General features: G+C 42.5%; 12 protein-coding genes across 24 annotated transcripts; 4 read left to right on the forward strand and 8 right to left on the reverse strand.

The window, feature by feature from the left end:
• Nucleotides 1–25,682: 25,682 nt before the first annotated feature.
• On the reverse strand, nt 25,683–30,693 carry trappc3 (trafficking protein particle complex subunit 3). Its single transcript, XM_068710975.1, has 5 exons — nt 30,544–30,693; nt 29,424–29,521; nt 27,188–27,287; nt 26,366–26,548; nt 25,683–26,252 (listed from the first exon to the last, which is right to left on the reverse strand). Exons 1-5 carry the CDS (start codon nt 30,583–30,585, stop codon nt 26,133–26,135), a joined length of 543 nt encoding a protein of 180 aa, XP_068567076.1. The 5' UTR covers nt 30,586–30,693; the 3' UTR covers nt 25,683–26,132.
• Nucleotides 30,694–31,427: 734 nt separating this feature from the next.
• smap2 (small ArfGAP2) lies at nt 31,428–47,781 on the forward strand. Of its 2 annotated transcripts, none has more exons than XM_068710976.1 (9): nt 31,428–31,869; nt 40,454–40,587; nt 41,724–41,888; nt 42,089–42,148; nt 42,497–42,554; nt 42,701–42,858; nt 43,563–43,743; nt 43,888–44,417; nt 44,548–47,781. In XM_068710976.1, the coding sequence occupies exons 1-9, from the start codon at nt 31,764–31,766 to the stop codon at nt 44,671–44,673; spliced, it is 1,518 nt and encodes a 505-aa protein (XP_068567077.1). In that variant the 5' UTR covers nt 31,428–31,763; the 3' UTR covers nt 44,674–47,781. The 2 variants fall into 2 exon arrangements, with proteins under 2 accessions (XP_068567077.1, XP_068567078.1); XM_068710977.1 differs by having other exon boundaries at nt 43,891–44,417.
• Nucleotides 47,782–52,619: 4,838 nt separating this feature from the next.
• On the reverse strand, nt 52,620–73,643 carry rims3 (regulating synaptic membrane exocytosis 3). Its single transcript, XM_068710571.1, has 6 exons — nt 73,364–73,643; nt 55,295–55,436; nt 55,107–55,219; nt 54,414–54,515; nt 54,161–54,300; nt 52,620–53,603 (listed from the first exon to the last, which is right to left on the reverse strand). Exons 1-6 carry the CDS (start codon nt 73,626–73,628, stop codon nt 53,391–53,393), a joined length of 975 nt encoding a protein of 324 aa, XP_068566672.1. The 5' UTR covers nt 73,629–73,643; the 3' UTR covers nt 52,620–53,390.
• Nucleotides 73,644–89,117: 15,474 nt separating this feature from the next.
• On the reverse strand, nt 89,118–92,447 carry nup42 (nucleoporin 42). Its single transcript, XM_068710572.1, has 8 exons — nt 92,131–92,447; nt 91,424–91,615; nt 91,123–91,363; nt 90,943–91,031; nt 90,777–90,853; nt 90,586–90,672; nt 90,388–90,484; nt 89,118–90,109 (listed from the first exon to the last, which is right to left on the reverse strand). The coding sequence occupies exons 1-8, from the start codon at nt 92,426–92,428 to the stop codon at nt 89,547–89,549; spliced, it is 1,644 nt and encodes a 547-aa protein (XP_068566673.1). The 5' UTR covers nt 92,429–92,447; the 3' UTR covers nt 89,118–89,546.
• Nucleotides 92,448–95,264: 2,817 nt separating this feature from the next.
• LOC137872656 (gasdermin-E-like) lies at nt 95,265–101,630 on the reverse strand. Its single transcript, XM_068710978.1, has 10 exons — nt 101,315–101,630; nt 99,664–99,892; nt 99,343–99,535; nt 98,841–99,018; nt 98,383–98,497; nt 97,749–97,883; nt 96,740–96,861; nt 96,329–96,476; nt 96,136–96,206; nt 95,265–95,657 (listed from the first exon to the last, which is right to left on the reverse strand). Exons 2-10 carry the CDS (start codon nt 99,872–99,874, stop codon nt 95,424–95,426), a joined length of 1,407 nt encoding a protein of 468 aa, XP_068567079.1. The 5' UTR covers nt 99,875–99,892; nt 101,315–101,630; the 3' UTR covers nt 95,265–95,423.
• A 3,059-nt stretch (nt 101,631–104,689) lies between these two features.
• Nucleotides 104,690–123,677, reverse strand: LOC137872657 (oxysterol-binding protein-related protein 3-like). Of its 2 annotated transcripts, XM_068710981.1 has the most exons (22): nt 123,588–123,677; nt 117,193–117,385; nt 116,622–116,738; nt 115,675–115,728; nt 115,483–115,596; nt 115,167–115,313; nt 114,993–115,083; nt 114,703–114,806; nt 113,944–114,033; nt 113,666–113,825; nt 113,407–113,531; nt 113,197–113,328; nt 112,809–112,902; nt 111,859–112,094; nt 110,503–110,640; nt 109,137–109,200; nt 108,683–108,761; nt 108,285–108,429; nt 107,584–107,728; nt 107,354–107,480; nt 106,122–106,244; nt 104,690–105,456 (listed from the first exon to the last, which is right to left on the reverse strand). In XM_068710981.1, exons 2-22 carry the CDS (start codon nt 117,253–117,255, stop codon nt 105,360–105,362), a joined length of 2,445 nt encoding a protein of 814 aa, XP_068567082.1. In that variant the 5' UTR covers nt 117,256–117,385; nt 123,588–123,677; the 3' UTR covers nt 104,690–105,359. The 2 variants fall into 2 exon arrangements, with proteins under 2 accessions (XP_068567082.1, XP_068567081.1); XM_068710980.1 differs by having other exon boundaries at nt 113,197–113,531.
• Nucleotides 123,678–133,031: 9,354 nt separating this feature from the next.
• On the forward strand, nt 133,032–137,226 carry tril (TLR4 interactor with leucine-rich repeats). The gene has a single exon (XM_068710982.1). It carries the CDS (start codon nt 133,270–133,272, stop codon nt 135,769–135,771), a length of 2,502 nt encoding a protein of 833 aa, XP_068567083.1. The 5' UTR covers nt 133,032–133,269; the 3' UTR covers nt 135,772–137,226.
• Nucleotides 137,227–137,384: 158 nt separating this feature from the next.
• LOC137872659 (cyclic AMP-responsive element-binding protein 5-like) lies at nt 137,385–153,358 on the reverse strand. Of its 4 annotated transcripts, none has more exons than XM_068710984.1 (11): nt 152,784–153,358; nt 150,607–150,673; nt 150,016–150,109; nt 148,093–148,202; nt 147,507–147,766; nt 144,123–144,249; nt 143,760–143,831; nt 139,942–140,262; nt 139,558–139,827; nt 139,370–139,478; nt 137,385–138,209 (listed from the first exon to the last, which is right to left on the reverse strand). In XM_068710984.1, the coding sequence occupies exons 1-11, from the start codon at nt 152,804–152,806 to the stop codon at nt 138,079–138,081; spliced, it is 1,584 nt and encodes a 527-aa protein (XP_068567085.1). In that variant the 5' UTR covers nt 152,807–153,358; the 3' UTR covers nt 137,385–138,078. The 4 variants fall into 4 exon arrangements, with proteins under 4 accessions (XP_068567085.1, XP_068567084.1, XP_068567086.1 ...); XM_068710983.1 differs by having other exon boundaries at nt 137,385–138,215; nt 152,784–153,357; XM_068710985.1 differs by having other exon boundaries at nt 137,385–138,215; nt 153,256–153,356.
• Nucleotides 153,359–158,293: 4,935 nt separating this feature from the next.
• On the forward strand, nt 158,294–170,651 carry jazf1a (JAZF zinc finger 1a). 4 transcript variants are annotated; one of them, XM_068710573.1, is made up of 6 exons: nt 158,294–158,571; nt 165,469–165,541; nt 166,785–166,990; nt 167,350–167,493; nt 168,119–168,288; nt 169,363–170,651. In XM_068710573.1, the coding sequence occupies exons 1-6, from the start codon at nt 158,457–158,459 to the stop codon at nt 169,537–169,539; spliced, it is 885 nt and encodes a 294-aa protein (XP_068566674.1). In that variant the 5' UTR covers nt 158,294–158,456; the 3' UTR covers nt 169,540–170,651. The 4 variants fall into 4 exon arrangements, with proteins under 4 accessions (XP_068566674.1, XP_068566675.1, XP_068566676.1 ...); XM_068710574.1 differs by having other exon boundaries at nt 166,785–166,981; XM_068710575.1 differs by lacking the exon at nt 167,350–167,493.
• Nucleotides 170,652–172,279: 1,628 nt separating this feature from the next.
• On the reverse strand, nt 172,280–192,520 carry tax1bp1a (Tax1 (human T-cell leukemia virus type I) binding protein 1a). Of its 4 annotated transcripts, none has more exons than XM_068710988.1 (17): nt 192,389–192,520; nt 190,890–191,104; nt 187,657–187,759; nt 186,896–187,086; nt 186,359–186,514; nt 183,092–183,240; nt 182,593–182,683; nt 182,286–182,471; nt 181,947–182,198; nt 181,646–181,834; nt 181,385–181,457; nt 180,160–180,668; nt 177,303–177,389; nt 175,944–176,121; nt 175,619–175,827; nt 174,818–174,900; nt 172,280–173,845 (listed from the first exon to the last, which is right to left on the reverse strand). In XM_068710988.1, the coding sequence occupies exons 2-17, from the start codon at nt 191,076–191,078 to the stop codon at nt 173,641–173,643; spliced, it is 2,850 nt and encodes a 949-aa protein (XP_068567089.1). In that variant the 5' UTR covers nt 191,079–191,104; nt 192,389–192,520; the 3' UTR covers nt 172,280–173,640. The 4 variants fall into 4 exon arrangements, with proteins under 4 accessions (XP_068567089.1, XP_068567088.1, XP_068567091.1 ...); XM_068710987.1 differs by having other exon boundaries at nt 172,280–173,848; XM_068710990.1 differs by lacking the exon at nt 174,818–174,900 and having other exon boundaries at nt 173,699–173,845.
• Nucleotides 192,521–192,976: 456 nt separating this feature from the next.
• On the forward strand, nt 192,977–214,215 carry hibadha (3-hydroxyisobutyrate dehydrogenase a). Its single transcript, XM_068710992.1, has 8 exons — nt 192,977–193,092; nt 194,934–195,094; nt 195,387–195,496; nt 195,664–195,785; nt 206,481–206,614; nt 207,197–207,273; nt 211,936–212,092; nt 212,744–214,215. The coding sequence occupies exons 1-8, from the start codon at nt 193,023–193,025 to the stop codon at nt 212,900–212,902; spliced, it is 990 nt and encodes a 329-aa protein (XP_068567093.1). The 5' UTR covers nt 192,977–193,022; the 3' UTR covers nt 212,903–214,215.
• Nucleotides 214,216–235,622: 21,407 nt separating this feature from the next.
• Nucleotides 235,623–238,035, reverse strand: evx1 (even-skipped homeobox 1). 2 transcript variants are annotated; one of them, XM_068710578.1, is made up of 3 exons: nt 237,675–238,035; nt 236,501–236,646; nt 235,623–236,225 (listed from the first exon to the last, which is right to left on the reverse strand). In XM_068710578.1, the coding sequence occupies exons 1-3, from the start codon at nt 238,033–238,035 to the stop codon at nt 235,698–235,700; spliced, it is 1,035 nt and encodes a 344-aa protein (XP_068566679.1). In that variant the 3' UTR covers nt 235,623–235,697. The 2 variants fall into 2 exon arrangements, with proteins under 2 accessions (XP_068566679.1, XP_068566678.1); XM_068710577.1 differs by having other exon boundaries at nt 236,501–236,736.
• Nucleotides 238,036–241,660: the final 3,625 nt, after the last annotated feature.

The raw sequence follows: 241,660 nt of genomic DNA on the forward strand, positions 1-241,660 counted from the left end.
ATCTTATAGGAAAAGCAGAAAGTAAAAATATTGATGTTAAGGAAGAAAATAGAAAAAAAGAAGTGAAGAAATGGAAAAGATGTTCTGCTTTCATGAATAATTTGTAATCTTGGTAAATGTCAAAGCAACATTTTTAGACTTAATATTTGTTAACACCTCCTTTGAGTTTTAGTCTTAGTTTGTCCCAAAGTCATTTAGCACTGCCGTGTTTGACAGATACAGAGAGTTACATTTAGTTAATGTCTGAATTAAAATGACTCTGTGGCCTGGACGCCTTCCCTGTGTTAGTCTGGTGAGAAATCTGCGGTCCTCCCAATTGGCAGTAAACTGAGGCCACAGCCAGTGACAGAAGAATGTTCATATCTGGATGATGTAATTGACAAATTTCATGGTGAAGACCATGAATGTTGACTGTGAAAACATTTGGAAACTGCGGGTCTTATTGAAAGTGTTGTTAAAATCTGATCTTTATACCGTATTATCTGCTGTATGACTGTGATGTCGCTTTGAGCTGCAAGCTTCCCTGATTTTAGAAGGTTCTGTCTTAAAGTATGCTTTATTAAATTACGGTAAAGAAAAACTTTGGAGTCCGTCATTTTGCCGGCAAAGACTGTTCACTGCAATATCTCTGAGGGATGAAGGAATACTCAACTTTTTTGGGTAAATGCCTTACAGCCTTGGTGCACAGTCACACTAAACTGTAGGCGGTGATGCTGAAAGCTTACTTCTGGACGTGTGATAGTTACCGTAGATTGTGGCGAGTTTTGTTCCTGGAAAATGGATACAAAAAGGAAAGGTCTTTTGGTGTTGCTTGGATCTCCTTTATCAGTGTAGATATAAAATAATCAATATAATCGATGAAATAGCTCCCTCTATTTCGTACTTTTCAGTTCTCTCCGTTTCCATTAAGGTCAGGATTTTCAAGAGGGGCTGCAATCGGTCAACGACGATAATGTGCCTGTCAAAATTCACCAAAGGTTGAACTCTTTCTGCCGCAATTCCATTGAAATTAATTAATATCCAGCACCAGACAACACAAAGGCACCAATTCCCAAACAGCAATATTGTGCTTGTTAAAGACTTTGGCCCATGTATTGTACTAACCACAGTATGCAATACACTGTTTTGTGTGCAATGTGTTTCCTGAGTGACCTGCTCTGTACTCTGTCAAACGCTACATGTGTGCATTTAAGCCCGAAGCCTATACAAGAAACCAGAGGGCTGCGACAAAAAAAAAACACTTAACAATGCTCTAACATGTCACTCAACATTTATGGACAACATTCCACTGTTAAATTAATCATCGAGGGCGCAAGCAGCCGTGACGTGAATCAACCCCGACCAGCACACGCAGACACAGAGGCAAACATGAGGGAGCTAATAAAGGAAATCAAAGCAGAGAGCTCCACTTGGTGATGACAGAGCGCCCCAGGCCTCCGTCACACGACCCCCGGATGGTCCGTCTGCTCCCATGGTAACCTCCGGTGCCCTGATCTCATAAAGAGCATTCAATACCTCAGTAAACACAAACACTGTAGCCAGCATCCATCACCCAGTGGTCCCAATGCACTCCTGATTTACAGTTTATTGCTTGGCTTGTTTTCCCTTTTCGTTTGGTTTTACATTCACGCCCAATCGCTGCGTTGAAAGTTGTGTGTGAACCTTTTGTGCGTGACACTGTGACATTCATTGTGATGAGTGCCTGTCGGACACCTGCGACTCGCTGATATGATGAAAGTAAACCCACTGTGTCATTCATTTTGGTCTGATAATGATGTATTTCTTGACCTCAGCAGCATGCTATCATCACAAACGTACAGCAATAAGGTAAAATGTCAGAGTGTGTGTGTGTGTGTGTGTGTGTGTGTGTGTGTGTGTGTGTGTGTGTGTGTGTGTGTGTGTGTGTGTGTGTCTGCCTCACTCCCTCATATGGTAGCTTCCATTGCAGTCAGAGATGGTCAATCAGTTCACTCATTTAGCTTTAGCTTTTTGAAAGATTAAACCAATACATGGCTGATAAGAGAAAAAAATTCTGAAATCTATCTGTGAAAAGGACCATTTAGCAATACTGTACATGTTTAGGTAAGAGCTGAAAATACATTTCTAAACCAAAAGAGGAGTCAAATGAAGTAACTTACTCAAGCGAATGTGAAAGTGGGCAATTATATATAAAAAACAACACATTTTTATCAAATGGGAATATACAAGTGTAGAATTCAAATAATTCACTTATGAGTAGCATGCACTGATTCATTTTGTGGTGGAGCCCACAATATATCTAAAATACACCCACCTACTCAAAAGATCAAATGCAGCATTTACACATATTTTGCAGTAATTTCATACAAAATCTTGGCGAGCAGTTCACCCACCCCATGAGGTAGTCCAGGGCACCTTTTCAGCAGTTTACAATTCATCTCGATTTAGATATAGCACCATTCCCTGGCACTTCGATTACACCAAATCACATGTGCTGACTGCCCATTACTCACAGGAATCATGTGTGGAAAGCGTAAGGGGTCATTTACTCTGTCTCTTGTCCTTCTATCTGCGTTTCACTCACATCCATTTGTTTTGCCAGAGGAGGAAGAAATGTAAAAAAAAAAAAAATCAGAAACAAGACACAGCACTCAGAATCAAAAACATTTGCAGTGTTTACACTGGTAGTAAATGCCCTGCCATGAACAAAGCCCTCTCTACGGGACAGTCTTTGTGGTGCAGGTGTTAACGGTCTTCAGCAGTTAACACTAAACAATGAAAGTCTGTCCTTAAAAGCTTGAATTCCATTAAAAAAGAAACTAGCATGATACTGCAGTCATTGTGCGTATTGTTTTTAAATTTCAGAAACAGCCTTGGCGGCAATCTGACTGGTTGCAAAGAGACGCACTGTTAACATAGGTGGTGTGCAACTGACTGGAGACATACTGAAAAGACTACAAAACATTGATATGAGGCAAGTCCACATAGTTTCGATTATGTACCAATAGCAATTTAAGACGTCTTGTCCTTTAAAATACTCAGTATTTGGGTGGGCCCATCATGCATCCCACTGGTACTTCACTCTGACACTGGAAGCTAGTTAGCTTAGCTTGCTAACTTATTCCAATGTCACTTTTTATTCACGTTTCTTCAACACTTGCTGAGACATCGGCGGCTCCCACACACTCAGTTGTTGTGTCCATCACACGTTCTATAAATGAGAGGGTCTAGCTAGCGTTAGCCCTTTAACCTCCTCAGTAATCCATAAGTTACTTACTGGTTCAAATCTGGGAAGCTCAAATCCCAGACATGCTACAGCTGTTTGTCCACACTTTTACTGTGAGCAGTGAAATGAAGACAGGAAATTGAGACATTTGCTCACAAGTCAATACAAAAGTGTGAAAATTTGGACAAATCGCAGAAAATCACGTAGTGTGTTGATGTGCAAAACAGTAATTCAGCCAAGGAAGTTTGAATATCCCACAACGACCATAGCAAACAAGGCACTTGAGGCACTCATTCTGTTTGTATGAGCCAGCCTAATTTTAGAGAATCCCAAATCAGCCCAAGAGTTCCAAAAAACTTTTAGAATTTCACATGGGAAAAACACAAATCAAAACCTCATGTTCTGTACAGTTGCTACAATTTTAAAGTGATGTTAACAAATCTGAATTATCGAGAAAAATCCACAACACATGAATAAGGAAAATCATCTGGGGGCTGAAGTCGTGAATACAAACAGCCTCTTCTGTTCTGTTTTTTCATATACTAAATATTTGTACCTGACTACAGAGAAAATACGCAGGCAAAAAGACAATCACCTGGCTCGGCTCACACAGGCCTCGGCGCCTGCCAAAGACTCAAAGCTTGCATGAGAGTTGTAAGGCTGCAGTGTGTATGAGTCGTTCTCTAAAAGCCATCACCGCTGTCTGTGGACCTTGGTCTGATCCTTGAGCTAAAAATAAAAGAGATGTCTGCAATGTACAGTTCCCCCATATTGGCTTGGAGTTTGGTTACCTAATAGGACATTAGCTCTGTAGGGCCCTGGAGCGGTATGGCAGCTGTATAGAAGTAGGGGTGACTGGGTTCATAAAGGGGTGACGTCCACCTGTGTTCTACATATGCAAGATGCACATGCACATCAAACACGCCGTAATTATGATTGTGTAGAGTTGAGGAAAGCACAAACGCACATGCCTGGACATAAAAGACATCCATTCATCCTTTTTTTCTAAATCACTTATCCTTTTCAGGGTTGTCTTATCTTATAGAGCATACAAAAACACACACACATCCCTACACACACACACACACACACACACACACACACACACAAGATGTTGAAAACCAAACAGTGCAGACGTTGCCTGAAGGACCGTTCAGCTGCGGCGCAGATGTGCTGAATAGAGTGGATGGACCTAGTACACAACACACACACAAGTGCACACATTCACACACACATCTTGCTAGTGGGAGGGAGGTTTTAGACAAAGTAAAGGTTCAGAAGGTGAGAGATAGGCATCACATACCCTTTTCAACCAGGTAATATATTAAGACACTCTGATCAAATAGAGAATGAAAGACACAACTATTCCCCTAAAACAGCTGCAGGGTCAGGAAGAGAGAGTAAGAGGAAGTTGGAATGAAAGCGAAGAGGAATGGGGATAGTAGCGAATGGAACCAAGACTCTGACATGCGGTTCAGATTATGACTCGATGCCATGAACATCCTAATGGGAGAAACCGTGTGTTGATCTAAGAAAACTGGCAATGTGTGGCTGGAGGTATTTGAGGGGGCATAAGTATTATAAAATACTGGTATAAGAGGGCAAACGGTACACAAGTTCATTACAAACAAAACGTCACCACGCTGCCTCAATCCAGCACTCTGGGGAAAAGGGACATTTGTTTCCTGCGGGGAAGCATCTCACACAAACATACATACACGCTGAAACAAAACCTGTTTACTTCCTCATCGGCCATTCCTTCCCCTATTGCGTTGCACAAGGTCAGCATGCATCTGACTTCAGATAAACTGTTTGGAAAAGCCAGCTGTCATTTGCAAACAGTATATACAAAAAAACTTGAAATTATTAATTGTTTCAACGTCTAATCATGAGTAATCAAATCATGTCAATTAGGCAATGGAAAGGATGCTTTCATGGTTTTTGTAACTTGAAAGAGAATAACGGCTTAAGCGCACCTCCTCCTGAACAAATGCTCCATGTTTTTATTTTGGTTTTGATGCAACACTGATAAACAGGTCACAGTGATTAGGCTCAAATTCTCATCTTGAAGTAATCAAAGCGAAGTAGTGTCTGAATTTGTTCCTAATAGGGGCCAGGGTGTATGCAGGGCCTGTTTCTGATCTGCAAGAAAACAAAACAAAAAATCCCACCGAACTTCAAGCAAAAATTAAACACCAACATCCAGAAATGGGCCACAAGCATCATGCGGACAAACAGACAGGAAGTTACTAGTGTGTGCATCAGAATAAAGGGCATGCCGTGGAACAAACATGACAAGGATACATAAGTTTCATATTCCCAGTCAACATGCTTTGAGTAAAATAATCTCTATCCCAGTCTTGGCATAGTCAAATACAAATAATCTGTTCTTGTCTGATAAGGGACATGACTGAATACCAAATCCAACCATAGCAGGAAAAGGGCCAGTGTAATGGAGAACAATAATGACTGAATATCAAGAGACACAGGTAAGCAGGATCCTCCAGCCTCAAGCTGCTCTGCACCCCTGAGGGGCATTAGGGAGCCGGGCGGAGACAAAGACGCCACACATGGATGGCCCCACTATCCCACAGATATAATCACCCCTGGAAGAGTCTATGCTAGTCTGTTTCCCATTTCAAACCTCAATGAATCCCATCCTCATTCTTTAAAAGCACACAGGCACACACACACACACACACACATACACGCACACACACACAAACGCACACACACCATGGCCTGGAGAGATGGTTACGCTCTCTGTCGACACAGTGGAAAATTTCAGAACCACAGAAACAAAGGCATTTGGTAGAATCGAGGAATAGAACTCATAAATATCAAGTGATTGGTCCGCGAACAATCATTATTGATGGAGAGGTTTCATAAAATCCAACTAGCATATTCAAACAGAGGCTAGAGGCTTATTTAGAAAGGATGCACTTCATTGTAAATATATATATATATATATATATATATATATATATATATATATATATATATATATATATATATATATATATATATATATATATATATATATATATATTTTGTTCACTAAAGGTTTGACCAATGGGTCAATGATCTGATCATGAAATCCAATTTAGAAACCAGCTTCACACTTTGAGCAAAATCTTTGAAAACTGACATCTCCTGGATTGAGTATCTTGTATAAAACTGTTATAAATGATCTACTGAAACATTAGTCTCAAAGATACAAACCAAAATGGGGTCATTAATGTTATTTTATTTTAACATGTTAACAACAAACCTCAGAAGGGATTTTTGTGCACATAGACAAAAAAATGCAAAAAATAAATGGAGAACATGGTGTCGTAGTCTCACGGCCAATATTGTTCATGACGGGAAAGCCTGACCCTCCAATGGGTTGATCTATTTAAAGACAGTCATTAATATGAAGCGCTAAAGTTCTCAGCTCTTTCCTTTTCCATTCCGCATGTTACAAAAAGGAAAACATGTTTGTAAGTTATAACATTCACTCATATGCGCGCTTGTTTCAAAAATGGTCTTGGCCGAAGCTGTGTGTTTCCAGTGTGGGTTCTGAGGATCAAAATGGAAACATATTGAATCCTTGGTACCGATTCAGCTCTCTTTTAGTTGTGTACATTCTTCATCGGCAGTGAGCACTGCTGAATCAGAAAGAGTTACACAACAAAAGTTGCAAAACCAAGAGGCTCAGGGCAACAAAATGCCACTGGTCATCTCAGTTGGGCGACGGCCTCGCTTAGAGTCCAAATGAAAATGCACAGATATTCTGTTGCTTTCAGCTGTCAGAAAACATATTTCTGGAGCTCTCCAGTTTAGAAAGCTTGAAGTACAATTATCTGAGCTAATATTCTGCTCCTTTTAGGGAGTTTGCAGTGTATAATCAAGGTCTGGAATAGGCCCTGCACTGCCAGTGGAACCACAGCCACAGTTGGACAACGGCACTTCTTGTTGCTTCCCATGGTAATGGTAGGAATGATCAAATCATTAATGTTCTCTGTATTCACTATTCCCTTCAGAAGGGAAGGAAGCCAAAATGACCGCAGACTGTGCAACCCCAAAATGGGCCTGCGTACAAGCACATTCTGCTTGCCTCTGATTAAAATCAAACCACAGTCAGAGCAGAAATGATTTTACCATACAGCAGGATCACAATAACACTAAACATGTCTCGTTTTTATACCGTCATCCATCATCTGTATTGCATTCAATGGAAAATCATGGCACGTGTGTAACTGCAACACAATTTATGGTTCTGACTGAGAGTCGGGGTAATTCTTGTTACCATTGTTGCCCCATAGTTATACCATTTTTAGCCATGTTAGTGACATGGATGCAATGTTGGTTTGTTGGCTGGTTCACCACTTTGGTCTAAACTTAAAGATCTCAACAACTCTTTGAAGGATTGCCATGAGTTGTTCATGTTACTCTCATTCATGATTGTCTATCATGATAGCGTTGCAACCGTGCAATCTCTGGGATCACTTCCATTTTCCTGTAGCGACAACATCGGGTTAAACCTTATTTGTCCAATACTTTGGTTTCACAAATTTCACAAAAATAATGCCATTCCCATCAACCTTAGCTTTACTATGTTTGGTGCTAATTAATGTTAGTATGCTAACCTGTTCAAATAAAAAAATTACAAGCATGCTAGATGTTATTCCTGCCAAAGTTAGCATGTTAGCGTTGTCACTGTGTGCAGATCTTAACATTTATCTCAAAGCATTGCCGTGACAATGTACAGCCTCACAGAGCGTTGAGCTTTACATTACGCTACATTTATTCAACTGATGCTTTTATCCAAAGCGACTTACAATAAGGGTATTCAACCATGTGGGTACGACCCCAAAAGTGCAATAATCAAGTACATCAACTTCAAGTGCTACATTTAGAGACAACAGGAGATTGAGAAAGATTTTTAAATTGTTATTTCATGGGCCAAGGTGCAGTCTGAACATTTGAGTTTTCAATCTGCAACGTTAGATCTGTAGAGTTTCTGCTGTCCTGATGTCAATGAGGAGTTTGTTCCACCATTGAGGACTGAGGACAGCAAACAGTCAGGACTTGGCAGAGCAGTAGCTGAGCCCCCTTGAGGGAAAAGCAAGCCAATTGGCAGTAGCAGAGCGTAGTGGACGGACTGGGGCTTATAGTTTGACCATGTCCTGGATGTAGGATGGGCCTCAGCTGTTTACAGCACAAAAAGCAAGTACCAGTGTCCAAAAGCGGATTTGAGCAGCCAACAGTAGCCAGTGGAAGGTGTGGAGGAGCAGCGTAATGTGGGAAAACTGGGAGACCCAGGTGTTGCAGTCTGGGGACACTACTGAATTCTTCATCATTGGTGATGAAGAGGTCACGGATGGATAAAGCATGGCTGGAGTCTCTTTGTCTGTTGTGCAATGACCATGAAATACTTCACAGTCAACACAAATTGATTAGAATGTGTCTTGCAATAAATTGTAAAAGCATTTACAGATTTTCCCCCAGAACCTAATTTAAATGAAATGTTTATTACAGTGTGTTGAGTCTGGACTCGTTTAAAGTTTTTTTTCCAATCAATTTAGTCTTCTTTTGTGTGGTATCTATCAGAGCGAAATCCATTCATATGCGAAGACATGACAGTGACGACAGGAAAAACTAAATGGTAATATGGTCCAAATTTTGTCTGGTTAAATGTTTTCATCCTCCACCCTCAGGGCAAGCATGATAAATAACAATGAAACTGCCCGTCACTATTCCAAGTCTGCCATATGTCATGCTCACTGGTCAGGAAACTATCATAAAAAACATTTAAATATAAAAACATTTAAAGTGTGCAGCAGACCAAAACAAACACAGATTTGTATACAAATGTTTTTTCTGGTTTTTATAGGAAACATTCCCAATTGGCTCTTACATTTGAGAGGCCGAATCTAGAAAACATATCAGCTATCTATCAGGGGAACAACAATGTTAATGGGTCAATGTAGAGTCTCTCCAATTAGGGAACAGAAAACATGTGTATCAGAGGCAGGTTACCAACTGGACACAACAAAAAGTCTACAGTCTAAAGAATGGAAGCTTGCAGGATTGCTGTGCTACACCGATGAATAAAGTGCAAAATTAATTTGCCTTTTCACTCATTCACACAAATATACATGCGCTCATTTTTGTCACTTCGTTGGTCAGTAGTGGCATCTCGGCGGTGTTTAGCAGGTAGTGCAAATACTCTTTTAGGACTCGCCACTGAAATCTCCATGGCTTTGTAGCGCGTCATTGGCCCGACACTTCAAAACACTCCCCAAATCCTGGAGATCACCCTGAGAGGGAACATCTGTGGGCTAGGACGGCCTGCAGATGAGAACAGACTGTGCTGTGTAATGGTGTGTGTGTGTGTGTGTGTGTGTGTGTGTGTGTGTGTGTGAGTGTGTGTGTGTGTGTGTGTGTGTGTGTGTGTGTGTGTGTGTGTGTGTGTGTGTGTGTGTGTGTGTGTGTGTGTGAGAAAGAAAGATTGTGGAAGTGTGTGGTTGAATAAATAGGTGGGTAGGGTATGATTTATGTCAAACTGCATTTAAGTTCATGTATGTGTAAGATGTATCCTTCTGTGGACACCCAATTACAAGTATTACTACGTATTAGTGTGTGTCAGTGTGTGTGTGTGTGTGTGTCAGTGTGTGCATGTGCCATCAAGCTGTACGGTCTGATTCCCTAAAATCCCACAGTCATCAGTCATTGGGGAGAGTGAGGCTGTTCGAAGGGGATATAATTCTGTAATTGACATCATATGCAAGAATAGACCAAGAGGAGGAGTGTGTGTGTGTGTGTGTCCATAATGCCTTTACTGTATATTCACATTTTTGGAGCACCCCCCAATTTAGTCAGTAAGGCAAAAATATTTGTAATATATAATAAATATCTAATATCTAATAAAATAAAAAAGTAGTGAGAGAGCAACAGATTCATCGACATTGCAAATCTTGGCAGATTTTGTGCTGGCACTGAAATACTTTATGTTTCCTTATGAAACATTTTTAACATGTTCTGGCGACCTTTTATATAGATTTTCATGTATTCATGCTACTGTACTTAAACACGGCAGACGGGTGCAGTCCTTACAGTACCAGTGATGATTAGTATACAATAGTCTTGCCTAAACTAAAATTGCATTCAAAATCATCGTGCAATGTGGTCACACCAGCGACCACGCCAAATCGGGCCAGTGGCGTAAATTAGGGGTCCCCTTCCCCAAATTTTGCCATGATGATTCACATACAGACTTACAAGGTAAAAAACAATACCAGCGTTGCTGTCGGGGATGGCCACTATAGAGGTGGTAGATAAGAAAACATCTCTGAACATAATCCACACATAGTGCAAACACACACTGAAGCACACTGTTTGTACGGTGCACGATACTATACAAGCCAAAAAACCTTCACACTACACATACATCACACTCAACATTATCACGGTACATCCAGATGACCCACACAATCCCTGCATACATTCTCTACCCAAAACCATATGCACAATACAAACACACACTCACACACTGTAGATCCATTGCACATTCTGTACACACCACCCACCGCACATGCTGCATTTGCAGCCAAGACCAAGCCTGACTGACAGCTTAAGCAGATTCAGCCTATCTGTTCCCATCAGGTGTGATGACTGGCGGATTGAGGGGTTAAATCCAAAACTCCACTCCAAACAGAGGAACAGGCGTATGTTTAAACAGGTCGTTGCCAACTAGCCAAGGAAAGCAGGACTTTGTGGCCACCTCAGCAAACAGCTCGATTAAAAGGATTTACCATTGATTTCTTGGTTAAAGTTACAGTGGAAATATTTGGACAAAAGGCTGCTATCAACATGAATTACCACTGACATGTTTGCACGTTTTGAAAAAGAAAGAGGGGATGAATAAGTGCTAAACTTGGTGAAACCTAAGAAAAACAAGAAAAAGAATGGGAGTAAGACACAAAGAAACAAAGAAAGGCAAGGGGGGGGGTTAAAGCAGGGTGCAGATTTTTTGAGGGGGTCGTGAACACCCCTGATGTACGTTTCTCTGTGGGAAGCATATTGGAGGTTAGGTGCACTCTAGTATGTGGTTTTCCCAAGGCCAAGCAGATCCAGCTCGACCCACCTCTCTCTCATAGACACATGGCGTTACACACCACTACTCGGAGGGAGGGAGAGCCAGGGTTTTCCTGTTCATGTGGAAAAAAGGAGGGAAGAGGGGAGGGAGTGGAGGTAACCCTAGCCACCGAGGTGGCCCTCTGGTAGGGCCCAAACCCTACTATACTCTTTCCTGAATCTCTAAGCCTCTCTCACTTTCACGGACACATACGAGCGAGCTGAACGCGTGAAACGACGCGCAGTGTACGGACTTCGGCGGGTGCGGGTGGGGTCCGGACACTGCTGACCACAGTTTTTGACCACAGTTACGCTACATGCCAGTGGGTGTTTGGTTAAGAAAATAAAACAGTGCGTGGGCCCAGTCCAGGCTCGTATATAAAGCATATGTCTGCAAACACAGGAATCTAAATTCCAAAGGCAGGAATTTAGCAGAGCTCTTTAGTTCTGCTTCACTGTGGTGTGGAGCTTTTTTCGATCCAAAATGTGATTATCTCCCTTACAAATTGTTCAAAGAATAGCTGGAGTGCGAAGCCTGATTTGCAGCATTAGAGGGTATTGAATTCAACTGTCACAGTCAGACACAGGGGTATTTGTCTCGACTCAATCTGTTATTCACTTTCTCTCCGCTCTCTCCATCATTGTGTCCTGCACTTTTCTCTTCACTCCATCTTCCCCTGTCTCTTTTTCTGTCTCTCTCTGTTGGACACTGTGCACGCAGACCACCACGTTACTGCTCGGATCCCAGAGAGGGCCCCGTTGAGGAGGGATATGGATTCCATAAAGCACTCAACTCTATAAACGACTCCCAATCCACATTCAGCACCTGGCTAAATATTATCCCAGCAATGCTAGGGTGACGTCCTCAGAAATCACGACGGCATCGTCTGATGACAAGTTCTCTGTTGTGATTAACAACGTAACTATCCAAACAGCACACACTGTATGCAGTTTACGATGATAACAGTGGCAGATTTATTACCTGAAATTTGTAACAGCTTATCCGCTGTAGCTAGCTGGCTAATTAAGCTAACATTTGCTCCACGAGTTGACTTTTTAATGTTTCAAGCTGTCTTATACTAAAATGTTAACAGGAATTTTAAGTATGCACTTGATAGATACATAATATCAAGCTACAAAACTGAGGCTAAATCTGCATGTCCCAAATTCAATGAAGAGCAGGTCAGAGGGGCTAACTTTAGCCTAAACTCTGATAGCATAGGACCAGCTTCAACCCAGTGGGGAAATACTACACAGTGGATTTGCCAGACATGAACAGGGCTTTTTTTCATGTAACCTTAAACCCCAAAACTGCTCCCTGAGTGCTATAAAGTAGCTCCCTACCAAATGCAGAAGATACATTTCACTGTGCTGTGCTATGAACAATACGTGACAGTAGTTTTATGCTAAGTAAGCTGGTTAACTGCCATGGTAACAATTGCCACTTACAGTTAGCAGACAAACGCACTGTTTGATGCTTTCCTTGCACTTGTGCTCTTTTTGTGAAAAAGATGCATCCTACAACCTCCTTAAATTCGGCGAAGCTCTCTTAGAACAGACCCATGCATATACTGTTTTAACATGCTGAGAAAATCCAGAGCTTGACATGGCTGATGGTTGCAGTTAGGGTTTAGCAAACTGTCAATTGTGAGTTTGTAGTACCCATTATGGACAGACTTTAAGAGCTTGACTAGAATATGAGACCGAGAAGATTAGTCTGATGGAGCCTTATATACAATATTTGGAGAGCTCCAGGACTCTGCTGGGCTCGTTTGAATTAGGAACCAGGAGCTGACACAAGTCTCATCAACCACGCAAAAAGATTGCATCCACAATTGACCTCAAAGAAAGTTCGAAAGCGGGACAGGGGTGCATGGTAGGCTATACCTTATGGTTACCCTGAGTAACAGCTCTGTTTCCTGTCAGCATAACAAACCACTGTTAGAGTGTTTTTGAACACCTGTGTCTCTGCGACCTCTGATCTGCTTATCACAGTACATCTGGTACAAAGATGGATTACATTTGAATCAGGCTGGATGTCATAAACATACTGTTCCTTATTTCAATGATGTAACCAGTTAGCTACAGCACATTATGACTAAAATGAAAGCACATGATTTAATGAGGATCCTTGGCTACTGTGCATGGGAACCAAAGAGCTGCAACAGACGCATGTGACACTTTGGGCCTTAGCAACCCTCGTCGCCACATGGAATGACTTATATCCACTCTCTAGCTGCCAGAATGCTTTGCATTTGAAGCATAACCACAATCGTGTTTTTATAATTTTATGATAAGAATGTCTTAAGTCAGAGCAATGCTGCACTATTAAGTAGTAACTTCAGGCTTACTGTAGAGGCAGTACAGAGCAGGGGTTAGAAATGGACAAAAAGAAAAAGAAGAAGAATGAGACAGAAATGAGGAAAGGGATCAGTTTGTTCCCTATTTGCCATGACTGTTAAATAATGTATTAATTACTGCCTGACATAAATTAATAACATTTCATTGGTTTGCAAACTAAAAAAGCCCTGTTTTCAGATTATGTTGCTGCCATGTTATCGTACAGTCAATCCAAGGCTGACTAGAAATCTCACACAAAGTCAACAGATCTCTATCTAGATTTGATTTGATGAATAAGATTGTTACTTTAGTTCAATCACAAAACCAGGCTCAGAAGTCAAACATTCTCATTTTGGGCTTTGGCGGCTCAGAACTACAACAAAAAGCTCTTGGGTTACCACAGCTGCACTCTGCACGGTTCACAGTTAGGGAAACCTATATGGAGGGATGGATTCAAGATACAGAGGGGATCCAGTGGACTTGATGCGACCTGGACTACCTCAGCCAGTGCACGCTGACAGTGATGGAGAAGAAAAACAAAGGGCTGGAGGGAGGGAGAGGAATCACAGAGGAAATGAATATCTTACAGTAACACATGGTGTGAAAGAATGAAATGTCTCTCTCGCTGACCTTGTGTTTTTCATTCCTCCCCTCTCCCTCCTCCCTCTCAGCCCTTCCTCCACCCGTCACTTGTGCTCCATGCCGATTGAAATATGCAAGCATAATAGTCTGGGAAATAGGGAGGGAGGTTTATGAAGGAAAGTGTGTTTGGGCTGGGCCTGCTATGCTGCGTAAAATCCATGTTGAAGACCAGTAAAAGAAATGTATGCTTTGTCAAAACCGTGAAGGTAAATTGGAATTATCACATTGAAACCTTAATACCGTGGAGAGAAAATGATGAGAAGCTGAGTGAACAGGAGATGAGTATAGAGCAGAATATTGAAAAGAGGAAAATGAATCAGCGGTTTATGCCAAAAACTGCTCAGGAATGACTTAGTGGATATATGGTTTGCGGTTGTTTCTCTTCATGTACAGAGGCCAGACCTCATCCAATTTAACCTAATCCACCCTCTATCTACAGCAGCGTGTGTCACGCCTCTATTAAACAATTTTGCCAAATTATTTCTCCTCTAATTTCCTCTTCCATATCTGATCCCCTCAGCTAGCCAAAAGTCCTTCACCACAAAATGTGATCTCTTCTCCAGTTTCACCTGAAAAGTGGCTTCGGTAATATGGCCAGTGGGATGACCATTGCTCCCCTCCTCTGCAGGACAGCTTTGTTTGCCCTCACTCATTCAGACAAGGATAATAGAAGCCAATTATCTCGCACCACTGACCACTGGGGTTCTATGTGACAGATCCGTTCCCACCAAATTTTGTCAAGAGAAACCAGGAATCAAAAATAGATTAGATAAAGCTGGCAAAATACACTGCATTAAAATCCTCTTTTGCACAATCAAGTGGGATCCTACATTGCTGATTTGTGTCTGAAGTCAGTATGCTTCAACGGAATCAGTGACTTTTTTTAAGTGATGATGAGCGCTATATGCCTTCAAGGCATAGCGTTCACTGCAACTGTTTGAAAAATCATCACATTTTGCCCCTTATCTATTACAGAGACTTTTTATGCCACCTTCGAGCGTGGCTGTTCGGAATAACTATCAACCCTTTTGCTAGCTAGTTCTGAGAATACCCTGGTTTCAAGTTTAGCTGTGACAGAGCTGTCCTTCTCATCACTAACTATAAACTAAGAAATTCTTAGTTGACTAACGCTCATAAAATTTAGATTTAGTTTCTGGTGCAAAAGACACAGACAGACTGACCTGACCCCAGATGACAATTCACATTTCCTCCGCCCAGTTGACAGGTCAAACAAGTACATCCCACTTCCTTTTCCTACAGTGGCCTCATCTGTCAGCTGTTGCAGGCATCCACACTCCTCCCACTTCAGTCTCTAGGTGCCCTGAAACGGAAACAATGGACAGGAAACATTGTTAACATTTCACTGTCTTTAACACATGACAAGTTCCTGTTAGATTATGAAAGTTCACTGATGCTTCCTTTCAACAATAGACATCAAAATATGCAGATGTGAGGGATTTCACATTACTGACAAACCCAGACACACTGTTCACAAACATACCCTTACACACAGAACAGGGTGTATTCAATCCCTTTCAGGAATTGGAAATAATTATGCTTTTCCTTGGAGCTGCTGGTTGGTGTTACGGCCCTATTGGAACACCAGTAGCGAGGGCGGGTCTACAGGTGGTGTGATGTGTCTTTGACCACATCACACCACCATTTTTAGTCTTAACCCCGTCACAAACTTTACATAAGTGCCTAAAATAGGAGCATGGAAACATCAGATGCTGTTTTCCTAGCATGTTACTTGCTCCTATTTTTAGGTACAGTGTACCTTTTTACAACGAGGTACACAACTCTATAAAGAGGTGCTAATGAATGAGTCACAATTCATGGAAACCTCCACTATGTGCGTCATTCTTTCCTTGCTGATTCATGCGTCCAAACTTTGCACTACTGACCACAGCCATTCTATTATTTTGGGGGTCGAGCTCACTCTCTGTTTCCATCTTTTTTTAATGTGCAGAGAAGTGCTTGTAAAATGGTTTAAAAAATGGACAAAAAATGGAAGCTTAGTGAAAGAGTTAAGATCCATCCATCCATTTATCCATTATTCATAATGGATTATTATATGTAACTTCTGTCAAAATGAATGAATGAATAAAGAAGACAAATGTGAAACTAAAACCAATGCCACATTGGTAGAAAATGAATCAAAAAACATGCAAAATGATTTAGAAAATTACACAGAATATGAAATTTCTGTTTACACTGTGGTTTTAAATTGACTAAAACATCCCTAACCACTGGCAAAGTCGGCAAATGAACCCTCATGTGTGCATGTGTGTATTTGGCTCTACAGTATGTATGTAACCATCATACCGTATGTTCAATATGAAGGTGTTGAGAGGTACCTCATGGGTCACAAGGAGCATAATGTTGGTGTTGTGATGTATGTGGCGGAGTCAGGGGTCACTGAGGTGTTAAGGCAGTGGTTGAGGGAGCGGAAACTGTGATTGACGGCACCTTGTTATAATTACACACTTAGGCTCAAACCTGAATTTCTTCCAAACACATTCACCCCCTGGGTTATTATTTTATGTTATTGTCCTCTCCTCACCGCTGTGTGCCAATCTCAGTTATATCCCCCAACTGACGTGTTTTCCGCAAGCTGGTGTTGTTGCTTATACGGTTAGTGCTGGAAAACCAAACAAAGCATGACACAGCACTCCATCACCTGGCCTGATGATGTCATATCATAAATACCCTGCTTAAACTAGAGCCCCACCTTTCTCCCGGCATGTGTCAAAGATTGGTGAGCAGTGGGCAGGTGTGTGTGTGTGTGTGTGTGTGTGTGTGTGTGTGTGTGTGTGTGTGTGTCTGTGTGTGTGTGTGTGTGTGTGTGTGTGTGTGTGTGTGTGTGTGTGTGTGTGTGTGTGTGTGTGTCTGTGTATGTGTCTCAAAATCAGTGCCATTTTTTGGAGGTTGAGTAGTGACAGGGCATGTTTTTAAGACCCCCATTCATGTTGTAAAGTTGAACCAGACCATGCAGCACCGGAGCTGGGTGTGAATGGGGGGTTGTGTCTCTGAACAGTTAACTCTTTGAGCTTCCATTACCAGGCCCACCCTATGGATCGAGCTTTCATGGTGGAGGTGTCACCATCAGGATGGTTGGTGCCTCTGGCCTCAGGTGTGAGAGTGGATTTAGTGTTTCTACTGGTTGCAGCACATCCCATTACAACAAACCATAGCAACATCAGTGAAATCACTTATGATTCCGCCTTAACCTTTAGGGTTTTTTATGTGCTGTAAAAAGATTTTTTAAGGACTGTTTTTGAGTTGCACAAGTTACATTGTTCACTACAACATTGCTATCAGTCATCAGTAGCTGCTTTTAAAGCTTCTACTAGGGAAATTATGTAAAAGCAGTGGAGCAATTTTACAAAAATGACAAGAAGACAAATTTGCGTTGTTTAGAGTTGCAAGAAAACACAAATAATATTTTACATTACAGATGCCCTTGATATAGCTAAACAAGGTTATGTCTCTACCATCATACAATCATCTTCATGAGACTGTGGCCCAGTAGTTTTGAGCTAAAAGCTAATATCAACATGCTAATGTTTAGCAGGTATTGTTTTTTCCATGTTTCCCCTCTTAGTGTAGGCTATTAGCATGCTAACATTTGCAAATTACTACTAAATGAAAAGTACAGCTGATGGAAATGTCATTAGTTATAAACAAAAAATATTGGACAAATTTGGACATGATGCTGCGTGAAAAGCTAATGGATCACCTAAGTGATTACTATTCATCCAAAGGGGGATAAGAAGTTGGAACCAAATGTCATGGGAATTAATCAAATAGTCTAATCTGAATCAATTCAAAACCACAACATTGAGCCCATGGCATTAGAGCAAATAACTGTTCAAAACTTTATGGCAATCCCTCCAACAGTGTTTGAGATATTTCACTCTATATTAAAGTGGTGAACCATGCCATCCTTGCTAAAACTAAGTCGTAAAGACTTTGCTGTTATGCCTGTAATTTTTGCCTTAGTCATTTTTCATACTATTGTTTTTGTTATTTTTACAAACATTATTTTTTTCTCAGATTTTAAGAGGAATAAATAATAATAAAAATACCTTTTACATATTAATCATCTGTTAAATGCTGTGATTCGTGGTTAGGTTTTTTGGATTCACTGTCGTGGACCAAGACATGAACTGGTTGCTCATGCCAGGTATAAGCATACTGCTCAAAAAAAGTGTCCTTACTTTCATCTTGGCTAAGACATGCCTTCATTTTTTTCTCACAGCATCATCTATTTGGACTTTACACCTGCCAAGACGGAGATAAAACAGAGAAGGACATAGGAGAGAGAAAAGTGAAGAGAAAAAAATGTTATGGATGGATGTTCCCTTGTAGGTGGAGTCATGCTATTGTCTTTCAAAGCAAATCTCCGAGGACATCCAGGTCTAATTCACTCAGCTTTCATGTCCATTGAAAGCATCTCCATGGTGTGTTTCTACATACCGAGGGCAAAAGAAACCAAATATGATTTCTGAAAACAGATTGTTTTCAGGGATTGTGTTTCACTTTGCTTTGTTTTTTGGAATACAATTTTGGTTTAAGTTATTGTGGTTTGATTTCTGAATCAAAGAAACTCTTTCATAGAATTAAAGAAGAGGGAATAGGAAACAATGACATGGTCTCACAGCATATTAACAACTAAATTGGTTCATAGTTTCTGTGAAACATAAACACTGATGGTGGCTGGAAAGAGAATCTCACTCTGTGACAGTTAGCTACCCGCTGTTTGCTGAAAACAAGAGACCCTTCTGGTTTCTTGTCCAGTCAGTACAGAGAGAAAAGATGTGATTGTGGCTGCATGCGTGTGTGTGGCTGTAACATTGCCACAGAGATCAGAATCTTTAATTTCTTCCCTGCATGAAACCATATGACTGTCCTTTAACTGGCTGACTGATGTGGATGATGACAGTCAGAGGGCCAGACACTGACCTGCAGCATGAGAGGCCCGGAAAGCATCCGACAAAATGCTACACAGCTCTTGACAGCTTCCTCCCTCTTCCTCTCTCTATCTGTCCCTTTGGAGCAGGACCCAGTGGGTGTTTAGTCTGGGTCAGATTTACAGTAGATCTAAGCACCACTGAGCACAACCTGGTCGGCTAATTGGAAAAAGGTTTGTGTGTTATGAGGCCCGCAGAGAGTGCTTTCAACACCTCTACATTGAATGAGTAACAAAATCACACAGGGAGGTAGGTACATAGGTGAAGCAGATGCACACATGTTCACGTGTGCAGGGAGAAATCTTCTACGATACGTACGCACGCAGACGCAAACATCACAAATTCGACGCCATAAAAATTAAGAAGAACTTTTGGCACAGTGCTCACATTACTGAATGACATGAGTGAGGAAATGGGAAAGGCAAAAGTTTAACATTCAGCTATACACATGTTTGGCACGAACATTGCCATTTGAGAATACACTTCCATTATGCATCCCACACACATCTATGCACTTGTTGTATTCAAAGGACAATAAATACACACAGGTATATGTGTCCTCTCTCAAACACAACTCCTTTTCTGTATTGACAACATCCTTTTTTTCTGCTAAAGGGCTTCTCAAAGATCCACATTGTTAGCATAAATCAAACTGCAGTGAGATCTTGTTAAAATCTTGCATTTTGCAACATCGTATACACCTGGAAGAACAGGACTTTCATGTTAAGCAAGAAAATGTTCAAGAGAATCACTCCCGCTGAAGAGGCATGCTCTGTGCATATTGGCCTGTCCGATGAATACAGCCAAAAACATAAATCCCTCTTCACCCAGATGCCTTTGTATCACTGCCCAGCGGTTGAACAAGGGGTCTTGAACTTGGCAACATTAGAAAGACTTTGAAGGCTTTACAGTTGGACAGACACACTACCACAGACTCCAGCAATATTGGGATAGAGAAAGACTATACCTGATGGAAATAATACCACGAGTAACAGTGTGAACATTGGTTAATGGTTAAAGAGTATAAACTTAATTTATTTAGCACTTTTCTTTAAAAGGTTACAAGGTGTTTTTCATAAGAAAAAAACAAAACAAAAAAAACAATAGAATAAAACAAAATACAGGTGGATCATAAAACATAAAAACACCAGATAATGGATTATGCTTTCTGTAGCTGAGTTACAAGGACAAATTCACCATCTTTATTTAGCCACACTAGCGGCAGAGATCTCTGCCAGTCAATCTAGCACTTTAGTCCAGCCTAAAATATCTTAACAATCAGGCTATTGGATGGTTTTGACATGCATGGTCCCCAAAGGGTGAATCCTAAAGACCTTGGCGATCCCCTGACTTTTTTCTCTAGTGCCACCATCTTTACACTCAAATTTACACTCAAGTCAAAGTTTACACTTATCCAATAAAATATTCCAACATGAATAGATCGGCACAACATTGAAATTCATGGTCCCTAGATGATATACAACTTTGGCTGTCCCCAGACCTCTTGGGCCATCAGGTTAACATTTGAACTAACTATTAGTTAGTCTGCATTGGCTAAGAGTAGAGAAATCTTTATCAAAATGTCAATTACACAAAGAAAATTTGGTGAATAAATGGTGAGAGGTCTGGTATGTCTGGTCTGGCTAAATGCATGATTTATAAGTGCAACAGGTCATGTTCTCAATTGCTAATCTCTTTGCGAAAACAAAATGGAGAAAGCTTCTTCAATTCTGCAATATAGTTTTGGATTGGGCTACAATGGTTGGGTTCAAATTAATTCAAACAAATTACGAGTTAATGGTCATGTATTAAAACGCATAACTGTACAGCATAATGTTGGTGCACAGAAATATTCCCATGTGCAACTTTTTGTCATTAACTTAACAACTTGCCCTCTTCAAAACCTTTTTGTTATTTTGCCATTAAATGTGTTTAATATGTTAGCTTTAATGTCACACATAATTATCAATTGCAAAAATGTAAACAACAGCTGAATAGAAATAAAAAGAATAATATCCCACCATGCATCGCCAACGCTGAGCATTTTTCATGAACCTGCATCCGTCCGATTCCAGTCTTTTCCAGTGTGACAGCTTGAGGTGTTTTATATGGAAAGTCATACAGACTGAAATGTCTAGCCTACATAATAGGAGATCCAGACTCCTTACAATCACATTGACTAGTGTGAAAGGTGCTTGAAGTGGGCGGATAATAAATGACTTGCTGAAGACATAAAGCCTTTGGGCTGGGGTCTGGATTGATGTTGCGATATTAGCTCAGATATCATGCTTTAAAAGTTAGACAGATGACCTGCCTGGAAGACATGCGTCATCAGAAGTACTTCGCTCTAATCAATATACGGTGTGTGTTCTGTAACTCCAAAATATGAATGTGACACACACACACAGGCGGTCGGTTCATGCTTGGCAGTGGTGAGCGGCGATATCCCGTCCAGTGCAGCTGGTGTGCAGCCTCTAGGCAGCCCTGTGCTATGGGAGGGAAGCCTGGTTTGATTTTAGTCCAGGGCAAACCAGGACTTTCACATTCCTGCTTTTCAATTGGAATTAACGTATTTGTTGCTGCCTGGGAGACTGATATAAATATATGATTACACATGTGCATTTGGAGGAAAAGGCCCTGGAATAATGAAGTCTAAGGTGAGGTGCCGTTTGCCCTCAGGGCTAGCCAGTGTAATATTACATGACACTTGTTTTTTCTTTCTTTCTTTCCCACTCATTCTCCTTGCTCCATCTTCAAGAAAGACCGTTCCAAGCTGGAAAGTCCTGCCGCTGTTACATAAACTACAGCTCCAACGTCTGCGGGGTCAGGAAAAAAAGGAAGAAAAGACGGAGAAAAACAAGACAAAAGTTCAGTGTGTTGTAGGGAAAATCAGGCTTAAAGATAAAGAGGATCTGGAAAGGGTAAAGCCTGTATCATCAGGAACTTTCTAAAAACTCCTCTTCGTCACATCTTGGAGAAAAGAGGAAGAACAAAAGAGCAGGAGGAAATTGGAAGCAGAGTGAAGGCAGCTTAGCAGCTCCCATCCAAAAAGCCTGGAAGAAAGGGAACGAGGAAAAACTCAAAACAAGGCATTAAATGGCTCGGCGTCGTCGAGGGCTCCGACTGAAACCCTCGTGGAACCAGTCAGGTCATTCCTGAGACAGAGAAATGACCCCACTTTGGACCCATTTCAACCTGACATGTCTTCCTGCTGAGAAGATGTTTTCTTTGTTAACAAGAATCCCTTGTGACACTGGGGATCCAGGAGTTTATCGAACGGGTTAGCTGGATCCGATCCATGCTTTTATTTTGAGCTTGGAGAGGTGCGTTTCACTAGTTTTGCTTCTCGTTTCACCCTTCCTGCCAACGCTCCTGATGACCCAGACATAACTCAGAGAGGCCTAAACATGTCTCACATTCTAGTGGATGTGCTGTCCATGCTAAATGGTTGAGCAACGCATGAGTTATTCGATTTATAGGAAGTGCTCAATGGTTTGTCTGGAAGTGGGTGATGATTCATATTCCGAATGGCTTACAGATGCTGTAGCAGATTTCAGTGGGTAGATAATGTGACCAACTACCAACTCAACTCATAATTACCCCTCAAAAAGCACATGCACACTTATTTACTGAGGTGTTTATGCACATAAATCCCAAAAGAACATCCCTCAAACCGCTAAAATCTCTGAATGTGTTTTAGCAGACAAGTGCAGAGCCTGTGAATTTATGTAGCAACAACTCTCATGTCCATGTGATCATCTTTTCAGGTGCGCAACAGAGAGACAATCATTAAATCAACCACCTCTTCCCACCGCTTCACTGCCTGGGAGCATTATTCAGTCTGTCAGGGATGGGTTTTTTTACCACAAACACACTTGTTTGCTGACTCCATGCATTCTCTTCTTAAAGAGTGCTGTCCATCCTGCTGTGATCTCCGCTCTTTCCACTGACCAGACACAAAACACACACTCCGGAAACCTCTGGAAATCCCGGTCGACTGCGTCTCCAGTCAGACCTTACCTCACCTGAGAGACAGCACGTTTCCCATCAGACACAGAACATTCCCAAAAGGTTGACTATCACACATCCTTTCTTTGATTTAGGGACTGCTGGCTTTCCTTGAGCACATCAGCAAAACATTAAGACTAAGAAAACAGAAAAAAAGGAGGAATGATTGAAACAATGACTGACAAAATAAAGTGGGAAAACTAAGAGAAACGGTGGATGGAAATGGATGGATTGGAGGTAGAAGAAAGGGATGCGGTATTCAATAAGCGCAGGTCAATAACAGGCTGTGTGCTGGGCTTTACTGTCACAGCGTGCCTTTCACCATTTGTTTCCCATAAAGGCCACATGGAACCGTTTAGCTGGCTTAAAGCAGATCGGCGCACGTTGTCTTGGGCCCGTAACATTTTGCTACTTGTTTTTCAGGTCTGTCCTGGTGAAGTTTTCTGAAAAATATGGGCTAGCTGCAATATAAAATATGAATGATGATAACATAAGCAAAAATAAAATGTTGTGTGTGCCGATGGGAGACACCAAACTAAACTGTCCGTGATGGGAGATGTCCTTCTTCCCAGAGTGCATGTGTGTGTGTTTCACATTTATGACGGAGCGAAAGGAGAGGGAGACGACAAAAATAGCATCTTTGAAGCAATTCCTCATGACTAAGAGGGAGTCTTAAGTGCATCAACAACAACTTTTTCTTCTCCTTGTGTTTTCATTCTGCAATAACATCTGTGGTCTTACAAAGGGAATAGCAATCACAGATGGACAGGTTATGAGGAGTGAAGTCATAACGGAGTGCTAGTTGGTGGTCTTTAAACTTTCTTGTTTAATCATCACCCACTTCCTGTGAAAACAATCAACATTGGAATGCCTTTAAATGCTTTGGAGACCCCAAAAAATTGGACAAGGTCCTTCTAAGGCTTATTAACACCTATTTGTGAGTACAGTGGTTGTGATGAATTCATCCCAAACGTTGGCCTCCACATAGTACACGTGCATATATGTGTGTGTTTATAAAGTCAAATACCTGCGAGCATATGGCAGAGTGATACAGGTTTTCACAAGTGCACAGAAAACCCAGCTGTCCGTCCATCCCCCAGGTACACGGCTCTAATTCTGCCAAGTCATTTACATTGAGCTTGTGCACAAAAACTATTTCCTGCCCACTTTCCATCCAACATCCACCTCACAGGTCTGCAGGGTGCGTAGATATGCGCACGTATAATGTGTTGAGAGCTCGTCTAATGGCCCACCAGGCTTACTGCAAGCCGACTGCAGTCCGGGTGCTTCCACTTTCCATTATTCATCCTTTTAAATGAGCACTACCCCAGACAGGAGTAGGCAGAGGCTTAAGACAGTAAATAATACTCTGAAATCCCATCCTAATACATCTTCCCCGGCATTATGAAGCACAAAGACTGCATGTTGTCATTGTTTGTCTAATCTCCAGCCAAATCAAAGCTAGACTATTGGCATCGGCAACTCTGCTTAACGACTGCGAATTGTCTGCTCTTTCCATATTCATAATGTGAAATGAACCTTTTTTTTTTTTTAAGTTTTCTGGCAGCTCTAGCCTTTACTCCCACAAAACAGGGAACGTTTTTCTCCCACAATTCCCACTCCAGCTTTTTACTGGGAACAATGCTGCCAAGGGCTGAGGAACGTTATGTACACAGCAACCTCTGGTGGCTCTTTGGAGAATTTGTACTTCAAGTGCCTGAAGACTAAAACTGTAAAAGCAGAAATGGGTTGGTGTAATAACAGCTGTAAAATGGGATGTGTAGAGCCCGAAGGTTTGCAGCAGCTAATAGCTGACAGATTTCTCCAAATCCATATCTGACAATCTCATCCTCTCTGTGCACTACTTTCAGCAGACTTGTGAGTTTGGTACCAATGTTATTCTTCTGTTGCACAACAAAAAAAAGACAAAAGAATAAGAAAAACATGGCTAACGTTCTCATAGTATCCGGACCAGATATTTGCTTCTAAAACCAGACTAATGATTTGTGTATGTAAACTGTGTGTGTGTGTGTGTGTGTGTGAATGGCCGCCAGTGTTTTCAGTTATTGATGAGGTGTGCAGTCGGTCTGAACGAGCAGTTCTGTTCGTTACTTCAGAGTGATGTAAAGCCATTCACAGGTGTGACAACCAGAACCAACACACACACAAACACACAGATTACTTCCATGTCCCCTGAACAAACATAAGAGAAGCATTAAGTCTGTTATTGTTTGCCTTCCCAGAGCGGCTGCAGCACTCCAAAGGAATAACGCTAGCAGAGTACGCTGAAGCAGAGCTGACAAGGTGGTACAGAGGACACTGTGTGTGTGTGTGTGTGTGTGTGTGTGTGTGTGTGTGTGTGCCTCGACCATTACAGACACACAAGAAAAGTATCGTATTAAATATGTTGCTTTTATTTGACATATCTACCTACATAAATTAACATGCCATATAAATGGCAGAAATAGAGTGTGATTTCTTTAAAAAAAAAAGGAAAACAGACAAGACATACATAAAAACATTACGACGTAAGGCTTCCCAGCCTTGCATCAAAAAAGAAAAAAAAACGAAATAATTCTTTTAAGAAACAGGACAGATATTTGAACAGTAAATTAAGAAAAAAGTGACTTTCAATGAGGGATGGTGCGAGATAAATGGTCAGAGGCATTCTCTTCTCCACAGCAGGAACATCTCATTTAGGAACTGGAGCACAGATCGGTGCCATGGAGCTCTCATTTTGATGTTTTGATTCTGAGTTCATTCATCTTCTGACGGTGTTCCTCACGTGACTCGGTCCTCCCTAAATCAGACAAGAAGTTGCGGGAAGGATCTTTCCGTTTCCATCACTCGTCTCCTGCTGGGAGATTTTCTTCAATCCTCTTGATAAACTTCATGCGGATTTCTGTCACATTGTCCCCTCTCAGAGTGTCCTGAGCAAATCTCACATCCACGGCCATCTGGACCTAAATCAGACAAATAATCACTTACAATTCTGTCCTCTTTGCACAGTAAATATATGGATTACTCTATTCTACGATCACCAGGAAGTGTAAAATGTATAGTGAGTGGACCTTACCATCTCCAGGGCTCCTCTGAGGACCCCACACAGCAGGTTGGAGTAGACCAGCGTGCTGTGGTTATCCGGCAGCTCCACAAAGTCTACCAGCGGGTTGTTCTCAAGGATGAGGGAGAATTCATCTCCCGCTGGACTCCAGTTGGTCACACTGGGGGTACATCCCAGGTACATCTTAAATGCAACCTAACAACAACACGGCGAGTGGAGTGGATAAAAAACAAAAAAACAATGGGTTATTCGATTGAAAACACAGCACAGCACATTCATTTAGCTGGAATTCCAATTCTCACACACACACACACACACACACACACACACACACCTGATATCTGATAACAGCTGTCTGTTGCTTCTTTCCTTCTGCCGCACTTTGTCCCTGTGACGTGTCAGCATTCTCACGCATGCACAAATCAGCGTTGCAGTTACACCAATGAAAATATTCAATGGCTTTGGAGCGGATTTTTCAGGGTTTTTTGCGTATGTAAAAGGGAGTGACACCGGAGACGCAGCAGCCTTGCCATAATAAGTATTTTTATATCTGACATCTTGAGTCATCTAGGTTGCTATCTAATCTTGGTCTCAAGTTTCAAAGGATGCAGACTGGGACTTTAACTTTTTCCGATCTACCCAGTCACAATCATCAATTTTCCCCCAAACCCTCCCAACATCCGTCTTTCCCTCATTAATTGTTCAGAGGCTTCCTCAACATCACTCCTCTCTAATCTTTCTGTTTCTGTCATCCCTCCTTCCCCTCCTGCCTCCCTCCATCTTTGGGAGAAGTTCCACGGTCACGCTCTGATTGGCCTGGAAAAGTCCAATTACCTTAGCAATGACATCGGCTGTTTCTCGGAAATCCTGACACCTGCCGATGCTGGAGCGCGCCAGGAAGTCCTCGATCAGGCGCACGCCAATGTTATAACCCCTAAGACAGAGAGAGAAGACAGAGAGAGGAGCAGGAGACAGAGAGATTAAGTCATTCTTCTTCTTCATCGTAGAGGAAAAGTGCTGAGGAAAAATGCAGTGCATCGTAAAGAGTCATTATTGTGTCATACACTTTGCAAAATGATGATAATCACGATTAAAATGCCAAGTCAACTTATCCTACAGACTCTAGAGCCAACTGATTCCTCCTGATCCTAACATGGTCTGCTTCAGACTAAGACTGCCTTCTAAGGCGAGGTAAGACGAGCCTCATCATGACTTAGCTCAGAGAGAGCTTAAGGTTGCTTCACAACCAGGCAAGCGGAGAAAATCCAGTCCAAAGACCTGTCGGCGGGACAGGATGTTTTGAATTTTTTGAGTTATAAACCCATTCATTTTTCTTAATCTTATTTAGTGGGAGAGCAGTATCCAGCATTGCCTTCCAGAGATGTCCCTCTCCTTCATAAATACTGATATATAATCAGTATTCTCTTCTTTAAAAGGGAGACATCCAAGAGGCCAGAAAAATCACTTCTCTTCCGATGGTTTAACAAGCAAACGATGAACTTTAACATGTTTTAGCAAAGCAGCTCCTTTGATGTGCTCAATATGCACAAAGCATACAATCTAGCTAATGCAGTTACAACTTCTATTAGTTAAACGCCAACATCCAATTATTGATATGATAATAAAGGTGCAATATGTAATGTCTGGCCACATGCTCCAAAGAAATAGGACTGTATTACTGAGTCACTGACCAGGGACAATACGGTCAGTAGACGTTTTGATAGCTTGTGTATCGGCTTGGGTCCGGCGTGGCAGAGAGACGATGAAACCACTATTATTTACGCTTCGTCTAACCTGTGTATCGGCAGTCACAGGTGGACTTAATTTAAGTAATTATGTGACTTCTGAAGGTAATTGGTAGCACCAGATCTTAGTAAGGGGCTTAGGAATGGAGTTGAACATATGAAAACACCGCTTTTGAATAAATGAAATAATGTTTCAATTCCAGGTTGTACAGCAACAAAATAGGAATTGCGTAATTTCGCGAGGCACTGTACTTCTTCATCCTCTAGACTGAGGGCAGACTGGACGCTATACAGTGACTCACTATCACCTCTCTAGAAACTAGTGGTATTGCAACACAGGACGGGCCGGTGCAGGCTGGTTAGAATGCTCATTTTAGTCTCTACAACACAAGATATAGACGTCTTTGACATAACGTCAACACTGTGACCTTTTCATATGCAGTTGATGTTGGGTGTGAACTAGTGCTGGGCGGTATGACCAAAAATGTGTATCACGGTATTTTGTAAGATTCTGGCGGTTTCACTGTATGTCACGGTATTTTTTCCCCCGCGCTAACGCATTAATTAATTAATGCCGAAGATTATTTTATCGCACGTTTAATTATTAAGTGGACATTTTTACCACAAGAACCGGTGAACAGCTGTTTGTGTGGCATGTCTTCCGTCACTTCCTGTTTCCTTCACCTACATTCCCCTGGGTCCTAAATCCCTCCTCGTACAGCTTCGTATCACCCTCTATGTACCAACGTCCGTTTATAACAAATACCACACTAATTACACGGTAATCAGCGTTGCATATGTGTCTAACCAAAATACCCAAAAAAGCAAAAGTCTCTTTGTTCCTCCTGCTCTTTTCTGTTCTTAATGTAGCGACGGAGCCTCTCTCAGCTGTTAGCAGACTTGTACTACCGGGCTAGCTAGCGAGCTGTACCCAGCATGCCGTTCAGCGATGTAATTTTATAAATGTACAATTATTAATGTTACAAATTGTTTATGTGTCACAAACTGTTGTGTCGTGGCGTTTTGCACTGTTAAAGAGCATTAGTTGTGGGTTATTAATTGTTGTGTTATAAAGTTATAACCATGATTAAGGGTCCATCTCAATACACTTAAGACAACTAGCTCCAACCGTAGTGGCAAAATATATATATATATTTATTTATTTATTTAGCTAGCTAGCTAGCTGCCTGTTGAAGAGTGACAGTAATTGTTTCGGCTATGCACCGGTATGGCGGTATATGAAAAATTAATAACATACGGGAAATTAAAACCGGTATGATAACATCATACCGGTTTTAAGTTAGTGACAGTCGAGTCACACTTACATCTTGTCCAGTTGTTTATTAACTTCCTCGTCATTCTCGTAGTCTTTACAGAGCTGGGTGACCAGGGCCCCGTAAGTCAGCGTGAACAGTTCAGAGTTCTACAACAGAGGAAACACAATTCTCATGTTAGTTGTGCTGAAAATGAATCGGGCTCAAAAATTAACTGAAACACATGTGGGAAAACTACCAGCGTAGTCTAAAGACCAATCTCTTTGATTTCTTTTTTTCATTTCATAACATCAATCCACCTTCAAAGATATGCTGAACAGGTCAGGAGGAATCCATGTAAAATTATACAAAATATATATTTAGTGACAAGTAGCCACTTGTAGCACTTGGTCCACACTGTTTAAAGTAGTGTAGGCAATTACTTTTGTCTCTCTCAAATCTATAAAACACCCTGAATTTTGGCTAAAATGTAATTTGGTCAATGCGGAAGAGATCCAGGTTTCTGCACAATGAGGTTTAACAGATCATGCTATGGACAGCTCATGGTGCTGAAATGAAGTCTAACAGTAATAAAAATAATAATAAAAAACACAGGTATATATATATATATATGGTTATAATAAACAATAAATACAGTTTACATACAATTTATAATTAGTTGACATAATGCTTAGTTATTTTTAGTATTCACTGCAGCTGCAACATAAGCCTTTAATGCCAAATAAAAACTGACCCACAGCAACATTATTACAGACCTTTGACGCTATATGAAGTACATATATATATGTATATGTATGTGTTATCATGCACACTATGGACTTCATTTAAAAGGTTATCTTAAAAAGTGAACGGGCAAGGAGGGGATCGTGGTTCAGCTACGTTAACTATTTAGCATGTGTGCTACATCGAACTAACGTTACACATTCTGTCACAGCCAGTGTTCCCCAACTATGAATGAAATACTTAGCTAGTTAACTGATTCAAATGTGTCTATAATACTCATGTATGTAGCCACATCTGTCAAACAAAGACACATGACTGAAGACTATTAATTTAGCTCGCAGAGGTGTAGTATAGCCAGTTGGTTAGGTTAGCTAGTAGGCTACGGTTAGCATTTTGCTAGTTAGGCTGGCTAGGTTTGTTTGCTTTTAATCCTGCGGAAGTCGCCTACCATCTTCTTGCTGTCTGTTGTTCGGTTGGATTGCCTGGACATTGTGGACCGTGTTACAGGCTTACGACTCGATATTAATCCTTTATTTATTTGATTCTGGCTTAGTAGTTATTTCCGCAATCACCAGTGTAGTCACACACTTCCACTAAAGTCAAGCTCGTTAGATTAAACCATACACGTCCGGTCTGTAAACGTTGAAGTCATAGTAATAAACATACAAAGCACATATATGATAAGAGACAACTTATTTGAGAAAAACTAAATTCAGTTAATGAAAGCAAAACTGTTGTTGTTATCATATCCTTGCATATCGAGTTTCCTTGTTACAGGATAAACACATTATAAATTTTATTGTGAAGACAAAAATGTCTTACTTCCGGTATTTCTGTGTTAACTTTACTAGTTTGGCGTGCTCTTCCAGTCAGCTGCCTCACCAACATTTCCTCGGTTATTTTCCTCTTGGCAGGTTGTGTTATCGCCACCTTGCGTCCTGGAGAGGAACAAAGGCTCACAGGGAGACCTACTTCTCAAAAGTGTCTCATGATTGACCACAGGATGGCAGTATACGTGACATTTTGACAGTAGAATAAGCCGAACAACACTGTAATTTCCTTTATTTATCTTTAAAATATTGTATAGCATTACAGAAACTGAAAAAGGCATGACTATTCACACTGTAGCTTTATTTTTGATAAAAATGTATCATAGTATGTGTGTGCATGCGTGTGCGCGTGTGTGTGTGTGTAAGAGAGAGAGAGAGAGAGAGAGAGAGAGAGAGAGAGAGAGAGAGAGAGAGAGAGAGACAGAGAGAGAGAGAGAGAGAGAGAGAGAGAGAGAGAGAGAGAGAGAGCGAGAGAGGTGGAGGAGTCGGTACCAATCAGAGATAGGTTACAGATGCGCCTTTAAGTCGACCTTACACTAGCCTACATTATTAAACTCAGCATTCAGGGTGTTTTCCTCCACGGTACGTCTTGATTAGTTATCAGTATTTAGCATAACCCGCATGCTGAGAGACAATCATCCCACATCTTCTTGAAACAAACTAGCCCTGCGAAAGCGAAGAGGAGGGACCGGGGCGCATCGGCTCTGCATACACACACACTCACTCACACACACACACACACACACACTGCTTTTTATTTTGTCAAATAAGAAGCTAATTGACAAAAGCCGGTATACGAACAGCAGGGGCTGGAGCCGACAGGAGGTGGACTAGTGCAATGATGACGGGCAAATCTGTGAAAGACGTGGACAGATACCAGGCTGTCCTCAACTCTTTACTAGCGCTGGAAGAGAATAAATTCTGCGCTGATTGCGAATCCAAAGGTAGGTCATTATCAATGTCTATCTTCACTGGCTGATCCTGTCCATGCCTGCATACGGCCGGCGGATGAATCGGCCCTCTTGTTAATTTACTACGCTAAGAAATGCGGCGCTGCATTCATGATTCCTCGACCAATTACGTTGTACTATGGTGCAAGACACGGGTCCTCACTCGGCTGGAGCGTGGCACGCTGCTACATCGTGCCAGCTCCCTCGAAATAATAGGGTAGGCTATCTATAACAACAATAGATACATATTTTATTTGAAATACCTTTCATCGAAGAGGGGCTTTTTTGTTGATAATGTTGGACAAGTTTATTACATGATAAATAAGATAATAAGTGAGAATTATTCCAACTGTTGGGACCCAAAACACACGAGGCTCCCTGAAGCCCAGTATTTAAACCTCAGGGACTAGCGAGACATCGAGATTGACATATCAGTACTGACTTTGAGTCACCCTGAACAGACTGGTCCTGCAGTCTGAGTAGTGCAGATGGGGAATAAGGAAGCCTTTACAAAAGGGCACAACAGTATTATAACACATTATAATTGGAATTATTGGGAGGCACTGTAAGACTGCCGTCCACCTATTGTCTAATAGTTAAAGGGAATTAAGGACTTGACATGGTTAGTAGTGACTCATACGTTCTAAAATGTATTACATGATTATTTGATATACAAATCACCACAGACAGACACCCCATTGTATGTGTTTGTGCATCACTCTGTTTGTAGCCTCAATGAGGCCTTGAACTATGTCATCAGCTGTTTGCTGAACCACTTGGTAAACACTGCTGTTTTGGTCACAAATACAGAGTTGGAAGACTGAATCAACAAAGCAAAAAAGTTTCCAACATCTACTCTGCATTTCGTTTTAAGATCAACTGTCATTGAGTTGATAATATCTGTGAATGTAAAATTCTTGTGGCACTAAAACAAAATACACAACCAGCACTGGGTCCCAGGGACAAACCTCGAGTGAAAGTGAACAACTCTACTCTTTATATTGACAGACATTGAAACTTTAAACATAATATCTGGTGCTGATACCCTGTTTTAGTTTTTACCTGTTTGATACCTATATGTCCTATATTTCAAACTGGGTCTGATATAAATCTGTGCCACTACTGTTGTCGAGATTGATAAGATAAGCCTCTCCATAGCATGTCCGAGAAGTGATTCATTGGGGAAGCTGCATATCACTTCCATGGCTTCCACTGCTCCCACCTCAGTCATAAATTCTCAAGTGAAGGCCCTGAGTGTATCACTGCGGGCTGTCAGGCAGGGGACACCGTTGGGATTCCTCATGAAAACTTTATGATACAAATAAGCAGCTCCCTACATTTAACAGGGATTAAGCTGTATTCTGTAGTGCTGCACTCAGGCTCAGATCTGTGTTCGCTTCTTTAACAGACAAATGGACGGACAAACAACAGCAGAGAGATCTGAGGTGTACAAAGCACACTCAGAGTCAAAATCAATACGTGTTGGAAGCTTCTCTCTGGATGTGTGTTCCAGGCTGCCTCATGACAGGGGGGAAACATTTATAATATTTGGTAAAAACAAGTGAACACATAGTCTCAAAGCTGCCACTCAGTTTATGCTCGTTGTTTATTTGGGCCGAAATCCCAATCTGGTTGTTTGTTCGGTGTCTCTCTTTAGATTTCTTAGTCTCTGTCTGCCTCTGTCTCTCTGCTCATTCACAAGAATGGGTCTGAAACTCTGTATCTCTTCCAGGAAGCTGCCAAATGAAGGTTAAAAAAGATCTGGAGTGCAACAAACATTTCACAGGAAACACTAAGCGGGTCAGATAGGTGCTGAAAATACCCCAACTGTCAATACAGACGTGGAGAGACTTTTTTCAAGTTTTAGCTCAAAAGTATTCTGTTAATTTCAAACCCTGTCGGTAATCTGAGTGAGGAATCACATTTTTAGAGACAGATAGATTCTTCATATGCTCTGTTTTAGTTTTTAGTTTTCTTGCTTAATGTTTCTGTTAAAACACTAAATCAAATTCCCCAATTTGAGTTGAAATGATCTCATCAAACCTTATCTTGGACACACACAGTACATTCACAGTACAAAGACAATGGCTCGATTTGTGCAGTGCTTTGTTGAGATGACATGTGATGTCAAGGTCTAAATCTAAAATCGGACACTTTACCAGGACATTGTGAATGCCTTGTTTCACAAATCAGGATTTTGTTCCAGATCATTTGGCCTTTGGATGTCTTTTTAATGAGATATAAATAGGACTGCAGACGTTGTTAGACTAAAGGCAAACTTGTGACTGTTCAGAAGTCCCTTTTAAAAAACACGCTGATCAGACTCTTGGAGCTTATCTAAAGACTGGACTGTCGACAGAATACGCAGATAATAAATGATAAGGCAACATTTGAGACGGATTTAGATCCTTTTGGTTTGATTGTTGTTGTATTTGATTTGCTATCTGCCACATCGTGCTTCCCAACCGTTCTTTTCTCTTTTTCTCACATACTCAAACATGCGGTCATGAGGCATGCCTGCGCATTGTTTTGTCTTTTTTTTGGATTGGCATGACTTCCATCTACAATAGACTAGTCTAACTAGACTGCAGATGAGATTAGGGGTTAAGGGAGAAAATAGCAACCCCACACACACACCAACACCAAGGGTGCTGAAGCTCTAGCTTTAATCGTAAAAAAAATAATCTTTTGATCATTTAGTGGTCTTTTGCTATAATCTAAGGTGTGATTTCCATCAAGTAAGCGGAAGAAAATGGTCTGTTTGCATTTAACCATGTAATAGCATATGGCTCCACACTGATTGAAAGGTCACACATCACTCTCATTTCCCACCTTTTTTTTTTTTTTTCATGAAACTGTGCCCAAAAGCTGACACTTGTAATCTCAGTGAAAGGCATTTTACCTCCTGCCTGATTAGCACCTTCTTTCCAGAATCTACCGTCTAAGCGTTGCTCTTCGGTGCATTAGATGACAAGCTCATGCTCTCACAGAACCACACATGTGTGCACGCTTTGAAAGCATATGTCCCCTCCCCTTCCTCGTCTTAAATCAGGCTTTTGGCCATATGGCCTGTGATGAGGTTTGGTCTAATCTTGTTTGCCTTGACATAGATTACTGTGCCGTTTATCACCTTCCCCCCCCCCCCCCCCTTCTGGGTGATTGAAGAGGAAGTGGCGAGACGTGTGGAGCCAAGTGCGCGCTTAAAGCAGCACATGAAAACACAAAAACACATTAACGATGCTATTAGGTCATCCCTATTCTACAGTATGCATACTGTACAGACACTGCAGAATAATCTCTCTGCTTTTTGACTGCAGTTTAGTGCCTGTGCTGTCCAACTTCCTGTCTCTCCTTTCCTCTGTACCACGTGACTTACTGCATTTTTTTTTTAATGACTTCCTCACTATGTGACACTTTTACTGTAAATCCTCAATACTGCCAGGAAGTAATGAAGAGATGAGCGAGAGGGGGTGAACGTAGTCAAGGCGTCTACCTCTGGCTTCAGTGTCAAGGGGATTACGTACATGTGTGTGTGTGTGTGTGTGTGTGTGTGTGTGTGTGTGTGTTTGTGTGTTTGCATAAAAGCCTCCCTCCTTTATTGTCTCCATTGTACTTGTGTTTACGTACACACCGGTTGCCGTGGAGATATCACCTGGTGACGCCATGCCTTTTCCCTCCACCACCACCTAGCCCCCATCCCCTTACACCCTCTAATCTCATCCAATCAGATGCCAGCAGGGATTTCCTTTGAAACAAGAAGGTGATTGGCTGTTTGTGTCCCCTGGACAGAGTCTCACAGTACAACAGAGAGGGTGGCACAGTGTTAAGAGTCTACAGTATTCTGGTATTTCCATAATTCAACATGTAAGCACAGCATCAGCCGACGCTCTTAAAGCTAGATTTTGACAGATAGTCCCTCTATGAAGTAATACAGAAGGACCCCTTAAGGTCCTCATCATGCCATTTGATGTTGTGCTTTAGTGGTGTACTGTATATTCCCATATTCTCAAACTTACAGTTACAAATCTATCAAATAACCACACAGCAATTGCCACAAAGTGAACCTTTTGAGGGGCCTTGCAGTCTGCGGCCTTGGGGCAGTTGCCCGCTTGGCCTGGTTGATAATCAGACTTGTACAACTGTATAGAATGGAAAAACACACTAAAAGTGTGATAAGATCAAACATCAAGGTTACCTGGAAATTGTTTCATTACTGTACAGGAAATATGCAAAACGGGACAGCTTACAATGAAATGTGACGAACACGGCAACAAATCACATTCACAGATATAGTAGGACTTGCAGGGTTATTGTACTGTTTTCCCTTTTGTGTCACTAGCAGTAGCTTTCAAGTGACAAATAGAGTCCAAGGATGTATATACCGTACAGTACTGTTTGTGTTGCAGCTCAGTCGTGCACACTCGCATTGCAACACAGATGGTGGCCGTGTATTAGTAAATTATCAATATGGGTCCATCTGCTTAGCTCAGACTGGGACTGGGTCATCGGGAGGCCTCAGGGTTTCTGGATTGGTTTAGATTCTGGATGGATGGGACAAGTGTGTGCATAAGTGAGTGTGCATTTGTGTGGTGCTGTAGGAGGGTTCAGGATCCACTGATGACTGAGGCTCTGTGGGATTAACTGGGTGCATGCAGAAAGCAACGCTTATCCTTGTGGGATATATGTTAATGAGCCATATGCACCTGCTTGTGTGTGTGTGTGTGTGTGTGTGTGTGTGTGTGTGTGTGTGTGTGTGTGTGTGTGTGTGTGTGTGTGTGCGTGCGTGTGTGTGTTACACAATGAAGTCAAAGACTTCTATCCATTTTGGTGCTGGATAACAATGATGAGTCCAGGTGACTATACTATCAAACAAACAAACACAATATCCAATTTCTGGCACCACAGAAACTAAGCAAAAAGGTACCTGTGGTGGTGTTTGAGGTACTGAGATACTTCTGTTATATATATTATGTACCACACTGACCTGACCTGTTGGACCTGTTGGAATTGCTTGTTTCCCCAGACCTTTAAAGGCATGTGCAGATTGAGTAGCAGGAGAATTGGTCAACAGCTTTTCACTTCCTTTATCAATCAAATCAGTTCTGTTGTTCACCCTCCCCAGTCTTTAATGCAATGAGCTCGTCTCAACACATATTACTGTCGAACAAACATCAGGCAGGAAATCTGACATTTAATGCAATTCTGTTCAGTGTGTGTGTGTGTGTGTGTGTGTGTGTGTGTGTGTGTGTGTGTGTGTGTGTGTGTGTGTGTGTGTGTGATTGCTAATGCATCACAATGGATTGTATTGTTCTATTTACATTGAATTTACATTCTATTTAATTGATTTTAATTTATTTCTGAATGATGTATGGGAATCTATTGGCTGAATGTATAATTCTTCCTCTATTATCATGATGAGTGGTTGAAGTTCACTGTTCCAATTTCCAGTTTTACCATGCACCATTGACTAAAATGTGTTGCTACTGTATGTAGACTGGACATTAACTTTATCAATACAGCCAAGATTTTGCTAATTCCAAACTGTACTGAAATGTCTGGTAATCAATGGCAACTTTAAAGGTGAATAAATTGCATTTTAATTCTGACTGAAAAAGTACACTGTAGCATGCATTCAAAAATGCAATATCAATAAAAATGTAATTACATACGTAAAAATTGCAATTACACAATTGCCACTTTGAATTAAAGATTTTATTTCAGAAAAGGATCAAAGTTAGGTTGTTTCACAAAATGAAAGTAGCCAGTAAATGTCCTTACAAGTGTTGTAATCACAATAAATGGGTGTGTGGGTGAGTGACAGAGAGGTTCATTATAGATCTCTGTTGGCACTTGCTCGCTGCTCGTCATACCCCCTGTACTGTAAATCCCAGCAGGCCATCATACCATTTGATGATTATAAAAATCCCCTCTTGTTTGTCTCTGTTTTTGGCTCTCTGCCTTCTCCTCCCCTGATGTGCTTCAAGCTGCATTTTGACAATCACAACCACACTCATTTTTTGCCAGGATGATTCATCCATCTCCCATGCAAACCCTCTACTTTTGGGTAGTTTAACCTGTAAAAATTGGACAGATTTATTAGTCAAACCTCTGTTGCACCTCAAAAGAAGGTGTTGGTATTTGTTCTTTGATTGCAAAAAGAAATGAGGAAGTTTACTCATCGCTCTTACTCAACTTTGGAGAAATCAACGCTGCAATGCAAACCCTGTTACACAAAGTCTGATTTGTAGAGGCTGCTTTCCTTCCTTTTTTAGAAGTCTATTCCTCCTACTCTCGCTCTACTACATCTATTCAAAGTACCTGGAGGTGTGCATTGTTGCTGGACAGACGTGCTGTATATGGGTTCTTACTCAAGCACTGCATTGATTAGGACCAAAGAGGCTACTGTGGTGCAGTGTGCAGGTGTGATTCACTTTAAATAGCACCCTGTTGTAAGCAGATTAGACTTACACCCGTGCTTAGACCACTGGACGCATGAACGCACATGTTTTGGAAAGAAAAAAAAGTGGCAGTGTATAATTTCATTGCAGTCCGTCCAATAATTTATGAGACATTTCAGTCAAAACTATAAAGGTCAACCTCTTAGTGGAGTTAGAGGAAAAAGCTGAGGGATCTCCAAAGTCATTAGGATACATTGTCTATGAATTAAGAATAGCTTTACCACATTTTATGGAAGTCCATCATATAGCTGTTTAGCTATTTCACTAAAAACCCGAAATGTAGCTGGTGCTATAGAGGAAAAGGCCAGGATCATCAGAGGCAATAGGATTCATCCTCTGGGCTCCATGGATGTCTGTATCAAATCCGATATCAGCTGAGATATTCCAGTCTGGGTCAAAGCAGTCACCCCTAGAGCCATGCCACTAGCCTGGCTGAAAAGAGATAAAAAGTCAGTACAGTATGCAAAACAAAAAAAAAGTAAAGGTGGTGGCAAAACCCCAGAAAGTGAGGGTGGATACCGATGCAGAGAGGGAGAATTAAAACTGTGAGCGGGAGATATGGACGGACAGAGGAGAGGCAGAGGGAGGCGGCGGTGGTGAATGAGAGAGATAAGAAATGGCAGCCAGGACACAGAGGAGCTTTAGAATAAGCATGAGAAGGACAAACTAATTCCAGCAGTTGAGGGAGTTCTACTCAATTCACAATGTCTCTTTCTTTCTCTCCGTCAGTGCCAATGTTTACAGCGGCTAAGCCAGCTTTGCGGAGTAATTCTACTATTATTAGCCGGCATGACAGCTAACGTTGCAGCCAGACGGTCAGAGTGATGGACACCCTCTGTCTGTCTGGTGTGAACCCTCTACTGTTGTTTGCTCTCTGTCATTCATTCCCCATTGATGTCTTTCTGTTTCCTAACTTGAATATGCAGCATGCAAACTTTGCAATCCAGAAATATAGAGTCAGTCGGATGATTTCATTCTAATGATGCAAGAAGAATAACCTTTTTAGCATTCATAGTTCAGGATGCAACCAAGACAGGAGGCTATTAACTGACTCTGCACCCAGACACAGTGTTTCCACAGCTGCTGTAAAGGGGAAGGTCTTGTATGTTTTCTCTTCTGAAACTCAACTTCCTCTTTTATTTGCATAGAATGGCCTTTCTTCAATGATGCACAGTGGCTTTGCCAGACAGGAGAGGCCAATGAGAAATCCAAATCGGAGCTGCTCTTCCATCTAGTGGTGTAAAGGCTGCAGCGCATCAACTTGTAAAGTCAAGACTCATAGCGGAGATGAGCGCAGAGGCAGAGGGTGGCCGGAGGAGAAGGCGGAAAGAGAGGAGGAGGGGGAAGAAGAGAGGGAGATGATAGGAGAGATGGGGAGAGAAGCGGCAGCATTCTCTTTGAAGCTGCCTGTATTCTCTGAAGAGGACGGTTGCATAATTTTCAGCAGAAAAATAGCCTGACGGTGTTGTTTCTATTTCCCCACTTCTCTTAGTTGTCTGTTCAGGCAAGGATCCTAGACAGCGAGGCACACAACATGATATAAGGCTTAAACCTACAAAGCACAGGGGAGAATACGGGGCACTCAAATGTAACCATTAAGACAGATATGGCAGCAAGATGGACAAAATGGCCCACTCAGAGAACCACGCACCCACACACACACACACAGGCTCATGACCACATGAGTAATCATCCCTGCAGGTATCTAGAGTGTGTGTGTGTGTGTGTGTGTGTGTGTGTGTGTGTGTGTGTGTGTGTGTGTGTGTGTGTGTGTGTGTGTGTGTGTTACTTTCCACTCCCGCTCTCTCCTCTCAGTCTCAGTTATGTAGGCTAACTCTCCTACTGGATCCCATTATGTGTCAGGACACCGCATGACTTACACTGGATTAGTTGAGTTCCCAGATGAATTCAAACTCCTAATTTAATTTCAGGCGTGTCTCTCTATAATTGGACTAAAATGAATCAGTGTTTTCTCATCACTCTTCACCCAACCCGCTCACCTGCTTACTCTACTTGTCTATTATACTTCTAGTCTCTTTTTCGCCTAATTAATTAACCGCCTCCCCTTTTTAAAGACCCTCTGCTCTAAATTTTAAACACTACCTTCCTCTCTCTGCCAGGTCCAAGATGGGCGTCCTGGAATTTGGGCATCTTCGTCTGTATTCGCTGTGCTGGTATCCATCGAAACCTGGGGGTCCACATCTCCAAGGTCAAGTCTGTCAATCTGGACCAGTGGACGCAGGAGCAGGTCCAGGTCAGAGCTCAAACTCCAGATAAAAAAATCAAGATGGGGATATTTGCAAAGTGTTAATGTGTGAAACACAGTTCAAGGTTTTTCACAAAATATTCATTTATTTCGCATACAATAGATCTGGACTGTCAAAATGTAAAAAAAAAAAAAAAACGTATTTATATTTGCAGGTATGAACGGAATAGTTTGAGAAATATGTTACCTCACATTAGCTCAGCTTAGTTAACTTAGCTTAGCATAAAGACTGGACACAGAAAGCATAGTTCTGTCCTCTACACAACCACTACTTGTCATTTTTACGCTTTGGTTATCGATCACAACGGATCAAACAAGTGAGATATAATTTGTTTATTAGTTAGAGGTGCGGTAAGCAGATTTGTGAAAAATTGAAGAACATATAAAATATGTAGAATACATCCCACAATAGACAACAGTACTTACAATACCAGCTTATGTTCATTGGATTATCTACAGTGTGGGTGCTGTTCCTTATTGTATTGGAAGTATCAAAACAATATTTTTTTAGTCTTTGCTCATGGTAGTTATTAGGTAAGGTGCCATAATAGAAAAGCTGCTATACAGATATAGTTGTTATGTTGGAGAACCTAGGTCAGCTCTAATGTTGTAATGATTTATTTATCCTTTCCTCTAAACTCTGAAATTGTTTTCTTCCACTGTACCTTCTTGTTATTGTGTTGGTACGTGATTCATGCAATGAAATTATATTGAGAGTTGTATTAAAAAGAGACTTTTTTGATACAACCAACAGTAGTATTATAAAACCTTGTATTAATATATCTATTTCTAACAGCAGGGGAAAAACCACCAATTTAGAATTTGTCAACATTTACTTGCGTGTTCACATGCAGTAGAGGAAGTAGACAGTTTCTCATCAGTATGCAGCTCGTTTTGTCTGGGTCTGATAGGCACGACAGTCAGCATTGTGCTTCCCAGTGCGATCATTTTCCTAAAGTCAGCATCTTTATTTTTCTCTTTTCTCTACATCCATAAAAAAATAATTCACACTGTTTTATTGGCTGAACTCCACCATACACAATACATTACCCTGGATATTGTATCTCTCCTTTATTAGACTGCTTCAAAATGCAACAATGTTTGTTGTGTTTCGGTGTCACTAGTGTGTTCAGGAGATGGGAAATGCCAAAGCCAAACGTCTCTATGAGGCTTTCTTACCCGAGTGCTTTCAGCGCCCTGAGACGGACCAGTCTGCAGAGACCTTCATCAGGGACAAGTATGACAAGAAGAAGTACATGGATAAGGTCATTGACATCCAGATGCTTAGGGTGAGTCCACGCACTCTCTCACACACACACACACACACACACACAGAAAAAGCTTTGTGCTTGTGTCTCAGCAGAAACAAAAACTGTGTAACTCTTGTCTCGCCTCTTTTTATCTAGTACTGTCATGGTACTCTTGAACAGGGCCATTCTACCTAAAGTGTCTGCTTGCTCAACAAAACCATTTGTTTTTCTCTGTACAGAAAGAAAAGAGCTGTGACAATATACCCAAGGAACCCGTTGTGTTTGAGAAGATGAAATTGGTGAGTACTGGCTGAATCGCAGCATTAAAAGAGAACTGATCTTCCTTAAAGATTGTTAGATTTCAAGCATTAAGCTGACGCTCTGATGCAGAGTGAGTGAGTGTAACAATAGATTGCGCTGGAGAGTGCTAGGAGAAGAAGAGTAGGAGCTAAAGAAAGAGGAGAGAGGATGTGTCAGTCAGTGAGGAGAAGTTGACATGAGAGGAAGTACATCTTTAGGGAGTAACTGTTCTGACTGGACTGGGAAGGTCATTTCAACACCAGGGAGTCTGGAGTGAAAGGATTCTGTATGCAAGCTCATTCGTCAACGGAGGCATAAATTTACATGGGCTTTCTCTGTTGTGACAGAAAAAAGACATCAGCCCCAAGACAGATCCCCAGTCTGTGACAGACCTGCTTGGATTAGGTATTGCACTTCACACACATGTACACCCTAACACCCATTTACAGCATAGAGGGAAGAGAAAGAAATAGTTAGAGAAACAGACGGGTTGTACTTGAGCCGCGAGTAATTTTGAATAATCATACATGCTTCCATCTACACGCTATTAGATGCCCCTGCTCCAAGTGCCGCAGTGTCTAATGGTGGAGGATGTGTTCCAGACGGTAATGGGAGCCCGGCGGTGTCCAGTCCAGCTTTGGCGCACTCTGCACTGGATCTCTTCAGCTCCTTGCCAGCACCCTCCTGTGCTTCCTCCATTAAAACCACGGTAACACACTGCAAATACTACACACAGTCTGCTCTCCACAGAGCCCTTGTGTCTGTAGCCATGCTGCTTGCACGCCTCTAGGGATGGCAGTCTGTCGGTCAGTCTAACATTTTGGTCCAGACCGAAATATTTTGGATGGATTGACATACAATTTTGTACAGACATTCGTAGTATCAAAAAGATGTAATTCTTCTGAATATCTATCTAGCGTGCCAAAATGAGGTTGACAATAAAGACGGAAATCTCGACAACTACTGACTGGATTACCAATAAATACAGACATAAATGTCGCCCTTGAGTTGTAATAACTCTATTGATCCCCTGACTTTTCATTTAATCAAATTTCAATTTGCCATTTACGATACATGCAAAGCTTTCATTCCCATCAGCCTCAGTCGTGCTTTTTATATTGCTAATTGGCAAATGTTAGCATACTAAAATGCAGAACTAAGATGGTGAACATACATGCTAAACACCAGCTCGTTAGCATTTTCATTGTGAGCATGTTAGCATGCCAGAGTTAGCATTTAGCTCAAAGCACCACTCTCCGTCATAGAGCGATAGATTGACTTGTTTAAATTTGCCTTTGGAGATACCATTTGTTGCTTTTGTCACCCCTACTTGCATCCTTCCACTGTTGACAACTTTTTCCCGCCTTCTCTCTGTTTCTCTATTCATGGCACCCTGTTTCCCTCCCACTCCAGCCTGTTTCCAGCTCCATGCCTCAGAGCAGAGTGACTGCCTCGGTGCCTGACAACCTCAGTCTGTTCCTGCGTTCGGCACCCAAAGCAGAGGAGGGCACTGTCAAGAAACTGTCTAAGGACTCTATTCTCTCCCTTTACGCCTCCACCCCCTCAGTGCACGCCAGCAGTATGTCGACTCACGGTGAGGCAAACCTTCTCTCAAATGTTGTTCTCTCCATGATTCCTTCAGTCTTAATTTACTGGATCAGTTGGTTTCATCAAATTAACATTATTAATTTCTTACCAATTGCCAAAATGGCCACTTTCTATCTGTGATTATTTTCAGCAGGCTTGTACATGAACCAAATGGGATACCCGACGCACCCGTATGGATCGTACCATTCTTTAGCCCAGGCAGGTGGAATGGGAGGTGCCATGATCACATCCCAGATGGCCATGATGGGACAACAACAACAGAGCGGCATGATTAGAGTTCAACAGAACGGCATGATGGGACAGCAAGGTGTCATGGCTCAGCCGAGTGGTGCTATGGCGCCACCCTACATGACGGGCATGACCCAGGGCATGATGGGACAGCAGCAAAGTGGAATAATGGTACAGCAGCAGAATGGCGTTATGGGACGACAACAACAGAGTGGGATGATGGTACAGCAACAGAGTGGCATTATGGGACGACAACAACAGAGTGGGATGATGGTACAGCAGCAGAGTGGCATTATGGGACAACAACAACAGAGTGGGATGATGGTACAGCAGCAGAGTGGGGTGATGGGGCAGCAGCAGGTTGGAGGCTTACCTCATCAGCAGGGGTATGGAGTGCAACATGCCCAACAGCTACAGTGGAACACGACCCAGGTGTGTGTGTGTGTGTGTGTGTGTGTGTGTGTGTGTGTGTGTGTGTATGTGTATGTGTATTTGTTTTGGCCTGGATGAATTTGGGTAGTGAGAGTTCTGTTCATAACAAAGTGTGTTTTGTGTCGTTCAGATGACTCAACACGTGGCCGGCGTGAATCTCTACAACACCAACGGCATGACGGGATACAACAGTCAACAGATGGGAGGCTCAACAACTCCAAGCTCAGCGCACATGACGGCACACGTTTGGAAATGATTTCATCTATCCAGGAAGTGATGTAATGACAATGACCGACAAAAGAGAGGCAAACTGAGTTGTAGGAATCTGTGGGTCAGACTCTCCAGGAGACATTTTCTAATGCAAGGGAGGGGGAAGAGGAGGAGGAGACAAGTGTGAAGAAGATCAAGGTTTGGGAAACCACTACTACCTCTCTTTCCCTCTCTTCTCTGACCATGCTTCCTCTTCTCGACACATCCATGGCCATGTTTTGCATATTTCCATGTTTGCCTTCAGAACACTTTGGTATGATGACCAAGACAACAGGGTTCAGAGGTTACACATCTTTCTTTGTACCTAACATGTTGGAGTGTGTGCACACACCCCCGCATTATGTGGGTGTCAACAAACTGCTTTGACGTTTGTTTTTGGGAGAATTTTACAGTTTTTCTTACTTGATCAGAATCAGAATTAAGAAGGTTAGCCAAGCTAAACTCAATTGGTCTGTGTGCCTGAATCTTGACATTTATTGGAACAAGATGCATTTCCCCCAAAAGTATAGAAACATACCTTGTTGCAAGGATAAGGTTTAATCATTTTGAATTTGTTGGATAGTTAGACATTTTGGGAATTATGCTTATTTGCTTTTTTTGATGAGCGTTAGATAAAAAGATTGATAGTATACCACTCTTGAGTCCGTATACCAAATATGAGGCTGCCACCAGCAGATGGTTAGCTTAGCTTAGCATAAAGACTGGAAACATGAAAAAACAACTAGCCTGGCTCTGTCCGAAGACTTTCACTGTTTACAGATCAAACAAATGATATGTATAGTGATAATCAATAGGCTTTAGATATGTATGTTGGAAGCTGGATTTTGTACCTTGACAGAGCCAGGCTAGCTGTTTCCACCTTGTTCCAGTCTTTCCGCTAAGCTGTCTGGCGGCTGCTGCCATTAGCTTCATAAACCATGCAGACATGAGAGTGCTATTGATGTTCTTTTCCAACTTTTGACAAGAAAGTGAATCGGCGTTCAGCTTATGTTCCAAAATGTTCGTTTAGCCTAGCATTAGCTTAACATATAAGTCACAACGGAATCCTACAATTAGCTTAATATTTAAGCTGCAACCATATTTGTGAAGGAGCAACTGCGAATGTTTTTCTAGCCAGCTTTTACGCTCACAGAGGAGTTAAGAGTTTGATACCTAAAGGTTTAAAGTGACGAATCATTTAGGATTATGTTACCATTTTGGTTAGAGGAGAATCAAACTAGGCTATGCTATGCTAGTCTCTATCTTCAAGGTAAAGGCATTAATGAATTAGCCTAGCTCTGCGTAAGTTGGAAAAAATTGTAAAATCTTATAAAAAACAATATATCCCCTTCCTAAATACTTAAGTTATTCTACTGTCCAACAATATAAAAAATATAAGAAATCCTTTTTTGTGTTGTTAAGTTCCTAGAGCCTCACTGTCTCACAAGTTAAAGCAGCTACACAACCTACCTAAACAGCCCGTATTAATGATGTCTTCTACCCAATCAACAGATGGCTTCTTTTAGAGTCAATATATAATCAGTGTCTAAAATCCAAAACTGGATTTGGGAGACCAAAGATCAACGCTAGCTTTATTATGGTTGTACAGTATTCCAATGCTTTGTTACATCTGTGCAGCCGCTTAACTAGTGATTAGTGTAACATTCAATTCAGCAGTCCTTTTAAAGTATGTTTGGTCGACCGTGCTCTTACATGATGAATGTCTGGGAATATCAGTTCACTGTGCAACTTCCTCAGCAAGAGTGGGACACTTAAAAAGTCACTTGCATGTATGTAAATGTTGAGGTAACGCTCACACACCTCAAGTTAATCTACCTTGTACAATAGAGGCCTCAAATAATGCTGAATGTCTGTAAGTAAGAGAGAAATAGAGGGAGAGGTGGGGACAGAGGCAAAAGTACAGATCCGCCATGTTTCAGATTCTTCCACTGAATTGCATGTAGAGAATGTTTATCTCTGATTGTATATACTGTATGTTTATTGCGATATCTGAATGTGTCTCTCTGAATGTTCCTCTCTACATGTCAATCGATCTCCGATCAAGACCGACAAAATGTCTCAATGAATGTGCGTCCTGAATGTGTTTCACGACTGTATCGGACTCGTTTTTGCAGACACACACCTTAGTGTTGCCGGGGTGCGTTTGTTTTTTGATATTCAACGACTTTGTCAAGCAATTTACACTTTTGAATTTTCTGTGGACAACAGAACCATAGTTCAACTATGTTTTAATGTCATGAGGTCAAATTAGAAGCTAACTGTGACCAGGCTGACGCAGCTTAAGGCCACTGAAATTTGTCCGAAACGGCATTGTGAAGCAAAAACCTCACCTCTCAACATTTTAGAGTCCTGACTTCTCCTAAAAGGCGTTTCTAAAAATATTCATTTTTATAAATGCATGGCACCAATAGTGTAAATATTCTGTCTTTTTTTGTTTTAAACAGTTAGTTATTGTGTTGCCACTTTGAATGTGAGGGGTAAGAGCGGAAAGAGAAAGAAATGAACATACAGGGCATAACATTCATATTAACTGCTGCCAAAGAGCAAGCAGCAAAGCCTTTCACAACTCAGCAACTTCTCTATACCTTCCAGGATTTTTCTTTCGATTTTAGCTCATTTTGTGGCAGTTGAGGCAACAGTGTGACTGCAGCAGTCACTTTTTTCTGCTGAGAGCAATATCACCATAAGACAATGTGTCGTCTTCGCAGTGTAACGGCAGATCTGTCAGCTAGCAGTATAAATCTATCTCTGTGAGCGATACCTTTTAATTTTAGTTTGCTTGTATTCGGTTCCTTTTTTTTGTCTGGTATATTTTCTGTGAAATAAGAGCAATTAAAGGAATGCATATTTTTTATGTACTTGTCAATCAAGCTATTGTGTACTTTATTCTTTATCAGAATATCTATGTATAGTGTGTCCCTTAAACAACATTGATGAACATGTACTGTATATTAGTTCTGCATTTTTTTCACATGCTTTGCCCCTTTTGATTTTATGTCTCCACAAGTTAGTCAATTGCGTTTCAGAATATGTAACACATGATACTTGTCTCTATGAAAATATACAAAATAAATATTGTTTTGATTAAATTCTATATATTATGTTGATTTGAAGGTTTTCAGTCCCAAGTGCTGACATTCTGCTGGCTGTTTGAGTAGCCTAAGGCTTATGCATGAACTGAGGCAGAAAACATGGGACTTTATAGTTTCAAATACACACCTGACAAATGTTTGTGATTCAAATTAACTTTATTGACTTTGCGTCCAGATGTCAAAGGGCATGCAAATACAGGCTTCTGAATCCGAAATTGTTCTTTTTTTCCTCAGTTTGGTTCAATTTTCTTACAAAACTACGTGCACCTTAAGTTATCAATTCTGCAGCGTACAAACCACAAAAATACCAGTTTTACATTATCAAATACTGCACATAGAAAACATTTACAAAGCACAGGTATAAAATTACAGCTCCCTTTTTCCTCTTTGTAAGCACCCTTTCATCAGACGGTCTGCTATGCTTTGCCCTTTAAAACGTACACTGTGAGCGCTCCTCGGTGGAAAGGTTAAGGCCGGTTAAGAAAGGACAACCGATCATCTACCAACACCAGCAATCCAATTCAACTGGGCTGTTATTTCGCCAGATGCTTCCATCCATCTTTAGATTTATTTCCCAAGATTCACCTCAGTGTTGGAAATTGTGCTTTGCTGGGCTTGATGAAGGTGAAGGTTGTCTTGATAGTGGGGAGGGGAGCTACAGTGGCCTTTATATAGTTTGACAGACAGCTAAAAGGACAAAATGGCTACTGAGGAGACTTGTGCTGTGATTACTGACATTTATAGACGTGGATGAAGACAAACATGCCTCACTAACAATTTGCCCATCAGCTCAGCAGTATTGTTTGTTTTGTTGCTACATCGGTAAACAGACACTTGGAATGCATGCTTCGTAAGAAAATGAAAGTAAACCAAAAACTCCCAAACAAAAATGTGTTGCTCATGGGGGCTATCATAAAATAGCAGTTATTCACAATGCATCACATGCTCTGTTGAGTCTGAATTGCTTCAAGTGCTTAAAAATGGGATTTGACTTTAAATCTTATTCCTCATCATGTTGTGCTGATACAGATTCAGCCCGAGGTTTCCACGACTAATTAGTGACACAGAGGCCGAGGCCAGATGTGTACGCCCCGGCAACAGTAGAGGCTACAGGAAATGGTTATTGCCACAAGAAGTATTTCAGAAAGTGGAAGGCTAAATCCATGCTACTTCAAGGTTTTTGCATCTCAATGACTTTCCTTTGACATTGTACTGGGTCTAATTATTATTATGATTAAGTATTATCACCATAATCATCATACCATCATAAAGATTAAATACATGAAAATCATCAGAGTAACCATGCGGCAAACATTTTCAAGCTCAAAGTATAAAAATTGTAAATATTCCATCTGCTTGATAGATAAATTGAGTTAAAGTTAATTGGTACATTGGGGGTGGCAATCTTTTCTGCTTGAAACCCATCGTGGCGACTTAAATAAATAAAAATGCATTTCGCCAGACAGAACTCATGCTTGTTTCAACCACAGAGCTGTTCTTTTTTTAAATGAACACACAAAGAATAAGACATACAGTATACAGTACAGGAAAAGTAGGGGCTGCCTGAACCACGCAGGTGAGGTCCCTGGAAAGTCTTCAAATAGACGGTATAGCAAACAAGATGACAAAAAAATTACACTCAGTTCTGGTGTAAGGATTAAGAAATACATTCATAAAACTATACATATACACATATATAACTTCGGTAAAATATTTCAAGCAAAATACATTTGTCAAAACTTTCAGTTGAGTGCTACAATAGTGATAGCAATGTCTCCTACACAAAATAAGGCCATTGTAAACTGAACAAGCCCTCATTTTCGTGAAAAATCTCAAGACAGGTTTTTGCCTCTCCGACTCTCTCCTCCTCCTCCTCCTCTGAATAATACCGCTCTCCTTACAAAAATAAAACACATTTCCAACATAGCGCTCAAGAGACGATTCAGGTTGATTGAAGATGCATTAGAAAAGTTTTGCACACAATAAAGTTGGGTTCGAGAATGCTCAATGTGGATTTAACAGGGAAGCAAGCGAGCAAATGGGTTTTCATTCCAAAGCATCCGCAGCCTTTTCATTCAACCTCAAGCTGATACTATCGTTACCAATCGGAAACAGTTCACCAAGCTCTACATGCTCCATGCTGTTTCCAATAGACTGCTCCTAAGTGTCTCCAATTGACACTCTGATTAAACAACCCGACAACCTGCCGTAACTCTGCCCTGCAGCTTGTGAGGCTCCAACCTTTATCAACTCATTTAAAACTGTGTCAGAATAAATCAAATGACCACGTATGAGACATGTTAATCACGTGTAACTACAATTTGCTCTAATGTAAGGTAAATGCATTAATAGGTGTTAATGTTCATATCTGAAAACCCTGATCCTTAAATTCTCTTCACTGTGGTCCACAACTTAAGTTAACACGTGGCTTTTTAATAAATATGTACACATCTAAATATCTCTCTCACATCTCGCTGCTCATTATTATCCATCACGCAGAACAATAAATGCACCTCACTGAAAGACATACATCCACACTGCACTTTGAAGAAAGGCAATATTTTAACTTTTCATTTGGTTGCAGGAATCAAACGATTTGGACAAATCTGGCAAATGCCCTCCGCTCTCCATAAAAGCACTAAACATTCAGCAAGGAAGTTATATAGATCTAGAAATTTCTTTTAGATTTTTTTTAACGTTCTTTCCATTATTTTCTCGCTCGTCAACCAACATTACTTTTGTCCTCACAAAAAGACGCGCACTAAAGAGAATGTGTGCAAATACCAAGAGTATAAGTCCCTATTTTAACATCATGCCAGCTGTCCACAAAACTAGATAGAAATTAAAAAGGTACATAAAATGAATTCATATACATCACCATACATTTAAAGATCTGGCAAGGAATAGCTCCAAAACTTAAAAAGAAATTGGAACCCAGACCTTGATGGTTCTTCTAAAAGGGTTGTAAACATCCCAAAAAATTCAAGAATGCCAGAGATCCCTTTATCCAAAGTTTAAAAAATGTGAATTCTGTTGGTCTGTTGTGCTGATGAGAAAAAGTGCCTTTGTGTCTCCCTTTTTGCAGAAAGATGAAGAGAGGAGTGAGCTACAAAGTTCTTAGCAGACAATAGAACATATGGTGGTGATGAAACCAAATGTGACCTCCTAAACATGCACAAGCTATTGATAGTCTGTAACGAGACTGTCATCTCTTCTACATCTACGAAAATACAACTCTAGTGTCTTTATCCATTCACGAGGTTTGGTGTTGGTCCCAAGACAGACAGATTAAAAAAACACTACCGTAAACCGTAAACACCAGTAGCTCAATTACTGCTAATCCACTGCCATCAATGAAGACTCACCCACTGTACATTTTACTTGAACAGCCAGGACAATATATACCTTTTTTGTGTGTGTTTTCAAATGCAAATAAAATACTTTGAATGATAAGAACAAAGTGGCGTTGGCAATTGTGCAAGGTAAACATTAAAAGAGAAAGTTAGATTTTCTCAAAAGAGGAAAAAATTTAAATACATCACACACACAAATGCATCATAGCAAATGTGTTTTTTTTGGAACACATGTCTTTATCCTTTATGTTTTTAATATGCCAATGTTGCAAAATATTGAAGTTCTTTGTAAACAAGTTACTTATTATGATGCTCCGATTAAAGTCGAAAATCAGTGGCAGCACTGACCCGTTTTAGCTGTCCTAGTAAGCCTTTACATTGAAATTCAAAATACACTTGAATTACATTTCCATGCTGGCATTCAATTAAAAGATTCAGAAATGCAGTGGGACCAAATCATTTAAAAAAAAATAAGCAGGTAAAATAAACATAAACAGGTAGTCAACCACTGCATCTTTGTAAATCAAACAAAATAAATATATTTCAGTAAAGTGCCATCTTAAACACAAACCCGCTGCCTGACAGGAAATATAAAGAGTGACGTGTTGCACCTGAAACGAGTAAAACTACCGTACATAGCAGGTTAACAATCAATCTGCTAGACAAGTAACACTGGCATTATAGTCAGATATATATATATATATATATATATATATATATATATATATATATATATATATATATATATATATATATATATATATATATATATAAAAAAAAAAACTAATCTGGATTTCAATATAAGTTTACACATTTACAACAGGTTCAGTTACAGTAAGTGTGACAGAGAGGGGTGACCAAAGAGAAGGGTTAAAGGTTGTAGTTGGTACCAGCTGTGTGCTGTGTTTGCACGCGTTGGCGTGTGAAAGACAGAGGCATGCTCGCCACCTTCTGACCTCCTTTATCATTCAAGAGTGTGAAAATCAAAAAGGGGGAAATCAACAGGAAGTTCAAACAAAGTCTGGGTGCTGGTTTTTCAGAGAGAGTGTGTGACTGTGGCACAAGAGCCCCAGACTTGAGCTAGACACATTTCCCAGAATACCTTTGTGCTGTGTGGCCTGTGTGGCGCAACAGTCCTTTACTATAAAGATGAAGGCAGGATCAGATATTTAGTCCACCAGCGAATGGGTAGCTGGCTGACTAATTTGTTGTCTTCCTCTGCAATTGGCAATGATAGCACCCCCCCATCACAAAAATGCCATCCTCCCACCTAACTCAGTGCAGTGCTCTTATTGCAAAATAAAGTGGCGCTAAACCGGTTACATTGGTCGAGGCAAGCTAAATAAAATGATTGAAGCGCTTTAAAATGTCTATACAAGGATTGCAAGCAAACATGCAGAATGCAGCTGATACATATATAAACACAAATACGTATTTAGCTATCTATTCATATATTCATATATATATATATATATATATATATATATATATATATATATATATATGTATATATATATGTGTGTGTATCTATATATAAACTCTGCCCTGTGAAATTATAGAATAGCAGTGTTGCTACCTCACATAACAGCCATTATGTGAACATCCAAGCCTGTTGCCCAGGTAAGTTTACGTCTTTATGTCATTCTCATCTCATGTGTGTAGAATGTATGTTCTTTTTTTGCATTACATCTAAGTCATTGACTCTGCTACATATCCATACTTTATATTGTATACTAGTTCACCTACGAGTTATAGTAGTAATAACAACAATAACAATTGCTTTGGTTTTAAAAAATAAAGTTTGTTTTTTTTCCTTAGTTTGGCATAGAGAGTTTAGAAACTGGCATCAGGATGAACCTGGGATGAGTCGTGCCACAATCTGGTACATTGGAATGCAGATTTGCTGTGTCATGGTAGGAAATGCTGAAATGGGACGGTGAAAAATGCTACATGTTCTGGTAAATTAAGTCTACTTCAAGTTGAATTTGCTTCGCTTTCTCAAAGCAAATCTAGTGTGTGAGAATATGGACGTAGTGAAGGATATGGCAGCGTGTCAGTGTGTGTACTCATGTGGATGAAATCAGGTATTTGCACTTTTACGTCAACTGTGTCTTGCTCCACAGACGCACATGGGTATATATGTGTGTATGTGTATGCCTACCTGTCTTGCACTTACAGTCGTTGTGTATATACAGTACGTGTGTCCGTGTCTGCATGACTCTGCCTGTGCCCGTGCATTGTGGGTGTCTACTAGGTGTCTAGGTGCACGAGGGGCTGGTGGCGCTCTCCAGGGAGGACTGGGAGAGGCGTCTGGTGAGGGGTCCGATGCTGGGATCTGCCAGAGAGGAGGTAGGGAACAGCTTGTACCAGCCGCTGACTGTGGCAGACAGGTCCAAGTCCTCGAGAAGGATCTGGGCCATTCCCATGAAGCACTTGTGGTCCATACGCCCGTAATCCCCCCACACTATTACCTAGAGGGAGAGATGAGAAGAAATTATACATACAGTACAACACTAAGATATGGGTATATGTCGAACGTTTTATCAGCTTCATATGAGTAATGAGGTCCTACATGAACACACAAAGTTAGAAAAGCTTTGGTCATTTCACAGCAGAGATTTCTGGGTTTTTTTCCTCTGTTCTTCTCACTGATTTAAGGTGGGTGGGGCTTATTTTGAAAATGGTGGTGTCACATACTTCCATGCCCCAATCAGCATTTAGTATGAATCATAATCTGATGACAACCACAACAACACAGTCTTTTTAAGTGGTACATTATTAACAAATAAAACTGTAAGATATCTTTACGCTTTGATTGTTGCTTATTTAGTTATAAATCTTTAATGTGACAGATAAATACCTCCAAATACCTCCACTTATTTGTCCTCCTGTAAAATATCAAAATATATTTGCTGAATGCACCTTGATCTCAGGAAAATATAAAATGTCCTGATTATTAAGTCCAGGTAATGGGACATTTTGTAAGTCAGGAAGAGTTCTGTCAGTTGGTTGAGTCTACTTGTCATACCTGTAGGACTTTGCCCTGAGGACTCTCATCAAACAACAGAGCCTGCTGGTAGGTGGGGTCCAGATTCTTCTTTACTACTTTGGTTTTCTTCTTGGCCAGGCACAGGCCATTCTCCAGCACATACACCTTCACGTAGGTCGCTGCAGACAAAGCCACGAAGGACAACACAGTGAAAAATCCTACACTTACAGATTGGACACAGAAGCTAACTCAGTAGAGTTTTAACGCAGAAGGTGAAGTCAGCTCAGAGTACCTGGTATGTTCTTGGAGCCCGGTTTGGGGGTCAACCGTCTTGCCTGGTTAACCTCCACCTCCAGCTGCCCTCCTCTATCTACCATGCCTACATGGACATCCCCTGTAGAGGGACAACATACCATGTCTAATAATCCAATAGACATATATATATAATCACAATGAAAAACTCCAAACATTGCTTCACTGATGGTGCAATGGCCAATATCTAACTGCAGAGGGCGACGCAGAGCTGTAGGTACGTCTTCACAACCAGGTATGTTGGAGCACAGTGCTCTGTTCTGATGTTTTTCACAAGCAATGACCTTTGCATCAAAGATTTATACCTCATGCAGGAATAACTTCATCGTGCTGAGTGAATACACTAGTATTGTGCAGTATTTTTAGACGCTGCTGCGCATCTCACAGCGTGTATGTTGGTTTAAGGCTGTAGAATAGTGACATTCTCGTGCATTACATCTTTAATTACCTATGATAGTTTTTACATTGTTTAACAGACCTAAATCTTGCCCTTACAGTAATAGATATTGAGACATTTAATGTAAATCGTATTAAAATTGTACCTAAGGTCACAAAAACTATGAGTGCAAAGACTCTCATAAAATCTCAGGAAGAAGCAAACTATACTTGACAGTAATGAGATGGACTGAACAGGAAAAGATGATGTTGTTGGTCTACTTCTTTATTGGCTTACCCATGGGGGGTGTAGCTAGTGTTTGCCGGCCGACAATCTGAGCGGGGCCTAGTCCATCCAGAAAGTCACTGAACTGGCTCTCAGGGCCCAGGCGTGTTGTGGGGAAGACAAACCTGAGCGGGAAGAAACAGAATAATGGACACTGTACACGCATGGACGAGTGGATGAATGGTTGCTCGGGTACTTACGTTCCATCAGAGCTATTTGAGTTGGTGCTGCCGTCAGTTGAGTCCTTGCTGCCCTGCCGTGTCACTCGGTTCCTCATCTCGACGGCGATGCCGGTCTCCGTGCTCCGTCGGATGGTGCTGCGAAGCTTCTTCGTCCCACCATCTAAAAAAAAACAGCTCTGGCTTTAAGTGACCTTGTTTCAGCAGGATGATCCACTAAGCAGAGTAATCAGAGGAAGTCGTAGAGCTGTCTGATAAGCAAGTCGGGTATTACACAGGACCAGTTTTTTTTAAACTCACTAGAAATAAAAGACAAATTCAAGTTAGCCCTGAGAACACCCATCTCTCCACTATTTATTTTGAAGCAAGTTCACTCAGGCAAGAAGGCAATCTCACATAATTTCCACCGGGACGTCCCCGCACTATTGGAAAAATCTCTCCACTTCACAGGTATTACTACGGCCCATTTCAAACAGGTAAAGCCCATTTTACAATGGCTGCTGTGAGTGGGGCGCAATAAGCTTTTAGGGGGACTCCTGAGCCTGACTTGCGAAGTACAAACACACACAAATTGGCGACTTGAGGAACGTTGCGAGTGGTGGGGAAGAGAGAAAGATAGCAGGCTGAGCTGAGAGGGGGACGGAGGGAGGGGGGAGAGGTGTTTAGGTTTTACAGCTCCGCTGACGCTAGGAGAACGGGAGCGAGCTGGAGAGCTGCTAACCCCACAAGAAGCGTTCAGGGCATCATCCCCTGTAATGACACACTGGATATTTATGTGACTTGACACGCTGAGTTCAAAGTAGACACAGTCGAAGTGCTCTGGGCTCAGGCTGTGACATGGAAGGTTGCACACTCTCACAGTTTTTAGCAGACAACACTTTGTTTATTCCTTCCGTCACTCCCATATTTGTCTCGCCATCCTTCTTGCGACAATACCCAGAGTTCTCACGGTCCAAAGAGGCAATGTGGGCTTACATCTCACCAATGCACCTCAGGGAAACTTTACACAGATACACAAACACACACTGATGCATGTATTTTGATGATAATTGTTTTGGTAATTGTTCAAGCATTAGTGCAAAATATCCTCAAGGTTTTGCAAAAAATGAGGATTTTCACCTTGAATTCTGGGAAATTATTAAAAACTTTAACTGAGAGTTTACTTACAAAATAATTAACTGATTAATCTAGAAAATAATCATCAGATTAATGGATGAAAAGTCATGAAAATAATCATAAATTACATTTATGTATACACACATTATGTTCACTAGGAAAAAAATGCTAATTGTTCTTTGCAGTTAATATTAAAACACTCAAGGCTAGAGGCTGGTAGTAGAAAGGATGTAAAAGAGAGGGGGAACAAAGAAACACTTTCATTCTCCCTGAGGTCTACAACTGTAAACAATATAAAGACTTCAAATTCCCAAAGCAAGACAATGATCTATAGAGACACGTGCAGACATTCACACACAAACGTCATGCTGACAGTTGGTATCGCTAGTGTCGGTACATTCACACCTCCGTGCAGCATTTACACTCTAACGCACAGAGTCTGCACGTGAGCAGTCTGGGCTACAGGGTGACAGGTTAGTCAGGCAGGAGGATGAGAGCGCGGCTATGAGTCCTAAAGACCTCTACAGAGTCTTATTTCCAGGACTTCCCTTTGACAGGAGCTTTCTAGGCCGGCACATTTTTTTTAAATAATCCTGCAGTAAGGGGTTTAAATTCTTAAAAATGTCATAAACCTTTTACAGACATCTCTGACTTGTTCCCCTTTAACGTGTTAATTAAGAGGTGAATCACTGGTTAAGACAATATTGCGTGCTTTACATTGTTCTTTTTGAGTGCTGCATCCTTGCAGCTCCTTACGAGTGCATTTGCGGTCGTACACCTCTCCTCTATAAGGAGACTTTTAACAAGCGATTGCTTTATTGATGTCAGTTAAGCGCACACCCAGTCACAGCTGTCCCACTTCATTAGCCCGAGCAACTTTAAGCTCATTAAGCATCCTTTGCCGTGCCCGTATCTCATCGCCATGACAACCGCAGACACCCCGCATCATCATCGTCACTATGGCAATAAACAGATAGCAAACAAAGCCAGTTGATGAGACTTTTGTGGGGGGGGCTGAAAAAATAAAAAAGAGAAGATGAGATTCAACAAGAGGAGAGAGGGCTTTGAAAGAGGGATGAAGAGTGAAACAGAAGAGAGGACAAGCAGAAGTAAGAGGAGAAGAGGAAGATGAGAATGATGGGGTCCCATAGGTGTTGGACATGAGGAGAGAGGTGCTGCCTTCTGCTGCCTTCTATTTATAATCCTGCAGTCAAGAGTGTGTGTGTGTGTGTGTGTGTGTGTGTGTGTGTGTGTGTGTGTGTGTGTGTGTGTATACATGTGTGTGTATGTTTTGCAGCATCACACCCAGACAAACTCCATGCCCTCCTGCTGCCATGACAACCCCCGCCCTCAGATCTGGACCCAGACAATAACCACCTGAGACAAATGGCGCCATGGAGACAGCCTCATCTCCCCATCACTTTTTTTATTTTTGAATTTATTTTATTTATAGAGGCAACATTTCCCCGAAACTCCTGCACTTTGCACTGACCACAAGGACCCAACTGGTGTAAACTGAACCACACGGGTCTGCTGGTCTTGAACGCAGCTTTTAAAACTGTTATTCGAACAATATTAACTGAAAAGTGTGTTTGATGAAAAGTACCATGGTGGTCAAATGTCAAAATAACCTCGAGAGCAAGTTCATATACACAGAAAGTGTGACATCCCCACCGTAAACTCATCTTTGAACTCTCAAGTACTTCATTCATTTAACTTCATATCCACATGATACTCATTTGTCAGCCCCCCCCCCCCCCCCCCCCAAGTGATCTCCTTCCTTCCTATTTAATCCCCTCCTCCTCGTCTGCGCTTTCCCTCCATTCGTTTCCATGGCAATGCGTCTGCATTGCACCAAGAGCCCCGGCTGGCGTGTTCGCTGATAAGCCTTTCCCCCTCACTCTGTGTCTTTCCTCGCTCGTATCGTCCTCTCAGCCTCACTCCTCAATCCGCCACCACTTCTTTTTATTCCTCCGTCTTTCAATCGGACCTCACAACACTCTTCTTTCATGTATTACTGCTCTTTGTTTCATTGCTGTCCCTTTTTCTAAACATTTATCTGCATTTCCAAAGTCCTTCTCACTCTTATTTTCCCATTACTCAAAGTTCTCCGTCCATCTTTATCACAGTAACTTCTATCTCTTTTCCCGGTCCATCCCATCTAAATTATTTAGCGTCTTCTCTCCTCTCCCTGCTGAACCAACTTTGTTATACAGTAGTTAACATCAAATGCAACACACACATCCTGGAAGGAGTAATTAGAGGAAGTCTGACATACATGACAAAAATAACAACATTACATAAGCTGTTGTGCTTCACCATGCTTGAGAAGAGGGAGTCTTTTTTGTGCTACAAGGCTATTTAAAGTGTCTCCTGTTGGCTTCACTATGATGAGTAATACAAAGTCCCAAAAGAAACACGCTCAAAACTTTCTTTGTCCGTGCAAAAGCCGAGGTATTCATTGAAACTGTCAAGCAGGCCACATGCTTGATAATCATAAAAAGGCAAGATCAAGTGATGGGGAAGAAGCTTACGATGAGAGGTAGACAGAAGTGATGAGGATGGTGAGAATTAATAGCTTCAGTGGAGAGAATTAATAGCAGAAACGTGGGATTACTGGAAAATGCCAACAATGCAGAAAAGACGGCGTGCACAATTGCACATGATATAGAGCTTCACTGTGTGTGTGTGTGTGTGTGTGTGTGTGTGTGTGAGTGTGTGGTTGTGTGTGTGTGTGTGTGTGCTCAATAGATCATTAAAGCTGCTCTGACATTTGGAGAGAACACTGATGAAGCCTTTCTCATTATATGCCGTAATATAGGATGCTGTTTTTAGACTCCCCGGCTGCGCCGACATGCCTATTGGATGCACCGGTGACGGCAACGATCCACCGTGCATAGCAACAGTAACTAAGCGGGAATGTTGGAGATGAAAGATCTGTTGTGGCGTCTTCCCCGCCGGACGCCTGCTAAATTTGGACAAAGGGAAGATTCAAGGTAGAAGAAGAAGTAGGAAGAGATTATGTAAATGCAGAGCCACATTCATGCATTGTACAGTTACATAAGATTACAGCCAGTGATTCAGTAAGTCACAGTATACATATATATATATATATATATACAGTATATATGTATATATATATATATATATACTGTGACTTACTGTAATAGACATTTTTAGGCAAAACATTTTTAACAAAATGTTACAATTAACTTTCATGGAGTTAAAACTCAGTGTGAAAGTGTTAAAGTTGTAAACAGACAAAAACAGGGACAACTCCCAGACCGGACAATGCCATGGTAGCGACCTGTCAATCACAAGGTAGCCACGCCCTAAAGCATACCCTGCTTTATTGTCTATTTCACTCTAAATGGGACCAAAATGTACTAAATAAAACCATGCTGTATTGAAGTAGACTTGAAACTAGCAATTGAGACCATAAACTTATGTTTATAATGTATACCGAGGTAATAAATCAAGGCAGAAGTAGGGTCATTTTCTCATAGACATCCATACAATCAAACTTGTTTTTTGTTTTTAGTTGCCCCCTGATAGTCATTAGAAAGAATGCAAGTTCAAGCCACTTCTGCATTTACTTCACTTCTCAGATCCAGAGGTTACCGCCTGATTGTTTTCTGGAGAAGGATCCTATCAGCCCACTTCGCCCAAGTGATAGTAACTGTTTCATACACATTAGGAACTGAGATGGAGTTCAATGGTTCTACCCTCCAGGACATCTCTGGTTAAAACATGACAGTGTGAACAATCAGAAGCCTTACTTTTTCCACACAAAGCAGCGAGAGAAGATTCATTCACAGTCCCATTAATACAAAACAATACCTCAAGTTCAGCTATTAGAACATTAGTGTGATTTTGCCTTAACACACTATTTCCTGCTGTTTTGTTTTTTTTACATGACATTGATATTTTTAACAATGCTTTTTACACTGGTTTGTTGTGGGCGGGGCCTAATTGGTTAAAAAAGTGATGTCACGTAATTAAGCGCTCCAATCACAATCAGCATTTCAATCAAGTGTTAAAGACATAGTTTGACATTTTGGAAAATATGCTAAACTTACTTTCTTGCCGAGATGAGATCAATACCACTCTCATACCTGTGTGTTAAGCTGGAGCCAGCATGCACTTAGCTTAGCTTAGCATAAAGCCAGGAAACAAAGGGAAACAGCCAGTCTGGCCCTGTCCGAAGTTAATAAAATCAGACTACCAGTATTTTTCTCTATTATTCAACCATTTATGAGACACTGCCAGCATTCCACTTTTCTTAGACAGTTATTCAACTCTAAGAGAGCATGTAAAAACAAATAAATGTGGTGGGGAGTTAAGTGGAGCTTAGTATCCTAAGTGTTACTCTGTCCTTAATGATAATGCATGGGAGATAAACAAAACTAATCTCCTCCTGTTGTCTTTGCGTGTGTGAGAGTGACATTAACAGCTCAGGCAGGGACATAAACCAGGGAGAGGTCAATGCAAGGCGATTATTCTTTCTAAGCACCGCAAAGGAAACGATTTCTTGAAATCTAAAACCTTCTCGTATGGCAGGATGTCTGTCAGTGAGTTAATATGCCACACGGGCTCCTGTCTAATGACAATTAATTACAATGAGGAAAAGAGTAATCCAATTCAGATGTAATTTCCTCTTGATTACTCAACTCGGAGGATGACCGGCAAATGATGCAAGATGGCCGAACAACTTATACGGGAGTTGCAGATGAGAAGAAACACATGACATCAAATTGGTGGGAAACTAACATTTTAATGTTTCACAAAACCTTCGGTTGCCTGTTAAGCACTGAACATCACTTTCCACAAACATACCCAGTGAGACAAAGAGACAACAGAACAATATCTGGTAAACCGCAAACTGTCTTATCAAAATTCTGCCAGAGGGATGAGATATTTCCTTTTCCTTCTGATCTAATCAAACTACTTGTCTTCACTTCACAAAGCACAATAATGAAGACAATTCCCCTTTGTAGAAAGAACATTAAACTTAGGGCAAGAAAATCCCTCAGACAAATCAACTTACATTCAGCAGAAAGTAAATTATCTCACTAGCTTGTTCTGCCTGAATTAAGAGCAAATACTGTTTAACAAAACTACACAAAATCACAATCAATGTTTCCTGCAGTGCAGCAGCAGCAGCAGCCACCCTGTTCTATAACACAGATTTAGAACTCAACCTGTATGTTCTCATTGGCTGAGAAGGAACTACAAGTGTGTGTGTGTTGCTCCTATGCACCAAAAGCTGCTCTCCAATCCACCCTTTCTTTAACAGCACCATACGGCAAATGGCAGCAGTGTGTACGTTCTGTATGAGAGTGTGTTTACGGCGCTCTTACATCAAGATAAGTAGTAATGATACCTTGATCATAGGGCTTTTACACACAGTCCTTCATAAATGCACACAACACGGTGACGCACCTCACGCACTTTAGAGCTCGGTGACACACACACTGCCACTTATTGCCTGTTAAAGCCTTGCAGGGGTGCCTGTAAGTGCTCTTGCTCATTTTTGACCCGGGTTGCTAAATCTGAGAGCTCTTACTCTATTAGTGTGGTTAGCCAGATCGGCTAAAAGCACCAACATATATGGGAAAGAACACCCGAGTTGGTTCTGTTGTGTAAAACACCGACATGATGTAAAATGCATCAAAGAAGAAATAGCAACTCCATGAGCTCCAACAAAGCACAAGCTTTGAGTTGTTGCTGTACAAGGAATAGTTTGGAAAATATGCATGATTGCTTTCTTGAGGAGAGTAATTTGAGGCCACAGCCAGAAACGGTTTTGCTTAGCTTGGCTTAGCACAAATAACTGGAAGCAGCTAGCCTGGCTCTGTGCAAAAGGTTTAAACAATTCTGCCAACAAGCATCTCTAAAGCTCACGATGTTATATACGTTATATCTTGTTTGTTTATTCCATGCAACAATTGAAGAGTAAAAACAAAAAAGTTAGTGACCCTTTGTGTGCAGGTGTGGAACTGTGGCTTGCAAGCTAACGGATAACACGGTAGCCAGGCGGGACATGCAAGAATTAGTTCATCATTTAAATAAAGAGGGGGGAAAAGCTCTCTTATTGCTAACTGCTTACTGTTAGTTAGTAACTCTCTGCCTCCTCTGCCTGACTAGAAACTGCAGTTTCTACAACTTCTTTCATTCATTCATTCATCTTCGTCCGCTTATCCGGGATCGGGTCGCGGGGGCAACAGCTCCAGCAGGGGACCCCAAACTTCCCTTTCCCGGGCCACATCAGCCAGCTCTGACTGGGGGATCCCGAGGCGCTCCCAGGCCAGTTTGGAGATATAGTCCCTCCACCTGGTCCTGGGCCTCCCTCGGGGTCTCCTCCCAGCTGGTCGTGCCTGGAACACCTCCCTATGGAGGCGCCCAGGTGGCATCCTCACCAGATGCCCGAACCACCTCAACTGGCTCCGTTCCACGCAAAGAAGCAGCGGCTCTACTCCGAGTCCCTCACGGATGACCGAACTTCTCACCCTATCTCTAAGGGAGATGCCAGCCACCCTCCTGAGGAAACCCATTTCGGCCGCTTGTACCCGCGATCTAATTCTTTCGGTCATGACCCAGTCCACATGACCATAGGTGAGGGTAGGAACGAAGATTGCCCGGTAGATAGAGAGCTTTGCCTTGCGGCTCAGCTCTCTTTTCGTCACAACGGTGTGGTAAAGCGACTGCAATACCGCCCCAGCTGCTCCGATTCTCCGGCCAATCTCACGTTCCATTGTTCCCTCACTCGCGAACAAGACCCCGAGGTACATGAACTCCTTCACTTGGGGTAAGGACTCATTCCCTACCCGGAGTGGGCAATCCACCGGTTTCCTGCTGAGAACCATGGCCTCAGATTTAGAGGTGCTGATCCTCATCCCAACCGCTTCACACTCGGTTGCGAACCGATCCAGTGAGTGCTGGAGGTCACAGCCCGATGAAGACATCAGGACCACATCATCTGCAAAAAGCAGCGATGCAATCCTCAGCCCACCGAACTGTAAACACTCCTCCCCACGACTACGCCTCGATATCCTGTCCATGAATACCACAAACAGGATTGGTGACAAAGCGCAGCCCTGGCGGAGGCCAACCCTCACCGGAAATGAGTCCGACTTACTACCGAGAACCCGGACACAGCTCTCGCTTTGGGCATACAGGGATTGGATGGCCCCCAGAAGTGGCCCCCTCACCCCATACTCCCGCAGCACCTCCCACAGTATCTCCCGGGGGACCCGGTCATACGCCTTCTCCAGGTCCACAAAACACATGTAGACCGGATGGGTGTATTCCCAAGCCCCCTCCAGGATCCTTGCGAGAGTCAAGAGCTGGTCCGTTGTTCCACGGCCAGGACGGAATCCGCATTGTTCCTCTTCAATCCGAGGTTCGACTATCGGCCGAACCCTCCTTTCCAGCACCTTGGAATAGACTTTACCAGGGAGGCTGAGTAGTGTGATACCTCGGTAATTGGCACACACCCTCTGGTCCCCCTTTTTGAACAGGGGAACCACCACCCCGGTCTGCCACTCCCTAGGCACCGTCCCAGACCTCCACACAATGTTGAAGAGACGTGTCATCCAAGACAGTCCCTCCACACCCAGTGCCTTCAGCATTTCTGGACGGATCTCATCAATCCCTGGGGCTTTGCCACTGTGGAGTTGTTTGACTACCTCAGTGACTTCCACCAGGGAAATTGATGATGCTCCGCCATCAGCCTCCAGCTCTGACTCTACAATAGAGGGTGTATTAGTCGGATTCAGGAGTTCCTCAAAGTGCTCCTTCCACCGCCCGATTACCCCCTCAGTTGAAGTCAACAGAGTCCCATCCTTACTGTATACAGCTTGGATGTTTCCCCGTTTTCCCCTCCTGAGGTTCCGGATGGTTTTCCAGAAACACCTTGGTGCCGACCGAAAGTCCTTCTCCATGGCCACTCCGACCTCCTCCCACACCCGCTGCTTTGCCTCCTTCACGGCAGCGGCTGTAGCCCTTTGGGTCTGTCGGTACCTTGCAACTGCCTCAGGAGTCCTCCGGGATAGCATATCCCAGAAGGCCTCTTTCTTCAGTCGGACGGCTTCCCTGACCACCGGTGTCCACCACGTTGTTCGAGGGTTACCGCCCCTTGAGGCACCTAAGAGACCACAGCTCACCACCGTAGCTTTGGCAATAGAAGCTTTGAACATCGTCCATTCCTGTTCGATGCCCCCAACCTCCACAGGGATGCTAGAAAAGCTCCGCCGGAGGTGTGAGTTGAAGATCTCCCGGACAGGGGCCTCCTCCAGACGTTCCCAGTTCGCCCGCACTACCCGTTTGGGCTTACCAGGTCTGTCCAGAGTTTTCCCCCACCCTCTGACCCAACTCACAACCAGATGGTGATCAGTTGACAGCTCCGCCCCTCTCTTCACCCGAGTGTCCAAAAGATACGGCCTCAGATCCGATGATACGATAACAAAATTGATCATCGACCTTCGGCCTAGGGTGCTCTGGTACCACGTACACTTATGAACATCCTTATGCTCGAACATGGTGTTCGTTATGGACAATCCATGACTAGCACAGAAGTCCAACAACAAACGACCGCTCGGATTTAGATCAGGGAGGCCGTTCCTCCCAATCACGCCTCTCCAGGTATCCCCATCGTTGCCCACGTGCGTAGTTGAAATCCCCCAGCAGAACTATGGAGTCCCCCACTGGAGCCCCATACAGGACTCCAGTCAGGGTCTCTAAGAAGGCCGAATACTTTGAACTGTTGTTCGGTGCATATGCACAGACAACAGTCAGAGTTTTCCCCCCCATAACCCGCAGGCGTAGGGAGGCGACCCTCTCGTCCACCGGGGTAAACTCCGACGCAGCAGCACTCAGCCGGGGATTTGTGAGTATCCCCACACCCGCCTGGCGCCTCACACCCTGGGCAACTCCAGAGAAGAAAAGAGTCCAACCCCTATCCGGGAGTACGGTTCCAGAACCGATGCAGTGCGTAGAGGTAAGCCCCACCAGATCTAACTGGTAGAGCTCCACCTCCCGCACAAGCTCCGGCTCCTTCCCCCACAGAGAGGTGACGTTCCACGTCCCCAGAGCCAGCCTTTGCTGCCCGGGTCTGGTCCGTCGAGATCCCTGGCCTTCACTGCCACCCATGGGGCAGCGCACCCGACCCCAGCGGTTCCTCCTGCAAGTGGTGAGCCCACAGGATGGAGAGGAGGGAGGTGCCACGTTGCTGCTTCGGGCTGTGCCCGGCCGGGCTCCGTGGCAAACCCGGCCACCAGGCGCTCGCTGTCGGGCCCTCCGACTGGGCCTGGCTCCAGACGTGGGCCCCGGGCTTCCTCCGGGCAGGGTCTCCTCGACTCTTCTTCGTTCTTTCATTGGGGTTTTTGAACCATTCTTAGTCTGGCCCTTCGCCTGAAACCAATTTGCCATGGGAGACCCTACCAGGAGCTCTAGGCTCCAGACAACATAGCCCTCAGGGTCATGAGGGCACTCAAACCTCTCCACCACGTTAAGGTGATGGCTCCCCAGAGAGGACAACTTCTTTCAACTTCAGCCATCTTAAATGCTGGTGTGGCCAGACTCCAACTTGCAACCTCAAAGTGACAAAAAGACACCAGGAAGTCACTTCGTAAGCTTTAGCGGGGCTATGCTAAGCTAACCTAAGCTCAGCTAACTGGTGCTCGTGGTAGCTTCATATTAACATACACACATTAGATTGGTATCAATCCTCTCGTGTGACTCTCAGCAAAAACTTTTTTTTTTTTTAAATGTCAACATTTTCCTTTAAATATAAAGGTTGCCTCAGATTGAAGGTTCAGTGCCTTACAATTTCACACTTTGTTGAAAGGCTGGGTTTTTCCTGTAGACACACACATACACACATTTATATGCACACAATAGCAGGTATACAGGCACAAAGAAAGACAGATTCACAGTTGAACGGTTCACCAATCTGTCTGGCTAAGAATAGAGCGTGGAGCATGGAAGAGTCGGTGGGCGAGATTAGGAAAACATGATAGACACTCTGAATGAAAGTGAGAGCAAAAAGAGATGGAGATGAAGGGAGCAGAGATAGCGGAGAGAAAATTAAGATGTCAGTAAGCTGGAGGAAACACAAAGAGGGCGACGGGGGAGTATGGCAGAAACAGAGAATGGAGTGAAGCTGATCGCAGGTCAGCTTAGCCGGTGTTTGGTAGCCCCTAAAAGCACCGATGGGGAAGAGAAAGCTTTTAGAGACACGAGTAAGGTTTCAGTTGGTGTGTGTCAGGAGAGCCAGTGAGTCAATATGTTTATAAAAAAAAAAAAAAAAAAAATGGAGGTGGTGGAGCCCGAGATGGGGTGAGGGAGACTACAAAGCTCCAACAGACTCAAAGAGGATTTTTTCCATTAGTCATAGTGAGTATGAATAGCCATCATGTGTAGTCCTCCTGTGAAATAGCTATTATTATGAAAGCACAGTTGCCACAGGTCAGATGATTCAACAACTTTCATTGTTGCTATTCTAACAATCCGCTGCTTTGTATCCACTGTTGCTCATTTGGTTCAAAAGCCGTTCCTGAGCTGTCATGATATGTGTGAAATTCTCTTTAGGTACGACTTTTCCCTCGAAGGGTCTGATCGCTGTGAGCTCTCCAAAATTCCTAAAGTGTGTCGCTGTGACTCAGAAACGGAGCTAGAAGTAGGGCACGAGTGAGTCACCCTGAAAGCTCACCGAGTGCTACAATGCCAGGTCTATTCTCTGGTCCAGGAGACACATAGAGGCCAACTGTTTTTAGCCAGTGGACATACTCCACTGGGAACTTTAACTGTGTTATTGTTGGGTTTCTTTCTCCTGCCAAAACCTCCCTCGTCACTTTCATGTGCTTAAATATCACAAAGCCACTCAATCATCATGAATAGGACAATTAAAATACAGTATATGGCAAGATAATATACCATATACAAAAGATGATACACAGCATCTTCAATAATGAGGAATTTGAAAAACTGACTGTTATAGAGGACGGACACTGTCTCTTACAGAATATATTTCTAATGTGACGTGAATGTTTCTATAAGTGATCGCCCGGCACCTTTTTTACTTATTTTGGGATAGAAGCAGAGACTCTTGAAATGTTATGTTAAAATGTTATCCATATCTTTCTTCCATCTGCATCACATCATCCTGTCCTGTAGCGCTATCTGAATGTGTGTGGTGGTGGTGGGGGGGGGGTATTTAGGGAACTACAAAGACCTTTCATGTACACTGGAGTTCAGGCCAGCTGATCAAAGCAGAGCTTTGGCTAAACATTGTCCCGTCAACAGTTACGCAGTATCAGCACGTCTCTTTGCTTATCTGTAATAAACAGAACTGTGGGCGTTCGTAAGCTGAAGACAGAAAACTCTGAAACGCCACCGCTGTGACCGTGAATGTGAATGAAAGAATTAGTCAGATATCATGACGTATGTTGCAAGCATACGTAAGCATATTGTATCCAAAGCTGTTTTGGACGAGTTTCTGTAGTAGAGAAAGCTGCATCGCTTTCGGTAAATGTGCTCCACACACAGAAACAAAGCTTACAAAAGGGATTTTGTTCCTAGTATTTGGCAACAAAACAGAACAAAATTCATGGCACTGCACTGTGGTTTGTGACACTGAATTAAGCAGTTTTTTTACAGCCAGGCAAATAAAAACAGAAACACCTGTGCTATTTTATTGAAAGGCAAAATAAAAGAGAAGCATGAGGGAAAAGAAATGTTTTAACATTAACGGCAATGGTGAAAGCCTCTTCACACATCTTTACTCCCTGGTTGGAACTACAGTTCCAGTCTGCCAACTCAGATATTTGTCTGACAATGTGTTTGCTACTGGTCTCAGGACAAAGTTGGAATCAATTCAATAAGCAAAACAAACAAGTATTCTCTTCCTGTGTCACATTTTTCCTTCCCTGTGTCTGCTTCTTTTCAGTGTCACTGGTTTATTTCCTACAGTGTCTAGATCACCACAGAAATACACACAAAGAAGACAGAAAGATTTAAATAAAGACCATTTGAAAGGAATTGAATACTGAGGCTAAGAAAATAAAGAGGATGGGTGTTGAGTGGGTTTAGAGAGCTAAATGGAGCAGAGAGGACTGAGGTGATAAGTCAAGGATAAGGCCGTGTTGAGCGGTGGAGTGACTCACCCTTTAGACCTGGTAAGCCGTGTGTGTGTGTGTGTGTGTGTGTGTGTGTGTGTGTGTGTGTGTGTGTGTGTGTGTGTGTGTGTGTGTGTGCTTTCTCCTCACCGATACCAATAATAGCAGGTAATAAATACAACGCAGATCAAAATGCCATCCTCAACACTTGCCTGTTACAAAACCCAGAATAATGAGGCAACAACACAGTGGGAGTTGGAGCTATGAATGGAATTACATCAGGAAATCTGAGGTATGACGCGGAAGAAAAACAAACATGCAGGAATGCATGAAAATAGCCCATATCAAAGGGTCTAAATATGGAAGCACACCTTCTACAGTAATCTCAATAAACTGTTTCTGCAGTCACATGCATCTGTAGGCAACGGGACGAGATTTTGACATTAGAAGCATTCTGGTTTCCCTTCGTAGTCCGAGCAGTTTTGACCAATCATGTTCGAGCAGTCTTTGGTTGAATGCAGGTAAACAGTCCATGTTGAGAGCAGAAGAGAAGGAAAGCATTGCCGGAAATGCAATCTAGGAACCAACCGGCTATCGTCTGATGAAGATTTGGCTTTTTATTGGTTTAGAATCAGCTTGTAAACTGACTACTTGTGAAACAATGCGTTGTCCCCAGAGGCTTATGGCATCGCCACATCGCCCAGCCCCAATTTTGAGATGCCAAATGGATTGTTAATATGAAAATAATCTGAATAATGACCGTTAACTCTGAGAACTGTCAGAGGTCTCAGCTGCTGTTGAAAAATGTTGACAAGGCTGCAGTCTTAAAGAAATGTTGTTGTCCTATATATCAAAAGTCAATTTGTGTGCAGATGTTTCCATTGGAGTTTGTGTTCCTAAATTATACGCAGAATGCTGTGAATCAGTTCAGACATTTACTCAATTCTTTTTACTATTTTTGTACAGTGGGATATGGAACAATGGAAAGATCTTATTGTAGATTTATGCCAGGATTAAGTTAGTGAAAAAGTTTGAATACATTACATCATTGTTACAAATATTGTGAATGTATTGTTTCACCCCTAATGAGGACTACTATAAAAGGCCAGATTATTGGACAAAAATCAAACCAAAGTTGCCAAAAGTTTAAAGCCAACTAAGAACCTCTGATGAGAAAGGCTTTACTATCTGAGGACAGATTACGGCTGCATTACCAAATAGAAAACAGGAATTCTCCTTTTTCAAATAAACTTCCTTGCTTGCATAACAGTTTAACGGGACAGATTCTGACAATAGTTGTAAATTGACTGGATCCAATTCACAAAATTGATCACGGCTAGAACATACCCTGCAGGACCTCTGACACAATAACAAAACCATAACCACATTACCTCCTAATAGCCCTTTAATGGTGAGACACTGACATATTACCCCACTGTCTTCGTTCACTTTGTCATTTTTCTTTATGTCTATTTCAGCCTCCTCAGTGTTCACTAACTTTCTCTATATCTCTTCATTCATTCAGTTTTAACCATTCATTCATCCACTATAAATCTTGTTATTTAGATAAAAAAAAAAATTCATCCAGTGGCTTATCGTCTATTAGGTGACCGACCGAGTGAAGCGAGGGACCGGCACCTGGGCCGCCCCGCCCCGTCAACCAATCGATGCACGTGTCACTTGGTCCACGGAGCAGCGACACCTGACCAGATATAGGGCCGGTAACGCCAGGAACGAACACGTAGAGGACCCTAATGGAACCCGACCGGGCGAGGAGGAACGTTTGCCTGTCACTCTGTCCGTCTGTCTGTGTGTGTGACCTTTGGAACGTCTAGCTGGTTATAAATTATAAAGTAGGGAAAACCACAGATTGTGGTAGCCAGTTTCAGCCTCTCTGGGTCATTGAGAAAACAGCTATGTTTGTCTCCAGGAACCAATTTCCAGTTTAAAGTTGTGAGGTAACAGCTTATAACTAGTAGAACAGTGACATCATCTTGTTGTTGGATGGCTATTACGTAAAAATAATCTACATAAAATATCTGGATTGCCATTTAATTTACACTTAAATCAATTGATCAGTTTTTTTTGTTAGCCTACCTTAGACAATTTAAAATAGGATTGAATCAATCCCCCCTCTTCACCCCCAATTAAAATTCCTAAACTCTATAATAAGTCCAGATCCAATACCAATGCTCTCTTTTTCCCAAATGTCCCAAGAAAACTATCATGCCGGATCTCACCATGATATAGCTATAACAAGATGTGATATAGATGGAAAAGGAACGAGCGGTGCATGATCCTGTGATTTTGTTCCAGGCATGATGTGTTCTTCTGGCAGCTAAGAACATCTAAATTTAGACACACCACTCGTCTCCTCTTCCTCTTCTCTACATCCTCAGCCCCTCCTAACATCCTCATCTACACTTTTCCCTCCATTGTGCTCTCCTCCTCAGCACGAACACAGAGACATGAAAGCTCCTGTGGTGAAAATATCGACAGTTCTTCCTGCGTCAGACAAGTGTCAGCTGTGCCTCAGTGCACCAAGCTCTTTGTGCATGTGTGTGTGTGTGTGTGTGTGTGTGTGTGTGTGTGTGTGTGTGTGTTGAGTACTGGAGCAACAGCCATCCTCACACAAATGGGAGACAGAAGCAGGTAATGATACAACATAATGATACAGGATTTAGGTGAGTGTGTGTGCCTGTGAATGTGTCCCTGAGTTCACCGCCCATTAGCCACACAGGGACCATGTCAGAGCCGTCATGAGAAGAACAGAGAGTAACAGAGAGAGGGTCTGGTTATATTTATTCTCAAAATCCAGTGAACCTAAAGACTGAAGTTATTTGAGAAGAGTTGCTTTCCTATTAGGAAATTGTGACATTAGCATGAAGTAGCGAAAAATTGTCAAGAATTGAAAGTTGACACTGAACTTTGCTTTGTCAGATTCCAAGACCTATTTTCTAAACTCAATCATAACTTAACCAATCCCGGTCTATCTTTGTCAGGCATATATCTTGTGAGGCTGTGAAGACACCAATAAATATTAATGTTTTAAGTTTGAAAAATATATTTGCAAATTAAGTTAATTATTGTTTTAGTTAAGAATACAATTGTCTATTAGAAGGTAGAATAAGCTCACAATTCTAGTTAAAATACATTATAAAAAAAACATACAAATCATTTATTCATTTAGAATCACAATTGAAAGTCTTGGACTTTGATGTGTCAACAATGACATTTTTGTTGTTGTGTGGGATTTAGTGCTACATACGATTATTTTCATTATCTGCTTTGTATCTGCTTTTCATCTGCTGATACCTTTTTTTAAATTGTAAAACATTAGAAAATAGTGAAAAATGCTCATCACAGGTTCCCAGAGCCGAACACACAAGGTGAACTCATCCGAATGTCCTGCTTTGTCTGATCAACCACATGGAAACCCACTTCAGATTTCACAGAAGACTTAAAGAATATACACGTTTGAAAAGCTGGAGCCAGTTTATTTGTGGCATTGTTCACGAGAAAGTACTGAAATAATGAGTGAGTTATCAAATTACTTTTGAAAAACATATTTATATACACCTCAAACTAAGGATATTATAAAGGTATCATTTTTGGTATTAGTATAGAAACTCTGGTATTCTAAACCAGCAATGACATTTTTGGAAACCGTACCCAGCCTGCTACACAAGCAGGAGGCAACAACGCTCAGTAATAAGACTGAATGTTCTCACAGAATTAGACGTACATACTGTACAGCCACAAAGCGAGCAGGCAAGCAGAAAGACAGCATTCTGAAAAGGCGACAGTTCAATGTACTGGAAGGAGAAGCAGAGTGTGCTAATAGGATGCTAGGAGCTGAACAACGTCCTTGTTAAAGAATTTAACTGCATTGAAATGTGTAGCATCCCCTGCCCCTCCTGGCCCCTCCTGGCCCCGCCTCTCCGCCTTTACCAAATCCTCGATGTGCGACCTGTTTTTCCTATTTCCCACCAGGAGTGACTGGGTTTGTGTCCGCTGCTGAGGCACAAAGCAAGAGACACTTTTGTTGCAGCTGCACAGATTCTGTAATTACACCCCACAGGACGCATACTAGAACATAGCGCCGCTATCATTGACAAACAGCCACCATACACACAAGCTGCTACAGAGTTAAACACACAATAGTGTTGCAGGCTTTTAAAAAAAAAAGAAGTAATTACATCGACAACACCATGAAAGGTGAAGCCAGTGAGAGCTTGTTGAATTAGATATTACAGGTATTATAACTGAGGCAGTGCACCATCAAGTACCCTTTGGAGTGGATTATGCTAATGTTATTGTGCATTCACTAAAACAAACACTGTTCTGTTAGAACAGTGTTTGTTTTAGTTTAACAATTTCACTGCACTGGGAAACATTTAATCATTTTAAAAAGCACGAGGAGTATTTTGAAATGTTAATGCGAAGCCAGGATGATGATTAAATGTCTTACCAATTAAGAATTGAATCTTCATTTGGAAATAAATATGATTTGCAGCTTTAAATCCAAACCCAAATTGAAACAAAAGATCGTTATCCCCACACTTTAGCCAACAGACAAAACTGAAGCTGGGGAGAGCAGAAGAGAAAGGGTGACAAAAACAGTGGAAGCAGAATAACAAAGATAAACGGAAGGAGGGATGATGAGGAAAGGAGTCACACTGACCTAAAGCTGAAACGGTGGCAAAAAAAGGACAAGAGAGAAGCTATCTTAGGACGTAGAGTATTCGATGGGGGCTCCAACGTCATGTAAAGGAAAGATAGAGAGCGTAGAGGAAAGAAATGACACTTAATCTTAAGAGTTTACCTCCAACACAATCATTTCAAACTGTTAACTGACCTTGCTGGTTGAGCTGCTGCGTGCTCCTGCTCCACTGCGACAACCCCACGATGGCCACCATCTTGGCGCCCAGACTGGAGCGCCGCTTCTTGTTGCCGGCCAATGACGTGGAGTCCGGGCCCCCGCCGCCGGGACTCTTCTCCAGGCTGTACATGGCCCCCGAGATGCTGGACGAGCGCACCACGTTCCGAGCCGCTGCGCTCAGCCCGCCGAGGCCGCTCATCCTGCTGGGGCTGGGCACCTCCACAGAGCTGCTGAGCATCATGGTCCCGCTGGACCGGTAGGCTGGGGGGGGGGGGGGGTGTAAAGATGGAGCGGGGCTGAGGAGGGAACAAGAAAAACAGACGTTAAGGTGAAGGTGGAAGTAGAGGGGAGAGGTTGAAGGACAGCTCAAATAAAAAGGGACATCTTGGTGTGCAGTGTGTCTGAAATACAGAATAGTAGCTTGTCTTACAGGACATAGAGTTTAAATTTCAACCGCAAACGCTTTCAATTTAATTCCCCACTTATTGTAGAGGCAGCAGAAAATGACTTCCTACTCCATAAAAGACAAATAAAGAGTGAAAAGCTGTGAAAAATGTGTTTTTGACCTCCAATAATTTTGCAAACTCAGAAAACAAAGAACACAGAGGACAGCAGACGAGGACAGCAGACGAGGACAGCAGACAAGGACAGCAGACGAGGACAGTGCAGATGACGGCAGACTGTTTGAGTGAGTTAAGAAACATCTCCACGCACACACACACACACACACACACACACACACACACTCAAATGTCAGGGCTGGCCTGCTGTTGAGGGGTCACCCTGTCATCTAGTATTAGTCTTGTGTGTGTTGTTTGTTTTTTTAATCTTAAACAGTGACGCATGATAAAGTATACAGCTCAAGTGAATAGTTGGCTGAATCCTTGGAGGACACACCTATCACTATACTTTGATAAACTTTTTAATATCTGCACACAGAGCTACAACTGTCACAACAGGCCATTTTCACAGGAGACATTTTGACTCGTCACAGGGGGAAAAGCAGAGGTTTCTTACTAATAACTTAATGATGGCTCCATTATATGGAAGTGTCCCAGTAAGCCATGACAGCGTGACAGTGGGCCAGCATGCAGCCATCATTAATTTTATTATTTGCACCTGTGCTTCTCCTCATGTGACATGTCAAAATGTCCTCCTCTCCTTCACTCTTTTCCTTATCTCCTTTCCCCTTCTCTTCCCCAACTTCGGAGTGATTATGCTGAGGCTAAACCGACAGCCCGAGGGCACATTAAATATGTAGACGCACTGTGGCCAACATCTTGCTTTTTTAAAAAATATTTCTCTTTCTTTACTACTTATCGTCCATATAATTCTCTTTCCACCTGCTCTATCATTACTGCCTAGCTTATAAGTTTACTTCTGCTGGGTTTTTTTCTGGGGGTTTTTACACAGTAAGTCCAGCAATGCAGTATTTTTCTGTTTCAGAGCCTACAAAAAATGTTTGATGCCATGAGTCCAGCTCAGCTGGTATGCTTCAATGCGTTATATGTATTATAGCCATGCTAGCAGCTTTGTAAAGCTGTACTTAGGCACAATGCTAACATGTTAGCATTGACAATGCAAAACATGCTGATGTTTATCAGATATAATATTTAGCATATTTATCACCATAGTTAGTTTAGTGTGTATGCTAACATGTGCTAATTAACATAAGCTATTACAGCTAAGGCCGACAGAAATGTCAACTCATGTTTTGCAGGTATTTGGTCAAAAAAGTATTGGATGAATTCAAATTCAAGCCGAGGACTATACAGTTACTACTACATAATATAGTTGTTGGGGTTGTATGGGGTCTTCCAGAACTTCCCGATGGCCAGCGTGTCCCGGGTACACAGTCCAACGATTGCGTGGCGCGTTATGCATATCAGCTCCATAAAATAACAGAAGACATTAGTGCCAAGCTTGCCATAAAGTCGAAGCTGATGTCAGAGCTCTATCAGAAACTCAAAGTGAATCTTCGTTTCAACTGGAATTGTTTGCGCTAGATTCAGATCGCTCTATTTAAAGATCATCTTTCCTTTCTTCATAATGTGTAATACTTTCTGCTCTTTGGGGGGTTTGTCTTATCTGGGTTTTAACTCAAAAATATATACAAAAGAAATAATTTTATTGGACCTGTTTTAGAATTTATGGAGAGACATATTTCCCAGCTAACTTTGCCTGTGAATGCCATCTCTGGAGTCATGCATCTGACGTGACTAAAAGACATCAGTTTTACATAATCCACCACTAAGTGCAGGAAACGGTGCGCAAATTCTTCTACTAAAACACTCACTCCTATGACTGCAAGTCATAAATAAAACATATACAGTAGTGAAGTTGCCCTTAATGCATTTTTTAAATTGAGGATGTAAATGCCCTGTGCTTCAGATGTCTCTGTAAATCATCATCTGTGCCCTGCTTTGTCACACCACCACAGCCGCGATGCTTATGGCCCAAGAAGTGTTGCTGACCACCACTTTTTGTAGGCATTCATTTCGCCGTACCACAATAACCGAAGTGGGTGCTATTGAGGGACGTTGAACTGATGTAGCAAAGGGCAAATTTTGGCATTTTGTAATGAAACTCATAATAAGTGGAATACCGCATGCTTTGTACAGAGCTACCGCAGTGACATTTGTTATGAGTGGAAAAGGCTATTGAGGGGGAAAAGAAAGAGGGGGGTTTGAAATCTAAAATTCAGGTGAGCCTTTATGCCCTTATTTTCTTCTCCTCTCGTTCTTTGCCATCCCTCTCTTCCCCGCTCGCCCTCTCTTCTCTTTTCCAGCCCATGCACACTTCTCTCCAGCTCTCTGGGGGGGCCGCTGTGCTTTGAACACGCAGCGAACAGAGCCGGAGAAAATGAGGGTAGGGGAGGGATCTAGAAGGACGCTGATAGAAGACAGACAAATAGATTCATTCTGCTTTCAGAGAGCTATGAGGACAGAGAGGACCGAGCGAGGAAAGTCGAAGGACAGGGAGAGAGATGTGGGAGGAGAAGATGCTTCATTATGAATTGACAAAAAGGAGAAATAAAATGCAGGAAGCTGGGGCCTGATCTGTGAGAAATAATGAGAAAGAGAAGGAGAGGGAGAAGACTATGACACTGATGGTGACAACTGAGAGATGCATCCATTCCTCCTCTCCTCTTAATGATGAGATCCTCAGGCTGTGTGTGTGTGTGTGTGTGTGTGTGTGTGTGTGTGTGTGTGTGTGTGTCTCTCTCTCTCTTTCTCTGGCACCAAAGTGAAATAGGGTGAACTGAAGTGTACTGTATATACGTTTTGCCCAGAGGACATCTAACTATGGCGGTTTCATTGCTTAGTTGTGAGTTTGTCTTGTAGAGATTCATCAGTTTGAAAGGAATAGTTCAACATTTTCTTGAAAGAAGCTAGAGCCAGGGGACAGTGAATTGTTTCAGTCATGGACAAATGACCCCTTTTGTTGCAGTTGACACATTCTGCGGTTGAGATTATTTTGTTAACAACCAATTCTGCTATTTAAATATAAGGACATGTTAGAAGAAGCCATTGATGAATTTGTTTTATTTATTCTTGGGCAGCAAAGGCAAAAAATATCTCAGCTTTTAAAGAGTTATCTTGTGCTGTGTGAACTCCATAGCTTATAAATCAAACCACTAAAATGTAATATTTCTTTTTAAAGTGGGGCATGGAGTACTCTGTATCAACAATCTTCGGAGATGCCACCATGTACCAGTGGCCCCACACTGTGTTTTGCTGGACTGAAAAGTACAACCAGGAGCCCATCTATCTTCATCTCTGTGCCAGACAGCTCCCCTGTATGTCTCTGCGCTCCCTAACTTCTCATCTCAGAGCTCATTGATTTATCCTCCTGTCAGCACACCGTCACCCTCCAGTTCTGATATAACTGATGCTATTGCAGCGTCCATGCTAACCTCTTCAGGAGCCGACTATTTGCTGTTTAGAACGAACAGTCGTCTCTCTGTGTCGTATCTCGCGCAAACGCATAACTTGAAGCCTGACCAGATGGATTCTCGGGTGATCTTGTGATATCGCGTGCAAAGGTTAGGGGGGACCCTGACTGTTCTTCCCTGGTTTAATTTTACACCTGCAGAAAACTCTGCTTGCAAGATACAGTACAGAAGAACCACAAGACATGATTTTCAGTGTGACTAAGCTCAGCATGACTGTGTGCGGTCAGTGGAAGCTGATGCAGAGAAGCTAAGGGTAGAAATGTGACCTTTCCTTTCAGTTTCTCGCATTAAACACAAATGCAAGAAACCTTGTAATTAGATATGGCCGAGCGATGCATTAATGATCTCTTTAAAAGGTGCTGCCTTATTCAGGCCACACTACCACTGTCGGCCACTTAATTAACCTACAGTTTAGCTGCAAAGTAGATGGTAACGATACACTGTAGATCGGACTGTCTTGTCTGTAAGCAATTAATATAAAGCCAAAGTACAAATATCTACATTTTTTAACTAGTTCTTTATTACTTTTACCTCTCTTTAATTTGTTTTTACTTATTGCCTACACTTGGTGTTTTTTAATGTTTGCTGGTAGATGAGTCTGTTTTGTTGTGTCTCTGCCAAGCCCATTTTCCCATGTGGGACAGTAGAGAGTGAATTGACCCGAGTTATAGCAAAATTAACAGAGAAAAAAAAACAATATCTATCGGCACTGGTTATTGGACATTGGTCGAATGTCATCAGATAAATTGCAAATAATCTCTTTCTATTGAATGAGATGTTGAGATGCCATGTGTGGTTATCTGAACGTCAACCACCAGTGTTTACCACGAAGAGCCGGTGTGTCACTATTAATTTGATTAAGGCCGTCCTGGCTGAGACATCCTGCATTTATAATTAAATTAAAGAGCTGATATTTTTAGGTTAGGTTAGGTGTGCCTAACACCTGTTAGTGTGTGTTTAACAGGTGTGCTTCCTTCATTCTTCCCTGGTAATTGGTGTCAAAATCCTAAGGATACAGGACATTTAATATATTGTACAGTTTAAGGAGGATGTAGCCTAGATTGTTAATCTCTGTTTTCTCAGTGCAGAAGAAAAGCTGTGAGAACATGACCAAGGAACTGGTTTAAAAAGAAACCAGATATCATGTTACTACTATGTTGCTACAACATTTATGACACTGCATATTCTGATCATAGATTTACATGTTTTACATGTTATATCGTAAACATGTTGTGAAATGAGTGCAAAGTGAAGAATGGCTAGTATTAAAAAGAAATTTGCGATGAACAGTCGCACTGGCAGTGCACACGGACAGGCAGGAGCTGTAACGCACTTCCTGTTGAAGCCACCATGGATACTTCCCAGGTTATGATGCTGTATGTGTCGGCCCGGCGCCTGCTGCCATTGTGTTGGGCCTGGTGTTGTGTGTGTGTGTGTGTGTGTGTGTGTGTGTGTGTGTGTGTGTGTGTGTGTGTGTGTGTGTCTGATGTACCTCTCTGATCATAAGGGGTCTGTTTAGGCGTGAAAACAGAAGGCTGGCGTTGCAGCTATACACACACACACACACACGCACACAGACAGAGTAAAGAGTGCCAGGCTGTGTGGGGGACAACTCAGAGCCAAATGGATCACACACAAAATCCAGCGCAGTGCAAACACACATATGCTGTACTGAATGTACGTGCCAGAGTGTGGCAGAAGAGAGAGGAATGTTGAGCGACAGGGGCCCGATGTCTTGGCTGATGAACTTGAATTAACATCCAAGTCTTCTGTAAAACACTCGGCTCTGACACAGATTTGATTTCTTCTTCTTCTTCTTCTTCTTCTTCTTCTTCTTCTATCACATTGACCAAGAGAGAACAGTACATCAGAAAAAAACTGACCAGATAGTCACATCGCCATTGGATATTCACAAATTTCCCATTTCACACTCTCCAGAGCAATTTTATGCCGGGTGCACACACACACACACACACACACACACACACACAAATCTGAATCAAATGCCAACAGCCGTGAAATGAATAGAAAAGAGAGTTCATGAGGAGCTTTTGCTTTGCCTCTCCTATTTGGCCCAATCAAATGTATTATCCAATAAAATCTTTAATGAGGTGAGTCATTGAGTCACCCCCTCGACATCACCTTGTGACAGCGGACATGAATTCGATCCGTCACACCATGTTTTCACACAGATTGCCTGGATCACGTTGCACTGGCTACGACAGGGTGGCAAAGGTTCACATTTTCTTTACCACAGCTACAATTAAAAGGGTCAAATTACCCTGGCTGAGGTGGTTTAAAATGTGATGTAGTATTGAAATGCGGAAAATTTGCAACGCACATCTGTGACCAATGGTAGAAGTAAACACAAGCAGATGGATAAGCCATGACGTCTTCTTATTGGAAGGTAAATACCACATCAAAGTCCATTTCTCGTTAAAACAGAACTGATTACAGTACTAATTTAATGCATACTTGAATTACATGTGACATTATGACACTAGAACTACAGCTGCTTGTGTTTTACTGCATTCACTCAGCAAAGGTGTAAGAGCATCGAAACCACGGATTTGTTGGGGAGTGTTGTATAAAACAGTGTTCAGCTTAAATCTAAAACTTAGCAAGCATATTTTTGTTAGCGTACAAAGACATTAGACATGTTCTGCACTATTATGCCAATACACATAGTTATGTGCTGCATGCATTTTGGAATTAGAGCAAAAATGTACTCAAAATGTTTTATATTTTATGATGTAAACATTTGTTATGCTAAAACATTACTTGTTAAAAGATGATCACTGTTTTTTCTACAACTTGGGTCATATTTTCGTAGTTTTGACCATCATTACTAGTGATTATGAAAATATGGTACTCGCAAAAGTTACTGCAGAGATGTTGGCAGACAGCAACATTGCTACAACAAAATCTGACTGTGAGCGTTAAACAATAAGGCAGTTTAGAAGCGAGCTAACAATTTAGCCAGACGATGCATCTATAGGTGTTACCTATATAGCTAGACCCCTATTGGAACCTTTATTTTTGCAATTTTGCTCCATTCCCAAGATCTCAGCTATTAGATAGATAGATAGATAGATAGATAAATAGATAGTAACTTTATTGATCTCACGAGGGGAAATTATTTCGTTACAAGCAGCAATAGGTTCCAGAGCAGCAATAGGTCACAGGTATAAAAATCTTAATATTATATATAAAAAAAAAAAAAGAAAAAAAAAAGAAAAATACACATGTCACAATACACAATATACACAATTATAATAGAGTAAAGATGTTATATAAAAAATGCCCGAGGTGATTTATTGTATATATTATATATACATTCTGATTGCGGTAGGCAGGAATGTTCTCCTGTACCTGTCCTTGTGACAGTGGAGCTGGATCAGTCTGTCCCTGCAGTAGGTGGTGGAGAGGGTGGACCTGGTTATCCAATATGGATAATAGTTTCTTCAGTGTCCTCCTCTCCACCACCTGTTCCAGACTGTCCAGTTTGCAGCCGATGATGGAGCTGGCCTTCTTAACCAGTTTGTTAAGCCTGTTGGTGTCTCCGGCTCCAATGCTGCTCCCCCATCAGACTACAGAGAAGTGAAGTGCACTGGCCACAACAGACTGATAGAACATCTCCAACATTAACTTGGTGAGTACAATGTAGAACTGATGGATAGGTAAATTAAAGAGTTGTAATAAACTGGAATTATTCTTTAACATAACATGTAATTGTGACAGAGCCGTGGTACGAATGTGTGACTATAGGCTCCACACTGCACACAATAAACTACAGGTACACTGAGCTCACTCACGCATGGGAGGGAGGTGGTTACCCGTCAAAAACAATAACGATTGCATGAAAATACTTGTGGAATTAAGCCACATCGAGAACCCTCAGATCACTACCCTGTGGAGTATCATTTCAAATGTTCAATTACTCATCACCAGCTTCGCCCCAAATTCCCCACTAATCCCTCCACAGCTGAGCTAGCAATACACTGTTTTTTGTCTCAGCGGTGAATCAAAAACCTTGTCCAGGATTTTCAGCCAGCAGCCTTTTTTTGAGAAGTGAGACCCCTCTCGTATCATCACTTATCACCCCACAGCAGTCTCACCAGCTCAAAGGACTTCTCTCGACACACCTCCATGGGGAATCTGGTGTGAAAATGAGAAGCGCTACATCACTGTGTTCTCTCCTCTGTCTCCCTGCGGTGACATAGACTAAACAAACTTATATTTATTTTCTCCGAATGTAAAATCCGTTTCCTAACCGTTTCCCTCGTTGCACTCCAAAAGGTTGGCCCTAAATCTCGACGCGCTCTCATCTCCTGCCGTCCAGCACTAAACAATTCTCTGTGTGCCCTCTTCTCCTTTTCATCACCGTCAAAAGAAGGATGACGAAGTTATACTCTGTCAGCAGCAAGGGGGGGATGGAGAGCTCGCAGAAAATAGAAAAATAAAAAAGCCGAAGTTGCTGAACTGGAAGGAAAGTGGGTTAAGGGGGTGTGTGATGGATGAGACTGGGAGATTTCCTGACTCATGGCCGGCTTTTTCATGGTGACTAATGTGGTCAGTGACATCTCTCTCACTACCCCCTTAAGCCACACGGCCCCATCTCTTCACCCCACCTGGGGTGCTGGTAGCTGGCCCCCGGGGGGCACACTGACTCTCACCCCACTTACCATGTCTGGATCACCAGGTCCCAGCTTATACAGCATGGGTTGTTGTGGTCCACCAAAGCTCGCCTCCCTGTCTTATTCAGTGCTAAACCTCTCGAAGGGATGTGTGCATTGGAACGCAATCCGATCCTGAGGGAGGACAAGATAAGAGCCGTATATCTATCTCCCCGCTTATGTTTTTAAGACTTTCAATGTTTTGCTCTCCTATCTTCCTTTCATGTTTGAGTGTTTGGCTGATCTGTCAGACTGATACTGGTCTTTTGGAACCATAGGATATTAGTTAGTCCGTGTTATTTGCCATTAATATAAAGGCTAGAATTGTTGTCTACCGTTGCATTCATTTTGTGATAATCTACATTGTAAATTGTAGTATGCAATTATGTTGTCTAAATCAAAAAAATGTTAAAGTAATTCGTAAGTCAAATTTATTACACTATGTCTTTTGCTATAACTTATTATTTATATGATATAATAAACTACACACATTGACAATTACCTTCATGGGAAAATTCGCAGATTTTCAACCTCATCTCTATCTATCCAAACTTGGAATATAGAGTGAAAAATGCATTTGCTGATGTTCTCAGTGTCTTTGGGGCGCAACTGCAAAATATGTTGTTCTTCCTGCATCCAGTGCCATCATTTGATAGAACAGCGACATAGAAGCAAAGCAGATCTACAGGCTGCTTTCATTTGTCTGGGGAGCCAAAAAGGAACTTTTTTTATTCCCTTTGCTCGTATTGCAAACAAGGGACGTTTCCAACAACGAAAAAGGCATCCAGATGTATGAATGCAAAGGATGTTATGGAGGAGGATTTTTACAGTGTACATTTTATAGCATTTTTGGCTGGGCGTCAGTAGCTTGCTTGTAATGCATCCTGGTACATATAGGCACTGCCAGCATGGCTCTGCAAACAGGAGAAACAGTCTCTCAGTCAATATCGTACGCACTGAGAAACGTATCGCTTCAGTGGACTTTATTTACCACCAACACTGATTGGACATCAACATAAAGGGTAGCAACTTCAGTCAACACAGCTACAGATTTTGTGACATATAGTATGGTCTTCTAATTATTGTCATCTCTTTCCTTTTCTAGAATTTCTTTCATAGCAGACTTGTGTCTAAGAGACAGGTTTTTGGGTTAACAAGGAGTGACTCTCGTATATATGATGGAGGTCACCTTTGCTGCAGCAGCAGCAGCAGCCTTTACACACATATCAGGTGTTGAGAGGAATTGATTTTCTGAAGACTGCTGTTGTAAAGTCCAACATAGCTTGATAAAGATACAGCGGCATTCAACTAGATGATCTCCTGACTTTGAGTAATTCAAAATAAAAACCAAACCCACAACCATATTGGTTTAAACTCTTGCGGATGTGATTCAATCTGAGCGCGCAGAATAATCCCATACAAGACAATAGAATCCCATTACCAAATACAGTTTGAAGTGGGGAAAGAGGCGCAGTACCGACCAAGCATTCATTACCAACCAATCACAGCTACTCTCTTTGATGAAGCATACCAGTTGGCCAGTGAATTGTGCCTCGCAGATGGTTGTCTACAAGTGTACACGGCCAAACACAACAACAGCGCACGCGCACACACATAAAGGTGCACACAAAGAAGCCTGCTCATTACTATGATAAGTGTCTGCTCTGCCCCTTGGTTGTTTTCATTCTACTTTCATATTTAAAAAGACCAGGACCAGCAGCTGCCAGCTACAGATCTGAAGTGTGGTCACATGTGTCCGTGCATATGTGAGTCTGTGTGGGTGTGCTGCACTGGACTTTGCCTTTGCCCTTTCCAGCTATCAATTTTGAGAAGGGTGTGTGTGTGTGACTCTTTGATGGTAGATGATACAGTGCATAACAGTCAGCCTGGCCTTTTGAGTAGCCAGCTCATCTGGTTCTATCTGACTGAAACACACACTCGTAGACACACAGGCACATATTCCTCCCTGGTTAATATTTCAAAAAGGGACAGGGTTTTGCTTGCCTTCTGAACTTATGTGCTACGCATCTCAAATCTGCTTGGTAGCCATGCACCCACACACACACACACACACACACACACAAACAAATGTGGGACTAAACTGAGACACAAATAAATGGATACTTCATAAACGGCCATGTGAGCGATGTGGCACAGCTGTTTGAGTGTGCAAAACGGAATGACAGATTTTTGAATGCAGAATTTGTGGAAAATGTCATGTGTGTTTAAATATTTTGAGCTATGTGTAAATGGAGATACAGAAACATGGCTTTCCAAGACAGGGTTGAGTCTATTTCCAGCTTTTACTGTCTCAGTGGATTATTTAGAAGATAAAGTGCGAGTCAGGCTAGGATTTTCAAGTTAAACATATGAATAATTATCCTCTTCCTCCTTAAAACAAGCCATGGAGGGCACACTCCTTCACTGCCAGTTAATGCACTCACTTTATGCGTTTCACTATGAGCTTAACACCAACAACTCCACATGTCAGAGACACATTAAACAGCTTTCAGACTGTCAGATTTGCTTTGCAGGATTTAGAGAAAGACACGGGAAGTACTGAAGCCCCATCACGTGTTTTCTGCCCCGATCCACAAGTGGGGAACACAGTTTGAGATTTGGATATTTTTGTGTTTGTGTGCGTGGCCATCTGATCTAATCTCACACCTCAGCATGCACTTGGCCTGACCTGAGTTCTGGCAGAGGACAGGCATCTCACAATGTGCTTATTCTCTCCTCCACCCCCCCCCCCCCCCCCCACCACTCCCTTAACTGTCACCCTAGCTCACACCTACAGCAGGGTAGCAGGCAATAGCTGATTAATCCTAAAGCACCTTTATGTGTTTGACTCCATGCAAACTTAATCTAGATTAAAGATTGAAGACACTGACATGCTGAAGTTTGTCCCTATATGGCAAAAATATTTTTTCCAGGCATCCGTAACGTTAGAAAATCCCAGTGGAGCATATCTAAATGTCCAAACATGTAGAGGCTATAAATGTAAAAGTAAAGAAGAAAAATAAAGTATCTAGGTCAGATTAAAACCACCAGGCCAACAGGCTTAATGTGCATTATCTTGTAAATCTCATATGACCGTTTCAAATTCTTTAAACAGTTAATGGCATTGATTTAAGTAAGAGAAGGCATGAAACTGTAACCTGTAAGCACATCTCTGCATTGCTAGACGTCTAATGCAACAAAGGTGAGCGTATTAAACAGCCTACCCAGATTATAGTCCACTAAACATCTAATGTGTTGCCCGTTGCTTCTACTAACAGGCCCTACACATATAACATCAATAAACCCAAATTCACATTGCTGCGCACATGTTTGAGTCACGGACCTCTTGATCCCCGATCACCTGCTATTAATTGGTGCTATAATTATGCAGAATATCAGCGCACCGGCGCTATCACTGCCCTGTGCAGGAAATTGAGCACTGCCATCGCTGCAATTAAAAAGGAATCCGAGCACTTACCGCTTACAGCAAGGAGCGGCGAAGGCAAGGTGTGGGGGTCGGAAGTTGTCAAATAACTGTTTGCTTCTGTCGTATCTGTAAGAAGGTCATCGTTTGGGTTTTATTTAATTTTTTTGCTGTGCTGGACGGCAGTTTGCTGGACGGTTTTCTCCGCGTAGTGCTGCTGGTGACACGGTATCCAAAGGCGCGGTGAGAGACGCGCTGCTGAGGAGAGGAGAGAGGAGAGGAGAGAGGAGAGGAGGGGAGGAGGGGAGAGGAGAGAGAGGGAAGATGAGATTAGGTTGATTTCAGCTGCATGGCAAACAGCGACAACGTGTGGCCTTGAGAGAGAGCAGTGTGGATAAATACTGTAGATCTCATGTTAAGATAGAGATGGAGGCATCAAGCTACATGTTGACTCTGTGTTGGTTGTTCACATTACCGAGTTAATTGCACATGGTACAGCTGCGTTAAAAAAAAAACAAATAGCTACATCTAAGGTTACTCCACAGCGCCAAACGTTACCTTCAAATCAGGTTCGCCCCTGAGGGCCTTATTAACCTGCTCCTGACCCAGTTTGTTGTAGCTCGGTTAAACACATTTAAACAGGAATATGGTGGAGCCTAAACATGTGAAAGGCAGCGTATTCAAGCTTAAATGTGGCGTTCAAGACTTAGTTTGACATTTTGGGAAGCCTACACTTTATTCGCCTTTTAGCTGAGAGTTAGCTTAGATGAGATCGATAGCACTCAGTCTGTCAACTAACTTTAGCTAAACAGATGAAGCTACAGCTAGTTAGCAGCTGGTTAGTTTCGCTTAGCATAAAAACTAGATGCAGAAAGAAAACGGCTAACCTGCCCCTGTCCATTGGAAAAAGTTAATATAATAAACTGTAGATTTAATATGATTATTGTGAGTATACGGCCCTCAATGTCACTAATTTGGTTCTCTCTCACACCTCAGCATGTTAGCTTAGATCTGACAGCGCAGCGGCTCTGGTGATGAGAAGCTAGCTACTGGCTTGTGAACAGTCGAGCAATTAGCAGCTGAAGAGCCGTATAATTCCCTCAGGAGTTGGCGAAGACCCAAAACAGCTAAAGGAGTGTGAATACTGGACTTGCGTTTAACAGGTGACCAGACATATTTCTCCGTAACACCTGTAAGTGTTAATGGCACCTCTTTGCTAACAAGTTCAACTAACAAAAATATAAGCAGAAATGATGGGCACTGAAACATTTGTGATTTGTATTAATTTACACTACAACATGCAAGACATAGTCTTTTGCAGTTTGATGCAGAACACATATGCATACAGGGAGCTTAGGGAGCATGCCGCCTGCAGTGCATACACAGATGAAATTTATGTAATGCAGCATAATTTTCTGCCCAGCCTATTAGTGCCACTACAGTTCAAATGATCCAGGCCCTATAATCTCTGTACTGACAGTATTTACTCACTACAGTGTGTTATTACCGTCAGTGTGTTAGAAGAACGCGGTGCACTGATCCTAATATGAACCCATAAACATCTGCAGCACAGAAACCTGGGTCCAGAGCAAGGCACATGAAATATGTGCCACTCAGTCACCCATTTGGCGAGCCACTCAAAAAGGCATAAATCACAAGCCTCTGATCAAAGCCGTTTCCCATAGGTGAACCGCTGTGGCACAACACAATCAATTCTTGTTCTCTGCTGCAGCAGGAGGAGGGTCGACTGGAATCAGGCCCCATCAAACATTAATGCCGGCATTGAATCCAAATCAGCTCATTGGCATTCTGTATGGAGAGGGGATACAAGCGGTGCTGAGAGCATCTGTTGCTGTAATCAGCAGATGTAGTGACCACGATAGCTGTGTAATAGCAGTGAGCGTAATGTGCATTTAGGTACACTACATATCACAAAAATGCTGATGCGTAGAAGCCAGCAAGGGAGGAGGATATTTCAATAGATGCAAGCAGAAGTCATAATTCAAAGAATTGATCGGTTTAGAGCTCTGACATACATACTCGGCTGCAGTATGCAGTTTGAACAGGGAATTAATCCCTGTGGAAAAATATATTGGAGCACCGTATACAGTGTGCTGTATGTCTGGTCCGTGCTGCAGGAGTCAGGTCACGGTCAATTGAATTACTGTACACACCGTGGTCATGTGACCGGGTTTGTGCTAAGCTATGACTTCACAGGAGGGTAGGGCAGGATGGGGATTAGAGGAGGAGTACAGTGTGTACAGTACATCACAGGTGTGTAGATGTGTGTATTTGTGTGTTCATGTTGACTCAATGTCATTTCTCAAAATCCAGGCTCCCTTGGGAAATGACTGCATTCATAAATCATGTCAAATGAGTGAAATTGAGTCGTTTCTTTAGTTGCACCATAACCATTTACAGGTCTTGATGTACACCAGAGTGATAAAACATTCGGTGTCTTGCTGTGTGTGTGTGTGTGTGTGTGTGTGTGTGTGTGTGTGTGTGTGTGTGTGTGTGTGTGTGCCGGCAGCCATGCACTCATCCCTCATCTTTAATATTGCGCTGATCCACCCTGTGCAGCTCATGCATACATTACAGTACATAAACACAGGCAGGATGGTAATTTGATGCCGCAGCAGTTAGTGATTAAATCTACTTTAATTCACTGTTTGGGGAAACACGGATTCACACGTATATATTTCTCAGTTTAATTGTAGTCACCAGATGGCAAGTTTAAACAAATTTCACTGAAACAAGCGTACAAGTGCCTTTTCATGAGGTGTCTTTATTTCAATCGTTCATTAATCTGATGAATTATTTATGCATTATTTGCAAGCAGGGGGTGGTTGGGAAGTTACTGCTGACAGACTGAGAAGTAGGAGAGAAAAATGACGGTGTCGCACACTGTTGCCGGCAGTTAATGAATGCCGTGTTGCCTTTTACATGCATAAAATTGTATAACTTGGCTTTGACCTATATGAGATATTGACTCGGGATGATTGCGCACACACACAGACTCATACTGAGACGCATGCAGGAGGAGGCGGCTTCGGCTCAGTTTCACCTCTTGCCGATATCACAAAATCCCTGTCAGCTAAAAAATATGCTCCAGTCAGCAGAGCCGTAGCTCCTATAGCAGCAGAATAGCTTATTGCTGTCTGTTTTGTCGCTATATTCCTCTACTAGTGGTCCCACCGGGTGTTCAACACCTAATGAATGAACAGCTTCCTCACTCACTGTCATCCATGCACTATCACACATTCCTCTCGTTTCGGTGGATGGAGGCCTGCACGCTGGTTTGGATGGATGGTTTTAGACTGGTATGCAGCTGTTACGATAGTGTCACATTACAATGAGAGTAAAAACACAATGAAGACGAATCAGCCTGAAGCAACAAACTAGCTCTTCTGAGTAACACAGCTATTTACACTTGCGTAGTGTCTGTGCTTCACTAAAACAATAAAAGGCTAATATTTTAATTTTTACGCTTGTGTTCTGACACCCTCTCCTGGTCAAATTGTGCAATTACAACTTTTATAAATAGAGTAAGATTACTATCAGTCAGAAGATATTCTATTATTCTACCATGAAGCATTCAGTGAAATACATTTCTAGTTAAGAGGACATTATGGACCTTATTGCTGCAGGAGTTGTGTGCAGATAAAAGTTTCCAACCACGTTCAAGGCATGTTTTTATTGTATTATAGATTATGTTAGATCACATCATCATGCAAATAAACATTCAGACACTTTGCTCATCGACTGATTTGTTCTTTACAAATGTGGAAACGGTAACATTTGGCAAACCGATTCAGAATGATCCCGAAAGACAATCATTCGAAAATAGAACTCTATGTGACAAAAGTCATCTAAAAATATGTACTATGTATTCTACAGCTGTTGCATAAACACAAACATCTTAAATGTAACCGCAGAAAGTTTTCCCTGCTTGAATTGATCTGAAGTATTAGTACAACAAACAGCCATATCTTTAAAAATGGAATAATGACTTACGTGTAAATAGAAGCACTATGCAGAAGAGCATTTTTACTTTGTATAAATTATCTGTTTATTTGAAAAACCCTGTGAATTGGTCCTACAGCATCATACCACCAGCATGTCAGCTGGAGGAGGCTTTAGAGGAATCTGGCCTAGAGTAAACCTCTTGGCCTTGAACTGATTCAGTTCCTCTGGAGTCACATTGCTCTCGTGTGAAAACAGACTGTCCGATGACGCCCCGCCGGCAGACCCCGCTCCTGCTGCGGTTGGAGCAGCGGCTTTCCCAAACCCTTCACTCGCCCGTCCAAAAATACTGCCACTTCCTGCTGAGGCCGGCGTTTCAGCCCCGAAACCGCTCCCAAATCCTCCTCCTCCGGTGTTTGGTGTCGAGGTGAAATTGAACCCAGAGGCAGCGCCGAATCCCGAAGCGGCTGCCGGCTTGTCGGTGGGCGGAGCAGCAAAGGAGAAAGAAGCAGCAGCATTGAGAGCCGAGGAGGCTGCAGCGGAGAAACCAAACCCGGAGGGAGGCTGTGTAGGAGCCGCTGAGGCACTGCCAAAACCTGCGGAGGAGGAGGAGGAGGGCAGTGCCGCCGCCGAGGAACCAAATCCACTGCTTGGAGCAGCAAAGCTGAAAGTGTTGGCCGCGGCCGGTGCTGGAGCCCCAAAGCCTAGATGGTCAGAAAGAAACATTTACACATGAGCAAGTTATTTACCTGATCAGCCTGACTATCTGAAGGTGACAAAACCAACCTACCAGCAACGCTAAAGCTCACTATTTAACGCAGTATATTTAGTTTTCTTTAATCCATACAAAAGCCCAAGTGTGAATAAAACAACTGACTATCTCTTGGCAGGGAGCAGGAGCCTCTTTTGATACTACTCAAGAAGAAAAGGTTTCCCAAACTTTTGCTGTACTCCTCTGCTGTTACAATAAAGCAATCTTCACCTTTGCTTTCCACGCTGGATGTAGCCGATCCAAATCCGGTCGCCGAACCAAAGCCACTCGAAGCTGCCTGAGGTGCTGGGTTGTTTATCTCTGCGAGCTGCAAGAAAAGTGAATATCAAAACATGTTCACTGTATGTTTGTCCTTCTTAATAATAGGTGGGAGTATTGTTACTGTAACTGTGTGTGTCTGTGTCTCACCAAAGCTGCGCGGGTGGCTGGATTCATAACCTTCAGTTCCTGGACTCTGCTTCTCCACTGGGTGAGCAACTGATTTATACCATTAACCTGAACAAATGAATAAGGAGTTTATTAGACTCACAACATCTAGCTTTTACACAAACAAACAAACCAATATTAGGAGTGAGATGAATGCGTGGCGGTACACTGACGTAGCTCTGCAGATCTCCTGAAGCTCTTGTGGAGTAATACTCCAGCCGGAGCTCTTCTGGAGAAAGATCAGTGAAACCTGGAGACAAGAAATACCAAACATAATCAGGTTCAGTGTCTCCAAATACCAACAGAAATCATGTAATCAAATGTGTATTTGATACAGACCAGACAAAGGTGCCTTGAAGCTAGAATAACAGGAAAAGCCCCACTGCCCTGAACTCTCCCAAATATCCATGTCCATCTGGATGATCTCCCTGCGTGACCGTGAGACAGACGTCACATGAATGAATTCCTGATGACGACATTCAAGATTTTTATGCTATAAAAAAATACAAACAGACTCACAGTTTTTTGTCATCATCTTCCTCACCGGCTGGCACCTGCTGTCCTCCTCCTCCTCCCCTTTCAAAGGTACTGGGAGGACCAAGCGCTGAAAATCTGTTTTGAGCAGAGAAGCTCACGTTATCTCTTCTCCCTCCACCTCCTCGGCCCCAGTCATTCCCGCCACCGCCACCGCCACCTCCTCCTCCTCCTCCTCCTCCTCCTCCTCCTCCTCGGCCCCAGTCATTCCCTCCTCCTCCTCCTCCTCTTCCTCCTCGGCCCCAGTCATTCCCTCCTCCTCCTCGGCCCCAGTCATTCCCGCCACCACCTCCTCCTCGGCCCCAATCATTCCCTCCTCCTCCTCCTCCTCCTCCTCCTCCTCTTTCTTCTCGACCCCAGTCAGCTCCTCCACTTCCTGCTTGACCCCATTCCTCAGTTCCATGAGAGGAGAAAGATGAAGGCTGGATATAGCCTCCTTTTTGCTGAGAGGGATTCACCCAAACTCTGTTTCCGAAACCTGAAACCAACATGCACACCAAAACTAGTCAATAATGAGGGGGACCGTGACAATCGTTCTTTTGTAATATTGTAATTCAACTAGTGGCACTTCTGTCTACTCTGTATGTATGACACCTAAAGCATGGCTGTCTGTCCTGAAAGAGACAAGTCCCTCTGTTTTTCTGTATGTTTCTGTATGATGCCATTTAACAAATTCGTGATTTTAGCTTATATACATAACGTCGTTTATTTGTTCCAACAGTTTTTAACAGACGTTGATTGAAGTCTCTGGTCATTTTGGACGATAGTTCGGGGTGCTGTTCAATTGTACTATACTGAGAGGGTATAAATGATTAACAGAAATGTTACCGCTTAGTTTCCCACAGTGACTAACAAACGTAAGTGAACAACCTAGCTTCTGGGTCCTGGAGTAATGTCAACAAACGTTAAGCTACATACAAGGAGACCAGTTAACGTTACGTAAATACTTTGACAAGTTTAGGTTTAGCTGTACTTATTGCTCCTGGACGTTACCTCCTCCTCCTCCTCCTCCTGCTCCTCTAGGCTGCTGCTGCTGCTGAGCAGGAGAGTTGTAGCTGTTGTTGTATCCTCCACCTCCTCCTCCTCTGCTTCCTCCTCCTCCTCCACCTCCTCCTCCTCTCGGATGCTCATTCCAACATTTGTCGCCGTAACGACAACGGCCCTGAAGAAAGAAATTGCACACAGGCATTTCTACACCGCGTTTGGTCGTTTCAAATGCAGCGTTTGTTATCCGAGCTCCCAATGTTTTCGTGAGAATCAGCTCGCGAAGAGGCACAGGCTGTTGTCGCATGAGATTTACGTCATCGGTCACGATCCTGCACATCCGGCCTAACGGCTAAAACGTTCATGTTTATGTTTAATTCGTCCATTTGCTTTTGTATGTATTTAAGTATTATTCTATGCATCTGATTGTTATTACTGATTATTGTATTTTTAACTGATTTGAAATAAAGTATATAGAAATAAATAATAAAAAAGGTTAACATTGACCACAGCGACCCCACGTGGTAGTTGAGTTAATGTAAAGTAACCCAAGGCGTTTAGCGCACTCCTGTTTGACTACTAGAAGTTAAGGATTTATTCGACCAGAATGTTTTCAGGAGCAGTAATTTAGTTTCATCAGATCATACACTGTTAGAAGGTCACACTTCACTTCAAAGAATATACAAAATGTGATTATCAAGCTACAGATGATCTGTTTCATAGTCCGGCAGCGAACATTTTATTATACATTAGGTCATTTTCTGTATTTAGTAAGTCCAAAAATATTTACTAATTCATCAAGAACGGGTGAAAGTCTTAAAATAGGCCTAGTTCTATGGTACTAATGTGCTTTGAGCCTAATTAAATGACCTGCAGGCCCATACAGGTGTGTGCAATTATTCTGGCTGACTAGACTTCTTGAATTGAGCAGAGCTTTGCAGGAAGTTTCCTGAGTTCTCTAAACTCTACACTCATAGTTTCCAGATTTTTACACCTCACTAGCATGGCCGGATTAAGCTGTTAGAGGCCCCAGGGCAAAACTGTACCGTTGGGCCCCTAATACACAACATGTTCCGCTAGAGCTTCATCAAACCGGTCAGACGTGGCTATTCTGAGCAGAAGTGAGCCCAAACAGAAGGGATCAGCTTTCTCTTGTTGTTTCATGTTATAGCACACCTAGCAGAAACGCATTTCACATTTTATCTATTTATTTATTTATTTATTTTGCAGGGACAATGCACACCAATCGACAGTGAAACTGTAGGTGAGCCAGAGTTAGCCAGAGAGGCTAATTTTCATCTGCTGTCCCCGGCCAGATGTTCGAAGGCTGCCTAAAAATTACAAAATTTCAAATAAAATGGAATTAAAATTCATAGATAGACAGTAACGTATAGACAAAACTAATACACAAATAAGCAAAAGAAAAGTGTACGACACTAGAGCAGAGCAGAACAAACCCACCTACAGTACAAGCACATATATAACACTGAGACACATAACACACATCAAAAATAGAAAATAGCAACACTGAACAAGACAAGTGCACATATAGGCAAAACAAGCAGGCAGGACAGACAGTACATCAATGCTTGCACACCTGATTGGCAACAAGCCATTATACGATTTCTAACAATTTTTGAAAATGTTTGAGGCCATTGGAGAGTTTCAATCTTTGCTGTTGATAATCCAGCCTTGCTGGCTAAGTGTACCAAATGAACTGGAACTTGAGGGCATAAACTAATAATAAAATATAATAATAAAAATAAAAGTTGTCCCACTCTATGTGCAGCAACAACAAATCTTTCAAGGTCTGTGAACACCAACACACACTGTACAGAGAAAAGGTCTAATCAAGTGAAAACACCTGTGTGGGTGTACAACCCACACGCACCCTTGTGCAGAGGAGAGCATGGTACGTCTGGTTTGTATTTAAACTTGCCAAAGAATCTCAGTCTTGTCGTGCTATTGTCATTACTAACTGAATCCAACTTGCATGATAATGAATATGTTGACACTATCAAACAAATGCTGCTTGTGATCTTAGTCATAACAATATCAATCTTAAAATGAGCAAAGACTTTCAATACAAATAAAATTAAAGTTTTATTGTTTACAGCTTTGTGACATTTTCCTTAAATATTTCCAAGAAAAATGAATGCAGTTTGTCATTTTGCAACAGATTTCTTCATCTTTGGGATATACCTCTCATGCAATATAAAAAAGTGTTATTTGTCATTTCTGTAAGACAAAAGAGATACACTTCAATAGAGTGATAACACAGAGACTTAAATGCAATATTTTTTTTAATGTATTTATACAGTATCAAGTAAAACATGTTTTTTTTTCCAATCAACAGTAAATTAGAACGTTAACAGACAAATAGGAAAGTGGCGGTAAGGACATGGCAAAGGTAGCTTCATTAAACTTTATAGCTTCATCCATAACATCAATACTGCATTTGAATATAATGTAGCTTACATACCAGTATTTTAGGGAATGTAAAATATATAGTTTTCATGATAATTAAAATAGTCTAATAACAAATCTGTTGCAGCAATACAAAGCAGCTTCATTTAAAATAAAAATTCCAGCAAGAATATGCATGCAACACAGTTTTCAGCATACACCATGAATGTCTAAATGTTATCATTGTGTGTATCGTCAGCATGCATCACATGTTACATATTTGAAAAACTGAAAACACATTTAAATATTTCTTGAGCTAAGATATAAATGTTTTTTTAGCTTAACCACCGTGCATTTACAGTGGATCACTGACTTTCTGCAGCCCATTGATGAACAAGATACATTTTCATAGTGAGCAAAAACATTTATAAATAAAAGCAGTAAAACTGGATTTATACAAAACTATTTGTATATAAGTAGTTTGTTGGGACATATTGATGTAAGGTGCCTGATCAATTAAAAACCTCCTTAATGGTTTACAAGCTATAAAAGAGTGCAATACATCTATGAAAGTATAAGACTTCATTATATAAAATATATATATATTTCATGTTTTATACAAAAATATGCTTGCTAAGTCATAAAAATAGATAGGAATTATATATATATATATATATATATATATATATATATATATATATATATATATATATGTATATTATAATAACAGTTATACATGTATGATACATACAAAAATAGTAAACAATATGAAAAGATCCATAATGATAATAACAGTATAAAGATTTTATACTAATAAACTTCACAATAAAGAAAGAAATGTGCAGGAAATACAGGAAAGAAATATACACAAAAAAGTGCTCATGCAGACACTACCACTACTTTAGCCCTTTGCACAGCAGGGACAACCCCTGTATGCTGAGACTGAGGACCAATGGGAGAACCCCTGCCTCAGTTCCTGTCTCAGTCCACAGCCTGTGGCTGTCTCTCTTCAGCGTCACATTGGTGGAGCTCAGCAGCTGCTCGGCCAGTTGGAAGGCATGGTTGTCTTGCAGCGGGACCGGAAGACACTGGATGGAGAGAGGCTCGCTGCTCTTCTGTAACCCACACATCTGGTGAGAGAGATATAAATACATGGATGGATGATTGACAAAAAGATGCTCTTTGCAAAGTCATGAAGACTTAAATCTTACTTTGCTCTTAAGGAATAGTCCGACATTTTGAGAAATTTGCTTATTCGCTTTCTTCGCTAGAGTGATATGAGAGGATTAATACTTCTCTCATGTCTGTAAGTTAAATATGAAGCTACAGCTAAGCTAAGCTAACTGGCTTATTGCTATAGCTTCATATTTAGTGTACAGACAGACAGGTATACATTTTATCATCTAACTCTAAGAAATCAAGTATCTTGAAATACTTTTTTTTAAAGTCAAACTATTTTTTTTTTTTTTTTTACAATTTTCTCAAATAATTTACACTTTTTGCCCTGATAGAATCAAATACATAACTTAACAATAATAACAAATACAATAATAATATTTTCAACTCATGCAGTCAACAGTGTGCAGTAAATTAAACAAGTTAACTAACCATTGCGCCGAAGGCCTCCAGAAAATCAGGGCGACTCTCGCTCAAGAGGCTCAGAGTTTGATCAGGCAACTCTACAAAAACAATAAAACACAACAAGGTTGACCTGTAGAAAACTACTTTTGAGTACTACCTTTGTTTGGCTCAAAGCACTGAGGAAAAATGTTGCCCTATTCAGTCGAGAGTTCACCCTCACCTTCCATGGCACTGACCAACAGGTGAGCTGCGTTTAGGCGGGCAGGGATCAGACTGGCCAGTAGGGCTGACAGGGATCTTCTCTGACTCTCGGACAGTTCTTCATGCTTGGCTATATCGAGTGTTTCACCACGACACAACTTTTCCAGCTAACAGAGAGAGAGACACAGAGAGGAGCCAAAATGGAGAAAATCTCAAATTTAAAAGAAAAAAGGAATGGTGGTTCAAACTAGCGTCACAGATGTTTGCAGATATACTGCCATTAAATAAAATAAAAAGGTTTTGGGTGACTGTCCATTGGGGTAAGTTTAGTTGTACCACATGTCCCCTGTAGAGATGAGCCAAAACCGACTCGTGGCCACAACAGACCTGTGGTGTGTTAGTGTCGGGGTCATGTTAGTGTGTCACTCACCGAACACTCCATATAAGACAGAGCAATTCTGTCCCTCAGAGTCTCTTGGAGTGTCTTGAACAGGGCCCATCGAGGTGACTGGGGGAGCTCTGCTAGAGGAGAGAGGTCCATCTCCTGTGATCCTGGAGGAGACCGGGAGACATCAGATTTGAAACTGACGCTACACCAACATGCTGCACATCCATACGCATTTTTCATAATATTCAATCACCAAACTTGGCATATAAATACTAATACAACCATTTGTTATTTTGATATTACACTGTTTTCTTACAGTTACAGAGTTCTTGTCGGCTCAACCTATTACCATAATTCTTGAACACATTATGTTGACTTAACTCAAAAGACTCAAAACACTCTTTTATTGCTGTAAAAAGTCCTGCTTCTCCCAAGAATCTTCTTATTCTTCAAAAACAAGCATGGTTATTTTTATCACCATGAAGATTTTGATGCAGACTGAAATGCAGGTGCACATTAACTGCAGATTAAGAGCAAATGTAGATGATTGTGTAACCTTGGCAGGGGTGTGCTATCTTTGATAGTGTTCTCGTTTTTACTTTCGAGTAACAACTGATGTGTAATATTACAGCCCAATGGGTGAGTTGGACAGGGTTGCACCATCCTGTTTTTGGAAATCTGAGACTGGAAAACCGACTATTTGGCAAAATTATAAGATCCTATTTCTATCACTGTATAAAGAGGTGTACATTACTGTCAATAACAGAATAATAAAAACACGTAGTACTGTCTTTAAAGTTGCAATAATTCCATGCTCATATGCATTATAGGTAGTGTTACAGGCTTTGCTACTGAGGCTGGTCAGCCCAAATATATTTCAGAACAAATAACCAATCTAAACAATTCCTTCAATCCACAATTTCATCTGTTAGAAAAAAGGGAAGCTATTTAATTTCCTTCATTCCTCTAATGTGTTTCACTTCCTCACAAATAAAAAGAGTTATTTAGTTATTGAGTAAGTGGCTAAACATATGAATGAATGGACACAAACCATTTGGCAGTGCACTCAAAGCTACTTTCTCTGGAACCATCTTCCCATTGCACCCTCCGTCCACCGTATCCAAGAAATCATGGGATGGCGAGTCGGCCTCAATGCCTCCTATTGTGCCAGGTTGTAGGCATATACCTGAAAACACACACAACCTCATAGATATCACACATAGGGTAAAATAAATGTATTTGCCCACAGGTGCACAAACATATAAAGGAAAGACACAATCAAAACGCATCAATGAACATCAACCTGTGGGATTCTAAAATGAAGAACTATGGCTATTCCTATGAAGTGGTGATGTTTGCTTAACCATCTGCTCGGCTTCCCTATTCTTTGTCATATTTAATGTAGAAATCGGACCAACTTCTTCTTTCTTCTTCTTCTTTTCTTTTTTCTTCTTCTTTCTTCTTTCTTCTCCTTCTTCTTAACTGCTATTTGGACAGGTTAATATTGAAGATGCAAAGCTACAGCATAACAGTGTGTCAAAGATTGGGTGGAATCGGAGCGGATGGAGAAGTGATATTGTAATTCATACGTTCCCGTTTCCATCAGTCCGCCTCTCGGTAAGCTCACACACTCTTTGACACACACACACACACACACACCCAAGCGCACACATGCACAAACTCACCATAGTGCCCATTTTTTTTAATCTCCAGTTCCAGGACGCTGTAAGCAATGACTGTACCAGAGGGGATCTCCAAGGAAACATTGCTTTCCGCCTCAATGTTGTTGGTGTCCTTCACCTGATAATACACATATACAATACACACACACACACACACACACACACACACACACACAAAAGTATGACTTTTAAACCTGGTGATTTAAAATCAGACAGAAATATTTTTGTATTGAAAATATTTGAACGGCTTGAAGCGACAAACACAAATATTCAATCTTTCCCCCAGAATGACACCAATAACAATTTTAATAATAATAATAATAACTATCTGTTACTTCAGATATCATTAAGAAATTCCCATAACAAACCACTTCATTATTAATTGACATCATACTGAAACTCTAGCAAGCTTTTTTGCACGTTTTCTGAACTTCCTAAAACACGTACCCTCCCACACCCACCTTAACAGAGCTCCCCAGCATTCCCAGCAGCCTGAGAATCCCCTGAAAGGTGCACTGCTCGCTTTTCGTCTGGGTGATGGAGCAGGAGTTGGTGGTCAGAATCCTCTCCTTCACCACTGCCAGCACATCAGCTCGCTTCTCCAGCTGCTGCATCAGCGGATTCTGCATGTCCACCAGCCTGATGAGAAGAGACACTGTTTGTATGAATCCACAATAGCAATGTAGTGTATTTGTGTAACATTAAGAGGTTGTCATTATCAGTCAGCTATGAGTGTGTTCACATTGAGAAACAACACAAAGAACCAGGACAGATCCAGTGCAGTATATTTAAGTAAGATGACACGACTGATCTCTGAGGTTTGCATGTTACTGGTCTCAGGTGTCAAATGCCTTATGTCTAATTACATTTATAGAGTACTCATCACATTAATAATTTAGTCATTATTATGTCACCTTCTGCTAGTCACAATGTGCAAATAATCAAAAAAGAATTATTTAGCACCTGCTACTGGAGTCTTGTAACAGCTTCTTTACATTCAGTTCCTCTTTCTTCAGGTTGCCAAAACATGACTGGAGCTTGGAAGAGCCCCGCCCCTCCAGTGTGATGCTGGCAGGGCCAGCCTCTGTGTCCAGCGTCCCAGAGATATTGTCTCGAAACGTCCCGTTGTAGGTCACGAATTCTATCTCAGACACATCTGACAACACAAGTGGTGTGTGGGAGAAATATCTACTTAGTGAAACATGTGAAATAAAATATAACATTCATATAGCTTGAGCAATTTCTATTCACGGCAGTATGTACTGTATGTGCACACCTACATACCAGGATCGAGCACCTTGTCGCCTTGCAACAAGTCGCTGAGGGTGAAGTCTACCGGTTGGTACTTGGGACCCTTCCAGAACCAGATGCGGTTGCGTTTGACGACCAGTGCCAGAGGAACCAGTTTCTTTGAGTCATTTAATCGGGACACGTGGATGAGGCATCCTTCAGGGTCAATCTGACGGAGGAAGTTGGCAGTGGCTTTGGAAAACATGGCTTCGGTTGACGAGGACTGCAGACAGAGATCCAATTGAGAGCCTCAATTTGAGCTTATTTTTCATTTTTTCCACTTGAAGGCAATGAGAGCAAAGACAACAGGGCCCTGGTGTGCTGGTACCCAATGACTAAACCATGAAGGGTGGTTTCCAGTTGGTATTCTCCCCAATTTCCCCCTCTAGATAACTTGCAAGTTTGAGAAGCCCCAATGAAGTGTGTGGTGTACCACATATCCCCACACGACTCTGCAGTCAACAGTTGGCAGTGACTTACAAGGCATAAAGGAAGTCCCCTGGATAGTGTTAATAGTGTGACTACAAACGCACAGACACTGGTTGGCCAATTCTGCTGGTTCAGCTTTCATAGCTTAAACATTTATGTAATCAGGCATGATGGGGGATTTGTGCTGAGAGGGAAGAGAGAGTGAAAGAATGGAAGAAAGATTGAGCTTTGCCCCTGTTGAGAAATGTAAACTGAAACAATGCAACGTTGGCTGGAAGACAGAGAAAGATGCCAGTTAGGGAAATAAATCTAAAGTATTCCCATAAATGAAAACAAGAGCTTCACCCACCTCCCCACACGTGTGAACAACACAAACTCCCGTTGACTTGACCTGTTTTCAGTGTGTTGAGTCATTTGCTCTGAATTATTAAAGCGCTATCGTAACATCAGTGGTGACCTGTACCTAACCCCAAACCCCAAAAGCTAAAATATGCTGTTTCTAAATATTTATTATTTATTTTGTTTAGTGTGATCTGGACCAAGGAAACTATGGAGAAAAGAGACGAGATAATAGGAAAAACATTTTAACATGAGGACATTTCTGACTAAAATACACGTGGTTAAGGTAACATGCCATGCTATAAGGAAATATAAAGCAGTAATGTAAAGGTAAATATAATGGTTCCTTAAAAACCTTCAGTGGATAATCACCATAAAGCAAACAACTGACCCAAATCCCTACTTTTTTTTAGAAATGTGTTTTCGATGCTTATCTATAAAAGGTATGTAAAGTAGAAGAAAGTACAAATTTCCATTAAAATATTTGCCAGTATAAACAGTTGGTAATGTCCCCAAAACATCACTGCCACACGTGTACAAATTATACACGACCACACACATATACTTGCAAGTGTGCCAGCGTGCGCGTGTTTCCCGGCAGCCCTCTTTTTTCAAATGAAACCAGGCTGCTGTAACTGAGAGCTGCGCGTGCTTCCACAGTGAGGTCAGCTGCGGACGAGCCTTAAAGACGCATGACTTGGATTATGAGTGTGAAATTAAATAATTAAAGTGGAGATCACGGAAAAAGTACGTTTTTACCGGAAAAATCCAACATAAATCTCAAGCGGACTACAGTCAGATAGAGTCCCTTAGTTGTTTTTTCTGTCTCCCACAAACAGTGCTAAATGACTCATTTGTAAATAAAGTTGTCGCTTACCTCAAATTACTTCTTAAACAACTCTTCAGGTATAAGATTACACGTCGTTCAGAGCTCAGGTCCGTCCCGTTTGTCAGTCCCGGAATGTCGCCGATGCTGCGCAAAAGCAGACCAAGTTGTCCAAACAGGGACCAAAATAGTCCTGTTGATGTAACAAGGTCACTTTCCCTCGCAGTGTTATTGTAAAGTTAAAACAGGCCAACGGGTATTGTAAAAGCAATCCCTGATAGCGGTGGTGTTCGGTCAGAGCTGTGGCTGAATGGTGGTAGAGAGATTGACTGAACAGTTATTCACTTTACAGAGGAGAACACAGACCGCTTCCTCCTCCCACTCTCACTGGAGAGTTAATTATGATCATATGAGCTCTGGTATTTGTGTGTGTGTGTGTGTGTGTGTGTGTGTGTGTGTGTGTGTGTGTGTGTGTGTGTGTGTGTGTGTGTGTGTGTGTGTGTGTATGTGTGTTTCAAGAGGACATGAGCAGACTTGCCTCTTTGATTTGAAATGAATAAAGAGGGAAAATGCCTGTAAATTGTATTATTCATTCATGCCACTTTGCATTTCACTGCCAATGGTTGTAAATTGTAAGTAGGCCAGTAGTCGTGGTATGACACATTGCCAAGAGCTAGACCATATCCTGTAATGACAGAAATCTCCTGTGCATTTAAGTCAAATATTTTAAACTTTCATTCATTATTAATTGTTATTAATAAAAAAAAACTCCTGCATTTGTAACTTTGTCACAGGGAAAAATGAAAATCATTTAACTTTCAATCACACATTTAGCTCTCAAGGCATCTAAATCTCTTTACCCATCGTCCCTGGAGCAGTGCCATATAAGATCATGCTGAAAGAGTGGCAGGTGTTGAACTTTCTGTCAAAACATCTTTTCAAAAACATGTGTGTCAAATGGATGGTAATCCTTTTTACAGTAAAGGAAACCATATTCTGTGTAATTGTTGTCGGTGCCCTGATGTTCAGATTTAAAGTAAAATTATGTAATGACTGGGTTTCGAAGAATATGTGTACGTGTGAGAGGGTGGGTGTATTTAAGTTTGTGCCCAGTGGTGATAAGTAACTCTGTCAAAGCTGGCGGGGAGTTGTCTCTCAGATGTAGAGATAAAATGGATATGTGTTACTCTTACGTATGGAGAACACGTGCACAAACAGTAACAGGCTGCTTTAAGTAGGGTGACCGTGGCTAAGTGGAGAGCAGGGCTGTCTTTCAATCAGAGGGTCAGATGTTCGATCTCCTGCTCCGCTAGTCTCATGTCACTGTGTCCTTGAGCAAGACCCTGGAGAAAACCCCCAAAAATTGCTCCCGTAGCTGTGCCTACGGTAGATACTGAATTGTAAGTCGCTTTGGATAAAAGACTGTAATGTAATGTAATGTAAAGTACATGGCCACCAGCAGCACTCGTGGAAAAACTATTAAGATAATTTACTCAAAAATTATCATATTAAATAGTCATTATGGCCCCTATTAAAGAGATAGCATATGTATTACTGAATTATTATTCCATTATTTAATGTTGTAGCTGGTTACGTGGAATTAATGACTAATGTAAGGTGGGATTGTTACATCTATAAGAATGCATTGTAATGTATAAAATAATATTGTTTTCAACCTGAAGGGGTCTCAGGTCTTAATATTTACTTTAATGCTGTGAGTTATTTTTTTTCCAAACATATACAACAACACATTGAACCTGCACACTAGTTTCTCAGTCAAGAGTTCTATTGTCACAGCCAGGCCATGGTCTGTCCCTGTGTGTGTGTGTGTGTGTGTGTGTGTGTGTGTGTGTGTGTGTGTGTGTGTGTGTGTGTGTACCTAGTCTCCTCCCTACTCCCTCCTGATTACTACTCCTTCGCCTCTCCTGTCCAGTCTACCCAGCTGCCTTACATCAACTCATCTACTCAACAGTATATCATTTTCACCTGATGGTTCTGATGGGCAGATGGGAGGTTAAGCTGTATGAAGCGGCCGCAGTTTCTCTTCAGGCATCTCTGCATCTTGGATCTAGTTGAATGATGGTAGTTTATTCTTCAGTCTCTCTATCTGGGGAAGTTGGTTCGGCTTTCTCCAGTATCTTCGGACCTGGTCGTCTTCTTCGTGGAGGTTCGGCTTGAAGCATTTTTCTTCGTCTCCATCTTTCTCTCCCTCTCTCTCACCGGGATGCTGAATCATCTCATCACCCCCCTTTGTAGTTGCAGGGGTCATTATGACATGTTTTGCCAGTTTCAAAATGTCTTTTATATTATTCTTTTATTTCTTTAACACTCTTTCTATAAATAGTTGATGGAACACATCTTTAGCACATCGCAGGTTGAGGCTACAGGACGAGTGAGGAACACAAGCCCAGAACAAGAGGCAGAACTGTCACAGTTACAAGGGAGCGATCTGGCGGGAAAGATTCAAAGATCTAAATCATATTTGTGGTACAATAGAACCCGAAAAAAGAAGAGGCTCCTTCAGGCTCTTGCTTCTCCGGTCAGCTGGATGTCCTCTCAGCCTGTGAAGATGTTTCGACTCACGGTGGGCCTTCGAGCACGCAGACGGACAAAACTTGTCTTCTGGCTTCTTAAGATAAAATAAGATAATCCTTTATTCGTCCCGCAGCGGGGACATTTACAGGATTACAGCAGCATAGTGGACAGTTCAAACAAGAGACATAGTAAAAAAACAAGATCAAAACAAGTATTGTAAATAAGTAATAAACAGTAAAGCATATTAACTAATTAAAAATCCACAATAACTTAAATATAACTAAAAATATTATATAGTAGAGACAGAATATTTTTTTTATTGCACGGTGTATTTATATAGCACAGATTTTTAGTGTTGTGTTGGGTGGTCTACTGGAAGCACAGCTGGTTGTGCAGCCTGACGGCGGCAGGAAGGAAGGACCTTCTGTGGTACAGCGGTGCCTCTCCTTCACACCACCTGCTTTCATCTTCTTGAGAACGGTGCTGCAGGTTTTTTCATTGAACTTTCTTTAACAAAAAGTAATACTTGTTAACCGAGTCAATTTAATTCTGTAAAAATTTAGAGTCCAACCACTCAGTGACCTCGGGGTTCTGACAGCAGTTTCTGGAAAAAGTTTATTAGTTAAGATTTTGTCATCTTTATCACATTTTAGTTTTTAATCATCTTTCCATCGACGTTCACTATAGTAGTGAACAGATTAGCGCCGTCGCCTCACAGAAAGCAGCTTTTGGGGTAACACCTTGGTCTATTGTTAGAATTAGAATTGTCTAAAAAGAGGGACACTTCTTGATGATCGTTACTTTGGGAGAGACTCATTTGTGGCAGTGAGTGAAACAAGCAAACTAAAGTGCGGCTTATCCCTTTTGCTAAAAACAAAGTGTGACACACCATGACTTTCATTATACAGTTTTATTATCATCTTTGAACATTGAGTATTATTGTTGTTTTCCTCATTGATAAACATTATCCACAGCCCTATGAGATCATGACTCATCATAACAAGGCATCATACTGAAAAAGGCAAAAGTCCCTTTTTTATAATCAGAACATCTGATCAAAATCCTCGGGTCACGATGCTGACTGGATAGAGGAAAACTTTAGCAAGTATTGACCTTTTCAACAAATTAAATTCCAACACTGACCATTTTCTCTGCAGTGAAGTCAACATATCATACCAACAGAATACAAACAAGTTTTTTTAAAGTCTCAAGAATAAAAGTGTTTTTGCATAACTGCTACAGCAGTCGACTGAGTGAGGCACTGCAATAAAAAGGCACTTTGGTAAATGTTGAGATGCAACAGAACTTGATATGAATCTTTACACTGACACTTTGTCAATTACAGTTATGACAATAAGAGGAGAAACAAAACCAACAGAAGTTCTACACACTCTGCTCAGTCCTGAAAGAGGAAGCAGGAAGTCCATATAGGTTTGGATTACCGTGACATGGGGCAATATATTCTAAGCAGGTCAGGACACTTTGAGGCTGGTCTCAGTTCAGTTTTATACTTCCCTCTTGATGATAAGTTGTCGTGAAGAGGTTTAGTGAAATCCAGAGGTCACCACAACACAGGGAAGTCCATTTTACTGTAGCCGGGATCTCTGCGCAGCTCCCAGTACGAGTTGTTGCTCACCCACGTGTCATTGTTTGACTTCCTGCCAACACAAATCACTTAATGATTATCATATTTAAATTACGTGATACCTGTCAAACGTACAGCCTATGAAATTACCTCATCAGACTATAAGAATAACAAATCATCCAAAAATTGCATCATGAAACTACGTTTTTTGTGTCTTTATAATATAATATTCTGTTGGCAAGCCCAGAAAAGATGGTTTGTGTCAGAAAACTTTCTTAACTATTTGCATCTTTTTAATAAGCTAAAATATCTAGGAGTGTAAGGGAGGATTGTATTCAGAATGTTCTGGATTTAAGACAAAAAAAATAGAGGCTATGAGAAGTGATGAGTTGCATAATATTACTTCTGAAATGGATATGATATAATGCACAGTGACATACGAAAGAATTCCATTCCAACAGTATATCCTAACAACCCAGTTTGTTGATCAAGAGTCTGCAGACTGTGACATATATTTAACGCATTCTGTGGCTCAGGGCCATTAACACAAAGTATGGAGCACAAACTAAATACTGAAATAACAAAACGATGGCGCATAGCACGGCTAACGTACAAAAAGGAACATAGTTTACAAATAACTTTTGGCTTATCCGATTGTACAAACACATGTAGACACCGTGTCTGATCGCACACAAAGACGCATATATTAGGCACACAGACGTGAAATCAGCGGCATACTTGAAAAAGCGTGGCTGGTGCGTCATGTTGTTGTCCTGCAGCACTTTCCTCCTCTCCCTCTGGAGCTGCTCGATCCTCTGTTTCTGCTCCTCGGCTCCTTCTGTGTTCCCCTCCTCCAACAGCCTGGACAAAGAACACAAGAGAGAGTGAGTCAGGACAGAAAACGGTGGAAATTTGGACCTGACTAGAGCGCCATCGCCATTCATCCCAGATGTTTGGACTTACTGTGGGAAAAGCTCAGGTACACTGACAACACTAGCCCTTCTTTGACCAAAAGGTTCCAGCAACTAATCTCAGGAAATGAAAGTGGCTTTTGAGCATTCCCTGATTGTATTTCCATCTTATCTGAAGAACCATAAAGATGAGGCAAATAGACCGGTAACAGATTTAAAAAAAAAAAAATGGCAGCTGTGTTTGAAAAGAAAATGTTCCCACGACAACACTGAGTCATCCTGTTGTTGTTTGTATTTACTGTAGCTTGACTTTGATCTTTGAGTTGGATGTAATGAATCCTACCGGAACTCGATTCAGGTTTAATCCCTTAGTTCCTCAATATGTTTTTTTTTGCTCCAATGGCAAAGTTCCTGCAGTGAGAACTCCTTAAATGGCTTCGTTCTACTCAAGTGCCTCAGTAATCTACGACAGTGAGCCGGCACACACTACACCAGGAGCATGAAACCAATTGTTTTGTATTTACACCTGTGGTTTTCCTACTGTGTCAAACATGTCAAAATGCTTTCTGTGTTTACATTGTAAAAACATTTTCTATTGGCACAACAACAACAAGAATGTTTTTTTTTTATCTACCAACTAACTTGTTGACATTTAATGACCTTTTATGTTACTGTCATGTATGCATGTTACCCTCATAAATACATCAATGTTGGGGTTAAAAATTGTACAAAATAAAATCTCTACATGAGTGGACAATTATTCCTGTAATTTCATTCCTGTGGATCTAAACTCTCATAGTCTGTTGCCACGGTTACTTTTATATTTCAGACATGTACTGCTTCACGTGGGCAACAAAACCATGTTTGTAAAAAAACCAAAACGTTATTGGCTAAATGATTTGGCAGCTCTACGTCCATTAAGACTACAGGGTCATCTGTACAACTCATTAGACTAGAATATGAGGTTGAACAGTAACGGCAATAATAAGGTATAACGTTTCTAAAAGGATGTCGGTGTACTGGCTACCAGAACTTTACAGACAAGACAAGAGTGACAACCTCTGGTCCGGCCTGAAGCGCGTGTCTGTGGGGGGAAGAAGAGGTCTCAGGGCGGAGTCCAGCTCATTTAACTCCACCGCAAACTGGGTGAAGCCATAGTACTGGTCTTGGTCCACTGGCATGGCGTCTACACACACAAACACAAATGAACAGATTAAGTTGTGTAGTTTACTTGAAGTGCCCGGTTGTAAAAACGTTATAACTGACATTCCCAGGGACCAATCACTCACTTGCTCTCCAGATACACGTGGCAGAAGGCGGGTCTCCTTGAAAAACCGACTCGTGCCATTTTCCAAAGATGGAGTGGACAACTTTTCCATTTGAATCCGTCACCACGCCCTCTATCTCGTTCACTGTAGAGCTCCATGATCTTGCCTGCAAAAAAATGAGGGAATTGTTTGCATGTGTGAGATGGAAGAAATACATTACACAAAATGACAGCAGGCATCCCAAATATCACATTTAATTCAATTTTCCATGCTCATGGTTTGAATATTTAGTTCCTATCTTTGTCCAGAAGATGGTGCCTTTTGCCTTGATAGTGTTGATCGTACAGAATACTGAGAGGAAGCACTGTATTACAGAAAACTACAGTTATCTTTTTACAAATGAACAAACGTTACGTGTCTGCTCATGTTCAGGGGAGGATGAAGCAACTGTAATGATTACAAAAGTCTGACACAGCTTCATGTGAATGTGACAAACCAGTACAAAGTAACAGGGGAGAACAACAGCAGTTTGCCAAGTACATTTAGATACCGTTTGTCTCTTCAATAGACATCACACAGGGACTATACAATTACTTCTACATTGTCAAGCCATGAAAAACATGTTTTACCAAACTTCTTTCCCGTAAAAATCAATTGTGGAATAAAGATCAGTTTCTGTCATTCACAACAAACCCACTAATTAAATATCAGTGTTTACCAACCTTGACAAATGTGACTTTACACTGGCAGGCTTCACTGTTTATATTTTTGATGGACATCTCTCCGTAGTGCTCGATCCAGCGCTGACCGCTCAGGATGTTATGGATGCACGACGTCACTTTGTTCCATTCGTAGTGGTCCCCAAACCTGGAGAGAACACACACACACACACACACACACACACACACACACACACACACACACACACACACACACACACACACACACACACACACACACACACACACACACACACACACACACACACACACGTTGTTTCATTCCTAATACTGACATTTACAGCCTATAATGTTCACGATGACACTCACATTAAACATGCAAGAGTGTGAACACTAATGCACATTCAAACACACAATGATTTCAGGAGTCGAGGGCTTACGCAGGTAGTGTGACATGTGTGGTTCCCATAGGAACAATTTCCATGGATTTGCCCCAGAATTTATTTTTCCATCGAACATCTAAAAGAAAGAGATTGCAAAATAACAGGTGAGTGTTTGTTCTTAATTTAAATCTTGAAGGCTTTATCTGGTCTCTTCAGTAAACAGCAGCGTTTCCTCATAAATCAAATTCTCTATTCATATTCACAGAGGGAAATGCAAACAAAAGGCTTTGTTCTTGAACAACATACCAGAGTTTAAAAATGATGTCACGTTAATATAATCTGCACATTAATCTGTTAGAGTATGTACATAAACACTCATTCAATGGAAAGTTACAGGATGAAAATTAGGTCGCTTAATCTTCCACAACACCAATTTCCACCATAAATACAACCTACAGTCTGTGAAACACTCAGCTACTACTGTTCTACAAACATGTTCTCTCCTGCTCACCTTGCCAAAAGGCGAAGTTCCTTGAATCAGAGTGACATGCAGACACAGGTGGGTGATGACTCACCTGGGAAAACGGAGAGAAGAGATACACAATGAAATAAAAGGCACTCTATCAAGAGCTTTACACAGTGGACGCTGTCGCTCAGGAAGTTCTACACTGAATCAGTGAAAACAAAAAAGGACCTAGAACCTTTTATGCCAGCTTTAAACTATGACTACATTTATTTTGAGAGATCAGTATAATTACTGTAAACAAACAAGACCGCCACAAACATCAATGGCAGGTCAGTGCACGACTTCTCTGCTTTACATCGTTTGCTACTAGATTAGATTGTAAGTTGCTTTAATTAAAGAGTGAAACAGGAAGAGGGCGCTGTTCTACCAGTGACCAAGACCGTCACTGATATCTGACATGAGGCAACCTGACCACGGTGACAATTCATTTGACAATTACATATCTATACATAAAATACAAAGTGAGAACATTTATCTTAAAGACGTACTTCACCCACAAAATGACCATTTGCATATCAATTACTCACATGTTACCTTGAATTCTTAAAGAAAATGTGGTTTTCCTCGCGTGCCTCTACGATGAACGAAGAATCACGAAACACCTCGATGAATTGAAGTTAATGGGAGTCGCATTTAACAACAGCAAAAATCTAAAATCCTTTCCTAAACTCTCACAATTTGTGCAGTTTAATCCAAGTCTCACTTGTCCAGTCGTATGCTCACCACTTCCTAAATACATTCTACATCTACACTAAAACCGCACTATACAAAACACATCCGCATAAACGGCCTCAAGCATGCGCAGGTACGCTGTATCCATCAGAAGTGTTTTAAATAGAAAGGTTTTAGCGAAGACGCACGTGTTTGGTAGTAGTCAGCATACCACTGGATGAATGAGACTCTGGATTATTCTGCACGAGTTGTGGGAGAGTTTGGGAAAGGATTTTTGATAAGGTTTTGCTGTTGTTAAACGTGGTCCCCATTTACTTAAGTTCATCAAGAATTGTTTCAGTTTTTGGATTCTTTGTTCACTGTGGAGTCATGCGAGAAAAACAGGTTTCTTCTAGAATTTAAGGCAACACCCAGTGAGTAATTATTACAAAAATGGTCATTTTGTGTTGTAATTACAGAGATATAGACTTTACATCACATTTAATTTCAACCCTTTACATATTAAATTCAAAATATTGTGTATTTGTTGTGTTTCAAGTTGTGAAGTAAACTGAAAAGTAGCCTATCCTACGAAGGGAGTGTAAATCCCATGACGTGAATGAAGCGCGTGTGTGTGTGTGTGTGTGTGTGTGTGTGTGTGTGTGTGTGTGTGTGTTGTTGTTAACAGTGTGACCTCTACCTGTTCAGCTATAAACCTGAAGCTTTTATCGGGTCTGTCACACTCGTACGTCTCTCCAAGGACCGGGTTAAAGGGTTTACTTCCTGCTCGATGGTAGGTGGATGCGTATGCAGATATTGCAAATGTAGCGACATACACCTGCACAGAAAACCAGACGGGAGTAAATGACATTTGTTACATGTGTGTATTCAAAGTATTGGTTCTACATGATGTGGTGAACATGACTGTGTGTACATGTATGCGTGGGTCACCGCCAACGTTGTTCACATGGGACTATTGCATGGACGTAGCTGCATTCCAAATCACATCATTTAACGTTTAACTTTTAGTACCTACTGCAGCTGCCCTTACAAAGTAGGTAATGTTGCATGAAGAATTGGGACATACTACTTCCTCATCACACCTTGAACTTCGACCCTCTTGCTCATATATCCGCTGTCCAGAGGACTGCGGGTCAGAACAGCCAGAAAAGCAGGCCGACTTGCAAACCACAAAACGCGACCAGATGCAGTAGAACATCCTGGTGTTTCAGGCATATTGCATTTATGGCCGTGGCTAAGTGGAGAGCAGGGCTGCCTTTCAATCAGAGGGCCGGTGGTTCGAGCCCCGGTTCCAGCTATGTTCTCATGTCAATGTGTCCTTGAGCAAGACACTTAACCCCAAAATTGCTCCCGTAGCTGCGTCTACGATAGATACTGAATTGTAAGTCGCTTTGGATAAAAGCGTCTCCTAAAATGACTGTAATGTAATTTAATATGCTTTGAATTGGGAAATTGTTATGGCCTATGGTAGTATTGGTATTGGAACACAAGGTGTTCATACATGACAACACATTAGGTAGAGGTAAATGTGTATTTGTGTACAAGTATCTATTATTTATAACTACATGTTAGTACTGCATGTTGTATAATATTCTACAGTATGTATAGGTGTGAGACTTACCACTTAACAATTTTGTATCTTTGTAACTATTCTGTCTATTTGACTAAAAATGGGCGTAAAACTCAGATAAAAAGTCTTCCAAACAGACCCAGGAAGAAAAAGACAATTAAAAGCGTCTTGCTTGTAAAAAGTGTAGACAGAGCAGAAGACGAACATCAGGGTAGCTTTTAAAAATCGTCCTGAGGAAGAGCACTGAGCTCGATACACATTTCCTGTCAACATTTTGCTACAGCTATTTTGATGATCATGTTTGCATCTGTTCATCCGTTTGCGTGCTTTAGTTTTGCATGTGTTTAGTTAACTGTGTGCACATTAGATCCTCTCTCAACCGTCACGTTAGAAGTTGCACATGCTTACACGTCTCCCATCTATCCATCTAGCCATTTCATGTTTATGTGTTTTCTTTCCTCTCACCATGCGCTGGTAAGGGTCCTGGGTGCGGTTGGCGGTGTCCAGCAGCTCACTGTACTCCAGCTCCTCACACAGCCTCTGCAGGGTGTTGAGCGGCTCATTGAGCTGTACCGGCATGGCCACCTTGGACAGGTCCTTACCGATGTTGTTCTTCAGGATGTTCCACAGGCTCACGGTGCTGGTGGGGCTGGGAGAGGGCAGCGTGGGGCGCCGACGAGCCAGGGTCACCACGCTGCTAACTAGAGGGGAATAGTTTGAGATTAGAATAAGACTAGTATAGTATATCGAAGCTGATTTGGTGGAGACATGGATATGTTGTAGTTCCAGAGGTGGCACTTAAAGCCAGCATCAAAACTTGTTTCACCCAAATGTGAACAAGCTGCAGCAGACCTGTTTAAGTGGCACATTGTGGTGCACCATCATGGTCTAAATGCTGTTTGAGAGCCAAATAAGTAAATTCTATGAGACACTTTTGAACCGTTTGACTGAATAAGTGTGTTTTTTGGGAATGAAAATGGTTGAATTCAATTTAAAAAAACAAAATACTGACAAAGATATTGTCTTTTTATCAGCTTCAATAGAAATATCCCAACATACTGGCATACGTTTTCAGAAACCGGTTTAACAGACTGAAAAATCTAGATGAAGCAAAGATATGAGTTGTTTGTTCATTATTTTAAAGGTTTATTTACCTCTTTCTCTTTGTCACATACTGTGTGAGGAAACATCGTACTGACTTTGTAAACACTTCTGGAAGTTGGCAGTGGTCATATTCAACACATTCTCTCTCACACAGAGGCTTAGTCAGTCACTCAAGTGCGCTAGGACAGACAAGCTCCGCCTCTTTTTGACAGAATAAGATCCGTTTGCTCCGTCTTTCTCCCTGTTGAGTAAGAGGATACGTCTTCACACACACACACACACACACACAGACTTGTTACTGTATCATGTACCAGAGTTGTGCCTCTCACTGCCTCCCTCGTTGCTGTAGGTATCCACGGAGATGCTGTCACTGACATCGCTGATGTACGAGTCATCGTCAGAGACCTGGACACAGAAAGTCAATGCTGAAAGGTCAGCGAGCGGCCAGAACATGTAATCAAAAGGACAATAACAAACAAACCAAAAGTCTTCCGTCAAATTTTAATATCTGCCACTTTTCTCTGCTTTCCATTATTTCAAACCAACAAAACAAGTAATTTTCAACATGTGACCTGAATGTGAATTGTTAATGACTTTTTTACCAATTTCTGACAGTTTGTAGACAAAACAATTAGTCGATTAATAGACCGAAGCATTTGGCTTCAAACATAGAGAGTAAAGTAGTAGATGGAGTCTCACCTCATTCTCAGAAGAGGAAGAAGAGAGGAGGTACTCCTGAGCATCAAAGAACTCGGATATCGACTCTGGGATTGATGCTTTGCTCTCGTTGGACACCTGGTGGACCAAGGAGTGAGACCCTCTGGTACATTCCTGATGATAATAAGAAGTCAGGTTGAGTGAAACTGGAGCTAGTCGGTGGACATCTGTGATCTTTTGAGTCTCACTCACCGAGGCGTAGGCGGTCTTCAAGCCAATGACCTGCGCTGGCTGCGGGGCCTGCCTGTCGATGGTGTGCCTCAGTCTGTCTCTCTCCGCTACGAGGGAACTAAAGGCCGATTTCAGTGTGGTGTGGACTGGAGAGAAGCAAGACAGAGAGTTGTCATGGAAACTATCTTACCAAATAGACACAAACGAAGCATATTTTTTTCCAATCTAAAGTGAATGCATCTCCCGAGCTAACTAGCAGACACCCCCAGCAGGGACTCACTGTTGTTGGCCAGCGTGCAGAAGTCCTCCTGCAGACGGGACGCGTCTGTAGGCGAGTCTGGGGATTCGGGACAGACCTCCTGGGTGTTTGAGTCCGTGGTGGAGAGGTTGGGGTTGGAGGCGTGGAGACGAGGGGATTGAGAGGAGAGGCAGCTTGGGACCTGGTGGACAAAGAAAAAAACAAAACAGAGAAAGGATAAGCCATTATTTCGCCGTCATTCACACCGTTGAATGAAGTGTGTTTTTAAATAATCATCAAAAGAAAAGCTGCGCATGTACCTGTAGTGTGGTTTTGGTTTCTTTGCCATTGTTTTTGGATCGCCATCTCCTCGGCCTCTTCTCTTTTTTGGGCATGTCATAATTAGACGCCTGTGGTACCACAAGAAGACTTTAAGGGAGTAGCAAACAAAAATACTTCCCGTTTTCTGAGCACCCAAAAAAGTAACGTCGTTATCAGTCCACAGTAACGTCTCAGCCAGTCTTTCAGCAGCAGCTTCGCTCACTAAACGAAAATAGTTTTCCTGTCGGCTCAATAGGAAGAAATCAATGTTTCTATTGATTTTATTTCCCCACCCACTGTAACCAGCGAAGGGAATCTGCCTCTAGTTAAACAGACAAGCTAACTAACAGACAGACTTGATCCATCAATGTAGATACGGTTAATAAGATCAAAACACATATACAGTGAGATACTTGTGTCAGCTGCTTATGTAGATAACAGAACACAACAAAAATAGACTTGACGTGTAAAAAAAAAAAAAAAAAAAAGGCAGGGGTCTCTGTCAGACGCGCGTCTCACGGAGTCAGTGTTGAAGGAATAAAATGGAACAGCATCTGTTACGGGAGACACGCGACTGACGGGCGTCAAAAACGCTTCTAAAATGCTTTCAGTGGGGATCGGCCATTACTCCTCGAGAACTTCTCCGTTATACCCACAAAGCTGGCTGATGCATTTTTATTAGACATTACTGCTTAAATTAAGACAAAGAACAGATTAAGTCGCATCATGGCTAACTTAATCCGTGTTCCTGTGCTTACTTGTAGTGCACTAATGGCCGGGGCCGAGTATGTGCGGTGGAGGACCTCCATGCTCTTCAGCAGCAGGTTGAGTTCCAGCAGGTACGATTCACATTCCTCCAAGTCTGAGTGAAAAAGATAGTTATCATTAGATGAAAGTTTGGGTGCACGCCGCGATGGAATGAACGATTCACTGCAGCGAGACACGTTTGAGAGGAAACTGTTAACGAGGACAAGGGAGACGAGCAAGCCAGGAGACAATTAGTGAGGCAAGTACGCCAAAAAGAAATAAGACAAAAACGACAACCAACCTTTGCAGCACTTGTCCATGTCCTCTGAAGAATGGAGCCAAGAGCTGACCTTTGCTTTGTGGACCGACGCCTGCTTAGTAAGAGTCGCCCTCTGTTTAAGAGAAAGAGGGAGCGTAAAGGCATATATGCAACCTCACATAACTACATCCGTACTGTGCCAAACCTGAGACTTACTTTTCTCAGGGAGTCGTTGAGGGAAGGCGAGGCGTGGGGGTTGAAGAGGTGCCTCTCGTGAGGATACATGGCAATCTCGTTCTGCCGAAAGACGCGGTGATGACGCAGCTTCGACACCCACTCCTCAAACAGCTCCGGAGACTTAACCTGGGTGCCATAAAGTCAAATTAGGAGCGGTAACTGGGACACGGCTGCTGGGAGCCTCTTTGTATGAAACGGAAAGAAGTAAATGAGAGACACAGCACTTAGGTGTGTTGATGCATTTGCATACAACCGTAATGTTGAATTCAACAAAACTTTCATATTCAGGGGTTACCTTCAAGTGGTAGATGTTATCCTCCGTGTCCAGGTCGACGCACATGGCTTTCTTCTTGATCGACATGACAGAGAGGCCGACATCAATGCAGCCGTGAAGCTTTCCCTTCTGCAGCTGTGAACGCAACACTTTTGTTAGCGTGCGTTTTAGGTGTGTTGAAATTGCAACAATGACAGGGGAGGTAATACCTACATCAGATCCACGCTTTGCATACTTCAGGATGCCTTTCTCCAACACAAAGTACCTCTAAGTGAGAAGAAATCAAACTCAAATCAATATTTATTTACAACATTACTCAGTTTTTAAGTTTAGTTTTGAACTCTTAGGTCATAATAGTAAAAACACCAACAAAAAGGTTGGCAGACATTGTACCGTTATGAACCACTAACTCCTCATTCCCATGACCCTGCAATTCAGCTTCCACAACAGCAGCAGTAAAATAAGTGACCAGCAGTGTTGCTGATAACCATGTATAGACATAGCAACAGCTTACAAGCATACTTTGCTCATTTTAGTTTTACAGTAAAAGAAAACCAACCTCCTTGTTGGTCAAAATATTGTCTATTTAAGTGGCTATTCAAATCACGTTGCAAGGCAGAACTTTCCAGGTATGCATGAGCACACAGAAGAGGGGGAGGAAGATGAGTCAGGGTTACAGTGTAATCGGCTGGGAATAAAAACAATGGAAAGAAGGAAATACAGTGGACTATAATGGTGAAGAGGAGGAAACGTGGAAATAGCTCAAGGTATTAAAAGACACCAGGTCAGAACTTTTAGTTGGACATTTAGGGAGGACGGAAAGCACTGCTGGTTCAAACATGGCATCATCAGGAAAGAAATCACACCTACACCCATGTACAGTACTGCCCTTAAAATGCATTACTGCTTTATTTCTTCACCAAAATGGATATGGGGCCTTGTTTGAAAACACCATCTGTGCTTTTAAAGAACGCAGCTACATGGGATGAATACAGTGCAGAATATTAAAAACAAAACCATTATGGCTCACTATCTGACACCCTCAAGTTCACAGTGAAAATAGCTCTTTGGTTCAACAAAAAGCAGCAGCGGTGTTCTATAATAAGAAATGCTGTTGCTGTTTTTGGGCTTTAGAAAAAGGGGGCTTGTGAGGCGCTCACCTTGTGCCAGCCCTTCATGGGCCACTTCCTCCTCTTGAGCAGGAAGCCCTCCTGTCTGTCAGGCTCATGCATGCTGGCAGGAACCCCCCTGAGTCCCTCCACGATCTCCCAGCTGTCCTGGAGAGGAGAACCAGGCGCAATACGAGTTTAGACAGACATGTGACTTTAAATAGCACAATCTAAAACATGTTAGCAGTAAACATAGCATGATAGCACAGATACCATTTAAGTGCAACGCTGTTGTGACAGCAACAGCGTTTGTTGTAAAAACAGCACTATTATGCTTCATGCATTTGTTTCTAAGAATACTTTAATGTTCAGTCACAGAAAGCGACACTTAATAATTGAGTTTCAACAGTTTGATGTGATCCTACTTCAATATGAAAAACTGATGTTGAATGCTAACAGTGGCTATGAGCCCTTTCTGTCTCACGCCGTACATTAAAGTAGCACACACACACACACACACACACACACACACACACACACACACACACACACACACACACACACACACACACACACACACACACACACACACACACACACACACACACACACACACACACACCTGGTTACTGTCGTGCTTAGAGGAGCTGCTGCTGTCGCTGTGAGTGGGCGACGGCGTCGTCATCTTTCTGCGACTCGAGCACTTTCTGCCCCACCGTCGTCTCGTTTCTGTGGAAACCGCCGCGACAGAGATCACAGCAGAGCCGCCGGGAGCATCACTCTGACCTTTGAAGGCCACGGCACAACAGTCAGCGCTGTGGAGAAAAGGTTCAAACAACGAACTGATGTCAGAGCAGCACAAAGGATATTTTTGTGGCAGCGAGAAGGAACCAGACGGATAACAACAGAGAGGAATCACTTAGTCACTGCGGGTCTGACTAACTGAGGATGAAAAAGCCCAAAGTATCTTTGTTTTAAGGAAGCTGGATACAAATACCCAGAAGGAAAAACACACACGAGAGGCCAATAAGTCTTTATCGTGAGCGCTCACAGTTCAGGGTTCAACTTGTGTACTCAGATGCAAGTCTGGCTTTGTGTGGACTTTGATACTTTTCAGCTAAGTACACAAAAAAAAATTAAAAGTCAGTATCTGTGGTACCACCCAAGTTTTATGAAGTTTTAAAAAAGGTCCACTCGTAAACAAGCATGTGAGGAAGACAGGAAAACAACAAAAGAAGTCCAGCTGGAGTGTGCAGAGCATCGTACACACAAAGACTGTCATTAAAAGAGAATAAATTAAAGTTACGACTCCAGAGGCTACTTCTATTACCATGTTAATGTGAAACTACTGAGAATAGACCCAGAGCTCACTTCATCTGCATACTGCAAAACTGAGAACTGGGCCCTTGCTGCTTCACCACGGGCTGGTTTCATACCTTCTTCCTCCTCCTCCTGTATCAGCAGAACGTTTCCTTCATGTGTTGATCTAACGTTGTGTATCTGAAGCTTTTTTGGACGGAAGGCTTGTGAGGTCACAGATGGTCCAAGTCAGACTCGCTCTGCTTTGTTCTACAATTTGCCGTTATAATTTTTTCTTCTTTAGCTTGAAAAGTTTTGCGTTGGGTCTCTACATTATTACAAAGTAGTGGCAGGGGGGAGTAAGGGAACGCCACCATTCTCACCGACATGTCACATTCATTCCTCATTGACATGCCCTGACCTGGCTGAGTGCACTATACCTCCATGTGTGCCACTCCCTGTGTACCTCGGGTGTGTTGACGTGGACCTGTGCAGCGCACATGCGAGCTGGGCACATCCCTGTCTGGTGGATTAACACGGTGAGATATGCTCACATGCCAATTCAAAACTCTTGGATTTTAAGTGTGCTGCATCCTCTGTAAAAACCGTCTAGCGGTTTGGGTGTGTGTGTGTGTGTGTGTGTGTGTGTGTGTGTGTGTGTGTGTGTGTGTGTGTGTGTGTGTGTGTGTGTGTGTGCTGTAGTTCCCCCGAGGCCTCTCTTACAGTCAGTACCATGCCCAGGACGTGAGTCATCGACAGGAAAGAATGTGCTCAGTGCTTCGATACCCCCCGACACACCATAACACACAGCTATAGCTACAGTCAACACTGGACTAAAAGCAGCCCGAAACACACGGGCGGCCCACTTGCTTTCACAGCTTCTGGAGCGCAGGCTAAAAAAGGACAGACAGCAGATTTGAGTCGGCTTCAAAATGAGCTTGAGTCCTTTGTGTTTTCGCACTTTTCAGGCTGCGACATGTCTGGCGTCTTTCGGCCGCATCTGAAGCTTTTTTACGAATGTTTATTAGGTTCAGGAATTCACACACACAACTTCTGCATACCTACACCTGTAGTCTAGACTTTCAACAGCAGAAACAAAAAGGTGCATCCAACCACCATAAAGCATTATGTAATGGCAAGTAGTGTAGGAGCTCAGGGCCTGGATGGGTAATTTTCAGAACACAATCGGGACGTATAAACACTATTTGGCGAGTAAGGGCCGCAGCATCGAGCACCTCTTCACATAACACACTTGGCCTCAGCAGCAAAGTTTGCAGAAAAACACTTACTTTGAGCAAAACATCATAAAAAAAAATTTAAAAAATGTGCCACTGCATCTGTTCACAGATTTAGTCTGAAGTGTCACTCATGACGCTTCCTCACTTTAAAAGCTTAAAAGCTTGTGCAGAAAGCTGTGTATTAGTCGAGAATACGAACCGCCACAGATGAACTGTGAAATCTGTAAATGAAGCCGGGACGTGAACATCCCTCTGAGTGCCCTACTTACCTCCACTGAGTGATTACTGTAGTGTTGTACGCCACCGAGCCTCCTGCACTGGAAGACTAGAAGTGCTTGGAGTTCTTACGTAATGGGAGTCAATCATTAATGGCACAAACACCTCGTAAAGGATCCGTTAAGATGGAAAGGGGGTCATTCTCACGGCGAGGGCCAATGCTGCAGAGTCACAAGACCCAAACGAGGAAATAAAAGGTTTAAAGGTGATGGAAGGTTGTGAGTGTTTCTCTCTCTTTTTTTACATGAGTCAGCGTTCATGAGGTCCGCTGGTCTGGATGTGTGTGAACGTGTGATAGCAGTGGGTCTTGCATGGGACACCATAAGGTAAGGTTCTGTATGTGCTGTGTGGTCCAGTTACAAACATGTGCACAGGAAGTAAAACTACCTTAGGCACGCTCTTCCTTTTCCCCCTGTAGCAGATTTCCTCCTTCACTGCACTGAAGGAAAAAGTACCTAAAATTACCTCTCAATGAGAAAAGATATCTCCACTCAGCTTCACTCTTCAGACAGCTGAACGGTAGGAGACAAAAGCAGAGATGCAAATACAAGAGGACACAAGAGTGGAACTTTTTTTTCCTTCTACTTGTCCGATCCCCGGCCTCCTAAAATGGTCACCACGCTAACCACTGGTGCTCCTTTGAAAGCCTTCTTCGTGGCGAACCTTGTGCACCAGGAAGAAACGCACTTCAGGAATGCCGCTTTTTTAAGAAGGCATTGTTCAACTCAAAACTCAAACAATTCCTCAACAAGTCATTATGTGCGCCATAGCTACAGGCAACACATAGTTACAGCCCTGTGGCTTTCATTAAGCAAAGCCTCGTCTGTTGTTCACCAGGTTTTTTAATGACAGGATCTTGAGAATCCTGAGGACTTGTCAGACTGGAGTTTCCAAACAAACAGACATCGACTTAGCAGCCAATCCATCTGCTTTCTGCCATCAACTCCTATCTGTCCTGTATCCCCATTACTTGCTGATTGGGACTGCAAAAACAAAAAAAAAAAAAAAAAAAAAAAAGGTCCTCACAGATGGCCCATCTGTGAATCTATACCTCCTATAAAGAGTCATAATATATCCGGTAAAGCTTCTTCACAGATTCACTGAGTTTAAGCTGTGCATGATCCGCCGATTATTAAAAACTGAGAGCTGGCTTTAAATAGACTCGCATCTGGTGATATCATCTGGCTACTTCATACATCGGCACCCAAAATATTACACCAAAGTAGGGACATGGATGTGTGGCAGCATATGGGTTTCTGTGGCAGTAGCACTTAGCTGGTCTGACCTGTGACACGACATCCGACCGAGTGCGTTCATCGGAGTCTTGATGAAGAGCATGTTGTGATAAATGAGTCGACATTGGAGAGCCGCAGCGTGTGAGCTAATAATTTGTGTATTTCATGATGACCGATTGTGTTTAACAGTATTTTTTCAATGTGAATGTAATGCAGTGCAGAGGAAAGCGAGTGATCAAAGAGGTAGAAAAAGCAGCCATTCAGCAGTCTGTGATTTTCATGAGAGACAGAAAGAGAACAATGTCGAGAGCCGGCATACCCGTAGATTCTTGACCGATGTCTTTTATGAAAAGCCGCATCACAAAAGATGTCTCTCTCTCTTTGTCTGTCTGTCTGTCTGTCTGTCTGTCTGTCTGTCTGTCTGTCTGTTTCTCTCTCCTGCTGAGACAAGGGACACTTTGTGTTACTGCTCAATCACGGGTTGCTATGGCAAAAAGCAAAGACTATATTCAGTTTGTTTGTTCTTTATAGAAGAAAATGTGAGGGCATAAAACACGGAGCTATTTATAGCCCCTTGTGCCGTTTACCAGCAGAGACATGATTTCACGTGACCGTCGGCGTCGACCAACGTCGGCTCGGCTGGAAGTAGGACACGACATTCTATCACCTTATGAAACCAGAAGAGATCACAGGCTTCTCTCACGGCGGCCACTTGGTGCATTTGCGAAAGGCAGCGATGCTCTGTGTTTACCAGCTTTTAAGTGGGTGTTGTGTAAAAAAGGAGGGAGAGAGAGTGACACAGAGATAGAACTCGGTGAGTCACGTCGGCCACGCTGGATGTTTACGCCCCTGAAACGTTGCAGCAAGAATAAAACATTTGGGCCCCGGACTGTAATCAGCTGACTGATGGACTGCATTGATTGTTCATGGGCTCTTCAACAGGCCAACACATGGGTCCACACACTGATTGTTGGGTTGCAGGGCAGCCTCTCTTAGGGTTGCAACTAATGTTTATCTGCTTTGCCAATTAATCTGGCAATTATGTATCGGTTGATTGATTCATCACTCGGTCTGTGACACGTCAGAAACTCAAAGAGCAATCTCTGACGTTTTATTTTGACCGGCCAACAATCCGAAATCTAAAGGCATTAGGCAATAATAATAATAATAATAATAATTCATTAATATATATATATATATATATATATATATATATATATATATATATATATATATATATATATATATATGTTCATTTTTGTTTCAGATGCCAGATTATAAAGAGAAGAACTCTCAGTGGTTTGTTCCTCAGGGACGTGCGGTCAGGGGAGGCAGAGCCTCACCTGTCATCATGACAAGTAAAAAACAAGTAATGCTAAAACAAGATAAATATTAATATGTATCTACTGATCTGTGCTATAAATGTAATTTCTGTATGGTTCCAATCATTTTTATAATCAAAATCGCTGAATTAGCGCATGTCCTGTTCAAACGGAGGAGACACGTGAGGTGAGGCAGTGATGAGCTGTTCCTCACGTCAGATTGTGAATCTCTCACTAACTGGGTTGAGCGCGTGACTTTTACTTTCTCATTGTTTGTATTTAGTGTTGCTGATCTGACATTAAACCGCAGTGAAAAAGCACAAAGAGGCAAACACTACTCTGCCTCAAAGAAGAGGGCGAGCGAGAGCCCACGGGTCGGGTTTATGCTTGTTCTGTCGTTGTTCTTCTTCTACACTTCTCTTCTTCTATTTTGCTTTGACCACAATAATGTAAGTTTCTATATCCACGTTTTAAACCGTCTCAAAAAACAAGGAAATATGAACAAATCAACAGCAATTCAACGTCGGACAGGTAAAGTAACCTTTTATGTGTTTGTTGTTCTCTTTATACATCCGTGGTTGTTACGCAGATTATCGCGGAATCTCACGATTTTCGCGGGTGGTGCCCACGAGCGCTCTGCTTCTGAAACGCTTCCGGTGGAATCAAATATGTACCAATTGAATGGTGATGTAAGCTTCTGTATTGGGTTCATATATTTGTAAATCTGACTTATGTAGTGTCAGTGCCTCACCAGACTCGAACCTCACCGCACGTCACTGGTGTTCCTGTACCCTGTGTCCCGGGACAGAGGATGTGTACAGATTGTAAAGATTGTAAATTTGTGATTTTGGGCTATACAAAATAAATTGTATTAAACAGAAAAACTAGCAAACAGCATTTGAGAAGCTGGAAACAGACTTTTTTTTAGTGGCATATTTAGTTTAGAAATTACTTAAACTATAAATTCATCATTAGAAGTGCTGCCAATTCAATTTCTGTTGATTGAATAATCGACGAATAATTTCAGCTCTAATGGCCTCCTGGAAAAACATGCATTCCTGTGTACTGTACATGAGAGAAACATACTGTCCCATCTAAAATAGAAAACACAGCCATGCCGTAACTTCACAGAATGAATGAATCCTCACTATAATCTCAACATCTACAATTAACACGTTGAATAAAATGTAAAAGAATAACGTGTTGCTCGTGCTGAGGGGATGATGTCAGCACGGCAACCACTATTGGGGACAAACTCCACGGGGACGAACCACAGGTGTCCCGTGTGTAATCCACAGCCCGGTGCTCAGTTCCTGCTGCCAACACAGCAATTCAAACTTGTCAGCGCAGACAAAATGTCCAATATACCACCCATGTGCTCGTGAACCCTGCAGGCACACAGCCTCGATACAAACAATAAAAATATGTTAAAACACCACATCTAACGGGCACGCGGAGGCACCAAATTCAGCACCAAATGTCACGAGGAAGTCCATTAATAATTCTATCGAAAGCGATATTCAGCTGAAAGCACGACAGGCGCGCGATCAACTCCGCCGCTTAGTTCAAACAGAAGCGAGGCAATAACAGCAGAGACGCCCGACATACTTATCACATGAGTTAAGAGGATAAATGATGAATGCTTACGGGTTCTGTGGCGAAAGCTACAGCATCCTATCCCGACGGTAGAGACATTCGGTACCTGGCTTCGGGCTCCTGCTGCTCGTTACAACGCCGGAGCTATGTGGAGGAGGCGGGGCCGGGAGTGACTGACGCGCTACTTGAGCCAATCACAGCGGAGGATTACCCCGAGGGGCGGGAACAAGGGTGGGGCGGACACCTTTTTTGAACGCACCATAGAGTGACGCGAAGACAACGGGAAAGACGGGAAAATGCAACCAAAGGTGAACGTTTAGCGTCAGACAATAGCGTGAGAGGTTATAGCTCCAGGTGAAGTTATGTTTATCGCACGTGGTTAATGTGACCTTTGTGTGTGAATGGCAAATGGTTTCTGTCTGTAACCCCAACTCTCACATTTGGTTTCAGCCATGTTCACACACCAATCACGTTTGTTTCTGCGTTGTAGTCAAAGCTTACTCTATGCTGATTCATTTAAAATGTTTATTACAACAACCAAAAACTACAAAGGCTACTTTTTCTCTCCTTAATCTCAGACCATAACACTAATTGTGTACAACTACATTACCAAGAACAATGTGTTCAAGAGCAAAATATGCAGCATCAGATGTCAGATGAAGTCATACTGCATCCCATAACAACAAATTACGGATGCAAATAAACTATTTAGTACTGTGCCAATTATTTTATTGATTAATTATCAAAAAGTTAAGTGAAAATTGGCCATTAAAAGCGCAAGTTATGTCATTGAATTGCTCATTTTGTCTGAATAACTCTCCAAAACCTTAATGTATTCAGTTTATTATCACTAAATACAATACAAAAGCAGGTAATTGTTAGCTGGAACAAGGGAATGTTTGGTATCTTTGCTTGGAAAATGACTCAAAAGATTACTCTATCATTTTTCTGTTTATCAACTTATGAATTCCTTTAATATTATTACCTGTTGTGGACTGTAGGACACAGTTTGTTCATGAATAAGAGCCAGAGGGTGTGGAGATATGTGTTAATAATAATCTGTGTGGTGTCATTGCTTCATAACACTGTAAACAGCCCAAATGACAGATTGTTTGGTGCTTTTCTTCAGACATTCTGGTTGCAAAAGATGGCTTTACCCACAAGTGCTGACTGTTTGCTGAAACGATGAGTAAGTGAGAGAAGTTGTGTGATTGCACCCAGACGGAATGAGTGTGTGTGTGGGTGAATGAATGAGCATGTGTTTGTGTGTTTCTGTTTAACGTCCGTCTTAAGTTCTGCTCCTTATGTCTTCTTCTGAGAGCCTTCATTCGTCCTCTATTGTCCTTGTAGCTCTCTGAACCTCCATGCATTGGATTTGTTTACTATACAAAACCAATATCCTCCTTTGCATGGGCATGAGGCTGTCACTTCCTGCCTGGGCTTATTTCTATGGCAACAGAGGGCAGGGAAAACATAATAGGGAGGGGGGGGGGACTTCTTTGAAAGGGGGAGTTAGAGCTGGGTGTGTCCAGAAACTTCGAAACCGACAAAACTAATGTTGTTGTTTTAGGGAGCTAAAAGGAATGTTGGCGCTGATGTGTGACTGGGAAAAAAATTAATGTTGATTGCTGACGTGCTGCAGTGTGATGCTGGAAGTGGAACATGCGTAAAGAAACGGTTATCAGTGTTATCAGATCTTTCCATTGAACAACCCAGGTGGATTCCCTCGTGCTTACCTAAGCAGTGCACAGTTGTTGCCACAAGGGAACACCCCATGGCGTACCTGACAAGAGACAGACTCTGAGCCACACCTGCCTACACACACAAACACACAAACACACACACACACACACATACAGTGAGGTAGAAAACCTGAAAATGCACCAGACATCCACTGACAATGACGTTCAAACATTTTCCACTAATAGCACAATATAAATAACTAAGGGAACGATGACTTAGACACAGCAAGTCCCTCATAAATAAGAATGAGGCTGATACATGAGTACAGTATTACACAAGCAGATTATGTGTGACAGTGGCACCTATAGGTCAGATATGGTTACTGCACACAGAGCTGCTTGCATTCACGCAGGAATTTGAGACGCCTTTCCTGCACTGAGTACTGCTGGTCGTCAGTGAGCTCATGTTAACAAAGAGGGCTCACTGGGAGGTCCCTAATGCTGTTTTAACTGCACAAGAAGCTCTGTCATTTACTGAGCTCCATGCACTGTGCAATTTGACCTTAAGTGTAAAGGCGGGTAAATGAAGAGAGACAACACCCTTTAACTAGAGAGCCTCTGTCTTAGAAGTTTAAGTGCTCTTGAGCAGGACACTGACAGGGTCCCTGTTCTATATCTGAACATGACCTGTGATCCTATTAACCCACTAGGGCTCAAGATGTGGGCCCTAATAACCTCCTCTTTCTCACTCTATGTTTATTGTTTATAAAAAACATAAAACTAAAAAATGATTGTCACAGACATAAACAGGCATTACTCTGCATTTAACCAATCCTAAGCTTTTTAGGAGCAGCTTGGGGTTCAGTGTCTCGCGCAAAGACACTTAGACACTTAGACAGTGATGTTAGTGTAACTCATTTAACTTGAGTAAACACATTTCTACTTCGTAAAATGCAACATGAAAGCACAATATTGATATAATACACATCTGTACTGTAAACATAGAGCTACATCCATCAGCGGTTGGTTTAGTACAAAGACAGGAAACAGCTGTTTAATCCAGATATTTCAACGTAAGATGCAAACTACCACCAACTCTTATTAACACATTATGTCTTGTTTGTCTAATCACTACAAAAAACAAAGTGTAAACATGTTATGTGCTGTACTATTTCTTGACCAGGGATCAGTTTTTGTATGGATTAAACAAACTAAATATAACTCAGTGAGCTTTTAGAGGTGCTGCTCGGTGGCTTTTGTTATCTTAGCTTCACCATACAGACATGAGAGTGGTGTCGATCTCATTCAACTCTCTGCAAGAAAGCAAAAGTGTACTTCCAACTAGATTTTAACTTGAGGTCTTACGACTGGGTAACAATGGAGATGTTGTCTTATGGGCCCCATCATTTCAGTTTATATTGTGATGTCGTGGTGCGTACGTATTAAAAAACACATTTGCAATTAATTACATGAAACTGATTGTGACACGATCAGCCTGGAGTCGCCTTATTTGGAATAAAGCACAATTAAAGTTTCTCAGAAGGGATCAGCACTCAATGATATCGCTGTACCGGCCCCTCCTCGTGCTATGATGTTCCATGTCTGCAGAGGGCGATGTTGCACAGAAGCACCCACTGTGGGGATTGAACAGAGAGAATCAACAGCTGCAGATCAGATGTCTCAGCTCTCTGAATTACTGACTGACGACTTTGTTTTAGTGACTCATAAAGCCCACGTTTCTGGTACTCTAGTTTGTGACTTATTTTGCATTATGTTTGCTTGAGTGATGCTAATCCAGTCTTTATGTGCTCGCTTTCATGTTTCGGTGTGCTCGTGCAGCCTTCTGCAGCCTATCAGGGGTACCTGAGTGTTATCTCCTGTACAGCTCAGTGATCTAACGATTCTAAGGCATTATGTTGTCTCGGTGTTATTATGTGATTGAGGCTGATTATGTGCATGCAGACAGTTCCTATCAAACTCGGTAGATCAAAGGGTTGCCCTCACACACACACACACACACACACACACACACACACACACATACAGTCTATTCTTTACACTGCCCTCCTTATTCCTCTATCTCCCCTTCCACCCTTTCGACAGGGCAATAGCATGCTCTCTAATTTTTTCCAGATGTCAAGTACCTCCCTTTCCCTCCTCTATTCCCTCCATTTTTAAGTCTCACAGGGTTGACTGAAACCTGGAAAGTTTTGCCCTCCCTCCCTCGCTCCCTCTCTCTCCTCCTCCTCCCCTCTTTCTCTCTCACCCCCGGCTCGTTCAACATGTTGGACTCAACGACAAAACATGACCTTAGGAGGTCAAGCAGGAGAGGCATGGAGCTCTCCCAAAGCAGAAAGGAATGCTAAGGCAAATGCGTTTCCCACATTGCAATCAGCCGCTCGGACCACGGTACATTTTCAGCGCCAGCTGTTTGTGACAAGCTCTGATTTTTTGATTAGATTGTTAGTATTTTCTACGCACTAGAGAAGTTTCTTCAAGTTACTGCAACTAGACTCTCCGTCTCCTCCATTTTTCCCCTCATTTTTCTACTTCCTGTGATGGGAACCAACTGGGGTAGCAGTGTGAATGTTAGGGGTTAGAGGCATGGGGTCCAGGTGTTCCCTCCACTCTTCTTCTATCATTTATATACATGTCGGTGCACCTAAAATGTGTCTGCATTCTGTATAACATAGAGCGTCTTCAATCTCTGCTCACAGCGACATGTGAGTGGAGTCGCAGACACATGTTGCACAGAGAGGATGGACTCTCTTTCACCATCTCCCTCTAAGTGTATAAACACACTCACTCATCCAAACATACAGACACACACACACACACACACACACACCGTTAATGCGTGTGAGCATGGACTAGATCTATGATTCCCTGCTCTAGCTAAAGCACTTAATGATCCCAGGAGCTGCTGGTCATGTAAACTCTCCTCACACTCATAAAGACACACACACACATACACACACACACAATCATACCTCCTCGTCACCTCTTTTCCTTCCCTTTGCTTTGCTTCCTTTGGCATATTGATTATTTACAGAAACTAAGGAACGCTTCAAATATAGACACAAACACATGCACATAAACAAAAGTGCACACACACACATTCAGTCAATTCATGATTTCCAACTCTGCCATACACAGGGACCATTTGTCATTTGTTTGGACAGTTTTCTATGGAGCCACGTTGGAGGACTTATCTGGGGAACAAAGCATGTGGTTCATCTTTACTGCAGCCGCATCCTTTACACTGATTACTATGATAAGCCCCATGTGCTAGTTTCATGCAGTGTTATGTTACAAGGACGTGTCCCATACGGATTGTCTCTGTTGGGCCCTCAGGGGAGAGTGAGCCGCTGGGATCCCTGCATTCTGACACACAATAGGCTTCTCATGTTTCCATTAGCACAACTTCCTGCAAGTTTGTGGCTTTGTGTGAGGCTCATTAGTCCCTTACGTTGTCCGTCCTGCCGTGTGTGTACGATGGGGCACATTTTGACATGTCTCTGGGAACGTTTTACATGATAAAGGTTCACTTCAAGAGTATCACTAACAGTGTTTAATGTGATTTTTATAGTCTTGCGTGTATATGTGTGTAAGTAAGTTTTAGTACTTGTGTGCATTCTCTGTCACAGCATGGTAAGATGCAGCATTTGACCTCTTTTGACATTTTAGCCTGTGTGACTTTTAAATGTACTTAATTCATTAAAGATTTGGATTAGTATTTGACTGAAGACCAGTTGTTTGAAAGTATTCAAATCCATTAAAGGAATAATTTGACATTTTGGGAATACGCTTACTTCCATTCTTGCAGAGAGTTAGATGAGAAGATGGATACCACTCTTGTGTAGTAAATATGAAATATCAACCAGGAGATGGTTAGCTTAGCTTAGCATAATGACAACAAACAGAGGCCAACAGTTAGCCTGGCCTGAAGATAATGTGTTAATTGAAAAGCTTTAGCGATTCTGAGGGCAGATTTTGTGACCTTTTGACAGAGCCAGACTGTGTCCTCGATTCCAGTCTTTATGCTAAGCTAAACTGGCCGGCTGACGGTGGTAGCTTTATGTTTATTAAGTGGTATCAATATTGTCATCTAACTCTTGTCAGGAAATTGTATTTCTTAAAATGTTGGGAAATTCCATGTAAACCTTTGTACAAAATTGATAGTAAAGTTAAAGTCTTGAATTAAAAAAAAAAATCTGAAAATGAAAAGTCTGTGATGAAAAATGGTTTTATTCTAGAGAAGTGTTCTCTTTGTAGTATTTAATTATTAATGCACAAATCTAAGCAGAATTTTAACACTGTACAGTTGTTTATTTTTGAACTGCTTTGTGCTCGTTTGAAGTCAAATTGAACATTGAACTGTGGCGTTAAAACGTTCCACTATCCTGAGCACTTTTAGGACATCATCTTCACGCTCACTCAAAGGTCGAACGTGAGAGTTTATTCTAGACCTTAAATGTCAGTTGACAAAACAGTTTCCTCAAGGTCCACTGACTCATAAAATTTTAAGACATTTTCACACAGAAAAGCACAGGTGGAAATGATAGAAATAATGATGACTGAATCCCATAACTGATTTAGTTTCAGGGTCCTGGGCTGTGTCTGAAATCACTCCCTTGTTTGCTCATTCACCACAATGGAAAGTCAGTAGTTTACTCTAGAACTATTTTTGTGTCATAACTGACAGGTGTTGGGTCGAACAAATGTAATAATAAAACTTCATAAAAGGTTGAGCATTTCGGTGTGGAAGGGCACTATTTTAACTCTAATTTCTGACACTCAAATAAAATGGCGGAATGTAAACGTGGTACTCACTATATAATAATGTAAGTAATCAGTGGAAATGTCTGCTGTGAAAAGGGCTTATTCAGAAGAATAGAAAGCACAACATCTCCTTTTAACATAGATAGAAATATATATATATAGTATAAATATATAGTAAAATTATAAGAAGTCACAAAATATGAATACTCTATTTAGTTACTTCCACCTCTGAGGATACATATAATAAAACCATGTATAACCATTCTTACTGTTGCTTGTACAACGACACATCATGCAGACTGACAAACTGACTTTATTCCTCACCTCCAAACACACACTTCTTCTCTGTCCCTCTCCCTCATTCATTCATTCATAGAAACGCTGTTTCAACACCTGAAGACTGTGTTGGAGAAATGTAACACTCCTAAGTGACCTACATACGCTGCAGCATCAGCTCATTGACATGCACACACAAACTCACCTGCACTGACCTGGATATTCTTTGTTACATGCAGACATACTTTGGCACACACAGGATTAGTCAGTGCCCTGGAACAGACACGCTCAGGTGCAGACAGATATACAAGCCCTTCTCTCTGTCTTTCTCCCCCTGATGGAATTAGGTTTCTCTTCCACCTCTCTCTCTCTCTCTCTCTCTCTCTCTCTCTCTCTCTCTCTCTCTCTCTCTCTCTCTCTCTCTTTCTCTCTCTGTGCTGAGAGACTCAAATGTCATATGGCCGGTTGATTGGACTGTGAGAGGCCCGCCGGGAGGAGAGGGAGGTGATAAAAGGATGGGATGGTAAAACCAGTCTGCATCCGCCATTGTGTGCAGGCACAGTGGCAGACAGCTCTGAACGGGTCCTCAATGCTGCCTATTGTGCCAGTCTTCATGAATCTGGGTCAACTCTAGAACACTTTTTCCCTCACAACAATCTCTGTCTACATCAGTCTTACATAGCAACACCCCCCCGATCCCATGCTCTCACTCTCCTCATATTGTTTTATTTTTATTTCTTTGTCTGTTTCCATCTTTCATGCTATCTGTCCATCTCATTTACACACTTTACGCTCTTGAGAATGATCCGTCACCCTTATCCTCTTCCAAATGTTACTACATTAAAGTTAAGATCAAATTGTTTTTGATGCTACGGTGTAAGCCAATCCATGCTGATGAAATCTTTTGTGTATTCCTTTCAACTCTGATAGAGACCAGGCGACAGCCATAAAACTAACTTGACTGGTCCCACTGTGTCTGAGGCCAAATCTATATTGTCTAGTGTTTTCTCAATGTGTGTGTTCCTCAGAAAGACAGAAAGGGATATGGGGGGGCTGCAGAGATGCAGAAATACTATGGAGAAATGGCCAGACAGGAAATGACCTCCCACAGAGAGGGGGCTTCCCCAAGGGTTGTATTTCTTTCTGTGTCTCACACACACAGCTATAATGTCTATGATGTCTACCAACAGATATGCATGAGAACGAGAAGGCCAACCAGGGTGTCTTTGAGGCTTTTGCTGCGTGCTGGAAATGCACGGAGCTACAACAGTCATCCATTAGCTCGGCTCTGGAAACCATTGCATCACTTGCTTCTCGGGGGAAGTTGCATGTGTGTGCACGTAAATGTGTGACTCTGTGTGCAGGAGTTAGTTAGGACTGCTTATTCTCTGTTCCCAGACATTTACCTCACATGTTGCAATTGAGAGTGTGTGAAAACGTATTAGCAAGTGAGCACAGAAGGTGAAGCAGTTAGCTAAAAGTAAAGTATAAAGTTTGAATAGTTTTCTAAAAGAATAAACGGTTGAAACCACTTGTCTCTCCAAGTAGTAGGCTGTGAATGCAACAACCTTAATATAGATAATTTAAGTATGAACATAAAATGTAACAATATCCAATTTTCTATAGTTAATTGTTCAAATATCATCCAGTTAGAAATGATGGGATGTGGTGTATATAGAGGGGAGCTTGAGCTCATCCAACAGGGCTGTGTCGGACAGGAAAGGTCCGGAAACACTGATCTATTTGTACCGTAGTGAGTAAGCACTCTACCTCATGTGCCGTAAATGTGCAGATGTCTTGGCAGTAACATCGCATGCTTTTCAGACAGGACTGGAACATAAACCTTCATGTAGGCTCGGCTACACTGAGAATCGTTCCTCAATCTGCAAAAATTTCTGAGCAAAATCTGCACATGCTCCACACGCCCTGCATTTATTCCCCCACTTTCAAGTTGGAAGATCTTTCACTCAGATTTGGCACCTCTCCTCCTCAGTCTTAACACACACTTAACGTCCTGAATTCCTCATCTGCAAATGTGAACCATCTGTGCTCCTTGTGGCCCCGGCAACGCAAGTCGCGTTAATGAGAGAATGGTAAATTACAGTTAAGCTGCATGATGATGGCGTTCCTACTGTAGGTTACAGAGTGCAGACTGTGCTGTTGATGTGTTGATTGTAGCTCACTGATGCAATGTCTGTCTCCAGACAGCTCAGCTAGCAGAATACATAGCTGTTCATTTGGCTATACAGCGGTTTTATGAATTATCATTTTTCATAGCTTATCAAAAACCTATGATAACATGAATTCAAGCGTTTTGTTAAACTTGTTTTATGAGTGAGTTTGCTCTATCTGCGGGGGATTCCAAGACTTTGGGTTCCTCTTGGGATTCCGTGGGAAGGAAATCTCGTCTGCTTTGTCCATACCAGGGATCCGATCCAGATCTCAGACCCCCGGTGGCTTCGGGGGCGCGCAGAAAACTCGGTCAAAGGGTTTCTCAATGTCTCTCTCTCTCCCTCCCTCTCTCCCTGTGCAGGCAAGTTTGTGTGTGCTTAATTACCTGCGTGCACGCGCAAAACTCTGGATCTCGTGCGTCAAGACTTGTGCACATCTGGTTATGGCAGGGTCGCAGAGTTGCGGGGGAGGGACTATTTCTCTCCGTGTGTGTGTCTGTGTGTGAGCACGCTTTGCGCATGAACTCTGTAATTCGCAGCAGATGACCACTTGGGGGGATGGAGGCTTTATTGGGGTGGTGAGCGTTCCCTCAGACAGCATCAGAGCGCACTGCACAAATTAATTTGGTCTATAGAAGATGCTGCAAAGTGATGGAGCCGCGTGCTTGATGTGCGCAGCGCTTTTCTCTCCACTTTTTAAGAGCAACAAGTGCTTTATGGACGAGTCGTTTTTGCGCGTGAGAGTGCAGAGGGGCGACTGCACCTGAACAACGTAAAGCGAATGCCGCATCAGTTTCTGGCTGTGCCAGCCGCACAGTGGGAATGGATACCGACTATTTCCTGGTGGGGACTTGCTTATTCCTGCTGTCGCTCAACGGATTCATCTTTTCCTCCCAGGCGACGAGCTTTTGTCCCGACAGCTGTGAATGTCAGCACCCGCAGCACCTCATGTGCACCAATCGAGGGTTGCGCACTGTGCCCAAACCTGCCGCACGGGTGCCCGAGGAAGTGCTGATCTTCAGCCTCGGTGGTAACTTCATTAGTAACATCTCTGCTTTCGACTTCACACGGTACAGTAACCTCGTACGGTTGAATTTACAGTACAATCAGATACAAACTATTCACCCAAAAGCATTCGAGAAACTCTCCAAGTTGGAGGAGCTGTACTTGGGACATAATCGTTTATCAAATATACCTGCTGGGACTTTACAATCCCTGAAGAAATTAACAATTATTTGTGGAAATAATAATGACATTAAGAAAATCACACCGGAGCTCTTTACCGATTTGGATCATCTTGTTAAATTGCGTCTTGATGGCAACTCAATAGACGTTCTGCAGGACTCTGTTTTTAAAAGTTTGACCAGCCTACATTATCTCCACCTGGAATTCAACAAACTGCAGCATATTCACAGAAACGCTTTCTCTAAACTCACCAACCTGCGCTTTCTAAACCTGGCCCACAACAAGCAGTCAGCCGTGCGCAATGCACTCACTTTCTCCCAACTCACAGCTCTGACCACTCTGCTGCTGTCTGAAAATGAAATCCAGTACGTTGCAAACCACGTTTTCCAAAACCTAAAAAAGTTGTCCAAACTGTCCCTCAGCAACAACAGAATCTCTCGCCTGGACAGCGGGGCTCTGAAGGGGCTGTCGAGCCTCAGAGAGCTTCTGATTGACGGCAACGAGCTGGAGGAAATCCCCTCCGGTCTCCTGGACTCTCTGGAGAGCATCGAGGAGCTGGACTTCAGTCGCAACCGGATTTCCAGCGTGGACTCTTTGGCTTTTTCACAACTTAAACACCTGAGAGTGCTGAAGCTGAAGAACAACGTGCTCTCCAGCCTGTCCGGGGACATTTTTGCCCTCAATAACGTGCTTTACAACCTGGACCTCCATGGCAACAACTGGACGTGCGACTGTCGGATGGAGGAGCTGAAAAGATGGATGACTGCTGCACATTCTCAGGGCAAATTATTGACTGTTTTTGTGCAGTGTCACCACCCAGCCACACTGAGGGGGAAATATCTGGACTATGTGAACAGCTCCCAGCTGCAGCCCCTCGGGAACTGGACCCACTTGTGTAGGAGCCAAGTTGAGCCCGAGGAGAGCCGGGAAGGGGGGGTGTTGGTAAAGGTGGAGGGAAAAGAGGTAGGGATGGTGGATACCATGAAGCAGGAGGGGAGAGGTGAAGAAGTCCAGGCAAAAAAGACAGAAAGTGTTGCTTTGAGACAGGGGGATACAGATGGAGCCATAATGAGGAAAGAGCGAGAGAAAAGGAAGAAAGAAGGACAAGAGGAGGTGGGAATCCAGGGAGACCAAGGGGGTCTAGCAGAGGCAGAACCCTCCTCTTCACTGGAAAGAAAGAAATCAAAGAAAGAGACACTCAGCCCGAGGTCACGACCTGCTGCAGAGGCTGCTGGGAAACGTGCCAAAGGTAGACGAAGGTCAAATACCATTTCCAGAACCGATCCACCAGCTATTTCTACACCAAGTCATGCTGGAAACCAAGATAGAAACTCCACTGATCTAAACACAGGGCTCACCACCACTTCTCCAGTCCAGCCAGGAGAAAAGTTTGACCTTCTGAGGTCCGATCAGGAGGAGGCTCAGCCTGTGATCACAGATCCTTGTGTGTTCAACCGCCATTTCATCACTAATGTTTCAGTGGATCAAGTGACATCTAGTACTGTCACCATCTACTGGACCACCAGGGATCATCACCGATACACACCCGGACTTGGGCCAGGCCTAGATGAAGTCCAATACCGGATTCTGTTTGACCGCTTTGGTACTCCGGACCGTTTCCCCCGCTATGTCTACGCCCGTGGCACAGCTCGCTCCGTAACCCTTCGAGAACTCAGCTCTGATGTGACCTACATGGTCTGTGTGGAAGGAGTAGTCGGAGGATCCGTGTGTCAAGTTGCACCCCGTGACCACTGTGCAGGGCTGGTCACTCTCCCTGAGGGGTTCAGCCACGGAGGCATGCTGACCTCTGACCTCCAGCTGGTGACGGTGGCGATGCTGGCCGGGAACGCCGTGCTGCTGCTTGTCATTGGCGGAGTCTGGCTGGGGCGGAGCCTGAAGAGGAGGCTGCAGAGGAGGAAGACGGCGGTGCACGTGCGGCACATGTACTCCACCCGGCGACCGTATCGTCCCGCCGCGGCGTCCGCCTCTGTGTCCGCTGACTTCACCACCTACCAAAGCAGCCGTCCAGCACGTCTTGCACCACTAGAGGAAGGGGACCTCATTGAGTTCCCTTGTGACCGCTTTCTGGACAGCAACAGTGTTCGCAGAGATGGCGACATGCAGAGATTCTCTGACTAGAGCCATAACACTTCCAACAGAAAGACGTGAATTGGCTTTTCTGCAATTTTTGGTCTTGTCCCCTTTCTTCACCGACCTCGGTATCATATTAAAAACATGAATGTTTGTGGCTGTGAACAAACCAAGGCAACAGTCCCGCCATTTTGTGTCTTGGTTTCTCATTTGACCAAAAGAAAGCTTTTAAAGTGACAATAGAACAGCTGAGCTCATCAGTACCTTTTCAGAAACCAGAGGAAGTCCAATCCCTCTGACTTCCTCTTCCTGCTTTGTGCCTTTCCTCTTTCATTTCCTTGCACCTGCAAGTGTTCCTAAATGTGCGACTTGTTGTGTGTATGTATGTATACACATAAATGATTGCTCACTGATTTCAATTATGGTGCTAATGTTGAGTTCATAGACATCCTGTTGTCTCATATTTGTACAGTATGTAATGATGGCTGCTGGTTGGCAGGGAAAACAACACTTGTTTTGTATCACATCTATTGTGTTTTATACTTTTAAATATAAACCTGCATTACATGAAGCAGTAAAATCCCCAACAATGTGATTGATATGTCATTTGAGTCTTTATGTATGATTTATATATATTATGTAAATCACTGATTATGTAAAGAACAAAGGGATTATATTTCTAGGGGGGTTTATGAAGAGTATTTTATATATACATTCAGAAAAATGCATGCCAGATTATTTTCAGACTGCTCAGAAATATATCACCATTTGGCATGTGAGGGATACTATACGTTTTATATAAGTTTTAGGATTCTGTTTTTAAAAGTCAAAATGGGTCACTGGTCATTTTAGCAGTATATTAATACATTTATTGTATTTTCAAAAATGAAGCAATTAATGATTCTTTCATCTGCAACTGATATTTAGTGCTTGAGAGGTAGACCCGAAGAGTGTGTGTGTGTGTGTGTGTGTGTGTGTGTGTGTGTGTGTGTGTGTGTGTGTGTGTGAGAGAGTGAGAGCATGTGCATCCATGCTTTTGCATGCGCATCAAGTTAAGGTCTGGCAATAGTTAAGCAGTCTCTTTGTTTGAATAGACAGGGTGGAGTGCCTCCCACCCTTAGTCCAAATCAAGCGCACATGAGCAAAGGCACATGTACACACACATATGGATGAACAATTGCATGCATGCAAATTGCATTCATATCACCAGGCGGACGCTCAAGATGTCAGAATGGAAAGCTTTTGACAAAAAACAAAAAAAACATCTTAATAAACCACACTGAAGAGTCTACAGCTGGTACCAAAATCAAGTCCTTACGTTTGGGAGACTTTCATTTACTGCCAGACAAATTAATTGTTTAAATAAAAGACAAATGGCTATTTTTAAAACGTTCTTTGTGTTTTATACATTAAGACATACTTATATCTTTGTATTGGTCAAACATAAAACAGGCTATGATCTGCTTTGCTGACCACTCCAGTTATTATGGTCAACTATCACTGACAAAAGCAGTCACTAGATGGCAGACTAGACCACACTGTATGCATAGAAACAATTTGATGACTATAATCTCATTGCTCAAAACCACAGGTTTATAGTGTAAAAGAAATCTGACAGATTTTATGTCATAGGAAAAGGATATACAAATAACACAAGGAAATACCAGAATAAGAGTTTTTTATTATTGACTGACAGAGATTGAGACATAAGGTGCAGTTCATAGTTATTTTGTGTCTTTGGGCAGTTTATAAAAGTGGCTGAAAGGAAATACTGTACAATCCTGCTCTAAACAGCTGTGGGTTCGATTCTAAAAAAATGTTTTGTCTTAGTATGAAAAATACATTGTTTTGACAAGAGAAGGCATAAGGTGTGCGCTCACAGATGCTCTGTTTGAAATATAAAACTGAAATATTGGCTTCTTTTTTTTTTATTAGTGCAAGGTATAAGAGGAAAACATACTGAAAAGAGGTGTATGCGTGTTTCTGTGCATAGTCAGTGGGTAGCAGGCAATGGTTAGATTGCTGTGAACGGAAACACTTTCTGAATGAACACAGGATCCAGTTGCCATGTAACCATCACAGGTTTTAACAAGGCTTTCAGAAAAGGTCATTTTTGCACCTGTTATGGAAATGTATCAGTATGTGGTTCCGGTCTCCTCTCCAACCAGAAAAGAAAAATACCTCAGTGTTCACATGGATTTATAAATTCACCTATTTAGTTCAGTATTTCATCTACAATGTAAAGACGCACGGATCCGCAGCTGAGTGAGACTTTAATGTAGTTTTGACATAAAGATAATTCAGTCTGGTAGGATTCAGCCATCCAGTCCCATCCCGTACTCTGTGTGGTGAGGGCTAACGTCCAGGCCTGGGGTCGTGCCCAGTGTCGCCTCCAGCCGTCGAGGAGGTGGAGATGCTGTTGTATTGGATGGCCTGCAGATGAGACCCAGGATCTACAGGGGTGGGACTTCCGCCTGGGCTCACCCCTGCAGCTGGACACAAAGACAGCTGTCAATCAAAGTCACAGATCCTGTGTGGATTGTCTGTGCTGTGTGCGGGGTTTGTGAGCATGTGCATGCAAATGAATGAAAAACTCACTACAGCTCAGATTAAAGGAAAATATCTCTTTTATTTTCAACAAATGAATACTGTACATACAGGTAAAAAGACAACAATAGAAATATACGAAAGTAACACATGCCAATATTGCATCCACTTTTGTTCTCTGAAGCTCAACACTGAGAACACAATGGCTGCTTTCATTTAAGCCACAAGGTGCAGTATTTGTTTCTTTCCTTTAAGGTCGTATACAGGTTCAATTATTGTTGAACATTAACTTTAGCCTGCCTTGAGTGCAAGATGGACATTGTCTGCATTTTGTTCCAAGCAACTTCATGCAAGGCAATATGCCAGAATATTGCATTGCACTCTAGAGCAGCGGTTCTCAATGTTTCTGGGTTGCAACCACCCCCCAACCCACCCCCCAGGTGTTGTCCAATGTGCTCTAGGCACTGTGGACTTTTGATGCGCTCTGTGGCTTTTTCTTTCCCCCTGACTCGCTAGAAATCCCCGGTCAGAAACTTATGTGCATGCACATTTTTTAAACACTCAATAAAATCTATTATGAGGCAAATTATATCACAGGCGATGTAATGTAAAAAGCATTCCCCAGTTTAAAAAAAATGTTATTTCATCTTTATATTTAGTATGTAATCAACTTTTTTTCTCCACAACCATCTGGCAACCGCAGGTTGAGAACCACTGCTCTAGAGTATTTCAAATACCGTATGAAAATGGAAATGAAAAATGCATTCCTTTAAATGGAGAGTTACGAGTGCAGTGCTTTCCCCTGATTGCCTCTCCGAAAAGGAATAAAAGTGCATGTACCAATATTTGGAGAATGGGGTTGAAAGCAGAGTCTTAAGTGCTGTTTAGTTGCACTCTGTGAGATACAGTTTAAGGTCCCTATGTCTGCCGAGTGGTGGAGCTCCATAACAGGACAACATGTAACCATGGAGTATCCCCTTATGTGCACAAGGTATCTGAATTATACCCTCTGTGGTGAATGGAGATGATTGGTGTCAGGCGTCTGGGAAAGCTGGTGAGAGTTCTAGAGAGGAAGTGCAGGGTAGGGGGTTTTACTCACTGGGGTACCCCTGTGCCTCTCTCTGCCGGGCGGTGACGGGACAGTCCTTGTGGGTGAGCAGAATCTGCTTCAGTTGACCCACCTCTGACCTCAATGACGTCACCTCATTCTGGGAAGAGGCAGAGAAATACTAAGTATCCTTGAAGTTTGGATTGTGTGCGCTTGTGTGTGTTCAGAGCGTGTCCCACCTGTAGCTGCAGGTTTGTGTGCGTCAACTCTTCAGCTTTCTTCTCCAGCGACGACACCCACACTTTCCTCTTCTGTCGGCAGCGGGTGGCTGCAGCCCGGTTCCGCTCCAGAAACTTCTGCCTGCGCTCATCAGGGTCCTGCTCCGACGTCCTTCTGCGACGGTTGCCGCCACCGCCTCCTCCTCCACCGCTGCAGCTACCGCCTGCCTGCACTGCATGCTGGGAGTGGGATGGATGGGAGGACTGCATCTGCTGTGCAACTGGTGATAACTACAAGCAAAAAACAAACATCTCGAGAGTAACCTCACTGTGCCTGAATGCAAAAAGTATGAAGTCATAGGTGCATCGTCACTGAACTGATCGATAAACATAAAGCATATGTACCTGTGCTGGAACAGACAGGGGAGGTGCAGGAGGCGAGCCCTGGTGCAGATGTGGAGGCGGGGCTTGGTGAGCCTGAGCGTGGTGGCCGTGGCTGCTTCCCACATGCTGCGGAGGTGAAGCATGGCATCGCTGCTGGAAGGTGAGGGGTGGAGTTTGAAGCTGTGCATGATGAGGATGATGGTGGTGGTGTTGTAGTGGAGGTGCCTGATGACGCTGTGACATCATCTCCATCATGTGACCCATGGATGTCACAGGGTTGTTGATGGCGACCATTGCTGGGTGGTGCTGTTGGAAATGGTGGCCCAGAGCCTGTTTGGATCTCTGAGAGGTGATTAAAAGATGAAATGTAGTATTAGTGTACATGATGCTGCACTGTACAAAGCATTTGAAGTTGCATAAAATATGAAATACTAGATAGAAACAACCACAGTAACAGCCTTTATGTACACTGTCCAGTCGATGTACAGTGCTGTTTGTTGACCACATGTGCATCCATCAGGGCAATCTCCTAAACCAATGTACAAGTTTCTTTTTTCTCTACAATCGAAAAGGCTGTGAGCTGAGAGCCAGCTCTAAACCGACAGAGACAGAGCTGGTCATATAATTTCTTTAAGAAAGGTAAACACAGATGAGCCTTAGTAATTGACATTCTCATTGTGTATTGTCACATCCTCTCAGATTCAAACTGTACATTCATTCTGAGTTTATTATGGCCTCTAGGAATGTTACTGAAAACCAATTTCTAACCAGGCTGGTGAACTAATTGCACGCTGGGATGTGTAGGAGCTGGTTATTGCAAGTTTTTCTTAACTTAATTTAAGAAAAATGTAATTAATTAATTTCTTAATTTCTTAACTACTATTTAAGACAAGGGGAATTTAGTTGCTAAACATTAGTGAAAGCCTTTTGAGTACCAATGAAATGAAGTTCACTTGGGCCTAGATGGATTTGGGGTTGAGTTCTATTGGACACTTGAGATTTTAACACCAATCCTAAAAAATAATTAAAGACTCTATGTACAAAGATATACAAAGTTATTAAAGAAGGGCAAAGATGCCACAGGTCCTGCTAACTACAGTTCTATCTCCCGGTTGAATCATTGTCTTATGTGTGTTGTATTATGGCTATTTGCATTCTGAGCATGAAAGGACCTCTGACGTGGCCATTATGTAATCAAAACCCATACAAACGTATATAATGGACTTATCTTTTTGAAGCACTGAGAAGATTTGGTAACATCTCTAGCCTGGATCAAGATGTGTTTTCATTACAAATCTCCCGTCCTCATGGCCCATACCCTAATCTACTCACTCACACGCTTCAACATTACACCTGAAGCCCTGGCAACTGGAGACCTCCTTACGTCAATTGACTCTGAGTCAATTTCTGGACAATCAGTCCTTTTACAACTCCCCTGGGTAAGATGACACAGGGACAGCTTTAGTATTTTACAAAAGTATAGGTTGTAAAATTCATCACATTAATAACTTTCAAATACTTTAAAGAGAGTCAATTGAGAAAAATAAACATATATTTCCACATACAGTATGTCTGAACACTTTGTACCCAAGGATATTAAACCACCTTTGAGTTGATATGTGTGAAACTAAACACTGTATATGAAGAGCTTGAGGATATACATAAACATTTTTCCGTCTCTCTCATACTGGGTGTGGTGTGTTTGACCCCCAACACCGGCTAAATTGGTAACAGCAGATAAGCCACCTAACCTACATTGCAGGCCACAGTATCCTTACTCTACGGAGCAAAACGTCTCAAAATAAAAACTATAACTGCTGTCAGCCACAAACTCCCACTTAGCCCATCATCGCCTTTTCTCCTAATTATCCACAACCGTGAAAACAACTGTAGATAAGAGGGATAATGTGTTACAATAAATGCTGCAGTCTGCAGCTTGATACCTTCACACTTTATCATTCCCACGTATCAACTGACTAAACAGACTGTAAGAGCTAAATTAAACCTCATCTCACCTTTCTCCTACACTAAGCAGAGGAGACGCAGAGAGGGAGAGGTCATGTTTAGAGCATGACATCACCCCCCCCCCCCCCCCCCCCCCCACCCCACCCCCCACCCCCCCTGGCCATATTGCTATCTGTTCCCTGTTACACAATAATTCTTTAAGAGAAGAAGCAGATTTTTTTCCCCTCTTCAACCATTCAACAACGAAAAAAGGGAGCACATTTAGCGGGTGCCAAGGATGAGGTCACCGAGCTGTCTGTGCCAGCTTTGCCAGGCTGCCAGTCAAACACACACGCACAGCCACACACACTGGACAGGACGGGACACGAGTAGTTCAGCTCTGTTTACTACATAGAAACACCCTGACACTGGGGCCTGTGGTTACATCATGGGTCTCCTTGGCCTGGATGACACACCACGTTGATATTTCTGTCTGGAGGGATCAGTGAATGAAGACACAGAACTGTACATGAAACACTGATCCACTTGTTAAACGTTTACTTTTCCACTTCAGCTGAGTGTGGAGTTACTGTACAACGGAGGCATGTTAATACACCCTCTGTGGTTTTACAAAGGAGTCTTGTTTCACACCCTCTGAATGCAAAACACAACACCTGGCAAGACTAAATCGCAATAGAATTAAATTGAATTGGTATGGAGAAGAAGTGTGTGTGCTCAAAGAAGAGATTTTCAGATATGAACCCGCGACCTGAGCAGCTCTGAAACCTAAAACCACTTTCAATGTACCACTCTATATACAAGCTCTGCACATGAAGTCATAACCTGCGTGTGTGTGTGTGTGTGTTTGTGTATGGATGCAGGGCGATTTCACAGTTTTCCTTTTGAAGTTGCTTTTGATAGCACACATTTTTAACAATTCATACTACATGCACCTAGAAAGAGGAAATGTAAAATTTACAAGGGGAGAGGTTGAGAGCATGTTGACACAAGGGAAATAAAACAACCAAGAAAGCTAGGGAGAGCATGTAGATTGTGACTTCCTGTGGTGCGGACCTGTGTGTGTGTGTGTGTGTGTGTGTGTGTGTGTGTGTGTGTGCGTGTGTGTGTGAGTCTCTTAAAGTGTAGAATTATACACTGTTTCCTGTCTATAGTGATTAGGACAAAATAAGCCAAAGGCAGAATATGAGTGTGTTTTATAGCTTTAATTCTAGAGTAGAGATGAGAATAGTGAAATCATTAACAACTTAAAGGTATAGCTCGGTGATTGCTACCACTCTTGTCTGTTCAATATGAGAACAATATGAAGCTAAAGCCAGCAGACGGTAATCTTAGCTTAGCTTAAAGACTGTAAACAGAAGGAAACGGCTAGTCTGGTTCTGGTCAAAGGTTACAAAAATGACCTACCAGAACCTCTAAAGAACTCTAATTAGCATGCACAATCTGGACAAAACATCTAAGTGTGAAAACGTCAATTTAATGTTTCACTAATTATTGTCTCTGAGCAGTTGCCATGCAATCAGCGGAGATTCCAGGAAATTACTGTTCCCAACCAAGAAATAGTCTGGCCCCTATAAAATTGTCATTTTTACACCATAGTTGTAAATTAGTGAGCTTTAGAGATGCTAGTAGGCGGGCTTTGTTGCTGTTAGACAGAGCCATGCTAGCTGTTTCCAGTCTTTATGCTAAGCTAAGCTAACCAGCTGCTGGTGGTAGCATCATACTTGCCATACAAATAGACATCTTCATCATCCACATCTCTTTCAGAAAGCGAATAATTGTGTTTCCCAAAATGTCAAACTAGTCCTTTAATACTGTAATTTACAAATCAGATTTAGTCTATAAACAATGGCATACAGTAGGAATGTGGTTAGTACCTGGGGCGAGGAACAGGAGGGGTTGTGTCCTGGACCTGGTATACCCATTATACACGACATCTGCTTCTCTATCTGAAGAAGGGAAAGAAGTTGACACAAAAATAACCTTTCGACTAAGACAAGAAAACGCTATAGCACATACATAACCTCAAGTGTAAAGAGTTCCCCACGAGGTCATATCCATTTGGAGTTTGACACTTTTGTTTAATTCATACACAGGAGTGAAGTGAATTTTTCTGTCAGCCATGAATATTTCTAACTCGGGGATCTTGACCACTTTGGCCACTATCCCTGCATCTATAAATCATAATGCACGCGCGTCTGAATGCAAATGTGTGAGTAACCAGTCTCCCGTATACTTACAGGCATGTGCTGAGCAGATGCCCCTTGCATGGCGGGGTCTGGCAGGGTGCCAGGTAAGGAGGCTGGTAGCGGTTGTGTTTGTCTGTTCCGCATTTGGAGGAGAGACGACAGTGACCCGGGAACTGGCCTGTGGTCAGCCACAGAAAGAGAGAGAGAGAGAGACACAGAGAGAGAGAGAGAGAGAGAGAGAGAGAGAGAGAGAGAGAGAGAGGGGTGAGTCAAGCCAGAGAGCTATCCACAGCTAAAGTTTCACTAATTAAGTTCAGAGAGAGGTTTCGAGTTGAAACATTTATAGCTTAATGGCAGATGGAGGTGAGACTGACATAGATGGTCAAAAAAAGTCAATGTGTCAGCTGTGGATGGATAAATGTATGTTAGAAATCAACAGGCTGATAGAAGAGGAATTATGATCAAATATACTACTAAAGAACCTGATCTGTGACTGATTTGAGCTGGGTTTTTTACGACTTACCATATGAGGTATCCATTGAAATATCTATCCTCTACCCCAATACAATGGAGGTGACTGGAATTTTACTTGTGGTGCTGAACATTTTTTTAAAGTTAAATGTTTTGCTGTGTGTCTTTTCAGAAACAATGTTGCAGTTATTCTAAATAATCTAGAACTCACTGTGGACATTTTTCATTGGAACTACTTCCTGCTGAAAAATTAGTCCCTGTGAAAACTATTGTTCTGTGGATTATCCAGATTAATCGGGACATCTGTTACTGGAAAGAGTTGTTTCCGTTTTCACTGTGAGCACCACAATCTTAATTCTATTCACCTCCACTGTACTGACATACAATTTGGCCCAAATGAGCTACTTTTTATTTTATTTGGTGAGTAAAAATGGTTGTACAAATTATTGTACCTCTGTGATAAAGTGCTTGTAAAATAATTTGTATCTGTTCATGTCTGTTTATTATAACAAAAGATATAAATGATATATTTTCTCATTATTGTAACTGGTGGTTTTGAGTGTCCCTAAACGCATACTATTAGAAAAGAATATCTTATGAGGTATGTCGTATGAATGCTTCATTTTTCTTCTTACACACAGAAGTTAACGGGGATGATCAGAAGTTAAATGTTTAATGTTGTCTAGAGTTGCAGGTACATTTGCAACCAAGGTTTGTGTGTCTGTGTTATTTTAACAAAATGTCATCACACCCCATTTGAGAAAAAAGACATGAAAGGGAAGAAAGGTGGGTTCTGGCTTCTTATTGGGCTATTTTGTGTCAGTCAAATCTGGTAACACCGAGTGGAGGAGGAAATTTCAGAGGTGGAAATGTGGGCACTTACAACCTGAACTATCTACATGGCTACAGACCACTAGAAGTAAATGAGAAGATATATGCTGTTTCGTAATTTGGGTGAACCAACACTTAAAATCTGGACAAAAGCATCCGCTGAAGGAAAGAGAAAATGTAAATGTTATTCTATGCGAGCAAAAAGGCGTAAGCAGAGGTTTGAGGTGAGGCGACGTCAATGGAAACTATTATGAGGTGAAAAACGTGAAAGAAAACAGAAATATGGAGAAAAAAAAGTGACAGCTTGAGAGGGAGGAGAGACGCTCTGGGATCACAGCGGGGGATGTAGAGACCCGGGGTGCCATGTGCTGACCTAACCGGTCTGGCTCTCAGCCAATCGGACAGCGTGGGCCTCCGCGGCCGTGCTGAGGTCATCGCCAATGATGTCATCACTGAATCCGGGGTAAGCGGCCCGTTTAACATACAACAAAGTACAGACAAACCAAAACAGCATTTCCTAACGTAACCACAACAGCTCTACCGGGCCAACAGCCAGACTCTCAGAGACCAGGTTGCTATGAAAACCGGTCGTAAACACGAGGGGAAACAGTCAGACACTCGATCCATGTTTCATATAGCAACACTTAGCTGGTTTCACTGACTAACATGCTGTCTGGATTCAGCTGGCACCGATTACGTACAATAATCAACAGCTCACTCCCCACTGTCTGGTCCTGGACAGATGTGTGGAGTTTACTATGTCATTGACTTACTTTTGGTACCTTGGTTCATCGAATCAACTGCAGAGATGTGACACAGACTTCTACTATATGTCTTGTAGGCAGAAATCACAAGGCTTTTATCTCCTAAGCTTTACAATTCCTCGTTAGTCTCCAAAGTATTAAGAGAAGTGCTTCAAAGGAGAGATGTTCTGGTGACCCGGGGTTTTACAGCACTGACGTCCCCCGGTTTGAGACGAGAGACCTTTGTTACATGTCGTTCTCTATCTCTCTCTTCCCTTATTTCTTCTACTGTCTACTCAACAATAAAGACAATGTCCAACAAACATTTGCCAAAGTGTCACAAATGTAATAATGAAACTGCCCCTTTTAATTCATTAGTTGATAACTATGACTACAAGACAAAGCAATAAAAAAACTAACTATATAGAATGACTGAATAAATGTGGCAGTGGAAATGGAGGTTGAAGTTGAGGTTTAGGTTTAAGCAATAAAAGTTGTTTGCTTTATTCTATTTTGCGTTGTGTTGTTTTTAAATAGGCATAACGTATACATACTATAATTAGATTAATTGAATGTAGTCACAGACTACTCCTACTACTAAAACTAGAAAGTATATGTTACATATGTTGTCTTCATTAAAGAGCGGCTTGCATTATCAACTACAATGTTACCATTTTCATTGCCTGGAGTCATTTAAATCACTGAATAATTGAATAAGTTTAAATTTGTCTTTTTAACTATTTTTCACATCAAACAGCATGCTCCAATTAAAACTGGTGTGACATGTTTCATTAAACCAACAGTCTATGTATGACATAAATCCAAATCCAAAGTTGAAATGTCAGGAGGAGGGAAAGCAGTTGGTGGGAGCTGGTCAGATGAAAGACAGGAACTCCTCTAATCTGTCTGTTGAACTGGCTGATAACCAGGGAGCCATGGAAGCTGCTCAGGCGCTGAGAGACTCCAGTCTGGTTCTGAGTCTTAACAGACATAACAGAGGCAGTATTTGGGTGGCAGGGTGGGTGGTGGCAGTGGGTTTGAGTGGGTGGTGTGCAGCGGTTCTCCATCTCTTTTGCTAGGACTTTGTTCTCTCGTAAATTGATGTTTGATTTTTTTTTTCTCCCTCCTTTCTCTCAGTTCATTAGTGCAGTGATAAATTATGCAGGGGGAAATGCCAGTCTGTGCTAGACAGAATGAGTTATAATACGTCCAAAACAGGATGGGCGAGACAGGGTAAAGGAGAGGAAGAAAGAGTGAGAAAAGGCAACATTAAAAGGAAATATGTGTGTGTGATGAAGGACTGAGTGTAGCTGCATGGATGCAAAGTGAAATCTCCACTGTATGTGTGTGTGAGTGCCTCTCAGGTGTGTATGTGTGCAGCCGTACTCACCCTGAGTGCGTGAGGGTGGAAGAAGCCTGGGTGATGACTGATCCAGACTGCGAGGAGGACAGAGCTTGCTGGGCAGCCAGGCTGCAGCTGGGGCCCAGCAAGGGGCCATGAGAGTGAGGGTGCTGCAGGGGATGGGTCTGAGGATGGTGCAGCGGTGGCTGCGGCTGTGGGTGTTGAGGTTGGGGTGGGTGCTGGAGCTGAAGCTGGGGTTTGAGCTGCTGCTGGTTCATACAGGGCGCCGGCCCATTATGAGAAAGCCTCTGTGGGGAGAAGTGGGAGCGACAGTCAGCTGGGACCTTTTTTTTACTTTGAGTTAGTGTGTGTTTTGTGATCTGAAGTGATGTGTGCGTCTGCGTGTTGTTGTTGTGTGTTTGATGTCTGGCTGTTTAATTTACAGGGGAGAATGTGATCGCCTGGTGTGTCTTTCCTCGCAGCAGGTCAGATATCTGCAGTTGCCTAATTGGGTCTGACTGCTTTTATCTCCCTCGACGCTCAAGTGTCACTCAAAACGCTGAACTGAGCCAGAAATAGCAAAAATATTAAAAATTCGGCTTAATTTTGGTTTGGATTTTTGTGTAAAATGTACCTGTTTGCTCTTCTCTTCTTCTTGTGCCTGAAGAAACTCTTCCTCTATCTCCTTGAACAGACCGACCTCTTCACAGTTCTGCAAAAATCGGGTTGGCGTCGGAGTCTGGTCTGGAAGCATTACAGACAAACACATAAACAAAAGGACAGGTTTAAAAAAATGTGTTGACGTTTATGTATCGCTGAGTCTGCCCTGTTTTAGTTTATTTGCTTTCTAAAATCGACTGTCGTCCAAGCTGCAACGCCGAGAGTGGAACCAAGTCTCCTCTCGGCCGTGCTCTCTGTCTCTGTCTGTGATAACATCAGTCTGTCTCTTTGAGCCGTCTAAACATGCAGGGGTCAGAGGTCAGCTGGGCTCTTTGTTTTGACATGAGATTTCCTGCAGGAGGTGTGACAGGCTGCAGGACAGAGAGAGAGAGGGAGAGGGAGAGCTGCAGAGGGAGGGTCTGCAGAGGTTAGATGCCATGCTCATGTTTATTTCCAGATGGACAGCTGTTTCTATGGCTACAGACATTGTCACGTGACAGTGTTATGGCCATGAGTCTGGACCGTCGTGGTGCAATAGAAAAAACGTTCGCCTAGTGAAGCTACTCGTCATGCACTGCATTGTAGGAGCTTCTAAAGATGTGACATGCAACTGGATCAGTATTGTCTTTTTTTGCCTTTAAATATCTGTTTAATTTAATGTCTCAGTGGAGTAAAAAGCAGAGCATTAATAAATTGTTGTAGCGTGCGGCGCACCCATATAGTTTGACTATGGTTCTGGAGAATCTAAAACAGTATCTAAAACAGCATTTAAACTATCATGGGGCAAAACATCTCCCCACTAAACCCCATGAGAATTAAATAATTGTTGGTTAGCAGCTCATTAGAAACTGAGTGATCATTTTGAAAATTAGAAGAGGAAGAAGATGAGGAATTTACAAAATCAAAATTATTAATAAAAATCATTATTATTTGATTTTTTTTTTCTGGTTCCAGCTCATCAAATAGGAGTATTTGCTGCCTTTTTCTGTATTTTAGGACAGTAAACTTAGTATCTTTGGGATTTGGAGTGTTAGTTGAGCAAAACAAATCTATTTGAAGAAGTCACCTTTGGCTCTGGAAATTTGTGATTTACTTTTTACTACTTTTGCTATTTTGTGACATTTAACTGACAAAAAAATAGTGTGATCAATTAAGAAAAATAATATGCTCCACTGCGGTATATTTGGTGTACGTAAGCCACTGCTGTGGTCATAAATTATCCTATCGGTCCATCTGCGATTGGTAAATATTTGTGCAATTTCTCAGCAAACTAGTGTTATTTGCAAACCCAGGTTCACGCAGTAAAAAACTGAGGTATCCAAAAGCATTTGGTTACATCCCAATTTTAAGATGATCTCCTGTCGCCTTTACTTTGCCCAATATATATATAAATATATATAAAACAGTAAAATATATGAAACATAAAAGAGAAGGATCTTTAAGAAGGTTTGTGCTGACCCCTCCACACCTCCTCCATGCGTTTTTAAATCAAAGTTGGTTTTCACTGACGGCGTTATCAGCATGTTCGGTCTGATCTGATGGAGTATAATGTGCATGTTGCAACATGAGACACTCTGTTTCACAACACAGACTATCTGAGGGAAAGAAGCCTGTATCAAGCTTATCTACTTTCATACTGTATAACTAGCGTCATCACTTTTTCATCAAGCACTGATCCTGAAAAGAGGTCACCACACACACACACACATGCAGCCAGACAACAGCTGAACTGAGTGACATACAGCATAGAGTGAAAAAAAGAGGAAGATTATGTATGGTTATGGGGAGATAAGGGGATACACAAACTCAAATATCAGCTCTTGGTGGGTGTGGGAGAGAGGACAGGCCAAAAGTTGTGTTTTCTTGTACGTGCACGGTTTCTTTTGTGCTCTCTCACCTGTGAAAGCCGTGTCCGTCTTGATGGAGGAGAACTTGAGGGACATCTCGTGCTTGCGTCTGTGGATGACCAGATGCTCCTCTAACTGGAAGCGCTGCAGCACACCGACAGAGTGAGAAAGATATGAAGAGATGCGTGCAGCTGCATGACATGACACATGGAATGAGACGTTCAGTTATAATGGCTAACGCTTCTTGAGTAATCAGTTATAATGGTCTGAAGTCAGTTGACTATCTGAGAATATTTATCACTCCGCATGATAAAACAAATGAATAATATATTTGTAATGTTTTTTACTCTTATTATACTGTAGGTGTTTATTGCACACTAGCTGTTTTAACACAAGCTTGAGTGTCTGCCACATTGCAATCCTATTATTATCAACCTGGAAATACGTGTGTCCACAATGAAAAATCACATGACTTTCTGCAATATTAAAGCATTTTATTTCACCTACAATAAACAACTTTATTCTGTCAGAATTAATAATCTAATTATCTAATAATAATCATATATTTTCCTGCAACACAAAGAGTCATTACAGCTGCTACGGTGCAGGCAGGTGTAACACACACTCTGTATTCAACTGACCTGAGAGCAGCCCGGGGCGCCGCACACATAAGTCCTGTCCTGTTTGTCATTCATGTCATACACAAGCCTACAAAGCAGAAGAAGCAAGAACAACAATTTAACCTGCATTCTCATCACTACTGTACAGCATGTAGGGCGCTGCTGTATCCCTCTCGGATCACAGTTGCTGTATGATGATTTGATTCAGCAGGCAGCTTGTGGTGCTGTATGTTTAATTACACAGAGAGAGAGTGGCCTTGGATAAATCACACACTGAGTTTGTATGAAACAGTTCTCCTCCCATTATCACATCTTCATTGTGGAAGTGTTGTGTAATAGATGCCACAGATGACGGATGTTTCACCCAGAGACACAACATTATCTCAGGGAAAATGATCCCTTTGGTGCCGGCGGAGAGAGCATTGCTGTATACTGCAGGTAGTCATTCTTATTAGGACAAGTAGTGTAATAAATACAATCTGTTTGTGCTTTTCCGAACTATTCATTACTCATGACTAATAACACGTACACACCAGAAGGGAATCAGAGCCTTACGGCACCATGATCTTTACTTTTCATGGTTATTATGTAGCGAAGTGCTTAGTGTAGTGCAATTAAGCTTTCATCTGGGCTTCAGTTAATAATACAAGCGTGATGATAGGATGCTTGCCATGCATAACATAAAAATAAAGTCATCGTAGGTTAAAAACATCAACACAAACACAGAATAGAGCAGAATGATGAACCCACATGCAGCGCTAACCCAGGCATGACCCACTCAGGTCTTCAGTGGAGATATTAAGCCTGTGATGGGGGGTAATTATGACTTATTTGAAGTACGACTGCTGCTGACCCCTCATTTTCCACTGAGAGCAAAGGAAGAAGTCTTCAACTCCCTGGCCTCAGGCATCGCTCTGGGCTGTGTGTCACCAAACAAGATCCATACACTTTGTAGAGAGGTCAACAGGGTGACCATCGCTAGACGTTTCATCCCCCTATGTTTACGAATAACTGCTGGGGGGGGGGGGGGGGGGGGGGGGTATCAAGAAGTGTTAAAGGTGCTGATGGCGGCGATGAGACGTGCGTGGGACACTAATTTACAGGTACACACATGCTTTCCCCTCCCTCAAGCAACCTTTGGGTTCGCGTGAGCAGAAAGCGCTGAGGAGACAGTAAAGTGGGACCTGATGTTATGGGAAAGAGTGAGAGAAGAGAAAGAGGGCAAAAGTACATGCTTCCATAAGAAATGGAAAGTGTGTGTGTCAGTGTGTGTGTGTGTGTGTGTGTGTGGGGGGGGGGGGGGGGGGGGGGGGGGGGGGGGGGTTGGAGAGTGACATTAGGGTGATGGAGAGAGGAATGGAAAGGGCAAATGGCAGTGAGAGAGAGAGAGAGAGAGCGAGCGAGAGAGAAGGAGGAGGACACAATGAATGGAAGAGAGAAGGAATGAGGGTGGGAGGAGGCAGAGGGAGGGCTGCACTGTAGGCCTACTCCTGACAGGTTTGAACCTGCCTCAGCCCCCATTTTCCAACCCCTGCGAGTAGAGATGACTTCATGGGTGTGTGTGTGTGTGTGTGTGTGTGTGTGAGTGAGTGAGTGAGTGAGTGTGTTTGTGTGTGTATTGCAATATGGAATGAACAAACAAGGCATCCACAACACCACATTTATAGATAGATAGATAGATAGATAATTTAGAAAAATCAGTTGAAAGAGATAGAAGCTTTCACAGTTTTGCAGGTTTTATGTAACTGTACTTTTAACAGTGTCTTTCAGGCAATGATTTTAGGCTCCATAATGTGATATTTTAGAGATACATACACAGATAGCCTAGACACAATTATCTTCAACACTTTTTACTTCTTTGTCCTCCTTTCAGCAGCACCTACAAGATGAGCAGACTCAGCACATTTTCAGCAAAACCTTCTGTCAGAGCGATTACATCAACGCAGAATGACGTCATCCTTAATAACTCAAATCCCACAACAGATCGGACAGCATGTTGCCAATTTAAACGGATTAATGTTTCTGTGTTGATTTTTTCTTTTCTTTTTTTACTTTGTTTAACTTTGGGTCAACTGAATCATAAGACTATTCCCCCCGCTTCCTCCTCTTGTTACACACGTGATGGATGACATAATGCAGTCACAACTTATAAAACCACCTGCTTTTGATTCATCTACAATATCCAGCTTTAAACTTACTTACTACTCCTCAAAGTTGCCATGTTTGGTGGATGAACGTCAATAACATCGAACCGCTCGCCTCGGCTTGGAGCTCATTCCGCTCACATTAGTTCTGACCAGCGAACAGTCCGGCAGCCGGGCGGTCAGTGCCTGAATGTGTCTCAAGAACATGCCGGTTGTGTTTCCTTTCCTACCGCTCCGGGTGCGCAACCTGCTCGACTCATAAACAAGCCCGGCACAGCTGTAAGCAGAGTGCTGTCACACCCCCCAAATAGACACTCGCGCTCAACCTCGTCCGCCTGGTGATGAGACTTCACCGGGACCGCTAGCCAAAAACTTCCCTCTTAACTTTCCAGTACAGCGTAAAAAAAAAAATAGAAAAACAGAAAAGAAAATTCACGATAAAAGACAAATTCAGCAGTCTGTGTCGGCGTCAGGCGAGCGCTAGAGTTTAAAGTTTTGTGAATGAAAGTAAATTGCTGAGGCTTACCTACAAGTCGAGAGGGACAAGCGGCGCTCCAGAGAGGAACCACGTTGGACTGGAGCGAGATTACAATACGTTCTATTTACAGAAGCATTACATCATTCTCCCGGTGACGTCACGTGGGATTCCTGAACTTCTAAATCATTGCGGTCCCGTACGAAGAGAGGGGTAGAGCGGGTGGGGGGCGGGGTTAAGACACCGGTCGGTAGGGGGACGGACGGGACAGCATGCACGATGTTGGACCTGGACCGACGGACAAACCCGAGTCTCACGCACCACCGGCAACGTGACGGGACACGGGGCAGACTGGGTGGGCGGATGAGACCCAGTTTTTCTCTCTCACCCCACTTTCAGTGTTTCTGAAATGGGACGTCCCAGCGTCTGCATCGAGTTTATGCGTTATTTTTTTTTACTTTTCCGATGGTTATGGCTTCTATTTATTTTAGAGAACCAAATTATTAATGTCAAACAGTCTTAATGTGAGGAGAAATTATCCAGTGCTTTGTCCCGCACTAATTCCGATAAACAACACGGAGAGCTATGTTAAGCATATGATTAGTATATATATATATATATATATATATATATATATATATATATATATATAGCCTAATGACAGTGCTAATAGGCTACTAACATAGGCTTCTACAACTAATGCTTGCAGAATAATAACAATTATAATAATAATAATAATAATAATAATCTTATTCTCGATATTATAATTATACATGTATATAAATAATACTTGATTGGTCCAGTGGCCCCCTGTTTTAATCTCTGATGACCCAAAAACGTTGTATTGCCTCTTTACCCCTAAATATGTATCTAATCAGGGAGTCACAATGACATCAAGACCTCCTTTTCAAGTCTGAGAATAATAATAATAAAACATTTATAATCAGAAATAAATGTATACAACATATCTAAAGTCAGACAACCAACAATCAAGTGACAAACTGAATTAATATAATAATAAAACACACACACACACACACACACATATATATATATATATATATATACATATATATATATATATATATATTATGTTATTGATAGAATGTAACATTCTGATAGACTGGGTTTGTTGTCACCATCAATACATCCACAGTCACTACACACTGGTAGCTATTGTGTGTTCAATATGATGTCATAAGTCATGAACAGGGCAAAGACTCACACCCAGTTTTGACACAAGTTTGTGTAGGGGATACATATTTTATACAGGAACAAACGATTGTTATTTACTGTGAAAGAGCCATGTTATATTGTTTACAGTTTTTGTATTTTATTACTATTGTATTTTATCAAGTAATGTGTGTCATGCCCTTTAAGATGTTTACCATACAATAGAATTAAGGTAATTGGTCATGTTGCAAAATGTGCTTTGCTGTGTTTGTTTGCCCTATATTAAGATGAAAGCTCCTAGTCTGTTCTGCTTTTAGATCATTTTTGGTTGACTCCTTTGAGTGGGTTTTAGTGCAAGATAAGCTTCGATGGAGCAGGATATGGAGCAAGATTATAGCCTGTATGTTAGTTATGGCCAGCAGAAGGTCAGTTTTTTGATTGTCCATTATTGCATAGGGATATATTTTTGTTTATTTTTGTTTTCATGAAATAAACTACTTTTAACACACTACGAGCCTCATCATTGGATAGCTGACCATGAAAAAGTATAGCCCGTGAGAGCGCGTAAGTTGGACATGGTAATCTACACGAGTCAGAACCCTTTACATCCTGCAAGAAGTGGCGAAGAAGGACGGTAAAACAAACTGCCACTAATGTGTTTGTTTACTAAAGGAAGACCTTTCATATGGTGTATGGTTTGGCAGTTTTGATTGAGATGAAAGGGATATGAGATTTGAAGTATTCAGGCTCATCTAACCTTGTTAATGGTTTTCACTTAAGTTACACTGTTTTCAATTGTGTTTACAAAAATAAATGAATGATCACAATTTTGTAATTTGATCAAAATCATTCATATGATGCCATGAAATACCATCGGTCATACAAAATAACAGGAGGGACTTTGGTCATTCACCTCTCCGCTGAGCTAAGCCATGGAGTAATATCTCTGCCATGTTTGGTCAGGCTTTCCGGTGGTACAGCCGAGCTGGAGCTGAACAGAGGGATATGGTTTTGTTGTGGTTGAAGAGCAAAATGGGACCAAACCCTACTGACTCATCATCCACCAATTGCATAAAGTATGCAAATACTGGCAGCCACGGCAACAAGAAGAAACAGGAAGTTGTGATGATGTCACTCTGTGCTTTGAGCTCTTCCCCCATGTGTGGATGTGAATCACTGAGCTTTGTTTTCATTGAAGATATGGGATGTTTTTTACGGCACGTGTGCGTGCCCGTGAAGAGTGCACAGTCACACTAAAAAGTGTATGACGGCAGCCAGGAAGTCTCTGGCTGGTGCCCTGGAGCAGACAACGCTGCTGAGATTACAGCTACCTCCATAACTCAGTGGAACTGAACCAGCCATTATCATCTGGCATCCTATTTACCTCAGCATGGCTCTCAACACCCAGACTGGGAGCTTTAGAGAGCTGCCGGCTCAGAGCCTGGTGTCACCCTGTCTGTAAGAATATAGCCTTTCAGGTCAAATGTCAAACAAACTTACTGACCTCAATCCCCATGTAGTGTTACCCTCACTGTAGCTACACCACACATCTGCCAGTCAGCCATCAGCTGTCAAGCTGTTTTGATTTGACACATCGTGGTTTCTGACTATTTTTATCAGTGAAGACTACGTGGGACTTAAAAAAGTAACTGATACATCCAAGTATAGGAGTTACAGTCATCTGATTTTGTAATGTGTTGGTTGGTGTTAAATTTACATCCAACTCCGCCCTCACATGCAGATCCACTCAAGAGCAGACTACTTGTGTGTGTTATGATTTAGTGTGGCCCGCACAACACATATACACTGCGAGTTGTGTGTTGTCAATCACACTAGTCGGACGGTTTGATATTCAGAGAAAAAGAAGCTGACAAACAGAAATTACATGCCAGTTTGTTTGAAATCCGTCCCGTACTGTTGCATTGTGCGCCACCCACAGGCCTTAGATAAGATGAGGTCATGCACCGTAAACTCGCCTCGAGTCTCTCCCTTTCTCTCTTGCATTTCACAACACATGCTACCACTTCTCATTTACGTAATGGTGTTGGGAACTGCGTCACTGTCACAGCTCTGATACACCATGTGGGTGCAATGAGTGTGTTTATGTTGAGTGTGTGTCTACATGTGTGTAAGAGAGAACATCTGTGTTAGGCTGGTGAAGTCACTGGATTTCTATACTGTACATCTGTGGACGCCAGGTGATGTCATGTTGTTTTTCTGTGAATGTATGTGTTTGTAATGGTTAGCGCTCCTTTACAGCTGTGAGTTTATTTCATGTTTTTGTATGTATGCATGTGTGTTTCAGAAAGGTTTGGGTATAGAGCAGCAGTCAGAAATAAAATAGTGAGTGTGTTCCCAGGTCTTCAGGTTGTTTGCTGAAGTCACTGGCAAGTGGTTTATGACAGGCCATGTTAACGCTCCATTAACAGGTCCAACACAGGCCATCCGGCCCTGGTTAGCCAACCCCAGTGATTTAAGGACATTCTCCTCTCTCTGGGAGCCACACACACATTACAAAGTCCTCTCCTCACCACTGAGCCATTACGGGCAACATTAATCCTGAAACTTTATGGATGCGATGGATGCTGTTGTCAATGGGTTATGCAACTGTTATATCTTAAATATTGACACACACCAATGTGTGCAGCTATGCTTTAACACCCAGAGTTATCTTTGCAACAGTGATGAAAAAATAAACAACTAATCATTTATTATGATTGTTTTTTTGTTTTTTTTGGTCTGTTTTGAAGCAGTTGCAAGCTAAAGCTGATATGTTTTATAAATGTAAAATACTCGCTCGAGCCCATTTCATGGTAACTATTAAAACAAACAAAACTATACAAGAAAGTATTTGTATTGCACATTTAATAAGCAATTCTGAGACATAAAAGACATTGACAAGACATTGACACCTTTTTCTGAACACATTACTGGAAATGAATGTTTGGGGGGAAAAATGCAGGCCAGCTATTCACCATGATGACTATAAAGACAAGAATTTAGATTGTCAGCGCATGTCCAGATCACAAGCAGTTGTTATTCTGGGACTATGATGTTGCCACGAGGTGACTCTGGTCAGCAGTTCATGGTTCCTCCCCCAGATCATATCCACACAGTATCGGGATGACTGCTCAGGCCTTTTCATTGGCAGGTTCTAAGATCCTAATGGGACTCATATTTTAATGATTTATTACACGGTGGTGCTCAAACAGGTGGTTTACAGTTAAAGAAGATTTTACAGACATATATACTGATTCCTTATACTTATATATTTAACTTGTCCATCTACAATGAATTTAATATATCAAATATATTCATATTGTATTAAGTTTACTCTTTTCACAAAGCTTTTAATATTTGAAAGGACAATTTGATGATGTTTTTAAAGTCTGTAGCATTGTGAAAGGCAATGTCAATATGTTTAAAAACGTGTAATACAAATATATAGTATATTACCCTCTATATAAGCCATTTCCATCAAATAAGCCTTCTCTGATATCTATTCCTTAAATTTACATCATTAGGGAATTTACAATTAATTTAAATGTGAGATATAACCACAACATATACCAACACGGGTGTTCATAAAACAAAAGGCAAAATATGAAATAAACTGATTAATCAGATTATGTTCATAAAAAAGAAAAGCCAACATATATGCATAATCATATGTATTAGACGTGTTTGGTGTCTTTATAACGCATGTAAAAGCTTTAACATTGATTTATTTCAGTGTGTGTAATGTCATCAGCCCTTATAATAATAATGACACGGTGGCTTCGTGGACACAGATCCCAACAGGTAGGCAGGTCGTGACGTAGCCCCCCCCACCCCCCCCCGCTCCCCTCCCCCCCCCCCCATCCCCACCCCCACCGTGGCACCGTCCCGCCTGCCCTCCCACTTGCGTTCACCGCTGTCCTGTCTGGCCGACCCGGTGTCTGCTGCTCCGCGCTCTGCGGCGCTCCCACCCCGAATCCCAAAATCTCAACCTTCCTCCTCGCTCACCTCCCCCGGCTCCCCGGTCCTCCCTCCCCGCCGCTCCCCTTCCCAACCCGGTGAATGCACCAGCGCCGGTAAACATGACGGGCATCGCCGCCGCTTCTTTCTTCTCCAATTCCTGCAGGTTCGGGGGCTGCGGTCTGCAGTTCGAGACTCTCGCCGAGCTCATCGTCCATATCGAGGACAATCACATCGGTGAGTCAGGCCAGAGGAGGAGGGGAGGAGGGGGGAGGGGGGGGGGGGACGTCGCTAGGCAGCTAGCCATTAGCTAGCATCCATAGCTAGTTAGCTGACTGCAAATAGGCATTCCGCTATTCCTGCTGCTCGCTCTCGGTCGACGCTCGTCGGCGAGCGACTTATTCAGCAACATGAGACTTTCATTCCTTTTGAAAAACAACACTGCTTCTCTGTGAAATACGTGACCGGCTTGATTGTATTTGTGCATTCGCCGTGATAGGTACCTCTTGCAGCGGTGACTCGACTTCGAGGGCCGCGTAAGGTCTCATAGGTGTAACTAGCATTCCGACCAGGCAGCGGTTTTCACAGCTAGCGTCGCTGAGAAGTCTGTGTGTGTGTGTTTACGTTTTCCAGGCCCGATGCGGTACAGTCACACACCGCTTGTGTATTGAGCTCGCCCGCGTCGCTTTTTTGTCGCCCCAGGTGTCTCTACGCCTCGAGACATCTTCTTTTGTGCAGTGCTATCCGATCATGTTTGTGTCACTTAATTACCATTGACCCCCTATTGCGGCAGACATGCAAGGGAATTGCATGCATTTTCTTTCAACTTGTTGCACCGCATGTTAGATTTCCATCTAACGGTAAACACTCTGATAACTGCATGTGTAGACCCACAATCAGTTTACCCACACTTTGACACATAGACAGGTAGTTACTGGGTGAACACCTCAGTATGGACTAGTATGCCAATAATGCAAGTTATTTAAGTTATTACTAGGTAATAAAGACGCAGGTAGTGCTTTGGTATAAAATAATTGTATGTATTGGTGATACATGTATTAACTTTTATTTTCCCCCATCAAATGCATGTGACAAATGTGGCCTATTAAGGGAAACAGAATAGATATATTGTAATTTCACTGTTAAATAATCACTGTACCTCTGCAGCAAATCAAATATGAATACAACTAATTAGCAGTGCCTAGTTTTTTTGATGAGTGAGTGCTCCCTTTGCTTATCTAAATGGGGAAATCATTCAAATGTAACCTAATTAGTACCATGCAATGTAATTCTTCAGTATTTTAACACTGTTTGCGGCACAGTTCAAATGCTCGCTTCTGTTTTAACACAAATAGATTAACCTTTAATCCACCAAAAGCAAATTACAGTGTGGAAGGGTTTGGTGGAGAAAACCACACGCTAATCTGTAACGAAGTTGTCGTGCTCTAATCATTATTTGTGGTGTGTATCCATCCTCAGGAGGCTGTTTGAAGCGGGTGAGGGGGGTAGAATGGATGCTTCATTGAGCCAGTCTCCATGGCAACTGGCCGTCTCCAAAGGGGTTGGTTGGGGGCAGTATATTGGCTTGAGTTATTGCACACCTGCTGTCTCTCTAACAAAGAGCGCTACCGAGCAGCTAGCTGTGGGGCGAGGACACCCGACGTGTGATGTTGTCTCAGGACTGATGTTTAAAAAAAAAGGGGGGGGGGGTCAAGTTTTGTGAGCGTGAGGAGAAAGTGAGCGTGGGTGATGCTGTTCTTCATCCTTCCATATGCTCCGTAGATCACTTGCAAATTAACCAAATAGAGGGGATAAACAAACGCTGTGAATGACCATTTAGATTTTATTTTTAACATTATATATCTTCTGACAAAGACTCCAAACCAATAAGAAAACAAAAATAAAGGATATTGTGACAGAAATGCAAGAACAGATATGGTGCTTTCAGTCACACAGCCGTGCCCCACACTGATATACGCCCCCATCTGGCTCTTAGCTTGACATTTGAACCCAACCGTCAGCTGAGCAGAATGTCAGTTTACCAGTCAGATAGCTTGGATTAATGAGTTCCCCCTCTGCCGATTCATCCTGCGGCTCGTCATCAGAGATCACACACAAGGTCTAATCAATACTCCTCGCAGATCAGTTACCACAGGGACAAGTGTGACAAATGGAGGGTATTGAGGTGAGAGTGTGGGAAAGAAAAGAGGGGGTTAGTGGCATTTAGCTCTGACTTCCCTTTTTTCGGTTTTGAAATGGTGCAGCAGTGTGTGTGTGTGTGTGTGTGTGTGTGTGTGTGTGTGTGTGTGTGTGTGTGTGTGTTTGATCAACAGTCAATCAAAAGATAAGCTAATTTGATCCTCCTAGCTCCTGCACGTGAGACTTCAGATAAGCTGTTTGAAGCTTTGCAGATAACCGATTGCCTTTATTGTGGTCCGTCCTGCTGTGTGCCAACAGAATGGAAAAAAAAGAAAAGCAGATGCTAACAATCAATCGGATAATCCAGAGGTGACAACAGATGTGTGCTATCAGACGTAAACAGCTGTAAAAGTGAGTCAGTAGGTCTCAAAGTCGGCCTGTGCTAGAAACACTTTGGTCATTATCGTAGACTGTGCTGCCCTCTTGTGGTCGGACATCCTATGTGCAACATTGCCCCAAAAAATAGTTTTTTCTGCCTGTGTGTCAATGATCTCAACTTGTATCTCATTTGGACTCGTGCCTCTTCTGACACTGCACACAATAGCTGGCAGCAAAACCAACCAGATGAGCCTGTTGTGATCTTTTTCGTGAGAAAAGTGAGGTAACGTGTGACCTCATCCCAGAAGAAAGGATTGCAGCCTTCCAATAACATACCAGCACTGTTTAGATTGCGGCTGAATGCGAGAGAAAATGGGTTAGGTGACCTGTGCTATGTGTGGTGTTTGGTTGGTTGTCTTTGTGGCTACGGCTTTGTGCGGTGACTCTAGGTAAGGTCTGAGGAATGCAATGATGTCAGGCTCATCTGCCTGTGTTCCCACCTGCACAAGCACATACCTGCCTCTTACCTCAACAAATAGGAGCAGGGAGGGAGGGAGGGAGGGAGAGGGAGAAAGAGATTTAACAGTGAGGAAATATATTCGAAAGAGAAGGTTAAGGCAGGAAAAATAAGGGGTCGAGCACAGGGAAATGCCAAACATCTCAGCTTATTTTTAGACAGAATTAACTTAGATTTTTGTTCATTTGGATTTGGTTTTATAGCTGGGATCAAAGACTGAGGCGTGACTTGAAGAGATGAGTCAGGTCCGCATTGTGTTGTAATAAAGGAGTCTCTGCTAAAGCATGCAGATAATTGACCGACAGTAACTTTTAAACACGTAATCACTCTGCCCACCGGCCAGGTTTGGCTCAGAGAAAAGGCGACTCTGGTGAAGCAGTTTGTACTTGTTTGTCATTACCAGGTAGAAAAACCCTTTCCCTGCTGTTGTTGATTTTTTTTTAATAATGACATAATTGCATATCAGAGGAGGTATTATGTGAATTACCAGAATGTGTCTTTGCATTAGTGTGTCTGATGTTGCCAGTAAGTCTGAGCAATAATTGACTTTCAGATGAAGTCATTTTGTGGTGTGATCTTCAGAGCTGTATGGTTTGTCGATTAATACACAAGCTGATCAACAAAATAATTAATCCATAACAGATTTGATAATTGTTAAATAGTTTAAATCATTTCTCATGGAAAATTCCAAAGGTTCCGCTTTTTCCAGCTTCTCAGATGTGAAGATTCTCTGCTTGTATAATGTATGGACATGACAATAAGTAGTCGCCCCCTGCTGGAAGGAATGCACGTTTAAGGCCCCTCTGCATAGGCTGCACTGTTCAGCAACTAACTCTAATTGTTGATCGTTAACCTAGTGATTTAGTCCGTCTGTGAAATGTCACAGAATACTGAACGGCCATCACAATACCCCAAAGTTCACGGCGATGCCTTCAGATGTTTTGTTTTGTCCGACCAACAGTCCAAAACCCCAAAAAGATTGAGTTTACAACGATGCAGAAAAGCTGCAAATCATCACAACTGTGGAGCTGAAACTATGAAATCTTCAGCATTTTCACTCGAAAAATTGCATAAATAATGAATTGATAGTCGAAATATTTGCTGATGTATTACCTGATGATAATTGATTGATTTTTCATACATTTGCCATATTATGTGATATGAATCAGTATCGGAAAACACCCCATAGCAACAACATATAGCACCGGCCGTAGTTGCCAGATTGTTTCCCATCCCACTTTCCGAGGTGTGAGACGGGAAGGGGCGTGTGTTAGTGCACGTGAGCGAGAGAGTGTTTCAATGTACTTCCTAAATGACCTGTCAGGGTGTAGCGGAGCAATTAGTGGACCGGCATCCCCAACTGGAAACTGCAGGCCCTCTCTTTTCACGCTACACATACATCCGCATACACACCGTCACACAGATTGCCTTTTCAGAAGTCGCAGGGCCCGAGCGCCCCGCCAAGCACTGGGAAGTGTAATTACAGAGAAGTTTGCCTTTTCCCCCAACCATATCCCCTTCTCCTCCTCCTCCTCCGCTCCTCTCCCTCCATCCGGTTGCCTGCTGCTCTAGAAACACGTTAAAATGCTCTCTGTGGCTTAATTAGCAGCCTGCAAAACAAGCCGTGCATTCTTGGCCTGGTTTCTACACACACACACACACACACACACACACACACACACACACACACACACATATATACACACATGTAAAGGCACACACGCAGACCCATACACATGTGCACATCCATGTGGACAACATGCACACAGTGTGCATTCAGCAGGGGGCAGCAGTGTACTGCTGGTTTGAGAGATGGACGTCTGTGTTGAAATGAGTGGTGCTGCAGTTGATTGGCTGCTGCTTTTAATGACAGGAACGCTAATTAGGGAGATATTTATAGACCCTGGAGACTCTGAAAATGTCTCAGACATGCAGATGGAAAACACGAAGAGAAGGCCGCTCGCAATGCACCGTGTCAGTGAAATGTAAAACGTCCGAATGAAATCATTGAGCATGTATATTCATTTAGTTTGTCGGTGTCTGAATATTATATGTGTGAGTGTGTATGTGCAGGTCCCCTCCTGCTCCAGCGGATCAGCCGTGTGTTAGCTTCCTGTCCTGCTAGGTGAGTGGAAGTCATAAAGCCGGTGAACATTTACTGCAGCTCTCTCTCTCTCTCTCTCTCTCTCTCTCTCTCTCTCTCTCTCTCTCTCTCTCTCTCTCTGCACCTGGCTCACTCCATTCCCACCAACACCCTGCCCTCCTCCCCCCTTCTCTACACACACACACACACACACACACACACACACACACACACACACACACACACACACACTTACCTCATCTTAAAGCAAAGACCTGAGCTTCTTGTACATCCCGAGTTATTAACTCTGGCATTTCTTTTTCTCGTTCTTGTTCTTCTATACCTGGCTGTCAAACATTTGCCTGAATGGCTTTTAGTGGCCGGCTACTGTTACAGTGTTCGTGGTTCCTCTGAATATATCCTTCCATATAGAAGTTGGACTACTGGTTCATCACTGCAGATGGGTGTTTGTTATTTACAAAATTAAAAAGATTAGTTGATGAATCAATTAGTCACTCTACAGAACATCTGTCAACATGTTTATGATAACGATTGTTAAAGTGACTTATTAGGGGAAATGTCAAGCATTCAGTGTTTAGATGAGCCAAAATATTCAAACTCAGTGGTTTTAAAGAGGTCCGACTTTAAGATGCAGCTAGCTCTCTTTGTCATGTTTCCTGACAAAGCTCAGTCTATGTGTGTTGGTGTTTCAGTGTTTGTGTGTGTGTATGTATGCTAGTGCATGCACAGAGAGCTCTGGTCTCTACATCTGAGCAGCAGGTAGGATTATTAAGGTTCAGCTATAAAAGACTGTTGAAGACCACCTCTGTGGACCACCTCGGGTGTGTGTGTGTGTGTGTGTGTGTGTGTGTGTGTGTGTGTGTGTGTGTGTGTGTGTGTGTGTGTGTTTTTATGGATGCGTGCCTCTGCTATCTTTTTTCCTCACCTATCCTCTTCAGTGTTTTTTTTTACCTAAACTCAAATGTAGAGGACTCTGCTGAACACTGCAGCAGTGGTAGTGTTAATCTTTTTCTTCTAGGTTGTTTTTGTGTTTGCTGGTCCCCTTGGTGTTTTCCTGCACTGTGGGAAGTCTGCATTCTTTTTTAATTATGAGGTGTGAAAGCCTGAAACTAAAGGGCTAAGAAGGCCAACACGTGCAAACACACACACACACACACACACACACACACACACACACGCACGCACATGGGATTAGTTGGAAGGCGCGTCCAGGAGTGTGTTGTTAATTGTTGCACAGTGATGATCCAGTTCTTGGATCTGAATTGCAATACATCTGCTAGCCATTACATATAAAGCTGCAATTATGCCTACATGCACACATTTTTTTTTTAGTGTGGATCCCTCTGAATGTTCCCGGCGTTGAACACTTGATGGCACTGGTACTTCACAGATGCACCCACCCGCAGGGTTTTCATGCACACTTGCTCCTGTTTTCCAGGGGGCGGGAGGTGGAGCTTTGAAGTTAACGCTGCTTCCCTCAGGCAGTGGAAGTTGCCTACTGTAGTGTTACTGACCTAGCAAGTCAACTGGAAAAAGCGTGTGTGTGTGTGTGTGTGTGTGTGTGTGTGTGTGTGTGTGTGTGTGTGTGTGTGTGTGTGTGTGTGTGTGTTTGAGTAATACACTGTGTACATTCATCACAGCCTCCAAGTCACTTTTTCACTCTCGGACAAATTTCGTCTTTGCCACATTCAGACTCGGGCAACGATTAATCAGCCTTTGGTCACTTTGGGAAAGGCATTCATAGTAAATCACAGACAGCTTGGCCCAATAATGTGCCACAAGTATCTGAAATGTATCTGCAGGCTCTCGCATATTACAGACAGAGAATGCAGTGTGAGAAACATCCTGCAATCTATCAGCCAGTCTGGCAGGAAGAATAGACGTATGAGTCAGCTACATACTAAGAGTATTCACGCAACATTTTCCCTCCAGAGAGAGCAGTGATTAATCTGAATGTCTCCCTCTTTCTCTCTCTCTCTCTCTCTCTCTCTCTCAGACACAGATCCGCGGGTCCTGGAGAAGCAGGAGCAACAGCAGCCCACTTATCTGGCCCTAAGCTACATCAACAGGTACACACACACACACACACACACACACACACACACATTCACACACACAGAAGCAAAGGTGTCTACAGAGGGCAGCATTGCTCTACCAGTGAAGGTCTGTATTTAAGTATGTGTGTGTGTGTGAGAGTGTGCGTACATGTGGCTTGCGGAGAGCAGCTCAAATGAATGATGTCTTCCCATAGACACAGCAGTGACTCATCCACAGACCAGCACAGAAACCCACACAAGACAATCACTGCCAAAGGCTGCCTTTCAGGATTGCTGCATGTGTGTGTTTTTGTGCGGTGAACCGATGTGTCATGCACCGTTAAATCACTCCCAAGACGCAACGTTGAGAAAGATAACGGTAAAACAGAGAGAGAGTTAGGTTTGTGTTTCTGTGGTAATTGTTCAAGTGGCGAGGCTGTAAATGTCAGCCGCATTTACTGTACAATGTTGTGCAGCTCAATTATGTCTTGACAAACCGTAGACTTCCCTCTCATAGCACCAGTGCATAGAAACAGCCATAGTTAGATGAAACCTTAAATTCACACATTCAAATTCAAAGCACAAACAAAAGTAGTATATGAAGAACAGTACATGGGGTTTATTAAAGTATAAATCTAGTTCATCACAACTGAACTGGGCTTATATTTCCGTTCCTTTCAGTAAAAATATCACTGCGCTCACCAACGAAATTGCTAAGATTTGGGAACTCGGCAATATCGCTAAAAAGAAGTTAGACGGGACAAGAAACACCAGCAGATGGGTTATAAACCTGAACTTATTTGGGAGATAAAACGATCTGTTATCAACATCCACCACAGCTTAAAGACTGCCTTGTTGTCGTTTTTTCCTATGCAATAAGGGTTTATACTCGACATGTTATGTACACTCATTTTTGGTTTTACTTCAAAATAATGTGGCTTGCTGGCATGTTTGCATGCTGTCAGTTGGTGTCACTGCTTATGTACTGTCCCATCTGACGTTAGTATAACAATGTCCGTGTGTTCCAAGTTAATTACTTTGATCAGCATAGAAGACCCAAGTTGTAATTAACCAGAATTATACTTAATAAAAGGGAAACTTTTGGATGGAGCAGTTATATTTTCTTTGAATTAAGTTTTGCATTTCAGTAGGTTCACCTGCATTGCCGCCATTAATTAGGTAATCAAGTTGACAATCATGTTGGTAAATTATCTTAGACTCGGGGATTTACTGATGACACCCCTCCCCCCCTTTCCCCACCGTTGCGTGCGATCAGGTTCATGACGGATGCAGCGCGCCGGGAGCAGGAGACCATGAAGAAGAAGGCCACGCCCAAGCTGTCCCTGTCCCTCACTGGCGGAGTGTCCAGGAATAGCACGGCCACGCCTCCTCGACACACCAGCGGTAACCTGACGCCTCCCGTCACACCCCCCATCACTCCCTCTTCCTCCTTCCGCAGCAGCACACCTACAGGTACGACAGGTGTGTTTGTCAAAATGTCTTTTTGAGACAAAGAAAGACAGATTGTTTGTACTTGTCGAGTGACTGGAGCTGCTGGAACTGGCGGAAACAGAAACCGCTTACGGTTATGTTTACGCCATTCAGAGCCCATTCATCACATTCAGACAGCGTTCTGATGAGCAAATGAAGACATTTGTAATGCAAACAGAATGCAGCTTATTTCATACTTAAAAACCCACTTTTATTCAGTTATGCAAAGTGGCAAAAAGAAAATGGAAACTAGAAGAGGCTCAAAGCCCAACCACTGTCTTCTGCTGTGTGTGTGTGTGTGTGTGTGTGTGTGTGTGTGTGTGTGTGTGTGTGTGTGTGTGTTGGGTTAGGTGGCTCCTGCAGTGAGCAGACCAGTCAACACTCTGCTAATTACATAGCAGCTGTCACGCTGTGTGTTCGCATGGGGCCGTGTGTTGCACAGCCCAGAAGCAGATGTCCAATTCCAGCCCAAATGGTTCCAAACGTAGTGTTAGGTCTGGCCTTATACACCAGCACGGCTCCACACACACACACACACACACACACACACACACACACACACCCTTCTTTTGACATGTGCCAGGGTGCCATCCATTTCCTCATGCTGAGGTGCAGCATTTCCTGTGAGATGGTGGGGGGTCAGTGGGCCTTTATGTGTGTGTGTGTGTGTGTGTGTGTGTGTGTGTGTGTGTGTGTGTGTGTGTGTGTGTGCGCGCGCGCGCATGCATGTGAGTGGAAAATGCACTTTTTCCAGGCTGAGCAATGGGGATCACTCCCACTTAATGATCTCTTTAACATTGCCAACCCCTGCATTTTGACTCACATGCGTACACAGAAGCACATAAACGCACACACACACACACACACACACACACACACACGCACACGCACACACACACCACTGCTGTTTTGTCTGAACAGTGCTTTCAGTGGCATGTGGGCTGCTAATGCAGCAGAATATAGAGAGGCGTATTAATACAAATTCACAAATCATTTCTGTTTGCTAAATTCCCATGGCATGATGTATTTCAGGGGCATAGCCCCATCATGATCGATTTCATCTGGGATGACTAGCTTTTTTTTCCTCTCTCGCTCTGCGTGTCTGCATCGTGCCTCCAGGCAGCGAGTATGATGAGGAGGAGGTAGACTACGAGGAGTCGGACAGCGATGAGTCGTGGACCACAGAAAGCGCCATCAGCTCTGAGTCCATCCTCAGCTCCATGTGCATGAATGGGGGAGAAGAGAAGCCGTTCGCCTGCCCCGTCCCCGGCTGCAAGAAGAGATACAAGGTAAGGCCTCACACTGCCATGGGACACGAGGCTCAGTTGTTTCCACACTGGAGCTTTTGTCTTGAGTATCACATGTCTGTGAGACATAATATTTGAAAAAGCACATTATAAATCAAGAAGGCACGATTGGAAGCAGTGATAAATATATCATGGCATATTTGCTTTGGTTTATTTTTTTTTATTTGTGGCTCATAACAAAAACCTCATTCAGCTTGTACCTTTTCAGACCAAAATAGTGACGTGGGATAAAGTCACATTTGCTGTTGATCTGAATGGGTCCACATGTGTTATCCAACCTGTAATAACGTCACTTTAAATTTAACTGAAGAATTATTATAAAGTTATCAGTAATGAGTATTAATTAAGAAGATTAGCAACTTTAAGTTTAATGGCATTCAATAAAATAAACAATGTAATGATCTTATATGGAGACCAAAACAAAGCACTGTCCCACTGTTATGTTTGTTAGTGTAAACATTTTAGTGACCATTTTGAATTAATTTAGCAAGTGTTAAAGCTACTGCCAGCAGCCGGTGAGCTCAATAAGCAATCAACCTGTGACCATAGTCTGGTAGGAAAGCCCCCAGCAAGAGCAGCGGGCTGTGAGGCCAGTTTGACATAGAGGCAAAAGCGTGGAATTACAACTTCTGGCTCTGTCTCGTGATGCCACTGGGCCCTAAAATACTTTTCCCCAGAGACTTTCCCAATATCAGTCTGTGAGAAAAAGTCTTTTTCCACTGACTGATATTGGAAAAGAGCTGTCTGTGACTCAGCGGATAATTTTTTTGAGGAAAATCAACTTCCCAGTATGACCACTTAAATAACCCTTATTTAAATCATTAGGTCCTAAAAGTTGGGAAATTGATAAAGTTATTTTCTTTCTTCCATTCATGTGAATGAGCAAATTTTTTTTTTGGGCTTCATGTCCCAAAAAAGGTGTCCAGTTCCTTTTTATACATCCATGGTCATACACAGGTTCAATACTGCGTGTCAAACATGGGCGTGTGTAATAAAAAGGGTGCTTGTTACACTTCTCCACTTTTATAATTTATCTCCTCCTCCCTGTCTTCTCAGAATGTGAACGGTATCAAGTACCACGCCAAGAATGGTCACCGCACGCAGATCCGTGTGAGGAAACCCTTTAAGTGTCGCTGCGGCAAGAGCTACAAGACCTCGCAGGGCCTGAGACACCACACCATCAACTTCCACCCGCCCGTCTCCACCGAGATCCTGCGCAAAATTCAAGGCTAGAGTCCCCGATCTCTGCCCCAAACATAGCCCTGTCCTGACTTTCCACACCTAACCCTTTTTATTCCAATCCCACACACTAAAGGATCAAGTGCGTGCTTTAATTCTCTTTTTTTCATCTTTTTGTTCGTATGCGTTACATTATTCTTTTCTATCCATGTTATATCAATTGTATTTTGGAGAAAAAAATGTATCTTTGTAGTATTTTTTATTGTTGTACATTTGCACATTCGTATATATGCTATCACGTTATTTTTGTTCTCTATTGTTTGACTCACATAAGGTGCTAAATGTAAAAAACAGAAAGAAAAGACACAAAAACAAATGACATGAAAGAAGACGGGAAACGTAAAAGATGTGAAACCGGAAGTGCAACCAAGCCCCGCCCCTTTCCCCACTCGCCTCTGAGTGGGATGAAGTTGACATTAGTGCTGATCTGAGTTCAGTGGTTGTTTCACTGAGCTTAGATCTGTGCCTTCACAGTAACTTCTGAGGGTTCCAGTGCAAGAGTTAAGTTATACTTTAAATAGATATATTGATATATAAACAATAGACAGATATGTATGTGTACATAAAAATATATATAAGTATTCATGAGCATATACATAAAATAGTTACACTTCAAGCTTTATTTTATATATTTTTTATATTTTTGTCAGTGTATTTTTCTGTGTATCAGTAAGTGTTCCTTTCATTCCTTATTTGCTGAGACGGCCAGGCCGAGGTCAAACAGCTGGCTGCCTTTAGGTTTGGAGAGTTTTCTCTCGCCACACCCTAGAGATGAAGAGCCAGAACGCCTTTCGGTTTGACACTCTGAATTGTGTGCGATGTTTTACTGTTGATCAGGAAGGAGCGCTCAGCGCCAAACCTATTCGAACATGGCGCAGGCCAACGATCCATATCGTGACCATTTCATCTCCACGGAAAGCCATCCATGTATTTCACATCTGCAGTGTTTCCTCATTCAGAGTGCCAGAGCTGTGTTCAAGAGACTTAGCCGCGAACGCCGGTTAAGCATCATACTGTATTCCAGTTGCCAAGATCTTTGTCGTCGTTTAGTTTTTTTCCATGATGTTGCCAACAGCTCTCCACTGCCAAACACTGACCATACCATGTGCCTGATGGGTGGGGGGGGGGGGGAGGGGGGTTCGGTGGGTGGGAATTAAAATGGTTTCACTCTGGAGGTCGTGGCAATGATTTTCTTCTTCATTGCGCCTCCAAAATGTGCGCATGAGTGGATGTACATCAACAGAATGTTCTCATGCATGCTTTCTGTGTCGTAAAGAGAGGAATAATGTGTGAGAGAAGATTTGTGTTTGAAAGAGATTATCACCTACAACCTGTCATTCTGTGTGTGTTGTAGACAAGAGCATTCCAGTTCATTGTGTGTGTGTGTGTGTGTGTGTGTGTGTGTGTGTGTGTGTGTGTGTGTGTGTGTGTGTGTGTGTGTGTGTTTTTTCAGCAGTATCCAAGTCATCAGCCTGTAGAGTGTTCCTGTATTCTGTGTGTTTCAGTGCTCTGGTCTGTCGTGTTGTGCGTGTGCCATGCCGCTGGTTGGACTCCTGTGGAGCAGGATGGCTAGCAGTGTTGCATTATGTTGTGTAGCGGTTAGCCAGCTTGTTGCCCCTTGACTGGGAATTCATCGTTCATTGCCTCTTAAGAAGAAAAAAAAAACAGAGCGTTGCAGTGCAGCCGCCGCGTGCCAACACACATCGTTTCATTAACATCGTTTCCCACATCGTGCACAAAGTTTTAAAATCTGCAGAATGCTCAAAAGAACGAGCTTTTGTTCTGTTCGTTGAAGTGACCTCTGACATGCACACACCCTCCTGTCCTCCAGGCTTATTTTCATAGACCTTTTGATACTTCATTTTCCACACTCTTTACATTTATTTCATTTATTTAGGGGGTTGAATAAGCTAATTATTTAACTCTCTAATTTCTTTCTAACATTCTGTACTGTACTTAAAATGCCTTTTTAACTAGTGTGCTACCTAACAATAAGCACAAGGTGAGATGAGGTAAGTAAGTGTGTGTGTGTGTGTGTGTGTGTGTGTGTGTGTGTGTGTGTGCGTGTGTGCGCCTGAAAGACATCCCATGTCTATTCTGAAGCACCAATAAGTGAACCAAGATCTCCCAAAATCTTGGTATTGGTTTCAAAGCGAGTCCGTGGACTTAACTACCCTGACAGTAACCCTGAGATAATGGTTCGCATGCGAATAGAAAAGCTTCATTCCTGCCTCTCAGCGTAGGGGAAGAGTTTCAGAGACAGACGGAGACTGTGAGTCTCTGTCAAACACTCGTAAAACCATCCCCGCTTCACAGACACCACAGTCACCATGGCAATAGTTTCAGCTTCACACAGGGTCCAATTGCAGTATTACACATATGGGAGAGGAGGAGGAGGAGCGGAGGCTGTGTGCAGGAGGAGGAGACGAGGGAGGGGGTTTCAATATACTGTGTACAGTGAATGTATTGTAACGTGTCTGTTGTCAAGTGCTTTTAAATTATATTTTCGTATGTACCGTGGAGACCAATGTTTCCTTTTTGTATGGGGGGACGACAGGTTCTGAGCAGAGTGACTTGTAAATGATGTCAAACTGTCTTTCTATATAAAAGAGAAGCTGCATAAATGTAAACAGGAAATAACTGAAAAAAATTAAAGTGTAAAACTCTGTAGCTTGGACTGATGGTCATTTCTTCCCATTTTTCAACCCAAATAGAAGAAGACGTTCCAGTTAAATGCATTAAGACAAGCTTACTTTATTCATAAAGATCTTTGCAGTACACACTTAAACCACCGTCCTGACATTCTCACATGAAAAAGAGACTGGACACATGGCATACACACACATTTGCCTTTGTGATTACTGGGCATGTGCAATTTTTAAAGCCTGAATACAACACTGTCAGAGGGTCACTTTGTAAATAGACAAGCGGTGATGTGGAGACACACATATAAATGACACTCACTCATGATTTGGACCTGCACATAAAGCAACAGATTTTTTTCTTCACAGTTGTAACGTTAAAACGTGGAATTACGTAACAACAAAAGTGTCTGTAACTTGGTGTCCTGCAGTCCGTTTGACAGTATCTCTGAGGAAATGAAGAGACCGGCCTTAGTTTTTTTTTTACCAACTGACCAAAGTAAAACATCATTGGTCTGTCATTCTTTCATAACTAAAAAGAAAATGAACAATGAGGGGAGGCAGAGTCACGACAGTAATTCACAGGTCTCTCCACAACTTATACTTATTTTCATATGTACAGTACATTCAGAATAAAGCCTTATTTAGTGCAGGTACATGAAAACGTAGTGCTGTTTTTGTTGAAACCATCTGACGTCTTACACGTACAGTAGTACTGTACTTTTGGGAGAAATCAAAGATCACTTCCCATTCAAGTCAAAAAAAAAAAAAAAAAGTTTTCCCCCCACACCACTCTTCAATTAAATACACACACTCGGATGACATCACATATTCAGATCTCACTCTGCATTTACACTTAAAAAAACAAACATTTTGTTATCCCTTCTGCCTTTCTAAGCTTTGAAACTTGTGGACAATTAAAAGATGAAGATGCCTCGGCTGCTTTATCACATGAGAATCTTACTCAATGTAAATAATATCCAGGAGAGACAAAGAACCATCGACATACTAAAATGCTTTCTCTTCAGAGACCTGGTTCAAGCTCCAGCTACAATTCACCCTTTCAGCCTGAGTAGCTGTACTTTTGTAGTTTTGAACACATAATGAATGCATGCACTACCAATGGTGCTTTAGTCCCTTTGAAGCAGAAAGATGAGCATAGAAATGATACAAAAGTAAAGGACCGTGGACCGTTAATGGTCCCTTTACCCATGGTGCATTAAGGTGAAAGCTACCCTACTTAATACCTTAAGTACCTTAAACCTTGGTGGAGCAGCCGCCACGGGACAATCTCTGCTTCCTGGACTACATTCTTTCTAACCTTTGTTAAAGATTGCAAAAAAGTGCTAATGATTGTATATTAACAAGACACCTTGACCCAATCAAAATGAACTAATAGCTGACGACACACATTTACCCATACGATGAGTCAGAATTCGGGTTTTCGCGCCCTTCATTCAATCTGCTCGAAGTTGAGCACGTGGCCGTCAAAGTGCGTGAGGACGTGCCTCTCGAAGAGCTGCTGCTGACAGTTGAGGGGGAACTGCTCGGAGCAGACGGGGCAGACCTTCCAGTGGCTTTCCACGTGCTGCTCGAAGCTGCGCTGCTCAAAGTGGGGGGGGAAGATCACCTCGCATAGCGGGCAGCGCTTGTGAACACTACTGGAGAGAGAGAAAAGGAGAGGGTGGTGGAGAGTTGGTTGAGATGTGTCCGTTTGGTTCGGATCCTATAAGTGTACACTGACTTTTCTCTGTATGTTATTCCGTTCAGTTAAAATGTAACTACGACTTCTTAAAACACCCTTAAATAAGACATTCTAAAATGATGGTTTCAGCTTTCACTCCGAAAGTTCACTTTTGAAACAGCTAGCTAGATTACATGTTGTATATGTATATGTACTGCATATTATACCCTACACAAACAGATGTAAAGACGACCAGTGGTGGGTTTTAGTTCATACTCAACGGACAAATAGGACAATAACGTTTGAAAAGAAAATGAACAAATGAATGTATTTTCATAGGATCTGTGTGGATGAAGATTCCACCCTCAGGGTACACATTGTGGTGTTTCTGCAGGATCAGTTGAACCGATATCGCGTGCTTCATGTTTACACGATTAGGCCTCTGAGATGCATTCCGGCTGGCTACGTGGTGACTCGAGAGACGATCAGGCAAATGCGCCTCAGTCGCACTCAAAGCCATTCAGAGGTTTCTCAGAGCTGTATTGAACTAAACAGGCGGAACATGTTCGCTTTATGTACATGTACTTCTCGCAGGATATTGAGGTATAGTATCTCTTTAATTCAGAAAAACAAAGCAGATTTTTATTGAATTATTGAGATAATAACGTTAACAGGGCAATTCTTTTTTTTTCTCAAGTGAATGCATTGAAGACTCTTTACTCCATAAAGTCAGCTAGCCACCCTGTGGGTCTGGCCAAACAGCAAGGGATTTAAATTCCTGTTTTAAGTATTTAAACATTAGCCTTGTTTGGCTCAACACTGGCACAGGGGTGGACTGTCCCTCTGGAAAAAATAAATCTTTCCCTAACCGCTCTTTGCTATCTGTGTTAATGGAATGTCTATTTATTCTAAAGTACTTTTATGTGTGTGGGTATAGGCACACTACCTGGAGTCAAAGCAGAAGCTGCCCCTGGCTTCTCTACGTCTACTGGACTGATGATCACAGGACGGCTGAGCCCCATCAGCAGCCTATGAAACACAAACGCACACAAAAGGATGGAAAGTAACGGCCATCTATTCGCTCCTCGAGCTGTATGCATATATGTGCTGTAATGTTTCTATTGTAACGGCAACCCACAGTAAACCTCGCTTGCCTCTAGTCAGTTTGCTCCCAAAACAACAAGAAGACATAATCTGACGGACACAAACTGATCTTCGGTCTGTCCCTTTGCAAAATCTCCCCTAATTACTCTCCAAGCCCTTGTTATCTTCGTCCCTCTTGAGCTCTGAGGGAGTGACGTTAATTAGAGCTCTATGCAAATTAGTTCATGGCTTCATCTTTTAAGGGCAAGCTACAATTCCCTTCATTCACTGAGGAGGAGGACTCCAGAGACGGAGAGAGAGGGATTAGCGTGACAGCAGTTCTTTGGATGCTGAAACACGACGGGAGAGTAAGACGGGCTTAGTCTGCCATGCATTTAAATTGCTTTAACATTTGGAGGAGGTGCTATAAAAGAATATCGAACATACCGCTGTATTGAGATCAAAATTATGCTGTGATCAATTGTTGTACTATAACTTTCAAACAAAAAAAACAGAAAACAATCATGTTTGCATAATCTGATGCATGTAAAACCTCAACCGATAAAGATTAATTCAAAATGAATTGGCTTGTTAATGAACGTCGTACCCGCCTGGGTTTTTGTGAGCGAGTTTCCATCCTGTGTTTGTGTTTGTGTGCACTTACGTTTCGTGGCTCCTCCGGTGGATGCTCCAGACTCTCGGGGGGGCTCGTGCTGCGGCAGGGCTGGATGCAGACCACCTCCCGGTCCCAGCCTGGTGCCCCGGGGCCCGGACTCGGGGGTGTGATCGGGGGTGCACAAGGAGAGGCACAGGGTGGGGCCTCAGGGGGAGGACGGGACATGTGCTCCGGAGAAAGCGCGACATCCACCCGGTCTAGAAAAACAGTAACACACGGAGGTGTTGTCAAAGAGCAGCAAAATAAAACGGAAGGAGAAAAGAGGGATGGAGAGTCGACGTGAAAGGTCTGTCAAAGTCTGACTTCCTCCCACCTCGTGTGCTGTCAGTGGAGTAAGGGTTGCCGTACTGCAACTCAGCAGGCCTGTGTGGGACCAGTGGTGGAGGAGAGGGGTCCTGAGGGTATGGCAGCGGGTAGCGCAGCACCATGGGCTGCCTGATCTCCGCACCGGCTTCCTGCTCTCTCTGCCTGGACGCGAAGCGCTGCAGCTCCTGAGTGGGAGACGGAGACAAACGTCACAGCATCTCTCGGGTATAAACTACATATTGTCAGCATGCCTTTTAAACTACTATTTCCTGTTACTCAGTAGTCTATGCTGTCCAGTTAAGCAATCACTCTGGAAACATACAAATAGGAAGCCAAACTACAAAAGATACCAAAGCACGAATGGGTCATACATCTTGCTCACATGCTTTCAAAATTAACTTTGTACAAACAATATATTTCACCATTACATTTTCATACCGTAGATGTGTTTTTTTATTATTTTATCTATACCTGTATGATGTCTATCTATATTTTTTATGTTTTCCTTTCACATTAAATCCTCTTACAGATCATTGATGTAAAACTCTCTGTTTGAAGAGAATAGCTACAAAGAAAGAAATTCAGTGAGAGACATTTTCACTGTCGGAACCACACGGGGATTAAATATTTTCAGCTCAGAGTTAAGTTTCCCTCTACATTGTTTCTGCCCTTTGTGATTATATATGAAGCAATAGCATTAGTACCCTACTCATTACTGTAATGGGTGTCAGACTCTGGCTCCCTCTGCTCCGGCTCTGCTGATGGAGGCGCTCGCCCTCTCCCGCTTTTACTTCCCTCCTTCCTCTCGCTAGTCCCCCCTTGACCTCCTTTCTTGATGACTTCATTAGTGCGCAGCTATCAGGTTTAACATTTAAACCAGGGTTGGGAAGGTGAAACAGACACGTCGCGTGGCATTTGCACTGTCTAATGGCACTGTACCAATGGGCGAGGAAGCAAGTATAGATGTATTAATTAGTGGGTAGTGGGGAGTAAGGAGAAGGGGAAGGAAAAGCCACAGGAATGAGTTCAGACACTGCATCCAGTTAATACGGATATAATCTCTATAAACAGATATATTTGTATTACCTGCATTCATGAGCTTATATCTGTTCATAGAGATGCACATAGACAGGGATGACAGCATGAAGCAACTGACCCTGCTACTTCCTGTCTGCAGACCGTGTCCGAGACTCCCTGATCTCATCAAAGTAGCGCTGCACACCTCGACCATGTTTGAATCGACTTACAGCTGCGATTCAGCTCTCTCTGCCATTAACACTAATAAAACCAAGTGTGGTTCCAGGCTTGCCGGTGAGCACCCACACATATGGGTGAGAGCGGCACTAACTCCATATAAAGCCCGTACCTCTTGTAGTTGCTCCTTGTCTCTGAGGGCCTGGGCGAGGTTTCGCTTCAGTTCTGTCACCTCGCTGGCTCGCTCTGCCATGTGCACCTACAGACGGGACACACACACACACACACACACACACACACACACACACACACACACACACACACACACACACACACACACACACAGGGAAAGAAAACGTAGTATGGCTATGGTTCATAAAAAATGTTCATTTCACTGTGTCTTTAAGGCGCCAACCATTTGCCTGTGACCTTTGTTGCATCATTCCCCATCTTTCTCCTCTGTCAGCTATAATGAAAGCATGAAATGCCCCCTAAACATAATAATAAAAACTGTCTGATTAGTGAAAATGAAAAAAAATCGTGACATAAGAGCACATCAGCTCAATTATTGTATCTCCGTACTGCTTCAACTAGTAGACAGGTAAGGAGTAGTTTGAATAATAAAATAAATAAAGCTGCAACTAACAATTACATTCATAATTTATTAATCTCACGATTCTTTTATAGAATAGTTAATTAATGGAGCCTCAGGCAGAATCTTCAAATGTCTTTCTGTCCAATAGTTCAAAACCCAAAGATATAAAATTTTAATATCACACAAGGCACCGATGTGCTGCGTATATTTACAACTGAAAAGCTGAACCTAGAGAACGTTTTGGCATTTAGGCTTAAAGAATAATTAAACATGATTAATCGAATATCCAAATAGTTGTTAGTTAATCATCTTTACATTGACTGATTGATACAGCTCCAAAAACAACGATCCAGCAGAAACGGTGACAGATTCCCTCATAGTTGATGGAAAGGAAACACCTCAACTTTAACGGCCCCGATACGATCCCTTATATTTCCACTCCATTTGTGTTAACGGACGAAGAGAATATCAGTAGGCAGGCATACACACAGGCAAGCAAGTGAACAAAAATATTTGGTCAGTTGACTTTTATTTAACCTGGAGCGGCGTCAAATGTGCGGTGATTACTGTAAAACACACAGTTAAAGCCACAGAAACGCGGCCTGCGTCCAGGGCAGTCTGGAGCAGACCAGGGGATCGCAGTAAATCTCTAACTTTCTAACTTTCTAACAGGACTGACCCTGTGGGATAGTTTACATGGCTAGATACCTGCTCTTCTCTCATTTCATCCCATCACAAATTTTCCAAATCCCCTCCTCTCCCCGCGGTTTCTCTTTCTGCTCCGTGTCCGTCTATCCTACTTTTTTCACTCCTAAATTCCGTTTGCTTTTTCGGCTTTCCCCCCGTCATTCTCTTTCATCTCCCTTTGTCCTCTCTCGCTCTCTCTCCCCCTCGTTCATGAATTTACTGCGCAGCATTAGAGGGTTAAGTTCAGGTGAAGGGATTCTGCAGCCGTGTATTTCTGCGCCCTCCCTCCTTCCCCTCCCCATCTATTCCTCCCCCACGGTCCATCCTCTGGGTGGCTGATGTAAACAGCCGTAAAGCATGGCGCTCTGCGGCTGCCTCTCTTGTCAGTCTCCGGGGCCATTAAGAGCGGCTCGAGGCCCGGGGCACTCGCCTCAGACAGGAGACTCTATCAAAGACAGGGGAGAGCCTTATTTACAGCGCCGATAAACACACACTCACTCAAGGAGATTAAATGCCAGTAGGTACTTTGGCAGACATTCGCACGCAAAATGCAACAGGCCCCACATCCACGCAATAAGCTCAAGTGGTTGTATTGAATCACACACACACACACACACACACACACACACACACACACACACACACACACATTGGCTCATGTGTGGCATGGAATAACCTGGTTGCTCTGGTTAATGCCTGCTCATGTAAACTGTTATGAACATTTGCTACTCTGTGACCAAGTGTAATTGTTGCTACTTCTCTCACTGTTAACACAACAGTCCAACAATTAGTTCATCTTTCCCAGTGCAACTAGCTACCAAACAACGATTAGCACTCTCCTTGAGTCAGCACTGGTACACGTTTAAAAGATTTGTCTCATAGTTGTTTGGCTTTATTGGAATATGTATACAGTGCTGTAACAATTACATTATTAATTAAACAGAAAATAATTGTTTCAGTAATTTAACAAGCAAAATTATGTAAAAACAAAAAAACTTTTTAACCTCTCAAATGTGAGAATTGCTGCTTTTCGGTTTTATATTATTGTAAATGTAATATCTTTGCTTTTTGCATGAATATAATAACCTACTTGACGATGTGCCCTTGGGCTCTGGGATTTTTTATGACGAGCATTTATTACTATTTTGGGAGATTTTATGGACTATGTCGAAATAAAATAATTGTAAGCTAACCAGTAATTAAAATAATCATAAGTCAAAGCACACATTTTGCAGAAAAGGAATTCACTCTCAGAACACTGTATTCATAACTATTGTGTTGCTTTTGGTTTACACAAAAAAATGTATTTATAAAATGAGATAGAAATATGTTTAAAGACACGTAGTAATAAGAGTAAACTTTATAATGATGGTCCATTATGACTGGATCACAACCTCACAAGTTAATTTTCTTTGTGTGTGTAACTACACCCAGTGATAAAAAAAGAAATCAAAACTAAATGGACTGGCAAATTGAATTTTGAAAGGGGAGGATAGGGTTTACAAAACCCTCTGGTGTAATAAAAATGGAGTTACTGTGTGTGCAATGAGGATATGATGAATATAACAGGTTTGTGCGCCCATCTACTCTGGAGCATGCTTGTTGTTTTAACATATATTTACAAATGGAATGTTTTGTTGAGTGCACTTTGGTGGTACTTAAGGGCTTGTACACAACCTCTGAGCATTGGGAGAGTACTGATCCCTTATATTGTTTACATGTGTGTGTGTGTGTGTGTGTGTCTCACTCTGAATCGTTCTTCCTCGTTGGCCAGCCGTTGTTTGAGCGTCTCGTTGATCGCACACTGCTGCCTCCACTTCTCCTCCATCATCGCCAGCTCCTCCTCCACCGAGCGCGTCTGCGCCTTCTCTGCTTCCCCCATGCGCCTCCCCTCCACCTCCGGCAGCACCTGGTGCTCCGCAGCATGCCTCACGTCCTCGGCCTTCCCTGCCGGTTCCGCCTCGCTGCTCTCGTCGGCACTCTGCCTCTCGTTGTCCACCTCCACCCAGCTCGTCATCCTCAGGCTCTCCTCTGGCAGACTGTCCTTCTTCTCCTCTATTTCTTTCTCCCTTTCCTCCCCTTGGATGGCTTCAACCTCGGCCTCCACCTCGGTCCTCTCCTTTGGCATTTTCTCTCTCTGCCTTTCTCCCCTCTCAATGCTGATGTACGCATCAGTGTGTGTGGATTCCCTGTTACTAAGTTCTGGTGTTATTGTCATCTCAGCGGCTTGTTGTAGGACTGCAGCGGCTATGTTTCCTGTAGAAACACACAACGTTGCAGTAGAACAAAGATGATACATAGCCAGCAGGACAGTCTTTGATTCAAGTATTAACTCTTGAACAGAAGTGATAATTATGGATATTTCAATACAAAAAACACTGTAATTAACATATTTTGTGAAATCACTCTCCGCCACGTAGACTCGTCTACTTTTAATTTACTTCCGAAATTTCCAAGAAAGATTTTTGAAAATTTCCCGAGAATCTGCCTCAACTTGTTGTTGTTAGATTGCAGTTTGTCTCAGTGAAGACAGCAGCAGTAATAGCATAGTGAGAGAAAAACATTTTGTCCAGTCAAGCACAGTGAGTCACACCCCTGCACTTACTTTTCTTTATGCCATGTGATTGCAAAGGATTACTTGTGATGATTGATCACACTGTCGTGGAACGTCTTGTATTTCTACCTTTTAATTACTTTTTCAAAGACAAAACGCAATCAGAAAAACAAAACAAACGAACAAATAAATCTCTATATTCTGTTGGTGTCAACGCTTGGACAGTTATGCGTGGCAATAAGTGAAGTACAGCACATCGTCAAACAAGAAAATGGATATGCAATGTGCATTTCTATGAGACTTTTTTCTGGATTCATTTGTTTCGCATAAGTTGTTGTTGACAAAAATGTAACCATAGTATACTTAAAATATACCATCATGCATGTATATATACTTTTGCACTTGAAGGTGTGTGTACCTGCCGTCGGTGACTCTGGACTCGGGGTCAGTGGCTCCTGTGTTGTCTCAGTGGATGCATTTCTCTTTGGCTCCTGCAAAAAATAAAAAAACACACACACACACACACACACACACACACACACACACACACACACACACACACACACACACAACAAGAACAATGTGTTAACAAAATATAATTGCTACTGCTTTAGGCATAAACTGACATGGGTGTAATATGTCTTGTCATATGAGCTTTACTGTACAGTACTGTGTGTACCTGGGACTCAGTTGTATTCAGTTTGGCCACCTGCCTTCGGAGGCGCTGACACTCCCGGTACTTCTCCTTGTAGTGCTCAGCGGCCATGTGAAGACGCAGCTTCAGCTCCTCCACCTCTCTCTGCAGCTCCGCCTCTGCCTCTGACACCACCATCATGCTGGGTGTCATCTCCCCACTGGTCCCAACACCCTGGGAGAGAGAAGGAAATTTTGGAGGACATTTTGAAAAAAACCTTTTCCATGGCCTGCTTCAGAATTCCCTCTGCTCTTGCCGAACATTGCGCAGAAAGTGAAACACTGACCACTTCCTTCTGCGCAGTGCTCCTCATGCGGTCTAGCTGGCTCTCCATGCGCTGGCACTCGGCCTGAGCATCGGCTAGACTGGCACGGAGCTTGTCAGCTTCCAAGCGGGCGCGGTACAGCTCGGTCATCGTGTGGTCACGGGCGCTGGCTGAGTCGCGGAGCTCTGAGGCCAGCAGGGAGGCCTGCTGCCGGGACGCCTGAAGTTGCTCCTCTGCCTGACGCAGCTGCTCACGCACACGGGCCAGATCTGCCTATAAAGACATGTAGACGGACCATATATGTGTCTAGATGAACTGATTTTACCATACAGACACATACGGGTGTACAACCACTGCTACCTTGTCAGCCTTGTGTGCCAGCAGCTCTTTCTCCAGGCTGTCCCGCTGGGCCACGCAGAGCCGGAGCCTGTCCAGCTCCTCCTGGAACTGAGCGATGGTCACCTCCCGGTTCAGCTCCACCGCCTTCAGCATCTGCAGCTCCGCACTCAGCTTAGTGTTCTCCAGCTCGGTGCTGCGCAGGTGGGCCTGCACATGGGATAAAAAAAATAAATGCAAAGGTCAGAATAAAGACTCAAACCGGCTCTGTTCGTTCAAAATGCACCTTTTCTTTTATCCAGCCTTTGAGCTATGAAGAGCTTCCTCCCACCTTGTAAAGGTCTCTCTCATCCTTCTCATTCTTCAGCTGGCTCTCCAGACCGTCTCTCTCTGCTGTCAGTTTCTTCAGACGGTCACGCAGGCTGTGAAAAATAATCAACACGTTTTGTACAGCTATCACCCTCAAACCAACCCACCGGCATCATTGTATTACACTCATTATCTGTTCAATGGCACTATGGTACTATGTGTGTACATAGGTTGTCAAATTATCAACGACAACCCACAAGTTTTGCATGGTGACCTCCCACTGATCATCTCAGGGGATTGAGAAATACATTTTACTTTGACAGGCAGGAGTTATTTTTTTAGGCAATGGTTTGTGCTTTGCGATATTTTGTTCACACAATGTAGACAAGTGGAATGATGAAGATGTTGAGGAAGCAGAAGGCTGGCAACTCCTCCTCAAAGTTATTCACACAGTCACATCCTCAAAGAAAGCGGATGACTTTTGGATGACTGATGGTCATGTGTTAGCATTCTCCACACACCAATCCAGCTCCGTCTCCTTTTGCAGGCCTCTCTGGGTGACTCCGAGCAGGTCCTCCTCCAGCTGGCGGACCCGATCCGTGGCCTCTGACAGCCTCCGCCTCACGTCCTCCCTCTCTTCTGACAGGCCCTGCGACGAGCGCAGCAGCTCCTGCGGGACAGAGAGGCAGCTGTGGATCACGGTGACAGGAGCTACAGCCAATCACAGCGGCTAATTCAGCAGGCTGAACTTGGCAGAGGAGAATGAATGCTGAACAAAGACAGGAACTTGTGCAATACTTATGATCAATCACAGATGGTGGCATTGCATGGGATGTACTACGGTCATGTTGCATATATAGTATGTTGCATATGCCGTATTTGGGTTTTTATATGTTTTTATGCACATTGTATTTATCATTTGTACCTACACTCAGTTGCCACTTTATTAGGTACACCCATATAAAACTAAAGCAGTCTACTCCTTTAAAAATCCTGCCCTCATGAAGGTTAGAATGTTTCGTTTTGGTTTAAAATGTTTAAGATTTTCCGCTACCGGAATATTTTTGCACAAATATATTTGACAAATATTTGCAAAACTTCATGTATATGGTCAAAGGTATTGTAATGCATATCTTTGTTTTCAAATCTTGTTTTGATTACATTTGTTTTATTTCATTTTAAATAGTTATTTTACCGTTCCTTACCTCTATAGCCTGTTCCTAGTGCAGCTGTGACACTCTTACCTTATCTCAGATCTCTAGTTACACACGATGACTGACGTGAGCCCTTTGATGGACTTACTCTCAAGTTATTGTTCAATTGTAGCATCCTGAAAGCATGCAGGACCAACCTGTCTAGTATCAGTGAATTCCTTAAAACAAATTCCTGGTGAAGCACAACAGATCTTATAAAGTTTGTCCTCCCGGTGTGGAAATGCCTTGTTTGAACTTGCTGCTAATCAGCAGTGAAGGATGCTAAATCATCCATTGCTAATATTGGTTGTGACAGAACAACATTCCTCTGAACACACCTTCCTTTCTATGTCATATGCTCACACACACCCACTCACTCACGCACGCAAACACACACACACACACACACACACACACACACACACACACACACACGGTTACAGAAAGATGAACGCAAAGCTGCACATTCAAGGACATATGGAGACAGACGGATAGCAGAGAGTACAGCCATCAATCCACACCTGCACACACCAATGCATACTCAGGCCTGTCTCCCTCTGGGCAAGGCTCTGCGTAGATTACTGTATGATTTTTACAGCTGGCGTTCGGGAAGCACTTTAGCAGTGCATAAAGACCATATAAAAAGTGTACTCGTAAAATTAGCAGCCACAAAATATGTACTTATGTTTTCATGTTAAACTCAGGATATTTTCATCAGCGTGGCACGAGTTAACGCACCTACTGTAAATGTAAAAGAGACACACACCCCACACAAGTCGTATATCTACAGATGAACATGCCTGTTGAATGAAAAGCAGCACGGTAATAACGGTGTGTGTGTGTGTGTGTGTGTGTGTGTATTACCAAGTCATTTATGGCGATTTTGTCCTTCGTAAAAAGAGCAGCAGACTAACTCAAAGCAGGCTGCTCCTACTCTAAGCCAAGACCGGAGAGCTGCACTAGGGGGCGATAAGAGACTGGATTCAAACTCACAAACCTCTTGGCAAGTTTCAGTGTTTCGCCTCTCCCTCCTTCTACCACCTCCCCCTCTCTCTGCTTTCCATGAGTTGACTGGTTTTAGGTGTGTGTCTGTGTGTGCCAAGATACTGCTTATCATATGAGCAACTCGTAAATTACAAAATCTGAAACCTGACTCATCCTGGTAAGTGACTGAATGGGGAGGGAATAGAGTATAAAGTAGATGACATGGAGGTAGAGGTTAACTTGATTTCTGATCAATGTTCCCACATGTGTTTTTATTTACCTTGCTTCAGCAAAATAAAAAAAATATTCAAATGCCAACAAAACAACCCTGAAATGAAAAAGAAATTGGGAGAAAGACAGTCAGGGACAGACGGACAGAGAGACAGACAGGGAGAAAATAGACAGTGAGAAACAGTGGCCACTGAATCGCGTGACTGAGTAGTGTTTGTCCCTGAGGCTGGGCAGGGCTCTTTTTTCAGGCAGGCGGTTTTGCGGACTACCCTCCTCTCATTCCACACACAGACTAAAAGGGTTTGCAAGCGGGTGGCATAATGAGTGTGTTTGTGTTTGTGTGTGTGCGTGCTCTTGTGTGATTGCACATTAGAGGGGCCCTGTGGTGTGGAACCTGAATGCGAGTGTGAGAGTGAAGGGGGGGGGGGGCAGTTGGTGTTTGCACATGAGCGAGCGTGCTTGTGTGTGTGTGTGTGTGTGTGTGTGTGTGTGTGTGTGTGTGTGTGTGTGTGTGTGTGTGTGTGTTTGTGTGTGTTTGACGTCATGTTTGTTCACTCTGCGGTCGCGATGGCATCGTCCCTGACGCCAGATGCCCAGGAAAACGGCGTCCCAATTCCGTTCTGGCCCACTGAGTCAGGTCGTTAAAGAGGGAGAGAAACACACACACACACACACACACACACACACACACACACACACACACACACACACACACACACACACACACACACACACACGCTGCCGCTTTTTGTGTGTCTCTCAAACATGGACACAGATTATTCATAAATTCAGGTCTTTGAAGTTTTCAGACCTGTGATCACTGGCGAGGAACTGGCTCCACACACATATGCAAATAGGGACAGTGTGCCTATGTACACACTTACAGACAAATAAAACACACCGAAACTCTCAATGATGTTGTCAGAGCCCGTTTTATGGTTATTTAATCTGTCTATAGAATTTTTTTTCATTTTTTTTGCCTTGAGCAATCATTTTTGTATCTTTTAAGGTTGACTAGATGATGATCTCCTCTGGTATAAGGAGCGGTTGGACAGAGTTTACTCGAGCAGGCACCTAGAAATGGGAACGGAAGTCTTTGACCTCCGAACTCTGAAATGTTTTGTTTGTTAAAAGAGAAGACAAATATCCTCACATGAAGGCGACTGTTTCTGCGACTGTGGCACTGTGATTTGGACAGTTTCGCATGTGAGAAAGAAATTGTTTAAAAGAAGTGTAAAGGACAAAAAAGTTAATCTCAACGTTGCACAAATATGTTTTGATTAGTAATAATAAACCTCGATTCAATTATATAAATGTATTCACAAACTATATCTGCTACATCTACACTACTGTGCGATGTGTGCCGTCACTCTTTCTGACCTGGTTGTGTGTCCGCAGCAAGCTGCACGTCTCCCTCTCCTGCTCCCTCTCCCTGGCCAGTCGTTTCTGCTCCTCCTGCAGCTGCCGTTTCTCCTCCTGAAGGAGGCGCATGGCCTTCAGCAGCTCCCTGCGCTCCTGCTGCGCCTCCTCCACATGCTGCCAGGCGGGAGGGAAGTTAAGCGTAAAGAGAGAGAGAGAGAGAGAGAGAGAGAGAGAGAGAGAGAGAGAGAGAGAGAGAGAGAGAGAGAGAGAGAGAGAGAGAGAGAGAGAGAGAGGTGAGGGTGGCACCTGATTCTTGAAGATTTGGGTTGCTTAAGTCACTTCGTCTTGTTCTTTTAATGCCCCCATCTTGGGACAGTTAAAAGTCATTTTGAAAACACTGGAAAAATGTTGTAAGATGCCTAATTGTTCAGAGTTTTATATAAAAAAGGAGGATTAACTTTCCACAGTCAGGTACAGAACAGAACCTCTGGATCCTATTATCTTCCTGTAGGACTATTACATGGGGGCCATGACCCGGGTCTTTATCTCGCATACCTCTAGAAGGCCGGTCTTGGTGGTGACAACCAGAATGTCCGAGTTGCTGTCGTCCTCGGTAACAGTCAGAAGCTCCTCTGTGGGTGTGGCTGACCTGAACTGGAAGGGCGTACTGGCTCCTCTGATGTCACCAACATGTGTGACATAGCAAAACTGGTAGAACTCTCCGTCAGATTTAGGAACATAATAACCTACAAAGAGATAAAAGAGGGTGTGATCTATTTTAGTTTTTCATTGGACTTAATAGTCATTGAATCAGGTAGTATACAAGATACTACACTGCATAAAAACAAGCCGGGCACCTTTCGCACTGCATGGCAGCATGTCAATTTATCAAAAAACATTCAATATTTCCATAGGTGACACATTACTTAAATGGGCTTATATTTCAGGCAGCCCTTTGCTACACTGGGAGCTCACTGCAGTGCACCGGGGACATGTTAGGCTTGGTGCTCAGGGACGGAGGAGCAAGTACAGAACATCCGGCAGCCAACCGGTTTTACTGACTACCGACACACCACAGCACGCTCTCATATTTTCACTGTGTAATATCTGACCGTTCCAGGCCCAGTAAAACCAGTTTGCAGGCCCTCAACCTGTGTATGTATGTGTGTGTGGTTTGAGTGGTGCTCAGGTCCCAGGCCGCCGCTTGCGGTTGTGTTCCCTTATTAAATAAAAGTGTTGGTTTTTATACATGCCGTAAAATGAAAGGAGTTGCTTTGGAATATCCCAGGTCTGAGTGAGTGAGTGAGTGAGTGTACCTTGAAACACCACAGTCCTGTGCACAGTACTTCCTGGTTCGTAGTTTTCAGGCATAGGAGACCAAAGGAAGGTGTAGTAATCTCTGGCTGTGTTCCAACCCACCTAAGGATGTAAACAGCAACCAAAATGTTGATCCAACGTTTAAATCTATCCTATGTTGCAAAGAAATTATGAATTTCATTTTTCTCATTATCTTTTTATAGCCAGATGACCCTTTGCCATTTCTTTATTATTAGACTGTCAAAAACACAGTGAATGAAGAAAGCTGTGATTACAGACAATGTTCAAGGCAAGAATGGAAACATTTAAAACCGTGCCCCCTCACTCTTCCACACACCTCCTCCTCCTCCTCCTCTTCTCTCACTCCCCTCAGTTCCTTCCCCTTTTGGGCTCACAAAAAAGAGGGGCAGTGGAGGTGTGAGAATGGGGTGGGAGAGCAGGGGTGTGCGTGGCTTTGAATGCGTGTACACATGCGCAGACTCGTGAAACGGCAGAGAACAACCAATGTGGAAATGAGAAGGAGGGGGGGAGGGGTCGAAGAAAAGGTGAAAATTTTACACAAAATGGCAAAGGAGATGTAATTCAGTGGATTTCATGTGTTGTTAGGTGACAGATGATGAAAGAGAGTTGTGAACATCATAACTCAGGTCCTGCGTTGTAAATATGTCGCGCAAAAACCACAAAAAACCTCTCCCTGTCTGGGCCGCTTTCGCACAAACACACACCTCGTTTCAACTCACATGTGGGATACATGTTTGTGATGTTACATAACTGCCCTTCAGCTGTGGAGAACTCAACCACCTGGGGCTCTTTGGGACGTTTTCTTTCTTTCTTTTACATGTTTAAAATGGAGAAATGTTTCTCCTTTGGACAGCTGCCATAAAGCAATCACATAATACTACAGTTTAGGGAGTTGGTTGACAACGATATAATGGAAATTACAGGATGGAACACTGGGTGGGACTGAATATTTTTTTAACCATGTTCAAATAAAAAACATTTCTGCAGGTAAATACTTAAATAAACAATTAATCAATCAATTAATCTAAGGGGGGAAAATATGGAATAGGCCAATACCTAACAACAGTAAATCAACCGAGTTCCTCAAAACATCTGTCAAAATGTAGATAATGCTGTTGCATAAAACATAATTGCAGTGTGTGCCTTATCAAACCATTACACTCAGTATAACGTCATTCCAAACAAATGGTAATTGTCGGTGTGGACTCCCGGGCCAAGTGCATTCTTTCCACATCCAGCAGAATCTCGGTGAGAGGCTGGGCTGCTGCGATGGACACCTGCCAGGTCTGCTTGTGTGCTCACGTGTGTTTGCTTAAGACAGAACAGACATAAATTTTTGCTAATTGCAGAGTGAAGTTGACTGACGTTTTGTTCGGTATGGTGACATTCCAACACAGGAGTGATGTTATAAAATAATCACAGGCAAAGCAGCTATCAATCACTCAGCCAAGGTGCGAGGGAACAGTACGATGACACTTTAATTATACACTCACACAACGGGTTTCTCCCGGCAGACCCAACAAACATGCCACAACCGAAAACCTCCAAAGGGCTTTTTAGGGAGTTGTGTATGTGTGTGTGCATGTGTGTTTAAAACCCAAAGTTAACAGAGCTTTCACTGGACAACAAATATGTTGAATTTATCATATACGGCACAATTAGTCATCATGCTAGGAAACAAAAGAAAAACTTTACACTGTTGATGTTTACTGTGTGTACACTGCATGTTTGAGCGCACCACCATCTAGGAGCTGCTTTGGTCTTTATTATTGTACTGTGGACATCTTCTGCCACTAGGGGGTGTCTGTGCACAACTCAAATGAACAGCGCCTGTCTGTGCAGTCTGAGTCATCCTCATAGAGAGTCAGCTTTATTGCTCAGTCTCATCCTCTGAAACAGGTAACACCTACAGATGTGAAAGGTAAGAGAGGGGGAGAAAATGCTCTCTCCTTGAGTCATCTCTGCACAAAGGTATTGCCTCTGGGGGGGCAAAAAGACTGACATGACAGAATTCCATCAATGTTGATCGTTGGTACACAGTGGGACAGCCAAATGTAATCAATCATTTTTTGTTTTAAATCCGTCAACCTGTTGATTTTGACATTAGAGTTCCCAAACATCCTAACTTTAAGCCAAAACATAAGATTTATTGGCAGTTGTTTGGACAATGCACAAGTTAATTTCCTGTTGTCGTCACATGGGATGATTAATATTTGTAAAAGCACACAGAAATACTGATCTCTTGATACACACTGAGGAGAAAAAGGGGAAATAATCATGAGCTGAATAGTTCAACATATATATATATATATATACACAAACTCATGGCCAAGATTTTTCCAGAATTAAATAGATAGTTCTAAATAGATAGATCTATGAACACACAAAAAGACAGACGTGTACGTCAAAAGGATTAAAGAAGCGTGGTCTGTGAGCACCATCAAACAGGTTTCATTAGCGTGAATTACAATTAAATTTTCCAAATTTACTTTTTTTTTTCCATATAAACACGCCGTCTTTATTCCTTTTTAACTGAGCTGGTGGATTTGAAGTCAAGTTCTTAAACAACAATAAAATGTTTGTCTTTTGACTTTACGAGACATTAAGTTTCCTAGTTCGCATTTCCTGTTAATTATGTGTGAGATTTGATGGCCTTGATAAAAGAGCGGAGGAGGAGGTCGGTTACTAGGAAGCAGAAGGAAAAACTGATGGAAAGACAGAGGGGAGCGAACAAGTGAAGTGGGGGGAAAAACAGGTCCTAATAAGAATCAGAGTGGTTCATAAAGAGCACCAAATGTTTGCCCCCCAGTGAGACCTACTGCAACCAGCCCACCATGTACACTCTTCCTCTTTCCGTGAGCAGAACAACCACACCAAAGCTTGTGGTGAGGTTTTAGGCATGTAGTGAAGAGGTGAACCATTAGTGTCAAGGCGGATGTATGTGTTAATATAGCAGCTGCAAACCTACGGCCAATTAATAAAACCGTAACACATAATCCATCTAAGAAACACTCTGGTAATGGGCTGGGAATAGTTCCAATCTCTAAATATCTTCTTTGTAACATAAATGATTCAGATAAATAAAAGGCTGGTTCTTAATTGATTATGTTTCACTATGTCTTTGAAGCATGGTGAGAGTAAAAGCCGCTGTGGTGTGTGTGTGTGTGTGTGTGTGTGTGTGTGTGTGTGTGTGTCTGTGTGTGTGACATACCTTGAAGATGCCCACCCAGTCTTTGGGGTTGGGAGTGATGTATGGGGTCAGGGTGTAGCGACACTCCAGGGGCGCCTGGGGCAGGAAACTCTTCCCCACGTTCTGGAAGATGACGTGGGCAAAGTTGGACATTTCCATCATGCTGACGCTGCTGCCCGGCGACGAGTCCACCACCTGGAACGATGACATTGTGTCCTGTTGGTCACTTCATTTGTCTGTAAGACAAAAAAAAGAGCAGAGCACAGAGAAGCTGAGCATCACAGTAGAGTGAAAGTCACACTTTCAGTCAAACACACGCACAACAAAAAGACAAATCAAGTACAAATGTAGTCAAAGAGCAGGCTTCCAGTGGCAAGATCTCTAGCATGAGTTCCCACACATTCTCAGACAATATATGGATTAAGTAAAAGACCAAGCAGAAGTGTAGCACATGTGCACAGCATGCACCAATTCAGTGCCGGGGTATTTACCGTATTCCTCTCTAAAAGAGGGGGTCATGTGCTGTACTGACTATAAAAGCCCTCTGAGGCAACTCTGTGATTTCGGGCGTTGAAATTGATCTGACTTTATTTAAAATAATCACAGGACCTCAGTGTCCGTCTTAAAAGAGCAAAACCTACAGCCAATTGTGTTGCAATATTTCATGTCATGTATGACATTTACTACACAAAGACAACTTGTGTTCCATTACTTGCCTTTAGTGCTGTCACCCATGCAACTGGTGCAGTGTCCTTAAATGACACCAAAGCCTGAGAAGAAGCGCTATCTTAGGGGCAAACATGAGGATATAAAACAGATGAGTACATATTCTAATTTGCATTACAGTTTCACCTCTGGTGGAGTATTTTTATTGTGTGGTATTGTACCTTAACTTAAGAGGGAAATACATGATTTTACTTGTCAATTTTTTGTCGTAGTAGTGAGAAAGAACTGCTATGAAAACAGTGGTATAATGTGTCTTCTGTGGCTCTGGATGAGCTGACTTTTAACTGAGCAAATTGAGCCCACAGAGCATGTAGGGATGGTCGAGGAGGAGCAGGTGAGGATGTGCAGCTGCTTGCAAGTGATGCACCCACTTCATCCGTTCACCTTTTACAGGGGATGATAGTACAGCTAACACAACAGACCTCTCTATCACTACATTTCCATTCAACCCAACTCCCGACGAAGACAAATGAAAGTAAAAGTGACCAAGTCATAACAGATTCTCTGTTCAGCTAACCAGCTAAAAATAACACAACAGCCACAGTGGAAAAACACTCATTTGCTGACTCATCATCTTACGCACAGCTATGCCACATTAAGCCGTCTACCTCGGTTAGTCATGATAATCTTATTTACGATGGCTAGGCAGCTAACATTAGCTTGAGAACAGGCCATGTCGTGTCAAGTCACCAGCTAGCTGAACAGGATCCTCGTCGGTGAGCTAGCTTGCTGACACACACGAGAACACGAACATTGCACGGCGTGCATTTAACGTGAAATTAAAAAAAGAGTACCTTTTTTCATATGAATTCCACTTGCAAAAACAGAGGGGATTTCTGCCGGACAGGCCGATGTTTTTGCCACTGTCCCCCGTTGTTGACAAAGCTCTGACGATGATGCGTCTCTTCCTGAAGGAGCAGATGATGCTGAACTTCCGGGATGCTGAGCAGCGTGATGCTGAGGATGCGAAAGGAGGAGAGACGACTGGAGAGAACTCAAATAATTACTTAACTTACTTAAAACAGTTGATTAATCATCTTCCCTTGCTTTTTATCCCTTCTGACTTGCAACAACACCACACAATATAATGTGGAGATCCTCTGCAGTATATGCACTAGTGTGTGCCGACCATATAATGTCACAATATGTTGCAAAACAATATATATACAATGCACAGCTAGTTGAATTGTATTAAATGTATAGGTTTTACGTTTGTGTTAATTTAGAGTAGACACTGCACTCACAAATACGGCTAAAGGGCATTAGGTAAAAACCACAGGATGTCCCGCCTTTAGCCTCGTTCCCATTGGCTGCGGAAACTCGCCGAGAGCTGCGATTGGCTGGAACCGCAGTCAATCATAACATTTCAGTGGTCGCTTTCCTAGCTTGACAGCTGTCACTGTACGCCGAGGTCAAGGGGAAAGAAGCATGGCTGCGTTGTTTAGAGGGTCGCGAAATGTATTGTTACGGTGGACTAAGCATGTGGACTTTGCTTTCGGTAACGTATACATGTCTATGTTGTCTGTTTTCTTGTGCCGTCCCCCCCGTCCCCCCCCCCCCGTGTGTTGAGGGGAAACGGAAAGCGGAACAGTCTGTGCTCCAGCCTGTTAGCTATTAGCTTGTTAGCAATCTGAAGAAAGTATGGATACTTACTGCTCGTGCTAGTGAAGTGTAACAGTGGAGACACAATGTCCCCTGAGTTTGACCACCTGCTGCGTGGTGTTCACTCATGCAGTATGGTGGACAATGTGCTAAATGAGCATGATGACATGTGAAGCAATGGCCAGTAACAAGCTTATGTTAATTAACAGGGATGTCCTGAGATGGGTAGTAAGATCTGCACTGGGCTCTGAATGTGTTAGTCTACTTTAGGTGTTGCTATTGTCAGTGCAACAATTAGTTCGTCATCACACACATGAACTATCCTTTAGATTGTAACATTGCCACAACGCCCACTCTGTCCACACCTCCCTGCCCCTCCTACGATGCAACACAGCTATGTTTTGTAATGTGAATGTTCCTAAGATGCTGCTTTAAATCCAGGGAGCACTGACACGATATTACAGTTACTCTGGTCCTTTTTGTCATTGTACGTAATTCTCTTTTGTTAAAATAGTTAACAGCTACACAAATCATTTCTGTGAAGGACCTTCCCCGAAAAGGCCCAAATGCGGTACTTTTCTCTTTTCCCTTAAAAGCAGAGGTGGTTCTTGTCCAAGTCCTGCACAGCCAGTTTCAAAGTCCATCGCAAAGTAATGCCAGCAACCACTTCAAATAGGCTGATATATCTGTGTGAATACATAAAGTCATATTCATATTATATTAGAATAAATATATATTTATTTTAATAGATAGATAATAGACAAAACTGGTGGCCAAGTATGCTGCAATGGACTGAATAAGCACTTTAAGCTTTAACAGACAACTGAATTGTATAATCAGCTTTAAGTGTGGGAACAATGGACCTCATGCAAGAACATTTTCGTATTCTTATCTTTACTTTTTCCGTTCTGTGGGCTCATACGAGGTTGTCACGTCACATTCAAATGCTCCTAACTTCAGATAAATAGATAAATGACCAACGTAAACGTGATGAATGCCACCAAAAAAGAACGTAACGACAAACTATAGACTGCAATGTTACAAGACAGACAGAGCACAAAGGCTACATGTCCCTCTGGTAGATGTATTTGTCATTTTAGTCTTTATCGTCTTGAAGGAACTGTGAAAAATAATATTCCCGGAGTAATAGCAATCTGGTGTCTACTGTATAAGTTGAAGGGTTGGTTGAATTTAAGGTTGGGGCTTTCTGTTTGGGCTTCACTGTCCAGACCTAATCCTGTTGTTGTAGTCTGGCTGGTTCACTGCCAGAGTTTCCGCTCTGTTTAGTATCTGTTAACCTGGCTGGACCTTGACTGAGCCAGCAGTGTTTAATAACCTGGCCAGACTGCCCAAAAGCTGGTCGTAAGTTCCAACAGAAATATTTTCTTTGTTGTCACTGATTCTGATGAGAGCATTTCCTTTTGGAAAGCAGTTCAGTTGCTTATCGCTGCCGTTTAGGTTTAGCCATAGCGTTAAGTTTTTCATATCACTACTCATAGTGGAAAGTAGTCCTGCCTTCATTTCATGTCAGGCACTTTGAATCCCCTCTGTGTTACATAAAGGTACCTTGCATTTTATATTATTATTATTATTATTATTATTATTATTATTATTATTATTATTAGGTAAGCAGAATCAAGCGCATTTCTTACATTGAGGATTGTAACGTGCTTGTATTGCTCTGAATAACAAGTCTCCTCACACCTCTGAAGGCATCTTTGTTGTCTCGTCCCTCAGTGTCAACGCGATCAATGGCCTCAAAAACACCAGTGGGGTTTGTTGGTCTGGGAAACATGGGCACCCCCATGGCCAGAAACCTGCTAAGGAACGGTTATCCTGTTATCGCCACTGATGCCTTCCCTGAGTCCTGCAAGGAGCTGCAGGACATCGGTGCCCAGGTAACACATCAGTCAGTAACCTATCACATATGGACGTTTCAACATTTAATAGATTGTAAATAATATATAACATGTCAAGTTTGACATTAAACAGGCCAAGTCGGCCAAGATTACACACAGGCTTTTATCACCCATTCATTAAAACTCAGCACAGTTTCTTTAGGATAGATACTCAAAGAAAAGGTGCCTCTGAACTGACACTTTGTTATAAAAAAAGAGCTATAATGAATCCCATTTGTTCATGAAGACGTTTTATTGTGTTGTTGATGGGATGATATTGTGCAATATTCAGGTCGTAGACTCTCCCGCAGAGGTGGCAGAGAAGGCAGACCGCATCCTCACAATGCTGCCCTCCAGTCCCAACGTCATTGAAGTCTACACAGGCCCGAATGGCATCCTCAAGTAAGTCAACTTTACTGTCACAGGCTCCATTTGTGACATTCATGCACCCCGAACCTACCTCTTTAAAAACGCTAAGAAAGGAACGGCACAATTGCAGCGTGTTTAATGAACAATTTTATTATTTTATGCACTGTACATGAAGTGTTAATGCTTTTTGCCCTCTTCAGGAAGGTGAAGAAGGGAACCCTGTTGATTGACTCCTCCACCATCGACCCTGCTGTCTCAAGAGAGATGGCATTGGCTGCAGAGAAGATGGGTGCAGTGTTCATGGATGCTCCGGTGTCAGGAGGTAACGTGCACCTTTTTCAGTTGCTGTCATCAAAGTCCATCTCGGCATATTTGGTTTTGTTATTTTCCGTGTCGCTTGTCCATTGTAATTTGATGTTTGAAAATATCGCAGGCTTCATTTCTCTCTTTAAGACCATTACCAATGGTCGGGCATTATAAAAGGAATTGAGAGTAGGTGTATAGGTGACGGTATCAAAAGTAGAATCAGATTGCTAAGTTTGTTCATTTGAGAATACCACTGACTGTGTTAGGCCTCTGACCCCTCAGCCTCACTTTTGAACTATCTTACACTCTTTTGTATATCTAAACTATGAACCCATGTGTTAGTGCTAGGACATGGGTTGTAATTATTGAGCGGGCCAGCCAGTAGGTGCCCTCTTGAGGTTTTATTGCTGCGTTTGACCGGGGGTCTTAAAGGCAAGGTGAAGGTTTGAAGTCCTCATTATGTTGGTGCTGTCTGCTCGTGACGGCTCCTTGACACAGCACAGGATCACCAGTCGTCCTTAATGGGCTGAGCCGCGGCGGAGAATCCCGTGTCAGAGCTTTTCATGTTGATGGAGCCGTAATGGCGGGTATCCCATGTTAGTGCCTTTCATGTCAGATAAAGAGTCATAAAGAGGAGAGAATCTGCCCTCACATGGAGTGCAGGAGAGGAAAAGAGGGAGATAAGACATGAAGGAGACACATCGCAGTAAAGCTGTCCATCTCTCTCTTTCTCTCTCTTTCTCTCTCACACACACACACACACACACACACACACACACACACACACACACACACACTATTCGTTCAGGTATGCAGCTACATTCTGGCACTCCTGCACATTTGACTACAAACTCTGATCATTTGTTATTTGCTTTTTGTTGCACGATCTTTGATTCATGAACAACACACACTGCGGCTCCCGCCCTAACCCAGACAAACACAGACTTGGCCCACACGTGCATGTTTACCAGCTGGCGTCTGCAGAACAGACCGAGATCAGTTAAACCTGTTACTCTCCCTCAACACGCACGCACGCACACACACGCACACACACATGCACGCACGCACACACACACACACACACACACACACACACACACACACACACACACTGTTTACATACGACGTTGCACAGTGTGTGCGCAGTCCTCTGTGAAGGTTCTTCCTCTCCTGTCACTTAAGTAAGCCTCTTTTACTAGCCTGAGATGACCAATGATTTACCTGCTACCTCTGGCCTCTGCAACTATAGCTCTGCAGACACTCTTCTTTCTCTCACACACACACACACACACACACACACACACACACACACACACACACACACATGCATACAGCCTGCATGCACGTGCCCACCCATGTCACCTCGAGACATCCACAAGTCATATCCATACATGCATACAGCTAAGTGTGGCGAAGATTCTCAGCAGAAAAGTACACATTTTTTGAGAATCTGTTATAATTATGTAAATTATGAAGCAAAAGTACCAAACATTCACTAAAGTTCTGTTTATTATAATTGTGAATGGAAAATCTTTTTCGCCGATGGTGTCACCCCGATAAGCTTTGCTAAACTTGTGAGACATACAGGTCGTGAATGAGTATTTCAGCATGTGGCAACTTCATGGGAAATGGCCTGTATCCCTACAGCCCCACATTTCCACTTCCCACATCTCTGGGTAGGACATGAGGTTACATGCTCTGTTCCAACCAGGAGATGGCACCCTCCCCAAATAGTGTGTGTGTGTGTGTGTGTGTGTGTGTGTGTGTGTGTGTGTGTGTGTGTGTGTGTGTGTGTGTGTGTGTGTGTGTGTGTGTGTGTGTGTGTGTGTGTGTGTGTGTGTGTGTGTGTGTGTGTGTGTGTGTGTGTGTGTGTGTGTGTGTGTGTGTGTGTGTGTGTGTGACAGCAGCAGCTCAGCTCTGCAACCAATAGTCTCAATGGTTCTCTTATTAATACTGTATGTCCATGAATGAAACACTATACAACATAAAGGTGATAGAAATTACTTCAATGCTCAATTTTAGTTTTTAAATAACAGCTGGCATCGTCTCAGACAGATCACAGAGACACAATAATAAAAAAAAAAAAATGTATACATTTTATTAACATTCATCATATCTGTTGGATACACTTGAATATATTGAGGTAAGTGAAGGCATTGTCCAATCAATGTATCTAGTTCACTGAGGATAACAATACACTCTCCCGTTCTCAATCTTAAACGGTTGCAGAGAGAGTCTGCTCTTTTGTGTGGTTTCAGCATTTGTTGTTGTTTTACATTTAGATTTCTCTTTTGAGATAAAATGAATCCTATCGTGTATGTGGTGGCGTATTTTACACAGAAATGTGTGTGTGTGTGTGTTGTGTGCGTCACTAGAGGTTTGGCAGCCTACCCTGGGATCTGAATAGCGGAGTCATAACCCTTTTTGAGTCATCAAAAAAAAACGTTCACTTTCTTCTCATGGGCATCGTGCTGGCTTTCATTCTTGCAATTTGACCAGTGTCTCGGCTTTAACACACACACACACACACACACACACACACACACACACACACACACACACACACACACACACACACACACACACGCGCGCATTCACAAATACAGAGTTGAGAACACTTTGCTGCATAGACACAGTTATATTAGCTTAGACACTGGTTTCTCAGGCATGCTAACATTTGCTCACACACACACACACACACACACACACACACACACTTCTACCACTGTCTGGTGTCATTAAACGCGTCCGCATGCAAAGTTGACCCACAACAAAACAAGCTCTGATGTCACAGGCCCAGGGTGTTGGCACCGTGATGGCAAAAATAGGAGGTCTGGCTAACAAGCGGTAGGGTCGTTAGCAGTAATTACCCAGAATGCCTGTGTTTGTGTCTGTGTGCCCATGGTGGGCTGCCACATTGCTAACGGACGATGGCTTTTAAATAAAAAAGGCCCTAAAAGCCTTTCATTGTGTTTTTTCCCAGCGCTGGGAAAGTCTGCTATCGGTGCAAATGAAAGCAAGAAGGAGCTGAGCTGTTGTGGGACCATGGGCACTCTGGCTAATGTTACTTGTTTGCGAGGTCTTATAATCCTCAGCTAACTACCTCTTTAGGCTAAGTCTCAACACCGCTCTAATCATATCCGTACCACATCAACTGAAGCCTGAGTGCTGCAGTGTGTCATTTGCCGACAGTTTGAACGTCATCCTCCAGCCTGTAGGAGCTTGTTCAAACCAACGCTGGCACCAGTTCGTTCGTCAATCAACGCTGCCAATCCACATCTTTTCTCCCTCGAGGCACACAGGACCTCAGACTTGAGATAAATTTAGAAAGCCATTATTAGTTTTTAGTTCACTGCTTGCCCAAAGCTGTATAGTTTTAACATTTGAGCATTGAAAAGCTCATCCTTGAAGGTTTGTCCATCATTTTGTGAGCAACCGTGATCTGATTTGATGCTGCACACAACGTGAGTTTGCGAACAGTGAAAAGGAAGGTAGTTACTTTGCTGAGAAGTTGGAGGTGTCACCTTTTATCTCTTCATCCAATAGCTCACTCTATCTGCTTCTTCACAGATAGCGATCAGTGTGGAACTCACTGACAAACGCATTGCATTTCCTGTGACTGACTGCTTCATATTAATAGTCAACTAGTCTTTTACCAGTTACATGCTTTTAATGTGACGCTGCAGCAATAGGAAATGTTGGGTCTGAATTAAAAGGAACTTTTTATGGGAATGTTGTCACAGACCCCCACTTATAATATTACAAATGTATAAATATTGCAATACTTTTATCAGTGTGCCATTGGCTCAATCACCATTGTGTTACCTCATTTGGCGATAGTGACTGAACAGACATTTATTTAAGATTTATTACTTTAAAAACAGGAAATCTTTTACCAAGGAATTATTTTGTTCCCGAATAAGTCGCAAAATTAAATCACAAACTATTAACTAGGGCTGCTACTAACAATTAAAATGTCCCAATTTGCTGAAGTCTGAGGTGATGTTGCTGAGTTGTTTGTTATCAATTAGTTCTTTAAATATTTAGTTATTAATAGTTCTTGTCATCAGGACTGAAATGACCCCCCTTGTTCACTCATTCACTGTTCCCTACTTAATAAACCTTTATGTTGATGCTCTACTGAGCAGTAAATTGAGATTTTCTTTCATTCTTAAATGAAAGAAAAAATAAAGCAAGTCTAGTGGACTTATTAACAAATACACAGAACAGTCTGACTTGTGTGTGTACAACCTGCCACTGGTATGTGTGGAGAGGAAGGCTCAGAAGAGCCCCGAGGGCAGTTTAGTGAAGGTTAGCGATGATTCTCTGACACCGGGTTCAGGAATCGGGTTGGATGGGCAGGGGGTGGTGCTGTCGCAGTCTGTCAAGTTGATGGCTCACCAGTACTAGAGAGCGTCAGTGGTCCAAAGACTAGATTAGCATAACAAGCCTCTCACTGACGGGTTCTGGTGACATAGAGTGAATGGGGAGGGAGGGTGTAGGGCGGTATAGAGTGACCAGGCATGGTGATGAAGGAGGGGTGGTGACGGAGGGGGGGACTCCAGCCTATGCTCCAGATGGGGGTAGACCCACGGCAGCTGGGGACTGGCTCCCACATCTCTGCTCGTATGTCATCTGGTGTGTGTGTGTGTGTGTGTGTGTGTGTGTGTGTGTGTGTGTGTGTGTGTGTGTGTGTGTGTGTGTGTGTGTGTGTGTGTGTGCGTGCGTGCGTGTCTGCAGACACATAGTAAGCTGGCGTATGAGCCTGACAAAAAGTCTGTCAAATGTAGCCCAAACGTCACACACTGCATGTCACTCACCTAAAACTGAATTAGCATTCTGTCTGTATGAAGGTCAGTTTCTGCACCTCGTGTGTGTGTGTGTGTGTGTGTGTGTGTGTGTGTGTGTGTGTGTGTGTGTGTGTGTGTGTGTGTGTGTGTGTGTGTGTGTGTGTGTGTGTGTGTGTGTGTGTGTGTGTGTGTGTGTGTGTGTGTGTGGAGTTCATGTGTGTGTCTCAGCCTAATTGGGGATCATTATTAACTTGCTTCTTCTTAGATGAGTCTCATTGGGCCGGAGGAGAGGATTGATTGTGGACCTTTCCTACTCCCTCCATCCTGTGTCATCTACCATTGACCAGCCTCTCCCTTACGGACTAGAGCGGTTACTGATGATGATGGTGATCATCATGATGATGATGAGGGCTGGCCTGGTCAATGGACAGGCATTGCAAACTAAACCCTTAAGGCTTGTTGTAACATTTATGTCCAAAGAAACTATGTCGACGCTCTCAACTGAATTAAATCTTCTTCCGCTCTGGAAGAAGTTTTTTCCCAAAAACTTTCTCCAGTCGATGTTCTCATGGAGTGTTTGTGAGCAGGATCAGTTCTCATGGCTCCACGCTCGTTAACTGAAACCGATTAAAGAGTCTGTTTTTAACATAACGGAGGAGCATTAGCAAAGTTGGCAGATAAACCGTTTAAAGTGTACTGATTCTTTTTATTTATTTTTTTATGTGAATTTAGTAAACGCACACCCTCTTTCTGTTTCATGCGTTCGCTCGGTATCCGTTACCCTTTTTACGGGGACTTTTTTTTTTTTTTTTTAATTTGTTTGAGAAAAAGATCTGCTCTGGGGTGTAATTATAATGGTGGACCACATGAGGCTGCGTTGTTGCCCTGTAAACAATCTACCCCCATTGGCTTACACTGCAAGCAGTCAACTCCCATTGACTCAAGGCTGTTAGAGTATTAGGTGTGAAGGCTCTTTTCTGTCTGAAAGATTGTCAGCCGAGCCAAAACTTGACATTTGCATGTACTTAAAAACATGTAGTATATTGCCAAAGCCAGAGTTTGTTTGCAGGAGCTCCATTTGGACTTGAAGGTGTGACACAAAATCAGGCATACCCCTAAAATCTCTCCTGTTGTTCATGAAGTAAGAACAGTTACATTATCCTTTAGGAAATGGGGTGTTTGGAAGAGTCCTAATGATATAATAGGTTTTTACTCAAAGTGTTTTTCTGTATACTCTCTGGGAGAAAAAAAGCTGGGTTGTGGCTCATTGTCAAATGCGTCATTCATTACCAAACTCTGGGAACATCCCTTTTTGTGTGCGACTGTGTGTGTGCGACTGTGTGTGTTGTTTGCGTAGCCTCATAGTCACAAATGTACTTTAATTTAAATCCACCACCAATAAAAAGTGCCTACTGGTTTACATGCGGCTCGTAACTCCAAGACACGGCCTCAGAAGCTCCAACTGACGTCTTATTGGCTGCCGGCTCTGGGATCTGCACCTGTCCCTATTACACACACACACACACACACACACACACACACACACACACACACACACACACACACACACACAATGATACTGCATGCACATGTACACAGACATTCACACTTACTTTGCACATATACACACCACTTCAAAAAAAGAGCCCACGTTTGAAAGGTTATGAGTCTGTCATGAATTGCTTTGGTTGATTCTTTTGTGTGTGTAATGAAAGAAGTGCTAATGAATTGAGTGTTCACTACAAACAGGCCAAACCAAAGTTGTTCCTCTGATCTTCCTTTGCCTTCACACAACCAGTCTCTGCCTCTCATGTTCATGGTGGATGCTTGTCGTCGCAACCTGCTGCCGAGCATCTGTCCTGACGGTGCCTGATTGCCTGCTTTTTAACTTGAACCTTGTTAATAGAGGAGATCGGATGAAGGAGATGTCTGTGTGTGTGTGTGTGTGTGTGTGTGTGTGTCTTTAATTGAGTGGAAGTTAACTTGCTCGGGCCACACACACAACTACAGATGCACACTCACAGACACAGATATACGCTGTGTCGCCTCTCCATTCATCATACAACATATTGTAGGAGCCACTTTCATTCTCCCAACCCTTTCACTCTGCACAGTAAAATCCACAGAGTGGCTCATTAATAGTCCAGCCAGCTTCAGCATGCTCTGACAATAATTGTGTTTAGGGCTGAAGGAGGTGGGCACCCACTACTTGACGACCCAAAACTTGTGGCCTGGAGCTGGATGACAGAAAGTGACCAAGGAGAGAGGTGGTTCTTTCCCAAGGGAATTATTTCCCGAGAAAGGATTGCCTGCTAGACATTACAGTTTGTCTTCATCCTGAATCTCTTTTTTTTTTTTTTTTTTTCCTGAAAGAGGTGGCAGTATGTGCTGTCTTTACTCTGGTAAAAGTATATACTATAGTTATTAAGAAGTATTTGGTGTGGCATTATATACATAACTTTGTCCCTTATGGAAGTTTTCTTAGTATTTCCATCCCTCCTCTCCTCTTTCCTCTCCATCTCTGAACCCTGTATCTTCTATCATAGGTGCCCCCCCACCCCTTACACACACACACACACACACACACACACACACACACACACACACACACACACACACACACACACACATTCACACACATTGTCTCCCCCCCTAGGGGGCGTTGTGTAGTTGTGCAGCGCTAACGATCCAGGACTGTCACTCCCGCTGGGATGGATGAGCCGGCGGGCCCGGCGCTCAGGAAGCCTCATTAGGATTCCTCTTTAATCCGTCTCTGACAGGACCAGTCCGAGAACGGGATGTCCCCTCTCTCTCTCTCACACACACACACACACACACACACACACACACACACACACACACACACACACACACCACACACGCATATGCGTGCTAGAAGTGTACACACTACATAGACATTATGAGTTGCACAACACACGCAAACACAAATGCACAATGAACAGACTCACTGGCACCCCCAACACACACACACACACACACACACACACACATTGTTATGCTAATGTTGTGTTATTCTTCCACCAACAAGGATCTTCCATCATCCCGGTGTCACTACCTATAGAAATCCACTACAGATCATAAGAGCTTATTATGGGTGATTAGTTAATTTGAGGGAGGGAGAGTTGTGAGGGGGGAATGCTGGGAGGTAGAAAGAGAAAGATCGTTTTCCTCTCTACATCTCTCTCTCCCCTGTTCTCTCTCTCTCTCTCTCTCTCTCTCTCTCTCTCTCGTCTTGCTCTTCTTCTTCCTCCCTCTTATTCTTTCTCTCCTTAGTGAGATATATTGATCAGCACGTTGACTGTGTTATCAATAATCTCCTCTTTAGTCGTCCGCGAGCAGTGATCTCCCCTAATGAACCAGCACAGTTGTCACACTGCTCTCTCTGTGTTTGTGTGTTTGTTTTTGTCTGTGAAAGAGAAGCTCAGCCTGAGGCCAGGAAACTACTGAATGAGATGGAAGAAATCAGAAGTGATAGGATGAGTCAAACTTTTACAACCAATGTGAAGGAACACTCTAATTGAGTTATTGTTTATCTATTGTTTTCCTCAAAATGATGTTGGCTTTGTCAAGTAAAAGTTTTCTGACTACTTCAGCACTGTGTATTACACAGACAGTACACGGGATTGTGATCAAGCTATTTGGTCAAACAGACGATACAATCTCCGAGCTATTCTGCCACTAAATAAAAAAGTAATTATATGAAACTAAACTAGACTCAAAGAGATTAAAAAAGAAAATACGAAGTGACAAGAAAGGAGCTGAATCCAACATGTCCATGCTCTCTGAACCATATGTGTGTGTGATTGGTGTGTGTGGCGGCCGTATGCTGAGCGTGTGTTTGCCGTGGTCCATAGGCAGCTGCCGCAGCGTGGGCTTTGGGCTTCATTATGTGGCCCTAATGACCTGCTGACAGCTCAACACTGACACTCACACAACACACACACACACACGCATATACAGTGTGGTGGTACAGGCACCATCATACACTTGACAAAAGAACAGCCAATTAAATAAGGGGGAGGGTGAAAAGAGAAGTATATTTCTGTTTATCAGTCATAAATATACAGTAAGTCTCCTCCTATCCCCCGCTGCAGTGAAGTCTGATAATGTGATTTCAGCTGTTTTGTCCCCAGTAATTCCCTTTTTAATTATTAACACTGACATTATTAGGCTTTCACTATTAAGAGGCCTTTCATTAGAGCCAGACGACACCCTAAAGAGACATTTGAACTCTCTCTCCCTCCCTTTCTCTTTCTTCCTTTCCTTTTTTTTTTAAAGAACTGAAAAGTCTGTTACTTTGCATGCACGACCACAGCCTTTTGACTTCTACATTACCTTTCTAAGTATAGTGTGTGAGGTCAGCATTATATATTTTTTTTTTATTTAGTTAACCCATATTTAACCAGTTAAGAGCTGTTGAGAACAATCTCTTTTACAAGGGCGACCAGGCAGAGACAGCAGCATTAAACCAGAATAACCACAAGAAAGAATGGAGGAAATACAGTAACGTGTCAAACATACCTACGGTAACAAGAACCAACGGATTCATTTACTATTGTACTTATAAGAGCTTTGAAATTAGGCAGAGAGACGATTCTCTCAGACTACCACTACCGTTGGATGTTTGTGAAATAACAGTGCAGATGTTTGATGTGTGGCGACTGTCGCTCAGTAGTAGAGCGGGTCATCCTTGTGGGTATGAATGGCACCTTGCACGGGTGTGAATGACGTGTAAATAGCGCTTTGAGTGGTCGTAGGGCTAGAAAAGCACTGGACGAGTCCCTTTACCATTTACCGTGATGAGAGTTCACCCAGAATGGCTTTAAGAATGGTTTGAGTAAAGAGTACAATTATGAGTGAGGACTTTACAATTTGTAACAAACCTCAGTGCACTGTGATTTGTATTATCTAGCTAACAACATGCAGATGCATTCATACAGAACAGATCACTGTACTCAAGAACCGGTAGAATTGTAGCAGAGATCAGTCTTCTTCTGGCCTCAAAGGAGAAACGTTTATTTTTCTCAGATTTCATTGTGTTAACGTTTGGGGCTAATCAGTGAAACATTAAAGGGACATTGCAGAGGAGACTCAGGCCGGCTGGGTCCAACCCAAGAGCTGAAAAGGGGTTGCTTCTGTATTAAGGACCCTGTGGAGTGGGCGGGGGGTGAGGTTGCCTCCCACAACATGGCACGCTCCTTAAGCCATCAGGCATGGGGAGGGACGCCTAATTGAACATGATAAAGTGTAAAGTTAATTACCCCTCACGCCTGTCACCGATGCCCCCATGAGGGGGGGCTGGCCTCAGGCACAGCTGTTGGGGTGTGTGTGTGTGTGTGTGTGTGTGTGTGTGTGTGTGTGTGTGTGTGTGTGTGTGTGTGTGTGTGTGTGTGTGTGTGTGTGTGTGTGAGTGTGAGTGTGTGAGACAGAGAGAGAGAGCAAGGGTGACAGGACAAAAGGCAAGGGCTCCCACGAGGGTTGTGCAGAAGATGATGGCAACAATCGGCTTTTAAAGATACCTCTGTCCCTCTGGTGCACCACTACTTAACACGCCTGTCCCACTATGAGTCCAACACACACACACACACACAGAGTAAAGTGCACAGCTGACCTTTTAGACACCGTTGGTAGTGTTGAAACAGTGGTTGATATATTATGTTCTTTTGTGTGGCAAATCCATATATTTTAGTTGGACACACCTGTTTACTTGTGCTCAGTTACAATATGATTTGTCTGCAGTCAAATGTAACTCACTCTTCAACCTTGTATACATTTTGCAGTGTGTGTGCAGGGACTAGGGATGGATTTGTTGAATGTGTGTGTACTATCGACTCAAGCACAGTGTGTGTTCACCTCAGTTAACCCTCAACACTGAGTCTGAACATGTGTTTTGTGTTTAGGTGTCGGCGCTGCCAGCATGGCCAAACTGACCTTCATGGTGGGTGGAGTGGAGGAGGAATACAACGCTGCGCAAGAGCTGCTCACTTGCATGGGAGCGAATGTTGTCTACTGTGGACAGGTTGGCACTGGACAGGTAAAGACGCAAGCATGCAAAACACACACGCACACACACTCTGAATATATGGCATAAACTGCATCTTCGCTCACATACTCAAAATGTCACTGATTTCAGTAACTTAAACACATACTGTATGTCTCTGTATAATTTATAATCATCCATTCAGAGAAACTCATCAGAATTTATAAACATTCTACTAAAATGTGTATGAAATTGATTCTGTCTGCAATCTATTCTAGATCATATAAAATCAAACCCACATTTTTCTATTTTTAATGGAAACTCACAGAGATCTTCAACTTTAGATTTTGCTTCACAGACGGCTCTGAAACATAAAGAACATCCTGAATATTAAACTGAAACTTGTTTTAAAGTAAATAAATCGTACAATATAAAGATGTTGCCTAACTAAGTTAAATATCTCCTCAGGGAGCCACTGTTGAGACATATTCACGAGTCTGTTCTAAAGCTGGATCATTAGGATTTATGTCTCATGTACCTTTTTAAATGTATCCATATTATGTGTTGTCTTGCAAACCTCCTCATATACACACATAGTAAAATGGCCTTTTCTGCTTTCTTGTCAATCTTCTCTAGGCAGCGAAGATCTGCAACAACATGCTCCTGGCCATCGGGATGATTGGGACCGCAGAGACCATGAACCTTGGCATCAGGTATTGTCAGCCAGTGCTGCATTAAGCTGCTTCATACCTGTTATCCTGAAGGGAAACGTGAGGATGAAACACGGAAAAGGTTAATGTAGCTGTAACAGTTAGTGGTAGAGCACAGAAATTATGACACAGGGAAACCTGTGAGTGGGCTATTAAAAGTAGATGTATCTAACTTAAACGTATACCAAGCTAGCCTTTAAATGGAATATGAACTAGTAATCACAATATGTTGTTTACATGCAGATGTGGCCCAGCGAGGTGTAATTATATATATTTTTTAAATAGCTGTTCTGTAGATCCAAACGAGGTTCCTTTTTCTTTGTTGAGGGATGTTGAGCAGCAGACTTTTCCCTGAGTCAACAAATGAAGACATTTTGTTGCAATCACCGTGAACTTACAAGTGGCACGTTTGAGGCTTCTACATTTAGCCACACATGAATTTGGCTTCGACCTAGCCCTTAGATATAGCCGTCACTATAAAAACAATTACTATACCAGTGATATGGCTGTAACTGTGGCAGTAATTTGCTACTTCTGTGTGTGTGTGTGTGTGTGTGTGTGTGTGTGTGTGTGTGTGTGTGTGTGTGTGTGTGTGTGTGTGTGTGTGTGTGTGTGTGTGTGTGTGTGGTTTATGGAAGTGCAAAGGGGTCAGCCCAGCCCCAAGTCAGGAGCCGCCTCTGCTGGAGAGAGATGGATGAGGGGGTGGAGCCACAGACTCTGATTTACATCTGCTGATTGAGCTCTCACCAGTATCCTGTCATAACCCTGTCACTGAACACTGCCTAGAAACCCCATCGTTCATCATGGCACAAAGGCTGAGAATTATGGGACATGAAGTTTTTTTTCTCTCTCCAAAACATTTTGATATGACCTGAAATATCTGGCTCACCGAAGGATTCGAGAACAAGCATCTTAACAGCCAAGTCTCATTATAGTGCAGATTTCCTTAAAAATCCCCCTTTTTTGTGAGGTGAGGAAATTCGGCCTACACATCAGTTATTCCACACATGAATGAATTTACCTGAGCCATCACATTAGTTTTTCACCTTTTAGAAGTGTGAATTTATGATCTACTTTATTTATACATATCCCTGTCAATAATAGACTGTTTCCTCTGTTCATCGTGATACTATTATGGGTTTTTATGGGTTTTGCAACATAAATGGTGTGTGCACCCAGCTGGGGGGTGTGTGTGTGTGCGTGTGTGCGCGTGTGCATGTGCGCGAATTGCTCTTCTCACAGTGCAGCTGTGTTAGTGCTGCTGATTTATCTGTGCTGAGACAGAGGAGGAAAATTGGCATGAGCAGTCGCACATAAATCCCCCCACAAGGCCTCTGAAATATGGAGGCATTAAGGGAGCAACACAGATTTACACATTGCCACACTGTCTCTGTTACACGCACACGCACCCACACACACACACACACACACACACACACACACACACACACACACTTGGACACACAGATTTACATCCACAGACACTGAAGACAGCAGTTTTCTACCAAACTACAACAGCTTCTGCTCACTGTGCACATCATTATAACATATGCCTATGAAAAAAGGATAAGAACACTAACTACTGCATCCCTTCACTTTGAATGTGAATTATTTTTTTTACATGCAAAACTGACCCATTTTCAGTTTTGATTGTGTGTGTGTGTGTGTGTGTGTGTGTGTGTGTGTGTGTGTGTGTGTGTGTGTGTGTGTGTGTGTGTGTTTCCATATGTCCCCCCCCTCCCTTTTTACTAACCAATCTCTGGGGCTTTATTATAGGGTTTGACAAAGACTGTCATCGTTTAGAGAGAGCCCACACCCGTAAATCTCCCATGCTGCATTGCGGCCCATCCTCTTATGCAGAAAGGGCGCTCTCTTAGGCGTATGTGTACAGACACACTCGCACATGACACAGTCCGACACAAAGGAGACTGAGCACTCACAGCCAATTTACAGGAAAACGGCAATAACATTTTATCATGCTGGACTTGGGCCTGATAGAGCTACCCTTTCTTCAAATAAGTGTATGTGTGTGTTTCACCTTACCTGTACACACACAGACACTTACACACACAGACACACACACACACACACACACACACAGCTCTGTTCGTGGAGCTAATTTGTTGATCTCAGATGGAAGCTCGGGCCGTCTCCAACAGAGCGTGGCGTTCTCTTAGAGCAAGGAATGGCCACGCATGACAATTATGAGCACACATACACACACCCACGCACACACCCTGCCTGTCTGCCGTCCTTGCTTTCCCTCTCTTTCGAGTTTTCTTCCCCATCCCTATTTTGCTGTACCGCCTCATTTTATTCTTTTCTTTTAATCCCTTCATTTCTCCTCTGCCTGCTGTAATTTCTGCACGCAGCCGACCAGTCAGTGGAAGAGGGAGATGAGAAGCTGCAGACAGTAGCAGCAGTGATTTTAATGATGCACATGAAGATGAAAAGAGAGGAGAGAGGCGACTGGCCCAAGAAGGGATATGAGGCTTTAACGGCTTACAGTTCACCTTGCACGCCTGTGTACCTGCACTCATTCATGCATACAAACATGCATGTCTCGAGTAGGAACACACATATTTGTTCCTTTTTATAAGGAGAATAGGCAAATCGAAGGACACAACACCCAACCCTATGTGCTGAGAGACGTAAAAAGATTTGCCACAACAAACATGAACGCAGACACACATCTCTCCTCCCTTAAATGAATTGTGAGCATATGTTCCGATGGCGATTAAAGTTGGGTGATAAACGCGCTTGTTGCCTCTATAAATGGGATAGTAAAGGCGTGTGCGTGTGTGTGTGTGTGTGTGTGTGTGTGTGTGTGTGTGTGTGTGTGTGTGTGTGTGTGTGTGTGCTCGTTAGCTCTTTAATGTAATAATAAATGGGGAACGGGTTGGGCTTCATCTCCTGTGGCATCAAACAAGGACGAGAAGCTTATCTCAATGAACTCCACCTGCTAGAGCACATAAACACCTTCCCCTACCTTCATCTTCATCCCGCTCACCCTCACATTTCTTTAATGTGCAGTGGCATCGCACAGCAACACGTTCGTATCTTTGTGTTTTTATCCATGTCAATCTTGTTAAAGCGTGACATGTCCTCTTCTCCACGCAAATTACCGCAGGCGAGGAACAACACCACTGCGTCAGCTAATAACCACGGCAATGCGTGAGTGGTTGTGTGGTTGTGTGGTTGTGTGTGTGTGTGTGTGTGTGTGTGTGTGTGTGAGATGGGAGCAGGAGGGGAACTTCATTGATTTATCGTTAACAGAGGACAACAGCTCCCCGTCAGCGTCTCTGGTCGCTATAACAAACGATCTGCGCGCTCGGACGCGCTTTATTGTAGCTCAGCCAGTAACCTTTTCAGCTGCTGACCCAGAACGCAGGGAGGGGCCTGCCTGCCTGTGTGTGCGGAGAGATGGGGGGTTTGTGTGCGATGTCAAACATATGTCCCCCAGAGTCCTCAGACAGGGAGGTGTCAGCAGGGAAGACGAGGGGGAGGAAGAAGAGAAGAGGCGGAGGAGGAGAGGAGAAGCAGGATGGCGAGGGATGCTTTCAGACGTAAACTAAAGAAGCCATCATGAGCGAGACTGTCATTAAAAAATTGCGAGTGAAAACACATGTTTACAAACACAAGCATGCACGCACACAAGCGCCACTTATGCCACATTTCCAAAACAGTTTGTTAAAAAAAAGTGCGGACACAAAAGAGGTGAAGGGTAAGGGAGGAGGGAGAGACATGGAGAGAGTGTAAACGCAATTCACATTCTTAATTAGTTAGCAGACAGCTAATAAAAATGGTGGTAGTAATGGCAGAATGAGAGCCAGGTGGAGGGAGGGAGGGAGGGAGGGAGGGAGGCTGCTGGCCTTAAGGACCTATGATGGTTTAATAGTCATATTGAGAGCAGAATAGAGTTACAGGCCTGTAAGTAACAGTGAAGTGAGGCAGCCAGGGCTTGATGTGGTCCGCTTTACACTGGCCTTTAAACCGTTAATATACCAAAGCTGCACTACACAGACGTTGTAGTTACACCCTCTGTACTGTAATGGTTGGCACTTTGTTTCACTCTCTGTTCCTGTCTGTCTTTTTTTCTTTTTGCCTCTTCTTGTCGTAGTCCTCTTGCATATGAAAGTGGGTTGTTGCAAAAATGGGGCAGCAGGAGTAAGAGCGAGTGACAGCGAGGTTTATTGCTCCCCTGTGCTGCTTAACCACTTCTCCTCCTCCTCCACTTTCTTTTTTCATGAAAGAGGGATGATGAGCGATAGATGTGCTCTTAAACATCAATACTGCATTAGCCAGCATTACAAAGCCTTCAGCCATTAACATTGAGGAATGGTCACAGCCTAGCATAAGGTTCAATTGGGGTCACTACAAGCACCAGCCGCCCCACACCCATCTTTCTCCATGTTCCTCTTTTTGCTCTGTGTTGAAAATAAATTCCGCAATCGGCGATCTTATATCCCCTCTGTCCCATGTCCTCACTGTTTCATAATTCCTCTTTCCTATTCTAACGCTACCAACAGTTTTCACCTTTTTCTCACAACCTCATCCTCAGTCGTCAGTGTGGCAGTATTCTGTTTTATGCCAATGATTTACCCATGAATTCCCCTGTTGCCAAGTAAGAAGGAGATACTGATCTTTTTCTTCTTCTTTTCCCAGACTGGGTTTGGACCCCAAGCTGCTGGCAAAGATCCTCAACATGTCCTCAGGTCGTTGCTGGTCCAGCGACACGTATAATCCAGCCCCCGGCGTCATGGAGGGAGTCCCCTCAGCCAACAACTACCAGGGCGGCTTTGGAACCACACTAATGGCCAAGGTACAACCTGCTCCATGTCCTTGTGTCACTTTTTTTGAATGATCCTTTTTACTTGGATTAATCTCTTGACTGGCTATTTTTGCTTAATTGATGGTGTTTTTTGTTACTGTTTAGTCTATAAATAGCAACAAATGCACGTGCACAGCCCAAGCTGACATCAAAGTGCTTGTTTAGTCCTTCCAACAATCCAAACTTGATTCACAATCCAAAACGAAATAAAACAGAGAAAAGAAGCAAATCATCCCATTTGGTACTTTCCCCAGGATAAATGACCTGATTAATCATTTATCAAAGTTGTTGCCATTTCATTTTCTGCTACTACTATTACTCTTTCTCTTTTCTTTGTCTCTCCACCCTGCAATTTACTTTGTCTCAATTTTTTACTGTTCTTTTGTGTCTGTGTGATACTCCTCTTCACAACCCATCTGTGACTTACGCTGTTTCACTTAATTGTACCGTCACTGCATTAGCTCCTCTGTATGGGTCAGTTTGCATCCGTGTATTATTTGGTGAATCTGGGTGTCTAGTAATAGACTTGCACTGTGTGCTTCTATCACTTTTATCAGCCTTTAGATATACAAAAATAGATTATCACGTTAGTCCAACTATCTGACACCCTGCCTCACTTTCTCTCTGTGTCTGTGTTTCTAGGATCTCGGTTTGGCTCAAAACACTGCGACCAACACTAAGACACCCATCCCTTTGGGTTCCCTCGCCCACCAGATCTTCAGAGTCATGTGCTCCCGCGGCTACGCTAACAAGGACTTCTCATCCGTCTTCCAATTCCTACGTGAGGAGGAAGGACAGTGAATGGAGGAGGAGCACAGTTGACTGCGACGTTACCATACATAAACACACACACACACACACATATATACGCATACACGCCCACACATGCACACACACATACACCCCAGTGCCCCTTATCCCACTATGCTCAGGAGAGACTAAGGCCATGCCCTCAGGCACAGATCTGTGGTCCAATTAACATACTGTATGTCGGCACATGTTCCCTCATAGCCTTAGCTGAATCATATTTTCAATTCACGGCTCTCCCTCTGCATGGGGGGAAATGCTAAAACTGACCTTAGATCAGTATCTAGAGACAAAGCAACTCTCTTCCCACTCTGGAATGAGAGGCCAGAGTGGAAAATGAGAGGTAGGAAGAGGCACTGCTGGTTTATATGTACCGATGCAAAATATTATGTGGTTTTCCAAGATGATTGATAAGTAATAACTGCATGATGGTTAAAAGTTTAAGTATGCTTTTGTTGGGTTTGTGCTTTTTGCCTGTTACCCAAATGACTCTAACCTGTCCCTGTTCAATGAAAGGACAGAAAAGAAAACACAAGCTACAGAGAGGATTCACACAGCGGTGGGGATTTCATTGAGGAGACAGTGCAAGAGAGTGCAGAGTTTAGGTTACCCTTCTTTCTGCTGGAGAAAATATTCACAGCACTACATGTAAGGTGACCCAAACCAGTCACACCGTGGGCTCAAAGTTCACTTGTTTTGTTATATTTGTCTGTTTTAGGGAGAAAAGTGACATTCAAGTGTTCATTCATGTTGCCAGCATACATACTTTCATTCACTCACTGGACCGACCACTCATTAGAATACTATGATTATATATCTGGTTATTTTTGCACTGTGCGCATCGCAGTGCGATGTGCCGGGCCATTTTGATACAGTTACAGAATCTCTTTGAACTTACCTGTCTTCTCTGATGTCTACATCTGCTTATCGAGCCACTGGAGTATTATTTTGTGACCAACACTGTTTGAATTTTATACTGTTCACTACAAACGTTTGTTCTCATTCTCTAGCACTTTCTGTTGCCCATTTTGACTTTAATTAAAGTCCATCCTCACACATTTCTCCTCTCTCTCCGTCTCCGTCTCTCTCAACTTGTACGACGTGTGTAAGCGAGGAACGTTTCCTCCCGCCTCTGAACAAATGTACATAATGTATAATACATATTGTTGCATAGTGTTGAAGAGAAATCTAAATGGACTGTCACTTTTTTGTAGTAAAATGCATTAATAGTGTCTACAGGTTGTGTTTGCTCTGTAAAACAGATCCTCAGTCACACTGTAGCCTAAAAATAAAAGATGTTCCGTGTATTTGGTCTTTGTCTGGTTTTGTTAGATAAGTAGCACTTTTTGTGATGAGGTGCTGATCACTGTAATCAGACTTAGAAGTAGGGAAAAAGGCGTCGCACACTCTGTTTCAATATGCAAATCTACTAATCTTTTGACGTTTTGGCCCTCAGGCCTTTCTCAAGATCAACAATGAGAAGACACGAGCACTGATTTGTTATGTAGACCACGCCCAAGTTACATATCTGATGGTGATGACACAATCATGTTCCACCATAGGGGTGAGAAAAAAAACACCAGCTCTAAATCTAACCAATGAGTGCATTTTTACATTTTGAAATATAAATGTTATTTAGTTTGTTTGACTGTAGCTCACTGAATGCCACGTTTTTTTTATCACCCCTATAGTGGAACATGACATTAAACATCGTCACAATTAAAAAGTAAATATGGAGCCAGATTGTGGGACACATTTTTCTTGCTTTCAGCATCTGCATGCTAACATGCTCACAATGACAATGCGGACATGCTGATGCTTGTACTGTTAGCATGTTAAGTACAGCTAAGGCTGTCAGAAGTTTTGCAAGTATTTGGTCATAATAAAAGGTATTGATGACATTTTGCTATAAAAAGTAATTATCAAGTGATTACCTTGAGAGGGGCATGCCTCTCTGTAACATATTTCATCCAATAGTTGTTGAGATATTTCACTCAAAACCACTGATGTGATACAGACATTCTGGGAACATGAATGAAATAAATTTGGTACCAATTCATCCACTAGATGTTGAGATATTTCTGGTGAACTCTTACCTGCTGGTGCACTCAACCAATCTTTTGTCATTAACTTGAAAACACAAAACATTTAAGCTTCATTCATTTCAAGTCAATTCAACTTAAAATAAATAACTTGGTGCATGTCTCCGTTTGACATGACGTCTTTTGACTTGAAACAAGTTGAATGAACAAACTGCTGAGAGTTAACTCATGAAATGAAGTTTCCAAAGACTTCCCAGCATGCATTGTTTGAGAGTTATATCTCCCCATAGACCCTTCTTTTTTGTAGTTTGAATAAAGCAGACATGAGGAAAAAATAAGTAAAGGTTGTTTCTTATCACAATACTGAAATCAGTGAGAACCACCAGAAAGTGAGAAAATGCAAATGGAAAGCAAATCAGACTGCAAAATTCAATTTACTTACCTTAGTTGGTTTTACATTCTCACAATTCATGAGATGACTTTAAACTAATTATTAAATTTTAGTTCCATGGACACACATTTTTAAGGCAGCAGGCGAACTAACGTTTTAAAGTTGAACCGCTTTGAAACTTTTGACAGTGAAAAGTGAGGGGGATCATCAAAGTCATCATGATTTATCCTCTGGAAACCATGAATATCATAAACAAATGGCATAGCTACCCATCACATAGTTGCAAAGACATGCCACTAAAAAACAAAAATGTCAACCTGCTAGTGAAACAGGAAAATTCTGGGCATCACAAAAGCCAGTAGGATTGAATGAAATGTCTGTACAACATTTAATGGCAATCCATCCAATAGTTGTTGAGTCTGTGGACCAACTGACAGACTGACAAACCAAAATTGCTTGTCATAAATTAGTCTTCATATTTTAGTCATACATTTACCTTTACAGCTTATTTTCTCACTTTTGAGATCATAGAAAACATTTACTTTCATTGAACTTAATGCTATTCGGAAAGTTAACATGTGTTATATCCATCCTTTAAGGGGTATCCCTCTGTGGTTCCTCTCTCTGAAGATTCTTCAGTTTTTTGTGAGAAAGTTTTTATTTGTGAAGTTTTTCCATAATTGGATCACGGGTCTAGGGATAGACGATGTCATACAGATTGTGAATCCCCTCAGGGACAACCAAAGTTGACTTGATTACATAACAGGTAAGGCGACCAACAGGACAATAACACTAAACAGGCTACTGTGCAATCATTTGCTCTTTCACCATGTGTGTACAAACCTTGGTCACCTGGGTCCAAGTTTAAGATGCTGCAACAGTCTTATTTAACGCGGAGTCTGCTAATATCCTGCTCTTCAGTGGTCTGTTGTTCCATTGTTTCTCCAAAGCTCTTAAGCAGGCGCTCATATAGCGCTTAACGTCAGTCGGGGAGAAATAGCAGCACTAATCTCAGAATGATGCCCTTATTTCCATCATTACAATGAAATGAGGGGGAAAAAACAAATGCGGTTTTGTTTTATTTCACTCTTTTTTTCTGAGGGCTGGTGTTTCTTCGCGACATTTTATGGAGCTTCTGTCGTCTAAGTGGCAGCCACAGTCGTAGCAGACTGTGGTGGGCCGTTGGTGGCAGGGGTTGTGTCGTGGGCTTGTGAGTCACTCTGTTATTGTTCCTTTGGAAGTATGCACTTGCCTCGGCTGTGTGCTTTGAAGATTATCTTCATCTCAAAATAAAAGAGAGCTACGTCTAGGTTTACATCAAGAAGCCATTGATATAACATATCTCTTCCCATGTCCCTTGTGAAGCAGGATTCGGTATCAATCAGCCTCCAACACCCTCTTGACCTTTGCAGACAATAGACTCTGGTCTTCCTGAGGTCTAGCTGAAGCAGAGCTACGCCTCTGAATTAGGCAGCGTAGTTGATTCATATTTGGGTGTTTTAATTTGCCTGTGTTTTATAGCGTGCTGCTGAGCCGGCGGTTTCCTCATTAAAGGACACATGAAAGCAGGCTGTAAAGGAGCCTTGGTGAAACCGGCCTGCGCTGACGTCTGAAGGGGACACGAGCGACCGAAGGACCGACCGAGTCCCGAGCCAGCTGGTCTGAGCCGGAGGGCCTCGCCCTCTCAGCCAGGCAGCCAGTGGTGGGCCACCAGACACACCACACTGAATTGTGTCCTCACCAGGATACGACACCAGTCTGATGTGTCAGCAGGAGTTCATGCGAGACTTGTGTTTGTAATGTGGGATTGGAACAATAGTCCAGTCTGAGCTGAGATATATATATATATATATGGTATAATACTTGTTCAAGCATCATGCAACTTTTCTGCTGATACTATTAGGACACTCACATGAACTTGAGCTTAACTTGTCTTGAAATTATACTTATGTATACATTATACACAGATGATCAAGTTCCTATTTCTGCTGGTGTGTTCTTTGAAGTTAATCACCCTCCTGGTAACCATCCCCTCTCTCGCTGCCATTTAGAGAATAAAACATCCTGGCTCTGAGAGTTGCTGCTGTGATAGATACCTGAGGCAACAGCGTTCATTATATCACCATTATAACTGCTGGTGGATCCTCTCGGCTGTTTAACGACTCGCTCTTTAAGGAAGTAAGAGCGGTCGGGTCACAGTGCAGGGGGGGGGGGGGGGGGGGGGGGGCTCCTCTAAGCACCCAGTGATTCATATCAAACACACGTTAAGTGGCGTGTGGCTAAATTAGAGGCTGGATTCAAGCAGGTATAATAGCTCGCCCGGCAGTGCGTAACGAGCCACTGTCTCACTGTGTAGTAATGTGGCCTTGATATCTTTTACATGAACCCACCAATAATAGTCAGGCCATTTAGCCGGAGCCCATATCCACACCCACAGCGTCTGCACATCAGCACAACACCCACACAAGTCTTCTTCCCGTTTTGTAGACAACATTCCCCCATTCTGAGTCATTGACTACGCTTAGGTTCATTAGTGAAGATAATTCTATTGCAGACAGCGGGTCAGCACATTACATGTCACAACGACAGTGAGGCACACAGCAGCAGCTAATTATAACTAAGAAGTCCTCATTAGAATATCTAGGGGTGTGTAGTGAATTGTTGTGAAACATGGACCCACTACCTGGTTAAAAGGTTGCATCTCAATAATAATAATTGAGAATCTGAGGGAGAAAGTACCCTGTGCAATCTGCCCCTGCTTGTTTCGTCACAGTTTCACTCACTTTTCCTGCCTATGTAACTTGCTCCAAGCTGGACATGTGGTGTTCAAGGGCGTGCAAATAGTTTAATCAATGTGTCCCCTGATTTGTAAGACGTTAACATCCCTGCTATCCTCCAACATTATGTTGATACACTCATACTTTCCTATCCTGTTCTGGCTTTCTCTTACCGCCCTTTCCTCCTCTTTTACAGTACACTTCCCTCTTCACATTACCCCCCACACACCCTCTGTCACCTGTGAGTAATGACAACAAGCACACTCTATATATCACACGCTACTGCACATGCTCAGTAGCTCTTCATTATATTAATTACTCTCATTGGAAGAGTGATCATCAGCCCCGTCAGAATCCATCATAGCTCGGTTCCCACAGAGACCCGGGCCCGGTAAATAATCACCGGTGTCGGTACCAGGGCTTCGGCCCCGTCGTTCCCATCGGACACACCAGGGTGGGCCCTAAATACCCAGGGGGGTGCATCTCCCACTGAGCCACATTCATCTCTGCCACCAGCTGAGGAAGAAGGTAGCTTGTGCTGTTTCAGACCTGTAATGGGTAAAGAGTGGGTGAACAGGTAGTCTCATCCAGGCTCAGCGGTCAGCAGGGAGGAACACATTCTGTTTTACAACAACCTCTGGAACAGGTGTATGAGTATCTCTGGATTAATCTGTGTGTGATAATAATGGTTTCAAATGAAAAATGAGACATAGAGGCCAAACAAATTTATAAACTGTAACAAGTCAACCACAGGACCATGAGGGAAACCAGAGTCGTGTTCACAACAAGCTTGCCCTGTGTGGTTTATCAAACTGTGGGATGTTAATGTTAACTCATTAATTGAATTTGATTTGCACACTAAGAAAATGTGGCAAGACCTCCTGAAAATTAGTAATGCAAGTCCTGTTTTGTCTCTCGTTTCTGATACCTGAACTCCATGTATCTGTTAATATACAATATTATCCCCCAATTTCAAATCTGTATACTGCAATGCATGGAAGTCACTGGAATCATGAGGCCGGAGGACTGCTGAGGCACTAAAAACCAAGTCAGCGGTCTACCATGACTGAAGGAATGATAGCAGAAGCACAGGATGCTATAATGACATGGATGGAGAAACTGTGGATTGGTAATATCATGCTTAATATAATCTGGTGCATCAGTTCAGTTCTCTGGAAAATATGGAAATTTCTTAGTGAGTTGCCTCTTGAAACAACCATAAGAAATGACCTCAGAAAGCAAACATTTATTGATGTAGGTGCACATTTGATAGCTTGTAGTTACTCAGCAGTGTTTTAATTTTCTGTAAAGAGCAGCTAACAAAACTAATTAAAGGTCAAAATGCCTTAATTGATGCTGCGCATTTCTTTCTCCCATTTACACTGTAGCTCGTATAAAAAATGTAATTTAATTTAATTACATTGTTGTACTGATCGAAGACAAGTGCTCTTTGCTAAAGGGACTTGACCCACATGCATTCAAAGGATAAGTTGGTGATTTTCTATATTGTTGTTGTCGTCAACAAGCCCCATGAAAATATCAAAACCATAATAACGTTCCTTGGCCTGTCCATGGCTCTCAGTTCCAAGTTCCCCAGTTGCCAATTTTCTCAAGACCTAAATCTAAATAAGGCTAAATACTTTCCTAAAGCAGCTTGGCAATGTAGTTTTTAGTGAGAATGACTCAAAATAAAACACAATGCCCATGTTGATGATTGATGTTTTTTAGTAGTTTTTGAACAACAATGTATGGCACAGAGGAACAAGCTGTATCAGCTTATGAGCTGCACCAGCTCATTGTTTTGGCCTTTTGATGGGATTAAAGTTAGTAAATCACCAGGCTTTGCAATTATATGTTGTTTAAAGGCAGTGTGAACCCTAACAAAACACAATGAGGGTTTACACCACTTCCCTTGCATGATATTTCTGATCTACAAGAGAATATCTTTTTTGAAGCACAGTTCAGGACTGCATTACCATTAAAATAGAACCTAAAATGTTAAGACTCACTCTAAATATACCAGCCTCTAGTTGTCCTGAGCATAGCAACTCTGATGGCCTCATCTTGCTCTGTTTAGAGCTCTCTTCATGGCCAATTGACCTGATAGCTCACTCCTGTCTCTCTTGCTAATTGAACAGAGAAGGAAGGAGAGAGAGGGAGGGAAAGAGGGAGAGAGAGACAGAGAAAATAAGGGAGAGTGAGGAGGAAGGAACGATGGGATAGAGGACGAGTGAGAGGAGAGAAGCGAGGGGTGGTGTAGCATGCAAGGCCTCATTGATTAGGTGGTGAGCGGTGCAATGTTTCTCTCCTGACACTTACACGCATTAAAGCTACATAAACACCCATAATTGGTTCGTTTAGAGCGGAGTGGAGGAAAACAGCACACACACAATCATTGTCTATATGTGTGTAAGGAATATGGAGAAAAGAGGAGCAAAATGAAATGCTCATAAAAAGTCATCACAAGCTTGCAGAGTGGTTGGTGTGTGGAGAAAGATGCCTAAGAATGTGTGTGTGTGTGTGTGTGTGTGTGTGTGTGTGTGTGTGTGTGTGTGTGTGTGTGTGTGTGTGTGTGTGTGTGTCACATATCCCAGTGCTGTACTAAGCAGGAATGATAAAACCATCCTCAGAGACTTGGTATGACAATAACACTCACTTCAGGGAGAGGAAGAAATAGGAGGGACGCTGCTGACTGTGACAAATTAGCTCTCAAATATCGAGGTTGCCGATTGGCTGCGGGCGTCAGGAGGGAGAGATACGGTTGGCTGGCTGAGTTGATGGATAGTTATTATGCCATTCTAATAAAAGAAGATGCAACTTTGGGGCTTTGCAGTTCAATGATAGTTGTGGAGAGCCGGTCAGCACTGTCATATGGGATCCTGCAAAGCGTGTGTGCTCATCTATGCATTTGAGCAGTTCTGTCTACATCCTGCAGCACACGATAACACACACATGTGGTAAAGCAAAAGGACACCATGAGAAAATTAGTCAGCTGTAAGAGCTGTGTCCTGCAGCACTAATGTCAGTGAGTCTATTTCTGTTGCTGGATGACAGTGTGTGTGAGAGGCAATTTTCAGGGTGTTCCCTTCGTCCTGTAATGCCTTATCCATCAGGTCATAAGACCCCCTGACAGGGTGTAACTGGCCCCACCTCCTCCTGCCCCACCCGAGAGGCCCGTGTCACTGACTGAATGGAGCGCTCCCTGGACGTGGAATGATGGGATCCCTCGTTCTTGGCTGTCATCTCTAATCCAACACTCTAACCCACACAGCTGAATCTTCATCTCTCTCTCTCTCTCATGCTGTCCACTGCATGCCCATTCACACACACACACACACACACACACACACACACACACACACACACACACACACACACACACACACACAACTTTCTCCATCTATCTCCCCACACTCTGTGCTACAAATAAATTTGCATTCACTGCCAATTCAGATGCTGTATCAACATCGCTGAATCTACATATTGTTGACGTGTCCAGGTGCTAAGTCACCATTATGTCTCTCTTCAACACACACGCGCACACACACACACACACACACACACACACACACACATGCACACACACTCACGCACACACACGCACACGCACACACACAGGGGAAGGGCCAGGCAGGTCACAGTGGCCCCAGAGCACTGGACTGTGCTAAGCAGGTAAATATAGCGAGGACAGGCTTTATTAGAATAGAAAAAGCTATGTTACTGTCACAGGTAAGCATGACCGATTGGAACTGATCTTTTCCTCAATGGCCAGTGTCCAACAGTCGTCCTCAGCTATTCTGAATAGCCTCCACACTTCTGGGTTGTGTCTCTTCTGAACCAATCTTAAAAGAACAAATGCCTCATAAGACCATGTTTCCCTAAAACGGAGGTATCTGGGATGTGGTGTGTGTCTACATGAGGGTTGAAGTGTGCACCCTCTATAATTTATTACTAATGTTCTTGGTCTATAAAAAAGGAGAAGGTGTGTATGTCATGTCTTCCTAATGTAACTGCCCAGCAGATTACCGCCTTCTTACCTCCAAATCAATATCGTCGAGAGGGTGAAAAATAAGGCTACTTTCATCTCAAGTCACCTCAGCATTTGCCCTTCACACACGCTCACACAGACACTGTTAATGCATGCATTTTCACATGCATGTTCATTATAGTGTTCAAATGTAAAATGGCTTAGAGCAAATGAAGATAAAAAGGGTAGAAACAAAAAGATGATGCAAGAGATGTGGAGCCCAGGTTGTGTAATCTTTCTGGCCCTCTCATCGCCACTGAGCCGACACACAAAGAACCATCCATCCTCAATCCTCTAAAGCTCATTGATCCTATCAACATCCAGACGGAGTGAAGATGCCCCTCTTCCCCTCACATCGCTGAACACTCACTCTATAACTGGGATCAATATTGATTATCATCTTTAAACTGCCTGCCTTTGGCCATGCGCTTCGGGAGCTGCTATATCCTATAGGTATGAGGTTTGGGGAAACAAAAACGGGCTGTGATGACTTTTGTTTGGGGCTCATCTTGGGGTTTTGTGTAAAGTGGAAATGAAGCACTAGAACAAAAAAAGAAAGAAGAATGTCAGGGAGATAGTAAAATATGGATAAAGGCAAATTCCAGATGAGATTAGCTTTCTAGTTTATAAATGAAGCCTTGAATCTCTGTTTGTGTATATTCTTTCTGCATTGTTCTAAACTCGTCATTAGCTGACCGCTCTACACTTTTGCCACCAAAGGCACACCGTATTAGCATCAGTGTCCAGCTCCCTTCTGTCCTCCTTTATCCCACTCTTGCACCCCACATATCTGACTCCATCCCGTCAATCATGCCTCTCAGATAGCTCCATGATCGCAATCGACACTCAAATGATGGAAGTGAATAAAACTCATTACTGACAGTCAGCGTGAGTCATGGCCGAGCATTAAAAGTTGCGCCTGGCCCACAGCCGTTCATCCCTCAGCCGTGCTTTATGATGGGGAGACCTGGTCGGGTTCCCATTGCCTTTTAGCGCCAATCTCCATCAATCCACCACACCTACAGACACCCCCACCTCCCCTGTACTTAATGCATCTTGAGTCTTCAGACATCTAACCGCTTTTATCCAAGTGGTTGGAGAGTTTTTAGTTGTGGGGTTTGGGCGAGGGGTGCCAGAAGTCTTGGTGTCTGGGGTTGCAAATGTGGCTGTTGTAATAAACCAAATGAGCTGCTACTTTTCTGTTTTTGAATTAAACACCAATTGGCACTCTCTGAACCTTGAGACTAATTATTTCTCACACTTGTGAAGACCTCTGGGCAGCCATTTTACTGCTGCTGTCCATACTCCCCACCTATCTATAATAACCACTGCCTAAACAGGTCTTTACCTAATGTAAACTAAGCCAGGCCAGTGAGTCACCCACCATCTTAGACCTCCTCCTAACTGGTCCTGTCCCCATAAACCCAGTGCAGAGAGAGAGCAGTGTTTACAGAAACACAGGAGCGGCTCACCTCTGATCTGCCCTGCGATAGCGGAAAAAGAAAAGACAGCGAGGGAATGAGTGAAAAAGACAGAGAGGAAAGAAGACGCCAGGGATACATGATTGCAGGACAAACTCATAAAAGTTCCATTAACCCACGGGGAGTTAAAGAGGACCTGTTTTCATCCAGCAGACAGCCGTCACAAACAGAGCATCACCATAAACTGTGTCCTCCTTCCTTTCCTCCATCTTTCTCTTGATCTCTACAGCCCTCGCTCCCACAGTCTCTTTGTCTTGTTCCCCTTCAACCCTCAGCTCATTTTTTTTTATTTCTTATATTTTGCTCATTTCTTCCTTCCTATTTACAGTGTACCAGCACAGCCATTGTAAACATAAATCTATAAACAAGGACTCTGTCCTTCTTAAGCTCTCGCACTCTTCTTCTCTGTCTTTCCTTCCCCCTCCTCCCCCTCAGCAGACCAAAACTGGACTCCCTCCTTAAAGCCCCGCTCCCCCCTTAAACTGGGTTCCTGGTCTGTGAGTCACAACCTACAGACGCCAAAGGTCTGTCAGCGTCAGTCTGTCTGTCTTATTAAACCGGCTCGCCATTCATCCATGTCTATTCACTAACTGCTCTCAGATTGATCTGATGAGAGAAATTTGCACCAAAGCCTGTCTTTTGTGTGAGGATATTTGTATATTTGAGTATATACACACACATATATATATATATATATAAATAAATATATATATATATATATATATTGAGCTCATCTCTGCACTTTCCAGTGTTCACTGTATATCCACTTTTTCTAGTCCTTTCGGTCCTGCCTCCTATTGTTGCAATATAACATCTCTTCTTTAATTGATTCCCAGCTAACCACTGTGGCCTACAGGAAACAAATGCACCACTTCCTGTTTACCAGGGGAGACCTGAGTAAAACGCCTTCCTGAACAGGATAAGAGCTGAAACTTAACTGTGTTTTACCGATCAGTAATTCTTAAGAGTAATAAATGCAACTTTTCTATATAAATATAAAACCATATTAGTTTTACTTTTAGAAGTACTCCAGATCAAGCAATCATACAAAATATATTTCTCAATTTGAGTGTTATTTACCAAGGAAGTCTCACTAAGAGAGAGACCTGAGAAGAAATTGCATATTCACAAGATAAAAACAAGATGACTCTGTCACACACTGGCACTAATTCATGCAAATAAATATTAAAAATAACAGAGCACTGTGTCTTTAACAATTTATAATGCAACATGGGCTTATTACTAAAACCGTATTGAATATAAAGGGTTAAATCTGCTGTTATCAAAAAAGACATTAATGTAAGATGCTTTATAACATTCTAACATAAAACAGATGCAGTAAAATATGATCATCAAAATTAATAACCATGCAATCTGGATTACCACTTAAACCCAAATCTTTTAGCCAAACATGTAATCGTATTCCATCTTTAACCCATACCTTTGACAGATGCTTTAATCCCACAGATTTGTGTTTTTCTTTTGATTAATTATTTGTGAAATAATGCTGGCAAGCATGTTTCTGAAGACATTATGAACACTGACCTCAGACACACACACACACACACACTGCTGACCTTTCACCTTGTCTATTACTACAGTTTTATAGTTTTGGGGAGGTCGGCTTCCAGCCAAACAGTGTGAGTGTTCTTTGAAATCATCCATTAAGGCACTAAGCACAGGCTCTTAGCTCATCTTCTGATGCTCTCGCTATCTGGTACCACTATCTCTTCTGCTCCCTTTCCCATGCTGTAACCTTACCTCCCAAAGTTATCTTGCCTCAGCGCACACACACACACTCTCACACATACACACACACACACACACACACACACACACTGTTCCTGCTTGGAAGGCACTTGTGTCCAAATGCACATCTTTAGGAGTTTTACTACAAAAACTTTTTTGTAATTTTTGAAACACTGGGTCCTTGATTTCAGACAGAGGTGGACAGAACAAGCATTTTAATCGCGTTATTGTCTTTTTTGTACATACTTATTTAGCTTTGTTGGAGGGAGCTTGAAACCCAAGATTTTAATTGACAATGACTGCATCTGTAATTGTTGTCCATCCATCAATTATCTGTAACTGTTGATCCTATTCAGGGTTGTGGGGAGCTGAAACCGATCCCAGCTGACATTGGGCAATGACAAATAGTTTAATTGTTGTGTACTGGATAATAAATAACGTGAAACTCATTTCAAATTTTGTTGGCAGATTGTGTAAGCTGTAGCTAGCTATCTAATCAATGTTTCAAAACAGTAGGCTATTTATCATTCACTCATTTATTTATTATTGAATTATTATTCATTAATATTAATCCTGTAAAATTATAATTTCACAAAGACAAACAAACATAGATCTGTCCTAAAAGGTACACCACTAACTACAGGCTGCAGCTGAATGCTGCAGGGGTTATTGAGGTGCAAGTGGCCTATGCAACTATATACACGCTGCAAAGTGGAGACACATGAACTATGTTTTTCATTGAGAGAAAATGACTTTGAGGACCAGCCTCAGGTAGCCAGCCAGAAGCAGACAGGTTACTGTGAGGCAAAGTATTGTGGGAGTAGAGTAAACAAGAATAATATTGAATTACCGTTGTTTTAAAATATTTTACCATATGTTTTCATCTACAACAAGACCCAAAATGAACACTCTAGGCATGATTAAATTATTTAAACACCATTTGAATGACAATGATTCTGTCCCAAGATTTTTGATCCATATAAATAAATACAACCACGACATTGCCTTACATGTATTAATAAAACTCCTGACCAAAGTGGAGCAGAGCACCTCATTTTAACAACAGCTGACCTAACAAACTCAGCAGGACAGCTACCTCATGGCCAACTACAAATAAACACAAAACAACTAAAGACAGCAGTCCAAGTAGAGTCAGGCTGTCCCTAATATCCCACAACCAACAAAACACCCGGGAATATCTCAACAGCAATATCCGAGCATCTTTAGTTTTATTAGAATTGTAAGTCACAGTTGCTAGTCACATGACTTGTTAGGAACTGGTAAGTACCGTGAGTCCCTAACTAATTTGTTTTGCTGCCTAAACTTAATTTCCTGAGAAGACAAAAGTTTATTTTGAAAAGTCATTATGCATGTAATGATGGTATGTTGACAAGCTGTCCCTGACACGTCCAAAACTGACGCTGGAAGGGTACGCAGAAAGTCGCAGTTTAAACCTTAGGGCCACTGACCAAGCGTCAGTATTCGACAAGTTAGGAGTGAGAATGTGTTGGATAGGCACACCATTTAATCCATTCCTGTTGTTTTGAGTATTGGAAACATTAGAGAAAAAATAACACCACAATCCAAACTCATTAAATGCAGCGTATCATTCCTACAACAGCCCCAAGCACATCGCATCACAACGTATCCTCATATATCTTATTCAAAAGTTACTCCCCATCGTATGAAAGTCCAACAACGCATGTCAATTTCTGCTCCTTATGCATTCATTATTTTCATAAACAATCATCAATCTTCACAGAAAGTTAGTTAGGTTTAGGTAACAAAAATTAGATTTTGAAATACTTGCCTGCCCAGTGTGGGTTTTCACCATCTTCATACTTCCTGGTTCATACTTCCTGGTTCATGATGACGAGGATTACACACAAATTGTTGGTTAGGGCTCGTGGGATGTGAATTACAGCACATTCATTTCTGTATAAGAAAAGCCTGCATGTCAACATGCAAAACAAATTCACAGGCCTGCCGTGCCAGGGTTGCTTAGCTATGATTGAACTAATACGGTTCTGAAGAGGGGTTTAGTGGACAGCCTCTTGAACCCCTTGCTTCATTACAATTTAATTCCAGAAAAACATTCAGGGTCAATGTTCCGTCCATCCTTATTATCAGGTATACCTGATATCTACACCCCTTCAGCTGTGAATACTTTCCAAATGTAAGCTTTTCATGTTCAGTTAAAATCACCATACAGCAGCAGTCAGTGGTCAGCAGGACGACTCAGCACTTCACCCTGAGTGCAGGTTTAGAGGGGAGGCTGTTGGAGTCAGAAGGAGGGGGGGGGGGGGGGTTGGGAGACTCAGGAGCAGAGTGAAGGGTGAGCCCAGACACCCAAGTCCCCCAGGAGAGGACCAGTAGGCTAGGTGTGACAGTCATGGGACGGGGGCATAATGAGGATACATCACTACAGCAATGAGGTGCTCTATCACAGGCGCGCGCACACCAACAAAACGCCTTCACAAGCAGACACACACCGACTGTGCGCCCCGATGGAGACGTCAAATTCAAACCTCTGAGCTGATCATATTATGGCAAGAATACGTCAAATAAGCCTCAAACTCAGCCCAATCCCCCCCTGTAAAAGACAACGTGCTGCATTTTCAGCGATGCAAGTGCGGAGCGACTGTGGGAACAGGCTTTCTCTCATACCCAATCGTCTGTTTGATGATTCTCTGGGAAAGAAGGGGTACAACTTTTCCTGTCGCCTTCAGCCACCGCCGTTGCGGAGCAGTAAAGCGGCTAGCGTGCAGTAAAATAAAATGAGGTGTGGAGAGAGTTGGACAGAACTGCAAAGCCATGCCGCGAGGGTCGTAAAATAATAACACTCCGTCGTAAAACAAAGTGCTTATTAAATCATTTTTAAACAATATCGCACGATGTGGTGTGCTCCGTGAGCAGTTCCCCAAAAACAAAAAAAACAAAAAACGATCTCATGGGGAAAGCAGCTGAACAATCAAATGAAATTTAATAAGTTGATCATCATCACAACGCTGAGTAAGACTTTTGGGAGGGCTTGGTGGCTGAGCTCCTCCCAGCACTATCAATAAAGTGACACCTGGCCATTATGTGGACATTACTTTGACTTTAAGTGACAATTGTACACCAGAGGAGCAGGGGAGTGCAACCTCCCTTGTATTACTAAACTAAGCCTATATGGTTACTTCTCTCTGTGTGGCGATGAGAACAACATACAAAACAATGCACAAGCTCATGCATGTGATTACTTTGTGATATTCAGGAGATTATGACCAAACTGTTTCTCATGCTTAGACAAAAATGGTCTGTTGATATATGATGTAAACAAAAGTTGCGAACTTATTGTCTCATAAAGAATAATAGTGCAGCATTTTATGTGAAGTATAACTTAAACAAAAGACAAAGATCCCTATGTGGAAATGGATTAAGTCACTTCGCATAAAAACATCTGCTAAATGAATGTAATGTAAAATAGCTACAGTGTATGAATTACTTGTACACCTATCTCATGAAAGGACATCATCATCACCGAATTTAAAGGAAAACTGTGTTTCCTTCTTTCCTCTTCCTCTGACTTTAGCCACTGCACAAATTGTTTTCTTTCACCTATCAAACAACATTTTGACAAAGATCACTCATGTTTCATGTGACAATGCCAAGCTGTATTTATGACTGCCAATCGCTGTAAACTGAATATTACACAAATTTAAACAAGCAGTCAAATCGTTACCAAGAAAGGAATAAGTGCTGCTGATCTTCAGATTATTTCAATACAGTTTCCCTAGAGGGATGCTATCATAAAGGAATGGATCACAATTACAAGAAATAAAGGCCGAACAAAGGCAAAGTGACATTGCATTAGGATGTAGGTTGAGGTGCAGCTGCTGTTCTCATTACATCTACTCATTCTAAAATTAGCATATTATTGGTCTCTTTGAATTTGTCACTCTCTGTCCTCTGTCCCCTGTTTGTGGTCTGGCAAGTAGAGACACAAATACCACAATTTTATATTTGAAAAAAGTACTATATGTTTTTGTAGTTTTAACTTTGACGACTTTTCTACTCAAAATTGGTAATCGTCTCCGCTTATAAGCTTATAAACTAGAATAGGTGAGGTTTCCTCACCTGTAAATGTCATTGTGTGTTATCAGGGTAACAGACAACATCAGATGTCCTTGCCGTTCCCTGCTCCATCAATCAAGGTAGAGGAAATGCTTCTGCCTGGAGGAAGCAAAATTCCTTTTTGCAGATGACTGAGATTGGGGCCACTTGACAGAGTGCACGAAAAAGTGAAATATAAAGATGGATAATTTGTGAAAACTGGGGGAAAAAAAAAATTAAAACTGCTCCCTGACACCCCCAGTCTGTAAATCAACATTTTGCTTAAGGGTCCTAATCCATAAAGCATGACGCTAAACACCTCCATGCTCTTTGCTACTGTACATTGCCAGAGTTGTTTTCTAAGAAATGGTATGTTACTTCAGCTCTAGATTCCACACTATCATGCCAAGTATACTCCATAACCAGCTGATCTTCAGCTTCCCAATATTTTGGAAAATTATCCTTTTATATATTAATAATTTGTACTGACAAAAAAAACACACAAGTGCAGAAATCACAGGAATGTTGATCTTTTGCCATCCTCTAATAAAGGTTTCTAAACACCAACAATGAGCCAAGAAACAAAGGAAAAGTACACTAAAATCCTTAAAGATTCTGCTCTATCTGTTGCAACAGAAGAAGTCCAATCCTTGTGTGTCTTTTTTTTTTTTAAACCAATAACCAGAACCGTGTATCCCCTGTCCCATGACTCTCAAATGGCTCTAAGTCCAAGAACTAATGATGGTAAAGAGGATAAAAATGAGGAGGGATCAACACTGCAATCCAAATAAGGTTCCCCCAGGAGACCGTTCTGGTTCACCACCCATCTTCCCAACAGCTGTTTTACAAGAGGTGACACTCTAACCAACCCTGTCGCCTTCATTTCAATATAATCAATGAAGGAACTGGTTTCTCTATCACGACATATTCACAACTTTTGTGTTACTTGTCTGCACAAAGCTTTGTAACTGAATACTTGATACAGCTCTGCATTAGAAAGGGACATTTTCCTGTACTCATTCCACTATCTGTCCTACAGCACACTGACATCTTTGTTCAGTTGTTACCACAGGACAACAATTGGAATATACCACTCGCAGCTCCATTTCTGCTCAAGAGCAGAGGGAGAATAAAAGGAGATTGGGGAGCTGAAATCAAGTCTCAGCTCTTTTTAAATCCTTCAAATTAGTGTGAGGTCAAGTTGCATTATTTAAATCTGAACCACTCATCCACCTTGTCTTGAATTAGTAATAATAATGAATTATATTAATAGTCCTAAAGAGCTATGGATCAATACACATATTTTAGTGAAAACAGATCATTTCCCCTATCTTTCAGAATATGATAAAAGCTTCAGTAATTTCAGACCATTTAGTCATCAGCGACACACACACATCAATACACTGCATGAGTCTGATCCCATTAAGCCTCAACTACTTATTTACAAAATACATTTAAAAGTAGGAAAGTGACTGTTTGTTAAAACATATCAAGCATAAAGTTGACAAAACTCTACAGGGCCTGGACTGCATGGGGCAATTTGCTGTGGAAACAGCTGGCAACTGAATTCCTCCATCTTGAAAAATAAATAAATAAATATATTTTATATATTTTATATATTTTATATACTAATATATATATATATATATATATATATATATATATATATATATATATATATATTAGTATAAACTATTATATATTTTATTTATTTTTTTTATTTATATATATAATATAAACTATGATTCCATTCAATATATTGTTGTGGAGCTTTATTGATCTATATGGACTGTGGGCTTTATTACCTTATATTGATAATTGATAGCTAAAAGATGTTAGTTTTTTCTTCATTTTCTTTTTTTTTAATCTGACCATTTTACACATTCCTGTTTTACTGTTTGGGAGGTTGCAGATGACCACTGGCTATAGCTTTCATTTGTAAACTGAATATGAAGTGCACAACTTTATTTTCTGAATAACAGATACATGAAGAAAAAATCACAAATGTTTGTACATATTCACCTCTTCAGTGCTGTCAGCAGCAAGGTGTGGGGGCAAAAGCTATTTAGGTGTCCTCACAACTATTTAAAAGCTCCTGGAGCAGACCACGTTAATTGGGAGGGGAGTATAGTGTAGAGACAGCATTGAGTTGTGTTATTATATCAGTTACTTTGCGTCACTGTATTACATATAGGATTCCCCACACACATACATATTTGCTTTAATGTCAAATGTGTATGCTTATATTTCATGTGTTTTGTTTTTTTGTTGTAAATATTGATTCTATTATTCTCTATTTCCCGCCCACATGGTAGTTTCCAACTTATACCTGCAGCGGGGATCTATAAAAAAAACAGCTAGTTCTGGCACTCTGTTTGTTTGTTCATGTCACTTCTAAAAATGTCACAGGAATATTTCACATGTGAAGTAGCGGCCGCAACTGCTAAATCCGACACCATCTGTAAGTGTAAACATACATTACTTTGTATTATGTTCTCTTTCCTTTCTATTTCCTTTCTCACTGTACACCAATACATCCAAAAGTCTGACTTGGGAAATAGTTCAGTCTCATTCGGGCGCCAAAATATTGTTTTGGAGCGCATAAGGTAGGACTAGGCCTAACAAATTTAGTCTTGCTAACTTTTAATGTTTGCATAAGTGGACTATGAATGATTTCAATGGTTTTTGGTTCAGTCAATAAACTGTAATAATTGTGCTGATGAGAAAGATTGTGAAGGAAAAAGGCATTCAAACCCTATACTATATCTGCACTGCATGGAGTTGGATGAGGTCTGATAAAATATCTAAATGAAGCCGACCACAAACCAGATTTGCTGGATTTGTTGAAATATGCATACCACTTAGAATGTGCAGGGATTCGTGTCACATTTATTTAATCCTGCCCTCCCCTCGAAACCTCTGTTACGAAACATCCCAACAATTGACTTTGTTTGGATTGAAAGTGTTCATTTTCAGTCCAGAAGGTACATTTTAGCATGAATGTGCGCAGAAACACCGAGAAACATATTCGGCTCCACTTGAGTTGAACAACTAAATAAGAGGATGTTTTTTCATCCTGAATCCATCCTACTGTTTTTGTTGCTCTTGTATATCACATAAGCACGTAGCAGCCGGCCCATTTTCCAGCTGCATAGCTGTCTCCGGTGCACCGTAAATAAGGTTGATAAAGACGCTTTCGAAAACGACTTTCACGCGTCCCCCGATTGATTTAACGTGACCCCCGTTTCCAAATGATATTGGAAGCCTATTTAAACAGATGAAGGCTTAAATTGTCTTGCTTGTATGCGCATTAATCTCCCATTCATCATCATTACTGTGTGATTGGTCCGTCCACGCCTCCGCCAGCCCCTTCCGTTACGACAAGGGCCTGTAAATTAGGATGTAATCCAATTTAAACAGCGGTAGCAGCAGCCACAGATCCATTTGTTTTTTCTTTTTTTTTTCTTTTTTGAATTTGCTGTCGGTGGACAGCTGCACTGCACCGCCCCTTATCAAAATGCTTTGTGCTAGCTGTGGGAGCTAGGGAGCCCTGAGCCAATTCTCCCTAATAGGATCTTATACGGCTGATGTAATTGGTGTTATGTGCGCAATCTATGAGCCCATCATATCTCGAAGCTCAGTCATACGCAATCTTTCAGCGATTAAATGGCATGTTGATGCTGGATTAGGCCGCTGAGGATTCAGCCGAATAGTTTATGCAGCGAGGAGAGATGGAGATCCATATGCGTGGCTGGGTAAATGTGGTTGTAATGTGCCTCACTTTAATGTGTCATTCTGGCACAGTGTGGCGCGGTATTAGGATATGATCTTATAGTGCTGCTGCTCCCGTGTAACCAAATAAAAATTCAGCTCCAAGCTTTGAAAATAACCCTCTATGAAACCAGAAGTTTGGAGAGACTGTCTTTGAATATTCAGCTATCCTGATCCGTTCATCTTTATTTTATGGTAGGATTTTATTATGCACGAACCAAAGCCATTTTCCTGCATGACCCGTGTCCCTATCAGCCTTAAAGACACCGGCTGATAGTTTACATAAATCTGCCTTGTGGTTTCGCCCCGACCCGAGCGCCTTAAACGGTGTATTATTCCAAACATATGCATTTTAATCAGCTCGGTCACACTTACAAGAACTCCAGTTAATAAGGCCATCAATCAAATGCGTGTGCTGGAGGGAGTAGGGGAGAGGGGGGCTCATCGTTGCGGTGCGTGTGGGTGCAGTATACTGTCTGATTAGAATGAACCTTTTACCTCAAAGCATCAGCAGAGGATTCAAATGTAGTGACTTTATATATTTTTGGTATCTGGTTTTCCATTTTGGGCGCAGATTTCGTGTCCACGGAGAAGATAACGTAGGAAGATGAATGTGCTTTGCTTATTATTCGTTAGTATTAAGGCTAACGTATTAAGGAAGGTTTCTATTAAATAAATGTACCTTTGGAAAAAAGAAGAAGTAAACGTGCTTGTTAGATTATACACAATTATGCAACATTGCCAATGTTTTTTGCCAGGTGGACTTTAAGGCCCACGCTAAATGGCAACTATTTCTCCGCACATTACTGTAGTAACTTGTGATCTACCATCTACGATGTAAAAAAAACCTTTTAATCGTGATTTGTGTGCCTCTCTCGGGCCACATCATCCTGTTACTCTTTTAATTTGCCCAGCCCCGGTCAAACGCAACCAATTAAGATCCCGCTGATTGGTGGCGTGGCCCTCCGAATCATCGATCTCTCTGCATTTCCAATATCTTCAGACAACTAATTCTGTCGTGTCTATTAGGTGTTCGGAGAGAAAATATGAGTGGCTTTAATGGAGCCCGGGGACCACTTAACTGTCACGTTCAATCTAGCTGTCCCATTAGGAGATATGGGGGCACACTGGTGTTTTGACACCGACCACTTGAGAACAAAATTAGTGTTATTATTGGAGTTGGATGGTGGAGGTGGCAGACCTATTGTGAGTATAGAAAATCCTTAACAGCCTACAAACGAAATAAAATGACCTGAAAGAGGAAAACTTGTTGGAATTAGATTTTATTCTTTTGTCTTGGGTGAAAGTAACATTTAGGAAGATTTTTTTTTCAATTCTTAATTTCTTAACTCAGCATTCAGGCTCTTTGATTTTTAAATAAGTCATTAAAAGTGTTTAGAAACATTAATTTGCTCAATTGATTCGTTGACAGTGTTTATTACAAATTAAATGTTTAGGACAACCCAGTCAAAAAACAAAACAATCCAAAAAAAAGAAAAACATATTTCAGTTGTTAGTCCGCTTCCTCCACAAAATACCACCAAACTGGTGCCACTTCAGCAGTGCAAGGCAAGAAAAATATTTAAAAAGAGGCCGATAGCCATATATTAATCACATTTTCATCATGTATAAGAAGTGTATCTTAAGTCGTTAAGGGGAAGAACTGAAAGTGTTTGATGGGCTTAACAATGTTAACTTTTTTTTTTTTTTTTTCTTTCATTTTGATTGTCCACTTTCTGCCTCTCTCCATCTTCCTCTGGGTCCTCCTTCTCTCCCCCCTCGTCAAACCGTGCGGGTTGTAGTAATCCGTTCCCCCGGCGCCTTGTTACTTTTTGGCAGTAACGATCCCTTCCTGGTATTATCATTAATTCAACACTCAAAATTCACCGGGTCGTACATATACATCACTTACTAATTTCACTAGCATCTGCACATTTCAACCCGGGCCGCCGCGGAGGGGCCCAGTGTGGAGAGCTGCTTCATAATGAGACGGCCGCAGTCTGTTAACAAATCCCCTTGTTAAAAAGAGAGACGGAAAGCATCATTCTCGCGTAACTAGCAATACATGTAGGTCGGTTTGGACGCGTAAAGAGACGACGTGTAATGATAAAAAGCTTAACTCAATCCATCAAGCACATTTAAACGTCTCTCTAGAATTACCCCTCTATCACACATCAAATTAATCTTCTAAAAATCAAATCTGGTTTCCTGTCCATGTCGTCATATTTCAGCCACTGTCCTGCTCTGCAATGGGATAAATATTTTTCAGTAGGCTTATGGGAGATCCGTTGAGCGTCAGTTGAAGATCTGGCTAATTATCTTGCCCCACGTTTAAGATGGCTTTCACTGCTTACAGGCTACCTCTTCATGCTGTTTCAGTCCTGATCATATAATATGTTAGGTTAAAAAGCTTATGGTAAAGGCTTACATAGAACAAATACTGGCTTGTTTTGGTTTTATCTGGTCAGAGGCACTTCTTCCCTCTGGTCTAATGTCACAGGTGAGGATTTGCTGAGCACTGAAGGCGTGAAAGTGACAAAAGCGTCAGTCCTACTAGTTGGGGAGCAAGCAAAGTCCGAGCCGGAGGGCCTGGTTGAGATACCGTTGGATTGACTTGAGTGACAGGCCAGGCAGGAGCAGGGGCTTCCCCCGGGACCGAGGCCATGGGTCGGACCCGGGTACAGGGAGGGATGTCTGAAGGCGCACAGGAGCTCCGGCCTCTGGTAGGGGTGAGACAGCATTCGGAAACTGTCCAAGGAGCGCAGGGGGTTGGAGAAAGGGGTGGCGGCCGGAGCCGCGCCAGCTCCGACACCCAGGTGGGAGTAGTAAGGTAGCGGCAGGTGGGTTGGGAAGGGGTAGGGCAGGTTCCCCGTGGCCGCCGCGTGGCTCATCATGTAGGTGTAGAAGGCCGGGTCAGCAGGGTGAGGCCAAGTCATGGCCAGACGCTGGCGCTTGTCTTTCATCCTGCGATTCTGAAACCACACCTAGGACAGAGACTCACCGAGTAAAATATTAACCACAACCCCCACTAATCCAAAGACAAACAACAATAACAAAAGCTCATACAGTTCCGCTTTTACGCACGAATAAGAATCTGAGTTGCGGGTTTGGTCTTGGGGATTACATGGAATTTAATTGTTAACAAGCCAATTACAATTTGTACTTGTTATTGTGTCAGTTGAATAAAATAGTATGTCTATAATTAAATCCATACATATATATATAAATATATATACACTTTGAGACGAAGTAATCCTACCTTGATTGTGGTTTCAGGCAGATTTAAGGCGGCCGCCAGTTCGCATCTCCGCGGCCTGGACACGTAGTTCTCCCGGTAAAATTCCTTTTCCAGCCGTCCGATTTGCTCTCGAGTGAAAGCTGTCCGGTACCGGCGAATCTGATCCGCTGCATAAGACAGAGAGCCCGGACCCTGGACAATGTTACCCGGGTCGACACCAGTCTCACTCGGGTGAACCGGAGAATCCCCATTTCGACCTGAATCAGTATGCAGAATAATTAATCAGATATAATTAACATACAGTTTAAAACACAGTCAGAATAATTTAAAATGAAAGAGCATTGCATTGAATTCTATTATTTATTTTGTGTCGTATTTAATAATTTATTTTCCTAATTTCATTGTTTTAACTGCACTGTGTTTCTCTTTTATTATGAAAGGCCTTCCCGACACATAGCGCCGGTCATCATTTTGTGGAGTTTTAAAAACTACCTGCTAATATGTTCTGTTGATATTATTTTCCACAGTTTATTAATATGAATGACACATAATTTTAGTAGACTAAAATTATGAATTATCAGGTTGTATTTTTGTCATTCGTTTCTCTCTTTGCCATCATTTTCGGTTTGAGGAAAACAGCTTCAAATATACATATATCTATATTAATATGAGTATCTGTTTACATAATTTCGATGTAAGATATAACACATTTGCTACAGTGTTAGGTCTTTGGACCATGAAGATGCCAGATTGACACCCCACACATTGGTGGCCTTCCCTTCACGTTTTTGCTTGTGGTTTACATAAAAACCCTGCATTCTTCCTTATGCAGTAGTATACAGGCTGATTTGCTTTGAGCGACTCATTGTCAAATTCAGAGGGGAAAATGTTTGGTTAGATTGTGGGTGTCACCTCAGCGTGTTTCCAGCCACACTGGTCACTTGACAGAACTGCTGTACAGCACCGACTGCAGTTTTTGTCTGTTGTTATTGAGGCTACAGTGTATTTCGTTCACGAAATTTTTAAAATTTCGATTTCATTGTACATTTCTGGATACGAAAAATACATTTGTTTCAACGTCCGTGTGCATACTGACATTTTTGATTGACACAATCCACGTTGGCATTCATTCAACTTCACTAGCACAACCATGCAGTCACGGAAAACCCGCAGTGGCATGCAGCTCCCAGCCTACCTTTAGCTGTTGGGTAGTCCATGCTTTCAGGCGTGCAGCTGACATCAATTTCCTCGTAGAAGTCTGACTCGGTGTCTGAGCTGCTGCCGTCTTTGTGGGGATGATCACTCCGGTGCCTCTCTCCGGAGGAAGACCTGCCAACTGGCCTCATATCGGCGCAAATATTCCTCGGTGCGCTCTCCTCCATCACCACCTCCGCTCTGCGGGAGTAGGGCGCAGCACCGGGGCTCAGACAGCTCCTGTGTCCTGGCTTCCCCTGTGGTTCTCGCACGGGGCTGCCGATAGCTCCCGACAAATTGGAGCCTGCCTTGCCAAGCTGACCTCCCTCTGCCAGCATCACCATCTCCTCTCTGCTTTCCATCACAAGCGCGACTTGGAAAAACCTCGACTTCGCGGGAGAGTGCAAGCCGTCAAAACCAAGGCGATGATTTTCAGGTTGGAGGGGTGTGTGTGTGTGTGTGGTGACAACACAGGTGGGGGGGTTGAGTCCCAATGAGAAGGAGAGGCTTCTGGAAAAGAGGGGCTGCAATCCGGTCTGACCCTGACAGAAGAGCGCTCCAGAGTGCGCAGAGGGAGCTCTGGGAGGGATCACCATTTACCCTCTCTCTCTTTCTCCAGAGCTGTCATTCTTAATAGGCCAGTCGTCATGACGGCCCCCTCTCCAGATGACGACACGCATTGATTGGATATGGGTATGGGGGGGGGGGGGGGGGGGGGGTCTGTCTGTCTGTCTGTCTGTCTATCTATCTATCTATCTATCTATCTATCTATCAAAACACAAATAAAATGAATAACATTTTCAGTTCACAATTGTATATTAACTTTAAACAGATGTTACCCACTGTGATTGACTTGATGCTACTGCACTGCAAAGTTGTCATATTGTAATAATAAAAACATTTTTATTTAACATTTATCAATCAAAATGAGTTATTTACTTGCATTTCAATGCACCCCATACGGCCTGCCCCTTATATTCTCCTCACTCTCTGTCTTTACTCCCCCTAAAGTGGAGTCAAGTAAAGTCCTCAAAGGTCAAGTCTTGCGGTCAGAGTTTAGATAAAAGGCCATTTGACATGAAGTCTTAAAAGTCAATTGCACAGACCAGAAAAACACAAAGGCAGAAAGCTCAATTCATTATGTGCCTCTTGTTGTAAAGTTGTAAAGACCCATAATTGCCATACATGTATGTGAATTCTAAATTCATATTTATTTAGCAAGAAATCAGAAATGTGTCACTGACCCTCATCCATTTACACCATCATAGGAATATAATGTTGATGTGTCATGCTGTGACAGTGCTTCAACAAAGAGCAGTGATGGGTGAGGCTTTGAATTATTTCAGGGTCTTAAGATATAGTATTTCAGTAAAAAGTCACTTAATGATAAGGCTGGGGCCGTTTATTACTGTTCTGTCTTTATGGAGCAGATATTTACTCTCCTAGGCCTAATGTGGATTTAACACACTTGTATATCATCTAGGTTCATCATATGCTTGATTTTTAACTATGAATGATGCAGCGCACAGAATGTCTACTTGATATTTTGAGGTTAATGCCTCTTCTGTGATCAAGACTATTCTCCCTTTGCTCCAACTTGCAACCTAAACCAAAAATATGTGCTCCACCTGACTATGACAAATGTTTAAAAGACTAGCTTTTACCCTGTATGCTTCTATTAAGCAGTAATATTATGAAGTCCTGCACCTGTTAACATACCTTAACATAATATGCCTTATAATAATTCCTAAACAGTCTTAGAAATGTAACCTGTTCAAGCGGGGTTTCTAGTTGTGGTGGAAAATTACATTACATTTAAACCTGGCTATATTTTATGCCACTAGAAACAGCTTTTTTCCCCCTTGAGTTTTGATGAAATTACACATGAAGCTGTAGGGCATGCTGGTAGACTTGGACGGCAATGATATTGTGTCGAGAGGTGGTCATGTGGTGTCAAAGAGAGGAGAGAGGGAGACAGACGGTGGAGCTCCAGCAGCCTTAGCTGTCCTTGTGCGCCCTCGCCTGTCCGAATGAGGGAAGAGGCCCCAGCGGCGTCTGCCCCCTCCCCCCAGCCTGCCAGCTGAGGAGTTGAGGGAAATTCCTTTGGCTTTCTACCACGACTCTCATCTGGACAGCAAAGGAAAAAAAGTAGATCTCTCTCTCTCTCTCTCTCTCTCTCTCTCTCTCTCTCTCTCTCTCTCTCTCTCTCTCTCTCTCTCTCTCTCCCCCCTCGCTCCCCCCTTCCTCTCACTCTCTGACGATTTGATGTTGCTACTTTTGTTGGTTTGAAAAAAAGCTATGAAAGACGCCTGCTTTAAAAAAAATACAGGCTATGGCCATATCAGAAAGTCCTTTATCCATCCGCCTATCTTTCTGTAATCTGGTAGTTACTTAATTGTAATCAATTGTATTTTAGTTTGACGTAAACTTTAAATGCTTTGTATGATAATTGGTTTTGGAGACAGAACCAAGAGCACCATTGCACCGTATTAAAGATGTCTGCACAATGTTGATGAGGAACCACAAACTAATGAAATTCCACTGAAGGAACTTCTCAGTCAAAGCTAAAATATGTCTTGAATCGGAAGGAAAAAGGCATATTTCCGTCTCTGTAGCAGACAAAAGTTGACTAACTCCTGTAATTTATGGACCTGCTGATTCACATTGCCCAGGTCAAATGATCTATAAATGAGGTGGGAAACAATGGTTAATCTTGTGGATTTGTATTCATATCAAGATGTTTTGTATAACCAATATTTAGGGCTGGTTGTTGAAATATGTGCCCGAGCCAATTTGATTTATATCACATCAGAGACTATGTTGGCACATTCTTTGGTAGACTACAAATCCCCCTTGTGTTTAGGCACTGGTTACTTCTGCTTTCAAAATAATAAATATGGGTCACCATGTATAGTCTTTAAGTGCAGCGCACACATATGGCAAAGGTCCCATTGTTTTGCTATATCCAAGAGTTATGCAATGGTCCGTGTCCGGGGCAGATGGGATCTTGTGATCATCCGGAGATAACACTTGGAAAGGGTTTTGCGCAACAGATTGACCTTGCAGGTTTACAGTAGTGTCACTTATATTGTGTGTGTTTTAGATAGTGAAGGACTGCGGACGGGTTTGGAGAGTTTGATTATAATGTGGAACATTTTTCCTCTTATTTACTTGCAGGAGTGAACATGCAATGCATCGGTTATCTTTAAAACACAATCCAGATCCTGCACAGAGGCTCTGCCTCAGTGCAGTTTTGCACGGGGAGATCAAAGAGGGGGAGCGCCCCATGCGGCAGACGCTGCAGAATGCGCCCCTCAGTTTTACTAGCCAGCCCAACTTGAACTTGACCATGGAGCCTGCGCAATAGGCATGTAATCCAATCCATGGCCCTGGCAGTGCAGAGCTGCCAGAGTATTTTCTTTAAGCACAAAACGTGTTTCAGCTCATGAATGGGTTTGGTGGACGTTCAGTCAGCCGCTGGCTGAGTTGTACCGGTTTTCACAAAAGGAGTTAGAACCTGGAAGAATATAACATCAAACCTCACCTTCATTATCGTGGCCCCTCCCGTCTCTGTTGCTTCAACTTGGCCTTGAAACAGGATGACACAGTTACCAGTTAACTTGCTGACCTTGGAGCGAAACATGTCCTGGTGACTCTACAGCTGGAAATCTTTACTCTGTAAGACCCGCTTTTCTCGCTCTTCCCTGCCCCATCCTGCAAACCCCGCACTATTACACGTAGGGCTTAGCGAGCCAGTGAGATCAGGCCTGTATCACCCCATTAAAGGGGAAAACATCATGGGGCATGGCTTACCATCAATTCAGCAGTAGCAAGGCAACACACCAGGTGCAAAGCCCTGGCGTTTCACAAGAGTGCCTGGCATCTTTTAAGAAAGGGGATATTTACAAGTCTGTCTGGTTGCAAATGGGTTCTTATTTTTAGAGAGGCTTGCTGTCATCTGCACGTGTATGTCCATCTGTTTCTTGA

The sequence above is a fragment of the Cebidichthys violaceus genome, unplaced genomic scaffold, assembly GCF_023349555.1.
Source record: "Cebidichthys violaceus isolate CVI_PGR_0920_01 unplaced genomic scaffold, fCebVio1.0.p SCAF_16, whole genome shotgun sequence".
NCBI lineage: Eukaryota > Metazoa > Chordata > Actinopteri > Perciformes > Stichaeidae > Cebidichthys > Cebidichthys violaceus.

Bases quoted from the DNA above. Each gene is read 5' to 3' on its own strand.
- smap2 (XM_068710976.1), top strand. From the start codon at position 31,764: ATGATGACGGGCAAATCTGTGAAAGACGTGGACAGATACCAGGCTGTC. The intron at 41,889-42,088 runs GTGAGTCCACGC...TTCTCTGTACAG, and splicing joins TTGACATCCAGATGCTTAGG to AAAGAAAAGAGCTGTGACAA. The intron at 44,418-44,547 runs GTGTGTGTGTGT...TGTGTCGTTCAG, and splicing joins TACAGTGGAACACGACCCAG to ATGACTCAACACGTGGCCGG.
- jazf1a (XM_068710573.1), top strand. From the start codon at position 158,457: ATGACGGGCATCGCCGCCGCTTCTTTCTTCTCCAATTCCTGCAGGTTC. The intron at 158,572-165,468 runs GTGAGTCAGGCC...TCTCTCTCTCAG, and splicing joins TATCGAGGACAATCACATCG to ACACAGATCCGCGGGTCCTG. The intron at 166,991-167,349 runs GTGTGTTTGTCA...GTGTTGGGTTAG, and splicing joins CACACCTACAGGTACGACAG to GTGGCTCCTGCAGTGAGCAG.
- trappc3 (XM_068710975.1), bottom strand. From the start codon at position 30,585: ATGTCCAGGCAATCCAACCGAACAACAGACAGCAAGAAGATG. The intron at 29,522-30,543 runs GTAGGCGACTTC...CCTCTGTTGTAG, and splicing joins CAACAGACAGCAAGAAGATG to AACTCTGAACTGTTCACGCT. The intron at 26,253-26,365 runs GTAAGGTCCACT...TGTCTGATTTAG, and splicing joins TCAGAGGAGCCCTGGAGATG to GTCCAGATGGCCGTGGATGT.
- tril (XM_068710982.1), top strand. From the start codon at position 133,270: ATGGATACCGACTATTTCCTGGTGGGGACTTGCTTATTCCTGCTGTCG.
- LOC137872657 (XM_068710980.1), bottom strand. From the start codon at position 117,255: ATGACGACGCCGTCGCCCACTCACAGCGACAGCAGCAGCTCCTCTAAG. The intron at 116,739-117,192 runs GTGTGTGTGTGT...TCTCCTCTCCAG, and splicing joins CTAAGCACGACAGTAACCAG to GACAGCTGGGAGATCGTGGA. The intron at 114,034-114,702 runs GTAAGCACAGGA...GTGGTACCACAG, and splicing joins CGGCCATTAGTGCACTACAA to GCGTCTAATTATGACATGCC.
- tax1bp1a (XM_068710987.1), bottom strand. From the start codon at position 191,078: ATGTCATCGTTCCAGGTGGTGGACTCGTCGCCGGGCAGCAGCGTCAGC. The intron at 182,684-183,091 runs GTGTGTGGAGAA...TATTTTTCACAG, and splicing joins AAGGAGACGGAGCTGGATTG to CCTGCGTGACCGTCTGAAGA. The intron at 181,458-181,645 runs GTACACACAGTA...TATTTTTTGCAG, and splicing joins TGAATACAACTGAGTCCCAG to GAGCCAAAGAGAAATGCATC.
- rims3 (XM_068710571.1), bottom strand. From the start codon at position 73,628: ATGATGCTCAGCAGCTCTGTGGAGGTGCCCAGCCCCAGCAGGATGAGC. The intron at 55,220-55,294 runs GTAAGTACCCGA...CTTCCCGCTCAG, and splicing joins TCAAATAGCTCTGATGGAAC to GTTTGTCTTCCCCACAACAC. The intron at 54,301-54,413 runs GTACTCTGAGCT...CTTTGTCTGCAG, and splicing joins GGGCTCCAAGAACATACCAG to CGACCTACGTGAAGGTGTAT.
- LOC137872659 (XM_068710983.1), bottom strand. From the start codon at position 152,806: ATGGCAACTTTGAGGAGTAGTAA. The intron at 150,110-150,606 runs GTCAGTTGAATA...GGTGTGCTGCAG, and splicing joins GCGCCCCGGGCTGCTCTCAG to CGCTTCCAGTTAGAGGAGCA. The intron at 140,263-143,759 runs GTACTAACCACA...ATCACCTCTCAG, and splicing joins CCTCCTGTTCCTCGCCCCAG to AGATCCAAACAGGCTCTGGG.
- hibadha (XM_068710992.1), top strand. From the start codon at position 193,023: ATGGCTGCGTTGTTTAGAGGGTCGCGAAATGTATTGTTACGGTGGACT. The intron at 195,786-206,480 runs GTAACGTGCACC...TTTTGTGTTTAG, and splicing joins GGATGCTCCGGTGTCAGGAG to GTGTCGGCGCTGCCAGCATG. The intron at 206,615-207,196 runs GTAAAGACGCAA...AATCTTCTCTAG, and splicing joins GACAGGTTGGCACTGGACAG to GCAGCGAAGATCTGCAACAA.
- LOC137872656 (XM_068710978.1), bottom strand. From the start codon at position 99,874: ATGTTTTCCAAAGCCACTGCCAACTTCCTCCGTCAGATTGACCCTGAA. The intron at 97,884-98,382 runs GTGAGTTTGTGC...GTGTGTTTTCAG, and splicing joins TAAAAAAAATGGGCACTATG to GTATATGCCTACAACCTGGC. The intron at 96,862-97,748 runs GTTTGTGTCCAT...GGTCTCCTCCAG, and splicing joins TTTGAGTGCACTGCCAAATG to GATCACAGGAGATGGACCTC.
- nup42 (XM_068710572.1), bottom strand. From the start codon at position 92,428: ATGCGACAACAGCCTGTGCCTCTTCGCGAGCTGATTCTCACGAAAACA. The intron at 91,364-91,423 runs GTGGCGGGAATG...GAGGAGGAAGAG, and splicing joins TTGGGGCCGAGGAGGAGGTG to GAGGAGGAGGAGGAGGGAAT. The intron at 90,485-90,585 runs GTGAGACACAGA...CTTTTCTTGCAG, and splicing joins CAGCCACCCGCGCAGCTTTG to CTCGCAGAGATAAACAACCC.
- evx1 (XM_068710577.1), bottom strand. From the start codon at position 238,035: ATGGAAAGCAGAGAGGAGATGGTGATGCTGGCAGAGGGAGGTCAGCTT. The intron at 236,737-237,674 runs GTAGGCTGGGAG...ATACTGATTCAG, and splicing joins GGACTACCCAACAGCTAAAG to GTCGAAATGGGGATTCTCCG. The intron at 236,226-236,500 runs GTAGGATTACTT...TCTCTGTCCTAG, and splicing joins TGCCTGAAACCACAATCAAG to GTGTGGTTTCAGAATCGCAG.